Genomic DNA, 266,927 nt, shown 5'->3' with positions numbered 1-266,927 from the left:
TGTGACTTTTTTTTTTTCCTTACTATACTATGACTTTGTATGCATTACTATACAATATCTATTCCTTACTATACAATGACGTTTTTATGCCTTACTATGACTTTTTATTGCGTACTATGCAATGACTTTCTTGTGACTTACTATGCTATGGTGTTTTTTTAAGACTTACTACACTATGACTTTTAATGCCTTACTATACTATAGCTTTTTTATGGCTTTCTATACTGTGGCTATTTATGCCTTACTATGCTATGACTTTTTCTGCCTTGCTATACTATGACTTTGTGTGACTTACTATACTATGGTGTTTTTTATGCCTTACTATACTATGACTTTTTATGCCTTAGTATGCTATGGCTTTTTGTGCCTTACTATAATATGACTTTTATGCCATACTGCACTATAACTTTTTTATGCCTTACTATACCATGAATTTTTATGACTTACTATGCTATGGTGTTTATGACTTACTATACTATGACTTTTTGTGGCTTACTGTACATTGTTGTTTTATACCTTACTATACTATGACATTTTTATGACTTGCTTTGCTATGAACTTTTCATGCCTTACTATACTATGACTTTTTGACTTGCTATAGTATGGCTTTTTGACGTACTATACTATGTCTTTTTTATGTCCTACTAAACTGTGGCTTTTTTATGCCTTACTGTAATATGACTTTGTATGGCTTACTAAAGCATGATTTTTTTATGACTTACTATACTATGGTGTTTTTTATGCCTTACTATACTGTGACTTTTTTGGCCTTGCTATGCTATGACTTTTATGACTTAATATACTGTGACTTTTTTGACTTGCTCTACTGTGATGTTTTTATGCATTACTATACTATGTCGTTCAAAATGCCTCACTATACTATGACTTAACTATGGCTTTTTTTTGCCTTACTATACTGTGACTTTTTATGTCTTACTATACTATGACTTTCTATGCATTACTATACTATGTCGTTTTAATGACTTACTATAACCAAGCCTTTTTGACTTACTATACTATGTATTTTGAATGCCTCACTGTACTATAACTTTTTAATGCCTTACTATACCTATGGTGTTTTTTATGCCTTAATATTATACTATGGTGTTTTGACGCCTTACTATACTATGGTGTTTATGCCTTACTATAATATGATTTTTTTTATACCTTACTATTATACTAGTGTTTTTATGAATTACTATACTGTGTTGTTTCTATGTCTTACTATACTATGACATTTTTATGCCTTACTATACTATGACATTTTATGCTTTACGATAACTTTTTATGCCATGCTGTTCTGATTTTTTATGACTTACTGTACTATGACTTTTTGACTTACTATACTATGTCTTTGGTATGCCTCACTGTACTATAAATTTTTAATGCCTTATTATACTGTGGCTTTTTTATGCCTTACTATACTATGACTTTTTATGCCTTACTATACTATGACTTACTATACCTATGGTGTTTTTTATGCCTTAATATAATATGACTTTTTATGCCTCACTATTTTACTATGGTGTTTTTATTACTTACTATAGTTTGTCGGTTTTATGACTTATTTTACTATCGCTTTTTTATGCATTACTATACTATGATTTTTCATGCCTTTCTATAACTATGGTGTTTTTTATGCCTTACTATAATATGACTTTTTATACCTTACTATTATACTAGTGTTTTTATGACTTACTATAGTTTGTCGTTTTTATGTCTTACTATACTATGACATTTTTATGTCTTATTATACTATGACTTTTTATGACTTACTATAACTTTTTAATGTCTCATTATACTGTCGCTTTTTTTTTTGTCTTACTATTTTACTATGGTGTTTTTATGACTTACTTTACTATGATTTTTTATGCCTTACTTTACTATGACGTTTTATGACTTACTATACTATGCTGTATTAATGCCATACTATACTATGACTTTTTATGCCTTACTATACTATGACTTTTTATGACTTATTTTACTATGGTGTTTTTTATGACTTACTATACTATGACTTTTTATGACTTACTGTACTATGACTTTTTGACTTATTATACTATGTCTTTGGTATGCCTCACTATGCCTCACTGTACTATAAATTTTTAATGCCTTATTATACTGTGGCTTTTTTATGCCTTACTATACTATGACTTTTTATGCCTTACTATACTATGACTTACTATACCTATGGTGTTTTTTATGCCTTAATATAATGACTTTTTATGCCTCACTATTTTACTATGGTGTTTTTATTACTTACTATACTATGACGTTTTATGACTTATTTTACTATCGCTTTTTTATGCATTACTATACTATGATTTTTCATGCCTTACTATAATATGACTTTTTATACCTTACTATTATACTAGTGTTTTTATGACTTACTATAGTTTGTCGTTTTTATGTCTTACTATACTATGACATTTTTATGTCTTATTATAATATGACTTTTTATGACTTACTATACTATGACTTTTTGACTTACTATACTATGTCTTTTGTATGCCTCACTGTACTATAACTTTTTAATGCCTTTTTATACTGTGACTTTTTTTGCCTAACTATACTATGGTGTATTTTATGCCTTACTATGACTTTTTATGCCTTACTATTGTACTATGGTGTTTTGACGCCTTACTATACTATGGTGTTTATGCCTTACAATAATATGACTTTTTATACCGTACTATTACACTAGTGTTTTTATGACTTACTATGGTGTTTTTTATGCCTTACTATAACATGACTTTTTATACCTTACTTATCTCTTACTATACTATGACTTTTTTATGCCTTACTATACTATGACATTTTATGCCTTACAATAACTTTTTATGCCATGCTGTACTTACTTTTTGACTTACTATACTATGTCTTTGGTATGCCTCACTGTACTATAAATTTTTAATGCCTTATTATACTGCGGCGTTTTTATGACTTACTATACTATGTCTTTGGTATGCCTCACTGTACTATAAATTTTTAATGCCTTATTATACTGCGGCGTTTTTATGACTTACTATACTATGATTTTTTATGACTTACTATACAAAAACTTTTTAATGTCTCATTATAATGTGGCTTTTTTATGCCTTACTATTTTACTATGGTGTTTTTATGACTTACTATACAATGACTTTTCATGCCTTACTATACTATGGTGTTTTTTATGACTTACTATAATATGACTCTTTATACCTTACTATTATACTAATGTTTTTATGACTTACTATAGTGTGTCCTTTTTATGTCTTACTATACTATGTCTTTTGTATGCCTCACTGTACTATAACTTTTTAATGCCTTATTATACTGTGTCATTTTAATGCCATACTATACTATACTATGTCTTTGGTATGCTATACTATGACTTTTTGTCCTTTACTATACTGTGACTTTTTATGACTTACTCTACTATGATGTTTTTATGCATTACTATACTATGTTGTTTTGATGCCTTACTATACTATGACTTTTTGTCCTTTACTATACTGTGACTTTTTATGACTTACTCTACTATGATGTTTTTATGCATTACTATACTATGTCGTTTAAAATGCCTTACTATACCATGACTTTTTGACTTACTATACAATGTATTTTGTATGCCTCACTGTATTATAACTTTATAATGCCTTATTATAATGTGACTTTTTTTTGCCTTACTATACCTATGGTGTTTTTTATGCCTTACTATTTTACTATGGTGTTTTGACAACTTACTATACTATGGTGTTTATGCCTTACTATAATATGACTTTTTATACCTTACTAATATACTAGTGTTTTTATGACTAACTATACTGTGTCGTTTCTATGTCTTACTATACTATGACATTTTTATGACTTACTATACTATGACTTTTTATGCCTTACTATACTATGACATTTTATGCTTTACGATAACTTTTTATGCCATGCTGTACTGACTTTTTATGACTTACTGTACTATGACTTTTTGACTTACTATACTATGTCTTTTGTATGCCTCACTGTACTATAACTTTTTAATGCCTTATTATACCGTGTCATTTTAATGCTTTACTATACTATGACTTTTTATGGCTTACTATACATTAATGTTTTATGCCTTACTATACTATGGTGTTTTTTATGCCTTACTATACTATCACTTTTTGTGCTTTACTATACTTTGACTTTTTTATGCCTTACTATGCTATGTCATTTATATGACTTACTATACTACGTTGTTTTTATGACTTACTATACCATGACTTTTTATGCCTTACTATAATATGACTTTTTATGACTTACTATACTACGACTTTTTGACTTACTATGTCGTTATGCATCATTGTATTACAACTTTTTAATGACTTATCATACTGTGACTTTGTTTTTGTCTTACTATATGATCACTTTTTATGCCTTATTATACTATGACTTTTTATGACCTACTGTACTATGTTTTTTATTCCTTCCTATACTATGGTGTTTTTTACAATAATATGACTTTTTATGCTTTACTATAATATGATTTTTTATGCCTTACTATACTGACGCTTCTATGACTTACTATGCTATGTCATTTATGACTTACTATACTACGTTGTTTTTATGACTTACTATACCATGACTTTTTATGCCTTGCTATACTATGACTTTTTGCCTTACTATACTTTGATGTCATTATGTCTTACTATAATACAACTTTGTAATGGCTCAGCACAGTGGGACAGAGGTTAGAACTGTTGCCTCACACCGAGAAGGTTCTAGGTTTCGAACCCCGGGGCCTTTCTGTGTGGAGTCTTTATGCCTCAGTATATTATGATGTTTTTATGCCTTACTATGACATTTTTATGTTTTATTATACTATGACTTATTATGCATTATTACACTATAATGATTTTATGCCTTACTATAACATGACTTTCAAATAGAGCGGCACGGTGTAACACTGGATAGAACTGTCAGAAAGATTATATCATCACTTTAAAAAGCTACATCTAGTGGCTTCAATTCAAGTTAAGTCACTTATTGAAAGCACATTTTAAAAAGCACATCACAATTTGACCAACGGCTACAGTGTGCTTTAAGGAAAGACTACAAAGCAAAGAGCAGCTAAGACATAAAATTATTTTCTGAAGTACTTTGAAGTTAAAAATGAGCCTGAAGTGAAACGCTTAAAAAGGTTAAAGGCTAATTCAACTGCTTGAAAAGTATTTTTGATCTACACCCATTGATGGTGTTCAAGCCAGTTCCTCTAGTCTTTTAACAGAGCAAAGCAAAATATGCAGCAGCGTGATACTACATTTGGGCAAAGTCAATGAACAGAGCTGTTTGAGTAAGAAGTGGAATGATTCAGAGGATTATTCAAGTGTTTTTGGCGTTTCTTGCTGATATCTCATTTCCTAATTAGCTATAACACACTGCATATCAAAGACCACGCACACTTTCCACTGCTCTAATTTCCGTTGCCTAGAGGCATGATGTATATGATCAGTCTGTGACCATATACTGTATTTATTTTTACTTCTTCCACTTGAAGTTAGTAATTCTCATTTCTAACAATCAACACTTCCTGCTCTCAAACTCTTTTATAGCAGCTGCAAATATCTGGATCCAACTTCATAGAATCTACATTTGCAGCAATCTGACATAGAAACTAAGTACAAGTACATCAGGTTTCAACAGGATTTCTCTGCTACACAAATGTAAGAAAATCACCACAATCACAACCCGATGCAAAGGTGCAAGACGGTCAGAAACATCAAATCTTGAGAAATTTCCAGGCAGGCAGAGAGGCTCAACAATTAAGTCAATTCATCAATTAGTCAATCATCAGAAAAATAACTGGCAACTATTTTGATACTCAATAATGTAAGTCATTTTTCAAGGATAACTGCCAAAAAACAGCGATTTTCAGCCTCTCAAAATTAAGATTTTCTGTTTTTCTCTTGGAAACTGGGATGGATATGTTTTACTTTTTTTCCTGACATTTTATCCAATAAACAATCAAGAAAATAATTGTTAGTTGCAGCCATAATGAAAACAACTACTGACAGGCAAATACAGAACACTAACAACATTAATGGTTCATGACAAAAGAAAAATGGGGTCTGCAACTAATGATTACTTTCATTATCAGATAATCTGAAGATTTATTCCCTCAATTAATCAATTAATCCTTCTTTCAAAAATATCAGAAAATAGTGAAAGATGTTGTTGTACTTTCACAAGATATTCAGTGAATATTCACAGTGAAACAAAACAGAGAAAAGTCTCACCTCCTCACTTTCAGACGCTGGGGCGAGCAATTTTTGTTTGAGAAATGACAATAATGATTAATCAATTACCAACACTCTTCTTTCCCCTCTTACACTCAAACACACACACACTAAGTGTGTAATGCCAGTTCCTGTCTTTAGACCCCAGCTGTGAGGCTGCCTGTCCTCTCCAACCCGCTGTCAATCACTCTTTCCATCCCTGTCTCTCACACTCTCTCACACTCTCTCACACTCTCTCACACTCTCTCACACTCTCTCACACTCTCTCACACTCTCTCACACACACTCACACACACACACACACACACACACACACACACACACACACACACACACACACACACACACACACACACACACACACACACACACACACACACACCTCTTGAAATCCATGGTGTCAGACAGCAGGGATGTTAGTGTGTCAGGTGATAAGTTCACAAAGGAGGTCAGAGAGGCCAGACACCACAACATGTTTTTACCTATTGTGTTTGTGCCCTGACAGGCATGTAGTGTGCACCACAAGGCTGATAATTTATGATTTTCATGCTGGATTCAGCCACAACACAGACATGCAATTAATCTTACATTGCCTGGGCTCACAGCAGGGCAAGACCCATGGCAGACAATAAAAAGCAACATACAAGTTAGGAAATGGTTGTGATGGTAGTCAGCCAATCTGCAATCTGGTAATTATACAAAGCACAAACATTCAACCAGCTCCCTAACACAATATGAACATCAGACTGTTAAGAGTTTCATAGTGTTGCTTCTGTTACATTTGCTGTTCATCCTTCTGAATAAAATCAGTGGATATTCAGAGGTTTTATTTTTTTTAATCCCCGAAAAATGGATTAAACCCAGAGTTAAATCCTGACAGTTTGAAATGAGGATTAGAAAAGAAATAAATATGTCACATTTGTCATAACACTGAGGCGCCTCTGTGTCTCTGTTGCTACAATATTATCACCAATATATATAATATTTTCAGCTTTCTTTTCCACAAGTTAAAATATTTTGTAGTGACTGGAGGACCTTGGTAGTCATGATGAATGGACTGAAATTAATTTGTTCAAGTTTAACAAAGAATTGCTACGAAGGCTGCTATCTGTGAGATGAAGTATAAGATCAACTGGTATCTTACTGGTAAATCTGCTTCACTCTTTCACCAGCCCTGGTCATTCTTCATTTGTACCACTGCCACCAACAGCACAAAATACACAGAGGATGGAAGGAAAATTATGACCTTGTGATATGGCTGAAAGTTAATAATTGGACCTTGAGTTAGGAATGCCAAAGAGGTTATGTTATCACCCGTGTCTGTTTGTTTGTCAGCAGGATTACACAAAAAAACTGAACCGATTTGAACTGAACTTGGTGGAAGGATTGGGTATGGGCAAGGGAAGAACCCATTAAATTTTGGGGCAGATCCGGATAATTTACTATGATATTGAATTTTTTTCTATGAAGTCTGATATACAGTATATTGTTTGACATTGGCTTTGGCGGAGGACTGCACTCCCTGAGTGCCCTTCTAGTTCAAAATGTAATAAGAAATAGGACTTTGCATGTGGTCATTTTACATTAACTATTTATTCATTGAATTTACCGAAAATGTGCTGTATCTTTATGTGTGTTACTACCTTGATATGAAATTACCTACATCGAAATATTAGATTTTGTCATATCGCACAGCCCTACATGGGGATGCACTTAAAGAGGAAAAGAGATGGATGAAAGTCTTCCTCTAGATAAAAATGTTTTGTGCGCTCATGCTTCACTTCCTCTGTCTGTCTGCAGTCTCAGCATGTTTAACGTAATCAACAGACAACATGCTCCTGTTATAATAGAGATGACAAGAATCCAATGGTACTACAAATGTGTTCTGCTTGTAATCACACGTGACGTACTAAAAAAAATCTCAAGTGCACAAGCTCAGTAATTTCGTATACTGTCAATCGATAATCAGTGTTATATACAGATGGCCACAGTAGAGGCTGAAGGAGTTAAGAGTCACATTGATGTTTAGGGAAGACCTGGACTATTGCCACTAACACTGTTGTGTAAGAAAGTGATAGAAGACGGCTGGCGGGTGATGCCCTGAAGGCAGAGGCAAACACCTGATACCCTCATAAAGATTATCATGTCTTCAGGGACTATGTTTTCACCAGTTTAGAGGAAAAGCAGTGAGGAACACTGATGTATATTTTGGGTATTTAAGATGAGATTTAATTTGAATCCTGCAGCTGTACCAATAACTGAAATCAAATCTGCCAAATGTGATTCTGTTTGACAAAATGTTCTGCAAATTTAAGGGGTGAAAGTCACTCAATATAAAATATCTTCCTTCTTTTATTTTCAATTATATGCTACCAATTCCTGCTGCTCATCATGTATGGATACAATTTTGTTTTTTAAGAATATTGAAAAATATTACAGATCCCTTTTCATTAATACTCTGTACATAGAATTATGAAAAAGAAATAATTATTTATAGCCTTAACTTAATTAAACTACAGTTCAGCACACAGTGACAGAGCAGCTGCCCCAGACTAAAAGCTATCAAGTTACACCCATAAAATCTTTTTAGTGCTTTTATTGGAATTACATATTATTGAGATCCACACATTTAAAAGTGGATCTGAAACAGTACCAAAGTCTGAACAGGTTCAGGACTGGTGTTGTATGACTATGCTGCCATTCAGCACGAAGCTGTTTACTTACCAGTCTAGAAGAAACAGTTGTGACTTCAGCATCAGACTTCCCCAAGAACTGTCTCGAGCTGTGGAAAACAACATCAATGTCAACCTTTGTTTTGTTTTTATTTCTATCATTTCTTTTCTACTACTGAAGTCAGCAAGCTAAGCAGCTAGCCACAGTCTGGTCAGACCAGGACTAAATGACAAATTGATTAATTGACAAATTAACTGCAGATTAATCCATACAAATAAGTGTTTGTTGAAGCCCTAGCTGCAATGATCCAAATCATACAGCTATTTTTAGATCATTCATGAACATTCGCCAGTTTCAGCCTCTCTTATGTAGGGCAGCACCTAATGATTATCTGTTTGTCGATTAATCTATCAATTATTTTTTTTGATTAATGTATCGATTATTTTTTTCAATTACTCTAACTATTATTTTTGTTATTACTCCTTTAATATAACAACGAATTTACCCAAAATAAATTTTGAAAAATGGCCATTTATATTTCAATATCTTCGTTCTTCTTCTACTACCTTTGTGTTTTTCCTAATAAAATTGTCATTTTTAACAGTTTCCCCAAGTGCTACACATATTTGGAATCAGCATAACCTAAGCTAATAATAAATGCCACTCAATAAAGACTTCAGTAATACAAAAAAAAAGAAAAAAAAAAAAGCGAACCTTGAATTTTTCCTTATTTTATAAGATGAAAACACTGTAAACCATAATAAAGAAGAAAAAATTAAACTCAGAAAATTGTACTTATTTGTTTGAGTTGTTCTAGGGGTGATTTGAAATTTCTAGAGATATGCTCATTCATGCCAGAGAAGCAGCTACAGAAGCAAATCTCTCATCTCACTGCGCTGGAAAACAGAGAGGTTCAGGAGATCTTTTGTTCCCACTGTCATCAGGCTATACAACACCTCTTACCTCCTCACCTATTATCATCATCATCATCATCATCAACTATGAGCTAATAGACACATGAATTTCCTCTAGGGGATAAATAAAGTATCTTTCTATCTTTCTCTGGAACAGCATTTATGGGTGTTTTTTGTCCAGTCCTTGAAAAATCAGCTCCAAATCCTCCGCTCCACTAAATATCCGCTTCCAAGGGCTTAAGAGGGTTAAAACAAGCAAATATAACAAATGTGCACTGCACATTATTCCCCAACAAAAAATTGCCCTGTCTTAACTGGTAATCTGTGTTTTACAGTCCTATATAAAGTCTCTCCAAAATAAAGCTCCGCTCCAAGTGCTCAAGCATGGCAGTAGTAGTAGTGCTGTGATGAGCCATTTCTAATTTGCTGAGATTGCAGAGTACCATGTTGTTCAGTCCCTGCTTAAAATACTCCCACACTTTAGATGATCGTAGGCGAGGTTTTCTCGCTTCAGTTTGCTCCTCGATGGAGTCCATGCTCTGACTAGGCACAGCCATCTTACTTCCTCCTTGCGACGCACGTTACATTAATCAATTTATTTACATGATCGATTACGTCAACGCGTCGCCCCAGCCCTACTCTTATGTGAGGATTTGCTGCTTCTGTGTTGATTTTTTTTTAATCCTTATAGGATGAAATATAATATTTTTGGGTTTTGGACCGTTTGAGTAAAACAAGAAGACACACAGTTGCCCACCACCGTCATTATCTGTTGATATAACATTAGTTGTGACATCGGGTGACCAAAATTCAGTGTCATGACAACGTCTAATGCCGACATCAACTTAAGGTATATTGACGACAACTGGGGCCAGTTTCACAAAGATATTTCAGACTGGTCTGTAGTGTTGGCCCAGTCTTAATTTTGCTCATTGATCAGTCTAATGTAAGTAAGAATGTTTAACAAAATAAAGACTGACTAATTTTAAGTAAAAAACATTAGACACCTTACCCCCAGGCTAACACAGCCTAAGACCAATGTTAGTATGGTGACATCTGCGCTGACCAGTAGCACCCAGTAGCACCCAACAACAAAAACAGGAAAACATGGCTCATAATTTGTGGTTTGCTAACATTGTTATGGAGAGAGCAAAGAGAATGGAAAGAGCTTTTATAGATTGCAGAGATTCTTTTCCAAATTCGATTTTTATTTTGATTGTTTCACTCTTACTTTTCACTTCTTAACTGTTGAATTCTTGCAAAAGACAAACATTTTCTGCAGGGGTAAGCAGAGCTCAGCGGTTAGATCATGGATGTATAATGCATCCATGGGTTGGATGCAGTTCCTCAGTCAGCATTTTTTTCTTTTTTATTGAAAAAAAGTTTTAATTTACCCAGAATTCATTGTACCACACCAAGATAGTCAAGAACTACATTGCGTCGTGCAACAGATGAATTTAGACGCCTATTTAAAGTCTGACTATTTGTTACACCTGAGACACAGCCAAAGTTTGTCTTCGTGATGTTGATATTCCGTTGGTTTTAAGTTATGTTGTTAAGCAACCAAAATCCAACGTCCTACAAATGTCTCATGCTAACGCCATCTTGACATATAAAATACTGACATTCTGGTCGTGAACAACAACCAACGTCTGTTTGAGGTCTGCGACACGTCACATGTCAAGTAGCCAACGTTTTTAACGTCAAAGCGAATTTAATTTCCAACCGAAATGTTAACGTCTTTCCGACGTTAGAGTCGTTAAGAGTCCAACGTCTCTCCGACATTACATTGATGTTTACTGCGTGCTCAATTTATTCTGACATTTTATAAACAAAACGATAAGTCAATTAAACGACAGATTAATAGTGAAATAGTTGGAATCCTAAACATTATGGTCGTTTTAGCAGCTGTAGTTTTTATTCTAATATACTGAAACTTCATGTAGGATTAACTGAAGGGCTGTTGTGTCAGCCTGTAGTAATCTTACCCAGGTGTGTAGGTCTACCTGATAAACCGGCAGCAGAGTGAAAACAAAAGCTGATGTTCCGTTAAGAAACAAATATCTTTTTACGGTGTTTTTTATAATATATTTGTCTCTTATTGTCCCATATGATACCTTTTCAGCCCTCTCCTTATATTAAGAGGGTGGCTTTGGAAACCATTTTAATTCATCTTACCTGAGAGATGCCGCGGTTCAGCCGTTAGCTTTGTTCCCGGTAGTAGAAACATAACCCATGGTTGTGTGGACCCTGGGCTCCGTCCCATCGTCACACCGCCGGGTCAATCCCATGGATGTATAGTTACTCCTTCCAGAAAAACCGGATTTAAGACCAACATACCCAATTTTACGACATTTCTTGCCTCTTTGTTTCTGTCCCGCCAATCGATTCTAACTGGGTTTTTAACTGAACATGGCCGACAGATGACGCATGTACGTCAAACATTGTCTCCCCCCCGAACAGTCCCAAAAAAACTTGGTTTAATCAATTAGTTGATCAACAGAAAGTTAACTAGCAATTATTTTAAATTTTCATTTTGGTCTTTTTTTAAGCAAAACTGTCAATATTTATTGGTTCCAGCTTCTCAATTGTGAGGAATATGTATATTGTTGTGGGGGTTTTTTTTGTTTGTTTTTTCTAATCAGAAATGACAGTAAACTGAATATTTTTGTCTTTTGTACTATTGGTCGCACAAAACAACACATTCAGAGACAGTGCCTTGATTGTAATAATGACTCGATGGTGAAAATAATCATTGTTGCAACCCTATTTTATTTATGAATTAACTTCATACAAAGAGCTGTAAACAGAAAAAAAAACAAAAGCAAACCAGTATAGGACCAGTTCACTACACTACAAAAAATTAACAGACAAACATCACAGTCACAACACAGACAATTCCCTGAATAGTGAATATTTTTTTGACACAATCAATGAGAACATTTATTATTGAAATTGGCTAAAACTGCAGCTGTTATAGTGGCAGTAAACCAGATCATTAAGATACTCATAACGTACTGTTCACTTTCTAGCTTTTTCCAGAGGTTGCATAAATATCCTGAGTATAGAAAGGCTGTGAACAGAGATCATACTTTCCTTGTTCCAGAACATGTTATATGGACAAAAGCTCCAGAAAAAGCTAGTAAGTGAACCTTGAGTTTAAAATATTTAATCTCAAACGTATATATATATATATATATATATATATATTTTTTTTTTTTTTTTTTTTTTAAGGTCAAAAATGAATCACCATACTCAGATTACTTAAAAACAGCATGGTTGTTAGTTCACCCATCTTAAAACAACCTACATTTAAATGCCAAAGCCTGAAATATTGAGATGACTTTCAGTGAATAGTTGTAGGGAGGAGGTGGAGGACAAAAGGATGTCTGGGCGTACAAAGCACTGATCTACATGCTTATCTTAACATGCTGAGCGCTGACATTATTACGGATGTGAATCATTTCCTTTGTATTGCCATAGCTAGTGTCTGCTGTTGCCATGGCTGGATTAATCTGCAGTAAAACCTGGGGCAAAAAGGAGATGTGACCCCTGTTCCTACCACTGTCTGTGCATTGGGTTTGTACCCTGTTAGTTTCAAGTACCCATAAGTAGAATGTACAAAGCAGAAACATGGCAGCTTCAATTTATTCTGCCCACATCCTCAAAAACATCCAGTGCTTTAAAGCTACTTGGCCACAGCTTTGCTCTGTCTCAGTTCCTGTAGTTTGTGAGAATTTGATTTAACAAAAAATGTTTAGGATTATCCACCATGTAAGCACAAAAAGGTCTCAAATCTACATTTTGACACATGGCCTGCCTACTACACGAGACAGATTACCACCTTATAGTGATTATGTTCATTGGAGGTTAAATTCTCCCGTCAAATTTTAAATTAGTCAAATTACAATAACCGAATTGACTCTGAGTAAATTTCAAAGGTATATCTGCCACCGTTATCATTTTAAACTGATGCAAGAACAGAAAGTAACTAAAGGTCAATTCATCACTTAAACATTTTTGTTGCATCACTGCTACTTGGTGCAAATGTGTAATCTATACAGGAGTGCCAATGTAAGTACATACTTGTCTTCTTTCAACCTAACTACTCTTACACAAACACACACACACTTCACACTCTTCACACACATAAATACACACTCCTGTCAGGCCTTATTAGATGCTTGTCCATTGAGCTTCCCTGAGCAGCATCACAGATTGGACATCTATCAAGCGGACATCTATCAAGCATTGTTAAGGGGTGTGTGTGTGTGTGTGTGTGTGTGTGTGTGTGTGTGTGTGTGTGTGTGTGTGTAGTCCTGCTGTGTATTTCAGTGTGATTATGAGGAAAAGTTAACATGTGTGTGAGAGAGAGAGGTGAGTGCATGTGTGTGAATAATATTTCATGAGACATCAAACAGCTTCAATTATTTCATCACCCCGGGTGTCGTCCTCATTATCCACTTAGAAGGATCAGTGTGCCTGAATGTGTGTGTGAGTTTGTTTTATGAAAGATGAGTTAACAGTCAGAGAGAAAGCCAGTCAGCCCAGTGATCAGATTTAAGCAGAAGTAATAACTGGAGAAGAAGATTTACTGTATTTATAAACCCCAGTTTGTTTGTGACTGGCTTCAGATAATATTTTTTTATTTTGTTTCCAATCTGATAAGTGTAGGGGACTGATTGAGGATTTTGCACAAATTGATCAATAAGAATTGACGTACTTGTCATTTTTCTTTGATACTGAAGCAGCATTATTGGAAAAACAAAGACAATTTGCTGGTTAAAGGATAAGTTTGGCATTATTCAACAACAGTCATTAAAAACAGGTCACAAACATGTAGTTTAATGTCTGAACAGTTGGATGCTGTAGTTTTTATCAAACCTTACTCAAACGGGAGGAAATTGTTCATTTGCTGGGAACTATTTTCACATGCAAATGAATGAGGCGGAAAGCCTTTTCTCTTTGTATTCTGTCAAAGAAGAATCATATAAATGTGGGGGACGCCGGATTTCCTTACACAAAAACAAAAGTCTTCGAAACAAAAATCATTCAACTATTTTTCAGTCTGCACAGTCACAAATTTTGGGCTGCACACGGATGTCCAAATGGGTCCATTTGGACCCTCGAGGACATGGGCAGATGCCGATATTTACATCACAGGGATCAAAGCAGACCCTTGCAGACACATGAAAGGTATGAATTGGAACAACATATGAATGAGAACAATGCCAGGAATAAAACCGTGATGACAAAAATGTTAGTTTACACCATGTAAGAATGGAATATACAAATCACACTGAACAGGAAAAGAGAGGTTTATAATGTCCATATAGTTGAAAGATTAAAGGAAAAGGCCATCATGTGTCTCAAGAATCACCCACAGGTGCTCAGATGGGTAGAGGTTTAGTGAGTGTGAAGGCCAGAGCACGATTCACGTACTTTTCACATTCATCAAACCATCCACGAACTCCATGACCTGTATATTCATTATGCTTCGACACACCTAATTAGGTACATTCAATTCATAGATTATGAATGGTTAACAGGTTAAAGAATGTACATAGATATGCAGATTTTGACATGTGCATCAATATCTATTTATCTTAAGCAAAAGGTAAATGTGTGTATGTGCCTGTTTTATATGTGTAGATGCTTTGGCATGAACAACCTCCCTCCCTCTCGCACACATACACACATCTGCATCCCACTGATTCTACACAGAAAGATACAGTACTTCATTTATTCCAAAGGGAAATTGCAGGAATTCCTAGAAATCAACAAAATCAAACACCCTCAATGTGACCCACGAGAGCACTAATGTAGTCCAAATGGCTCTGTAGTGGCATTTTTAGCTTGTTTATGTATATGCCAGACTCTGTGGCAATGTGCGTGTGTGTGTGTGTGTGTGTATTTGCACATGCATGTCTAAACATGTGTGCGTGTGTGTTCCACGTGTCTGTTTGTTACATGTGGCCGAGCCTCACTGTGGTAATTTAATAAATCTGTTTTGTGGAAACAGCGCAGCAATTCACACTCAATTCTGTTGTGACAGTGGGCAGTAAGGAGCTGAGAGGACAGAAGGAGGGGTCAAAAGTCAGAAAAAACCTATTTCACAGCCCCACACCACTCAAGCCTGGCTGCAGGGATTTCTGGGAAATACGTCCTAAAAATGCACCTCATTGTTCTGCACATACAGGACTGAATACAGCGAAAACAACAGGTGATTTAATGCGGAAAAATGGTCCTGAATTACATGAAACACGTGGAATCAATAAGAGAGGTTACTAAAAGGGTCACAGCACATAGAAAATTAATTCATAAGAAACTAGATTTATTGTTGAAAACTACAATGTTAGATATTACTTTATTCAGCTATGTTCTGCACAGCAAATACAATGGCTACGTTTGGTTTGAGCTGCATCTAATAACTAATTGTTCTATATAAAGAAATATGGTATCATCATTAATTTTATTGGTATTATTTATTTTATAATGTGTATAATGTGATTCCAGAATCTGACAGTTCCCCATATTGATGCAATTTGTACAGTTTAAGTAGGCGTACTAATTTTCATTTTCATGATATAAGTTTATTGCTAAAAAAAAGAAAAAAAAAAGAAAAAGAAAAACACATAACAAAGCAAAAAAAAATTCCATTTGCTCCTATAATGAGAACAAATTTCTAAACCCACATCAACCAGAAAGATATAATGTATTAACAGAACAGGTGCCTCTCTGAGAAAGAAGCATTTTGAGTTCACCACTTCACAGAATAATATTCATGTAATGTTAAGTAGTCCATTGATGGATAATTTTTTTTTTTTTTTTTACCACTGACTAAAAACAAAGTGAAATAACTTCATAAATGCCTCACTAGATACTAAATAACTAGATGACCAGAAGGTGACACTGTATGTCTTCTGCTGCTCTGCTGTCAGCATATTGGCGGTGCATGACTCCACCTAACTCCCAGCTAATCCACAAAAGGGCAAAGAGGTGGGGCGTATGTGGAGCTAAGACTTAGGTGTATGCTGGTTTGTGTTGAGCCTACACTCACCCACCTGTCACTCAAAGTGGCCACGCCCTCAATCATTCAAAAAAGGGGTTCGGCAGAGTCAGGTACTGGCAAAATGGCAATGGTAGGGCAGCCCACTCTGAGCTTCAAAACCGCTCTTCAGAAACCATATGGGTGACATCACAGAGGCAACGTCCATCTTTATATACAGTCTGTACTTTTTACATATAGAGTGCACTGCTTCCTTCCTGCATTAGCACTGGACAGAACTAAATGTCAGTAATGTTGGTTTCTTTTAACCATGACCAGAACCTGATCTTTCCCTTCTAGTTTCTGTTGCCCAAACTTTACCAAACCTTAACCAACCATATGTTGGATCAGCAAACAGACATGAACTATCTCTGTAATGGTCGTTTGTAACAATTTGGAAAAGTAAGGATTGTATCCTGCCAGTGGAGGTGTTATATCAGAAAATAACAACAAGAAACTTGTTTTATCATTTAGTTGGTAGGACTCGTAGTTACACGCCTCCAACAACCAGACAAGTTGCAGGTAATATGGTCACAATCTTCCCTTCCTGAGCTGCAGTGTTGAATCATGGCAGAACATTATAATGTCACAGTGAAGTTGACCTTTGACCTTTTGGGTATAACAAGTCATCACTTCATCATTGTAATCTATGAGACATTTGTGTTAAATTGCACCATAATTGGCATATGAATTTGTGGTCACTGCGATTATGACCTTTGACCACCAAAAACTAATCATTTCATCCTTGAGTCCAAGTGAATGTTTCTGCTAAAATGCCGAATTTGAAGAAATTTCCTCAAGGTTTTACTGACATATTGCATTTACGAAAATGGGATGAATGGACAACCTGAAAACATAATCCCTACTGCCCTGGCTGTCGCTGGCGAGGAGGCATAAAAATAAATAACTAAGGAAAAGATAACTTTTGGAATACTCTGATTTGAAAGTGAACATTTAATCAGCTTCAACTTTTGGAGTTTTTCCAAACACAAACTACTGGTCATTACACATCATTTTCTCATTTCCAGGTGTGTCTGTGCTGCTTTCTGACTGAAGTCAGGGAGTAAATGCCTCAGGGTCTAAATAAGCCTCAGAGAACCGTATGTGTGAACGTGCCCTGAAATTACTGGTAGAGTTATTTATGCGCGATGCATGGACAGATGGGATATGTTAATAAAAGAACAACTAGTTTGTGTTTATATCTCTTTGTGTGTGTTTTCCTTTACGCATGAGGCTTCCTGCGCCTTTGTGCATGAGATTGTGTACATGTTTCTCGCTTTGTGTATTCACAACACTTCAGCAATATATATAAAGCATGCTTCACAGTGTCTGGTCAAACATCCCAAAGAAGCACAGGTGTATTTGCATATGTTGTGTGAGTAATGCATGTGTGTGTGTGTGTGTGTGTGTGTGTGTGTGTGTGTGTGTGTGTGTGTAGATGCTTCATGCAAACCAACACACACTGAGTCACATTACTCACAGCGGAGACTTGAGTGTTTCAAGCACCAACAAAGTGCATGTCAGATGAGGGAGAGGAGAGAGTATTTGCCCTGTTTGGATGAAAACCAAAAGACTTGGCGAACGTTGCGTTTGATGTGGAAATGAATGATTCAAATTCTCTGGGCACCATCTTGTCTTTTTATACACCAGTCTCCATCCTCTTCTTCTTCCTCTTGTGTTTTAGACCAGCGCTGATGATCTAAATCCATCACCTTGTTCACTTCACCACGCACACTCCTGTGTTGAATTGTTTAAATCTGAGCTGCTGTGAGGTTATTTTTCGGTCTATTCCTGTGCTATGTGGTCCAGTTCAGGCAAAAAGTAGGTGATGTTATTCTTTTTTTGGAATATAATATAATAATATATCAACAAGTTTCTATTCGTCATTGTAGAATTTCCTATGTATATCAGGCTTGTGAAAGCAGTTACATTCCTTATTCCAGACTTTCGCTGTCTGCTAGCTCCTTAGATGGAAAATGATGCTGTAGGTTTAATGTACTGGCTTTGTTTGGAATGAACAGAAGAAGGTCTGTATGAGCAGTAATGTGAAGGCCACCAAGGCTAAACTGAGAAAGAAGAAGCACCACCTTCAACGACGCACACTGAATCAAATCCAAGGAAAATGTCACAAAAAGACAGTTTGGAGTCATGGGCTTCCTTGTGTGTGGACTGGTCATAAGCAGATTTTAAAAGCCAATAACAATCAAGGATATTTTAAATAATAGCCTCAACATTTTTTTTTATCTGCCATTAGCCGACTGGCTGTCATCCAGCAGCCAATATTATCACCCTACAAATCTGCATAATGTGTCTGAGGCACTCAAAAGTGAGTTTGGTCTGTGAAATTTCTTTATATTTTAAATGTGATATGATATCACTAAAAAACCCATCCTATAATAAATTGAATTAAGGTTAATAAAGACCACACAAACATCCTTTGATGTGCATGTTTTAAAGCTCAAAGTAAGTTCACTGTTGAGAATCACAGATGTCACATGTCAGAGGAATGTGAACCGTCCGACGATGCGTTTATGAAGGACCGTGAAGCGCATCCGGGGAGGCGAAGGCCCGCCAACATCATCTGCAGAAGGCGATAAGAAGCCAAGCGAGAGAAAGCATCACCGGTGGATCAGATGTAACCGTTTTGCGCACAGGTGAAAAACCTGTAAAGATTGAAGGGATGGCGAGAGAAAAAAAAAACACAGAGAAGGGGAGAAAAAGAAAAAAGAGAAAGGAAAGAACAGAGAAAAGACCATGGAGAGCGCATCACTGGAGGATCATGTGGAAAGTATATAACAGAGAAACACGGCAGTCAGAGAGAGAGAGATAGAGAGAGAGAGAGAGCAAAGGAGAGAAAGGGAAAGAGAAAGAAAGAGAAACAGAGAGAGAGAGAAAGAGAGAGAGAGAGGGTACGTCACTGTTGGACGCTATAAGGCTCGACGAGGGCTCAGACGCTCAGAGTTGAGTCTGAATGACCGTGAAACCGGCAGCCTGAGAGACAGAGACTGAATGAAGTTGGAGTCATGGATAAAGGCGCGGATTTGTGAATGAAACCTCAGCGTGGAAACATCACTCCGGCTGCGCCAGAACAGCACGATTCACAAAATGAAGCGGGTGACCCAAGAAGCTGCAGTTTTGTTTAATTTCTTTTAGTTTAAATGGGAATGGGAAAATATTTTTGGTGCGTTTTTTATCCCTGAATATTGGCCACTGAAGACTCCTTCAGCACAAAAGTCCAGATTAATCTGTCGCGTTTGTATTCTCGCAACCGGTGACAGGTGAACCTAGTTAAAATAAAATCGCACTTGACTCACAGAAATGTCCTGCGATGTCCCGTTTGGAGACTTCGGCACATAAAGGACGCGTCGCTCCGGTGCCATTGAGCGCAACGATGCGCACAACTCCCCGGTGCGCGTAGTCTGACCGCCGTGCGTTATGCTGAATGGACAGACCTTCCGCGGCCACGGCCGGATGCGACTTGTCGACCCGAGGCACCTTCCGCAACTGATGTCCCTGGAGGACCATGAGCCCACCATGGTGGGAGGGACACTGGGGCCCGGCAACTCCACGCCGGCAGGGGAGGAAGGGGCTCCAGGTCAGCAGCACCAGTCCTTCCCCTGGGTGGTGACCCTGCTGGCCGGCGTCCTGATCACGACCATCGTGGTGGATGTTATCGGGAACCTGCTGGTCATTGTGTCCGTGTTCAGGAACAGGAAACTCAGGAAAGCAGGTAGAGGTGTTGCGTCCGTGCACGTTAGTCAGTTCATCTGGAGATAGTTCATCAGAAACTGTATGATGTATAATTAGGTTTTTCCTGGAGTTGTCACTATGAACTTAGGTTATGTGCTTGCAGTGGTTCGACTTACTTATGAACTTAAACCAAAGCTTAATAAACTTTAGTGATTGTGTAATATTTTTAAATAAATAAAAGACATTAAAATCTATTTATCACATATATTAATTTTTAATTTCCTGCAGGAATATTACAAGAAATTTAGAATATTTCTGAACGGAATTATTCAAATTTAACTATATGTGAAACAGAAAGGATTATTATTGGAATATATACCATTACACACCATATACTATCCTGTATTATATGAAGCAAATGCAAGTTGGTGTCCCCTGCTGCACCTGCTCTCTGATTATTTTGTGTGAACAGCAGTTTTAGCCCCTCCCTGCTCATGATGAGATTATTAACAGGTCAGATCTGGTCTGAGACGTTTCACTCCTCTAGGACTCAGTTCTCTGGTACGTTCTCCATCTTTGAATTTTTCTGTCACTGCCTTGCTGAGTGAATTGAACGGATTACTGCTTCATGTGTTACTCAAGGACACTTTGACAAAAGGTTTGGCTGTTTGACACATTGTAATAGTTTTATAAAAATGCAGCGCTGACAGAAAATTGTTAGTGTGTGACACCAGTGACAGTCCAGGTGTTTGGAGCAGCTCTGCAGCTGCAGACTGGGAGATTTGCCATATTGGCTTCCGATCAAGGACTTTTGTAAACTAAAATTAGTCGAGCCATAGTTGGTGACGCATTGTATTTGATGTGTAAATCTGATAGAAGCCTCAGATTGATGCGGACTACAAGCTAAGAGCACCACTGTGCATAAATAACCCAGGCACTTAGGAACCCTCAAGCAAACAGAGAGAGAGAAAATCAATCCTGGCTCCTAATTGTTATCTCTCACTCAGCAGCATGCTCCCACAGAGCCATCTCTAGTGGTAAATATCACATTAAAAGCACTTAGTAAGGGCGCCTTCTATGCACTCATATGACAATATATGAATATTGATGTGTTTTTTTGCCTTTTACAATCTTCGCATAATGGAGCAGTGAAGCCCAGCTTCCTGTGAAGCTTCAATATTAATAGTCCAGGCAGGAAAATCAATTCACTGCATCCCCCCCATCCTTTACGTCAAAAAACTGTTGGTGTTAGAGAAGCTTGTCTGTGAAAGGTCAAAAAGCTGCCAGGTCAAACCCAAATCAGCTGAGAGATTATGGAAGAGGAAGGCTACTGTCCCCTCTTTGAAAGCCTGAATCAGCTGCGATTAAGGGAAAGCACTTGCTCCAGTTTCTGTGTTAATGGACTCAACAGGAGGTTGAACTGAGAAGATCCTGCACAGAGAAACTAATGCTGCCAAATTTTATGGAAAGCTGTGAATCTGCGGGTCTTGGCAAGCTTTGGCCAAAAAGTCTAAACATAACAGCACTTTTAGCTTTCTGGCAGACACAGTAGCAGTGACCGTTATGTCAGATATGATGTTTTTGCAAAGTTTTCTTTCTGTGATTTGGTTCAACAGCTGAATGTGTGGATTGAGTTGAAAGGTGTGCTGCTGTCTAGTGTACAGAGACTCTCAGGTCTCTTAGTGGGTCAATTAAATCTGACAGATGATAGTTACACCTGGATACTGTGAAAAAAAAAATCATCTTTTCTACAGTTTTGTCAAAGTTGCTGGGAGAATTGAAATACCAACAAAGACCTGACTGGAGCTGGTTGATCAAATGCTTTTTTCCCCTATTCCTGATCCTGTTTAAATGTGGGCATAATGGTGCACACCTTCAGACAGCCTCTGCTTAAAGACATCCATAGTGCTGCATTCATTTGTATGCATGAAAAGTGACTGAAATAATTGTGTGACAAATGAAAAAAGAGAGAGAAGTTCAAACTCTGGCTCCTCTCTCACCTCTGCGTACCTGGCCAATCAAAGCGTGACGTGGGGGTCAGTTTCGGAAAGTCATTCCCTTAATCTGAGAGGGCTGTTCAACCATCTGCTATGCTGTTCTGATGAAGTCCACTGGCAGCTCAAGAGTGGAAAGACTGTAGAAAAACTATATTATTGTTGGTTAAGAAAACTTAAGTTAATGCAAAGTTGCTCATCTTTTTGTTTCTGCAGCTTTTCTAGGAAGTATTTCAAATGAACACTTCATGCAGACCAGTATTTGACAGAAAAACTTGAGCCTAGTAAAGAGAAAGTAAAGGTTGGTCCCTTGTGTTCATCTTTGATTTCACAAAAAGAAGAAAAAACCTTAGCTGCATGCTGGTGTCTCCTGTTCCCAATTCTTATTTCAATCTTCTTTTAAGGACATCATGAAAAAACGACATGAGGGCTGCAACGCTGAGTTGATTATTTGAGCAGTCAGTTGACAGAAAATTAATCAGCTATTTTGATACTTGGGTGATCATTACTTAAGCAGAAAAGTCAAATACTTGCACTTTCCTGCAGCTAAAATGTTAAGACCATGAAAAGATTTGCTGCTTTTCATGGTCATACTTATTATTAAACTAAATATCATTGGGGTTTGGACTGTTGGTTGGTCGGGCAAAACACACCATTTTACAGGCAAAACAATTTGAAAAATGACCAGGAGATGAATTGACAATGAAAATAATAGTTAGTTGCAGCACTACAGGACCTGATGAACAAAAGAAGAATTGGGAACGAGACAGCAGCGTGACATATTTTCTTTTTCCTGCTTTTTATATAGATAATTGTCACCCAGAATCTGCCACGAATTAATGGATGTGCTTGTGCTCCATCTTTAATTTTCTGCACTTACTACATTAGACGTCTGGGTTAAAACTGGACTAAATTGGGCCGACAAGTGAACATTATCGCACGTCAAGGTTATTGTATAACTGTTGTTTCAACAGCATTTCAATGATTTTGCTTCAACTTGTAGTTAGGACACTGAATAAATGTATTCAAATTCTGTTGGAAAATTGTTATATGTAACCCAGACGAATTTTTATTGAAACAATCCTTCAACTAGTTTGAGTTCTGCAACATAACATGAACTTCTTGACTGCAGAGTTGAAGGAAATGTACAGGTCCATCTAAATTGGATGTAAGCATGTAACATGATGTAAAGGCAGTGAATTTAAAGAAAAAGAGGTAAACAAACATAAATGGGAGGGTGGAGTTGCAAGGGTTTGTAAGTTAATACTTATATAAATAATAACATGACAAATAATTTTCTGTCACGTGAATTTGGAGCTCCCAGTCATCTGGTCACAGTCATGCTCTAGAGCCTCAGACTTGTCATGGTGACAAATTGGCATTGCCATGAATCAATACATAAACAACCATATTCTGTCTTTTCCTGCGATCATTTATATCCTGCTTTTCCATCAGTCCGCGGCAGATCCCTGGAATCCCTGAGTTAGGATATAATGATTGGAGGTGGAAAACTGGATGAATTGTTCACCTTTTTTCATTTATTCTCCTCACCACCTCCTCATTCATTCTGATCTCCCTTCTTGTCCTCTCTTATCTTCCCCCAACCTCCGTCCCCCTACCTTTTCTATGGTTACCCCATCTTCCCAACTTTCGTCTCAATTCATCTTCTGCCTTTCCAATTCTCCACTCTCCTATCCTGCCTCTCTTGTCCTTTCCATTTGTTACATTCCCTTAGACTCTTCCCTCACCTTTCCTCTACTCTCGTCAGTGCCCTCTCTTTTCAATCACCCTCCTCTCCTCTTAATTATTCTTCTCTTTCATTCTTCTCCTTTCGATTCCTACCCTTTCTTCTCTGTACCTCTTCTCTTCTACCGCTGAATTATTCTCCTCTTTCCCCTGTTTTCCTGTCCTCCCACTCCATCCATCCATGCTCTCTCCATCTGCCCTGTCAGAAACACACTACCTGATCATCAGTAAAGTCCCGTCACATTTCATCATGTCAGTGTCAACAGATCGGCACAAAAACCGACAGATTATTCATTTATAATCTGCGCACACTCAGTACTCCTGCTTGGGCTGCGAAAAATACCTGTAAATACAACTCTGTTAATATATTCTGAGGCGAGCATTTAGTGTAGTATGGAAATAGCAATTATCATGTCTGTGCAGAGGCTTGTTTTTACTTGTTTGACTACTCTGCTCTTCTTTTTGCCTCTGTCTCTAAACATTGAAGAAAACTACTGCAGTCCCATGAAGCGTAAGGGTTTCAATCTCGACAGTGGGCCATCCAAAAAACTTCACAGTCCACACTGCACTTCCTAAGGTTCTCAAGAAATACACATGCAAAGTTTGAAGGCAGTCGGATGAGCAGTTGTTAAGAAAATTGAAGGTCAGACGATGAGTTCATGGTCATGCAAGTTAAGACAGTTTCAGCTGGACATGTTTGCTTTTTGAGTTTTCACTTTAAAAAAAAAAACATTTTCAGACCTGTACTGTTTACATCCATTTATGTTTCTTGGCACATTACTGCCACCAAACAGTCAGTGGAATAGCGTGAAACTTTTAGCAGGGATGTGTATCACATCGCCGTGCATCTTTATGCACATTCAAGCCAAACAGAGAACCGGGAACCAGGAACCCTGATGGATCTCAACGAGCCCTGAAGCTCTCAACTGATGAAACTTATTATTACTTATATGTAAATCAGTGAACTCTCTGCAGAAGGTGGCAATGGTCTGTGATGAGCAGATTACATTAAGAAAAATACATACAGTGGCTATAATTAGGTTTGAGAGGCAGAAACACTACTTTAAGTGGTAGCCTAAGTAATGTTCACAACCAGCAGCTAAAACATGAAAATAAAATCAATATATAAAGATGTGTTATTATAGATTAAGCTAAGACTATGAGTGCTTTGGCTTTTGGTACTTCAACTACATTTTGATGCTGATATATGTGAACTTTTCTATGGATGTTCTGATGTTTTTTGCTGTAAGTCTGGTTCAGTCTTTAAATTAATTGCACCCGCTGTTCATCTGACTACTACTGCTGTCCTCAATGGCAAAGAAAGCTACAAACTTTTAAAGCCCACATTTCAAACTGACAAATGTGGGCTAACTAACTGAAAAGTCAGTTAATGCTTCCTCTTTGTCCACAGGATCTTTGACATTTGACAGACACTGGCTTGCAGAAAGTAAATCCACCAGAAAACACTGAAAATTTCCATGTCCCATCATTGTCCCAAGTTATTTTTGTAATTAAATCTGCCAAGAGTCTTGTTTGGGCTGCTAAGCCATTGCAAAATGGATTGACAATGGAGAGAGGTTGCAGCATTTTAACTCAGCATTATAATTTGTCTTCATGAATTGATTTCATACATGACAAGTCTCAATGGAAGATATCTAAGGTCATTTTCCTTTTTTTTTTATCTTGCTGACTGAATCCTGTTTGTTAACTATAGATTTTAAGGAAACACGAGGAGTGCAATGTAATCATTAAACCTTCACAGCTTCAGTATTGGGTGACTGCGAAGCTTGAGCAAGGTCACAGCTGGTCAGCAAGCAAAAGGAATATTTATGGAAACTCCCCAGTGGCTTTTCAGATAATACACCTTTTGAAAATGGTGCGTGCCATTTGCTCTGCCAAAAGCATTTTCAACAGCTTTTAAAGCAGGATTATGTGTCATGGTGGGATGACAGTGTTTGCTGTCACTTCAACCAATCACTGCACAACATGATTTCAGTGGGATTTGAGGAGTGAATAATCTGCTGGGCCTTATTCATGAAAGAATACTCTGCTACACTCAGGAACTGGAATTTGAAACTTGGGAGTTGTAGTCTGCTGCTTGGTCCAAACGTGAGGGAGGGATTTTGCTGTATTTGGGCTGGGTTTGTGTCAGGTTTCACGAAAAAAAAAAGTTTTTACAGTCATTATAAGTTTGCACAAAAACCCAGTTCAGCGTTCACTATAATGTAGAGAAGGATTAGCCTGTCAATCTATTGACAGGCTAATCCTTCTCTACATTACTAGATCGTAGTTTAAGGTTTAACACCAGGCAGAAGGACAGTGTGTCGCAGCCTCTGACCACACCCCTGCTCTGATGTCACCATGTACTGACACACCCTGGAGTACACCTGTGCATCACTGCAGCAAGGTGAGAAGTTCAACCACTGGAGTAAACTATATATATATATATATATATATATCAAACTTCATTTGTAGCACCTCTCAAAACAGACAGTAAAAAAAACCCATGGAGCGGATCAGAGCCTTTAGTATGGCTCCTAATCTGCTCCATGGGCACTAACAGGTAACAGTTGCATCCAAGTAGTTCCTTTTTTTGCCTCGTCTCATTCCAGAACAAGAGACTACTCAATGTATCTGAAGTTGAGTTAGTCTCTCATTGTAACAGAGAGCAGGTGATCGTAGTGAGCAGGAAGGTCTGCAGTGTCTTTGCTTTGTGTGTTACTGAAAAGCACACAATGATTCAGCCTCCTTAATGTTGTCTCTACCATCAGCAGAAACCTTTAGGAGAAATGAAAAGCAGCCCCAGATGGCCAATTGCAGTTATGCAATCTCTGTAGCCGCTCTTTGCATTTTTGAGGAGGCACACCTCAGTCACAGCGGCTATGTGTAGCTATAACTATAAATCCCTCACCAAGTTGTGCTTTGAAATAGGCTGGGAACTCATTTAGAGGCTAATGGCATGTCTACACAGGAAGTGTTTTGGCTGCGTTTTTCAAAACATGCATCTGACAGATCAGACACTCATTTGTTTAGATCAAGACAGCCGTCTACAGAGGCTGTGTTTGCAACTTCAACCTGAAGTGTAGTTTTACGTTTCAGGTCTGTTTTCCTCCTTTCGTTTTACATGGATAACTACAGCGACTGTGTATTCTGCTCCGAGCGCTGCGGGTGTCTACATTCTGCTTCTCACATAACCTGCACCCATCAGTGCAACTGTAAAATATTCATTCCAATCAAAATTACATGTTATGATGCAGACTGATGGTCACAACTTATAACAGCCCCTACTTTGTCAGGTAATTTTGTATGTGATCATTAGGCCAGTAAATAGAGATTACTTTTTAAGTAGATGCTCACAGTTTTATCACTGCGATTGCTTCAGGGTGTAATTCTTTAGATTTTGTGCTGAGGTCAGATCCACAGAGACGAAGAGGCAGAATTCTAACTGTGTAGTACAGGACTATGTACAGGTAAAGATTACAACCTCAGAGACTGAAGCCAACACGGGGAAAAAAAGCGAGTCAATCTCCATGGACTCCCATGTTAAAATGCCCAACTTTAGAGCAGAAATAAACATGTTTACAACCGGCTAATTTCCTCCTTCATGACAACTGTACAGGGGGGGGGTGAATTTTTATACAACTCACTCATTTAAATTCTATTAAGGCTTAAGGTTCTGCATGATTGAGGGTGTGCCGCATTGAGTGACAGTTGGTTGAACGTGTGCCTGCCATTAGCCAGCATGCATCAAAGTCTCGGCTCCGCACACGTTCCTCTTCTTTGCCCATTTTGGATTAGAGGAGTGTGGCGGAGTCAGGTACTGCCAAGATGGCAACAGCAGGGCAGCCCACTGTGAGCTTCAAAACCGCTCATCAGAAACCTATGGGTGACGTCATGTAGGCTAAGTCCATCTGTATTTACAGTTTATGTTCTATACCCAGAGTTTATTCTGAATTTGGTAAAATAGCAGCAGGTTAAATAGCAAGTGTATCATTTGTTTCATGTCAGGTCCTATTTTATTGTGCTGTATATTAAAACTGTTCATGTTGTGTTTGGGAAGGGGTGTTAATGAGGTATTCAAATATAAGTTTTCAACATTTTGAGATAAAATAAATTTGATTTTTTGGATTGGTGTGCGGGTGGTTTTTCACTGCATAAAATTTAAAATCGTGAAACACTGTAAAACCCGCTGATCCACGGAGAGCAGAGGTGAGCTGTCACAACAACTGCAACAGGTGGCAGGAGGCTTAACAACCCAGCAAGCGTTTGCTGTAGCAGGGAAAGCATGTGCTCTGCTGCAGCATATGACATGAAGTCACGGCCTCTCTTTTCCTCCCGACATCATGTCTGATGAGCCTGACCTGATCCCAGCCACCTGTCTGACCTCGTCCTGCTGCAGCACACCTGCCCGAGGATGCAGACACTCTGGTGAGCTGCCACAGCACAATGATTTATTTTGTCTAATTTCCTTTAGCTGCTCAGATACTTAGTCATTCGATGTGAATCTGTGATTTCCAGCGTTGGAGGCATTGAATACACAACAAACCTGGTCATCTTTAATCTCACACCCTGAGATCCTGACTCTAAAATAAATTGTCAGTAAAAGATTCTCTGCTGTTTGTTTTTTCATCATGGGAGTGATATGTGCAATGTACTGTTTATTGCACTGAAACCCCACAGCCATTAAAGTGGCACACAAGTCCAACTCTATCTCTGAGTATCAACACTCACCTCCTGTAGGCTTGAAAGGCCGCAGCACAAAGTTTGAGGTTTTGTGGAACAAGGAGTTTGTGCTCATTTTGGATTTTCGCTGTGGAAAAACAAAAAGTATGAGCCAAAGGCTTTTATCAGACTGTCTTGAGTCTGGTGTTTTGCTTATTGGAGGAAGTAACTGTTTGATTGACATGCCCATGAGCCAAGTTGAACGATTGCAGAGTTGGTTGTGTGAGGGTTAGAAAGACTGGGCATTAAACGCTAAACACATCACTCTGCCACTCTGCAAGTGAACAAAGCTGATTTTTGAGTAGCATGGTTGCACAGACGCAGGAAACACGCTCTTGAGGCCCGTCACACGGGAGGGAATATTTGCAGGGACTGGTTCAAGGGTGACTGAACTTTAACAAACATAAACGGATGCATGCACCTGTTCAGTTGGTTTTGAGGACTGAAACAGAAGTTGTGTATTTAGCCACATTTTAATATATGAACAAATCTGGATCACAGTGAGTGTGGATGGACATTGGAGAAACAGTCTTCTACAACTAGTTTTTTTATGGTCATACAATGAAAAAAACATTTTGAGTCCAAGCTCACTGTGTTTAGGTGTTTGATACTCAAAATATACATGTAATCAAATACATGTAGTCCTTTATGTTTTGCTCCATCACTAATAATCACTTCACAAATTACTGACGCAAGACATTAGTTAGCATCCAGTTTGTTTGCATCAGCTCTGATCTTTCATCATCAAACTTTCTGAGCTGGAAGTAATGCTGTGACAAGTGGCCTCATGATCAGGTCACAAAACAATATCTGAAGACATAATTCATTCATTTACATCACATCAAATGTGATGTTTTACATTCACCATTCACACATCATCCATATTCATGTAAGGAGTTATTAGTATGAGCCATCATGTTAAATGCTCAGTCATTTTGAAAAGATTGTGGTTTTATCCAGGGTATTCTGATTTGTTTTGCTGCTTTTCAGTATGAAAACACAGCTGCACACCGTGGTGATGTGTGTGGTTGGACCGAAGACTTGTAGACTCTGTGGAAGTTTTGTCATTGTAGTTTTAAAGAAATAGTTCCCAACCAGGAACCCAGCGAACTTTTCTAAAGGTAGCTTGTATTTTTGTTTAACACTGATGCACTGAGCAGTTTGATATATTTAGAAAAAAAAGGTCTCAGTACATGTTTATTTTCATTTGCCCTTGTTTTTATTTCATGTTGGACAAAAGTATTGTGGGTCAGGCGGTAAAATAACCCTCATGTGCAAATTTTGGCTACAGCCCTGAATAATCTAGACCCTTGCCAAAGTCAGTTTTGTAACCACTATCTCTGGTTACTTTCCAATACTTCAGTATGATCTGCAAATGTCAGTTGAAGGGTGAGTCAGACAGAAAAGGTGTCTTTTCCTCCAACCTGAAACCTGATATCTGTATCTGTCTGTGGGTGACAGCAGTGTTTGCTGTTGTAATTGAACAAGGTACAAGCAGCGAAAGTCAGAGCTGCAGCGTCAGGATCAGACGCCTCGGCAGCTGCTGCGGTATTGAACACACTCACACTGCTGAGAGAAACAAATAAAACCCACGAACGGAGTGAAGGCACGATGGCGAGACTCTCACTTCAAAACCGACTGTGGTTATGAGATGCTCCACCATGCTGCTGTCTCTCGGTCTGTGGGGGGACACGCTGATACAAACGCTGTAACTCGAGAACACCAGACTACAGGAACTCTGAAAAGTTCACAACGCTGCTCCTACAGAGCAGATGATCTGATTAGATTTCAGAGCGATTCGCTGAATAAATTTGCATTTCAATGTGGAAAAACCAATGTCTTTGAAAGAACTGTAACTTCTCAGTGGGTTCAAGAGGCAAAGATCACACCACTGTGATAGAAATCTATGCTAATTAGCTCATCATTTGTCTTAATGAACAGGCTGATTAGCATAGCTGGCTGGGTTCAATTCATCATTCGGTACCTTAGTAAGGTTCCTTGTTATTTGCCTATGTTGGTAGGAACTACGTTTAGGATTAAAGGCGTAGCTACCACTTTCTGATAAGGCATCATTTATAAAGGCTTGTAATTAATGAAGTCATTAATGGTTAATACATTGTTTACTAATGCTTTAGAGATCAGTTATAATTACATTAATAAGTTTGTGCTTCCAGTTTGTGGAAATTCCTGCTCCAGCACGATACTTTGAGCTCTCTGGTTAATTATGGAGACCTAGAAATTAATGAAATAACTGTTTCACAGTGTGAAAGATCTCAATGAATATCTATTTATTGACATTTACATCACATTTTCAGTCCTTCTCAGCTGTTAATAACAATAATTACTAATAATATCATTAATTATTAATTGCTGCATGATGAGCAGGAAGGATAACCCAATTAAAATTATTAAATTAAATTATTTAAGGTCCACATACGAATTTTACATAACATGACAGTAAGTTTTTGCTGCAATCACAATTTTTTTTTTTTTTTTTTTTTTTTGTTTTCTGGAAACTGAAACTAGTGCTTCTTGAGACTTTTTTAGACCTGCAGATTCCCTGTGCACAGTAGCAACATGCAGCCACCGTAATCGTTTGAACAAAGAACACAGGTCCATTTTCTTCCAGTGGACTTCTTGCTATACCGTGATCTGGAATGTAGTTTAAATGTTGCTTTTCAGATAAAAGCACTAGATCAAAACCTAGCATGTGGCTGATGGTCAATGAGTGAAATTGAATACGTAGATGAAAACCTTTGTAACTGCAGTCAGCCAGTTTCAACCCTTACTTTCAAGCTTCTCTTCTAGTCTCTGTGCTCACTTATACAGGATTTTAATACAGCTAAATTCACAATAAAGTTGTTCTTATTTACGTTTTTCTGTTTCTGTTTTTTGTTGTCAGACAATGGAAAGATGATGAAATAGTCACTGAAAGGCCACCAATTAAGACTACATGTTAACTTCCAAATCCTGATTCTGTAACTGCGATGTCGTCTGACAAAATCCCCAAACACATAAATTAAAGACAAAGACTGCAGTGATTTCGGTAATATTTACTTATAAAATGATCAGTCAGTGAGAAAGTTATAACCAACGAAATATCTTTCTTATTTTGTCTCTAACAGTGCACAACTTCTGTGTGGGTAACAAACTGACACTCTGTGCCGCTCAATGAACAGAGTAGAGAGTCGTAATACTGGCAACTCGCTTCTATGTAGCCATGGTTTGTCCAAAAAGTCCCTAGATTTGTTGCTAAATTTAGCAACAAATGTGCTAAGTTGGCAACACTGCAGGCGCCAATTCAAGAGCAAAGGCCAATGAGGAGATTTCAATTCAGTCACGTGGCATTCGACTGACCAACGGTTGGAATAACATCTCTCAGTCAGTCAGTCAGTCAGTCAGTCAGTCGCAGACATTTGCAACTATAGGGATGGCCAAGCTGTTGCAGTCCAGTCGAGAAAAAAAAACTTATTCCAACACATGAGCAGCATTAAAAAGCTTACAAGATAATGCATCAGTAGTAATAACTAATAATAATATTTATGTTTAATATTAAGGCCCCATTCTGCACTATTGGACACATTTACTTCTGATATTTAAGTACATTTTGCTGCAAATACTGACATTACATGACAACAGCTGATACTTTCATCAGAAGCACCTTAAGGCAGCATGAATCTATACATTTAAAGAATGAACGGTTCTCATGAGACCCACTCTGGCAGTTTTAATGTCTTCCTCAATCATGGTACTAGACAGGGAATTGAACCACTAACCCCGGCAACATTTCTCTTCTCCGCTTATCAACATGGGGCTCCCGCTTACACAACAAGAGGGATATTGTGGGGAATAGCTGCAAAGGGCAAACACAGTAATAAAGACAGAACAATGGACTAATACATATTGACTGGCGGTTAACAAGTCCCCCGTCTCTGTGCTCCGAGCCACAGCTCTTCCCTAACTAGCCTTCTGTGACGTGCTTGAGACGAAGAGTCGTCCAGAATATTAACAATGAAGCTTCTTCATAATGAAGACGGAGTCAGGGGGTGATACATAGTGAATGGTGCCGCATAGTTTAGCAGGTAGAACAAGGTGTTATTAACGCTGCCACAGTTAACAACCACACTCCGCTCTAGGTGTGAAGATGTTTGCACTTTGATAAATGCTCCCACCAAAACATATCAGTTACAGCAGCTGCAGAGTGTTGAAACATATCTCTCAACCACTCATGGGTTTCAACCTGACCACAGCCACATTTCAGACACACTTAGTCCTGATGGGTTTGTCTGCTGAAGGCCTGAAGAGTGTAAAATTTTGATGCACATGGATCACAGTTAAAGTGAAGGGCAGATGAGGCATTTGTAGTGTTGCTATCTGTGAGGCTGGGGCAAGAAGATGGATGTTATGGTGGTAGGGAAAGTGAGAGTATTTGCTGTTGGTAAAAGTGATGGATAAAGAGGTGACAGAAAAACATTTGCATTTACCTCTAATGGCCTCTAGTATCTGCAGATAGTTTTGATTTTATGATTTAGTACATTAGAAAAAAAATTAATGGAAATGGTAATTTATTACAAATGGGACATTTGTGTGAGATAGTGTTGATTAATCAGCACAAAAATTAGGATTTACATGGGAATTTACCTGCTTTTATCTATCATATCAGTATATAGCCTGATTCTAGTTATCCTGGTTTTATCCAGATATTTCCAGTGACATTTCCACTTACAATCAGAAGCCTTTAAACTAACAAATGCAACCAAATGGCTGTTTTCTAAATAACCACCTTGACCTCACACTTTTATAGTTAGTAATAATAAAGCAACTCTTTTTTTGGAAGGATCATCTTCCTGAAGTTGGTTCTTTATATCAGCTGAAACCTCTTCACTAAAATACTATCATCTGGGATTTGAGGAAAACATTGGAATACAGAAAATTTAATTTGGCAACAAAACAGCTTGAAAAAATTAAATTTTTACTCAAAAGAAAATGCTTGAATTCGATACTGAATTACTTTCATTAGACTGGAGGGTGAATATATGTGAGATAGAGAGTCTGTGCATACCATAGAAATGCAGCACAGACACTGGAGAGTTTTCATAAAGGGAGCTATGTGCAATAGCTACAACAGTGAGAAAACATAATTGAAATGCAGCACGGTTCGCTCGCGACGTCAGGCCCTCAGACTTAATTTTCCCCACGTGGGAGACCTTTACAGCACATGAGCAGGGTGAGATTTTGTTACCATCATAGAAAACAGTAGTCCATCATTATGAACTTTTTTGGACGAGGTGTGTGTGAGCTGTCTGAAGTGGTTAAAGTGCCAATTGTTGGACAGTTTGGACAGTCTGTGTATTAAATTGTCTACAATAGCCTGTAATGATGCTGGTGGAATTAAAATGGAAGTGATGAGGTTTGGAGAGCTTAATGATCCAGATGCTATTAAAGTGAATTTGGAGGGGAATGTGATCTGACTGCAACTTTGACTTTATGGTCTACTGCTTTACTTCGTTTTCTTTTGTTTGTGGTTTGCTGTTTTATTTCTGAAGGAACTCGTTCCTTTCTATCTAAAAAAATGCCAGGAAATATCCTATAAGTTAACAAGTTCTAAGACCCAGAGACAACATCTTTACTGTAGTGTTTTGTCTACATAAGACACCAACCATTGTTCAAAATGTATGATAATTAAAATTACATTTATAAAGCACTGTTTAAGGTGGAAGGGCATAGTGTTTTCCAAAGGAATGGAAAGAAAGTGTAAAAACAAGAAACCGTGTTGTAGACTTATTTCAAGCAGCCACTGGTTCCAGTTCTTTTCAAACTTCAAGTTGTAAAATTCGACCCAAAGACATAAAGGGCCTTACAACTGGTGCAAGGAGAAATGGGTGCACAATGCACATATACTCTGCCTGTTACCAGAGTGTGCTGAAAATGTGCTTCAAATGTTTGGATAAGTCAGGTGTAACATTACAACACAGCCTCAGAAGATCGTAGCATTCTGTGTGACATGAGTGTCGCACATTTCCATGCATCATGGAATCTGTTAGACATAAATCAGGCTCTTCAGAGAAGCTTTCTTTCTTACTACCTGGTGAATCTGTTTTCCATCTGTGTTTCCCATCCTTCACTTAGACTAAATTTGTCCTAAGTTTCATAATGAACCGAAAATGTATTTACACTTCTCGTAACATAAAATATTCCTAACATTGTGATTTGTGCCATTACTTCTTTGTAGAGCTGTGCACAGTGTACTGATTCGCTCAACCCTTCCTTGCCCCTCGGGCACACAGCCGGGCCTGGGCTCACTGGGCAGTCACAATATGTAATCAACTCGAATTTAATTCTTATTCTGAAACACTGCGCCAGTATAAAAGCATGATGCCAAGGTGGAAGTGCCTGGCTTTTAAAGGGAATGGGAGATGGCACTCTGATTGGTTTATTGCATGTTACAGCAAAAACTAACAAAATCACGCCTTAAATGCACATGTGCTTTAGACCGAGTGCTTTGGACTGATAAAATCAAGCCCAAAAAGGACAATCCCACATCCAGAAACTGCTGGTCATCTCCCAAGAACAGTTGCATTGACAACCTTCTGTAGCTATATGGTTAGAAATCCAGACCCAGGAGACAAACAATAACCAAAAACACAAAAAGAATCATCGTCTGTTTCTTCTATTAGTGAGATTGATATTTTCTTTATCACATAGCATGTAAGATGAAATGTTTTCATCTTGTTTTTCAGTAATCCACCAGATGTCCACTTGACCTTTCCACTTAGGTACATACTACACATTTGAATAATCTGGCCACAGCCTCTCTGCTTGAAAAGCAACATTTCGAACACAAAATTGGTTTTCCACTACAACCCTCTTAACAGCCGTCTTTAGATACACATTTTGATCAGTGGAGGCTTATTACTAAATAGTTGCACTCTGTCGAGTGAGATGCCCATCAATATTTACACAGGGATCACGGATGTGGAGGGAGGAAGTTTGTAGGAGGCTTTGTACACTTCTGAAAAAAAAATGTGTCTTAATGTGCAGATAAACTAGATAAAGTTTATATTCAACAAGTGGTGGAGCACTGTTAAACACAACAATTGAGCAATTTCAAAACAATAATCAGACACTGAATGATTTGTTTTTTTGGATAGCGTACTATTTATTCTATTATTTTATTTTATATGGACATCACAGTAGCATTAGAACTGTGATACATACATTTATGTACAACTACCAGATGCATGTCTGTTTAGTGTTTGTAGCAAAACAGTATTAACAGTATAAATAAAATGTTTAATACATGTGTAATAGTGTTTGATGTTTTTACATTTAATCATTTTATACCAAACATAATGTAAAATTATGGATTTATGGAAATTATAAGGTTTAGTATAATTACATTGAATAATTTAAGTGATATATGTGCACACATACTAATTATAGGTCAAAACAGTGCTAAATTTGGCTGAATTATAAAAGGCAGAAGTGGTAAAATGAAGAGCCATTTGGGAGCCGAAAGAGCCGGTTCTTCTTGGTGACCTGAGCCGAATGATCTGGCTCACTGAAAAGAGCCGGACTTCCCGTCACTACTTGACAAGTTGATTTAAGTAGAATATGAAGAGAAAAAAAATCTGGAATGAAGAGTCATTCGAAAATGTTCATAGTTATGTTTGTCAGTCCTGCAAAATAAATGCAGTTGGTGGTAAACCAAAGTAATTACACACCTTTCACACTGTCATGCCTGAAATCTCATGTCATAGCTTCCCCCTCTCACTCTGCAGGAAACGCCTTCGTGGTGAGCCTGGCCCTCGCTGACTTGGTGGTCGCCATCTATCCCTACCCGCTGGTCCTGACCGCCATCTTCCATGACGGCTGGATCGCCGGCTACATCCACTGTCAGATCAGCGGCTTCCTGATGGGCCTCAGCGTCATCGGCTCCATCTTCAACATCACGGGCATTGCCATCAACCGCTACTGCTACATCTGCCACAGCCTCAAGTACGACAAACTCTTCTCCAACAGCAACACCATGTGCTACGTTGTGCTCGTCTGGGCGCTCACCATCCTGGCCATTGTGCCCAACTGGTTTGTGGAGTCGCTGCAGTATGACCCTCGAGTGTACTCCTGCACCTTCGCCCAGTCGGTCAGTTCGCTGTACACCATCACAGTGGTTGTGGTGCACTTCATCCTGCCGATCGGCATTGTCACCTACTGCTACCTGCGAATCTGGATCCTCGTCATCCAGGTGAGGCGGAGGGTCAAGCCGGACTCGCGACCCAAAATCAAGCCGCACGACCTCCGCAACTTCCTCACCATGTTTGTGGTGTTCGTGCTCTTCGCCGTCTGCTGGGCGCCGCTGAACCTGATCGGACTGGCAGTGGCGCTAGACTCCAGGCTGAGCCGGGCCATACCGGAGTGGCTGTTCACGGCCAGCTACTTCATGGCGTACTTCAACAGCTGCCTCAACGCCGTCGTCTACGGCGTCCTGAACCACAACTTCAGGAAGGAGTACAAGAGGATCGTGCTGATCATCTTCAAGTTTCACTGCTGAGATGATTCACCGAGGGGAGAGGCAAGGAGCGGAGGCTATTTTTAACTTTTATGACAAGGCTATTAAAAAGCCATGAAAGAAAGAAAACAAACTTGACCTTGACAGAGAGAGGAAAGCAGTAGTAATGAATGGGAAATAAAACAAATGAAGGTAGAAGAAGAAAGAAAAACACTTTGTACAAGAGAGAAAAAGAGAAGAACTTTAATAGCTGGAGGAGGAGGAGGGGTGGAGGGTAAAGTGAAATAAATGATCTGAGCGTTATCAGTGATGCCTTCAGGGAAACTGAGAGACTTAAGAAAGAGAAAAATACATAGATAGGGAAGAAGAGACCAGAGTATGGAAGTAACTCTTAACTTAGTAATGTGTTTTGTCATGACTTTCTTTGTTAATGAGGTCATGAATTACTATTTGAATTAAAATACAAGTTGTAACTTTTTACCAACTTCATACTTTGATGTTGGATTATCCAAACATTGATCACCTTCTTCCCCCTGATGCATTAACTCCTCTATAAACTAGTTTCAAGGCAGAAAATCTCCAATGCTGTGATCTGAAGGACAGAAGACTTTGACTCTGTTTCTGTCTGCTGATTGTTCACAGGAGAGAAAACTGACTCGTGCTGATTTCAAAATGATGAGAGGAGTTTTTACAAAACAAGTTATTTGCTGATAAGAATAACAAATTGGTGCTTTTTAGGAACATTAAGTAGTGTGATGAACTTTTGAACAACACATGAAGATTTAACATGAGCTCTGATAGAGGCGGGCGGCCCCATTTGTTTACAGTAATTATTTTGATATTCTAAATTTGACATTGATGGTGTTTTGAGGAATGAGCCAAACTCTCAATGGAACAAAGAAAGAAAGAGGGAAGGATGGATGGATGGATGACAAGACAGACGTTGACAGCTGGACCAGAGTCAGCGTCAGACTTTGACTTGACTTGGACTTTTTACTTGAAATGACTTGACCCCGAGCCCCCTGATCTGAGACATTTCTGTTGACAATTTAATGCTTTTTTCCCACTGAAAACTCGTCTTTCAAACCAAAAACTGATCTTCAAGAATAACTTAATATCAGGCTGAAATGCAGTATTTTGCTTTTTCCTGTGGTTGAAAGCTCCAAGCCTGTTTCATGAATGGTGGGGGTGGCTGAGTGTGGTCAGAAATATGTTCTGTTGCACCTGTAGCCACACCCAGCAGTGATGTCATGGGGTCCTGGACTACACCTGCACATCACTGCAACCGGGTGGAAAGGTGGATAGCACTGGAGGTCAGTAAAGACGGGATTTTCAGGGGGTTCAGCTCTCCACACAGTCGCAAGAATCCAAGATTTGGCAGTCTACACCTCTTTCCACTGTAGCTAAAAGCACTAATCGCCTCTCAAGGTTGCATTCAGACCAAAATTAGCACAAAATTAGCACACAGCCTTCTCACAGATGTCTCTTTTATCATATCAGTGCGGTGTGTGGAGAAAATCCCTTCTGGACCACAGAAGGGAGTTACAGCACCTCCTCAAGGGCACATTGGCAGCAAGATTGATCCACCGTGCCACATTCATATCTATTAGTAAATCCATGGTCTAGATGCAGAAGCTCTGGCAAAAAAAAATGCACATTCCCAGTAAATTACCTTCTAATGTGAACGCTGAAGCATCTACCTTACAATCATTAAGACTGTCTTAAACCACGTCTAATAGTCTGCTGCAGTTCTTTGAAGAAAGTTCTTTGAAGTCTGAACTTTATACACCACTTTGTCAAGACACACGGTATAAGTAAATGAAAAGAAGACGGACACATTTGACAGTTGAAGAATTAAAAAGTTAAAGAAAACAGTATCTGTTAGACTGTGATAGCCCCATCACAGACCCAGATATACATTATATCCTGAGAGCATAAGCACCAACAAAAAAATCTAAATAAATGTCAGCACAAAAGTCTACGATCTGAGCGTGCACCTCGTACACCTGATAATAACAGGAATGTAAAAAACATAAGACTGAAACCTGTTGTCACATTGTACTGTAAAATCAACTGACTAAATACTATGAAACAATTAACTGTAATTAATTTATATTTACATTCATATATTTACTGTATGATGAATAATTTTAAATTCTATTATTGTAATCTAAAAAATATTAACTAATAATCAGTTATTGTTATTGATTAGTTAATACCCATGCTTTTGGTCCTGGACATCCTATGTTTTGGTTGTAATAAAATGTAATCGTAATAAAAAATACTTTTAATCTATTTTAGGGAACTTGTTGCATATGTCAGACCATGTCCGACAAAAGTGTGTCCAAACTTTTGACTCTATGTTTCAAACATAATACGCTGCTGGAGCTGCTGTCAGTTTAAGTTTTACATTATTTCTCTTTAATACATCCATGTTTCTAACAGACAGACCTGATGTGATGTGAAAATGTCTTTCATAGTCTCCACGATGGTGGATAGTATCGTATTGGCCTAAATATAAAGACATTTTCTTCTGGGAATACGGTTTAAAAAAGTGGAGGTAGTCTTGTATTCAAGGACTAGACTAATTATGTGTTCACAACTTCAGAGTCAGTCAGTCCTAAAAGTGATTCGTTAGCAGTCTTATGATCAGGTTCATCCTATAATGGGGCCAATATGGTAATTATTTATTTCCTGTTGCTACTTCTTTACCACAGCACCAGTGTTTTTTTATGCAGTGGTATTTTTAGCAACAACTGTCTAACATAGTCTAACAGCTATGGTCTCTTTTTTCCCTCCTTTGTATCATTTCAGAGAGGGAATATGACTTGTAATGACTTGCTAAGAACCTGAGACTCAAAAACAAGTTTAGGGTTTGGACTTGACTTTTAGTGCTAACATTTTGGGACTGAGACTTGTGACTTGCAAAGACTTTGTCTCACCTCTGGGGTTTTTCCTCTGGTGAAAGCTGTAAGCTGTGTTGGTGGTGTTGTTTTTTGCTGCTGACTGACTGTCTCACCTCTTCACATCATCGGTTTCTCCTACCGTGGACATGAAAGGCACAGGTGGGAGGCAATCTGCTCCTCCTGCAATAATCCGCTCAGACGATACGAAGGCGTTTCTTCACACTCGTGAACCGAACTTGTCTGTGTATAAGACTCAAATGAACAAAACCAGGAGGAGAAAAAAAAGACAAAAACACGGTGTCTCTGCCATTCAGAAGCAATACTGTGTGCACTTCCATTTCTAACTTGTCCTCACACATTAAAACTGTTCATTTCAGCTCCCAAAACACATCAGTGTTTCCACATCACACACCATCCCATCATTGGGTACAAAAAAAACAAAAAACAAAAAAGAGACGTGAAAATTAGTAATGAAGTTGTGGTTGTTCTGAACAGTATTCTGACCACATCACTGTGTTTCACACTCCTGGAAAGTGGAAGATGAATGTTGCATATGTATGAATTAGCGGATTGCTGCTGTGATAATCTGCCTGTGTGCCAGTCCCATTTTAATGACCTTGTGTGTGTGTATGTGGATCAGACGGTTCTGGGACCAGTTCTTCCCCAATTTAAAGGTCAAACAAGGACATTTAAATTGGGTCCAACAAGGACCTTTAAATTGGCAACAGGGCCATTTGTTGGAGGGAGAGTGTTTATGTCTTTGTTTCATTTTTGTGTCAACATGTTCCGGTTGAAAACACAGGGAAGGTTTTTTCTTTTATTCCTCATTTCCCAGGAGGCTTTTACTGGATAATTTGCAGGTCAAAAAACATCTACACATCCAAGCAGAATCTGAGAAATAACACAATTTAGAGGAGAGCTTTCCAAAGGTTGTTACATTTACACAAAACCAGGCTAGCTGTTTCCCCCCGTTTCCAGTCTTTATGCTAAGCTAAGCTAAGCTAAGCTAAGATAAGCTAAGGTAAATAAGATAAAGTAAGTCATCACTTTAACTGAAAGGAAGAGTTTTACCTTTTGGAAATGAGTTTATTTGCTTTCCATCTTTCATGTCCATACAGTAAATATAAAGTTACAGCCAGCAGCAGGTTAGCTTAGCTTAGCTTAGCATACTGACTGAAAACTGAGGGAAACAACACATACACAAACAGAAATGTAAAAATGGCAATTTGTGGCTTTAGGAGCCGGGTGCAGTGACTTCTGGGAGGCTTGTTGTCACATTTTCAAGTATATAGATAATATTCTTAGATTACCAGTATGAACAATTGAAAACCTTCCAGAGCACTTCATCTGTGTACAGAAACTGCTCAGTTGTTATTGACTTATCATGTAAAAAATTTTTTGACATTTTCAGTCACGTCTTGTACCTGAAAGCACATTTAAAAACATGCTAATTTTAAAGTCAATAATAAATTTTCATGCTCAAGTAAAGTGGGCTAAATTACGTGAAAAATAAAAGGTTTTTACACAGCTACATTACATTTAACTTTTGTTTCACATGAATAAATGAATAGATTTATAGTGAAGCAAATTCTAACCAAATATTGAAATATGAAACAACAGTTATGTAAGTAAGTAACCTAGATGTCTCAAAAACATCCAAAACTTTACCCGGTTTTGATTTAGAAGCAGACATCCTCTTTTCACCTGCAAATTACCAAAAAATGCCTACTGTATAACAACTGTGTGATTCCCCAGTTCCCAGGAGAAAATGATCATATGGGTGGAAAACATGTTGAGATCTTTCTTTAAAAAAAAAAGAAAAGAAAAGAAGCCAATTGTCCAGTTCAGTTTGTCCCAGTCCCAGTACAGACAGATGTGAATTTACATTAACATGAGGTGCAGTTAGTGAATGGACACCAGGTGTGGGCTGGTTACAACAGTCTGCTGAGGACAAGTAGAAAATATAATTGGCCTACTGAGGGTTAAAAAAGATACAGTACCAGCCTTTTACCTGTAGTAGTGTAAATCACAACATCTTTTTGTTTATTTTTGTTTTTAGCGCTAGAAATCAATGCAATTAACTGAGCTTGTTGTTGTTGTTAGTGTTTTTGCAACAGTTACAAAAAAAAAAAAAAAGAAAAAAAAAGAAAATATAAAAACAAAGCCATCCAGTTGCATTGGAAGCCAACACTAAATGAGAATGTACCTGCTTTCCTTTCATACGCTGTTTTGCACATCGCCGTGGAGAATGTTTCCTCTGAATGTCTGTAATATTGACGAGACAAAAGAAACCAACCGAGCCCTGGTAAACATGTCTTAATAAAGGAACGTTCACTGTGAGCCGGCGCCGCCTCTGTCTGTCGCTTTATTTCACACACAATCGCACTTTAATGGTGAGGCATGACAGGAGGAAAACATACTTTTAGATGATCACTATTTAATGTCATATGCTAGAAATGTGCAGAAAATTCACATTTTTTAGGCTCATTGTCAAGATAAGTGCAGAGACTTTTCCTTGTAGTTGTTAAAGATACAACAACTCACTCACTGTGGGTGTTATTAAAGCCAACTACAGTCAGTCTTACAGTCAGGTGGGAGACAATTTTCGGATTTTATGGCAAACCGGATACTAAATAAATCTGGTTGTGCACTCAGTTGACAGTTAGTAGTATTAGGTACACCAGGCTAAAACTAATGCAGTCTAATACAACAGTCCTGCAGTAAATCCTCCATCATGAAGGTTACACTGTTCAGTTTGTGTTCAAACTGTTTTGTAATCTGAAGTGCTGTTAATTGGTGATTTCTGAGGCTGTTAACGCTATTGAACTTATCCTCTGCAGCAGAGGTAAGTCTTGGTCTTTCTTTCCTGGGACGGTCGTCATGAGAGCCAGTTTCATCAGAGCGTTTGATGGTTTTTGCAACTGCACTTGAAGATACATTCAAAGTTCCTGCAATTTTCCAGATTGACAGACTTAATGTCTTAAAGTAATGAAGGACTGTGGTTTGTCTGTGTGTAGTTGAGCAGTTCAGGTAAGATAATGCTGATATTGTGCAAAGCTGTCATCAAGGTAAAAGGGAGCTGCTTTGAAGAATCTTAAATATGAAACATCTTTTTATAACACGAATCCATCTGTGTTATTTCATAGATCTGATGTCTCCAGTGTTGTTCTGCAATGTAGAAAATAGTCAAAACAAAGAAAAACTTATGAATGGGTAGGTGCGTCAAAAGTTTTGTCATTTCATCTTCATTTCCTCTTCTATCGACTCTAAACACTCTTCATCTCAATTCTGTGGATATTTTATTTCTTTTGTCTCCCAAATCTTCTTGTTTTTCTCTCCAGATTACCTCTTCATTTTTCATCTGTGATCCAACTCATTCCAAATTCTCTTCATATCAAACTCATCTCCTCTCTTTCTATGTCTCAATCCATTTCACATATATAAAATAACGTCACCTTCCATCCGCTGACAGAAAATCAAGTGAATCATCATGCCGGATCCAGTCCAAGCACAAACTACGGGCTCCAAGCTTCACCAAGAGCGGAAACAAGGCAGGAGAGGAGAGAATTACATTTTGCTTTTATTGGCGCACTTTAGCAAAACTTTGCAATGTTTCAATTTATGGTTTATTTTTTTCAAATTCACACGTTTCCACCCACAGGTTGTCGACATCAGGTAAAATGCCAGTTAGCAGTTGTGCTTTGAGAGTGCAGAGCTCCATAGTTACAGCATCTGACATTATTATTTTTCCTAGGAATAAGAAAATTAATAAGAATCTGAATAAGAAAACGGATGAAAAGAAGCCACTGTTTCTTGCTGTGCATCTTCCAGCACCAAGGACACGTGAGTGGCAAGGAGGGAGATAGATGCTGTTTATTTCAGTAATAACTGTACTACACTTTACTAATCCACCCTCCTGTGTGGGATAAGTACACCTTCGTATTCCTGAGTGCTACGATTCATACATAAATTAACTTTTATTTTGCGTTTTACAAAGACAGGAAAGAAACCAAGTCACATGCCTCGAGGAGAGGACTGACTGTGACTCTCGTTGCAACTCTACGGCCCACGAAAGCAGGGCACAGCTTCCACTAGGCTCATATCGAATAGTCTTCTGTCAGCTTGTCCTGCATTGTCACTCCAGGTGCTGACCTCAGTCTCAGCAGGCGCAACATTAGCAATCGCATCGGTGCTAACATTTGTGGTAGAACACCCCTCTGGTTCTGGTTGTTCCTCCGAGTCAATTGGCTTAGACTCTTTGGTCAATCCAAAATTTTCAAATAAGCTGCCTTGTTTTCCTTTTGACTTATCTGTATGCTGACTATAAATCAGAGAAATTAATAATGGCAACTCGGCACACAGACGTGGGGGAGTTTGTTCATCTTCTGTTTTGTTTTGCGGCGGTTGGCATCAAGAAAGTTTTCCCTTCTGATCTTTGAGTTAATGTGTGTGAAGTTTATGATATTGCACCGCCACGCTTCAATGGTGAAGAAGATAGCATTCAGGCCGGTATCTTTATTAAAGTGAAATAATTGATGACTCAACCTCATGCGTGGACCTTACATCAATAATAGCCTGCTGGTAATTTTCCACATGATCTAAGATGCTGAAGATACAGAAAAATAGAAATGCATTGTAAACTAGAACGGCACTCAGACAGTGCAGACCCCCGGCAAGGCCAATGTCAACAACATACACCAGACTCCGGAGAAAAAAATTCAAATTCATAGAAAATGATCCGGATCTTCACCAAAATTGAATGGGTTCTTCCATAGTCAAAGGCCCACCCCTCCACTAAGTTTGGTGCAAATCCTGTAATCTTGCTGATAAACAAACAGACATGGGTGAAAACATAAATTCCTGGAGGTAAAAAAAACAAAACAAAAAAAACTAGCATATTGTCAATATTTTAGAGACCCCCCCCCAAAATTTCACAAATCATGATTTCAGGGGAGCTCATGTGTTATTAACAGGAGCCAAACTCCCCATGGCAACTCTGTTGTTCACACCCTGCTCGCTCTCACACACACACACACACACACACACACACACACACACACACACACACACACACGCGAACGAAGAACAATGCATCCTTCAAATCTTACCGATGAACTTTAACAACATAGTAGCCTACATGTGAAGGTTTATCTGTCTTTTTTAGCTTGGCCTGATGCATTTTGAATTATAGCCTGGTTGCAAAGAGATGGGTGAAAGATGCAGGTTACTGCAGAGGAGGAGAGAGAGAGAGAGAGAGAGAGAGAGAGAGAGAGAGAGAGAGAGAGAGAGAGAGAGAGAGAGAGCGCTCGTTTGTCACTTTTTGACCTGACCTGCCCAAACCTGTCATATTTTCTAGTAAGCTAATCAGAACCCGTCTGAACTGCGGGTTGACCCACGCATTGGGCTTCTACAAGGGGGGGGCTTCTCTGTAGCTCAGGGGTTAAGATGCTGACCATGAACTACATGTCTCCAGTTCGACTTAGGCCAGAGACCACTGACCCTCACCCCTCGTTTCCAGTCAAGTGGTCTTTGCAATAAGGGTATAAAATGCACAAAACAGAGAAACAGCTAGCCTACAGGCATTTCTCAGGCAAGTTTGTTCAAGGAATAGGTTTTCTCTAAATATTCCAGTTCCTGTTATACATTCATATATTTCAATGTTTGTATGTTCTGCTATTTGCCTCCGGGAAACAGATCTGAGACACATTTTAATTACACGAACCTTTTTTGCAACCATAATAAGACACTTCTTAGCCATCCTATCTGTGTACTGAGCTCAAATTATCTGGAGTTATTTGAAATATTAAAAACAAGTTAAAAACGTAGTGTCATTCCAGTCTGACCTTTACTGGGACAATGAATCTAAAGGTTATCTTTGTGATCTTATATTAAAGTACAACCTTCAAAACAGTTATGCATTATTAGATCTAGATGGATGTAGCAACTTACAGTATTCAGAAAAAGTGTTATACCTGTGTATTTAATTGCAATGTGGTCACACAACTTGGGCGATTTCACTGCGTGCTTAAAGAATCCCTGCTTCATATTTATGAGATTTGTATTTAATTCAATGGGTAAATTTGGGAAGTTTTGAAGTAATTCTCATGACAAAGAATTTTGCGTCTTATTGATCAAATGCTCCAAACTTGTATTCTGATGGTTTGGGTTGTAGACTGGCTGATAAATTTTTTAAAGTTTTGCTTTAAAAGTCAGATTTCTGTTCCCTGCAACCGTCTAAAACAAAGCCTGTTTAAGGCAAACAAAGGACTTAAGGCATGAATAAAGCATTGACAATATGCCATAAATATTTTTTTAAGAGTCAACATCAAGAAAGTCGAAGAATGCAGATTCAGTAAACACATCAAACACATCTCCAGTACCGTGCAGAATCACACCACAGGACGGTGTAAATCCTCGCAGGCTTTTTAGCAACATTTGATGTGATGGTGCACAGATCAGCTGCTGCAGCCAGTGGTGTGAGATGAAACACACAGCAGAGAGGAGTGATGAGGAGATGCAGTGAAGACAAGAAACAGGAGAGAAGAAGGCAAGAGATACTGGGTGAGGAGAAAGGGAGGACGAAGTGGTAGAGACTGGAGGGTGGGAGGGGAAGAAGATGAATGAGAGAAGAGGAAAGAAGCATTGACATGTGGCCTAATGTTGAGAAGTTCCAGTGTTATGTTGCTTTGGCATAAACTGGGTCTGAAGGTGTAAATGAAATGAGGTTTGAAATTTTTCAGGTTTTCAAGATGTTGTGTACATTTTAATCTCAGAGGCTGTAAATTGAAGCCAGCACAGAAGTACCAAAAACTGCACTTCTTCAAATGGCCACCTGAGGCTGGCTCCAAAAGCGAGTCATTCGCCATAGACTTCCATGTACATAAAATAGTTTTGGTCTGTACAGATAATTTCCTCCTTCATGAAAACTGTATGGGGGTGAATTCTTATATAACTCACTCGTTCAAATCTTATTAAGGCTTAATTTTCTGCATAATTGGGGGTGTGGCCCCTTTGAGTGACAGTTGAGTGAGCGTATGCCTGCCACAAGGCGGCATGCACCAAATTCTCAGCTCCACAAGTGCCCCTCCTCTTTGCCCATTTTTGTATTAGCCAGGAGTTCGGCGCAGTCAGGTACTGGCAAGATGACGACGGTGAAACAGCTTCAAAACTGAGCTTCAGAAACCTATGGGTGACGCCACAGAGGCTACGTCCATCTTTATATTGAGCCCTTACTAAGGTCTAAATGTAGCACAGGAATGGATATGCACTACAATATAACAGTGTGCATTAATAAAGACAGTTTATTTAAAGACGACGTTAGGTATGTTCAGGGAGGACAGAATAAACGAGGGTAAGTTTTAGGAAAACAGCGTAACGATTAACATATAATCAGAATCAATGCCTTCAGTGTAAGACCTCATACATCAACAACGTATGCTGAAGTGTCAGTTCATTGTTCATTGTTCAGTCAGCGTCCATCTAACCAGGTAGTGTGGTTTTGTTTGTCTAAGATCTTAGATGAGTAGAAGAAGGGACGAGCGTGCTCCTTTACCTGGACACAGGATGGAGCAAAACCTGGGACGTCACATCCTCCTCCGGCTCCTGGAGGCTCACTGGCTTGTCCCCTGGGTCGCCATTTTGGTTCACAATCAACTCTTTCAAACCAACCTGCGTACAGCAATAGTTGTGTCTTTGATTAAAGTCTAAATCTCTTCTGTACAGTATAATACTTTTTGTCTCTGCCTATGAACATATGAATTCATTGACACAACAAGTCGCATAAAGCTGTGTAATAATAACTTTAGCCTTTCAAGTGCAACATAACAACAATAGTTACTATATTTTCAAGAATAAATCATGAACTCAAACATATCACATACATTCAGCCTGTCTCCAGTAGGTTGTCAGAGTCTCTAACATACACACAAGAACGATGTATCCACGAAAATGTAAACTATACCACAGAGTGACGTTAGCTAGCATCTTTAAGCTAATATCAACAACATTTTAACCGGTATGAAACTCACCGGAAAACACAATGAAAGGATCGACGCTCACGGGTCAAACTTTAGCTTTCAATGGTAGCAGTCTTCTTTGTGCTGAATCAAAAAAAACAGTACTATTTGTTACAGACCGAAAGAGAAAGTTATAGGCTCATTAAAGTCCACAACGGATTATCCCTGCTCTTATCTTATCTATACGTCAATCGATAGCGACCTGCAGTGTGAATGCGCCCTCTACCGGTGAGAGCGGGGAACTACACGGAGTTAACACCAAGTAAATTCACTGTTTAAATTAAAATGGTAAGTTAGTGGAATAATAGAGAAACCAGTAAATAACTAAAAACCTGCAAACTAGGGTTGGGTGATATGACTAAAAAAAATTGGATATTTTGAGTTTTCTAGTTTTCTATGCTGTACACACTTTCAGGCCTCAAGAGTGAAAGGCACTTTAACATTTATCAGGTAATTTAAAACAATATGCACAATATGCATGCATTATTCTCCCAAAACATTAAGCTGTGGGATACATGAAGCTGATGAAATTAAGAATTGTTTTTACTTCACTTACTGTGATAATTGTGGGGATGCTACTAGTGTATTCTTACAGTAAATAAACAAAACCTTACCAACTTGTATGTAGGTTGTATCAGTAGAGGAAATAAGGGACGACCTGAGGACAATAAACTTATTTAAATCAAACTGCAAAATAATTATTAACAGTAACACACACTACAAGTTGTGTAATGTAACTGAATAGTAGCAGTGAGTCTCTCCAAGGTCCACAGACAGCAGGAAGCAGGAGTAATATCCGCAAGCTAATGAGCACTGTCTACTGTGACTCTGATAAATGAACAATTCCACCCAACCCTGAGGCTATCAGGCGGTCTCTATGGCATTCCTCTGCGGTGTCAGTGTAAACTCAATATGTATCAAACTCACAAAAATACCGGTAGAAAAGATTTGTTTGTTCATGTTTTCATTTCATTGACCTGGAAAAAGTATCTGTAAAGATTTGGTTGTATAGTTTTTTAAAGCATTAATGTCGAGAGATAAGAACTCGAAAAAGCAGTATTACTGTAAGAGAGAAGGGTGTATGTGGAGGCCATAGGGCAGGAGGGAAGAAGATGGGAAAGGAGATGGCAGTAATGGAGAGGAGAGATTATGATGAAAAAAGGGATAAGACAAAGGATAAGAAAAGAAAGAGAGAAAGGTAGGAAGGGGAAAGCATAGTAGGTGAAAGGAGATTAAAGGGGGAGGGATGAGAGGAAGTGAGGTGTCATGGATTCACAGGATGGATGGGAAAATTCTCTGGCATTGAACAGAAGTAGAAATGTATTCATTTATTAAACTGAAAATAGTCAGAAGAGGCGATACAAGATGATTACATCTGTCTTCTCTCCCTCTTTTTCTATGAATTCCTCTCCTCGATCTTCCTCCCACTTTCATCTTCTTTTTTTCCACCTCTCCTTCCCTCTGTATAAACAAGTATAAATCATACAAGCCTGCGCTTTGCAAAGTAGTTGCTTTTTACATATCAAAACAAGTTCAAATATGCATGAAAAATCCATCTACTGCAATAAAACGAAAACAGCCTCTGTGCATGTTACATCTTTTAGGTGAAATTCTGCTAATATTATGATTATGTTATCAGCCGTGAGCTTCAATTTCAGTGTGGTCAGAGCCGATCGAGAGGAGAGAGGGTGAGGGATGACTCCTGGATGCAGAAAGCACCGCTCAGGTCAGATCATTAATGGACTCATGTGAGACATCCATTCATTGTTCCCCACATGTTGCAGCTTGAGGACCCTTCTTGACGGGAACTGAAGGGCCCTCAGATGAAGTAAACCCTTACAAGAAACAGGAAGTATAATTTATGTATGCAATTATGTTTGCCGAATTTCACATGAACAACTCCTGTTTGCTGTGTACCACTGAATGTACTGACAACTATCAATGAATTATTTTGATACCGAAGTAAATGTGATGATTCTAAGGAAAGTTCTGTCATCATAGTTATAACAAGACATACCTCTCCGACATTCATTATCAATGGCTGCTTTATTTCGAATAGGCTTATATTGGACATGGGCCTTAATTACAAATTTCAACATAAAAACAACACATTCGATGCTCCTTCCGTGCTTTCCTGTTGTCTCAGTAAATTCAGTATAATGTCCATTTCCAAAGCACTAATTCATCAGTGCAGCAAGCTGTTTTTCAGTGAACTATACCGTGGCTTTTAGGGGCGCTCACTCACTTTTTCATGGTCAGAAACGACAGACACAACATTTATAAAGCACTTGATGTAGTTTTTATTCATCATTATTCATAATAATAAGAATATGACTAACAAGAATAAGAAGACAGATGAAAAGTAGCGTCTTTCAGCACCATGGAGGCGTGGAGACACTGTTTATTTCAGTAATAACAGCAGCACACTTAATTGCTGATAGAGAGAGAGAGCATCTTACTGATGACTGCCATGCTTCGATGGTGATGGCAAGAGAGCATCCATGCTGGTATCTTTATTACAGTGAATAAGTGATGAATCACCCTCATTTATGAATCATACATCACTAACAACCTAATTTCCCACATGATCCATGATCATAAAGATACAGATAAAGAGAAATACATGGCAAATGTGGTATAATGTCAATATCTTGTCAAAAATTTCACAAATCATGTTTTCAGGGGAGCTCATGTCCCACTGGTTCCCTGAATGATTTTAACTACCACAAATTAATCTGCACATTAAAAGACCTGCTTCATAGGAAGCCTTTTAATGTGAAAACACATCAGGAGGTATTGAGTTTTGTCGACGGTAGCTCAAGTGTTTGCCATTACTTCACAGTTTGAAGTCTTCAGATTCTCCCAAACAACTGCAGAAAAGTTTCTGGCTCCGGATTAAAGTGTTTTGGTCAGGTGTGAAAACAGCCTTAGTCACAGTTCACAGTCAGAGCTGTGTAACAGCTCAGCCGGTGGGAGCTGAGAGGTCAAAGCTCATGATGCTGCTGACGGGCCAGATTTCAGAGTAACTGTAAAACTGTGGGTGAGTCATAGTTCAGACTTTTGTATCCACCAAGATCCTGAGTCAGGTCAGATTTAGATTTCAGGTCTCTGGTCTGTGCCAAAACATTGAATGCTTTATACACTTTGATGACATGAGTTACGCCTGCTGCATCTTTATCCAACCAATCAGAAGAAATAATAATTTGAATGAGGCTTTCATTGTGCTGGTGTCCATACCTGTTGCTTCATGAGTGCTGTATTTGGACCAGGAGGAAGCTCCGTCAGTCAGCCCCAGTGATGCAGTGAGTCTCACCACAGGCCTTTTACATATTAGAGGACAGTTTATGTGCGTTATTACAACCAAAGTTCACTGATATGGCACAGCACCAAAAGAGAGATTCTGTATATTAAAGTTAAGTGGGTAATGGAAGTTTTTTTTTGTTTTTATCATGTCAGTCGAGTCCCTGGTCCAGCTGCTAATGATTGTATTCTGGCCCCTAAAGGTTGTTCTTGACCCACAGGGCCCAAAACGTCCAGTAGCTCCTCAGTGGAGAGAGGACTGGTTCCACTGGGTAGTTTCCTGCGTAAATATGTGGAATTGAAAATGTTTTCTTGTGTTTCTATACAAGGAAAGGATTCAAGTAATCATTCAATCACCAATTAATTACAAACGCCATTACATATATTAGAAATGCACTTTTTACATTAATCATCTTGCAACAGCAGTGAAATCATCTGTGTTTGGCTGCTGCTTTTCAATTAGGGAGTGATTGGCCATACTGCTCATGGCAAGAACTGATCATCCTCTTAGACAGAAAATACACATTATTCTCCTCTCAGCTCGGCTCGCTCAGTTTTGAAATGGAAAACAGCTTTCCAAAGATGAGAAATAAGAGCAGAGAGTCCTTTAAGCAGAGTGTCCACAGGGAAGCTTCTCCTTATCTCCCTGTTCTCAGTGAAAGGTGGTGCAGCTGCATATTCCTGACAGCGCTGAGAGAGCTCTCTGCTCTCCGAACTTCAAACTATTTCAGTTTCATCCAAAACAAGAGTCTAACAGGTTTTCAACAGTCTCAAGGAAACAGCAGGACCCATGATAAACCCTTCACACAAGCATCTGTTCAGTTCTGTAAAAGCTTGGGGTGAGGCACCTCAGGTAAAAAACCATGGCCTTGGTTGGACGGGTCAGTGCTGCAGTATGATATTTTACATTTATATCTATTTCAATTTCTGTGATTTCATAAAATATTCCTCAAAAACTATTTCTATGAACTAAGGTGAGTCAGTGAGCGAGTCGTGGAGCTGTGTGTAGTATATTCAAATTTGTTAATCCACCCATACATTCATTTTCTGCTGCATATCCAGATCAATAGTGTTTAATTATTGATTAATGATAATATTAGGAATTATAGTCTGACTATACTGTAGAAAAACAATTAAATAACGACAGAAATATGAAATGTCAATAAATTTATGGACTTAAATAAATAATTCTAAATAACAATTAGTTTTCATAGCTATCATTCCTATTTTTTTTTACCTTTTATTAAAAATGTCAGTTAACCTGCAGAACCCTGGTATTGTTCACTCCTAACTCAACGCAACACTCACCTGCAGATTAATCCACTGACGACCTGTTTTGAGTACGAAATACTCACCTCACAACGGCTCAGAAGTTTGTAATTTGCCCCTTCCTGAAGCTGTTATTATTATACAAGTAGGCTTTCAAACAAAATACTAGACACAGATGTGAGCATGAGGTAAGTAACATGGTCATGTTATACTCAAGGTGGAGAGAAATGACCTGTAGTGTGCACATAAACATTAACTAACAGCTCGGGGTAGAAGCACAGAGGCCCTCCTCTGCATGTTACTCACAATACACCAAACATATCTGCCAGATATGCTTCATTACTGCAAACAGCCTCATTACAGATGACCGCAGTGTAAACAGGCAGAGCTTCCCTCATGACAAACTGTCAATTCAGGATTTAATCAGTATTATTGGTTAGCCACACAGGATGATGAAAAGAGACTCTCCTATACGCCTGTTTCATACGCTTTTTAAGCTTACAGTAATAACACGAAACATCAGTCTGCTCCTCTGTCATTTTCTGTGTGACAGAGCGAATGGCTTTGCAAGGCATTGTTTACCTGTTGGAGAAGCAGTGGTTTGCCCAAAAACTCATAACAACAACTCGCTTCAGCGATGAGCCGGTGGGTTTAGTGTTGACCTGCTGCGAATACATGTCTGTGGAGGAGAAGATATTTGTTGTACTTTCAGAGATCCCTCTTTTCTTTTACTTTGAAAGTATTTTTAAGCTGCTGATGCCATTGCAGCAAAAATACAATGTTATTTATTTACACGTTTGCTAGCTAGCTGTGACACTGCTCTTCACCTTCAGCTGTCAGCGATTCCCAAACTCAACCTGTAAACATGTCAAACTCAGAACCTCAGCAATATTCATTTAACAGCCTTAAACACACAGTAACAGTGTGAAGCTGTTGGTCATTTATTTTCTGCGTCCTGCTTTTACTCACTGATGGCGTCATTCAGAAACCTGTCGATGGTGAGCCACGTTTCTCTGCAGGAAAAAAAAAGGATGAAAGTAGATCAATTAATAATTGAATGAAAGCTTTCATAAAAACCTTTCAAACCGCTCTTGTAGAACCACCCAAAGTTTGTCCAGTTTGTCTGCTTTGTTCAGTTTTCTGGCCTCAGAGAACTGTCGGGGGAACCAGGAGGAGCTGGAACATGTGGCTTAGCTGTATCCACCAGTGATGGAAAGTACTTTTACTCAAATGCTGCACTTGAGCACAATTTTAAATACTTGTACTTTACTTTATTTTCATCGTATCCTACTTTATGCTTCTACTCCACTACATTCATTTAACAGCTTTAGTTACTAATTTCTATTCAGATTAAGATTTTACATGCAAAACATATTGACCAACAGCAAAAATATCCTAAAAATATCTAATGATATTGAAATACATTTTGCACAAGTGCTATGTGTAAGTTTACATACATAGCATCTTATTTTGCTTCTGTTTCTGTCACTTCTTTTCTTACCAAAGTTAGCATGCTAACCAGCTAGCCCCAGCCTGATCAGACAATTCCATATTCATTCCTTTTTCACTAAACTACACGTAGGCATGCACGTAGTCTATAATGACCAGCTCATCTAAAATGCATGGTGCTGTTGTTTGAATACATCTGCCTACATCAGAGACTCCCCTGCTCCCACATGGGTTAATGAAATTCCATCTCTGGCTGGCCGTAAGTGCAGCGTTACGGAGGAAAATTAACCCCAATGGACGTTTTTCTCCCCCATCCCAATCCAGTTGGCCTCCCTCTCATTTGTATCATTTAGGCAGCCAGTGAGATTACCCAGGCTGCTTGTGTGGTGAATGTTGAAAAGCATTTGCACTTCAGGGACGTGGAGAAGAAGAATACAAACCAAGCAGAGATGGTCCAAAAGGCAGCTCTCCGCCCTCTGAGCTTCACGGTCCATAACTTGGTCTGGGATTTACATTCTGCAGAGTGCTAGCACAAAGATTAAATCCACATTTTAGTTTTAAAATGCATCACTTTAGCTACTCGGGAGTCTTCGAACCTCTAAAACAGAGACTCTTGAAAATGTGGTATAAGTTTTCAGGCATGTTGGTATGGACGGAGATTATTTCTGATAATATTAAGCTAAAACACTCGCCTTCGTATTCATTTTAAAACGCAGTTAAAAATGAAAATGTGTAAGTGTGGACACAGCCGAAGACTTAAAGGCCCAAAAATGACAGCAAGGTATATAAGTAAGTATATAAGTATACAACTGGTAAATGATTCAAAATTGTTCCATTTTACAACAAGTGTATGTACAAACTCAAAGCAACAAGCGATCTGAGTGCGCTGTGAGTGTAAAATCAGGGCTAAAATCGTGTGTGTGAACAATTTGGAGACGCAGATTGAGATGCAGAGGGAGCGTCAGGTTGCTGAGGCAGATGCGACAGACTGCGGTGTTGACTGTGAAACATGGAAGGAGTGTGCATGAGTGCAAAAGGTGTAGGGGAGATGATTATAGATGGCACTATGAATGCAAGAAACGCAAATACTGAATGAAAAGATGACTCCGAGTCTCAAGGTCCAAAAACACACTGTAAAAAAAAATCTGAGTTTGTTAAGAAGAAAAAAGTGAAAACTGTTTTTTTGACAAAATCTGTCCCGACTTGAATCCAATAGAACGACTTTGGAGTATTTTAAAGCAGAAGGTAGAGAAACAGACGCCCTCCAGCAAAGAGCAACTGAAAAGAATCATCGCTGAAGACTGACACAACATCTCTCCACAGATTTGTGTTAGACTGGCATCATCTCTGCCCCGGAGGATCCAATCTGTCATCAGAAATAAAAGTCTTACAAAATATAACAAAAATAAAAGAAAGGAATAAAAGAGGGGTGAACTGACTTTAGTTGCTGTTGGTTATTAAATATGGAGCTTTCATTATAGATGAATCAGTCAACGTTTGTTTTTCAAATGGCTTCATTCTTCTTGGACTTGGATTAACATTAACTTAACATTTTAAAGATGATATACCAACCAGGAGTTATGTTGTATACTGCACATACACACGACTGATATTCACACAAGTAATATATATAAAAGTAATAAACCACAAAATTTGCATTTACACATCTATAAATGTCATCAACATGTGAACATTTGGTAACATTAAAATACAGCCTGTGCTTGTTTTCTTCCACTGACCGTACATTAATGTATCAATGCATTATAAACTGCCACCTCGAGGCTTTAATGACATTCAAAACATACAATTTTGGGCATGTTCTGTAATCAAAGTCTGAAATTCTCAGTGGTGTTTTCTGAAAGAAAATGAATTAGAAGTCTGTGACTGGTTAAAATAATTGGAAAAAAGTGATGACACGTTGGAGCAGCCATTTAACGGACAGTGGCCTTCCTCCAGTGTATTAGCGTCTGGGATGTGACTGTACAGCCGCTGCCACAAGAGTGTCTCCATGCATTTATCCCGCTGCATTAGGACTGGTAACAACCCAATCAACAACAAGGTGTTTATTATGACTTCACTTTCACCTGGTTTAAAACGACCCATCCTGGGTGTTTCCAAGTGAACCACCAACCTTTTGTTTTTTTCACCAGCAAATTACAGTCATATTTGCATCATCCTTAAATTACCAAAAGGGGGAGAGATGCATGTAAGATCAGGTGTTTTGAAACCTTAGCAGTGGAAAAATTATTTCAGGAGCAGATCAGTGCTGCTTTGAATATTTAAATGCAGCTTCATCAAAGCATTTGTGAGAATAAAAAGATTAATTTGATTTGAAAATGTGAAATTGGAAATCACTTCATCAGACAGAGTGCAGAATCTCTCTCCAACAAACAAAGACAGAAAATTAATAAACAACTATTTTTTTTTTTTTTTTTTTTACAATCGATTTATAATTTAAATAATTATTTGCTGGTTCCAGCTTCACCAGTGTGAGGATTTAATGCTTTCTTTGTAATAAATTATATTAAACTGAATTTTCTTTCTAAACTGAATCAATTCATTGAGAAAATATCAGGCAGCATCATCGATAATGAAAATAATCACAAGTTGCAGCAATGAAATGTGAAATTGTTGTTCCTTAAGCAGAATTTGTGAAATGGTCACTGTTTGATTTCTGGGGGTTTTATAATTAGCATTTTATTATGGAAGAGACTGTTCTCCAAACCAAACTGAAGACAGGAACAACTGAGGGAGGAATTAGCGTCGCAGTTTAGCTGCAGTGATGAACAACTGCCTCCGATTTCAACTGTCTTTGAATTGGATTCATGGACAGTGTCAACTCTGCTCTTATGTTTTAACAGCACAATCAAAACCACAGTTACAAAAATGAAAAAATACAACAGAAGTCATTTGAATGATGTTACTACAGAGCAGAACAGATCTTAGCTTTTTGCAAATCTTTTATTTAACTGTAATAGTTTCACCTTAGTTATAATAAACTGAAATGGTCATCAGTTATCAGTCATTGTGTCGAGCTGAGCTGCTGAACTCAGTGCTCCGCTAATCTGTTGGAAACTGAAAACTGCTCTAAATTTTAATGTGTAATTTTTTATCTTCCTAATTTAATAAAGACCGTCCAGTCTGGAAACTCTGTCTCTGGATATATTTCTGTTGCTACTTGTGGCTTCCGATGTGTAAAAAGGGAAATAAAAGAACATGTTATTGCTGAGTGTGGAGAAAAAGCTCTGCACAGTCCAGTGACTCGAGGGAAATTCTGCAGCCAGAGCTGAGACGAATGAATGTTTCTTGTGTTTCACTTTAACCCTCAGAGGAACCAGTACTTTGACAAAAGAAATTGTTTTGACAGCTGCCTGAAAAAGACAGTAAAACACATGAGGACACTTTGAATGTTATTTATTCTGAGCAGAGAATAAAGAAACCAACGAGTGCTAAAAAGAAAATGTTCATTTGTTTAGTTTTCTGATGAACTAAATGGTTGACTAATTGAAAAATAATGAACTAAATTAGTCTTCTTTGGGCAGCTGCACATATATAATCATCATCACCATCATCATCTTAAAGTGTCCAGTAGCAAATTTGGAGAAAAATCTCATTTAAACAGTTTTAGCACATGAATCCATCCATAGATGACGGAGAATAATCATTAAAAATAAGATGAAACATCTGTGCGGATGCTCACATGTGTATACACACAAAAACAGCTTAAACTGTGACGTAAACCAACAGCTGTTACAAATCCTTTACACACAAGGCTCGAACTGTCACATCAACACTGGAGACATTCAACAGTACAGAAGCTTGATGATGATCTTACAGTACATGTGTTAGCCTGTGTCTGCCCACTGAAGCAGAGGTACCGTTTATCGTGTGAATCTTAGAATACCTACAACTTGTGGTTAAATCATGTTTTATTTTACATACATATTACATTATATTACATGCAGAGTTTCGCTGTAATTAAACTGAAATAAAAGTTAGTGAGAGTTAGTTGTAACTCTTCAAAATGCATGCTGTTTGAATTAAAAAAAAAAACTATTCAAAAAATACAGAATCATTAATTTAGTAAATACATTAAAACATAAAAACACATAAAAAAAAAAAAACAAGTGGATAAAAAAAATAAAAGTTTTAAAGACAAGAATGAACAGAAGAGGTCCCACATAAACACAGAAGAACTAAGTTTGTAAAAATCTGTGTTTTTGTTTTGTTCAATGGATTGGGTATCAGTTAGGATTTGATTGATTATCATTGTGCTCATCAATTTGGGTTCGTATCAAAGCCGGTTTCTTGTTTGCAACCAAAATATGTGCAACAGTAAAAAAAAAAAAACTCTTTATTATAACTTAACATAATTAAAATAAAAATGTTCTTTATCTTGTCATGAATAAGTTAAATTGATTTTGTGGTAAAAACTCCTCCCTTTTGTTTTATTATTTTGTTGCTTCGTTCGTACGAGTTCACCAAAGAAAAACCTTTTCTCTAGTATCCCGCTTCGTATCTCATGACGAGTTCCATCGCTCGTCATTATGAGAAATCTGGACCTCGAAATTAAGAGGTACAGGTCTGATACGAGACTTGTGAGTCAGTGTTCAACTAATAAAGTAAAAATGAAATGACAGTTCAGTTTGATTATCAGGCTCTTCAGGTCTCCTAAATCGTTGGTAAAATTTAGGCACAAACAAACCCACAAAGATCTACTTTTTGTCTAATGTTTTTCATCCACCAGTCCAAAGCTGATAAAACCTCAGTACTATGATTGGCCACTTAATGATAATGTGGTGGTTTTGTACGCTGCTGTGTAAGATCACACTGATGAACTCAAAACGCAAAGACAGGTAAAGCCTCTGTGTTCCCTTTTGTAAGTAACCAGCCCGTCCTGCAACTAATACGACAGTAATGTAATGATACAGTAATAACAAGATGTGTGTGTTTATGATTATAAGATGAAGGTCTCGTTATCATGAGATATGAAGTAATTATTACATGATGAGGATAAGGTCTCCTCTGTATTAGATGCTCAGACACATGTAACTGATGTAGACCGATGGGCAGCAGGCACTAACCTCACTGTCGGGATTTGATAAGGTGAAATTGAAACGCACAACTCATAAAGAATCTGTGGTTCTTATTCCTTTCAAACTGGTTCCAAGTCCAAACTATTTCGATACCCAACACTGTTTAAAAAGAAATCTCTGTTGACTTTTGCAACATTGATTTTTAAGTTACAGTTACTTGATTTAAAGTTTATGTAATGCGCTGTCTAAAACTACTGTGAAAGTAGTGCGCGCTCTCGCTGAATAAGGCATAAATCAAAGTGCAAGAAAATATGTTGATTTTTTTTTTTTTTTGTTTTTTTTTTTTTTTTTTTTTTTTTTAATGAGGTGGAGAAAAGGTCTAAGAGAGATGTTGTCTGGGCTGAGGGTTATAAGTCCGCACAATTTCTGCAACAGCGTCTAATCTGGATGTTAGTTTTAAAAGACCGAATTGATACCAGTTTGTGAGGTAGTTTGATTTTTTGACTGAAACATTAAAAGCATTAACATATTCAGGCAGTAAAATGATAACAGACCTCTGAAAACCCATTATTCTGAAAATCTTTTCATGACAATCTCCTACTTGAAGGAATAATTTAGCTTTTACCATAACTATGTTACTGTTAGATTGCACTAAATGGCTGGATTTGATCAAATGTGAGTACTACAGGACGCCGTAGTACAGCAGTGACATAACGAAACACAAAATCAAGCACCATGAATCCTTACACCTTCATACTGCTTCAACAATTTTATAGATTAACCCTAATATGGCCGACATGTCCAACAGCAGCAAATCAAGGAAGATAAAAATTCAAATGTGCCCTAAAATGGTTTCTAGATGTCCTGGGTGGGTTACCTCCACCTGCCAAGAGTCATTTCACGTCATCACTGGACCAAGTAGGAGGAGAACGTCTCTTCGTGTTTCTGTGCGTTGCGGTTGACGATTTCCACGATGGCGATGTAAGTTCCTGTGAGGAAGCCGACCAGCCCCACCAGGCTGATGACGATGTTCTTGGCGGTCACCAGCGGCGACAGGCCCTCCTCGTGAAAAGCTAGGATCTGGAGGATGGGAGGGAAGATCAGCGCCAGGAAACTGCTGCTGACCGAGCCGACCAATGAGATGACGAGGTCCAGCTCTGGTATCAGGACGGCGAGAGCACCTGAAGGAGGACAGACAGAGGGACCGGATGAGAGGGAGGCTTGGCTGAGAGGGGGGCCCAGGTACAGTATAAAATACATTATAGGCTTGGGCAGTATACAAAGTTTAATGTCGGGATACAGTCCAGTCCAAATATCGCAATACACAATATTATATCGCTAACTCTGGCCGTTACTTTTTCAAACCCAACTTCTTGGAAAAAAATAGGTACCGTATGACTACCTGATTACCGATCTGTGCACACCTTATAATGCCCTTTGTAGACTTTATACTTAGACTTTAGAGTTAAAAATGAAGAAGACCACTTACATTTGGTTTATTATGTTTAAATAACAAATCCTTAAAAGTTGTTTTTCATATTCGCTTTTCAGATTTTGTGCCAACTGCTCTTCAGAATTAACTACACTGTGAACTGGTCCCAGCATAAGGAGGCACATCTTGAAGTAAGTTGAATCAGCTTGTGAAACTGAATGACAGAATCATCACTGCTTAAGGTTCAAGGTATTTTATTTTGTAGGAAAGATTTCCGACAAAAACAAACAAACAAACACCTCAATCTCAAAAGAAACATTCAAGACTCAATGTTACTGTGTGTTTACACATGCACAACACATGCAACCCATGGCCTTTTTATGTTGGTAATCTAGGAATTCAATCATATTCTACCAGTTCTCTGTATCCCTGTTACAGGAGAATGATCATGTGTACTAGAAGAGCCTAATTAGGAAAAGAGTCTCCCTGTGGAAGAGACAGAAGGGACAATTTCTCCATTCTCGTCTTCCTTTACAGCACAGGAGCGGTAGATGACAGAGCAGAGAAGGTTTAACAGACGAGAAAGAGAAAAAAAAAAAGGGTTGGATGAGAAATGAGGTGAAGCGTACTTGGGAATAAAGGGAAGGTGAGAGAAGAGGAGTAGAAGTGATGGATGAAGCCAGCAGGATGACAATGCAATGAGAAGAGGGGGGAGAAAGAGTGAAAAGACTCCAGCTGTGAGAAAATAAAGCTGCGACTATAGGGATTGTTTTTCACGTGTTGGGGGTTGTGACCACGCTGCTATAGACACCGGAGACCCGAGTCATGGAGACGGGCAATAAAACGGCTCGGAGCAGGCATGATCGGACAAAACAAGCGCCCGCTCCGCCGCCGCGACGCATTGTCACAGCCGAGGTGTGTGTTTCCGTTCCCGCCGACACACCCCGTGGCGAAGCTTACATCTTGAAATGTCTGCACATGAGCAATTGTTACACGCATGGACACACCTGAAATGAGAGCGGCTTGCTTTGCTGCACACACACACACACACAAAAAAAAAACACTCTTCATCTCTCGCTCTGTCCATTACCATCTTCTCCCATAGTGAGTAGAGAGGACGAGTCAGGTGCTCTTGTTCTCTCTGTATGTTGGACACCCATTACCAGCGGCTGATAAAAGACTCTTTGAACCATTATCAATTGCTTGCCGCTGCGTGTTCACAAAGTCTGTCAAATTAACCTACGGGGCGACGGCAAGGTCGAGCTTTCATGTGACAAGTACGGCGAAAGCACCTCGCCGCCACACGCTCCCGGGGAGTAAACCTGTCACTTCTAGGGAAAGGCCCTCGCCGTTGAAGGGTGCTCTTCAAGCCGCATTTGAAGCTTTCCGAGCCATCAAACAAGGCAGGCGAGCCCATGAAGGACGAAGGTGATGGAGGAGGAGCAGGGCATACCTAAAGAGTACGTTGAGCCTTCATAGCAAATAAAGGCTGTAGCTAAAAAGCCTGGCTGCTGTCCCCTGAGAGAGAGAGAGGCAGAATGTGGATCATCAGGCAGCTTCAAAGGACTGAAGAGGGAACGCTTCGAGCACACTAATTTGGCCTTACAATCTTAGATATTACAGAAACAAAGAAAATACTCCACTTTCTTCCCTTCAGCCTGCAGGGCTTTGGCATGCCAGAGAGCACTCTACACAGTGGGACACTCCTTCAGAGCAAGACATAGATGCCGCTGAGGGAGAAAACGTGATGATGATGATGATGATGATGGTTTTATGTTGTTGGGTAAAGTTTGAAGTATTTGATATAGTGAACAAACGGTGCACCTCAAAGGTTGGATGCATCTGCAGAGTTTAAAGTGTTAATGAGGTGAGGAGCACCATGAAAACAAACTCGTTTAAATATCAAATTATCAATAACAATAATATCAGTTAATTGAATAAAAATTAAAACCAGCAAAAACTATACGCTTTTATCAGATAAAAATTGCAAACCGATGCTTAAAGGAGGTATTTGTAAGTTTTACAATTGTGACATCCAACATCATCATTAATCGCTGTTTGCTTCCCAGTCTAGAACAAACATTGTGAGTTCAGCATCAAACTTCCTTTACTCACCAAGAGCAGTCTCCAGTGGTAGAAAGCAACCCTCTTGTTTTGCTTCTATTTCTATCACTTCTCTTTTCTGGTACTTAAGTTAGCATGCTAATCAGCTAGCTCCGGCCCGGCCCGAGTCCTGAGTCTCTGTAGCATCAAGGCTAACCTGAAGAAGTAGTTGCTCAGAGAACGTATTCTAACCTCGTCTTGTAAACACAACGATCGCTGAAGCTCTTGCCAAGACTGGTAAGTAAACAGCTGTTATTGCTAACGTTGGCTATGGAGCAATAGCGAAATTAACAAATAACTACTTTTAAAGTGCGAATTTAAACTTAAAAAGAGTAGAATGTCAGAAAAGAAAAAACACACACAAAACAAACACCAAAATGGTCAACAGTTAAAATCCTGGTGACCATATAGGGACATGGCTGGTTATGATCATCTAAGTGACAGGGGATGTAGTTGAGAATAACTCTCTAAAATTCTTCTTCTGGGACACTGGAACATTTCCAAATTCAGAGAAAAACAACAGAGAAGACAATACTCAATATCATGGATTAATACAAGGTCAGTTCTGCCATGATGATTGATTCAGGCGCAGCACAGCTTCTGAATGAATATATAATCTAAATAAATAAGTTAGCACTTTGATATGTGCTCTACACTGACTGATCCATTTGGCACTTGGATCAATTGTGTAAAATAAATGTGCACCTGAGGTCCTGTAGGCTACAACCAATGAGGCAGGTGTTGTTCATTTGTGACAGAGGCATCAATCTTCCATCTCCAAAAGAAGTTCAAGTTAAGAATACAATCCAGTTAGCACCGATTTGGAAATTTACAGGCCAAAAAAAAGTCATAGACCTCTGGATGTCTTTTAAAGAATAGAGGCCACTTTCATCCAAGATGGATCTTTGAAGAACCAACCAAAACCAAATGAGCATAAGTTAATTTTCAAATCAAATGAGACCTGATCCAAAGAGACGCCTGGATAATCAGACCCGATTCAAAATGTGTCCCCAGACCTTATCTGTCTTTCATCAAAAACATCTTTCTCTTATGATGAATATAAGACACTATATAATCCCAGTTTGTAAAGAGTCTGTATTACCAAGATCAGCAGCAATATCACAGGACCGTATTTGACCCAGTTAGACTGGCTTGGGTCTTGGGTCTTAAAGTCTTAAGTCTTTAGTTTAGCCAGTTACATATAACTGGCTTCAACAGCATTTTAATGACTTTTTTGCATTGTGAAGCAGGTCTTATCTACATGCTGATATACAGTAATTGAAATGCAGTTGAAGCAAAGGTTATGTCCAACTTAACCACATTTGCAGATGAAACGGTGTCTAGACATCTGCTGATTTGAAAATCTGGGCCAAATCAATGCTTAATGGGAAGGTAGGAAAAGCCATGAGCCAGTCAGGGAGTGCTGGACAAGAACGGGGACTGTCATTCTCATTCCAGACAGATCGAGGGTTTGGTATCTATAAATGTCTCAGAGCTGTAATGTAGTCATTTTACTGTCATTTCCTTAGACACCAGCAGCGACCAAAGGTAAATCAGGCCAGAAAGGTTCATTAAGATTCAAAACTTTTGCACTGGAAAAGCCGGAGTTGTTGCTTTCATTTAGGATAACACGCTATCAAACAACTGCAAACTCTGAGCTTTTATCTTTACACCCACCAGCACCAACTGGGGGTGGGTGGTGGGGGAGCAGGCCAGTTCAAATAAACAGCTGAAATAAGAAAATAAAGGACAGACTCAGAGGGAAGGAGGAAAGTGGGGGTCTGGCTGCCATCAGACTGTCAGCAGGTAGTTTCTTAACCAAGCCCACAACTTTTAAATCCACTAGAAGAAACAGCTCCTCAGCCAGGTGAAGTCAATTACCTCCAGAGCCACAAAGCTATGGCCGACAGTGGGGGATGCTCCGAGGTGAGATCAAAGATGGGTAGGGAGAGTCTTAGTTTCCTTTTCTCCACAGTCAACCAAAATGTACAAGACGCCGCCCTACTGTCTCATTTCTTCACCTTGCCTCCAGCAAACACCACACAGGAAGGAGCCGCAGGATCCGGCTACCTCCAGCTCCGGGAGCCCACTTTCATCTGCTGGCTGATCTGCTGCTCAGTGGACTATAGCTCATTAAAGATGGAGGGCAGCTCGGTCTCCCCAGCAACCTCCCAGGCCGTTTTCACTGAGACAAACAGCAAGGGAACAGTCGAGGTCTGCAAATATGCTAATGTTAATTAGCTTGGAGTGGATCTGCTCAGCGTGGAGCCACAAGCAGCAGCGGACAGACTAAACTTCTCTGACACTCAAAACATACAAAAGTAAAAACAGCAGCCAGTAAACTAAAGAACTATTATATTATATAAACCATATTAACGAGAATTTCCTCTCAATTCTCCAATTACAGCAGAGCAAGAACTCAGACAACTCCAGACAGTTGAGGAGAGGTGGTCAGCTACCTGTGCATCATGTCTCATGAGCAATTTAATTAGGAGATGACAACCAAAACAAAAGTCACAATCATTAAATAAATGGCGTGCACTTAGTGAAATAGCACATCTGCGCTTATTCTCTTAAGGTCAATGTATTTCAGCCGATGTTAGACTGATATAACAAACTCCCAGGAAACTTCATGTCTGCTCCACCTCTTTAGACTTTTCTGCTTGCCACTGCCATTTATTAAATTAAATTGGGGACAATTATTTATTCATATCTTGCACTGCAGCTGCACTATAATTGTTTTTCTAAAGTTTAACCTGTCTTATTATATTTTAATTTATTGTTACCTATTCTACTTTACTCTTTTTAAATCATATTTCTGTGTGTGTTTATATTGCTTTGTGCTTCTTTTATATCTTGTCTTAATGCCTTTTATGTTATTATGTTATTTTATTTATATAAAGCACTTTGAATTGCCTTGTTGTTGAAACTTGCCTTACCTTACAACTTTTAATAGCTGTAATGTAATATGGCAATAACTGTAACTAAAAGCAACGTTAATCTATATTCTCATCACAGAGCTGCTTCCTGTTTTTTCACAGAGCAGCATGACTTTGCCTTAAGATAACATTTTGCAGTGTTGCAAAAGTGATTGCTCCATTTTGCATACATTCTGTGATGGGGAAGTGAAGCCCTTGCTGTCGGCTGCTATATGATGGGTTGCTGCATGTCATTTAAAAATGACCTTGTTGTTACCCTGCAGAAGATACTCTGCAGAATGGATGGCGACATGTTGCAGTAACTAGGTGGTAGTGGTGGTGATGGTGGTGGGGCTTAGGATTGGTCAACTGGAGCCTGCGATTTTCTAACCACTGGATAGTTTATTTGTCAGTCCGACCTAGTCAATGACAAATCTATAAACCATCATGCTGGAAAGCGGAAGTAATAAACTTCTTAAATATGCTGATTTGCATTTTCTCTGACACATTCTCATCATTGCCAGCAAAGTATATAATTTAACTAAACAGCCCTGAACCCTAATGATCATTAACTTGGCATCAAACACACCTCCTCTGCCACTTTGTCTGAGTAATTCCTCTTGTTCTGTCCCTCCTTATTGCCCTCCATTTCTCTATCAACATAACCTCTGGCTCGCTTCCCTCTGTCCCACCACTTCATCACCGCGTTGAGTCAGCAGTCAGCGTTTCTCCTCGCCCCGATGAGCCAACAGAGGTGGACAAACTCCTCCAAACAGACATAACTCTGGATTCATCACTTGCTGTAACACTGTTGCTTTAAATAGCGATGTTTCAGATGCGCTCAACCTTCGTCTGTCCTGGGAAATGACAAGAGGGATGAAACTGTTTCAGTGTCTGTATAAGGTCAACGACATTTCCTGAAGACAATAAACATCCAACCAATTAGAAGCGCTGAGTTAATGGTGCTACAGTACCAGGCAAATTCTGCTTATTCTAATGGCTAGTTAATCAATTTGTTGACTGACAGGAAATTAATTGCCAATTTAAAGTAAAATGTCTAATATTTCAATGATTTATCAAGGAAAATTGCCAACCATTCTCTGGTAACTGCTTCTCAAATGTGAGAATCTTTATTGTGTGACCCTGTAAATTGAACATCATTGGGTTTTGACTCATGGCTGGACAAAAACAACACATCCAAAGTATGTTGAATTAGCTACCTGTCTGAAGTCCTATACTACTGTCTGTTTCCTGTACTAAAAAAAATAGGCGGAAAAATGTGTTTTAAAACAATATAGGCCAGAATTGACAAACCCTTGTCTAATATTCACACGTATGATACAGGAAGCAGGACAACTCTGTAGGCGGTTTGAAAAACTTTCTTTGCATTTTGCTGTTTCACAAGAAAGTGGTGTTGAGGAAAGTGCCTTAATTTTCAGACCTTCAGTCCTTTGTATATACCTCCAGCCAACATGAGTCACTGCAGCTCCAGCACTAAATAAGAAGTATTTTCACTTGACTAAGACACATTACATGTGAGGCTGAGGAAGGGGTCTATCTACTGGGGGCCTGTAAAAAAAGTACAAACATATCCCTGCTATGCAATTACAACCTTTTGTTGGAGGGGGTGGCTGTCCTCACTAAACTCATCCTTCTAGATCCACTACAAATGGCCAGAATTTCTTAGGAAATTAAATTGATTATTCCAGCCCTTGGGATACATTGCAGCGAGCAATCAAAACCCTTGGTCAAGTGGAAGCAAGATGTACACTCAAAGTTGCCAATTCAATTTATGGCGGTTGTTTAAAATGACAAAGAAATATGTGGTAGCAGAAGCTGTCATTACAACTCTTCCCTACAAACGTGCGTGAGGATTCATTTAATCAGGAGGTGACAGTCTGCTGGAGGGGCTGTAATCCATTTGGACAGTGATGATTATCTATTTAATTTTCATGTGACCTTTACTTAACTAGGAATGACTTAATGACATCTAAAATCTGATGTTAGGCAGCAACATCACTGAGTTAGAAACAAGGCACAGAAAATACACAAAGAATATGTTTCAATATGCCACATGACATTTCTTTATTTATTTATGACATAATGTATGTTTGGGAAAAGTTATTGTACTATTGTAGTTATAGTTAGTGTCTTACTGAACATGTGTGGCTGTGTTTGTGACTACCGAGATTTGGGGTGGGGGGGGGTGTTTTTATAATGTAATTGTATTGTTGTATTTTTTTGTGTATATATGTTTCAGTTTTTTTTATAATATCTTACTGTGCAAAACTGGAAAAAAAAAAAAAAACAACAGAAAAAAATGGGAAACATTGCAATATTCAATATTATTGAACATGGAAATGGTGTGTCTCCTGCTTTTGTCACAGCCTTATGAGCCAGGTTGTGACAATAAAACAAAACATAAAATTCATCTTTTCTACCTGCTTTTACTTACAAACTATTTCATCCTCAGTATTAATTGTGATTTTCATTCATGTTTTTTTTGTCATATTTTTTGGGCACTTTTAGTGTTAGACAGAACAGTGAGAGGTAGACAGGAAAGTCAGGGAGAGAGAGTGAGGGGGTGACATGCAGCAAATGGCTGCGGGTCGGATCCGAACCCATGGCCACTGTGGTTAGGACTAAGTCCATGTGGTACGTGCTCTAACAGGTGAGCCACTGAGGCTTCCCCATTTCATCATGTTTAAATATCTTTTTCTTTTTTAAAATACCCTATGCTATGTTTTTAATGTTCCTATTATCTGTCCTTTTATGTGTTTTATTTTTCATCTCAGGACATTACACTGCAGCTTTTGCTTTTGTCCTCTCTTTAACCTTTGCTGTATCACTGTATGTGATTTTACCCCTTTATCTATTTGACTGTTTATTGTATTTTTATTTTATTTTATCCCTTCCTTTTGGGATGCTGAGAGCCATGATCGTTTTCAGCATCATTTTAAAAGACTGATTCAGTGGACACCTGTAGGTTTACCTCTCTCAGACTTTCTCTTTCTACAAATTTCATCTTACTCCTGTCACCACCTTAAGTCCACCACTGCCCACCCCAGCCTAGTGACCACGTTGTCCTCATATTGTGATATGAACATTTCCATCTTATACAGAGAACATGATTGCTTGCTCTGTGTCACGCTTTTCATTCTGCTCAAGATGTACGTTTGTTTCTCCTTTATTTCAAAATCATAGTTTCAGAAGAGGTTGATATGTATTTATTCACGAAGCCACGCTCTTAACATCCTTATTTATCATACTTTGCCTCACAGTCGAACAGTTTACTGCAGCTTGACAAAAAGCGTTCCACAGGAAACCAGAGGGAGTCTTTTCTAGCTGAGCTGAGCTTACTTAGTGGAGCTATTCTTCCACAGACATGGATGTATTTAACAGACACAGTGAGCTGTTAGATATAACTTTTTGTAAACTAGCACAACTCCATGTTGTGCTGTCTATTAAAAAACATTTGCACCATGTCAGCACGGCTTGAAGGTCTTGACTGCTCATGGCTCAGCTCAGTAGCTCACTCCTACAAAATGGTATCTTTAATAATAGATACCTGCTTCAGCTGCTAAGGAGCCCCACCTGAAGGATTCAGGCTTTTATCCTCTTGCTCAAACTCTACATGACCAGCAAAAGGCAGCGGGATGTAAGTCATTCTTTTTAATTCCTGAACTCTTTTATTCTCAGATTTACAAGCAGTAGATTACATTTTGTCTGCTTTTAATTGTTTTTCTCTTTGTATTTTTGTGGAAATTTCTTGTTTTCAGTCTCAATTTATAAGTTTTACTTGATCAAATAGCATTGATCTCACCTGACCAAAGTAAACAACCTATGGGCGTCTCTATCAACTAAGCAGCTTCAAAGAGGGAAAAAAAGCACAGAGGATGATGGATTAAGTAAAACAGCCAGAGGTGCTCACAGACTTTCTTGCCTGCTCAAACGAACACGTCAGCTCATTAAAAAAAAAAAGAAAACAAAAGCTAATGAGCATTAGTGTGCTTTTCTGAAGATTTGTACTGATTTTAACTTCAAGTGAATGGAAACAGCTACGTAAGAAGCCCTTGGTCAAACCCTGAAGCACTAATTGATCCAAAGTGTAACCAAACCGTTCAAAGCATGCTGTGTGTAAAACGCATGTTATTTTACTGTTGCACTCATTTGTAAGGCACAATACAAATGCCAAGTGATAACAATAATGTATGAACACCACATGGAACAAAAGCTCACATTAAATGTCAAGTAAAAGCAAGGACACACTATTTTACAGCATTCTAACAATCTATGAAGGCTGAATTACCCAGGCGCACGAAAACACACCTCTCAGTGTTGATCTTAAATAACAGATGTTTGACTTTGAACAGCCGCCTGGGTTTTCTGCCCGAGCAGGGAAATGAGAGGCAGCAGAGAGAGTGGAGAGAAAAAGGCACAGCGTGGCCTTCAGGGTGGAATTACAACGAATGCAGATGACTGTTTACCTTCTGAGAGAAGGGCCAACAATTGTGGAAAATGATTGCTCTTAATTGTGCAGCTACGAGGGAAAGTATGATTGACAAGCATGTTAGCTGCATGTTTAGAGCGTGGCTTCATGAATAAATCCATATCAATCTCTTCTGAAACTATGATTTTGAAATAAAAAACACACGTCTTGAGGAGAATGGAAAGTGGGATGCAGAGCTAGCAAACATGTTTCTTGTATAAGATGGAAATGTTCATGTCAGATTATGAGAACAAACTTGGGGGTGGGGCGGATGATTTTATAATATAATCACATTCTTGTATGTATGCATCTACAGGATGCTAAAAACAAACATGGCTCTCAATCATCCCAAAAGGAAGGGATAAAAAAAATACAATAAAATAAAATCACACGTCACGAACAGTTTAAAGGGGCAAAATCACATATGGTGATGATTTTGATACACAGCACTAAACATACACACCACTGCTGCATGATGGGCTGCCATTCTTACTTTGTGGTGCATTGTACAGCATCAAACTGTTGTAAAGAAACCTTTCTAGCCTGCCATGTCATTTGCTGGAAATTTAACATTGTGTGATACCTGACGGATGCCCCCAAAAAATGAAACAAATACAAAAGACATGCAGGAGTCATTCAAACGACGACCGAAACTAGTGAGACTAAAAAGTCTCAGCTGGAGAGAGTCATGTTCATAACTGCCTCCCTAAACTTTTATTGACTATACATGAAAGGAAAGGGTGCAGGAATGTTCTCAGCATGTAACCAGACTAACTATCTATTAGATATCTAGGTAAGTTGAGTTTATTTTTACCTGTAAATTGTGCTACAGGAAAAATCTCAGAGCTACTAAAATATTTCCTGTGCCTGAGCGGAAACTTTGGCCTGACAGGAGTGCTGGAGAAAAAGGACAACATTCAAGGACAACATCAAGCATAATGATTCATCCTCAGGGCACAACAAACATCCTTATAAAACTTCATGGCAGTTTTTTTCAGTAATTGTTAAGATATACGACTCTGGACCCAAGTGTTGTACAGATGGAGGTTCCCAGTGGACTCTCAATTTTATCTCCTCACCAAAAAAGGAGGAGGATAAATAATAGGAAAAAACAACAGGATCAGAGAGAGTGACTGTTGTCCTTGACTTGATATCATGCTGACCTGACCTGTCTGTATATAAGAGCTCTCAGGTGCAACACCAGGATTTTTTAGGTGCAGGACAGGCTTTAATGACAACAGCAATTTCAAACAGCCAGTGTGGACCTGAATGTCCTGCTGTTTTTGTCCTGTTGTGTGGCAAAAAGTCCTGGTTGCCATTGAACAAAAAAAAAAAAAAAACTGGTCAGGGTCACAGTGTCCTGTCTTGTCCTGTTTTTGTCCTTTTGTCCCATTCTACTATCTCTCCTCTGTATAAAGCTGCATTGCAGCTGCTAAGCAGTTCTCTTGATGTGAATGTGCAAACTCTCAAAACTTGAAAACTCAAAAGTCCCGTCATGTCATGGTACTAAGCTGGACACAGCATGCTCATATTACCCAACTCAGCCAGCCTGTGATGCTTTATACCAGAGGATAGCAAGAGGATGAGAGAGTCAGAGATCAAATGTTGCTGACTTAAGTTTTCTTTTTCCTTGACAGAATGCTTACTTTATGGTGTAGGGAAGTTATGTTTCTTTCTTGTGCTTCAATTCCTTGATTCCCGTTCTCAGACAAGATTTACCACCACTGATGATAGAGTCTTCCAAATAAATTTGGTCAGATAAAGAAATCTTAAGCTTCTATATAAGAGGCTTCAGGACAAATTTCAATATTACACCTGTCTGTGATTTATGCCCCCCCCCCATTTATATATGGTATAAAATCCATTGAATATGTTTTTAATACATCACAATTGAGCTGAGTTGCTGCTATGAACTGAAAATAAAATTCAAGGACATCTAGCTTCCTTTACCCTCAGGTGTCGTTACCGTTTTTAGGACCTAAAAATGAGGTCACAGGCCAGAATATGTTGGGCATCCCTGATCTAGACGCTGACAATCAGAAAACAGCGACAAAAACTATAAGGGAAGGAATGCTGAGAACAGAGAGAAAACAAAGGAAGACTGAAAGTGAGGGAAGATGGAGTTGGAGGGAGAGGCTGACCTTCCCCGCCCAGCAGGAGGTCCATGCTAAAGACAGAAATCCTCAGGCTGACTTGTCTGCTCGCAGTCCGGCTACACTGGCTGTGCTTCTTTTAGCTCGACTGACACACTAAGTGAGCTGGTGGTTTCAATGTTTGCTGACAGAGGTTGTCATTCAAAGATAAGGCCAGTTTAAAAACGTGACTTGCACATTCAGATGCTTGTGTTGTGATTCGTTTCTCAGATGTGACCTTTAGGGCTGACTGTTCTTCTTGTCAACTCCCAGTGATCAAACTCATGCAAGACCTGTTGCCTTATCTTACAATCGGTGCTGTTATAATGAATGTGTGTGCAACAGGTGGAAAATAGGGATGTAACATCTCACTATTGAGACTATACCAGTGTTCAACTGTTGTGCTGAATCACACAATATCTCAAACAGAGGTTTAATCCAAATAGCTGGAGTTCTTTTACCTTACCATTAAACCAGGGTTACCTTCTGTTAAATTTATATTCACTTTATGGACTCCTTAATACAAAGCCATGTCTAGTGACCACTTTGGTCATTTGAACAATTTTTACAGGCCTGAAGAAGTAAGGCTACACAGTAAGAGAAAAATGTATATGTATAGCAGAATTATGTTATGTCTTGTTCTAGTAGCCCATTACTAAATTCGTGATCCCTTAAGATTCGTCTAATAACACCTTGTGGGGGCCCTGGCACCAAAGCTGGAAACACCTTTGGGATGAACTGGAACGCCAACTGTGAATCAGACCTTATCACCCAGCATCAGTGTTGGACCTCATGAACGCTGTTGTGGCTGAATGGGAGCAAATCCCTGCAGCCAGGTTCCAAATCTGGTGGTGGAAAGCCAAAAACCAGGAGAGTGGAGGCTGTTATGGCAGCAGAGTGATGCCCGTGGAGTCTGAATGAGAAGTTCAACAATCAAATATAGGTGCTATGTTTGGATGTGGCCATGTGGGATTTTGTTTTATTAACTTAAACCAGATTTTCTTATAACTTGAAAGTAACAGAAAAAATGCACAGATCTCAGAAAAATAATTTTGTAGTTCAAAAAATAAACAAATTGTGAAGAAAACAACCAAGAGTCCAAATTTACCCATTTACTACTATATTTCTTTTCTCTCTATCCATATAAATCATTGTTGCTTCTTAAATATTATCATAGCGTCTTTCTGAGAGTGCTTTCTAAAATAGATCTTCGGACCTACAGTGGGTTCATCACATCACATCTGATCTTTGATTCACTGCCTCACAAGGTAATTTAGACGAGCTGAAACAGGCACAGAAAGCAAAGGCCAAACAGCAGAGATGAATCAGCTCCACAAGACATAAAGGTGAATGTGTGCACACATCATGTTTCTGAAAGGGTAAAAAATATGACAGCACTACAGTCCGACAACATGCAGCATGCATTCCCAGTGGCATGCCACCTTTGTGCCACAATGCTCCAGGATGAAGTACAAAAAAAAAAAAAAAAAGAAGAGGAGAAGGCTCACGCGACATCCTCACGTCCTCTCTTGTTCCCATCAACAGCTTAACAACACACGCTAGCTGCTCAACTCAAGCCTGTGGCAAAGTGACTCAGACAAAAGAAACACTTTCAAAGAGAAAATGAAATGACGGGTGCAGCCAATATAGCTGCTATACAGGCAGGAATAAAAAACTGAACTTGTTTTTGGCTTATTTCTCAGTAAGTATGGGTGTATGGGTGAATACGACTTGTGATTCATATATATTTAAAGCTCCGTTAAATAGGGGTATTATGGAAAGCAAGAACTGTCTAGACTTGGGTTGGAGTTCCTATTAGAGTTGTAATTGAATATTTGTGTCATTAGAGCATATTTCAAATTATTCTAATGGCCATGGTTTGTATTTGTAGAAAATAAGATAATGATTTTGAAAATTAGTCCAGTCTTTGTGTTGTTTACAACCCAGTCATCTGAGTCCTAACTTCAGACTGGAGGGGTGAAGACGAGGGGTGGTGGGTTTTGGTGTGAATTGCTCTCTCCTACAGTGTCTTTTCTGAGGTTGTTTCATAAATCTGTACCTGCCACTGCCAGTAAAGATCACTTAATCCAACTGTACCAAGGGGTTAAACCATAAGAATTTATTCTGAGTGCTCATTTGAGATTTATTAACTCATCAAACAGCAATAAAAGGACTCAGCCTTGAGGCGATCCTTGTCAGACCCTGTAATATAATGGTATCATGGCAAGTACAACTACAAGAAACAAGGCAAAGCCGTGTAGCATTCCTACAACTGCCACTCAGAGGCTCTCTGATCCAAAACAACAGTAACAGCAACAGTAAGCTCCTCCATCCCTCAGCCTATCTCTAGTGAATTAGAATAGAGAGTTCACTTCAAAAGAAATCTCCCTGCATTGAAATGAACTGACCTTTCGAGCGGGAGTATAAGTCTCGGCAGAGAGAGGGAGAGTTTGCTCAAGGCTGTCCTCTTTTTTAACTCTTATCTGACTGTTTAAGCTCAAACTGAAAGAAATGGCAGGGAAAGACAAGGGTTTGTTGTTGTAGCAACTGGGAAAACTAGAGTAACATCAAGGTTAATTTTAGGTAAAACCATGAGAAATGAACACATTTTAGGGCATCAGTCAATACTGCAGTTCCTGTGACATTTTCCACCATCATTTGAAAGACATTTTGACATTGCGGATGGTCTGTCAGACAATTGATCTCACATTAAGTAAAACATTTGAAAATGTTAAACCACAAACACCAAGTAAACAAAATATGTTCCAGGCAGTCAGAGTTAACATGACATGAAAATAGTACAATTCCTTCTCACATTTAAGATTGAGACATTCAATATCCTTTAGGGCTACTGTGAGGGCCCCACTACTTTTCTAACTCACTCACAGAAGTCTCTCTGGTTATTAGTTGGAGTTTTAGTGTCTATGTGATGTCGTTTCATCGTGAGTTTTATACGTATTATTAAATCTTTTTTGGACATTCAGAAGAAGATTAAAAAACAATGCAAAGAGTGATGCAACTGCTCTATATGAAGCTTTCGTTTCTTTGTATGCTATCGGGCTGTCTTTCACTGCACACTCATAACTAGCTTTGCACCACAGACCAAGAGAAGCAAACTCACACTGGTAAAAATACAGCAGCCGTAGTGCAACAAAGACAAAAGCTTCTCCCTCCTGACAGTCAAGAACCCACATCTGCTCTCTATTCAAAGGGTGAGAGTCTCACAGGCATTCTCTTCAAGATTTACTCTACACATACGCAGACGATGATGCGCTGCTTCAATCTCATCTTGTATTCGGATTTAAAACCAAACGCAATCTCCCACTCCTAGATGTGCATGTAGGAGCAACATGATTCCTCCTCTAGTCCCCTGCTCCTCGCCTCGTTCGTTCGAGTATGCATCAGTGGGATCTCACTGGAAGCAAGTCTTTTTTTTTTGTTGCTGCACCATCTCCACATTCACAACACACACTCTGCTCAGTGCCAATGAAACCACAGGCGCCCTTGCAAATAACCTGCAGACATGAAGTGGCACATGTATGCATTTATTCCCTTTTATTAGCTTATCAACATGCATGTGCAGAAACCTGTGCAGTTTGGCAAATGTCATCTGCATAATTCTCTATAGGTTCCAATCACAGCTAATGAAGGAAATGAAGATCCTGGGGCGAACAAGAGCTGTGATTCTGTAACTCAATAACTCTGCTGTGACTTGAGGGTTTATTCCATGTGAAGTGCAGCGAGGAGAGAGTAGCAATGAACTGAAAATGGACATTTCTTGGTGTAATAAGAATAAGACTTTCACATTTACCCATTTGTAACTGTTTATCTGTCAAATTATGTAGTGGATAAAACCTGCTCTACATTCACAAACCCAGTATGGAATAGCAACGCCGATTGTTTATTGTCAGCTGCATGAGCTACATATTTTACTATATATATTTATATATATATATATATATATATATATATATGAGCCTATGTGTGACAAATACAAGAGACATAATTAAGGTCAGAAAAAAACTAAAAACTACCATAATTCATTTGAGAAAAATGTGCCTTTGAAGAAGCTAAACTAGTAAATTGACCTTTAAGTTGAGGTTGTATAGCTACAATATGTTTCCATCAAAGTGTTTTTATGCACATTTTCAATTTGTGCAGTCAGAACAAGCTCTTGAAATATTACAAAAAATCTTTTATGTTGGCCTCAGTAAAAGCAAAATGTGACTTTAACATTCCTTAAATTAATACATGAAACAAATATACGTGCTGTTTGAGATTAGACTGTTTTAATTACATCATTTTGTTCCTCATTCTTCTGCAATGGTTTAATGGCACCCGACTAGAGAATTAGTGCCACCAGCCGTTTCTCTTGACGACCCAACTCCAAAAATTTGCAAATCTATGTTAATCTTCGGCAAACTGCAATTTGGAGCAAAGGATAAAAGTATCAGTACAACACACCACTACGCTACTGATATGATAATTAGCCTACACATATGTGTTCTTTGTAAACACATCAATATCAGTGCGCCTGCTGAAAACACAATTACTCCTTCAGCTCCTTGTTTCTGACAAAATAAGCTGTTTTGAAGTCCTCCTTTAGACTTTTTTTCTTTAAACAGCATCAACACAGACAACACTGACCCTTGCTCATTTTAAAAATTAGTTACGGGGCAGTGTCATCCATTCAAAATTAAATTTGTGCCATCGATCACATTTTGCTACAGAATGTAATCAAAGCAAAAAATCAGGCTCACTGAAAGGATCAATGGAACGCCTCTTGAATTGGTTTCTGAGTGTGCTGACGGGATTAAACCATATAGCGGCTGCTTTAGAAGCTCTTTGTATCTATCCACTAATCCATTCATTTTCCGACACTTTTCCGGGTCTTTTTTCTGTTAGAAGGTAGCTGAAATGTCTTTTCCTGCAGCAATGTCCTACAGCTCTTTCTGGGGGACCCTGAGGTGATCCTAGGCAAGGTGGAATCCAAATTGTGTTTTGGGTCTGACCTGTAACCAGCTACCAATCAGTTGCTACCAACCTCCATGATGATAACTGACTCTTTTTAATACAAAGGAGTGGCAGTGCTACTCAGACCTCCCTCAAGATGTGCTTCTCGTTCTGTACGTAAAAAGAGAGTCCTGAAATCCCGTGAAAGAAACTCATTTCAGACACTTGTATCCATTATCTCATTTTTCCAGCTGCTCTCCAAAGCTCGTGGGGAAAAACTAGGTAAAGTGTAGCTTCTCCTTTATTGTGACAGTCTGGTACAGCCTGTCTGTATCACTGCAGATGCTACACCAACCTGCCCTTTAATACTCACTCTTACCTTCACTCTTGAACAAGACCACAAGACAAATGGGGCAAACAGTTTTTCCAGAGAAGTAAAGAACTCAAACTTGGAGTCGATGTTCTCATCCGAACAGCTTCACACTAAAGACCCTTTGGTCTCATGTCTGAATAAGCACCCTGGTCACCCTGGTTTATGTCACAACAGCAATCTTTCTAGGTCAGACCTTATCACTTTCAACACAGAGCACGCAGGAAAAATAACGCTCACCCTCTAAATTGAGCAAATAGGAATTAAACATGAGATGTGATATAGTAAAACAGGCAGTGGTATTCAATCTGTAATGACATAAATGACACAATTGATGTGAAAATGTATTAATGAGTCAGCATGGTAAGTGGTTTCAAGCATTCATTGTGCTCACAATGGTAATAAATTACAGCTTCAAGAGCAAAATAAGTTTTAAAATCCATCAGTGATGCAGCCTGTGAGAGAACAGAGTACACTCTTCTTGTTGTCCTAACATCTATAACAAACTGTTGTTTGGTCTGAATGACAAAAATCACTTTCACAGATAGCTGAAGCCAACAACGTTGTGTGTCCCATGTCTGGAAACGGCTTAGGTTGCCAACTGCTTCACTGCATGCTAGAGGTCAGGGTCTGATAAAGCCAAAAGAACTACATCATCAGCAAAAAGCAGGGATGGGATCCTGAGGTCACTAAAGTTGACACACTCCACTCCTGAGGTGCATTTAGAGTTCCTGTTCATGAATAATTGGTCATAAAGACTGAACTTGGCAGTACCCACCAGAAGCTCTTCTAGACCTATTGCCAAGAACATAGACGTAGACATATCTCTCACTGCACCCCATATTCCTGAAGAACTGTCCACAAAGCACAATCACAAACCTTCTCTGAGTCCACTTAGACCAGGCAGACTGGATAAACAAACTACTTTAGTATCCTTATGAGTACACAGATTTGAGGTTCAGAAATTGCCTCCAGAGCAGACTAAGCAGTGCGATGCCCTGATAAATGTAGCACATCCTCTAGTTGCCCTTTTTAAAAATGGTAACCGCCACCTACATCTGCCAGTCCACAGGGACTGTCCCGAACTCCTTCTGCAGATGTATTATACCTTATACTTACACATTTCCCCTTTGATTTAGTCTGACAAATTTGGTATGTCTCCAAGTTCATTGTGTTTGCACAATGGTAATTTTTACAACAGATGCAACTACTAGTGGGCACTTCAGGGGTGAAGTGGTCAAAGGAGAAATCAAATCTATACAGAAGTTTCCTGGAAAATTAAAAGTAGTAAGTAAAGTAGGTAAAATTAAAGGTTAACTTCTAGTATAAGGAAGCATGTTTCCATTGCCTGATAGAGTATAAGCAGATTATTTAGTTGGTAAAACTCTGCTAACTGTTCATGAGCTCTTTAAAAATCATACTGATGAACAAAGTCTAGCCTGACTTTCAATGCATTTGTTTTATCACTTAGTTACACATGGATTGGAAATCTCAACCCGGGCAGCTTTAATGTGAACATAATGATCTTTAAATGAGTAGAAGTCTGCCCCCTACTGACCTCAACATGCTTCAGCACCTCCACACTGAATCACAGCAGTCTAGACCAGGGAGGCACGAGAAAGCAGAGTTAAAGGATCAGCAGTCCTGGCTGAATGGGAATCAATAGCAATTGGAGGATTATTGCTGCTGAATAGCTCAGCAGAGCTATTACAGGGATCTGTTTGCTGCCACCGCCTGAAAGTAGGGGAGGAGGGGGTGGGGGGGTGGGGGGTGAGTTAACAAAACACATGGCTGTTAAGTTACTGGGTTTCATTTCCATTCACATGACACCTACTCCATCATAGAAAGGCCAGGGGACAAGTGCCGCACACATACATGTCTGGGTGAACATGCAGGCAACTGCAGATGCACACTAACATTTTCAGAAACACACACAAAGGTTCAGAGGCAATCAACTGTTGGGCTACAGAAACACACACCTGAAGAAGTACTAACCCAGGCATCCAACCAACCATGAAGAGTACACACACAAACTGCATTGTGGTGTTGTACAAAAGGAAAAATAAATAATCATAAAACACACAACAGATTGTCTACTTTAGAGACAGGCACTCTGGAGTCTATAGTGTTTTTTAATATGTTCCAGGACTAATTTTCCTAATCTTCAGAGTTCCTTAGATGTGGAGGAAACGCTAACAGGAAAGCGCTAAGGGGACTTTTAGTTCCTAGTTTAGCTCCTGCTGCTTCATAGTACCTGGAAATAATTGGTCGCAAAGGGCTGGTTGTAGTAGCAGCTCAGTAATTCCTCAGGGACTGGCTCCCATCAACCTCAGTTTAACTGATGGAGGAGATCAGCTGAAACTATTGTTACTGATGGATAGAGGCATCTCGTCTTTCAACAGACTTTCTTACTAATTCTAAACCAATCAAAGATACAAAACCAGCAGCGGAGTGTATACTGTATTTGCTTCTCTGATCTCAAGGTTTCTGGGATGGGCACCAACATGGATGCGATTATTCAATTTTCTCTGTTAAATTACTTCATTTGTAGACAAAGGCGAAAACAAGAAGAGAGAACTGTAAAAAGAAGAGGCAGACTGTAGATGTGGTCCACTTGCACATTTTAAGCTGGATGTCATTTTGTGACTCATTCAAAAAAAAAAAATCATTTGTTGGCTGGAACCCCTTTAAAGTGCCAGATGGCATGCAGATTGTCACTGCTCAATTTTTTGTGTATATATAAATCTAATAAAAAATACAATAAAAGAAACGAGGCGCACCACAGAAGGAAGTTCAAAAGCTTTACAGCAGCCAGGAAGGAAACACAAAACAGAAGGCAGTCTCCTGTTCCTGCTCAGAACTGGTGAGCTGGGTTGAAGCTTGAGACCAGAGAATGCTGCTTGGCAATGAAGGATGATCACAGACCATTCTGCATCTATGCACTGTTACTTAAATGATGATACAGGTGGAGACCAGGTAGATTCTTAGCGCCCTCTGACAATTGTTTTTTTGTTTGTTACTAATGCCACCATCTCTAGGCCAAACCAGTGGATTATGGGTAGGAAAGTTGAGAACTTGCAGTCATCTTCTTCGACTAGAGGAACACAACCTGTACATCAGCGGAACAGTTTGAAACCATTGGCAGGTAGGCTATGTTTGTCACATCACCTGACCTGTGTGCTCGTGCACGTGAATGTGCATCATTGTGAATGTGCACAAGAGTAAACAAAATGGGAACTCTCTACCAAAAACATTTCACCATAATGCTGCTGGAGTTCAAACACTCCACTCCAGAGTGTCTGTAAATGAGAGTGAATTGTGGCTCAGGTGGTTTAGTCAATGACTCAATGCAGTTTAATTATTCTGTACTAAAATAAAGACTTTACACATATAACTTTTATATTAACAATTTAAAATGAGCAATACAAAATACACAGATGAGCAAAGACATAACTCACAGATTAAACAAATAACACTGATTATTTCGTAACGACGGCGCACAATATTACACGGTAAGTGAACAGTCAGTTTTAATAGTCAGTGTGTTGGATGATAGAGAAATATGCAGGTTTAAAGACCTGAACCACTTTGACAAGGGCCTCATTGCTATTGCCAGATGACTGCATCGGAGTGGCTCTATGTAGCTGCTACCCACAGATTGTTCCCCTTTCTCTTTTTAAATGTCAGCAGTATTTCTCTCCTTGTTTCCTGCTGCTCTAAGTCCAAATCAAACCACATCATCACAATGCAGGTTTGACTTGCGTAAAGAAGAACCCTTTGAAATTTCAAATAACTCAAGAAGTGAAAAATACATATATAAATCATTTTGGCAAGATAATTCTTTGATCTCAATCACACGATTCATCCCACTGTATGGTATCAGGCGCTACTTTTTTCAACTGGTTTACACTTACATGTGAAGATGACCAAGACGGTGCGAAGCAGAAGGTCGACAGCTGTCTCCCATCTCTCTGACACACGGGCCACTACTGGTGGTATCAGGATCTCTGCTGGAACGTAGAACTGCAGGGCGAAGGTGATGAAAATACCAAAGCAGTACAGAAGCTTTACAGCCTGATAGGTCCTAGAAATAATGACAGAGGAAGAAAGAATCAGAGAAATGTAAGATAAGAAAACAGAAACAGACTTACACAGACAAAATAAAAACTGTTGTATAGTAAAGTTACAGCTGAAAAAAACATGAGTCATGTTCAAATTAGTTTATTGCACTGAAATGAAGCTAATCAAATCCTTTAATAAAACACAAAACTAGCATCAGCACTAGGATCCATCAAAAACATATTACAAGATGAAGAGGAATCAATTGGTAGTCCTTGTAAAACACATAATAAACACTGACTGTCTGCTGCTCACTTTTTTCAAATACAGATACTGGTAATTAAAGTCTTTCAGTTTTCAACCTCATTAAACAGCCTATTTGTTCCGCTAATTAGTGACATCAGTCCAGTCACTGGAGGCATTTCAAAAGATGCTGGTTTCCTGCAGCTGTGATGATAGTAACAAGTAATGAGCAAACAAATCTAATCGAGCATTTGGTTTTACTAACTTTATTATCTCTAAAAAAGAAAATGAGCACACAGAAGGAATAAAATGAGGACACATCATGGCCAAGCTTTTTCATCACAGGGATGAAGATGAACGGTGTTAATAACAGCTGCTGGGAACCTGACCAGACGACACACCACAAATTTGTCAGTTTGATGTATTATAAGCTTGATTTGATTGAAGATGTTTCTATATCCATAGTATAATGATACACTAAGATGTGTATTTTACAGACTCGGACTCGACTTGCTCAGAGTCCTGGGGCAAAAGTTACCAGCTGGGCTCCTGCTAACCCCCCCCTTCCTCATACTCCCTGTGCAGAACGTTTGGTGTTTCTTTGCTCAGATAAGACCTACTCCCAGGTTTGCTGTGTGATCATTTGTTCAATCGAAAACCTATTAAAAGAGGTTAAATTAGCTGATAAAATCATCTTTTGTGGGCGAACTGACTGACTTTTTAGTAGTAAGTTGTTGGAATCCTGTCCTACTGTCTTGTATGGAGCTCGAGGGAGTATCTACTTTTTCTGCAGCCCACCACCAGATGGCATCGTAGGAGCACGCTCCTCCAAAAATTCACCTGTATTGTTGTTGATGTGACATTAATGTTTGTTGAGCAATGGTTGCAGCTACAAACTATATCATTTTTCACATATAATGATATAGTCTGACTAACAGTGATTAAAAAAAACATGTTTGTGTTTGTATGTACATGGAACCAACATCCAACAGGTAAAGTAAAGAGAGTGGTGGGACAAAAACTCTTGTAACTTCATCAATAGTATCTGCATCTGTGTGTCAGGAAAATCTACGACTGTCGGACAGTACACAGACACCGCGTGTAAGTGCCAACACTGCAGACAACCAGCGTAGACTAAAAAGAAGCAGGTGTTTCTGGACTGTATTGGCACCTTTTTCAAACTGAAGATTAGGCCTCAAATTACTGGCTACGAAAGTTTAAAAGCGTTCTGTTTTGCCTGTTGAAACAAAGATAAACATACATAGAAAAGAGCAGCATACTATCTAACATCAAGTCAAGGTACTCAGCAGCTGCAAATCAGCACCAACATCTATGTGTAGTCTGGTGAATGTTGATGTTATCTTACCAGCAGTTTGGCAGGTTGAGAGTGATGCTCCCTCCTATCTGCTCTCCAAAGCACATATATCCTATGGTGCCGAGACTGATGTAGAGGAAGGTGACGATGCCCATCCCCATATACAGAACCAGAGTGAAGCTCTGAGGCCTCTGCATCTTGTTCTCCAGGGGAAGAACCTGCCGACCCACAGAGACAAAGACACAACCAGACTGTTAACAGGACAACGGGCCGAAATGATTCAATGACATTTGAACTACATTAGAGGTAACAGTCTGAAGGAGTGAAACATGCCTTCACAGTGTTCCTGTGAGTTTTCCATTTTAAAATGTCACTTCCTCTCAGCCTGTGATGTCTTGATTTGGGCTGATGGATGTTATAATGAAAGCTAAATTTGTTTTGACATTTCAGAAAAAGACTGAGGCTCTCTTGTGCTGCACTCAACATTTTGAAAAGTGTAATTTTCTCTCCAGTACACAGGGCGGTATTAATTGAATACCAATGAAGAGATTGCTTTTGCCTACATAATATGACTGCTTCACATATTAGCCGAGGGTGAAAACCATCATTTAATAGGTAAGGTTTACTCTCCCGTAAGGTCTGACTTCATTCCCTACATCAAAGCTTAAAGTTCCACCCTGATGTAAGTGATATGAACACACGGATTCTCATATGGAGCAAAAAAAAAAACATAAATTAAACATGATAAAGCCAATAGAAATTCATACTTTGTTGATTTTAGATGACTTTCCATTCTTAACTGCTAAAAGAACCATGAGATATCATGCTGAATATCTGCAACCGGTATAAACATGCCATCTGCACCTGAATATTTCATCTGGATTAGGACAAACACATTTTAATGCAGGTTGCACGGAGAGTGAATTGTGATTAGAATTGGTATCATGGCCTGACTCATATTGTTAACAGACCTCCATTAGGTGTAAATGACATCTCTGCAGTTTGGCCACATTCTTAAGAAAAAAACATCTGCTCAAGTTTAAAGGTCACCTAACCCTACAGGAGCATCCCCTCTCCTAACCCTGTAGGATCCAGGTTCAGGTTCTTGGTTCATTTTTAAAGATGCAGATTTTATGCATTCGTTTTTGTCTTTGTTTAGCAAAGACAAAACTATTTAACTGTTCTTAAACTAGTAGATGTCCTTTTTTCAGCACAAACTGAAATATAAGGACCTCTCAGTTTAACACGGTATAAAGCTGACAAAATGCAAAAAAAAGGATACAGGTGCCTAAAAAAGAAACTTAAAAAGAATGAGTGAATATAACTGACAATATTACTATACAGCAGTTCAAGGTAAAAGGAAAAAAAGAACTATTTCAATATTTATGTACACTAATACAGCAGAAAAAATGTAAGAAATATAACTGCAAAGTGCAAAATGTAAAGTAGGGCTGTACGATATGCAAAAAATAAATAAATATTGCAATAATTTTGGCAGATATTGCAATTGCGATATGCAATTTCAGAGGAAACGGTTGCTCTTGCATTTAACTTTCACTGAAAAAAAATGTAAATGATGAAGATGTGATTTTTGTTGAGTCTTGTACCAAACAAACATGTTCTTTACATCTGGAGAATATGATTTGTAGGCCAGGGTGTCTCTGCAACAATTTGGATATTGCACTTGGCCATATTGTGATTTCGATTATATTTCGATCAATTGTGCAGCCCTAATGTAAAGTGGTTTTATTCTATTTGATGTTGCTCACTGATACTATTCATGATTTACCATTTTAAGAGCTTCTCTCAAAAGAATGGTTTATGGCCTACTGTCATAAATGATATATTGTGTGAAAGCTCTACATCTATACTCTCTCAGTGTGTCCCTACATGATATAGAAATATATTAGTGTATTCTCTGATGAAGAGACAGTGTCCACTGCATGTTTGTTGTTAAGTACACCAACTCTTCCTACATAATTTGCATGTTTAAAATTCAGTCCCCTGACCAGGTGTCATAATCCAGATAATGTATGCAGTTACATATTTCATGTTAATACCAGCTGTAAATGGATGTTAACTGTGTAGATGTTAATGTGTTTGACCCCTGATTTTAGCAGCTTCACTGAGTTATCATCAGTTGGTCACGTACCACTCCAATCCCTTCGAAGGCAAAGATGGCCGTCCCAAAGAAGAGAGGGTAGTCTTTAGCTCTGCCCACTTTTGGTAGGTTGAAGGGGTATGTGATGTTCTGCAGGGAAAATGGAGAAAACATAATATAAGCATTGATATTCTGTAAAAAATCCCATCTTCTTATTTGATATTACAATCCAAAGCTTTGTTGAATGCTCTCTTCTGACTGGCTGGTTTGTACAAGGGTTCCAAACCTAATCATCACTCCTGCAGACCAGAGATGCTCTCTATGGATACTAAGTATTCACATTAAGTAGCGACAGCATTGTGCCAAGACAACACCTCTCCTTGGTCCTGTTGGACTCATCTGTTGCCCAGTGTTTGCAAATTACATTAGCTTGTAATAGAATCACTCAACATGATTAGGGCCTTTGATAAGTAGTTGTGGAACAAGCAGAATAACATACAGGGATCCGCCATGATTGCAAAATAAACCCAGATGGGAGATTACAAGACAATGTGAGTTGTTGTACTCACTCTTCACTGGAAGACAGCAGAGTCCACTGGAAACAGTTAAACAATGACTCTGAATGAGATGAATCAGCTGGGGGGACATCAGTAGAGTCTGCTGGACTTACAGCTGCTGACAATGTTTTTGCTCTTATGGGGAGACGTCCTTGTGATTTCACTTTGTATGATCATATTTTGCATTACTCTTAAAATAAAGGTCAAACTAATGAGCCAAAACCATAAAATGTGAAAACATTAAAGTGAAACTGGACCAAGGATACAAGAGACACATTAATGTTATTATATATTCTGGGGTGAAATGCAGAGCTGAACCAGGGAGTCCAGACTCTTTTTGAAATATTTGGAGCCTTTATGCTCTAGTTTTCCCAAAATTCTTTGCTGGGGTGATTCATCATTCACAGAAACACCTTACAGGCCACATGTATCTCTTAGTACAGAATCTTTGTAAGGTTTCTGATGCAAGAAATTGCTTTTTTTCAAGGCAAGGCCATTTCTCAGGGACTGCTATGTATCTGTAAAGGGAAGAAGCTGCATGATGAAATACTCAGCGGTAAAACAGGTAATCTGGAGACTCTGTCACTACCAGTTGTCCTGTTATCCATAACATCCCCAGAGAGCAATCAGCAAAGTAGGAACAGAGACAGAGCATAACACGCAGAAAAAAAGTTTTAAAAGAGTTTAAGGGGGGTGGTTGTAAAACATAATAAGGAAGAAATCAAGCTATTTTGGAGAAAACTAAATTTTTCACTTGTGAATGTGAGTTTGTAAAGGGTGTGTTGACATGTATGCATGTGCATGATAAAGACACAAAGGGGAAAGTCTTGCTGTGGCAGCAGAGCAGCAAAAAGTAATAAATCAATCCTCCAATCATGTTGATGTATGCAAATCAAATAGATAATAAAACTATTTAAAGTGAAAATAAAAGTAACTAATCGAAATTAAAACATTTCAGTTGTTTTAAGGTATAAGTGATGCTGCCACTGCCAACAGCAGTTCAAAGTTTTATTTGTCACATGCCAAGGTGAAATGTACAGTGAGCAAAGCAGTGAAATGAGGGTTGACTCGGCAGCAGGGCAGAAGATCTCACAATTTTATCTTAGTGATACCATATATTATTGATATCACTCTTTAGTGTGAACTCTGTTGTTGTTACTGCTAACGCAAAATGAACATTTCATACTTCTGCTGCTTCACATTAAAAGCGTTTAACTGGTGAAACATGGGGGGGCTTTTATTGTGACTCAATCATATACCAATATATACCATGTCCTGTAAATGAGTCAGTGTGACAAAAGGTGGAGTTGCTCGGAGACGATGATGGTGAGAAACTGGTGATAAATGTGGTATTTACCGTGAGGGAGTAAAAGTAGATGAGGATCAAGCTGGCGGTCATGACCAGGTTAGCCACCAGAGACAGAGGAGCAAGGTATTTCAGGTTGGGTGTGAAAACCAGCAAGATGATGGCGGGTAGGAAGCAGAGCATGTAGAGACGGGAGTCGAAGCTCGGCACCAGGGTCTGTGTCTGGTTGGTGTGGTTCATTTGGCAGCTGAAGGTGGTGGCATTGGCTGCCTCTACCACCTGGTAAAGGCAGAAAAGAGAAGGGGAGAACATTTTGTTTTAATTCTTGTGTGCATTAGTCTCAAATTGTTGTTTTCTGTCCAGATTTGTTTGGTTTTATTAGCAGCTTGTCAGTCATCTGTGTCATAAGGAGCACATAATTTTTCTTATTTATCTGTTTATTGTATTTTAATTAAATTTTCTCTGAGTATGCTGGTAAACTTTTATCCGTATTCTTCTGCCATTTGTTATTATTGTTTGTAGTATTTATTTATCTATGTAGATTTTGGAGTTAGGAGGATAATGGTTGTTCAAAAGTTAAAAAAGAAATGTTTATATCTCTGTTTTAACAGACTGCTTGATACAAATGTCTTTAAAAAACCCTCAATACTCAGTATTGGATTCTGCTTGATATGGTTGATGTGTCAGCTGAGGCTAGACAGACACCACCATCTAGTGGTAAGAAACTATGCTACACAAATTATTTAAGCTATTTCACTAGCCAGAATCCAGGGATCGAACAATAAACAATGCAGAAAGAGTTCAATTATTTTTAATGAGATACTTGTCATTACGTAAACACACAAAATGCAAACTACTCTGTTCTGTACTGTTTTCTGCTTTAACAATGGATTAAAAACCAGGTGTGAAAAGTTCCCTAAAAGCCCTTCAGTCAGTGTAACTTTCTATATCTTCAACCACAACAAGGGGTCAGTTGGTGGTACATAGGTCAGGGGTCAAAGGTCACAGCAATCATAGACAAAGCAAACATTCCTGTGACCTCTCAACAACCATGGATGATAGAGAAATGTGTGACTAGACCAAAAAGTAGAAGAGAGGACTTGAATGATAATATTCTGATCTTGTACAACTTAATCTTAACAATCAAGCATGTTTCATGGTGTTTTGTTGTTTCAATATTTTGTTTTTTAATCACATAAAAATATGTTTTGGTGCCTAAAATTTAAGACAATAAAAATAAAGATACGTTAAAAATATTATGAAGCAGAAATGTGACCATCTCGATGTTTTCCTATGTATGAGAAAGTGAAATTGTTCTAAAGTTCATACAAATCCTGTAAAGCTGCATCTCAGTTTGTTTCTATTTCCACCACATGTACAAGAAATTCATTTGTAGCTTTATGGGTGCACGCTGTGAGATTTACAACAACTGTTAGATGTGGACTGGGGTTATTTTAATTCGTTCTGTTGATGCTGGTGCATGTAAATCCTTCCTCCCTGATGTTATGGAAATCACTGTTATCCCTCCACTGCTAGTGACCTACTTCTTTGTATCTAGTGTGGTATGTGTAAACTTTGGACACATTGAAACCTACTCACTCTCTCAGAGAGCACATGTACATACATGGGCAATACTCTTGCATAACTATGAAAACTGCCATATAAACGAAAATAACCTTCATGTGACCACCCTAACTGAGGTGAGGCCACAAGTCCACAATAAAAGTAAACAGACACCGGTTTATACACACATTCATGTTCAGATTTTTAGGGCTGTGCAGGTAAAAGACACAGTAACCTGTTTGTTACTCTGACACAACAAACAGTCTCAGAAGGAGCAACATGTTTCAACACGTGTAAAACGGAGGAATCATGCGAGAGCACGTTGTTTGAATAAAGGTTCAGTTAATGCCTTTTCAGTCACATGTGGTGTGTGTGTGTGTGTGTGTGTGTGCGTGCGTGGGTGTGTGAGAGAGAGAGATCATGACCTGCTTGACATTGTCACTGAGGAAGACAAAGTAGACGCAGCAGAAGCCCAGCTGAGTGATGATGAGAAACAAGTTCACTGTCCGTCTGAGTGAGACAAAGAGTCATAGATGTAGAGGAGAAGAGGTCAGACAGAGGGTAAGAATCCTTTTACAGTAAATACTGAGACTGGCACAATAAGTTCATGAACCAACACACAGATAAAGCAAATGATTTTCTGCAGTATTTTGTGCCTCGAGTATATTGAGTGCCTGAAGGAATAGTTCCACGTTTTGGAGAATATGCTTTAATTAGTGAGCTTTAGCAGTCGGTAGGTGTATTTATTTTTACCTTTGGACAGACGCACGTTAGCTGCTTCCAGCCTTGGTACTAAGCTAATCTAACCTCCTGCTGGGAGGAGGTTCCTATTTACTACACAGATAAGAGAGTGTTATCAATGTCATTGCCAAGACGTTGAACTATTCCTTTAATTTTGGTTATTTTCATGCTAAAATGTTTTTAGTTACACTTTATTTTACAAGTCTGTATTATAATTCTGAATATTTACCTGGAAATGTAAGTTTGTAATTTGGTACACTTTTAGACAAAACAGGAAATTCTTTGAAAGAATTGCTCCATTTCAACAATGGCCATCATGGGATATGAAAACTCAGCATTGAAAGTATTAAAAATGTCAACTAAATCCTTATTTGCTAAAATGCATACATGACCAAGTAAGTTCTCTTTTCATAATCATGTGTTAAAAACAAAAAAAATCAACACTGTGATACAGTTGTAGGTTTTAAAAAACATTTGTCTTACTTTCCCCATTGTGAATGCCTCCTCAGCCACGAAACGTTTTCCATCCCATACTGCACCGCTTCACCGTAGGTCAGAGACGGCCTGTTCACCCTGGATGAGAAACACATTCACATTGTTGTCATCTGTTTGAATACAATTTTTAGAAGAACTGCAGCTGAGACAACCTCTGAACACAGATCTTATTCTGCATTACTGTTTAGATATTAGACGCATGTTCTTAATGTCTCCTTATTCATCTTCACCATCACACTTTGCAGTCACACAGTTACAGACAACCACAAAAAGCCTAAAATTAAAATTTGCAAGTTGTAGTTGTAGTTGTAGTTGTAATGAACAATAGGTGAATACAAAATGGTTCATTACAGCTGCTAAGAATAACAGTCATAGGTTGGGGAAGAAAGAGTAAAACATCTAATGAAGTGTAGAGGTGGAACATTTTTTTTTCTTCCATGCGTGGATGGATAACTGCATATTTGAAGTTATAGTCCTTAATAAATGCAACCTGCAGCTCCTGCATGTGAACAAGAGAACAGGAGGAAGTGATGATTTTGACTCTCCAGTAAAGGACCCTCAGAAAAAGGAAGAGCAGCATTTTCCCATGAGCATTTATTCACTGTATTTCTCAACTGATGTGTGACTTTTCTGTGTAGAATATATTCCTGACTGAGGCTCGTTGTAAGCGCTGTTCATTCATGCTCTATCTATCTTCTTAATCCTCTTTAGCATGGCGGGCGGGGCTGGAGTATATCCCTGTCTGAACGGGGCAAAGGGCAGAAGACACCGTGGACGGGCAGGTTCACTGTCACAGGCAGCATCAACTGCAACACACACTAATGGGATTCTGATAACGAGTGTGTTAATCACCTCAGTTGTAACTCCCTATAATGGATCATAAATAATTTATGGTCTCACTGGTTCAATTACATAATCTAAGGGTTTGAAATTGGACTGGTGGCAAAGCTTACTGCAGCACCACTTCTAATTGGAGGAGCCGATGACAGATCACAGTTACATTACGTCTTGTCGGTGGAGCTGATGACAGCCTCAGTGGGTGAACTGCAGAACTCTGTGCCCATATGCCACTGATTACACAGCAGAAAAGGGTGGAGACACGCTAAAATAGAGTGTAACTTGTCAGCCAGCAACAACAAACAAGTCACTGTTGGCACAGTGGACAGCTATGTAAACTAATGACAAACGAATTCAGAGCAGAGGCTGTGGTTTTACAGCAAATACAGAGTTATATTATTCAGCAGAAACAAGCCACAGTGGACCTGCTGTGAGGAAACAGAAGTAGTGAAAAAAAAAGATTATTACCGGGCTGGATTTTAGAAACAAACATTTTCAGCTGCATCGACAGGGAAAGACAAAATAATGTAAAGCCTCATGGATAAGGAATTTAAATAGAACCCAATTTATTTTGACCTGTCAAATGTCTGTGTAGCTTAGTAATAAAAAAAAAAAAAATCGAATATTTCCCAAAAACAAATCTTCCGCCCCCAGAGAAGAGGAGTGAACTTTTTCATTTTAAACTACTTTATACTTCTGCTCCACCACATTGCAGAAGGTTTCATTTCACCCCCCCCCATCACTTTATGAGAAAGAGACAATGTTAAGAAAAAACATTCCTTCCTTAAAAGGCAGCAAGACAAATACTGCATTGCATTGTGGTCTATTAGTGTGCATGATGAGTACATGAAGTCCTTTGCTTTGCGAGAAAGTGCTGACATCAAACCTCAGTGTTTACGATCGAACTTTCAGAGCTGAAATCCTTTCTGTTATTTAACTCCACTTTATCAGCTGGAAGTAGGTTAACATGAACGAGACAGAACTGCAGTGTTAAGACTTTCTGAGGTGTGCTACTTACTTTACACTGAGGTGGTGGGAACAGCTGACCAGCAGCCTCATACAGTGGACTGCGATGATACCCATACACAGCAGACTGACTGGTCCAAGCTAGACAGAGAAAGACAAAGGGAGGGAGGGAAAGCTGAGTGAATATGAAATTGTCCTGTGAGTTGAAATAAATTATGTCAAGTATCATTATATATCCGAATGAGTACATTAATTAGTGATTTACTAATATGGCCTGAGAGGCTGCTATCTAGATCTAAAATAATTAGTTGATTGGTCGATGAAAAAAACTGAATCGCCAACTATTTTCACAAAAGACTATTCATTTAAATCATTTTTCAGGAATAATAACATCCGAGGTTCTCAAAAATGAGGATTTGCTGGATGTCTTGGTCTTACATGATGAATAATTGAATATTTCGGGGTTCTGGACTATTCTAACATGTTTTTAATGGTTTTTAGACCAAATGACTAATTGATTAATTGAGAAAATAATTGGCAGATTAATCAATAATTGTAAATAACTTAACTGTAGCCCTACTGCTGTCTATATTCAATATCCTGTTCTTGCCTCTGCCATTGTTGTTATTATTGAAATTGTACTGTATTGTAGTGTTATTACTGTAAAGGAGGTGTGAGGATGTTAATAGTCTTAAACACTTAATTTCACTTTTTGTTAAGCTTTTCTTGAGAATCAACATGATGAATGTTGTAAAGTTATAATTTTATGATGTTAGGTTTATCACGTTCTTTTTTTAGCAAGGCTTTAACTTTGTCAAGAACACTTTCATAAATATCAGCTTAGTAGGCAGAACAACAAAGGGTACAAAGGTACAACATACTGGCTTTTGTTGTTTTATTTTAGGACACCATGAGAATATGTTCTATCCTGTCAGCCCATCTCACTGCTTTGACCACAGTGTTTCACTTTGGTGCAACATGTACACAGGGAAAATAAGTAGGCAAAAACCAACACTCATAACTATTCTTATTTGAAATGCAAATGTTTTTGTTGAGACGTGTTCACCCATGAAATAACTAATATCCCTTGATGGTACTCCCTCGCTGTACATATTCTACATCAAATTCAAACTTCAGCACAAGCCTGACCACGTCTGTATCATGTCATATATATCTGGCACGACTGGTGACCAGACCTGCTGTGTGACCCGCTGTGATAAGCTGATAAACTCTCTGTGTACTTACCACCAGACCTGCATTCTTGACAGCCAGAGGCAAACCCAGGAGCCCTGTACCAATGTTCCCCTTCAACAGGTGGATAAGAGTCTGACAAAAACTGGGGGAGGAAAAAAACATTTACATCTGACACTGATGTTACTGTGCGTTGGCTATTAACTGCATATTAGGTTTATAACACTTACGATGTTCCTGTCCGCCCTCCAATCCTCTCATAGTGACGTTGGGGTCTGGATGGTCCAGGAGGAGAGGGGCACAGAGCATCCATTTCTGATGGATTCTGGTCAGAAAACAAAGAACCTACAAGGAGAATAATGAAAAAAATGCCACAAATTACACACTTTACAGGGATTTCACAAAGGTAACGAATTATTCAAGAACCTATGCATTTGATAGACTTGGTGTGATTACAGCAGACAAAATTGGTAATATGGAAAACAACATTAGACTAAGATTTTTAATCTCTGTCACTTTCTGATTTAAAAAAGTCTGATTTAACACTACAAACATCAGTTTGCTAAGTAGCTGCTCAACTGCAGCACATTAAACAGTATCTCAACATCCGGTTGTGGTTTGATGCTGCTGTGCTCCTTACTCTTCAGTTTCACTATCAACATAAGGTCTGTCACATGACATGTAGCTACAGTGCAAGTTTGTTTATTCTGTGTCCCTCCACCTCCTTGTTCCTTACTGGCAATTATTGTCTACATTTCACTAATGCTTCCATTTATTTCATAACAGGAGAAAAACAGAAATAATGCATCTACAAGTAATTTAGATATCCTGCAGCAAAACCAAATTACATATAAACTGAGGAATAATTATTATATTCCTAATTAATATAATTATGATCAAATAATTATTTTTTGGCCACCATATTATCCCCTTATAAGGTTTCTATGACAAACTTGTTAGCAAACAGTTGCCTATTTACAAATGCAACAGATCCACAGTAACATTATCATTCATTTGGAGTCATGTTTGTATCTAAGTCACTCTAAGTATCTAAGTAGATACAGAGCATTGCAGCTATGCCAGGGCTGCTGCCGTTGACTGACAATGTGACAAAGCACCACCTGAGGAACCAGCATGTTTTGGAACAACAAGCGGTACCGATCTGTTAAAATTTGTCACTTTATATTGTACTCAAACTTAATTTAAAATCTTTTCACAGGCCCTGGAAATTTTTTATGGTATTACAATCACTAAAAAGAAGAGCTGTATTGAGTCTCCTCAATCTGCTATCTGCTATGCACCAGGCTCATGCCATGTAAAAAAAATCTTGTGACTTTTAAAGTCACAGTGTGCTAATTTGATGGAGATATTTCTATAAAGCTCTCTCCTGTAAACCAACTGACGGTAATCAACACATGACAACAATTATCAGTGAAATATAGTCTCTCGTGACTCTTATTGCATTTGTACAAGCAGAGAGGAACTGTCTGGCGATATTTTCTATATAGGAGGGATGAAGAGCAGAGTTTGTTTTGTTTTTTTTTGCATCAGCAGGCCGAATGTCTCTTCACTATGTGAAAACTAATGCTAAAGTGAAACTGAGAACCCACAGCTTCATTCTTCAAAACCTCTCAGCTAGACACCATTTTACCATGACAATGGCCTCCATGCTACCTGTCTACTAACCAACCAATACTGATGATGGGCATGTTTTTTAAGCATGAAAGTCCAAGTGAAATTACACTGCATGTTTTTTGTCTGCTACAGGATACATACTGTATCTGATGTAAATCACCTGTCCTGTGTTTCTCTGAGAAAAAAAAATCAGAAACCATAAGGGAGATATATATATTTTATATTTTGTGGTTTCCTGATGGAGCCCTCTTGTTTTGCATTAATTCAAATCATTCTGGTATCTGTCTATGTCCATGGAGAGCTCATTTCAATACAGCTAATCAACTGTTGCATAAAGCAGTAATGTCAGTGTTTCTATCATCGGCAGAGCAGACAGTCAAACTGAGCCAGAAGGCAGCAGCTAAAACACAAGAGCCACAGACTCTGAACAACCCACATCTCCTGCTAAATTCTCCCTCAGAGCTAACAAACTAGAACACACATCTTGTCCTGCACCTAAGCCTGTTGAGTGCACACCTAAAACACCTTATTACATGCTAGATAGCTAAGTAGCTGGTCAGCTGCAGCACATTAAAAACAGCATTTAAATTTACCTGTAAATGTCACTTGATGCTGCTGTATTCCTCGCTCTTCAGCACCACTAACAGCAAATTGTTTGCACATGACACGTAGCTATAGTGCAAGTTTGTTTACTTTATCTCTTGTTCCGTACTGGCACTTTGCTAGCCTACCAGCCGCTGTCAATCAAACAGCAGCTGGCCTGCGTATAAAAAAACACATTGACTGATCAAAACTGATAACTGGACTTTAAGGTTTTTGGCTTTGAACGGGCCATTTATACTGTATGAGCAAAAGGTAGAGGAAAAAAGGGGTCAAACTGTCCTTTCAGCGTATTTCATAACATTACACAAAACCGAAACACGCACACAACATGTGTTAAAAGAAAGAAAAGTGTAAATATAATATTTACATGATTCAGGCTGAATCAGAGACATGATTATTATAAGAACAAAACACCCTTTACAGTACTTCTGCATATTGTAGAAGTAGGTACTTAATATTCCTTAAAAGACTAAATACGTTATATAACATTGTAAATGATGAAATAAAATGAAACTTTGATGATTCAGTGTCTACCTGCTAGGCTTGGGCGATATTCAAAATGTAATATCTCGATGCAGTCGAGCTCAAATATCGCAACAATCAATATTATCGAATATTGACTGACCCACTGTGTCTATAGATCTACACTATATAATATCTACACTATCATTCCCACAAAACAGTCCTTCACTTTTTAAGATTGTGATCCAACGACTAAATGCAAATATTACATTAGCAAAAACAGTACACTTGATTTTAATACCTTCACCTCGGATGTCTACATCACTGGAGGCCATCATGTTGGGTCAGGTGGTTTTGTGGACGGATGGGTGTTCTCTCTCCCAGCCTAACGGATCTTAATGCTGGGAGATCAGGGAGTCCAGCATTGACAGCTTCCTACGACAGAAGAGACAAAAAATAATTTGGTGTAAGACTTGGCAGCAGCAGGGAAAACAAGATCACAACCTTCACGGTGAAAGGAAGCTACAGTCATGGCTTGATCTTTGAATAACAGGAGGGAGTGGCTGAAATGGACAAAATAATCTGTCATGACACGTGATAATATGTTGATCATGATATGATGAATTTGTTTAAAAAAAAATAAAAAAATTTAATTAAGACACTGTTTATGGTTAAAATTACCAGCTGGCCAAGTTTGACTGATACAGCAAATTCATTACCTGGCAAATCTTCCCATTCATTTAAAAATCATATAAAAACAATCCAATATAATAACTAATACAGCCAGTGATATTGAAGTAATTACTACCAGAGAATAAATGGTTTGGCAAAGAAAGTAGACAAATTTATGTTTAATTTGTTAAACATATGGGCATATGATCAATCACTGGTACAATTCTGCTTAATCTATAAAAAGTAACTGCATTTTATCTACACTTGCAGCTTTAATGATTCCACACAGACATGTAAAAAAAATCTCTGCTTCGAATAATAATAAAAAAGGTTATATCAACCATTTTGAAATTGCATATACTCCTTACTCATTGGATATACAAATATTTTTAGTTTTTTTTAAAAAGTTTAACTTCTGGGCAAAATATGTGAAGAAAATTCTACTCTAAGTGTGTGTGCAGTTCTGTTGAACCCTGACTGGCCATCATTCTCCAGAGAGAAGCTCAATAAGCAAAACACATTTTTGAGTACAGATCATCCAATCAAACTCCCTCTGATGCATTACAGTCATTCTGTGATTATGAGGTAAACTTAATTGCTAGAGAAAAAACAAACTTTATTGCTCGAGATGCAACAATTCTCATTATGATTTGCTGTTGCCCTTTTTCTCATATGTGACAGTTGAGTATTTTAAAGTTTTGGACTGTTGGACAGACAAAACAAGCTATTTGAATACACTGTGTTCGACTCTGGGAAATTATAATAGGCATCCTTCACAATTTTCCTACATATAAAAGACAAAATAATTAATTGAATAAATAATAAGCAGATGTATCAATAATGAAAAGAACTGGTAGTTGCAGCCTGTGTCAACACCAACACACAAAATCAGATCCTCTCAAAATATTCTCTGCTGTTTCTCTGCAACGTTTTCTCCCTCTAAGCTTTGGGCTGACACACTGGTATGTTTGATGGTTTTTGAGCAAGGTACTTAACCCAACCCACCTAGTCATGATGTTACGTAAGAGCAGCATAAGAGCTGTCAGTTCAAACAGGGTGTGTGAGAACATCGCTATGACCTGCTGCTGTTTCTAATCACAGATGGATTTGTACTAAGGCTTTGCTGACCACCTGCTGATTAGATGCTTTAAAGACTACAGAGAAAGTTCATAATATACAGAAATTTTAAGGAACCAAAATTTGTATTTCCCCGCAGTCAAACATCGAGTGGCTACACTTCCTTAATCTTCACATCGCAGCATTGCTTGTTTGGTGTATAATAGGATCAGCACAACTTGTTAAATTGGGTGTCTGTTTTCATAGGAAAAATTACAACTTGGACTTCTAACTAAATAAGACCCCTGCAAAACAAATTTGGTTTTACGATTCCCCCTTGAGGCATTTATCCTGCATCTACCTTACATTAGCCCTGTAAACTATTGATTTGTGAACATTACACTGTAAAACTAAATAGGGATATATTAAAGAAGAACTACTATCCAAATAAAGTGAATCTTGATTGCCCCTGGCAGTTCGACTTGGGGATGAGACGTTGTTCACTAGTGGTTCAGTGAGCATGCAGAAAAGACTTGTGATTTCCACAACTACAGTGTAACTGTGTGCAGGCCAAAGTCTCTCAAGTACAAGCGACTCAGCCATTTTCATAATGTACCATGACATGAGAGAACTAAACTAAGTATCATGGAAATGCAAATAACATGGTGTTGAACTTCTGTCATTAAGAGGTTAATTTTAGAATAACATGATTATTTCTGCCTTTTTAAATGTGAAACTGAAATTTATACTTTCTGATTCTCACACACCAGTTTTCTTGTTTTTGTTTCTTTCATTCTATAATGAAAGAAGACATGAAGTCGTTTTAGCTCAAGCAACAAAAACTACACAGGCTACGGTGTAAATAGTGTCCTTTACCTTTAAAGTTTTGAATATCAATATTAAAGCTGATACTCGTCCCGCGTTTAGTAATTAACAGACACACAGCACCCTCCAGTTTAATCAGGGTGCGGCCAAACTAAGTCAACTGTGTTTGTCCGCCTTCCTTTTTTCTTTAATGTTTTCAAATGCTAAATGTTGTCCTTTCATGACAGCACACAAATACACACTGCAGACCGACCAGATCAACCCGATAATCCCATTATTTTAAACTAATCTTTGGCCAGGAGACGTGTGAGTGTCTCTGTCGCCTCAATGGACGCAGTGATAAGGCAAACAGTCGGGACAAACATCACTGATGGGATCTGGCCAGGAAACTACACCATCAAATGAGCTTATGATTAATTGTGCTGTGCTAAGAAATCAGTTAAATAGGGCTGTCCACAAACGGTTTAGTTGCTATTTACTTCCGAGAAAGACACAATCAGAGAGGGGACTGAAATAGCAAGAAAGGGCGACGGGAGCTAAAATGGGAACAGCTATACTCTAGTAATAACCTGTTACCTGTTTATTTCACCGCGGGTTGACGAAAACATTAAAGCTAGCTCGGCTAACGTTATGTGTGATAAAACTAGGGTTAGCCAACGTTAGCTATATGTCCCGATGCCATATTTGTGTCCGTAAACACCCACCAACACGGCTCACCACGTACACCAACCTACCTCAGGGCAACCTTGTCTTCTCTTTCCGGTCCTGGCTGGCTCTACCAGAGGCTAACTTCGCCGCAGACCTCTAATTTTCATATCGTAATCATGTCTGGTGATTGAACACAGCGCGGCGGCAACACTGCACCGATTGAAAGCCAAACACTTCTCCGCTGCTCGGCTCTCAGCGTCAGTGAGCCAGCGGGGTGGTCACGTGACCGGACCAGTCGAGGACGTAGTGTAGTCGTGGTCAGGCTCTGGTCTTAGTGTTCGACGTCTTGTTGCCATGGAGACGGTTTGTAACTGTCAGCGTTAACGTTAGAATGTTTAAAACTCGAAGCTGACGTATTTCCCCCTTTGAACCCTCTTAACCTTGTAGGGAACAGAGATGGTCATACTAAATATGGAGATTTACGTGAACTTCTACTACTGTCAACTACTCATTTAGAAAATATAGCTAAAGGAGAACTGGAATTGCCTTTATCTCTTGGATTCAGTCATGAGACCACTATCTATTGAAGTTATCAATCTAAATAACAAGCAGTTCACTAATATGCTTATTATCACCCTTATCAGCATGACTGGATTAACTTCTTATGGGCCCTGAGGGGCAAATATTTGTTGTTGGACCCTATTGACGTCCATTGTTCATTATTTCCCAGACACTCAGAAGGCAATTTTTTTTGTCTTCCCTTTTTTCTATCTTTAATACTGTTCAACATGAATGTAAGCTGAAAATGTAGTTTGTATGCCTTAAAAATCTGTAAAAGTATGTACTTGAATTTTGCACAATAAGAACAATCTGAAACAATAAGAAATATAATAAGAAAAAAAAAAAAAAAATGTCCAACCTGTTAACAAAAGCACGTTTTGTTTGTGTTTCTTTGGTCGAGTCTGTATTCCATCGGGCTTTTATTTTTAGAAAAATGTAACAGAATGGAAGCGCTTGGTTTGAGAACCGGGACAGCGAGACAACATTGAGGCTACGTTTAAAGTTCTCTATGCAGTTTGTCTTTCATTTACCCTCTCTTTCGCTTGTATATTTTGTTTAAATAACTAAGTGAAAAGACAGTTGAGGTTTTAGACAATCAGCAGAAAGCGAAACAATAAAGTAAAACATCCAGGCAATTCACCGGGGTGATCGTTTGCTGTGCGTCAAGTAAGCCAAAATAAAAGAGGAAGTGAAGAATTGTTTTTTTTCTGAAACTTTATTTAGAAAGTAGACAACAAAACATATTCACACAGGACTGAGGTGAACCAACACCCCAAGGAATAATAAACAGAAGAAGATGAAGTCAATAAAACCGACACCTCCGTTTTCATAACAATTTATAATGACAGATTTCTTTACATAATAAATGAATGTTTCTTCAAACAAAACCGAATAGCAAATTATGGATATTTTCAAAGGTCTTTTTGTTTAGGGTTAGGTTTATTTTGTGTCTTTTGTGCGTTAAAATCTTTATATATGAATATATACTTTTTTAAAATGTTTATATTTAACTTGCAACATGTTGCAACATAAAAATGTATGTATGTCAACGTATTTCTCTTAATTTGTCACACCGGAAATCCTGTTGCTGATGAAAGTTAGCTTGACGCTAACCGGCTAAACAGGTACTGGACATCTCTGGAGGTTTTCACAGTAGTTACTTCATTTGCTAGACATTCAAAGTCGAAAGTCCACAGCTGGTCTGACAGCAGTTTGCGACACATCACTTCGAACATGACTGTGAGTTTTTACGACCCATATTTTATTTGTTGTGCAGTTTAGCTTTAATTAAGATAGCATTCCGCTCCATAATGCTAAGTAGCCTGCAAGCTAGCTGTCAAACTTACCGTATTTAGCTCGTTTATAAGTTACCGATAACTTCTATTGATAACCATGGTTCGCTAGAAGCCAAAATAGACTGTTTACAGACTTCATTGAACTACAGCGTGATCCCAACAGCATATTAAGTTAACATAGATAACTCACAATGCACAATTTTAGTTATCTGGTGACGCAGTGTTCTTTTAACATTAGGCTACAGTAAAATCATATGACATATGATTTGTTTTAGAACCAAAAGATTACACGAGTAGATTGTCAGAAAAATGATTGGCTGCTATTGCGATAAAATATTTGTCTTTTCAGTTTTTTAAGTTTTCAAGTAAAAAATAGTGAAGAAAAGCAAAATATCTGCAGATTTCAGCCCCTCAAAAGAGACGATTATAAATCATTGTAAACTGATTTTTTTTTTAAACGTTGGTAGATCAAAACGAGACATTTGATGACGTCACCTCCAACTCAATGAAATTTTTGATACTTTATTCTTGTTTCAGGCTAATCAATTAAGCAAAAATATAACGTCAGATTAATCGTATGATTATATATGATAGTAGTTAGCTGCAGACCTACATTGTTTCTCACATTAATTGCGGCTAATCTGATCTCACAGTATGTGATTGCCAGTTAGTGATTATGTCTGTGCTGCAACTGAGGTGTCCATGCAATGAATTTCATGACAAATATGATGAAACACACAGTGATATAAGAGCAAATGATTGAATCTGTCTCTAACAGAAGCACGAGTTTGAGGTGGCGATGACGTGTGAGGGATGCTCAGGAGCTGTTACCAGAGTCCTCAACAAACTGGGAGGTGAGGCTCTTCTTCCCCTTCAGACTATATGATCTGAAAGACTCAACAGTTTTGCAACTTATTTCAGTCCTCTCTGCATGGCAGCATAGATCAATACAGGGCAAACATGTTGTCTGTGTAATTTAGGGTTAGGGTTAGGATAATATGGATATATCAATTTGAAGGTTATGACTTCTTTTAAATGGCAGCCAGTCATAGCATCAACTTACACTATGGTGTCTGTCCCCTTCAGACCTCAATGGCACAACATTAGCTCACAACATAAGCAATAAAATAATATTGCTAAATTGAATATTTGCCCAACTTATCAGCTATTAATGTGCTTTGGAGTTCACCTTAAAAACCTGAATTACCAGTGTTTTAACTCTATTTTCTGCACCCATTGCTTTGTATTGTAAAGCTGAAATACATACAGATTTGTATTGTATATAGTGAAGTGAATTGTCTGCAGCCCTCCTACTGAAACTTGTGGTTGAGGAACCAACAGCAGAACACCGAATACATTAGTGTGTATCACCCACCTAAAACCAATTTTTAAAATTATTTTCTTGGTAACATGAACATTGTCTTTGTTAAATGATATGAAATGTTAAATTAATAAATGGCATCATCTTAAAAAGAGCCCACAGCTCTCTCCACTGTCTTCTCACAGAGAATTCAATAAGAGAATTCAGAAAGTGCACTTACAAATTTCTAAAGGCATTTTGCATCACATCAACCTCATGACTTCTTGGCTCTGAATGTTGAGTCAGCCAGTGAGTCACCTGATACAGTTTTAAAATTTTATTTGGCTTAGTCATTAAAATGTCAAATGCCAAAGTGACACTTCAGTTTTTCTAGCTCTGTATGAGTCCCACAGTCTGGACTGTGACATTACAACAACAAACCTGTTTTGATCAACCACATCTTTAAGGGTGGTAAAGGTGAAAAGATACTGGAGTACTGGAGCAAGAAATAAAAAATAACAAAGTGTTTTGAATCTTTTCTTCATACAATTCAATTAATTGCAAATGCAGTCATGCAAGGCACTGCAAGGTATCTATGATACTACTGCTCCCTGAAGTTAAACAAAGTGCCTCTTTGTTTTTTCTTCTCTCAGACGTGAAGTTTGAAATCGACCTGCCTAAGAAACTGGTTTGGATCGAGTCTGACAAAGATGTGCAGGTTCTTATGGACACACTGAAGAAATGTGGGAAGGAGGTCAAGTACAACGGCACTAAATGAAGGAGTCTGCTTCTGCTCATGTAGAACAGGTTAAAGTCATTTTTTTTCCTGCCAGTTCAACTTAAAGATTTATGTTTATTTTCCCAGTTTTATGTTTATGACGCCATAACCTTCTGAACCCTTGTTTTTTTTCCACCTTTATTTGTGTGTTTTCTGTAGGAAATGATTGCTGCTGGCGCAAAGTGAACATTTATACTGGAATTCAAGTTCTTCGCCTGTCAGGAAGAGTCTGATGTACCCCCCACCCTCCCCCATACACACACACCTGTGCCAACTCTCTTGCAGCTTAAACGCACAAAAAACCCCTTGGATGCAGATCGTCTTTCAGTGTCGTGATTTACAAGATCAGAACTGCCGTATGTGTTTGAGCAATGACAACAAAACCCAAACTTGATGATGCTAGTGCTTGTCCAGCACTATATTTGACATCCTTCAGTTTCTTTGTTGTTTTTCCTCCAACACAGCGGCCTGGCCTGAATAATTACTAGAAGTATTCTTCCAACATACCTCTGGCTGAAATCACAGCCTTCCTGCTTCTTGTCCTGTATAGTATAAAAATTATGTTTGTAACTTTCTTTCCTGTTTGTCTAAGAGTTCACCTTAAAACAGCAAAAACAAGGCACTAACACATGTCCTTTGACACATTTGAAGTACATTCCCTGGATTGTAAAACATGCCACAAATTGTTTACTCTTTGTCGAAACACTCACTCAGTATTGTTGCATAAGATGTTTGTAGATCTGCACCAAGGGGGGAAATCAGTCTCTTCCCTTCACGACCATCTGCTGGACTTTAATTTGTAAAACTGCTTCCTCTTTGCTTAATCACAGTTTACACTACTATATCGACTAACACCATTAGTCAAATAAATCATGTTAATTGAGATTTTAATTCACTCTTTTGTGTTACTTTAAGAAAAAAGACCACCATCTTCTCCTGGGTTTTTTTGTAATTATCTGTCTTTATATATGTTGAGTGCAAACGGGAAATACAATTAAATCAGTTCTGACTCAGTTTGTCACAGTTCACTGTTTTATTCCTTTGCGTAGATCACTTTATCGAGAGGAATACTAATACTAACAGTTTAAAAACAGTGTTTCATAAAGGCAAAAACTGCTGATTTTTGTTGAAGAGAATTTGTATGTAGGAATCAGAGGCTAAGTTTATCTAGTCAGTGCTCTGGAGGAGGTGGAACATCTGCATCACATGTAGATTATGCAAGATATGGAAATGTCAAATGACACTACATCAGTCTCCATCTCCAACCACTGAAAAACAGCTGGTGCATTTTTTTGGGCATGGTAGGGTACTACTGAGGATTTTTTGGAAATTTTTCCACTCTAGTTGCACCTCTTATACCCTGTTGAGTTACAAAGTCACGTTTGAATGGTCCCATAAGTGTCAGTGCGCTTTTGAAAATGTTAAAAAATCTGGTTTAATCTGCTCTTGTCTTGGCAGCTCCCCGAGGTGATAACCCTTTTCAGTTACAGGTAGATGCCAGTAATTTGGGAGCTGGAACTGTCCTCTTGCAGACTGGTACTGGTGATATTGGGCTCTTACTTGGGCCTTGAAACATTTTGAGGTCTATGTGAGCGGTGGAGGACTAAAGATCACTAAAGACCAACAGCTTTCCAGTCCTGAGCATGTTTCTGTCATTTGCAAAGAATGATGAGAGGTATAAGGGTCTGCAGGACCCACATTTCAAAATTCCTAATACATACATTTACATACATTTGATTCTTTTTTTTCAGACTGAGCTAAAACTAATGAAACACACAGATTTATGAGATAAAATATATCTAAAAGTCCTCTATGCACTTAGTGGGGGTTTCCTCAGAACCTGTAAAATATATCAGAATGAGACCAAAACAGGGTGATACAGGACATCTCTCTACATTTTCGATATAAAGATTGTCAGTGAAGGTTGGGAATTGTGGGATTTAAAAGAGTTTGTCTGATTTTTTTTTAGGAAAATTTTCAGAGATGGCGGTTAGAGTGCACGTGATGTCATCCACTCCAGCTCTGAACATTCAGTGCAATACACACCCATTAAATAAAATCTGAAACTGACTAAAAATGACACAAAAGTTGTCAAAAACCGATTTAACCAAGAAGAGTCTCAAGTCTTGTGACCTGTTTAACGTTTCAACCATTTTTCTACGTCACAGTATGACGCAGCAGTAGAGCCCCAAAGAGGGGTGAGTTTGGTCGTTTTCACGACGTCTCACCATTCATTCTCTATGGGAATTTTTTCGCCTTTTTCGCCATTTACGTCGCCATGGTTACTCGAATCACTCAGAAAAGTCATAGCACACCGTTCCCGATCGAGCCGCACAGTGTTGACATATTGTCTGGGTTTTCTAAAACCTCCGGGACTAATTACGCGCCGAAATTTTGATACGGAAGATGAATAAGCTGAATAAGTTTGCAGAATAGTAATGGTTTGACTTCAGTTTTCATCATTAAAAGCTAAATTGTTCTCACATGAACCGAGAGAAGATCCTGCCTTGGTAGGAAAAAAATCTTATCTGTTGACTAAATTCAGTGAATAAAACGTATTTCATGCATTAAAGATAGTAAAATATAGATGATGATGTTTGTATAAGAAAAAAAGCCTTGATCAAAATGAAGGGGCAGTTTCATGTTTTACCACAAGGTGGCAGCATTCCCTCTCAAAATCAATTCACTTCAAATGGCAGTTTCTAATGGAGTTTAACAAACAACAGCAACCTCAATATCTGCTTTGTCTTGTTTCCACCAGAAAGCAGACTGTGGACTCGACCTGTGACATGAACCCCCGATCATGAGGTCACTGAGGGTTTTAGGTAATGCTTCATCATTTAGTTATTCAGCAATTTCATGTTTCTTTCTGGGGGGAAAAGAAGTTAATTTAGTTGAAAAATTAAAAAAAAGCCTAACTCCCATTCACATTAAGAGTAAGGGTTTTTTTCCCCTCACTCTATTTAAATATCAAGAGACTCCTAATAAAATGATGGACTCATTGATTCCCATGGGAATTAAAGCCAGATGTTTACTATTGATGTTCTGTCAAAATCCAGTTACTGCTACCCTGGAATTATTTGCTGCTAAATCCACAGTGATAAATTCATCAGTATTACTATCACAAGATGGGGAAGCACAAATAGCTAGAGGGCAAGTCCAGAGAAACATGAGGAGGGAGGAGCACAAGAAAGCAGTTCCTCGTTTTCAAACATGATCATTATACACTGAATTGATAGCCCTATTTTGTCTATATCAAGTCATTGGCTGAGGGGCATGCAGGGCACCAGAGATACAAAAAACATAGCAAACAAGGTTTAGGGAGAAACTATCAGTAAACAAATAGATTATCCAAAGAAATTCTGTTAGTAACCTCATATTTAGTGAGAACTAAAGGACCTAAAATTATAATTAACAACCATCGCTACAAAAGACTACTGAGGGGCACTTGAATGGACTGATAATTTAAAGAATCCAACTGGTATTTAAGCGTAATATAGAGCTGAAGCAATCAAGCATGTCTTCGGTTTAGTCAATCTTTATTGGGTGAACAGAACTCTGAAATATACATGACTCTGATCACACTCCAATGAGGAGTTAAAAGTTACAAATCTACATTTATATCTGAAAATAGACTAATAATTTCCAATAAAGATTCTTTTTCAACTTGTATAAATATAATTTTACATGATAGCTTTATTGTAAAATACAATGTAGATTAAACTAAGCACAATTTGTTGGATGCAACACCAGAAATTCTGTATACCAGTTTATAATGAATTGTTTCCTCTTTTATCAGTGCAATTCTATACACAACTATAAAGAAAAAGGGCGACACATTTGTGACAGTTTCTGTGCTAAGTGGATGATTTTTAATCAAAATAATATATACAGCCTGAATTTTAAAAACATAAGACTGTGTCAGTGCTTTTAAAATAAAGAGTTTAGTGTTGCGTGCTTTGGCACATTTTCAGCAGTAACAGTCTGCAGTCAGGGATGTCGGAGGGAGGCAGGCAGGTGCGAGCAGATGTTTAACATTCAGGAGGCTGCATCCACCGTCTGGATGGAACACTGCCCACTTCCGTATGACGAAAGCCTCGACCCTAACCCCATACGGAAGTGGGCGGTGGTTCATCTAGACTGGGTTGGAAAAAAGGAAGACAAGCCAGCAGGCCAGCAGACTGTGAGCCTGCTTACAGCTGATCAGCTTTGAGTCTGCTCACTTCAGTACAAAAGCTTCTGGTCTGAAAAGCTTTCAAAATAAAATGAATCCACAATCTCATGTTTGTCTCTGAGGCCACAGCTGCTCCCCATTTCAGTCTCTTTTCTTTGAAAGTCCAGGCCTGTGCAGCTGTCCTCATTTGCCTTTAGCCTTCCCCATAGTGGAACGCAGTGGAAGAGTGCCCTCTGCCCATGAGTCAGGATACTGCATCATCTTCTCCCACAGACTGACCTCCTCTCCAACTGAGTCCATTTCCACTTCCTCCTTGGCTATTTTAACAGTGCCTGCAGGGGTGAAGATTACACAGTGAATGCAAAATTAGTGCAGAGTCTGTTATCATTAATGATGGCAAATTCCTTGAACACTCTTAATTGTCACACTGGGGAAAAAGGCATGGAAGCCTTGTGGGTACTTCAGCAGTAAAATAAAATTGAGCATGACTTTCTCATAAAGGCTATTAAGCTGCTATTAATGAAAATAGTGTTACTTTCTCTTTTCATGAAGATAAATTAAATTCACCTTCATTCCAAAGTTAGAGAGTTGGGAGAGCAACACAAAAGTTAAAAAGTCGATTCCTCCCTGGTCCCAAAACAATGATCTGAACACTGAATTGCAATTGAAGGACAGGTTCACAGTTTTTCCAGTCTGTTTTAAGACAATAGCTAGGTAACTGACTTCTGAGTTAGTCAAGTGAAGTGAATATCTTCCAAAGTTCTTCCAAAATTCCTTCTTTGCGTTTTTTTTAAAGTATATTTTTTTTGGGCTTTTTATGCCTTTATTGATAGTGCAGTAGAGAAAGACAGGAAATGGGGAGGCAGAGAGAGGGGGAATGACATGCAGCAAAGGCCGTCCGATGCGGGACTCGAACCGGGGCCAACTGCAGCGAGGACTGTAGCCTCTACACATGGGCCGCCTGCTTAGACCACTACGCCACACTACGACCCTTCTTTGCAATTTACTCTTTTGTGCGAATTTTGTACTAAAAAAGGCCGTGACTTTGGAAGACACCCATTTCATTTGACAAACTCAGACTGTTTAAACCTCATATTAGCTTCAGATAGAGTTCTACTTAAATTTTTACATGAAGGGCCAAATTTTGTTCCCATCACCTTCACCGAAAGCACGTTAGACAAGGATATTTTAATGGCCAGTGTGAACACCAAGCAAAACCTGTTCATATGGACACCTGACTATATAATTGACAACTGAAAAACTTTGAACCTAGTAAAATTATTTTCTACTGCAAAAAGTTGCAACTGTGACATCAAACTAAAGCAACACAGTTCAGTGTGAACCAAGGCCAAAACAACAAACAAATGAAGTGCTGACTAGTTAAAATGAAACAGACAAGGTATAAGAGATCTCATAGAATAGAAACTATCTGAGTAGAACACAAAGAAATAACAAAAGGGACAAAAAGCTGTAACTGAAGGGGAGATGAAAAAAGGAAAATCTCTGGATTTATTGAACTCTGTCAGTTTTTCACCTTTTCCAGAGCTGAGACGGACTCCTCCCAGGAATTCATTGCTCAGCATGGCCTCCCTGTCCCACACAGTCAGCTCCAGACACATCCCCCTCAGCTGCTCCAGAGCCACTTCCTTGAACACAAATGTGTGGTCATAGTGGGGGTTCAGGTTCTTCTTCACAACTGGAGTCTTCCTCTTTGAGGTCTTTGCCTTAGTTGGGAACAAGTATCTGCAGAACAACAAACTCCAAGTTAGTTTAAATGGAGAAATGCTTGTATGAAAACACAGTGAGTGTGGTTTTTTAGAGCAGACAGATTATCACTAACCCTTTTACAAAGCTATCTGACGTGCCTCCTGTTTTCATTGCCATCAAATTCTTTGCCTCTTTAATTAGGACATGCAGTTCTCCTCCTTCTTCAGTCACCAGTTTTTTGCCTGACAAGGAGAGGGCAGACACTCTCACAAATTTGAGGTGAAGTGTATCAAACACAACCAGAGCTAAATGCAGTTTTCTTATTGTTGTCTTACCTTTGATTTTCTCAGTTGTTGGCTTTTTAGGTGTGACAAACTTTAAAGAGATCACCAACTCTCCTTTGTACTGAGCAAAAGCTGAAGCTGGCACGGTAGAGGCTGCCTGTTTAGTAGAAGTACATGACATTTAGGAAATACAAGAATCTCAAACACCGACTATTGTAAACATGTTATTCGTCCTAACACGCAGGGCTCTACACTAAATCCTGACTAGTGCTGGATGACTGGGCCTGACAGAGGTCAGTTTATGATTGTAAAAACAATATCTGTTAATATTATACAACCTACCTACAACTATATTTACTAAGATTTCCTTTGAATTAGGTTATAGTTATAGTTATTAGTATGGCAGGACATTCACAACTAATCAGTGTTTTAAATAGTTAAGAGACTTATAAGGTGACAAAATATATAATGAAAACTCACTTTTCACGTACTGCAAACACAATCTTAGTGTTTTCATGCAATTCAGTCTATTTTGCCAACATATACACTAATAACAAAATATAAGTGAGAAACAAGATACATGTTGATCAGACTCTCATCCTCACAGATGATCCATAGCTTCACCTTGTTTTGATTTGCTTTGACCTTGAGGCTACTTGCTGATATTAAACATGAAGTTTTGCCATCATCTCATCGGTACACAAAGACTGTAACATTGCAGTTTGCATGACAGTTTGTTTGTTTGTTGATATCTACTATATCTTGCATTTCTGAAATACCCGTGGGTTAGTCTCCGCTGATGGCTGCTGTTCCTCATTGTTGACCCAGTTTACCGTGCGTTTTTAGACATCCTCTTTGGGTTACACCCAGTCTGTGTGCAGTTTTGGCATAGATGATTTGGCCTTTTTTGGAGCACTTTTAGTTTAAAGGCAACTTATGAAGTTGTTGATCTCTAGTAGCACTATGGGTCAATACTTTATATGTGGATCATAAACAATGCAGAAGAAAAATTGGCTCTGAAAATGTTCTATGAGGACTAAATGCATTGATCATGTCTGTTAGAGCTCTTACAAAGTGTGAGAAACACTGAATGGAAACAAAAACTCAACAAGAAAACTCCACAGGACACCTTTAAGTCCTTTTCTGTAAGGTGTTAACATTATTTTGTCAACACTGCATTACTCATCTAATAAACATAATAAGAAACATGAATGTAAACAATGCAAGTCATGAACTTTTAAGAAAAATCAGCTTTGTAAATGTTTTATAAAAGGAAGGAAATGTATTTAACATGTTTGTTAGACCTCAAAAGATACACACAACGCACAACTCCACTGGGCACCAGTCCATCATAGTGTGGTAAAGAAAAACAAATTCAGTTTCTCTGATCTACCTTTGCCATGAGAGACACACGGTCCTCGTACGGTGAGTCAAGGTCTCGGCAGTCCAGAGCAATCTCCACCTCTCCCAGGAAGGCGTTGCGGCTGAGGCGACCATGATGCCAGACTGATATCAACATGGAGCGGGTGAACAGCTGGGAGCGGCTGACAGAGTACTGGAAGTGGAAGATGAGGAGACTTGATGGATCAAAGGCCTGTCTCAGTGCTGATACAGTGATGGACAGGTCTTGTAATGCTCTCATGCTCTGGGAGTTTTAAATAAATCAAGGACTATAGATTAAAGAAGAAGGTGATTTCAGAGTTTATTGGAAGTTGCACAAAATCTTCTGAATAATTACCTTCTTCCAAACCTTTAAAGTGCAATCCAAAATGACAGAGCAATAATTTGTTACAAATAGATTCACCCAGATGATGTTCTTTTCAGCAGTTTTGTTTGCTACTGTATTTAAGCTGATTCTACACTGAAAGCCAGGACCAAAATCAATATTTGACAAAAGGTATTCTAATCAGCAATGTCAATATCAATCTTAAGGTCTCTGTAGGTGTGGTCACTATTTGCAGCAGGCTTGGCGCAAGGTCACTAATCAGGGAGTGTCATTAAGTCAACAGGATAAGGTCAACAGTTGCATTACAAGTTGAGAGGAGCCAGTCATAAACCATCACCTTCAGTGTTTCTTTGTAGACGGGGTTTATGGTGTTTCTCTTCGTCGTGGTCTTCCTTTTGCTCTGGCGAGATTTGTCAGGGAGTAGGTAACATTTGACATAACTGAAACACAAAAAGAGAAAAGTATGTCACTCAGTCTTTCTCTTGGACATGACTGTTTTATTCTGTATTTCCTGAATAAATGCTGTGAAATAATATGTGTTGACATTCAATTTCCTGTGTAGCTGAGGTCATCACCTTTGGAATGTGATTATTGTGACTTTGTAAACCCAGCAACCTCTTATCTACACTGATCAAAGCTGTGTTAGCATCACTGAGGGCTGTGTGTGCAGTAGAAAAATGTGTTTTTTCAGAGCCACAATTTGGCGCAGCTGTGCTATTCGATGCCCAATGTTTTAAGTTTGAAGTAAACTGCTCTTCAAATTATGTGTTTTGCCTGTTTGAGCTTCACATTACAGCTATGCTTGGACAAAGTGAAAGTTGGTAATATTTACGGGTTGGAAAGCTGCCGTGAGGCATTGCCGTAGGCCAGCCCGTGGCACTCCTTGATGAAGACCTGGAGGCTCTGGGTGGGTTCGTCGTAGCTCATTGAGAAGACGAGGTCTCCACTCACCTCCACACTGTCAAAGTCTCCTGCTTCACTGTAAATACTCATCATACTGCCTAGTGTGCTCTGTAGAAACACATATACACCTGAGGTTGTAGTTTCATTAATACCAAATACTGACATGTAGATAATACTCAGACATACATATTCTAAATGCTTTATGCTGCAGATCAAAGTTTAAAAAGTTAGAAATTGCAATAAATATCATGCTGGAGGTTTAAAAAGTGAGCCAGGGACAAACAAAGATATTAGCAGAGATCAGGATGTTTCTGTCAATATCCAAATCCAGAGTGACAGCATCAAAGTCTTGTTGGCCTCAGCTTTGTTTTCCCCTAAGGCTTTGGTAACTATAGAAACATTTTTGGTAGCCTTTACACATCAATTTCACACTTCCTATCTTGAAGGAGGATATCCTGAGGTTATAGATGCTCATTCAGATTATCTAACATCAGTTCCTTTCTGAGAGACATAATGAGCGGTTTTTCAAAGAGCATTTAGAGGACTAATGCGAGCTGTGAGAAATGTCAATACTTTACCTTTGAGCTATGCAGGCTGGAGGAGCTTGATACCATTGTCCTTTTATGAAAGCTAACCAAGCTGTCAATATCTTCTTCCTCCTCGTCATCTTCCTGTGGTACCATAAAAGACATTTTTACAACAGTTACATTTGCCTTGTTTTAACAAAAGGTTCATGTTACTTAGAAAGTTAAAACAACAACACATAAAGTAAGTTAACAGAAATGTATCTAATTTGGAATACAGGAAAAATGTACTTTTGTACACCGAGTATTTTAATAAGCCAACTGAGGATGCATCTTTGACATCAGTATCCATAGCTATCCAAATCTAAGTGAGTTAAGTAGCAGGACAATGTTAAAATATCTGAAACAATAACTGTGAAGGCCAGGTTTTAGTGTTTCACACAAATCAAAATCAAAAGTTGGATTTTTTCAGTGAACTACTTACCTGTACATCTAATCCTGGTACAGAATGACTCCTGTTGCCCAGTGAGGCATCTGGTTTGTCAAGTCCATCACGCAGGTCCACCGTCGATACATACTCTAAGCATAAAGATCAGCAATTAAACACGTATAAGTTTTTCATTTGATTATGGAATAAAAACAACAGCACTGTACATGGTAATATAAGATGCTAACCAGGAGGCTTTTGGGTGCGTCTGACACTCTTCTTGAAGATTCTATCAACGTCCAACTCTGGGGCTGGACTGACTGGTTTTACTTCTGGGGCCTGTGGTAACAGAAAAGGTGAGACATAGTCAGAGAAGAAAAATTTTAAATAATTTGAGACCATGTCCACTTAAACGCATCTTACATTGTTAGCTTCTGGGTTGGTGCTGTCAGCGCTGACAATATCTGCTTTGACTGGGATGGTGAGACTGGAAGAACTGGACCCTGATGGGCTGGACTGAACTGAGTGGGTCTCTTTCCTGGTTGACAAAATAAATTTGAATTAAATACAGCTGCTAAAACATACAACTTTTTACTTTTCAAAGGCAGGTTTGCCTGAAATTTGCATTTGGATATCTCAGTGTATTTTTATGTAATATGAGAACTTTAACAGCAAAAGTCATGAACAGGACAGCACTTCAATTAAATGACTTATGTGGACATTTTTGACTGGAAAACACTGCGAACAGGGTTACAACCATCCCAGAAACTGGCATGAATTACTAACCTAAATGAAGTGCTGTGCTGTTCATTATTTTGGATGTTTTCTTGTTAGGAGTCACCACTCATCTACATTTAATGAAGTTGATTTATTATTTTTCTCTATTTTAACAGTACAATCAAAAAGTATGAGGTGCAAGAAAATACACCCCACCCTCAGGTTGCTAATGTTATGACGAGTTTATTAATGACAGACCTAAGCAATACTTTAAAATTTGGAAAGTTTTATGGAAGACGTTTTTTTACTTCTACAGATTTTTGATTTTTAAATTATGTCCCCATTGGAACACCTTTGTTGTATCTTAGTGTAAACTATAGAGTTTAGAATTACAGGTACAACTTTCTGCATTTATGATCTGACCGAGCCCTGGCTGTATTGGCCTCAGACTAGAAGGTCATCAACTGTGAGGGAGGAGTGATAAACACTGCACTATCTGCCTCAAATGTTGCTTGAAGTTAAGTGTGTAGCGTTTGTACATTTTGGAATAAATGTAAGTGAGTTTACCTTGGTTGCTCAGGGGTCACACGACCAGACTCAGTCTCCGTTTTATTGCTACTTATACTGGCATTTTCTGCAGACTCTGTGTCACTGTGAGCTGGCTTTGACCAAATGTCCTCCTTTGATTCAAATGATTCCCTCGAAGCAAGTGATCCTGAAATCTTGCTTGAATGACTGACACAGAAAAGGTGAAAAACGTTGAGACAATCTTAATCTGTGTTTCGGAAATCCATGTGTTAACATTTCTAAAACTGACAAAAGTGATGTGAAGAATGAGATCAGACCTTTTGCTGTCCGTCTGATTTTTCTGCCTGGGCCGAGGCACAGGAGCGGGAGGATCTGGCTTTATTTCAGTACTTCTCAACAGCATTTCTCCTGCTGTTTCACGCTTCTTCACTATAACACAGAACAATATCACACTCCCATACCAGTTAAACAACATGCAATCATGCTATTGCATTTTCTAACATTTCTCTCCTTCCATTGTTGAAGTGAAACAACATTCCTGTGACTGTGGACATTTCATTTGGGTCTGGCTGAGGGCTGTTTACATTCCTAGTTGAACAGCTGATACCCACTTCCTCTTCCTGTACTCACACTGCGGTCTCTTTTTCAGGGAGACCCTGACTAGGTCATGTCCAGGCGTTGTGGAGAAACGGTTGACCCTTTGATCGTAGAACCAGTCACCTGTCCTTTTCTTTAGATCCCTGGAATCCAGAACAAACGCTTTTTAAAGGTGTAAAGAATTTACCCTCATTCGGCAGTTAAATACCATATTAGTTAATGGTTACCCAACATGCTGTGAGCTGTGTGCTGTGAGCTCCTCAGCATTTTGCAACATGGTGTACATTACTCTTATTATCATGTGATACTGCTCAAAATAACAGTTTTCATGTGTCTATTTGTGTCAATGCTTCTAGGCAAAGTACTAGAAACATCTGTCAGTATATCAATACAATTCAACAGCATCACAACCTAAATCCTCCAAAGTCATAATAAAGTTGAACCAACTTGTTGATTGGGCTCAAAATACTGATTATTAATGATTTCAAAGTTATGTTTACATTCAGTGTTACCCAGCAAAATACATTGTGTGTTGCCTTGAGCTCTAACAATTAAGTAATTAAGTAAATTAAATCCCACCTTGTTCACATCCATGTTTGGAACAAAGTGAAACCACAGTCAAACCAACCATCATGTGTGTGCACAAGATAAACAAAACAGGGATCTATTCATAGAAAAACAGCTTCATGGCACTAGTAGAGGTTAAAAAAAAAAAAAAAAAAAAAAAAAAAAAAAAAAAAAAAAAGAGGAGGGGGGGGGGGGGGGGGGGGGCAAGGAACTTTTAAGCGACAGTAAGAAAAACAGGATATCTTACGATTCTTTGGCACACACGCTGCATAACCAGGTTCCATTTGGGAAGAGTGTTCGGCAGTTGCGGCACACATGGTGATTACACATCTTACACTGGCTGGAGAAAACAGTCAGTCGGCTCAGAGGCTCCAGGCATCTGCCACAACTATGCTCACTGTATCTTCCACTGCCACGTTTGGCCCCTTTCCTCTTCACATCAAGCAACTCTGTTTTCAACTTCCTGAAACAAAAACGTCACATAAATGACATCATGCATTGAGTTTTGGGTTTTACATATACAATAGGTGAAGCAAGAATTTGCAAGCCATCTACAGGAGCTAGAAAAAGTTCAAACATTGTAATAGACACAGAAACACAGTACATTTCATCTTTTTTAATCATGTGCAAGTGTTATATGATAGATTTGTGTGAGTATTTCTGAAACAGCTGATCTCCTGAGATTTTCACACATAACAGTCTCTTGAGTTTACATCCAGTGAGCGGCAGTTCTACAAACAGCTGGTGTCAACAACATGAATCGATGGACCCAACCTGCCTTGTGTCAACAGTCCAGGCTGGTGGTGGTAAGTGTAATGGTGTGGGTAATGTTTTCTTGGCACACTTTGGGCCCCTTAATACTGATCGACCATGGTTGGAATGCCACAGCCTATCTGAGTATTATTGCCGACCATGAACATCCTTTCATGGCCACAGTTTATTCATCTTCTAATGGCTACTTCCAGCTTGATAATGCACCTTGTTACCAAGCAAAAGTCGTCTTCAGCTGGTTTCATGAACATGATAGTGAGTTCAGTTAACTTCAGTGGCCTCCCCAGTCACCAGATCTGAATCCAATACAACATCTTTGTGATGTGGTAGAATGGGAGATTGGCAGCAAGAATGTGCAGCTGATAAATTGATAAATCTGCAGGAATTATGTGTTGCAGTCATGTCAACATGGAGCAGAATCTCAAAGGAGTGTTTCCAACATCTTGTGGAATCAATGCCACAAGGAACTGAGGCTGAGGCACATAAAATAATCAAACTAATGTACAAAGCAGTTAACTATATTTCACTGTTAAACTTTATATCAGACAAACTCTTCACAAATTACAACTAAAACTGCAATAACTAATTTTGTCACATTCTTACAAAACAAACACATCATATCATTACCATGCATAAACAATAATTCTGAATTATAGCCCAGCCCTAAACCAAGATATTGAGCACTGCAGCACAAAAATGTCTATATTAAGATAAGATATATTTGTCGTCCACTACATGTGTACATTTGTTTTTGATACTTGATTCTACAGACACAATTTGGTCAGTACCTACAAATGATTTGAGGTTAAACCCAACCTTGCCAGCAACAAATTCCTTCTAACCTTATATTGACACTAACAAATATTAACTACCTACAACATAATAATAATAATAATAATAATATGTTGTATGTATGTATATATTTGGACTGCTGATACAGATATCAATATTTGAGATAAAAAACAAAAACAAAACAAAACTTCTTTAAAGCCAGTGTATGTGCCAATATTTGTCTGCATTGAGCTAATATTGTGAGATATCAGCCTATTCACTAGTCAGATTCTAACGATAATAAATATCAAAAAAACATTAAAAATACCTGGTGAATTAGGCTACACTTGAAATGATTAAGTTAGACTTAAATAGTAATCCCTTGAATTGACTAAATTTGTAATACCTTGCATATTTTGGCATTTTTATAACCCATACATAGAGAGAAGTAAAGCAAGTAAGTTAACCATTTAGCACAATTAACAGAAAATGCTTTCCTCTCACCGAACACGGTGCTCCTCAGCCTGCCTCAGGTCCTCGTCCCGTCGCAGCACCTCCAGGATCAGCTCCCGCTCAGAGTCAGACAGGAAGCCCAGGTTGATCATGTCAGCAGCCTGGGGCATTGTGCCTCCAACCAAAGCCCCTTAGCGCAGGTTAACTGGCTCAGCCCAATCACTCTAGCATCAAGAAGCTCCCCTGAAGACAAAACAGAACATCAGGAATTGAGTGAAAAGGTAATAAACCCTCTAGTGTGTTACTGTAAAAAAAAAAAAAAAAAGTTGATTACATACTGACAAAATGTGTACTTAAAAAGCTGACAGCGAGCAGGTGAGCAGCACTCTTTACTTTTACTACTGGAGAGCATGTTTTCCTATGATCCCACGCAAGGCAACATAGGCAGAGCTCTACAATAAAAAAGAGGAACTTGGTGACTTGATGTCCTGCAGTGATGAAGATATAACAGGTAGAGAGAGCTGTGTGGTTCTAATCAAATGACTGGTGGACGATTGAGTGACATTTCTCTCTTCCTGTTGGCCTCCATGGAGTGAGACCACTGCCTATTGTATAACTCTGCCCTGCTGGAGCTGGTTCATTAATGAGAAAGCAGGCAAACAAAGAACAGAATGCGTCATTAGACAGTCTGAATCTCATCGCAGACAATATACAGTAACTTTGTTCCTTCTCCTGTATTCAAAGCCCTTTTTGGCAAAAGATTAAAAGAACAGTTAAAATTATCACCCACTGAAATCTAGATAAAGCCAGCAGACACTGTTCATTAAGACATGATTTCTGTTTCACAAGGGGACAAGAATCAGTCTAAAACTTTGGAACAAGCTTCTGGCTGAACGCAGCCTTCCAAAAATGATAAATGACTACAAGGAACCAGGATGCGAGAGGTTTTAAAGATCCCACAGAAAGCCTCTGCCAGGGTGAAAGGTTGTTTTGAGTGGGACGGGCAAAAACAACATGAACTTGGCTATCATGGAGGGTTCCCACCCTCTAAGGATACAGAGAAATGGGTGGAGTTCTGTAGCGTAACCATTTGTTTAAGCCAAAAATCCAACTTATCATCTGTCATGTTCCCATCTGAAACTTTATGCTTCATTTATTATTTGAACTGACTCAAAGGGGATTTAACTTAGAGGTAAATGTGCATGTTAAGTAGCTCATCAGAGTGAAATCTGCAATTTAAAACCACAGGCATAACCTGAGACCTTTTTCCCTCATTGTTTAAATGTCTTTCCTAGCAGGAATTTAATAATACCTGCTAGGCAACTTGTCTTGGTAACTTTCAAGGAAATGGCGCATGCGTCTGTACCAGTTGACTGAGAGATACTGCACTAACTTGAACAATCCTTTACAAACACCAAACACAACATTAAAGAGTGAGTAGCATAGTGCAGGCAAGCGTGTAGGCTTGTGTAAAGTGCAAATGACATTAATCCTCTGGGGTTCAGGTTCATTTTAGTTAATCTTTGCTGATTAACTATGCATTCATTTCTATCTTTGTTTAACTCCTTTTAAACTTTGCTTGCTCCAGCTTTGTTATCAGCATAAACTCAGCTGTAAGTCTGAATCATTTTTTCAATGTCTGAGTATTAAGCTGTTAGGAATTCAAAATACAAGACAAATGACACAGGGGTTGATAATCTTTAGTAATAATCATTATAACAGAACAATTGGATGTTGTAAAAAAAAAATCTTGTATCACTATATACAAATAAAACTATATAAAAGCCTATTTGTAGTCTTTCAAGTGGACTGTAGACATAGATGAGAGTGGGAAAGCTCCACATCAGCACTTTCGACTGGTTTTCTCAGCTTGTGTCTACTTGATAGGCTCTATAAAGTTTTGTTACTGACACAGTGTTGGCTGATGAGACTACAGAAGGTTACCAGAGTGAATATGATGTTAACAAACATGAGACTACACGAGGAAAGATCTCAAATCATAACTGTTATAGCCTTTACAGATCACCAGTCTGCGATGTTGAAATTCAGGTTTTAAGAATTAAAAAAGGTCCGTGATGAGTTGCTAACGGCTGCGGGTCGAACGTTAAAACTTTAATTTAAAATACGAACGTTACTCCACTTACATCCACTTAACGATGTCTTCAGTTTGCTTGAATTCGACTGTAACTGTATTTTACAATAGATTAACAGCATGAATTTAACAAACATGACGGCAGATCTCAAACCATGATAAGAAATTCAGATGAATCATTAATGAACTCCATAATAAGCTGCTAACGGCTGAAGCTGTCGAACGTCAACGTTACCAGCAGAAAAGTAAATTAATGCTAACGTTATTCCACATCCACTTCACGAAGTCTCTAGAAACCAGTTTGCGTTTACCCGACTGTAAAGTCTAAATATTTGGGAAGATGATTCAGTGGTTTTACTACTGCTCAAGCTAATTAAAGAAAATTACACGCACCTGTTGATAAAAGTCGACTGCACCCCCGCTTCACGGCTGGCGTCACCACGGCAGCGAGATTTTCCTGGCAGAAAACACAACAAAAAAGCGTGAATAGTGGCAGACAAGCGAAGAGCGCATATAACATAATTGTATTGCCGTCTATCTACAGACAAGTTTACTCACTCTCCTCAGCAGCTATAACACTGCCTTTCCTTCCCACGTCCTCGTCTTCGTCTTCTTGCCTCCCGTCTCCAGCACAGTTGACTTTGTGCTACAGAAGTCCCAAGTACCGGAAGATAGGGAAAGTTTGCAGCAGACAGGCAGGAGCGCCTCTCCACATTTTCCATGACAGGTGCATTTCCTCTGCTCTGTTTACCACAGAAGGGCCGAATGTGGAAAATCTGTCCCTTTGAAACAGGGCTTTTACTTTTTTTCTTTCCTCTGAAGAAAAAAAAGTTGTGAGACGGTAAACGCGAGAAATGCAACATAAAAGCAAATGCAGCCAGCCATTTATTGCTAATTAGAAAAAAATGGTGCTACAGTGGACAATGGAAAGTAAATAAATTTGCTGAAGTAATGTTTAGGTACTTGTAATTAACTTAAGCATACTTTTAGTATTTATGCTACTTTATACTTAGAGGGAAATATTGTACTTTTTACTGCACTCTGATGCAATAATTCAGATTTAAGGCCCTGCACACTCACCATGGTGTATGGCTGAAAGCTCGGGTGAGGTGGGCTTTACGTGAGGTCACCAATAAGAATGATAAAGTTGTAAGTTGTCCTGCAACAAAACCAAAGGAGAGTCCTGAAAAAAATACTGTTGAGATCTTAAAACCTGTGCACACTAAATATAATCTTTCAGGATATGCAAAGTTCTACCATTCTGCAAAATCAGTACATTACTGTGTATACTCCATGTACATTTTGCTGCTAATGTACTCAAGCTAAATTTTTTAATGCAGGACTATCCTTGAAACTGAGTATTTTTACATTGTGATATAACTACTTTTGGTTATACCACATCCTAGTAAAAGGATCGGAGCACTCCTTCCACATCTGTAGATGGTGTGCCTTTGCCTATAGTTTCCTATTATTCACTATGCAATTATTTGTTGTGAGGGCGTATGTAAAGTGATGGCAAAACAACACATTGTTAGGCAAATGATCACTAGGCCTATAAAATTAGTTTTAAAGTCTCATGGAGTCAGTTTTAATTTCCATTTTGAACAAGTCTCTGGTATCTAAAAACCCAGTGTGCCATCAGCCATATAGACTGAGGTCTCAGCCTTGGCTAGGAATAGAGAGAGGTGGCCCTGGATATTCCTTCTGATTTTGTATTTTATATGATTGATACTATACTTAGGAAGAAACTCATAGGGGCCATGACTCCCTAAGAAAAGATCCAATCATGTCTGTTTAATATATTTAATATGGATTTTTGTTAAGTAGTGCAAAGACCGATTTTATGCTTTCACCTCCTGGCTCCTCCATGTAGATACAGATGGGTGACAAAGGAAAAACAGCTTTAACTCTCTTCGTAACATGTTGATCCACCACAAGCTGTCTTAGTAGCTTCAGTGCTCTTTGGCATAGATTACTACTGGAGGAATGAACACCACTCAACCAGAGGATATTCCCTTATTTGGGTCCAAAATCTGCCATAGCTGTTCAACTTAGATCTGATGATTGCAAAGGCCATATCATATGATCACATGATTCACATAATCTCCATACTCATGAAACCATTCAGTGACCCCCTCTGTATGAAAACATCTGCACTCATTTATTCAAGGTTTCCCTTTAATTTGTAACCTGTCTATAGCTCAGAAGTGAAACTATCACATCAAAAAATGAGCTGTGGCCTCCTGAAGTTGTAAAGGTATATTGACAAACCAGAGTACTACTGTATATGTATGTTATTTATTGTAGAGGTTAACATTTACAACCATGCCAACTACATGAATCCTGATGTTTAACAGAATATTGAAGTTTAATAAGTTTGCATGTCCCTGTAATTAAGTGGCACAGTGATGCGAGTCAGGAGCAGTGGATGTGAGTAATTTCCTGGTGTCCTTTTCATTTCAGCCAACCACAAGAGGTCTGAGGATCAAACACCAGAGTGAAATTCAATGAGTATATGACAACAGTGAAGTGCCCCCCCCCCCGCTCCCGTAGAGTTGTCGAGTGGCTAACAGATAAGGCCGTGGTTCAGGTATGGCTGGGCCGCTTCCACATTTGATTAAAATTGCATGTGTGAGTCTGGGCGTTTCTAAAATAAAATAGCATTTGCGCTCAATTGCCCTGGACAAATAAAGGTTTATAAAAATACAGCAGCAGCTGATTTCACTAACTGACAAATGAAATAATCATAATCATAGAAATCAGCTGGTGTTGTGTTTGGCTTTTTCCTCTCTGGAAAAAATCTACTTTAGTACATTAAACTGTTCAGAGCCGCTGTGTCCACTCTGTATCTGTGTTCATCTCTTCAGCTCAGGACGGTCTACAGTCCAAGTCTAGCACAACATGGTGAACACGAGGTGCATATGACTTAACATGCTCTATGTGCTGGATGTTTGTTTTCCACAATGCACCAGTGATGTCCCTTAAAAGACAAGTGATGCGGTTTGCTGTGTCATCAGCCCAGGCCTGCCACACCTCTCTGTCAGCTTTCTTCCCAGAAACCCTCTGGGTGGCGTCATTGATAGATGGAATGGCTGCAGTGTTCGGTAATGGAGAGGTAACGTTCTGGTGAATGTGCAAAATGCCACCAGTTGTTCTCTTCAGCAGGCGACAGGCGACAGGCCAGCCGTCCTCAGAGCTCGGTATGAGACCCAGATTCACCCGGTCAGCAATGTCACACAGCTGGAGCTGGAAAAAATAAAATAAAAAAGGTCATCAATACTGTTAACCAATTTCTTTTTTACGATGCATTAGATTGTTGCACATGCATTTAACATAGAATAGACTAACTATGACTCCTGACAAAAGCCACAATTCCTAATGATTTCACCTATAAAGATATTCTGAAAGATACTGATTAAAGGGTGAACAATGGGATTTTAAAAAAGAGAAATTTTGTACTTTGACAAAACGAGATTGTACACATTACCAAGGTGCTTCTGATTTTGAAATGTGTAATATATGTAAAAAGACCTATACAAATTTAACACTACTGGTGTGATGCCAGATATAGGCTTGCAATTATACTGGAATTTACAAGGAAAAAAAACAACAACAAAACAAAAACAAGAACAAAAGAACCAAACTACACTTGGGATACATCTAGTGTACAACTTTCTGTTGCACCCAGACAACAAAACCAACATTTAAAGTTGAATTGCCATTCTTATTCTGCATAAGTACCATTAGATTTTGAAATCAAGTCAGTCACTATCACATTTATTGTTGTAATAACCACCAAAATGTTGATCAGTTATTTGTCAAAATATCTTCTTATTATTGTCTTGTAACAATATATCTTTCTCTTTTGTGCAGTTCCTGTTAAAACTAAACCTTTGTAACTTCATTCATTCAGGGATTTCATCATCATATCACAAAAAATCCAATGATTTCTGTAATTGATCAGTGGAGATGGGAGTCCGAATTCCTCTCTGGTACCAATCTCAGCCACTAGAGTGCAGAAGTCAACACTTTCAACCATGTAGTGAAATAATCAGTTCCTGAGGGAGAGAGTTAATGCTTTTGCGTGTAAACAATACATGTAGCAGAGGGAGAAAAAGGTTACTTGTCGGTTGTCTCCGTGGTGAATCGTGCAGCGGTCAGACACTCCATTTGCCTCAAGATTTTTCTGTAAAGCTTCAACAGCATCAGGGTTCCACTCGCAGGCGTGAACATGACTGGCCCCCGCATGGACCAGATATGGGAGAGTGAAGTATCCGATACCTGACACCAGTTGGGACAGTTACCATCATTCATGTCATAATTCAAATTATGTTTAATTACCAGACACAATAAAAGCAACACGATGGACAGGGATGAAACCTAAACCTGGACATGAGCTGGTGTTTTTCACCTTTGAAAGGCAGAATTCATCACTGCACTGGATTGTATGATACTGTATATGTGTGGTGTAACTGATCCAACTAATAAGATGTACAAAGTACAAAGAATTTATATACATAGTATCATCTGTTTAAAAAAAAAACTCATAATACATGACACAGTTTTACTACCTGCATATAAATCTACCACAGTCTCCCCTCTGCAGTCAAATCCAGCTACCCGGAGCTTCTCTGTTATGTTTCCAGCTGAGAACATACATTTGGTAACATCAAACTCATACCTGAAACACAGGTGAAGAAAACATGATAAGTTTCAGACAGGTTTTGTCATGTCAAATTTAGTAAGCATGTGCCCAAGACATATTCAGAAAAGAAAAGAAAAAGACTGATTATTACTGAGACTAACCTAATACCATTGTCCACATGTTTGACCCAGCTGTGCTCTCCTAACAGCATCGTCACCACAGGAGATCTAAATCCATCCTTGGATATTCGACTCATCTTTGCCAAACGCTTTGCTGCCAACCCTTTCGCCACTGCGCTCCATAGCTGTTGATCTAAACAAGTATAAAACAATCAATAAATGTCCTAATTAATTAGTTTGTAGACCAACACTGACCAAGCACTTTAGTAGGAACAGCATACTCATACTGGGTAGGGCCTCCATTTGCTCTCAAAAACAGTCTCAGTTCTTTGTGGCATCGATTCCACAAGACATTGGAAACACTCCTTTGAGATTCTGCTCCATGTTTGACATGACTGCATCACATAATTTCTTTAGCGTTGTCAATCTCCTGTTCTACCACATCCAAAAGGTGTTCCAGTGGATCATATCCGGTGGCTGGGGAGGCCACTGCAGTTCACTGAACCCATTGTCATGTTCATGAAAGCAGTTGGTGGCAACTTTTGCTGTAACATGGTGCATTATCGAACTATGCACATAGTCAATACTCAGATAGGCTGTGGCATTCAAACTATGACCGACTGGTATTAAGAGGCCCAAAGCGTGCCAAGAAAACATTCCCTACACCATTACACCACCAGCAGCCTGGACTGCTGACACAAGGCAGATTGGGTCCATGGATTCATGCTGTTGATGCCAAATTCTGCTGCCTCGATAGAAATCCAGATTCATCAGACCAGGCTACATTTCTCCAGTCTTCAACTGTCAGGTTTTGGTGAGCCTGTGTCCACTGCAGCCTCAGATTCCTGTACTTGGCTGACGGGAGTAGAAATAGACATGGTCGTCTGCTGTTGTAGCTCATCCGCCTTAAGACCTGACATGTTGTGCATCCTCTGTTTGCTTTTCTGCTCATTGGAGTTGTGAAGAGTGGTTATCTGAGTTGCCTTAAGCCTTTCTGTAAGCTCCTACAAGTCTGACCATTTTTTTTTTTTGGCACCATTCTCAGTAAACTCTAGAGACTGTTGTGTGTGAAAATCCCAGGAGATCAGCTATTTCACAGATACTCAAACCAGCCCGTCTTGCAACAATCATGTCACGATCAAAGTCACTGGCTGTGTCCAAAATCACTCGCTACTCTGTATATGGTCCACTATATAGGCAGTTCTCCATTCTGTAAACTTTTCATGACGCATTGTATCCCACAATGTGTCATGAAAAGTAGTGTACAAACGATGGTCACTAACCAAGCAATATATACCATCATCCATTGTGCTCTCACTGAAAGAATGAAAAACTGTGCAGTGACAATTAACCCAGTAGTGTCTGAAAGTGTTTTTCATATAACAGATGAGCTCACTGTATAGTCCTCCTTTGATAATGACTAGGGAGCAGTGAATGAATGAGTAACTACAGAGATCACATTTATTCTCCATTCTGATGTTTGATGTCAGAACATTAACTGAAGCTCCTGACCTGTATCTGCATGATTTTATACACTGCTGCCACATTATTGGCTGAATGAGTAATTGCATGAATAAGCAGGTGTGCAGGTGTCAATAGAGTGCTTGAGGACAGTACCCATTTTCTTCCATAGTGGCAGGGAGAAAGAGCCATCTCCCAGCAGGACTAAGTCTCCATGCCTCTGGAAGCTGCGAGGGAGGTCCCTCTTCATCTCCTGTGTCCATCTTTCACCATGAGACTCCGTCAGCTCCTGGAGGATTTTCTCAAGTTTACCCCCATCTGTCTTTCCCCTCTCTCTCTTTGACTGCAGAGTAGACTGAGGTGGAAACAGCACAGACAACATAAGACACATAAGAAGACTTTAAAAGGTGCAGTGTAGCAGTGTCTGTTGCTAATAATATTTCACTTTGCTTTAATTACCTGACTCCAAACTATTTCACAAGCACTGTCTGAAGCCACCCTGCTTCTGAGAGAGTGCAGATCAAGTTGTGACAGACAGGATGGTAAAATGGGCAAGAGGACTGTCCCATCTGAGTTTTTCAGCAGACACAAATTCAGGTCAAGAGCTCCACTGAACTGCAGACATCTCCTGTGAAATATGGATTTTGAATGTAATGTCACAATTACTTCCGACAGACGATATTAACATGTTAATCAAAAGATCTCTCTGTGCGCACATTGCTCTCGGTTCCCAAGTTGACGGCTAGCGGCTAACTTAGCCTAAGAGCTATGCACTCAATGGACGGCTGATTACCTGAACTGCTGCGCGTGACACTGAGACACACGAAGGCAAGGTACACCGTCCATTTACAAACAAACAAAAAAATCCACTGTGTTTATGTTTTGGCGGTTCAGGAGTGCTAAATTAGCTGCAGGTAACCGGTAGCTGCTCCACAACAACACACAACATGTTTCCAGTCGGATTGTTTTGGAGGAGGGACTTTTTCTTCTTCTTCTTCTTCTTCCTTTCGTTTACTGGCGGGTGGCAACCAGCGTTAAGGTGCATTACCGCCACATATATATAGATATTTGATTTTAAATATATATATATATGTATATATATGGTTTTATATTTACTGATTACACATTCACGCACAGATTGTCAATGTGTTCAACAAAGACATACGGATGCCAGAATCCACCTCAGGCCAGAACAACGCCTTACTCTGGTTGTCCCCCACAACCAGCAAGAAATGGTAAGTCATGCGCATGACTACACCCCATCCCCATATAGGCTCAAATTAGAGTCCTAATGATGATTTAAGCTTTTAAAGTGATGTTCACAGATAATTCTGAAGTTGGTAATTTTAGGTCAACCTTTGTAAACCTGTAAAATAAATTTGCTTGAGAAACAATTGTGCTTGTGGCAAAGAGATTCGTATTTGATCAAAACACAAATGGTGTGATTAAAATCTGAACAAATGAGTGGTGAGGTTACACAAAGACACTGAAGGATGAAGTGTTTTTGTTCATGTGTGCAGGAAACTGCATATAAGACTCAGTGCTCAAAGTACCCACACAGTGTGTGTGACATTGCTGTATAAATTTTGACCATGTTTTTATTCCTGAATCTTAATGGACAATGACAGTCCAATCACAAAGGAGAGTCCAACTTTTTAACTGCTAGCCCACAACTAATCGGGAATAAAAATTTCAATGAACACTGGAATTATTAGAGTTTTGCGATTCATGTATGTAGCTATTAATTTTTCTGCAACAGATGCTTTGAGGATTGAGCTCTATATTATATTCATGGATTGTGCATTTAAAGGAGAATCCAACCCTTTATATTCAATTCATTTTTATTTGTATAGCACCAAATCATAATATTCATTATCTCACTGCACTTTACAGTTTTTCTACTGTATTAGTTCATCATTAGCACTCATTAGCTCTTAATGTGGGGGGTTCAATTAAAAGTGCATTCAACATTTTTCAACACTTATGACATTTAATCGATATTTAAATGGATTACACAACTGTTGACACAGAACAAAGTCAGTGCTCCTTGTGTTGTCTATGGAGGATTTGGGGATTCTCTGATTTCTAGCTTTAAGACAGATAATACAGACTTAACTGTCCTTGGGCACAGGAATAACATGTGACATTTAAGCTTTTTATTTATTTAAAATAGCTTTCAAATGAATGAACTGTATGTTTATGAATGTTATGATTATTTATTAGTATTTTGAACTTCGTACACAGCTGCTGCTGGACCTTTACCTTCACTTCCTGTTGCAGTTCATGGCTTTTAGCTGCAGCTTATGAATTTTGAACGTTCCTTTATGGATTTTGTGTCACTTGCAGCTGGACTTCATGTTTGCCGGTTCACTCTTTCCTTTCCTGTGTCAATGATACAAAGCGGCAAAACTACTCACAACACCGGATTCCTTAGCCCAGTCTCGGCTGAGTCAGATGAATAACGGCATTAGAAAAGTAAACTGTGGAACCATGGATGTGGGGAACATGGATGTAGGCCTATTATAAGATACATTAGGTTGAATTAATACAACCATGGTGGGGAACAAACAAACACCTGTAACAGACGGTGGAGCAGGAAGGGGAGGGGAAGAAACCGAACAGAGGGGAGCTCTGCACTGTTATACACTGCTGTTATTAATGCTCCACTATGTTCACCAACTGCTCTCGGACCATGTGTTTCTGCTGTTTGCTGCTGAGGTGGTAGTGGACAGTGGCAACTAGACATTAAGATTATTTGAGTGGAGTAAAACATGAAAGCATGACCAGAACAGCAACATCAGGAACTAATTATAATGGGACTAACATGGTGGATATAAGGCGGGAAATATTCTGGTCGGGTGTTGATGTTTTTGTGTTAATTCCCTGCACATAAACACAAAACTAAATGTTTGTCACATATAAACTGGGGATAATTTGTGAAATTATAAAAGTTTGAATGATGGCGTATGTTTGCATGATGATTTATTTATTCTTTCTGGATAAACATCTTCTCTAATATATGACACTGAGTCTAATGTCTCAACATTGACAATTTATTATGTTAATATTTCTCTTTATTTACCCATTGCATCTCTGATATTTACTATAACATAGTACATGGAAAAGTGCTAGTTGTCGTTCCCTTTATACTCACCAAAACAAAAATTATATTCAGTAAATGACTGAATAGATAAGATGTCATAAAAATAAAACAATGTCTCATGGTGGAGTCTCATCTTGTGTCAAATGATAAATAAAGATCAATCTACCTCTTCCTCCCAGATCTCTCCTTATGTGATGAAAAGTGGCACCGGAATTTGAATTCAGACTTTTAGCTGTCTGCAGTCATGAGTATATTTGAACCTGAGTTGGCAGGTTAGTCAAAACAACATCTGACAGGTCATGTATTAATAATGTCCTGCTCTGGAGTAGATATAAAACAGCAGGGCTCCTGTCTGATGAGGACCTACAGTAGCCTTTTTCTACACTGGGTTTATAACTTCAGGGCAGACTGAGAGTGAGAGATGTTTGGCTCACTCGTTTATGGTCCATCCCTCCCCTGTGCGTCTGATAAAATGCCATCTTCGCTCCTCTGTGTAGCAACATGGAAGCTATAATGGCTGTATGTCTGAGCTGAGCCAATATTGAACCATCACAGTAAAACCTTTTATGCCAGTACTTAAAAAGACACTTGCCAGTGTAAATGACATTATTATTACAATCCGTGGACATGTAATCACACAGACTTTCAATTAAGCTCCTGCAGACTTTACAATCACAACAAAACAAGAAGGTTGAGTCTGAGATTCATACAAGTTCATTGACTGCAGTGTTTCTAAAAGATGGACTTGGGTCTTCTGTATGAGACACAACACAAGCGATTTAATGTTAAAGAAGAGACATTGCCAATACAAGGTCAATAATTATAACCGACTTCAACGTCAAATAATTAACTCAACTTAGAAATATTTATTAACTCCCCTGAGCACTTTTAACAGCTTCATAATTCAAACTCCAATTGAAACCACCCACATTTCTAGTAAAGGGCTTTTCAATTTTAGGCCTAAGTCAACCGAACACTTTCATGACCTGGGATTGTTAAAAATGCAACAAATCCTAATTTTATGATCATTAATAACTTGAAAGCAATTTCCTAATGATCTGAGCTGAATATAAACTGTATGAGAGTTGCACATTTTTTGCCATAATTATTATAGTTATTTTTTTAAATGAATTATAGGCTTCCATTTGTGAACACTGTAAAGCATGTTCACATCTGGGAAGATTTCCTCTTTAACTGCTCATATTTCTCTTCTTTCAGCGATCAGCATCAAACAACAAAAGTAACTGACATAAAAATGTGTTCAAATTAAACAAAAATGTATTGGTTTTGGTTTTATTCTGTCATTGTGTCTTGGCATTAATTCTACATGTCTCTGAGCTCTATTAGAGGGATGAGCACCATTCTTCCAAAAGATATTCCCTCAGTTCAGTTGGTGTTTCGATGGTGGTGGAAGAGCACTGTCTATCATGTCGGTCCAAAATCTCCCATAGGTGTTCAACTGTGTTGAGATCTGGTGACTGTGAAGGTCACAGCATGTGATTCACATCATTTTCATACTCATCAAACCATTCAGTGACCCCTCATGCCCTATGTCGTCCTGGGAGAGACCACTCATAAAATGTTCCATCACAGGATAAAGGTGATCACTGATAACACCTTTCTAATGATTCGCAGTGACCCTTCCTTTTAAAAGGACAAGTGGACCCAAACCATGCCAGCAAAATGGCCCCCACTGCATAACAGAGCCCCCCGGATCGCCTCACTGAAGGAGGTAAAGCATTCAGGCCTGTTCTGTCCTCTTGCTGTACATGCACCCACTTGTGGAGAATATGGTGAAGGATGACAAGTGTTTATGGTTTTTGTAACACTGAGCTCTCATTCATCTTTCTCTTTGTAATGATGCCCCAGTTTTAATATCCCTCTCTATGTAATTGTTGATGGATTGTTCTTGCTGACACAGTCTGATCAGGTCCTGCATTGGCACTTGTAGTTACCTAAGGAAGAATTGCTTGTCTGTTTTCACTTACATAGCACACTAATGCACGAGCATCACAGTCATCAAATGTGGGCTGTTGACCACAATGTCTGAAACCTATTTCCTGATCTGTCTTTCCCATAGATCTAAATGTAGATGTCACTTTAGACACTGTTACTGAAACACCAGCCAGTTGAGCAGCCACCTGTCCTCTAACCAAAATCACTTAGCTCTTGTCCTCTTGCTATCCAGATACACAATCAGAATCAGCTGGGCCTGCTCAACACTTTTATACATGTCACAGAGCACGACTGGATGTTAACTGCTTCATTGCGCCATGCAGGAAGCATTTGCATTTGTTATGTTTTTTCCACTCATTTATTCAGCTTTTCCCTTCAATTTGTTGTATGAACATCTATTTTTTTACTTACAAAGACATAGCTGATACCCAAAACAGAACACAGATGTAATAGATTACTGGATGTGGATATGCAAGGACAAACAATAAGACAAAACGATAAACTATAATTGGCATGAAACACAAATAAAGTACTATGCAAAAAAAAACATTAAAGTCAACATATTTTATATTTACACTGATCCCAGTAAAAGATGATTTTCTCTCTCTGCAGTATTCTCCTCTGCTCTCTGGAGCCTATAAGCAACACTTGGGGGATTAATGCATCTGGTGTCTATTATCAATTAACTTCATTAATACTCTCCCTCACAGTCTCCTCCCTTGGGTAATACGACAGGCGAGCAACTTAGCATATTAATGTGATCTAAATAGGACCTTTCTCTGTGTCCTTTGTTCCTTTTTCTTTTACCTGTCCTGCCCCTTTAAGATTAGACATTTCAATCTAGGCGTGTTTCCTGCTGCCATTGACTAAAACCGAGAGCTGGCATCCTGCGGGAAAAAAAGCACATCCAACAGCTTTACGCTTGCGTCCACACACGCCGCGATCTTTCCTTATTTTTACATGAAGGCTTAATGTCCATGTCCAGCAGCATGGTCATAGTTTAATTTCTGTGATCGCGGAGCAGCTCGCCTGTACGATCTTTTTTTTTTTTTTTTTAAATCATTTATCGAGATGATATGAATGTCAACCGGTCAAGGTCCACTCCCCCAGTGCAACAGCCACGGCTGGATTTTCTAGCTACTGCTGGGGAACATCTGCCGCAAGCATTTGGATGAATTTCTAATAATTTCTAATTCTGAGAGGACGGCGAAGGGATTGAGATTGTTTGCTGGAGCAGCGTGGGAGCCTCTCTGTGGGAATGACATGCTGCAGTAAAGACGGGAAAATGGAAATAAAATGGATTGGAAAACACTGATGATGTGATTGCGACGCCTTTAACGAGAGGAAAATGCTTCACAGTCTTCGCCCTGTGCAGAAATCTGTAATAATATTGAGTAAGTCGTTTGTTTTTCGCCAATGGACTGTGTGCAACACTGACTGAGCGTATTTACAAGAATATATGAGGGCAAGATCCTCTTCAGCCCCAGCTGCTCATTGTCTGAATCGTTTTACAGTGTAACACCTGACATCAACCCAAACAAGGACTGAGGACTGATCTGAAAAGAGGACACCATGTCGGCGGTGATGATAACACGAAAGGTGCGAAAATGGGAGAAGCTCCCGGGTAAAAACACTTTCTGCTGCGACGGGCGGGTGATGATGGCCCGGCAGAAAGGAGTCTTCTACCTGACCCTGTTCCTCATCGTCGGGACCTGCTCTCTCTTCTTCGCTTTCGAGTAAGTCATTTCCTCTCTCTGACTCCTAATGAGCCGTATGAAACTATATCAAATTATGATTTGCTCCAGAAAGTGTTGATAAGTCACTTCAGGGCGCCTGTGGCTCCTCCCAGTACCCAAATATTTCTATAGTAGCTGGCGGTAGCTGTGGTGAGAAACCTTATCCTGCAATAACCAACTTTAGGGCTGCAATGATTAGTCGATTAATCAATAAGTTGATCAGCAGAAAATTAATCAGAATAATTTAAGTAGGTTTTGAAGAAAGAATATGAAATTCTCTGGTACCAGCTTCTCAAATGTGAATGTTTTCTTCCATTATCATAAACAAATATTTTTGGTTTTTGGACATTTAGTTGCACAGAAGAAAGAAAACGTTTGAAGATTTCACCTGAGGATCTGAGATGTCTTGATGGGCATTTTTCACCATTATAATGACATTTTATAAGGCAAACAATCACTTGACAAATCAGATTAGACAGTAGTGAAAATAACTGTTGCAGTCCATATGGTTTTTAAAGTGTAAGGCTGCAGCTACTGATTATTTTCATTCTCGACTGATCTTCTGATTATCTTGTCAATTATTCGTCTTGCCAATGAACGTGGGGAAACACAGATATATTTTATTCCCCAGAATCAAGGCTAATGTATTGAAATAGCTTGTTATCCAACCAACTATCAAAAACTCTGATATATTCACGTTACTATTATATGATATAAATTTGTAAAATCCTCACATTTGAGAAGCTTGAACCAGAGAATATTTGTTATTTCTGTACGAAAAATGTCTGAAATGTTTAATCAATCATCAAAATAAATGCTGAGTAATTTTCTGTCAATCCATCATTTATTTTTTATATCTCACCCATTTCTGTTGTGTTATATTTGACCTATTATATTCCTAATATGTATACAATAATGTTAAAGGAGTATTGGGTGTTTGTAAGCTTCTAAAACCTAATTAAGGGTCATATAATTTTTTCGATGAGTGTTTTCTTCTTCTCATCTATACCTCCCATCTCCTGTATGGCCTTCATTTGTAACAGCCAAGAATTTCTGTTGTGATCATTTCACAAACACACTGTGGTTCCATGTTTTGTTGCTCAAAATCCAGATTGACCACGTACAGAGACGTTTAATATTTAATCACCCTAGCTGTCCAGCTTTGTTTCTGGTTTAAGAAAGGAAAGCTGCCATTTCTGTCGTCTCAGCAGTTCTGTCTCAGTCCACTACTCACACAACCCAGTGGACTCATTAGCCCTGCAAACACTGCCGGCTGGCTCGGATGCAGCATGTGAACCCAAATCCTGTCAGTGACGGCTGTATAGAGGATTGTTTTTAAAATGAAGAACATGGCTGTGAATAATCATCATAAAGCAGCGCCTTTTCAGATTGCGCCCACCGTCTGTCTATGTCCTGTTTGTCTCCTCTTTTCTCCTTTCATGCCAGTTGTAACTGACAAATCAGGCACGATGATTTAGCACAAATCTTGCACTGTAACACAGTAACCTCTCTTGACTGTGGGCGTGTATGCAGCTATCAGGCCAAATGGATTTGGAGCATAGCAGAGAGGAGAAGTAGCTGCTTTCACTGGTGCCAGGCCCTTCCCATCTCTATCTGCTCTGCACTTTAATGGCCTCCTGCTTTTCTTTGAGCCCGGACAGAAGGAGCTGTTGTCCGGCTGAGAGCTCAGACGATACTGCTCACACTGAACATCCAGAGCCCAGAGGAGGCATTGCGGTGACTAATGGCTGGAGGGTTGTTAGCATGCCATGTTCATATTACAGCGCAACATAATTATCTCTCATGGGGTGATGGATATTAACGTGGAGATTGGGCTCAGACAACACGGGGGTGATTTTCAAACTCGCCATTACACAGCATGTTGATACATATCTGATTTAAACCTCTGATGGAGTAATAGCACTTCTGAAAACCGGCTCAGAGGTTTAATACATTCACAAATTGCCCATTTGCAACTATATGAGAAGCATTAGAGAAATAAGTCCAGTCTTTCTTGGTATGACAATATCCGCAGCCAGCGTCAAGGCTGCAACTCACAATTATTTTCGTATTTGATTCATTCTTTTTTTTTTTAGTATGGAGTATAAAATGTCAGAAAATGGTAAAAAAGAAATCCCATTTTAATTTCCAAAATCCTAAGGTGATCTATTTGAATAGCTTGTTTTGTCTGAGAAACAGTCATTAAACCCAAAGATATTCAGTTTACCACGTTTGACAAAGACCTTCTGCAGATCCTCACATTTGAGAAGTAGAAACAGGGAATGTGGCTCTTTGGGCGGCAGGGTCGATCACTCCACCATTTAGATCCAGAAATAAAGATCCTAACAAGTATTTGATGGCTTGCTATGAAATGTAATACAGATATTGTACCTACTGACTTTGGTGATCCCCTGACTTTTCTCTGGTGCCACCAGGAGGTTGGCTTTTTAGTTAAATGTCTCCACAACTGTTGGTGGATGGATTGCTATGAAATTTGGTTTACACATTCATGCCCCAGTCAGGATTAATAGAAGTCACTTTGACTTGACTTTTCATCATCAGGTCACAATTATAACTGTCCAATACTTTGGTTTTTACCACCTTTAAACTAGTCACATTCAGCCTCAGTTGTACTTTGTATGCTAATTGGCAAATTTTAGCACTTAGCTAAGATGTTGAACATTGTTCCTGTCATCTTGTACTAAAGATAAGTGAAATAATCAGTCATCAAAATAGTAGCAGATTAATAATGTGTCAATCAGCTAATCAATAAATCAACTAACTGTTGCAGCTATAGTTAATATGATTTATATTTTATATATATATATATATATATATAATATTGATATTGATAAAAACAATACCACAATCTACTGCACTCACAAAAGATGCATGACACTGCATCAGTATAATCTAATTTTAAGCGTAGGCTAGTTCTTGTGCATTAAGCTGTTGTTCATAATTCTGTTATCACAGACATTTTGTTTGTATTGTTTAGTTTCCTTGTTTTATGGAGGATTCATTCCTCACATGTGGGCTCGAGGTTGTGCTATGAGCTGCACTGTGGCGTAGATCAGAGAACAGAGAGGGCTGTGTCCTGGCGTGGGCTGGCTCATATCCAACACCAGCCGAGCAGACATCTCACTTTTATCACCAGCCTTCGGCTCCCTGTGCAGGGAAACCTCTCTTTAATTTGTGCTAAATTGCGGAAACGAGCGACCAAATACACAAATGGAAAGACTCATTAGGAAAAACTAAACAAATTAGTCACTGAAGCGGTAGGCCCAGCCTGTTTTTTCCTTCACAGGAGGAATGAGTGTTAAGACTGTATGTCCTTGCCCTGTTTCTAAATGTGATTTTACACTCATATTACACTGGATATTATTTGCTGATGTATAGGTGATGTATCAAAGGTTTTAGTAGTCAATTGCCTGACATGTATATATCCACGAGAGGCTTCTTCACAGTTGAATATTCAGTGGTTTGGTTCCCATTTGTACATTTATGTCAGTGTGTGTGTGTACATGCATGCATACGTGCGTGTGGATAGCCACCTATAGAGCTTGGATGAAGGAACAAGAAACTGGAACACAAGGACAGTGTGTCATCTGTCTGTCCACCCAGGACGCTGAGCTACGAGGCTGTAGAGGCATATGTGCATGTAATCAGACTGATCCTCTCTGTCTGTGTTCCTGTGCTGTCTCCGTACATACGACGGTGGCCTTCAGTTGGTCTGGAACGGTAGAAATACAGGGCTGAGCCTGCAGACCAGCTGCAGTCAGAGGAGATCTTGTAACCGACCCCTGAGCCTCCCTCAGCATCTCTAACCCCACCCTGTCTCCCTGCGAGCCAATCAGAAAGCGGCACCCGGCCCAGGCTAAATGAGCAATAACATGATTTATGCCCTATTCAGAGTACATGCTCCATTTACAGTAACAGTGATCTACAGGCTTTGTTGTCTGGAAGCTTCCCTGCCAGGTCCACAGTGCTGCTTTTCTTTGGAGGATGGAGGATGTTTTTTTTTCTTTTCTTTTTTGCCCACATCCTGAGCCACACAGGGAGGGAAATTTTATTTGTTTCGTTTCCTCACTTTGTCATTTTCTGTTTGGTTTGACATTGATGCTCTCCCAGAAGAAATGTATAGAGATAGACGCCTCTTCAGTCATGCTGTTGAATCACCAGTATTGTTTTTTATGTTGGTGAAATTAAATCATACGGTTTACCATTAGTCCTTATATCACTTAGTGAATATTCTATGATGCAACATCTGTAATCCCAACTTTAATTCTAGGAAAATCTCCATGACCCCGGCTTTAATGTTTCATCTCTCTCATGTGGTATTTAAATGTTGCATAACGAGGAAGACTGATTTAAACTGGACAACAGATTGTGCTCACTGAAGCTTTAGTGTAACCTCTTTTAAACTCAGTCTCACATTTCACAGAGGTTTGAAGGACATGATATCTGTAGTCCAACGAGAGGTCTAAGATAGCCCTGCCTCATGTCCCTCATGTATCACCATTACATTCAAGTCATAGAGCTAAGCATTTGATTTTTAGAAAAGGAAAAATGCCTGCTGATCTTAGGTCATTTAACAGAATGTACTGCTGTTGTGAAGGTTTTTCCAGATTCCTCAAAGACTCTATTTTGTTTGTATTTTATAAATAGAGCAACAACATTTGTCAGTTCAGGCTGTCTGGATGAAGAAATTCAATCACAGCTAAAGAAACAAGTTAAAAAATCTTTTTCATTGCCTCCATATAAGCAGTGAATGTTGTCTGGATTTTTCAACGTTTGCCAGGTTTTTATTTTTCTACAAAAAAAAGGGAACTTGGCTCTATGACTTGACTGTATTATGATACATAAGAGGCACAAACTGAAGAAGAATGATCTCATCTATGAAAAGGGGCAAAAGTGAAATCCCCCTCTAATCTGAATATTTACCAAGTTCAGTAATGGAGTGACTTTCTGTTTGTATGTGGAAAAGCAGAGAGGGCAAGCACACTTTGTCAGCTTCTGTTTTTTTTTCAGCTGTGCCCTAGAAACAGGCAGAGTCAGAGTCTACAGATGTTTGTATGACAGGCGGCTGTTACTGAGGCCCACTGTGGATCTGCCTGCACAGCCAGTACATAATTCATTTTCAGTATGATTCATGCAGGTCTGCAACAGCTTACAAGTGTTAAGTATTAATAAAGGAAGGGCTTGAAATACTAAACAAAGGTAAAATGTCATGAGTCACTAAAGAATGGCATGGTGACGTATTAATCCTGGGTTTAGTGGTTTTATTACTGAGAACTTGAAGTGGTTTTAACTCGGCTATGTCCCGACTTTAGAGGCTTCTCATCTTTGAGCTTGTGTTGTCCTGAGTTAATAGGGGAGATCCTCTGGATCTGAGTCTGTGGACACACCCTAATGCATCTAATGTCCACCCCACCCCACCCCACACCACACACACACACACACACACACACACACACACACACACACACACACACACACACACACACACACACAGCAAAGTGAACGTCACACTTTAAATGTAGAGTAAGCAGTCAGTAGATTATCTCTACTGTATCTCATATGTTTATAGTGATTGTTGACCTTTATCAACAGCTGATTGCAGGTTTTTTAAGCTAACAGAGGCCATCTATGAAACAATACACGATCTCCTTTCTGTATTCCAGGAACTCGGGGCCTAACGTCCACTCTTTAATGATTTTATGACAGTTGCGTAAGGGCACATTAAGTAAACAAGTGTAGCATATGGCAGAAACAATTTGCATACTTAGTCAGAGGTGAATTATAATAAAAATATATTTTTGTGGTGAGCTTTTGAATTCACGGTCTACACAAGGTTACAGCAAACATTCGATCCCTCAGATGTGCAATAGAGCCACTCAATGATTTTTTAAAATGCTGAAAGGCTCATGTGAGATATTTCAATTAGCAAAATTCTTGAGTACACAGTATGTGTGTTAATCCAGGTCCAACTCGTCATGATGGAAGAAGTTTTAACATCCTGTGTTTAAGTAAAAGTAGCAATACTTTACTATAATGTCAAACATACTTGCATATGAGCATATTTTCCAACATGTTGAACTATTCCTTTAATACTCAAGCAGTATGTTAATGTTGTAACTGGCCAGGGTGGAGCTGTTTCTCCCCATTTAACAGATTATTTGGCAGTTTTATTAAACAGTGATCCAGATTTTATGATGGGTTTTAAAATCTTGATCTTCAAAATAAAAGTAAAATAAAAAACAGTTTAACCGTCAAATGGGACGAATAGACTGAAATGTTGTGGAGTAGAAGTATGATGTAGTACGAAGTTAAAACACAAGTAAAGCACATGAATCTCACTAATTGAGTAAATGCACTTGTTAATTTCCACCACTGGAACTAGTTTGTTATGAGGCACAAACAGAGAGGCAGAAAGTTGAGGAGGGAAGACAAGGAGTGTGTTAGAGGCGTGTGAGTGTCGTTTGGCGGTCTGATTGATCGCCTTGCTGATGAAAACATTTCCCCCTCATGGACACAGGGCCAGATTAAGTCCCGTTTTTCTGCTGCCTCTGTGGTGACTGATGAACACACGGCGTCACTGTGCCAGCACCACCCTGCTCCTCAACAGCACAGGAAATGGTCACATCCAGGAAGGACGTGTGGGCTTGATGGGAAGTGATGATAGAGTGTGCCTCGAATACCTACTAGTCATCATTACGGGAATTACACCTCATCGACAAACTGCCTTTCCTCAGTCTGAATCCACTGGCTGCCCTCTGCTGTCTCTGCACTAACGAATGGGACAAACATACTTCACAGGCCTGCTCCAGTGGAAGTTTCTATTGATTTGATCTCTGCTCCTTGTTTCCATTAGTGTGAAGAAAGGCACTGCAGGGAAACTGCTCAGACCAGTCCAGCAGGTGTTGTGTGGGTGGGAGGGTGGGTGTCAGTGCACAGGTATGCTGACGTACTTGATTCATCTGCATATTGTAGTGCGAGATAACAGGTGGACTTTGTTCTATGACATATTTTGCTGACTGGTAATTGTTTACTCAGCTACATCCCCTTATTTTTAAACTTCCTTTCAGCTGTGTGTGTGGTGAGAATGGAGGAAATGCCATCCAAACGACGAGGCCAAATACATCTACTAGATGACTTTCAGATCACTTGTTTTTGTGCTAAAGACGCTCAATGTGAAATCATGTTAAACAGTTAGCAGTTAAACAATTATTAAAATAGTTTCAGATTTATTTTTTGTTGATCCACAAGTTGATAAATCTTTGAATCATTTCAGTTGTGTTTATACTGTAATTCACTTTGGCAAAAAGAGAATAATGTGTAAATGTGATCGAGCCTGATAATTTTGCCTTTTAATAACTGATGTATGTCTATAGAGTATCAATGGCCCAAATGTCCATCTTCTTCATAATGAAGCAGAGTGTGTGTCGCCTGTGTGGGCGGCTTTATGCATGACATGCAGTACAAAACTTAGTCTTGTACAGGATATGGCACAATACCTTGCTATCCTGTAGCGCAACATTAGTGTTGCATTATGAATATACGATCCTGGCCACATGGGAAAGAGATGGGAGACGCAGTTTAACTATTAATAACTGCACGCCGAAGCCTCTTCTGCTGCTGTGCTCTGTTCTGTCGCAGCACTTTGCTCTGCAGCTCACATCTGTTATCGCATTGAGCAGCAGGCCTTTTTGGAGGAGCCCTGCTGGCTCTAATCTCAATGGCCTGGCAAACGGAGTTATGCTAATGTTTCTCCACTCTTCCAGAAGGTGAGGGGAGTGTGGCATGGTGTTGTTTATTCATGGCCATGACTTCTGCGTGGTCCAGAGAAAGGGCGGCTCTCGCAGTTCATGACCTTCTACTCACGACACCAGCTCAGAATATGTATAGTGTTGTCGTGTCATGTCCTCACTGCTCTTTTGGAGAGGGCTCTCCCATTTCTGTTACAGCTGTCACATGTTGTTGCGATGCAAAAATATACAATATTTCAAATCAACGATTATTTTTTTTGTATCAATTGGTCTGCCAATTATTAATCGTTTTGTCTATAAAATGTCAGAAAACTTTGACACGTTGCCCCCAGATTCAAGAGGACATCAACCAACAGTCCAAAGTCCAAACATATTCAGCTTACAGTGATATAAAACAGACGACATGGGAGAAGGTGGAACCAGAGACTGTTGGAGTCATTTTTTCTTAGAAATCAACTGAAAACATTATTAACATTATTAAAGTTTTTAAAGTAATTGCTTGATTTTCTTTTTTTTGTCTAAATTGATTCATTGGCCGTTGCAGCTCCAATGAAATCACAAAGAAATATACAATGAAATGATATTAATTTGTAGTTCTGTTGTACACTGATAAAACCAGACAGAGTTACTGCAGTCAAAACTGTGGCTCCACATCTTATCCCTGAATGAAGAAAACCCGGGTTCCTTCTTCACTGTCCTGAGATAAACCTAAACCACTGACCGACTGGACTTTCCACTTTTCAAACTTACTTTTACATTACATGCTTTACAAAATCCTTTTTTCTTCTGCAGATGTCCATACCTGGCTGTGCATCTGTCTCCGACCATCCCAGTTTTCGCTGCCCTGCTCTTCCTCTTCGTCATGGCCATGTTGCTGAGGACCAGCTTCAGTGACCCTGGGGTGCTGCCACGGGCCCTCCCAGAGGAAGCCACATTCATCGAGATGGAAATCGGTGAGTTACAGGAATGGTTCACAGAAACTTCTTTATTTGAATTGATTTATCTTTATTTCCAGTGGACTTTTAAACTCGTCTCCACAGTCTTCCCCTAAGCACAGAGACAATCTCAAATACAGAAATCTCTCATGTGAAATAACCAAAATTGCACGAATGTAAGATTAAGAAGGTTATTACTCAAAGTGAGAAGTAAATTAATAAAATGGGTTCTCACGGCCTTTAAATATCCCCATAACTAGTTTTCCATTCATTTTTTCACACTGTTTAACAAGGTCGCATACAGTAATCAGTTTTGTGATAGTTTAAGTCCTTTAGTGACGCCACATCTTAAAGCTGCTATAAGCAGTATTTTAATAATTACACTGTGTCAAATGACAATGTTAAAACATTGACAGTTTCATAGTAGCTCCCCTCGTCTTTACAAAGCTTTAGTGAGTTTCATCTCATTGTTCCCCTGCCCAGACCGAAACTTTACTGCTTTGGTTCATAGTCAGCAACTAACTGGTAAACATGTGGAGACCAAAAACAGAGCTGAGTGAATATTGGACTTATATTTGTCAGGTGGTCTGAAACACAATAAACTGAAATGTTGCTCCGTAACTTCTGGAAATAAAAATCTGTTTTTGCAGGTTTAAGTAAATTTAGGGAAAAGTTCAAATCCACAATGACATCATTTATGCTACACCATTACATTAGATAGAATATCTTATAAAATGATGAAAATGTATAAACAGATCCACCTGTTTTTGCATGAAATATTTTGTATCTTGACAAAACCCTGGGACTTTGACTGGAATTTGAAATATACAATGGTTGTGTGCATCTGAAGAATGCTTGTTAGCAACATTTGTAAAAGGTTTGTATAGACGACTCTGCCCACAAGTCAATTTATTGCTGATAATAGTTGAAAAGAGTAAAGCCGCTCCAGGCACCTCTCAGTGATAATGCTCAGATCCAGTGCAGATTTATGCAGGTTTGAAGTAGCGTGTGGTCTAGTGTGACAGCCTCGCACCAGTCCTTGAAGTGTGTATATCCACTATTCACAGTCAGAGCTGATAATGCCACCAGCCCAGACACAAATCCCTTATCTGCATCCATTCAAATGTTAAGTCAATAACAGAACAAATGGTTATTACAGCTCATTTGTGGTTACATCACCAAGTGGGTTGCTGTATACGTTTCTTTGTCTGTATGAAATGACATCCACACATGTGTACAGTAGATGAGGTGGAAATAGCTGAAGTGAAAGTATTTTGGAAGCATTAATACTTCAGTGGTTAAACAGTGAGCAGACAGCCTCAGTCCTGTTGGTTTATTCATGTTCGTTAGCTTTATGTTGGGTGTGCTCGTGGGGGTGTAGAGCTCAATGTAACACACATTCATTACATGGGCTCTGTGTGTCTCGTTATACAAAACAAACCGTACGCTGTATACTGATGACAGGACAGCCTCTGCAAACAGAAATAAGAGTGTTGTCGTCCTCATCAGCAGTGCATTCTTGTATTTTTCATGTCCCCTCCCCGGGCTTTCTCTTCATGTGTGGATGATAAGTCATTCTGTGATATTTCTGCACCAGCCCACCCTGCGTCCTCGGCCTCCCCTGCCTTTCTGTCTGTCTGTCTGTCTGCCTGTGAGGCTGCTCACTGTTCACTCTTTGTTTCTGTTAAAGATTCATGGTGTCCTTCAGCCCATCACTCGCGCTCTCCCACCCCACACAAGAGGCATGGGTGGAGACCATGCCTCTGGTCTGAGAATGGGTCAGCTGGCAGCTAGCTCTTCTCTCATCATGACTGCGACTCATTGGTTGCCGCTCGCTGGATGACAACAGCTGGATGGTAGAACTAGCTGTAGCTGTGGCTGTTACGGCCCTGTGCTGTAGTTTAAATGAGGAAATCTCTTTGAAAATTGATTGATTGAATCATTTTTTTTTGTTATCGATAAGTGTTTTGCCGCTGAATGTTCAGTCTTTTGATGGGCGTGATTCAGAATTTTCTGACAATTAAACGTTCCCAGGTAAAAACCCAGAGATGTTTGATTTACAATTACAGAAAGTACAGAGAAGAAAGCTGGTTGTGGGGCATCAAAGCAGAAGAGTGAGGGAATTTAATATGCTGAATGTGTGGGCAAATACAGGCATTTGATGGCATGAAGAACACAACATTGTATTGGCAGGTATTCTGGATTGCAATGCGTCTCAAGCTTGGCAGTCCTCAGGATGCATAAAATCACATGATGCAAAAAAAAATGTAGCACGTTAAATGTTGCCCATTTTATTTGACCTCTCTGGTTCTTTTTGCATCGTATCATGACTCATCTGTTTCCAGGGTCTTTTTCTACTGTTTTCCTAAATAAAAAGTAGTGAAATCAAACATTTGAGAAGCAGCAGAGAAGAAGAGGAGTGTTTCCTTGATAAATTACCCGAACAAGTACTCACTTGCTTGTTGATCAATTAATCGATAAACTGTTTCGTCATTTTTATTTGATAAAGCAATTTAACCCTCTCCAACAAAATTCAAAATGCAGGATTTTGACTTGCTCTTACACAGTTTAACACTAAACAACTAGTAAAACTAATGTATCCATGTTTTTGAATACCTGTTAGCTAATGAGCTCTAGAGACAGACAGATGTGAGAGTGGTATCAGTGATCTTGTCTATTTCTCAGTAAAAAAGAAAATAAGCATATTTTAGAAAATGTTGAGCTATTCCTTTAAATCACCTCACTCTTCACCGCAGGAGTTTTTAGGTCCTGTTTACACATGCAAACACAAAACAACATCAGGTATTTACATTGGTTCTATGTTTGCCTTCACCTTGTTCGGCATGTAGCTTCCCAAAACCCTTCACTGACCTGTTTTCAGTCTCATACCTTCAGTTTTCGGTTTTATTTTTTACATTCTACCTAACACATCTCCCAAAATAGCAACATATCCATCATTTAAATGCTAAATCGTGTCATGTGAAATATGAGGAATATGCACTGCAGCAAATTGAATGAAGCACTTAGTTTAACAACTTCCATCCCACATTTATTGCTGTTATACAGTGTATTTTTTAATGTGTGTGTGGTTTAATGCTGTTTCCTGTCATGAGCATGGGGGTACTAGACAGAAGAAGCAGGTACGGGTGTTTGATCTCATTCTGAAGCTGAGGCAGATATGTTGATGAAGCCACTGCGGCCTCGGTGCTCTGTCCCTCAGCCTGTTAGTGACTAGCCCCGAGGGGGAATGCAAATACACGGAGAAGCATCCTCTTGGAATATGTAATGCCACTGGCAGACCGAGCTCTGCTACCTGAGGGAGTGGCATCATTCCCTGTGAGTGATGACTCATTAATTTATTTTCCACTGGTTTATCCTGAAAGCCGCTAATCCTACGTTCTTTAGATTCATAATGCAGAGTGTTTTGTGCTGTCGGATTAAATAAATGTCACAATCTTTATGTCTGTAGATGTATTTTAGATTATTTTTGGAAGCTTGTGTTCTTCTCGTTTCATTAATTTATTTACGTTGAGTTTTACATTACAAAGAATGGCCATTTAGAGCTCGATACAAACGATAAGTATGCAATTTAGTTAATGCTAAATTTTTCCTTTACTCATCTCTAAACATTGAGCTTAATTTCCACAAGCACCATTTTCTTTCTTTTTTAATCAGAACGTATCCTCAGAAAGTGAAATGAGCATGCTCGCTCCTTTCCCTTGACTCCACATTCACATCTGCACAGTGCAGCATGTTAATGGTAGATTTCTCCCCAACAGTTATTCTCCTGACAGATTCCAGCCAGCACCCCTCTGGCCATTAGCCAGCCTCACTAACTTCTCAGCTCCTGCAGTGCAACATAATCAGAAAAATCTGAATTGCCAAGAGCAGAGAATGTGTGAGAATCTCCTTTGGCTGGTGACTGCTGTGCAGGAGTAAGACTGTCTCACAGAAAAGATATGACTGTGACATACAGTCATTCCAGTGGTTGCAAGGTTAGCTGATGCACAAATAGAGCAGGACACAGAGCACTATAGTCCTGCTGATATATAATATTAACAGCTCAGCAGTGATTACACATAAATCCACCATCCATCAATACTGTATCGAGCCAGTGTTGTCATCCGCTGACGTTCTCAAGGTTTAGCTGTCAAGATTTATGTCTCATTTTTTTTCTTCTCCTTGCAACTGAATCTCACATTCCTCACTGCCTGTTTAGGAGATATACAGCAGGTGAACATAATACTGTGAGCTGCTGTGCAGTCTAATACAATCCAGTGTAATGGCGCTGCAAGAAACTGAAGCTTTTGTGAAGCTTATTATGCGTATTTTTTGACAGTGTTAGAGGTTTGTTGAACTGTGTTTTCCGAGGACGTAGCTTGTGGTGTTGTTGTATTAGATTGTGATTTGATAACATATATTTAGAATTATTTGACCAAGCCGACACCTGCTTACGAATGTTGTGCTTTTTGTTTCCACAGAGGCTGCAAATGGCAACGTCCCAGCAGGGCAGCGGCCGCCACCTCGAATCCGCAACGTTCAGATCAATAACCAGATCGTCAAACTCAAGTACTGTTACACATGCAAGATCTTCCGACCACCTCGAGCATCTCACTGCAGCATCTGTGACAACTGTGTCGGTGAGAAATCTCTTCTAATCTGCCGTCAGTTCTATATCGGTGATGCAAAGGCTTTTTTCATTGAAACTGGTTTCTCAGAAATAGAAAGGTGACTTATGTTTTTGTGTGTGAGAAAAATAGCATGCAGATGTGATGACTATTACTGAAGCCTTGACCTTAATTTTCTTCTTGCATTCATTTGTCACAGTGATGAAATTATTATTAAAAAATCAAAGCTTTATAAATAACTGTTGGACTAAGCAGACAGGCTGCAAAAGTTTTAAAGAACCGAAACAAATGGACCAAAAACTTCCCAGGGAATATTTTAAGCGCTTTGAATTTTGAAGGCGGTTTGAACTGAGTGTGTTGCTGTGATGTGATGTGTGCGTGTGTAGCTGTTTTATCTCTCAGCCCTGCAGAATAACAAGTCATTTGCCTGCTGATGATTGAGGAAATGCATTTGAAAGACACGTAGACTCATATGTGATATGAGAGACAGTGGAGGCTAAGAGAGGGAATAAGTGCTCAGTCATTGTGAACACTAGTTCATCTGTGTCCACCTGCTGTAGGAACACCCACACACACACACACACACACACACACACACACACACACACACACACACAGTCCAAGCAGCATGCTTCAGTCCCACGTTTACTGCAGTCATATCTTTTCCTTCTCAACTTTACATTGTTTATTGCAGTGAATAATGATAGTCCAACAGTAATTATGGGCGTTACTGAAATAAACAAAAAAGTATTCAGGTAATTCAAGTTCCAGGCCTTTGAATCACTGCACACATCTCAGATTTTTCTTCAGGGATTGAAATAGAGAAAATGGCAAATACCCATGAAATATCAGGCAAGTAAAGTGCTGACTTTCAGCTGTAATTTGAATTTGTTGACATCACCGTTAAGCGAACAGTGTTGCAACAGTGTACAGGACTATTTCCTATTTGTTAAAGCATCACCAAAGTTATTACAATTCATCCTGAGGGCAGCATGAAGGTGTCTATCAAATCTCATAGCCATCCATCAAATATAGGAAAAATCAGGGGCTCACCAGTCATATAGACTTTATCCTCTGGGGACCATGAATGTCTGTACCAGATTTTATGGCAATCTATCCAATAGAACCAAAGTGGTGGACCAGAAGTGCCATCCTTAGCTGAGCCGTGCCGCTAACATGGTTACGAAAAGGCTATAATTACCATACAGTTAACTCAAAATGGATTCAAACACCTTCAAACATATTTACAGCTGAAACCTTGGTTGTTGTTTCATTCCTTTTCATTTGACCTTATATCTACAAGCCGCTCCTCGTCCTACGTTTGTGCCTCTATTTACTGTATATTGTTGTGAAACTCCATCCAGGACGTGCAGCTGTGTCTCTGCTGCAGAGAAAAGTGTAAAGCAAGATGTTTACCTCTGTCGTTCCTTTGACCCTGCCCCGCTGTCACGTGGCTCTTCTCCAAATGATAGAAGAAGAGAGGCTAAGAGGAAGTGATCATTATATTTAGACTGCAGGTGATGCACAAAGCTGTTTTTGACTGCAGCTGATATCGGTGTATTTTTAACTCTCGTTTGATTTTCAGAAGTGTCTGTGTTCTAATAAAGTTGCAGGAACATTTCACATGTTTATACAGAGACTTTTTTTTTTTTTTTCTTTCTTCCCACAGACCGTTTTGATCACCACTGTCCATGGGTGGGAAACTGTGTGGGCAAGAGGAACTACAGATACTTCTACCTGTTCACCCTGTCCCTCTCCCTGCTCACCATTTATATCTTCACCTTTGACATCGTCCATGTGGTCATGCGTAAGTATCAGTTATCCAATCAGAGGGAACAGTAGGAGAATGGTTCATGCTGCAAAAAATGTGGAGAAACAGGAAGAATGACCTGTGACACAAGCTCACCAGCAGCTTCCAGTGTTTATGTAAATGCATGCACATGCTCTGAAACTATGACCTAGTTCAGGCTTTTCCTGAAGCGTGACGTGACACGCAACAGCAACTGACAGCTTGACATGATTCCTGTTTCATTCTCGTCCTCCTGTTTCCTTGTTCTACCAAACGCAGACGGCAACAAGACAGAGACATGTGGAAACAGGAGTTTTTCTAGTCAGGATGATTAACTCTGGGCTTGTTATCTCAACACTGTGTAAATGTGTAAGAACTGTTCCTTTGTGGAAGAATAAAGTGAAGAAGGAAGCTGTATATCTATATTTTTCTTTCTAACTTCTGTCTTTCTGTTCACAGGTTCAGTGGATAATGGCTTTTTGAGCACTTTGAAAGAAACACCTGGAACATATCCTTTCAAACTCTGACCGCAAAACCAGGTGCTGTGTGTGCTTCATCTGCCAGATTTCCTAGAATAGAAAGTTAAAAACATTAATGTTTCTAAACCAACTGATCTCTTACTAAACCCCTACCTGAACACTGACATCCAATTATAGCACTGAGCTTGGATTTTAACATGATGAAGTTTTTTTTTTGTTTTTTTTTCAGTATTTTACCTCTGTGTGGAAGCCGGTCCTGAATGCTTTTAGAGTTTATGCTAACATGCATTTATTGAATTTGGGGAGGTTCAGTTACCCCCAACTAATGGTTCTCAAGATAGCATTTCATATGCCTTAAACATTGGTTAGTCTTCATCCTAAAACCTTTATTTCTTGTAACACTGGAAGTTATAAACACACTGTTTGAAAACAGTTGTTTTACAAGATATTTGATTTTTAGAAAAATCAACTTGAAACATTAAAAAGCTGGAGGCTCCATTATTAATTGACTTACGAAGCGAATGTTAGCTTAAATAGCAAAAACAGAAAGTACGACAGATGTAGTAGCAGGAACTGACCAACTGTTTATCAAACAATTTAAAGTATTTATAGATTAAATAAATGTGTTTAAGTAAATTCCAGCTCATCTTTTCTTTGTACCACAGTTCAAAGGATTGACACACACTGCGTTTGACCCTGTACTCTTCATTATAGGCTATGGTTGTTGCACTGACCGTCACTGGCCTTAATCATGTTGCATAACTGTCTTCCCTTTTGCCATCACCTGCTGTCCGCTGTTTAATCAGTGACCATGTGTCAGGCAGAAAACATCTGTTGTTGTTCTCTTAACTTGAGTTCACTGTGCTGGAGGTGTTGGTGTGTTTCTTCACCCTGTGGTCAGTGGTGGGACTGACCGGCTTCCACACCTACCTGATCTCTCTCAACCAGACCACCAACGAGGATGTAAGTGCATCTTCCTGCATGTTCATTTAAACATAACTACAGATTAATGGAGCTGTCTCATCTGCAGGTTGCTGTCCTGGGTCTGAATCATCCTGTGAGGCACAGTGCTGCACTTGACAGCTAGTTTGTTTAGGTTTCACACTGTCTTAATGCAAGTGAATCATGACTTGTGAACAGGTTTAACTCACTCTTTGTTGAGTTTTCTGTGACACTTTATTCCCGTGGTGGAAATTTCAAAAATGATGCTCTGTTAAACTGCACTTATGCATTTGTCTTGGTTTGGGTTAGGGAGGAGTCTTAGTTAAGAAAACTACAAGTGGACTTTAAACTGTATGTTGAGCTTGGTCTATGTTGAGTTCTCACCAAAAGTGAAGTGCACCTCAGCCATATTTACACTTCTCATTTTAAGTGTCTCATTTCTGGATAAAATCCAGATGAGATATAACCTACGTTTTTATCTAATTTTGAGATGAAAAGAGTGGGTGCTAGTAAGAGAAAGAATGACTTCTGCACTTCATCAGTTTATTTAGGGCACTAATAGTGTTGCTAGGTAGCTAACAGCTGTTTATAAAGAGACACACATTCATCTGATTAGAAGCACTGAAACACTTCTTGGTTGCATTTGGACTTAGCTTTTTTGATATCTGATAGCTCTGCTATTTGCACACACGCAGTGCAGAGTGTAAATAAGGGAGAACTCAGACCCCAATATTCAGCCACTTTTGGTAATACTAGGGTTTTCAGCATAACTTTTATCTACCCAATCAATCTGAACTCAAGAGGGAAATGTTTCAGTCTTAATTGCACTTAAAAAAAAACAAAACAGATATACTTCGAGCCCAGCGATCATTCACAGAGATATAAAAATGAAGGAAATCCTCTTAAGTGCAGATATTTTTCTAGTCTTTACATATTGAAGATTTCAGGTAAAGGCTTGGAAGTTGCATTACATAATTACATTGATCTAAATCCAATTTTAAGAGTTCAGCACATAACGAGGAGAAGGTATAGTTTTAAGAATGTGTCTATAATCTTCAGGCAGCCGGGGTTCATGAGGCTGGAAAGATAAACATACATCGCTGTGGTGTAAACACTACAATTTCTAAGGCCACAGAGCTGTTTCCTTGACAACAGAACCACCTCGTTCAGCACTGAAGGACAGAGGGTTGGTAAACTGTAGCTTGTTAAACAAGGCTATTATATTGTAACTAAAGAAAGGCAAATACAGGAAGTGTTGTAAACTCAAATTGATGGAAATGGAGTCTGTGAAAGTTTGAAAGTCTATTTATAACAGCTAAAACAAAGACATGCAGCATGTCACATTTGTTTACACTTCTCTTTTAAATCACATGAAGCAGAATGAACCATAATATTTCCACCTGTATTTGAAAAATAAATTCACCCTATTTTTATCCAGTTCAGCTAAAAAAAATTTCTTTGCAAGGGAAATGTGGCCAATTACACACAGAGCAGAGCCATATGACAAATTGGCTGGTAAATGCTTTGAATGCTAAAAGCAGCAGTTGGACTCCTCTCTGATACCAGCTGGCCAACACAGTCCACTCATCTAAAAATATGCACCAATAGCTGCTATTCTTAATAAAACCAATGATAGAATTGAGCTGAAATAAGAACAAAACAGACCAGCTGGTTTGTGAAGCACTTGTCGGCCACATTTACAAGAAGCTTCTGATGCTAAATGAGGGGGAAAAAAAAGTATTGATTGCTTAAGCGCATAACCGTTGAGTCATTATTTAGTCACCATACACGGACACACGCATCAGGCTGATGTAAAGCAGACGATGAGTGGCGGTGATGCAGGTGGATGAATCCACAGAGGGGAACCATTTCTGTTGTGTATACTAGCATTTTCAGTGTATATACTTTATTGCAGGCTTTGTTAGCCCAGATCTGACTGCAGAGGCTGTGACGAGAAGCAGAGTGCAGCAGCAGCAGTGTTGAAGATGGTGGGAGATTCTAGATGGCTGAAAGCAAGAGTGCACTCATACTTTGTTGTAATGATTTATTTATAATTCTGCTTCTTCTTTCCTGTGGGATGGCTGGCCTCATTTTTTTTTTTTTCTTTTACATGCAATCAGTAATGAAGCTCTGCAATGTGCACCTACAGTGTAATGTTGCTCCAGGAGTTGAAACAATGGCTGTCAGCCCGGTCATTTCAATATCTGTGATTGGCCTAATAATAGATGCATCGATACCTGCAGGGGCTGGGCACGCAGCCAGAAATACTGCTGAGAGAGGGAGAGAGAGGGAGAGAGAGGGAGAGGGAGAGGAAGAGGGAGAAAAGAGGAGGAGAGAAATGGTGGAATAAGGTCGAACAAGAGAAGGCACCTTGAGTGTTGTAGCTGCTCTGGTCTCCCATAGGATGACACATGGTCTGTCAGCTGTGTCTCCGCCCCACACACACACACACACACACACACACACACACACACACACACACACATACACACACACGTAGGCATGCAGCACTGACCTACATCTACAGCACCTAAAATAAAAAATAAATACATTTTGCGGCAGGGTCAGGCCGCACCAGCTGATGCTGTGAAAATAAATATGAGTCATTATATCAATTATATATGCACTTAAATCAATCAATCAGTCTACTTTCCTTTCTTCTACATGCTTTCATGGTAACTAGAAACATCGCCTAACCTCTTATTTTTAGTCATAGTTGCACCGAAATCAATCACGCACTTAAGAAATGATGATGAAATAATTGGTGGTTAAAAATGAACATTAAATAAACCATCTAGAATATTTCCATCTGATGTAATTGTGCAGCCACAGTCTTGGGGTCTTGGGTTTGAATATATGAACATATTAATATGAAACATGCCGATACAGTCAGTGTGGAAAACCTAATGTTTAGGGGTTAAAATCTCTCACAAGTTTCCTGTTAGCTGCCAAATGTGGTATATGACCGAGAGTATACAAACAGCTCTTTATTTGTTGTATGAATTTGAAAGATTTTTTTTTCAATGAGTTATTAAAGTGGTTTTAATTTGTAGTTGCTGCGATTGCACGCACCCGTCAGCACATAGAGTTCCCATTAAACCAGGAATCATTAAATCCCTGACAAGATCCTTTTAGTAGGTCAAAGCCAAGCCTGTGGGAATAACATCTAAAAATGGAGCTATGCTTTTGAATAAGGTATAAGCACAGGGAAAATCTTTCTGAAAGAGAACGAAGCGAGGTTGTAAGGTAGTCAGGATGTGTTTGGGATGCTGGCTGACTGTTTGAGAAGGTTTGGTGCTCCAGTGATGGATGTTGTCCACATTTCGTTTTGCCCAGATTAAAGGATCCTGGTCTGGAAAGAACAGAGTCCAGAACCCTTACAGCCACAAGAACATCTTAAAAAACTGCTGTGAGGTGCTGTGTGGGCCGACGTACCCGAGGTAATGTTGTCAGAAATCTTTACCTAAACAGCTCTGTTCATAGCAGAGAGAGAAACTGCAGAGCCTCACACGGGGCTGGTTAATTGATTTAGTGTTAAACACCTGTTCTGAATCAGAATCTTCTTCTGTTTTATTTATCGTCATGTTATCTAAAGGAAGTTTTATGTCTTTAGCTTTCTTCCTACTGTTATCAATGAGTTCTGTATCGGTTCCTGTGATAGATTAGACTTTCTCTCCTACGCCTCGTTCTGGTGAATGACGAGCAGGATGCAGTTAGTGACTGATTGCCTTGTCTCGTTTTCAGCGTCTTGGACAGAAGAGGAGTGATGCAGGAGGACTCGCCTGTTTCTGCAGCGTCTGCTGCGCCCTCTTCCTCCTCCAGCACCAACCCAGTGCCACAAACCACGGTGAGAACACACACACACACACACACACACACACACACATAAACCTTAACATAAAGTCTAGAGCAATTACAGAGGGCGTTGGAGAGAAGTAAGGAGGTGTGGAAAACACTCTTCTTATCAGAGTGACACTGATAATCCATCTTGTGACACGTGGGTTCGGAGCTACTCTGTGCCTCTCTCTGTTCAGTGGTTGGTATTGTGTAACTATTTATAATTGTTCAACTAACTGAAATGGTTTTATTCTGAATCATTAAGAGCAACATCCTTATTTAATATGTCGAAGCCAAAGAACATTTTCCACATTTTGGACAATGAAGATCCTGACTGAGTCTCACTCCCTGGTGCTGCCAGCAAAACATACTGATATTAAAATGGCACTGCAGCAATCATATGTATTTTAGTATATTTCAATTGTAAGCATTTTAGATTACCTGGTTGCACAATGGCAGTTCAAAGTTTTAAGCTTTCTATTAAATGTGGAAACGGCAGTGACTGATCGCAGGTCCCTTGATAGTTTGTTCCAGAGAACAAAAAGCTCCCTCTGAAGACCTGGATCTCATTCTGAGTACAGTTAAAATATGACTCCACATGACCCGAGGGCTGTAGTTGGACTACAGTCAGTGAGCAGCTCAGTGATATACTGGGGAGCCAAAACATTAATAAACCAGCTGCAGAATTTTGAAATGAATTCTGTGTCATACTGAGAGTCAATAAAGAGATCACAGCTTCTCATGAGTGATGGAGGAAGTAGAAATACCACAGTGGAAACACTGTTACAAGTAAAAGTCCTGCATTGAAAATTTACTATAATTTCAGCATCAAAATGGACATAAAATGTTATTAGATTGTCCATGTCTACATTACTTTAACGTTGCAGCTGGTCAAGATGGGGCTAATTTTAACCACTTTATTTGCTGCTGTGTAGCCAGTGAATTTCACCACAGGGATCAATAAGGTCTTATCTTCACCTATAATAATATATCAATTTATTTGTTTATCATATTTTGTATTATGAATTTTAATCTGCAAAGTAACGTACATTATCAAATAAATTGTAGTAGAGAAGAACTATAAAGTAACAGAAATTGGGAATAATTAAGTGAAGTACAAGTTCCTCAAAATTATTATTAGTAGCTGTAATATTTGAATCTCTGAGATGTCAGCAGTGACTCAGTGGCCTGTCACCAGTCTAGTCACAACTTGTTTTCTACATGTTTTTGTTTGTATCAAGCCTCTGCTGCACTGGTATCTGCATCTTTTCAGCATGCTGTCCTCTGCCTGCAGAAAACCACAGCTCCACTCATCCCCAATGAGCACACACCTGACGAGGCCAAGCCGAGCATCGCCGCCTCCCCTAAAGAGGAGCACTCCCCTGATACCAAGGGCCCGCCCCTGGCTTCACCCGAGACTGATGTGGAGACATCCATCGCCAAGGACAAGACCCATTAGCTGTATGAGGGGGCGGCTCTAGTCGTAGCCACTCCCCTCTTTCCCCCCCAGCATCCTGCCTGGTCAGGAACTGGAACATTAATAATCAATATCTGATTACTGTGTGGGTGACTCAGTTACTCTCCAACTCCTGCCCTACATTCAACCAAGAAGAGCAGAGTCTCTGCTGCAGCTCCTCCTCTTCCCTCCTCCTCACCAGTAGCTGCAGAGGTGTTTGATTGACACTTACTCCTACAGGAGGGGGAGCGATTTAATGGAAAGTCAGCAGCTTCCTCTTGACTCCTGAACACTGCATGGAAAAGACACGCAGGGGGAGAAGCTGCTGGGAAAACAGCAGAAAAAAAAAAACACTCTTCAATCGTTTGACTTCCCCCACAGTTCACCTGTGGGTTGCTCTGATTGTCAGTACTACTTCTTTTCTTTATTTAAAGTTGCATAATGACATTTATTGTGAGATGCCAGTTCAAATATACTCCTTGCAAGTGTCTGGCAAAGACAATATTACTTCTGGACATGTATAAAATGTCATACATACAGTCAGTTTTTGTTGTGTATGCCCTATGCAAATCATGAGAAGGCTGGACAAGCTTTTTTTTTTTTTTTTTTTTTGCTGTTTGGATAAAAGCATTTCACCTGTAAGTCTGTGAGTACACATGATGTCCAGGCAGGGGGAGGACATGCAAATCCTTAGCTGAGATATTCTTACAGGCTCCTTCCAGGCAAGTCAAACTCTACCTTTTATTCTGATATTGCTGCATTCAGTACTGTTGTTACTTATAAGCATCTTTTTAATTTTTAAAGTGATCTGATCCAGACCAACGCCTGTCCCATCCATTTTTATATAATCAAGGATGTTTTGTGACCTTGGCGCTCTGAAATAGATGAAACTACTTTACGCACAGTTAGTCTTGCATCCGGGAGACGCTCAGTCTCAGTGTGAGTGAGAAAAGGCCTGACTTCTGATGATCCTAGACACTCGTAGTAACAGTGCCTTATCACAACAGTTGTACTATGAAATGCAACTGAGGTCAACCAACAGAGAAGCCCTTCAAGTTCATCCTGACACAGTGTTTAATGAGAAATGCCAATGTTTAATACACAAATCAGTCCAGTGGTTCCCAACCAGAGGGTCGTGAGATAAAATCTGAGAGGTCCCGAAATGAAGAAATAGTTTGACCTTTTGGGCGATACTCCTATATGAAGTCACAGGCGGGAGATGGTTAGCTTAGCTTAGCATTAAGACTGAAAACACTGGTGAAACATTAGCCTGCCAGCAACTTTAAAGCTTATTGAATAACACATTATATTTAGTTTGTTTATGCTGACACAAAACGACAATTTGTGGTTTTTACAACTGGAACTATTTCCTTGAATTCTTGTTATTTTACATTTCAGTATTTGCACAGATTTTAGGGCTCACAGATCTTAAAGGTTTGGAACCACTGAATTAGACTTTGTGGAAAAGAAAAGAAGCAAAGCCATGGTTGAACTGTACATAGTTTTCACAGGTATAGATGTCGTGAAAACCTCTCAGCTGATGAGTGACATCAGCAAGGTTTTGTTTATGAAGTTTTTTTTTTTTTTAAGTGTAAGTGCGGCCAGTGTTAATGAATTATTCTGCCTGTGAGCTTGAGCACCTCCTCCTGCAAATCACATCAGAGCTGATCTTCCTCAGAGTCCTCTCTCTTCCTGCCGTCTTCTGCCTTCTCATATTTAACTCATCGTATTTAACTCAAGGCTGGGGCCGCTTCCACTGAGGCCATCCTTGGCAGGATCATTAAGGCAGAGAGAAAACAGAGAGACGCTCAGTCCTTTCGTTTCACACATCTGTGTATTTCAGGCGGAGCATAGCCTTTAATGAGGCTTGAGAATTTATTTGGTTTTTGGTCACAGAGATTGCTCGAGGGGGACGGCATCCACTCAAAAGAAAAATGAGAGAAACTGAAGCAAATTTTTAGTATTTAAATGATTTTAGCAGATAGCGAGAGTTTGTCATCGTGATTGTGTTATATGCAAGACAGAGTTAGTGTTTGTGAAATATACTTGTGTAGAAATTCTAGTGTGTCAACAGCATCGTGTCATACTCTGAAATCTGCCTGAGATGATTTATTCTAAGACTAAAAATGGTCACAATTCCCTCTTAATCTCCTAAAAACATCAGCTCCTAAAAATGAGTGTAGTAGAAGCTGGGAGATAAATTCTAGGATGCTGGGATTGTTGGCATCTGTATGATCATTTTTGTAGAGCAGTTTAAAGCTCAATACTGATATTAGACACTTTTAAACATTCAAAGACGAATCTATGCCTTCAAGTTACAGTTTGTTTCATGATTGATTCATGTGAGGATTGTTTTCTTGATTATATGATTAATTGTTTGCTCTATATAATGTCAGAAAATAGTGAAAACAAAAAGTTCAAAGCCCCCTGAATTATTTGTTTGATCATGAGAACATCAGCAAATGCTCACATTTAAAAAGCTGAAACCTTCAGATGAATCCTTTTTATCCTTGTTTATTTCCTCTGTACTCAGATGAGAAAAGGAGACATAACTGACACATGTCTAGTGGAAGATGGTAAGGTCTTTCCGTGAAGTAAACAAGTGTAACTACTGAATGTTTGTTGGAAAGAATCTCCAAAAAATGTTCAATTTTCAGTGAGAAGTACTAAACCAGGACCAGTTTCAGTGGATTTTCTCTGTGGAAGGTATTTGAGGACGGTTTCTATCTGATCGATTTGCGACGCTGTCACCGAGAAGCAAGAATGTATGTGACTGATATTCGATAAAAGAAGGGACGTTTGTGATGAATTCCTGTTTCAACAGTTTCAAAGCAGATTTAAAAGGGACAGTTGAACTTTGATTTTTTGATTCTAAGGGTTTTGCAGACTGTCGAGCGACCGAGCTGAGCTGTTGTATGTGTGTTATATCATGTGTTTAAATGCCATGACAGGATCAGATCTGAATGCTCTGATCAATCTATTACATTGCATTATGTATACAGATACAGTACTATACCATTGATGGAGCTCTAATTTATGTTCACTTTGTTTAGTATCAACACTGTGATTATATGTATTTCATTCAATTTACTTCACTTCTTTTTACATGATCAGTGTGTCTGGTAAATAAACAATATTGTCTTATTATTATTTGTCTTCGTCTTTGTCTAAAAGACATTTTCTTGGGACTGGAGTTGGTGGTATAAGATGTCCTGAGGAGACAGCTCGTCTGTCAGCTCATCCGCTATTAATAAATATTCAACAGAGGACCTGTTTGTATACAGGTAGATTTGTGCCCCCGGATAACTACAAACAGGAGTGTGAATTCAATTTCCTCTGGAGGTCATCTTTCAAAGCAGTGGCATTATACATGGGGAGAAGGGTTTTTGCAGACTGAAATAGGAGACATGGTCTTATAAAGGCGGAATAAACAGCTAGAAGAAACGATGTTCCTGACCCAACAGTGATCCACTTCTACAACTGATTATGTGGTGGATCAATGCTTTTTGTGCATGGTGGCTTTTACTCATACATTTTGTAGCTTTTTAGCCATGCTAGCAGTGTTGCAGCTGGCCACCTCTTCATGAATATTTTGTTAGATTACTGTGCCACTTTTGCCTTTTGCTCTTATTGGATCTGTTTTAAATCTTGCAGGCATATTTAGTGCTGCTTACTTAACCACAGTTTCTTGATGTGATTCACTTCTGTCCCATAGAAAATACAAAGGGCTCTGTTATTGAACTGTTGATGGCACAGGCCCAGTAGTACCCAGATTGGTCAGTCAAAAGTTCATCTGAAATGTGTGGCTGCAGGGTCCATGAGACTGACTGTGTAATTCGCTCATTGCCACAAATGTAAAGCAACCATGTGACAGGAAAACCGATTGAAGTAAAGGATTTAACATAAAAATTACATAGTATGGTAAGGAATATAATGTCATACTATAGTAAGGTATAAAAATGTCATAGTATAGTAAGGCATAAAAAGTGATTGTATGATATGGTATAAAATTCCAAAGCACAATAAGGCATAAAAACATCAAAAAATAGTATGGCAAAAAAAGGTCAAAAAAACATCATAATATATTAAGGCATAAAAGGTCATCAAAACGTCATAGTATGGCAAGGCATGAGATGAAATAATATAATTAGGCATAAAAATGCCAAAAAAAACGGCATAGTATAGTATGGCAAAAAACGTCAAAAATACAACATAGTATATTAAATCATAAAAGGTTATAAAAACGTCATAGTATCGTCAGGCATCAAAGGAGATAGTATATTAAGGCATAAAATGCCAAGAAATGGCAAAAAATTTTATGGAAGAAAAATGCCAAAAAACGACATAGTATAGTATGGCAAAAAACGTCAAAAATACAACATAGTATATTAAGGCATAAAAGGTCATAAAAACGTCAAAGTATCATCAGGCATCAAACTTGAAAGTATATTAAGGCATAAAATGCCAAAAAACGGCAAAACATTTCAAGGTAGAAAAATGCCAAAAAACGGCATAGTATGGCAAAAAATGTCAAAAATACAACATAGTATATTAAGGCATAAAAGGTCATAAAAACGTCATATTATGGTCAGGCATCAAACGTGAAAGTATATTAAGGCATAAAAGGCCAAGAAACGGCAAAAAATTTTATCAAAGAAAAATGCCAAAAAACGACATAGTATAGTATGGCAAAAAACGTCAAAAATACATCATAGTATATTAAGGCATAAAAGGTCATAAAAACATGATAGTATGGTCAGGCATCAAAGGAGATAGTATAGTAAGGCATAAAATGCAAAGAAACAGCAAAAAATAGTATGGCAGAAAAATGCCAAAAAACGACATAGTATATTAAGGCATAAAAGGTCATAAAAACGTCATAGTATGGTCAGGCATCAAAGGAGATAGTATAGTAAGGCATAAAAGGCCAAGAAACGGCAAAAAATTTTATGGAAGAAAAATGCCAAAAAAAACAACATAGTATAGTATGCCAAAAAACGTCAAAAATACATCATAGTATATTAAGGCATAAAAGGTCATAAAAACATCATAGTATGGTCAGGCATCAAAGGAGATAGTATAGTAAGGCATAAAATGCAAAGAAACAGCAAAAAATAGTATGGCAGAAAAATGCCAAAAAACGACATAGTATATTAAATCATAAAAGGTTATAAAAACGTCATAGTATGGTCAGGCATCAAACATGAAAGTATATTAAGGCAGAAAAATGCCAAAAAACGTCATAGTATATTAAGGTATAAAGGCATAAAAATGTCTTGGTATAGTAAGTTTTTAAATGTCATAGTATAGTAAGGTATGAAATCTAGTAGTATAGTAAGGTATAAAAATTCATAGTATAGTAAGGCATAAAAAGTAATAGTACAGTAAGTCATAAAGATATATTATAGTAAAGTATGAAATGTCAGAGTGTAGTAGGAAAAGAAACTCATAGTAAAGTAAGGCATAAGATGCCATAATATATTACGGCATAAAAATGTCATAGTATATTGAGGCATTAAACTCATAGTATTTTAAGGCATAAAAAGTCCCATTAAAGTAAGGCATAAAAATGTCAGTGTGTGTTAGGCGAAAAAATTAATCTGAAAGGGCTGTCCCAGTTACCACAGAGTCTAAGAAACCGAATGTGTAATTTTCACAAATGTGAAAACAAAGGAACCATCATCATGTTTTATGTTGCCATGTTGCCACTGGATCCCCTCATCTCATGTCTCATAATCTGTCCATGTTCATCACATGATTGTAGCAAGATTCATGTGCTAAACTGTCATTATTTATCTTGGTCCAGTGTTGCACAGATCCCACCTTCTAAAGTCGAGATAAAAGCCCTGAGGGAGTTTAGTGTGAGCTTTCAAGCAGCCAACATAAGTGACAAGAAACTCATACCAACGGAGAAGAGGGTTTGGCCTGATGATCCTGCACCATACATAATGTGAAATCTGAAATTTTACCTTTACTCTTGAAAAACACTAGTTTGACAAAATAATCTTAACTCACATTCCCCTTACTAGCTTTTTCCAGACCTTTCAACCACATATTGAAAAGGGCTGATGACAACTACTGTGCAAACTCCATTTGCTGATCAAGACTGTGAGATGTATTTCAAAGCTGTGGAAACAGCTAGTTAGTAAGTAATAATGTAGATTGATAATAATATTTAGTTCACTAAATATTTTTTCAATAACTTGAATGACACAGTAATAATTATCTTACATGATCGACAATATATCACTGAATTTTCTTTTATTTTAATTCTATTTACAGCATCTTCACAAAATCCTCATGATAACATGTCACAGAAATCAGTGTAATGTATCTTAAAACATGATTAAAACCAAAACTGATCAAAGTAACAACTTTCAAGTTAAGAGTCAGGCATGAAAACATCAGAAAATATTTTACATTCATATTTTGCATGTGAGTGAGAACGTTAGACGACGACATAACGAAGAGAGGGAAAATTTTTAAATGCTTAATTTGTACCATTAAAAAACAGAGACCATACATGAGGAAATAACAACAATAAACAAGATAATTCATACAATATAAAAACATGGTCATTCAAAACAGGGCAGCCAGCAGTGACAGATACAGAGAAATTGTGCTGTTTGCTTAACAGTACCACAAACTGAGGAAAACAGAGAACATGTTCATACAGTATTTCAGCCTTACAATCTGTTCCTATCACCAGTCCACTCTCTTACACTGAGGAGGTTTGTTAATGAATTAAATCTCTGTCCAAAGAGTCCCTGAGAACCAGGAATAAAAGAAGTTTGAGTATTTTTCCATCACTTTCTCAACATCCTTCGTCCACTGTCAGCTCCTGCAGCTGCTCCTGAACAGCCTCCAGCTGCTCTGTCTGGTTCTCCTTTTCTTCTGAACCCTGCTCATGTTTCTCTGCTTCTTCATTTGTCGTTTGCTCCTCCAATGCTTCATCTTTTAGCTTCTCCTTCGCCTTTGGCTCTTCACGTCCGTTCTCCAGGTTCTCTGAGCTCTCAAAACACCCTGAATCCCTTGGCTCCTTGTTGTTCTCCCCAGATCTGTCCTCCTCCTCTGGCTCTGACTCTTCATCAGCTACATGGGACAAAGACAATTATACTTTAATACAGAGTATCTCAATACAATCCCTTTGTATTAATCCCGGACTAGATAGAGGCTTTTTCATCTTGTTTAGCTTCAGAAACTTTAAACCTGCAATAACAGGTTTGTTTGGCCACTTGGGGGCAGCAGTTGTGAACTTGACAATGTCACCTTTTAAGTAGCTATTTCTAGCTATTTCGACTTGTTAGAAACTGTTATTTACACATCCAGCACTTACAGAGCAACGTTATCATTAATTCAAAGACTTGGGTGATAATTGTTCATCACTATGAGCTACAAATTTCACATTTTCACATTATTTTCACATTGTCATGCTTGATGCATTGTTATTGGGGAATGGTGTTTCTCATAAGTCAAAGCACATTTTCATCTTTGATTAGTAAAATGGAATTAATGTAGCGATAGATACTAGATTTACTACTAATAATAGTGTATAGTAAGTCATAAAATGTCAGTGTAGTAAGGTGAAAAAAACTCATAGTATAGTAAGACATAAGATGTCATAGAATAATAAAGCATAAAAAAGTCATAGTGCAGACAGGCAAATCATTAAATTAATGATTAGTCTGGAGAAGAGACCGGTCGAGATAACAGGACAAAGTTGGATGTCTTACAGGCGACTGAGCACAACTGTGACCTCTGAGTGTAATGCTGTGCAACTGAGCCATAAAATGTAAATTATGTAGCTGAGGCAGAAAAATATGATGCCAGCATAAAATATGCCCCAAAGACACATTTTCACACAGACACAAAGTGACTGAAATTTGATCAGCAGTACCTAACTCACTTTTATTGAGATATTTTCTTAAGATTTGATTGAAATTCTGAATTATATAGGTATTATTGCTAGCCTGCAATATCATTATGAAAGATTAGGGGTATTGCAGTTTTACAGTGTGTGAACCTACAGTCTCTGAGCAGTTCGGTGGCGTTCAGGATCTTGGAGCGCTGCTCTGGATCGGTGATGTTCAGCTCATTGAGGTGAGACTCCTTCAGTCCTGCAAAGTCCTCTAGGCTTTGGAAACCATGCATGGACAGCAGAGAGCCCAGCTCCTGAAACAAGAAACAAGAACATATACACAAATGACTCTGAGACTGAGATACATAAACAAAATCATGTAGCAGGCTCTGTCACTTATTTGCTGCAGTGTAACAACATGCTGGATTATCAGAGGGTATTCTACCATCAGGCCGATACTGTCCAGCACCTCCTCCAGGGTTTTGGGTTTGGATTTGGCTCGGTGGGTCTTGCTGTTGCAGCGTCTCCTCCTGGCTGGGGGGCTTTCATCAGGCAAGAGGTTGACGTAGATGAACTTGAAGGAGCCGACTTTGTTGTTGAGCTTTCCTGTCCAGGTCCCAACAGGGGGCTTCTCAATGATGTAGATAATGTCTCCTTTCTGTAGGAGGGATGACGCATGAATACCAGGATTAGGACACAAGACACAGACGAAAGGACGAACAAATGGAGGTCGTTAAGTGATTTATTCATTTTCAGTTTAAATGAAACTCTGAGACTAAAAAAAATCAGCTAACTAGTTGCTTGATGAACCAACATCTCCCCAATTACTATTTACAGACTGAAAATACTGTGATTATCACATGCACAGAAGCATAAAAAAGAAACTCAGAAGTGAAATGTAAATGAGCAAATGGCTGAATGACTAAATATTTTAATACTCTTTAACAGAGTTTTCTAATTTCATAATTTGCTCTGGAGTAGCAGTCACTACTACTAGTCATGTTTTTTTTTGTTCATTAATAATAACCCCCCCTGAGACTCACCTGGAGTTTCAGTGACTCCACATCATAGGGGCTGGGAGTGAAGTCAGTGTGGACTACGGCGCGACCACAGAATGGTCCGTTGTAAGAGACGCCGTTCTCCTCCAGTCTCATGCTGTCTCTCTGGCAGTATCCACTGTCCAGGCTCTGTCTGTCACTACCTGAGGAGGACAGATCAGAAGCAGGGTCAGATTCATCCTGAAATTGCCCCCACCACTGCAGTTTAAAATGTTTTGAATTTTTTGGCCTCTTTGCCCTCACGTTTTCAACACAGTGTTAAATATCTACATGGGAATAGACAGGTTAGGGGAGGGTGTCAGTGTGTGATGAGTATAAGAGCCATGTTGAAGGGACCTCTGGTTTACACTTACTGCCTGAGAGCTGGCGGGTGATGGGGCTGGGCGCGGTGTCCTCTGACCCTGTGGAGCACACGGATGTCCTCTGTCCTGCACTCAGATCTGGAAGCCAATCAGCAGAGACAGGAGACAGCTCCTCACCGCTCTCTCCCTGGAGAAACAGAGGTTTCATCTCTTAGTTCACCTAATAGACTTTTATCACAGCTGGCAAAAACAACAGTTAATGCATATTTCATGTGGAACTCCAAAACTGAAGTAGAAAATATAAAAAATATAACTAATAACAAAAAAAAGAAAGAAAAAAGGAAATAAAAAGCTAATAAATAAATCCTTTGTAAAGTATGGAGATCTATATTTGTATTAACATGCATTTCATTATCTAACTCACAATATAATTTATTGATATATTTATTTTCGACAAATTTTTACTACATTTAGTCAGTTTTGGGGCTCCATGGAAACTTCAAGGACACATCAGGAGAGCAGGTTTTTAAACTTCATATATCAGCTCTGGTTTGCCTCCCTGTTCACTTTAAACTACAGCAGCCTCATAATTGATAAATCATTTGTTATTTCAGAGCACTGAACTGAATTGTACCCAGCTTTGGTAAAAGGTCTGATCTAAGGAATCAGCAGTAGGTGGAAGAAATGTTCAGGTTCTTTATTTAAGTCAAAGTAACAACACAACTCAGTAAGAATATTTCATTACAACTAAAAGTACTGTTTTGAAAATACTGCTTGAGTAAAAGCAAAGTAGTATTATCAACAAACTGTACTTTAAGTATCAAAGTAAAGTAAAATTATCAATACAAAAAAAAATGCCCCAGTGTGTTATACTATTATTTATTATTAGAGATTGCTGATGCCTTGATGTGTAAGTAACATTTTACTGCTGTAGATTAGTAAAGTAACTGGTAACTGTGGCTGTCAGATAAATGTAGTGGAATAAAAAGCACAATACTGTCATGCTGAACTGTAGTGGAGTAGAAGTATAAATGGAAAATAAGTAAAAGTAAATACAAATGCCTGTATTTTGTCTTAATCTTCTTGAGTAAATGTGCTTAGTTACTTCCCACCACCGTCATCCAAACCACTGTAGTTTCACTGCCTTTGCTCTGAACCCTGCAGTACATACATCTGTCCACTAGATGGAGACAAGTTCAATCTTTTTGTAACAACAACATCTCTCTGTTTCAGGAGTACAAGTGTCTCTATAGATGTCAGGTGTATTTTTTTTTAGCAGCAATGCTCAATAGTCTAAATATATATATTAAATACTATTTCAAATTTGTAACTATCAGCTGTGACTGTTTAAATTCTGTGATATTCATCAGGTTACTGTCACTAGTGTGGAGCTTTTGTAAACTGTCTTTACCCCCTCCTCAGCCAGAGCCTTCTGCACCATCTTGGATGTTTTGCGGGTCATGGTACGTGAGATGACATTACGCCATTTCTTGCCCAGTTTGCTGCCACTTTTCACGGCTTCCTCTGCTGTTAGATTCTCTGCCACCTGAGATGAGAGTACAAAAATCATCAACTATTTCACAACAACTTGCAGACAGGTGTTTGGAGATATTGTGCAATCTTATTTAAAGGCAAGTAAAGTGTGAGTATTTCAAAAACTACAAAATTGCAGCTGACATACATAAACTCTCAGAGTGGCGCTGCTGTCAAGAATTCAATTCTCACGAACTAGAAAACCTACAGACTTTGTGGTAATGGGGTTTGTTTTCACACAAACTGCTACCCACATAGTCACATGACAGACATTCACTACATGAACACACACATGCACACATTTGCACTGTTTTGTGGCCAGGTGCTTGAAAGCACAGTTTCTGATAGCGCTACCTAACGTAACCCTGTCCGCAGCCAAGCTCTCATTACGAGGCTGTGGGGTCTGTAATCACAGCTAATGATGTTTTCAGTGTTTTTACGAGGCAGTTGGTCAGGTAGAGGTGATTTCTATGAGAGTGAATGCCCACAACATTACACTGTAGCAGAGTTTATCCTAGCTGTTTTTCTTTTTCAGTAATCTGATCTCAAATTATGTTGTTCAGCTTGATGTCTTCAAGTTTTTTGTGCACTTGTAGACTCCTCAGATCATGTTCTCCCTCATAACTTTGTTTTTCCTTGATTAAGCACTGCCTTGAAGAGAGATACTATTTATCTGCAGGGTGTAAGATGCGGTAACCACGCACACAGCTGAGACAGAGATGGATGTAACAGTTGAATTCTCAGCACAGATTTTGATGTCTGAGTTAATATCTAGAAATAATAATATATACCATTAAATGAAAAATGCTGAAATTCTCTGGGGGAGGACCGTCACTTGCTTCTGCAACTGTCTGTATGACGCAGAGGCTCTCTGCTTGACTAGCTCACACTAGAGGACATCCTGTCTGCATGCTGCTGTCATCTGGGCTCTGTGCAATACTTCTCATTCGTACTTCCTCTCTTCTTCTGCACTTCTTTACTTATTTATCTAGCCAACTTCCACTCACAGTATGTAGAATGTTACAGGGAAGTTATTGAATTTCTGTGAATTCAGTGTTAACATTAGCAGACACATGCATCGGTGTGAATCAGGAAGCACAAACTGTGCACTTATAATAATTGATAGCAATTTGCGTTTGACCTATGTGCACTCTGGTTTCTTTTGGATGCAGTGTCATTTCGGGGCTGTACGAACTGGCATGACGAATGAGGAACAATGTGATAAAATATCTGAAGGAACTGTCATGTAGGAACTTAAAACACAAAGAGTTTAGAACACATCTACTTCTACTTCTCAAAAAAAAGCAATGTACTGTAACTGATGTTTTTGTGTATTTTTATGAGTCAGTTGGAGAGGAACAACAAGTCCAACTTACACCCTCCTCCAATGTGAACTCCTTTTCTGATGCAACAGGAGAGGTGGGTTTGTGCTTCATAAAATCCTTAAAGCTGCTGGACCTCTGCAGGGTGAGCTGTAAACACAAAAGGGATTGCTTTATTTAAAATCATAGTGACCAAGGCTCAGGGGATTATAATAAAACGACTCCATAACTAACAACAGCAAAAGGCCTGCATGAAAACTTTGATGTTACATACAGCAGTCAAAAAGGCAGTAAACAAAAAGGCATCACCAGAAAAATATCAGACACAAACACTCGGTTATTTGGTGGTTTTGAATGCAACATTGATAAAGTTGAACTCAGGGTTGTGCGCACACAACATGTTCTTATCTATTTAAACGTGTGAACAAAATGAATCTGCAGAATGGATTTCTAAGGAAGAGCAACTGCCCAAGTCGCTCCTCACAAACTTATCAAAGAGTAAGTATTGAATGTAGGTCAGTAAGTGTCTGCATGTTGCAGATGGTGCTGTAACTGAAACATTTTATAAATGTAGTTGAGCAGTTAAACAGGAAACACAAAATAAAATGACGTGTGGTGACATACGAGAGTCCTTGTAATAAACATGGCACACATGGTTACAGGAAAGCCAAAAAGTGTAAACACCAGCTCATCACCTAAGTTTAACGCTGTGTCAGTATAAAGACACATGAATGTGAAAATGGGATAGATGGGTATTAACTTACTGTAAAATTCTCTATTCTGAATTCTAAGTCTGGTACAAGGCTGCAACTAAAGATTCTTTTCATTATTGATGAATCTGCCCATTGTTTTCCTGATTAATCCAATAGATAGATAGATAGATACTTTATTTATCCCCTAGGGGAAATTCATGTGTTCAGTAGATCATTGGTAATAGCAGGCCTAATAATAACAGTTAATAATAAATAAACAATAATGATTAAATTAGTCCACTTCCTTTGGCTGAGGTGTTATACAGCCCGATGGCAGTGTGAACAAAAGATCTCCTGAACCTCTCTGTTCTGCAGCGCAGCGAGATGAGACGTTTGCTGCAGCTGTAGCTGCTGCTTCTCTGTTCTGCCAGACTGTTGTGGAGAGGGAGGTTGTTATTTGGTATTTGTTTGTTCAATAAATGTTAGAAAGTAGAAGATGACCAAGATGATGCCTTAAAATCTATCCCTTGTTCTGTCCAAACAACAGTCCAGAAGACCTGAAGATATTCAATTTACAAAAATCTCAGAACTGAGTGGGTTGAACTGGGAGATGAAATAAACAATTAACTATGAATATGAAAATAGCTGCTGATTAATTTCTGTCAATCAAATAATTATTTAATGGACTAATCCTTTCAGCTCTAACCTGAACGTGACATATGCATATGCCTAAAAATAAGACTTTTTGTATAATTTTCATATCTTTAAGTTTCTTGTAGCTCTGGTGGAAATTCTTTGTGTAATTTTCCATATAACTACATGTCACTGTGCATGATCTTATCACAGCTCATCCTTCTCGATTCTAACCACAGGAAACGGGCAAAGCTTTAGCAACTGCTGCAGCCAATCATTGCAAACATCCAGGCAGCACTAGTGACTGATGGTCTCTGCCTGTGTCTAACCTGAAGAATTAAACAACCAGTGCAGCAAAGGGAGCAAGTGACCTTTATTATGAGGCTGTTTGGTAAATAGTTTTGGTAAATGTCTGTTTATCCTGCCACAGTTCACCTCCCTTAAAACACACAAAGCTCTCAGATAAATCAATCCTCTATAAATGCTGATCATGTCACGGAACAATGATGTTCTCCAAACTTGATTGTCGCCAATGACAATTATGTTAGAAGATGATTGCTGAGAAAGCCAATGAGATGTGTAATGACAAAGCGTGAATTAAACCACAGGAGGGAAGACGTGGATGGAAAATAAGGGCACTGGTGTCAAGCGTAGGAGGCTCGGTCTCATGTTGGCAGCTGGAGACGCAGGCAGCAGAAGCCACAAAGTCTGTTCTGACTCAAACTACATCTGCAGCAATGATTCACCCTGCCAGAATAGAGGAACTTTACCAAAAGAGTACAAAGAAAGAGTTGAGGCTGTTAAATTAGATGCATGAAAAATCCTGTTTTAGACAAAACAACATCTTACTGAGCTTTAAGTTGTGTGTGCATTTGTGCGTGTGGGTTTGTTCAGCTTCACCACAAAGGTTTGCACTAATTTCAGCTGACATCCTGTGTTGAAAAGATGTGCACACAAAGACAGCCGAATATGATGTTCAACTGCAAACGTTAAATCTTTCAATAGTTTGACAAAAAAACCCTTTCATAATCACAGTTTACATATTTACATTTATAAAAGCAAATTCGAATATATATTAACTTTAACTTTACCCTGCCTTCCTAAACAAAGTGATAAAAACTCAGCTCACCTTCTTCTTCTGCACCTGCTCCTTCTCTGAGGCATTCGAAGGCCTTCGCCTCAACATCTTCCACCGCGGTCCTCAAATCTCTCTGGACAAACAGCTGTGAAAAACCTACACCGGTCTTAATCAGTGACGGTTTCTGTCACTGTGCTCTCACGGCTACAGATAAAAAAACAGAGGAAGGCAGAGCTGCAGTCTGCTCGAGCTCAACGAAGTGCAGAAGCTGAGAGGAAGTCACGTGGCCACACAGAAACTGAAGAGGCAAACCCTGTTTTAGGTGCTTAGGTTTACACATAGGCTAATGGGTTTGTTACATGTATTTCTCAGCCTTTGCGTCTTGCAAACTCTCTGTGGCTCAAAACTGAATTGACACATGAAAGAGTTCATGAAATGTCGTCACAGCCCAATTCTGAAGGTTACTATGGATTACCTGATCAAAAAAAAAGAAGTGAAAACAGGTATTGCTTTAATATGTGAGCAGCTATTTCAAAAGCATGTCATCTGTTACGGCAGTGTCACAGCTGTAATGAACAGCTTGTATTACAACATTTCTACTACAGACGTCAGTTTTGACTATCAGCAGAATTCTGAGGCAAAGAACGCTATCATGTTCTGTTTAGTCAGAACTTAACTGTTTAGCCATCGCTCTCAAACGCACACATATTTGTAATTGCAACTGAAGTGTGGAAGTGAAAGACTTCTCGAGATGACATATTTAGAAACTCAGTAACGGCTCAGCAGCTGCACCAGAGGCCTGCTGCAGCAACAAGAGCCATAACAACATCACACACTGGTGAACAGTCAATCCAGCTCATCCAACACAAGATCTTCATATGGAAAAAGTGGTTTCTGCGCACAAGTGAGTTGTAAGGCCAGACACCTACTGACACACAAAAATATCCAAAACAGACAATTAGGACAAAAACAACTCGAATGACTCACAGAAACGTTTGTGCTTTTGAATGTACACTCAGCCCACAGGACAACGCAAAAACTGTCAGTAAAGGAGAGAGGGAAGTACAATTTTAGTCAAGTTTAGCTTGTTATTTTGGTGGTAGCAAACCACATGATAAGAGGATGCCCTATTTTAGTTTCCTGCCACTTGGCTTACAACAGTCTGATCTGTCTGCAGATCTTAGAGGGATGAAAATGATAAACAAAAGGTTGACTTTGATTCCGCTGGAGGATGTCAAATCTGTATCAGCAAAGTAACTAGTTACTACAGCTGTCCTGGAAATATGGGGGAGTACAGAGTTCAAAAATCCCTGTAGGAGTCAAAGTCTAATGCAGTTCAAAATGCACTGAAGTACAATACTTATCCTTCTGTGGAGTCTTCTTCTGAGGAGCATTATATTCAGGTCTGGGTCCCAATTTTGTTTATATTGTGCTTAGGCAAAAGAATGCCGCACAGGATAAAAGCAATTGCCATCATGCCATTGATTAACAGTTGGTAGAAATTACTTTCCACCACTGCGAGGAGGACACTGATTACTGGACATGACAAATATCTTTGACAACATGTAATGATGTAAGCAGTAACTACATAAGAAAAGTAGAGGGGATTTTTGTTCACAGAGAGTTAAGATCTCACATTTGCTGTTCCTCTTTGAGGCCCCTTTATCTCAAACCTGACACAGTACGAATGAAAAGGCTATCCTACTTTCAGTGTGTGAGAGATTCCTTCATGTGATTTTGGTGATGCACATTTGACAAGAACATGCAAATGCTACAGATTTGGTAATTGCTGATTTATTTTTATATCAGATATTTGCAGGTTTTTCTGTTGCTACATTGAGGTTAGAATACACCCTCTGAGCAGTGCTACATCCTCGCGCTAGCCTGGATGCCACAGTGCTGCTATAGTATGGGAGCTAGCTGATTAGCATGCTAACTTCAGTGTAATAAAAGCAGTGATAGAAAAAGATGGAAAACGAGAGGGTTGCTTCCCATCGCTGCTCTTGGTGAGTAAAGGATAAGTTAATAATAATACTGATTAAATCCTGTATTGACACAGTCAGGACTGAAACCCTGACTGTTTACACTGCACTCATGTCCAATATGAGTTTTTGCATTAATGTAGCAAATCTGCCAATTTTTGTTAAATTATTATCCATTAAATAATGATATTGGAAGTTGGTATCTATCTATCTATCTATCTATCTATCTATCTATCTATCAGTCAAAAGGTAAAAGTCATGTGTGTTAAAGTCAAAGTTGAGTTAGAAGTCTTCTAAGTCTAAAAGTGATCAGATTGATGACCCGAGTACACCCCTCTATTTCAAAGAGTGTTACTTTAATAAAATAGAAATTATATCAGCTGGTCATACAAATGTCCAGTTTAAAAAAACAAAAAGCTAAAACATCAAAAATCACACAAAAGATCATTTTTAAACTTTGAACGCCACAATATCAGACATTTATTCACATAGTTAAATTATTAAACAAATATATCCTTTAATTTAAAAAAAAAAATTAAAAACTCAATTGCAGTGCATCTCTCAACCTGGTATAGCTGCTCAATAGAGACTGCATAGGGGTAACATCAGTGTGCAACTCTGCTGTGGATGGAGTGAATGCAAGAAAGATGGAGATGCTCAGACAATATTGTGGAGGAGAGCGACGGCCAGTGCAATGAGGGTCAGCGAGGAGGAACAGATGGATGCAGAAGATCCAGACGCCATGAAGGGCTCAGTGTTTTTGAGCATCCAGTCCTTCTCCGCGTGAAGATCCTGTTTGTCCAGCTCAGGACCCACCAGCCTGCGGATCGTCTCGTAGTATTTATTCAGCCATTGAAGCTGGAGAGGGAAGACAGGACCACTCTCAGTGAAAGTCAGAAACTGATGATTTTCACCGCTGGCATATAAAAACCAAGTATCTCTGTTTGACTACAGGTTCAAAATTAGGAGTAAACAATGGACAACACGCAAAAATAAACAGAAGCATATAATAATCCTGTACTTTCTTGTTCTAAGGTTAAATACATTGTTCCACAGGGATCAATACTTGGATCACTTTTGTATTATGTGTATATTTTGCCGCTTCAAAAAATACAAAATAAATTATCATGTTATTCTTTACATAAATAAAAGTACTAATACTGCATCATAAGTAAAAGTCAAACTCCTATTTAAGTAAAATGATATACCGTAAGTATTATCAAGTAAATTATCAAAAGTAAAAAAAAAGTACATATTCTGCAAGAAATGGCCCCTCAAACCTGTTGTGTGCATAGATGGCTGATGTGCACTATAAATTAACTGAAGTTGAGGAGAAAAGATAAAACTGAAATTCTGCTAGTCACCCAAAAGACGATACAGTTCCTCTTTCTTCTTGAAAATGATACCATTTCTTTACAACTATGGTACAGAAATATCTCATTTTATCTTCAGGTAAAAAGAAACAAAATGCAGAAGTTCAAATTCACATGTGGTTTTGTTTTCATCCAAACATGTTTTGATCTCTGAGCTGCAGAGAAACTCTGAAGATCTGAAGTGTTAAAGGGGGATTTTAAGAGGAAACCAGTGCTTTTAATGCAGGGAAATGAAAGACCCGGTTGATGTCACTCTCTGTTATACCCAAAGGTATTTACGAATTAACACAGGAAACTGATTGTAGTACTGGTGGAGTTGCATTAGCTTAGCTTGTTCATGGGCATTCATTTTAAATGTGTTCAGTATGCTATTTAAGTACCTCCCTTTTAAAAAATGATTGAATTTCCAGCAAACAAGCAATTTATGCAGTAAGATACTATTTCTTACCTGTTCTGAGCTGAGGAGAGAAGTGTCGATCAGCTTTTTGTCGTATGGAACCAGTGACACAGTGTCAAAGGTCAGAAAGTTATGACCATACTGAAGGAAAGCAAATCACACGGAGGCAGACGTTATTCACAAAGTAATGATCTTACTTTGTTTATATCACATGTGAAATGGAAAGATATTGTCATAAATGTTCTGGCTTGGTCAACCCCTCCGCATCTACCTTTGTCTGGACGGGTACAGTCACAGCAACATCCTCAATCCGGATCCCGAAGTCATTCTCCTTGTAATATCCAGGTTCTTAAAGAAAACCATCATCATTTTGTTTTTTTACATTCTAATATTTGAGACATGAAGACACTACATGTGAAGCTGATTTAAAATGATCATGATGTCTTTTGTGGGTGTGAGTTTTCTTCTTTAAGTCTCACCTATAGATGTGAACATGCCTGCTCTGAAAGGGATGTTGTTGCCCTGAAAGCCAACTGGCCCTGCAAGAATATGACAATATTATATTATTAAAATACAGATTACATCACTGAAAACTAAATGAAAACAAAGTTAAAAAAAAACCCTTTTCATTTGTCTACATTCACGCTACACTTGCATTGTTACATGGAACATATAGAAAGTAAAAGGAGCCCTACACTCATGAACGCCAAAGTAGTTTCCAACACCATGACCTGTGCCGTGGCCGTAGTTCAGGCCCACCTCCCACAATGCCCGGCGACCCAGCATCTCCATGTTTACACCTGTTGATAAACAGAAGCCACAGACAGAGAGCTCAAGTCAAACACCCTGCTGCTGATACAGGAACACGTGAACTGAAACAACGATGCCGAGTGGAGAAACAGCGCTCTCTAGTGGTGAAGCTGGGAAAGGTTTCAGAGTGGAGTCTCATTTCAAACATGTGTGAGTGTGACATCCCCACCTCTCGTCCCTGAGGGAAATATGGTTCGAGATATCTCAATGTTTCCCATGAGCACTCGAGTGAAGGCCTCCTGTGAAGCGAGACAGATAGTTAATGACTTTATATTCTATATCATTCTTATGTATCAGTGTACTCTATTATCCTTGTTGTTATACCATCCCATTATACTATATACTACCCTATATGTATCTATGTACATAACTAACTTTTGTCACTTTAAATGCACATTATATGATATTATATTTCTGTGTAGATATTTAATTTCATTTTGATTTGCTGCTGTAACACATAATAAGGTTGGGGATAAATAAAGTGTCATCTTATCTTATCTTATAAAATTAAAATTCCAAGTTGAGTAATACAGAAAAACTCCACTGACGACTGCAGTCTAGATATTAGCCATCTCTTGTGTTTTGACAAATAAAATGTGAATATCTCTTCAAAACATTCACGCTCTCAATATAACATTGACAGTCTTACCTTTTGCATTGCTGTGGGGGTTCCCCAGTGAACTGTCCGAGTGATGTCAGTGGTCCCGTCTCTAATAATAGTAGTATTGGTAGTAGTAGTGAGAAACAGGATGATTCATTCGAAATGCAAGTGATGTGAAGTGAAACTGAAAGAGAGTGTGAGCAGAGTGTGTTTTTACTCACAGATACTGGCCACCAGAGTCCACCAGGTACATCTCATCAACTGTCAGCCTCCTGCTGGTTTCTTCTGTTGGGCTGCAACACAGACAAACAGGAAATAACAGCAGCACTACAACTCTCTGACGGTAGTTGCAGCGCGCTCAAAGAACAGTGTTTGACTTTTAGCCTATTAGCTTTTACATTACTGTTGACCACTTTCAAGTGTCTTTAGAGGCATCTTTGGTGAGCACACAGGAAATGAGTAGCGAGAGTGAGGAGGACAGGGTTCATCAAATTACAATTAAGACTTTTTAAAACCTTTTTAATGCCACATAGAACGATATTTAATCACCTTTTCATGACCATATCAATCAAAGAATCTCAAAACCAGTAGGAACAATGAGGCCTACAACTATTTATAAAGTAGATGAATTTATTGACATCTGTATCATATTCATGTCAGTACTTCCCAGCCTTTTATAACAATAGTTCCTATTAATATAATTAATCAATTAATGGATCCAGACCTTGACAAGAAATATATTACCAGTGTTGACCTTTGATTAACCTTTTTTGATTGAGTCTTTTTCAAAATGAGAGAATACGAGTTAATCTTACCTGTAATGAGCAAGAGCAGCATTGGGTCCACTTGCAGAGATCGTTTCAAAGCTCGGGCCTCTGCTGTCATGCTGTTTGCTGTAATGATGTTAATATTAGCTGTGAAACTCTGGCTTTGTGACGGTTACGTTCATATGTTGTGATATATTTTCTAGTTTCTTGAGCATTCGCACTGTATATCAGTTCTCGTCCATCTTGTCCATTTACACGTGCGCTCACCTGCGACACTTATTGACGTAATCTGCAGCAGTCAGCTCAGTCTCCTTCCCCTCGGGCACAGCCTTCTCCAGCCACATCAGCAGCTGGATGACGGCGACCGCATCCCTCACCTGCAGAGAGCCACAGTGACACGCGGACTGAAAATCAAGGTGTGTGTTTACTGACGTGTTCAAGCAATCAGTGAAAATGATTCATTAATGTCCCACAGGTTTGACAGTAAAGCCTGATTAATCAATTTCTGTAAAGATAATGGCCTCATATAAAAGTGTTAGATCTGGTTGACGAAGATTAAAAGATTCATATTTAACAACCACAACTGTTTCTTGATAAGTAATTATGCAGTAACTGTGTGGGTGTGTGCATGTACATGGTGTTTGGTTTGTGTATAACCTGAGTATGTCTGTGTGCACATGACATACATGAGCATCCCTCAGGATACGCTGCTCAGTCTCATCTTTCACGGCTTTAGTCGTCAACACAGGAGAGTAGGAGCTTGTCATTAGTTTGTCCTACATGATGCAGAGAAAAAATAATAATTAATGCAAAAATTATATATACTGTAATACTATGTATTGCTGGAGAGGCCTTGTCCTCTCTTTTACCCCCCCCCCCCCCCCGCAAATAGGAGGGTACTTTTGGAAATAGCACTATTTTATAACTGTTATTTCTTTCTGTGCATTTACTTCTAAACACCACTTAATATTTAGTTACTGGAAGCTTCGATTCTAAAAACTGATTATGCAAGTTGGTGACCTACAAATAAATAAAACATAAACAAGCCGTTAACACAACATTGACATATTATCACCTCGTTAAGTTGTTACAGTGAATGTGTCAGCAAACATTTCACATCCTGCAGATACAGAGCAACGTTATTTTTCCTACAGAATTTCAATCCTCTCTCTTAGCTCCGTTTCAAGCTTCACCATCTCCCCATCTGAGGGAAATATCTGGTTCGTTAGCTGCTAAATGCTCCACTACATTCAGACCTCAACCGCATTCTTCATTTCATATGTTTACAAGCCGAAACCCAAACATACCTCCTATTATGGTATCACTCTGCTCCCTAAGTGTGTTTTCATATGATGGGTGGGGTTAGCTGGTCAGCTAAATCACATTTGACTGAATACATTGATGTAACCGGCCCTGTGTTTAAGATGAGTCATCAAAAATATTTGTATGTTTTGCTGGAGGAGAATTTATCATGTAACAAGAGATAAATTAACAATTTAAAACAGGAACACAGAACTTGTAAAATTGTATTTTTCATTTCACATCACACAGTTCTTTGATTTATTGTTTATTCACTTTAAAGATTTGGATTTTGTCCACAGCAGATTTTTAATCTCAGTAGCTGCCAACAAGCAGTGACTCACCCCAGCTGCTTTAATTATAAAATACAGCCACAGCACAGAAACATGAACAGATACTACACTTGATGTACGCAGTGTATTTCATTTAAGATAAAGAAACATCTTTATAACACCATAAGAGGATGAAATGATGCAGTAGAGTATATTATGAAATAGAATATCTGCATACCTCTGGGGTAATGATCTCATAAAGTGCGTAGTTTGTGTACTCTGTGCCGATCCACACTTTGACCCCTGGCTGGGCCACATACTTCTTTAAATCAGCTAAAACACTGTCGTAGCTTTTCAGCTGCACACAGAAGGACCCGTTACAGGAGGCATTCAGGTACACCCTCAACTCCTCTGTCACTCTGTCCGTGTGGAGAAAGAGCCTGGTAGATTTAGTAGAAAGGAAAGTACGAGAAGTGGTTTATAAATGCTGCATGTGCGTATACATAATATGAAACACTGATAATAAGTTTGTGTCTTGTGTGTGTGATGGGAGTTACAGAAGCAGATACACTGTTGAGTTTTGAGGAAAAACATTTGAAAGGAACGTGATGTGTTTGCATGTAATCCCTGAAAAATGGACTTACCAGATCTGATCCATTGTGAGCAGTGTGTAGGAGTAGAAGAAGGGATTGTATGGGATGTCATTGCCACGCAGATTAAACAGCCCTAAAAAAAACATAGACACACAGCATGCCTGACTGTCGTCAGCAGCAGCAGCAGCAGCTCGTGCATTCATTTACATCATCTGATGGTTGATTTTGGTTTTGTATTTGCAGGGCGCCATTGTGAATGAGAGCTTTGCTCTCAATTGATATTCCCTGAATAAATAAATAAAAAATATTACTTACACCCAGAGACTCTGTTTGCATCTAATGTTTGTGTCTGATGTACGTGACTTTTTCTGTGTTCTGTCATTGAACACACACTCACTAATTCTGAAATCAGAAGTCAGGAAAGGTATGAAGCCCAGCAGTCATCCTGTGTGTCATACGGAGAATACTTCTGAATAATACACTGTTGGTCAAGTATACGCTGCTAAAATCCTGCTTCATTACCTGCTTAAACCAGCTTTAATCAAATCAACTCTATTTAAAAGTGCAAAGTTTGTATAGCTAAGTCTTTATACTTGCTCCTGTGTGTTATATGAGTACTGCCCATTCTTTAGAAACCTCTTCAGTCTGTTTCCTATATTTCTGTCAGTCAGATTATCTGTTATAATCCTTCACATCAGACTCCAACTCTTCAGGCAACAGTTGTGTTTTTTTGTAGCGTACTGTATATTCAGAGCTGGCCTGAGGCTTAAGCGAGCTGAGAGGCAGTTCAGAGCCCTGAAGCTAAATGGCCCACAAAAGAGAATGAAAAAGAAAATAAACAACTGGGATTATTTTTCAGGCATTTTTGAACATTTTGTGCATTGTAGCCTACGTTTTTTCTTTTTTTAAACTGTATCCTATTGTAATATTATCCATCTCCTTATTTTATTTCCTCATTATTATTGGTCTGATTGTTTTCATGTTGCAGATTCAGGTTCTTCTTTTCATTACAGGTGATAATGTTCGCATTTTTCGGTCATGTAAATACTGTGTGGTATTATGTGAGTGGAACGTAGTTCTGTACATTTCAGTTAATTTCATCTCATCTGACAAAAGTGAATGTTCAACCAGACATTACTATGAACTGCAATACATTTCCATATAGAGTAAATTTCAGCAGCGGTTCAATTTTAATTTCTCTAAATCAGCAACATGTTTTATTGAAACACGTTTGAGCGGCTTCATGGACAAAGCTTGGGTTACTTACAGGCTGTTTCATCCAGCGCTGACAGAAGAAGAGCTGTGGGTTGGTATGGATTGTCCCTCATCTGATTCCGTATCTGGTCCACTTTCACCTGCCACGACCTTTCTGCAAAAACACATTTTACCTTAATTTGCATCCACATGACAATAAACACTGGATACTCATTTGTGTTGGTTTTTTATTATTCATCTTCACCATAATTCTTAAACCTGTGCTCACTGATTATTAAAGATGAAAACACAACACTGACATATTATCACTTCATAAAGTTTTCATGGTGAACTTCTTAACGAGGAGTTTCCTATTAACAATGGATGAAATAATGAACAGGGTCCCAGATAGGAGGGGTGGGGCTCCTTTTACCTGTCCATTTTCTCATTATTGCTCCATGCTATTTATCTATCAATCAATCAATCAATCAATCAATCAATCAATCAGACTTTATTTGTACAGCACTTTTCATACATACAATGCAATGCAACACAAAGTGCTTTAGAGAATAGAAGCAATAAAAAGAAAACACACACACACACACTCACACACACACACACACACACACACAGACACACACACACAACACACACACACACACACACACACACACACACACACACACACACACACACACACACAGGGCACTAAGGGATAAAAACACTACTATTATATAACAATAACATGATATGAGGAAACGCTATCATGAATCTCATAAATTTGCACAGATGAAACACAAGACTGGAAAGCAAAGATAAAGATTTGGTAATAAAGATAAAATAATAAAATAATAAAACAGAGCACATGTATTGCAGTGAGTAAAACCATAAATGAAAGGTAAGATATTAAAATCTAGTGTTAAGACAAAATAGTAAAGATAAAATAATAAAATGCTAAGTCTTGAATTTGCTTTTAAAAATATGAACACATCCAGCAGATACAAAACAACACAATCATTCACTCTGAGTCGTGTTTGTGCTCAGCTGATGAATGTAAATCCAACGTTGTCTCTCTTTTAGCTCTGTTACGGTCTCCACTAACTTCTGAGGGATGTATTTGGCCCATGAGCTACCAAATGTTTTTCTACGTTCACAAACTAGCCTCCAATTCTGTCTGTCCACCACTTGCTGCTGAGCCGGTAGCTACAGTGGGTTTATCAGTGTTTTCGCTCACATGAGATAAAGGATACCAAAACGCTTCATGGGACTGATGGAGACTGTTTAGTCGAGCGATAATTCTCAGCGGGTTTGTTGCTAGTAGCGACGGCGTTCAGATTACATGTTTTTTTTTTTTTTGACTCATTTGTCACATGAATATTAGTGCAGCTTTAAGGATGTGAAAGGTAGTGCGTACTGTAAATGGGATGCCTCCTACTAAGTGCAGACACACATCAGTGCTTTTCCAGTAACTTAGACACGGCTTTTCTGTCGTCTGCAAATCGCTCATCACTTGATGGACTCTCCCCAGACAGTCAGTCAAGTGTAAGAGCAAGACAGCTTTTAGAAAAGACTTCCTTAAAACCCTGTATGTGGAATGCTTTTTACCTGATTGTAGTCAAATGTATAGACACACACACACACACACACACACACACACACACACACACACACACACACACACACACACACACACACACACCATTAGATTTATGATGCTCTCCATTTGTTCCATTCTCTGGCCATAAAGACTAATAAGGCCCATGGGCGTCCAGACAACTTCCTTATCTGGAGACTCTTCTGTTTTCTCTAAGTTGGTATTTGATCAATCAGCCAGCCATAAAAACACGAGCAGGCTGTTTATGGCTGTGTTTGTGGAGCCGCTTGTTGCCCTCTGTCCAGTTTGCAGGTATTTATCAGCACAATAGATAAAGGGCACCACGGTCTACAGTGTAGTGTGTGTGTGTACAGTAAACACACACACAAACACACACACACACACACACACACGGGGAGACTCACGTATGACTCTGTCTGGCAGGCGGGTGAGGCTGTCAGGTGGGATGGGTGGTCTGTTCTTCCACACTTGGTCCACCAGGTTTCCAGGGATGGACTTGAGGCTGCGATTGCTGGACTCTAGATTGAGCTGGTAGTCCTCCTGTGTTTCTAATGGAGGAAATTGCAGACGATTACACACACTGAACCGAATCAATCACGGGTAAACAGTCTGCGTGGCGTCTGGAGGCTCCATCAATAATTTTTCCATCTACTTGGTGGAGCAGTTTATTGATGCTAATCTGGACTGACAGGAGGGATGCACAGCAGAGACTCACTGAGGGAGAAGAGGAAGGGATCAAAGCCAATCTGGCCGCCCGGTGGGACCTCGGAGATGAGCCACTCTGCCACACTGCTGATGGACACTGGGAAACATCACACATGACAGACTGTGGTCAAGTTATTATCGACTAGAAGAAAGTGACAGAATCCAGCTAGCTACCTGTGGTGAATATCGTGATACACTGATTTAATATATTGTGTATTAAACCAAATTAAACAAAATATGGACAGAAAGATTTAGACAATTAGTCAATAAACTACGGTAAAACTGGTCGCACATTATAGATGCTATTGATGAGGTTGTTGTGTTCCAGAAAACATGAATACTTTTTTTGACTAAACTCATTATAATATGAGGGTTTAAAGGTGCATTAAGCAACTTGTTATACTGTGTATAATGACACAGTGAAGATCTGGTCTGTTACAAGATGCTTTGAATGAATGTGAGAAACTGTTTTCAATAAAAAACAACAAGAAACATATATCATATTATTATAGAAGTAAAGGCACATTATATAGTACAGGTGCATTACATAAAGTAGTAAAAGTAGATATATTGTGCCATTGCAATAAAGGCAGAGATTGTGTCTGAGCTGTTGATGTTCAACACGCTGCAATTTGAAGCATGAAGCTTAAACAATGTTTAATGTGTCTCTCAAAACTGTAACTTCTCCAACACTGTCTGTGGCTCTCAGCCCCAAGCACATTTGTTCCCACTGACCAGTGTCAGTACATTTGTTGGGGACTATTTTCAGCTACGGATTAATCCGGATCAATCTCTACGGAGCATTTACGGCGGCAGGATTTAAATCAACTACAGTGGCTGTGTACACAGACAACAGTTGTTAGTCTTTATAAAGAAATAAAGAAGAAGAATGTTTTCTTCAGTTTGGTCAGTTTGCATGTGATTTCCTTGAGGTTTCTTTGCCACTGTACAAATCCTTGATAAGTGACAGGCGTTAATACAAGTCCTAAATAGTGAGTTGCCTTTTTAACTACATCAAAAGTTGCTATGTGTTGAGTTTACTGATTAACGTGTGACCATCAGCGTCACACGTTCTTTGTTTCTGCAAGACAAAACATGCACTGACTGTAGTTTGTTCCTAAGCTTTTTTTTTAAATCATGTGAATCCTGTAAGAAAATAGGTGCAACGTGTGTCAGGATATTTTTAGACCAGCTCATCAAAACCACAAACATTTGATTGGAATCCATGTGTGCTATGTTGTCATAACAAGCAGGCACAATGTGAGCACTCCCCACCATCTTTTTCCAGCTCCCAGTTGCAGTCCATCTGTCTCTCAGCTTGAACCCAGTAGCGGCTGTCTGTCCACAGAGTGGCCTTGGTCTGAGTAACTACAGCAGTGCCTGGGGAGACAGCAGCTGTGTTATGGATGGGGCAGCAGTGACAGTGAATTACAAACAGCTATAAAATGTCAGTGTTGACTTAGGACAATTCGTGATGGGCCAGCTAATCTTGAAAAATGTGTGCATGTGGGGAGAAACAGGAAGGTTAGAAAGAAGCAATGAGGAGATAGCGAACTGGTGATGTGCGGTGGTTGTAAATCAGGGCTTTTTCATTCCACTGTTGTACCCTCACATGAAAGATACACTTAAGTAGCAACAGCTGCAGAAATCCCCGAATCTGAATTTTGCAATAAATGTGACTTTTTTCTTCATGGAGTTTGATGTAGGTCTGGTGTAAACTGCACATGACTGAGGTGTCATCCGTCTTTCTCACCCCCTTTCATCCGAGCAACAGCTGAGTACAGAAATACGCACCATCATTAATTCTGTTCGCCATTACGGTCAAATTACTGTGCAAGGGTGAGTGCAGATGATAGAGAGGATGATACGATGCAGTGAGTGAAAGCGATGAGACCAAATGATCGAGGAGCAGGCTGTGCATTGAGGATGTGGGATGAAAGTAGAGGAGCTGTACGACCGCGGCACCTAGACGTAGGGAGTTGAGTCACTGGGGAGGGGGAGGAGGAGGACGAAGAGGAGGAAGAGGAGGAGGAGGCAGAAAGGGATTGTACCTGCGGAGCCTGTAAAGCCGGTCATGAAGGCCATCCTGGCATCACGTGGTGCGATATACTCGCTCTGACAGAGAAACGGAGTAGGTTACACACATGCATAAACACACACACACACACACACACATACAAGGTTTAAACCCAGATGAATTCATTATGACGGACAGCAGATGTACCAGGTGAGCGTCAGTGCCAGGGATAATGTAGGCAAAGATATTCAGGGAACGCATTCCCTCTCGTAACTCCTGCAGCTGGAGAGTGGTATTTACCGCTGTGCTTGGGAGGTACTGCAACACACACACACACACAGACACACATATATACTTGTCTTACTATATTCATAGGGACCCATCATTGACATAATGTATTCACTACCCCCTTACCTTAACCTTAACCATCACAACTGAAAGCCTAACCCTAAAACCAAGTCTTAACCCTTAAACAGCCCTTTAAAATTGTGGGGTCCCGTATTTTGGGAAAGCTGTCGGACCCCACAAGTATAGTGGGGTCCCGGTTTTTGGACCCCATGAATACAGTAAAACAAGCCCACACACACACATACACAAGGGAGAGAGACACAGAGTGAGACAAGTCCTCAGATGTAATTAAAACCTGTGTGACTGCTGAGTCATCCCTTTCTGTATCTCCCACTGTAATCATTAACTGTTGTGCACGTGCAGCAAACCTTAACTGTAACTGTATAAAACTCATGCAACATGTTTCATAATAGGAAAGTACTGTGTGACTACTTTTAGTTCAGTTTTATGACTTAATTTTGGTAATTTTATGAATAAAGTCGATAATAACCCTGTCAATCACTGACAAAATCCTAATCCTTCCATCTTACCGGTGGGGACAGAGAGCAGTTCCTCTCAGTTCGCTCATATGCAACAGCACCAACAGTGTTTCCTGAAATCACAAACGCACAGTGGTAAAGTGACACAAAGTTGTGGCCGAGCTGAGCTACATGAGCACATTTTCAGTGAAACAGTGAAAACTGCTGGACACAGTGACAGTCAGTGTGACTCAAATCTCTGGATGTATGGGAACAAAAACTTCTGGTAAGTCAGACCATATAACATGTCCACATCAGGATGAGCTGAGGAAGACAGATCAGACCATTCCTTCTACGACAAATTTCATGCAGAGAAATCCCGATGAGGTAACGAACAGGCACGGAAAGAGCCCCCCTTCGCAAGCTAGAAGTACTTTTATGAGACAGCGTGACATAAATGCATGAAATCACACTGATTTTAATTGCAAAAGCAGACTGTACCCAGTCCATTGTAACCAAAAAAATTTAAAAATAAATAAACAAACAACAACCATTTTATACCACTTCGCAGCTTCTCTCTTCATCATGAACAATTAGAAACATTGATCATCACAGCAGCTGAATTAAAGTCTTCACACACACATCAGGGAGGATAAAGAGGAACTTTTTTACCTGCCAGTGCTGCCAGGGACAGAGACAGAGCCAGCAGCCAGCCACGAGAAGGCATCTTGGCGTCACGACCAGATCCACACACAGAGCGGTTACAAAGCAGGTGCTCTGATGTGTATGCAGCGTATCTGAGAAAGTGTGTGTGGGTGTCTGGTGAGAAATTGTGTGTGGGTGTCCGCTTGTAAGTGCATGACTGTCCTCTCTCTCTCTCTCTCTCTCTCTCTCTCCCTCCCTCTCTCTCCCCCTCCGCTCAGCCACTGCTGACTATCTCCTTTCCCTGCGGCCCTCTGATAGGAATCCGGTGCAGCGGCTCTGAGAGAGGATCTTGAGAAGATGACCCTAAACACAGTGTGTCAGCTCAACTGTCTATTTTTCCCAAGCATTTGAGTGCATTGCTCAACATCTTAGGCTTGGCCATTGGACAAACATCTATGCAACACGTGTTTCTGATTTTAAAAAACAACAACAAAAAAAAAAAAAAAAGATTCATACTGATAAGATGAGAGATCCCAGTTCTACATGCAAAGAAGCTGCATTGTAGTGAAGAACAAGGACAAGGCTGTTTATTTCCAGAGCTTGAGTAAGTGTGTGTGAGTGGAGAGTGTTTGTCTGTGGACAGATGTTGGATTTTCAGATGTTTGCACCTGAATGCATGCATGTGTGTGTGTCTGGAGATCCACAGATTATAAGCAAGTCCTTGTAATCCTGCAGAGATTTCCATGGAGAACGTTTGTGCTTTGGGCATTTTTAAATCCTTGAATTCAAGCCAAACGTAGAATGGCACTTAGCTAAAAGAAGGACACGGACAAGGAGGAGGCAATATCGTTTGAAAACTGGGGCATATTTCACACAGTCTCTCCTGGAAGACATTCATAGCGTTGCACTCACTCGGCTGTTCTCATTAAAAGTGACAGATGTAGCAAATTAAAAAAAAAGAGAGCTAGAGAGAGAAGTATGACGCCTGGCTTCTCGCTCACCTCCACACAGCTGGCCGGCCTATCACTGTACGAAGAGGGTGACTGTGGGCATTCATAAGATCACCCGGCCAATTAGTCAGTGCACAGGAACTGCAAAGCGTCTATGGAGCCTGAGAGCAGTGTTGTTGTTGCAGGTTTATTAATCCGTTCCACCAGATTTATGCATTTATGCTTGTGATTTACAGGCATCGCAATTGGCTGATGTGAATACATTTTTATTCGGTAAAAAACCTCTGTGGATTCACTGGCTTTGATCATAACTTCAAAACCTGGCAGACCTCCAGATCAGAGATGGGGACTCGAGTTTGCAACTTGGACTCAAGTCGCACTTAAGTCGCACACACAGTGAGTTGAGACTTTACTTGAGACTCGTCCTCGAAAGACTCGGACTCGAGACTTGTGAACAATCTTTATTGCAGGATTGTGCGAAATGTACTGAACCGATTTGCCCCGATCTTGTTGGAGGGGTGCAAAGGAAGGGCAAGGGAAGAACCCATTCAATTTTGGGGCAGATCCAGATCATTTACTATGACTTTGAATTTTTTCCTGCATGTATTGCTGTTCAGGATTTTTACAACAACGACAAAAACAACAGCAGAAGAAGAATGAATCTGTCATGAATTCTAGTTCTAGTGTCACCTCAAAGTAGAACCTGCTTTGTTACTGCTCACAACAGTATTTTTAGACATTAAGTGACCTAGATAGTATGTTGGACATTTTACTTTCACGTTCAGTAAATGAATATGGATGTACTCTGCAAACCATCTGTGAGTTTAATCAGTGTGAAAGGCATGCAGTAAAAAAAAAAGCACGATTTAAATCTGCAAGGCTTTTTAAACCAAATTAAAGCGTAACTCACTTAATAAAATACAAAGTACTCTATCTCAAGAGAGAGGAAAATGATGCCGTAGATGAATTATGACCCTCTGTTTACTCTATTTTACATTTTGACACAAGCCTGATCGATGCTGACAGTGACCTCGGAGAGATTTGCTCAATTTGTTTCAACAAATGCTTTGAAAAGGAGGAATCAGACTGAGGAGCAGAGGAAAACAAGAGGAAAGGTGCAGCTTCCTCCTTCCATGTCACATTTGAAAGCACCTGTACATACGTTTGTAACACTGCGGATCATTTCTAAACCCTTTTCATGTGCAGCAACCCTGATGGATTGACAGACTAAGACTACGTCTAGCCATCTAAATGCTGTTTCCGTGTGAAAAGAATTTCCTGTCCAAGGTAGCCAAGTTTCCAGGTCATTTTGTAGAGACATCTGTCCACGATGAAACATCTGCACGACATGAAAACGGTTAGATCTCGTCTTCTTCACCCTCTTTTCAGTTGGCAGACAACAAAACATCACAGCCAACATCTGGTAAAGAGCCGGACGGACAGCACAGCTGAACGAATGATTATTTCATGGTCGGAGCATCTGACAAAATCAACATAAATGCAGGTTAATGACAGCAGTATGATTGATTATATCAACACTTAAAACACATGATTACAGAAGAAAGTTAGAGAGAAATGCTCTAAGATGCTTCCATGAGAAAAAGTAAATGGCTGACAGATTTCCTTTGGGTTCATCTTGTTGTATTTTACTTTCAGACACAAGCCTGCTTGACTTTAGACTGTGCAACTGCAAGAATCATCTGCTGCTAATAATCTGATAAGATACTGGTCACATTTCCTGCTGCTAAGAAAAAAATTAGCAAGCATTTTATACCTCCAAAGTGAATCAGTTAAGTTTCTTCACCCTTTCATCTGCTATGTGAATAGTGAGTGAGTGCCAGGCAGAGTCGTGATGAAAGGAGCAGGTGATGAACATGACACCCCAGTGCAAAGCTCACCCACACATGTGTCATTGAACAAGGCTGTTAAGTGGAGTGCATGCCTGAATATAACCCGGTGATTTATGCGGTGCAAATCCGATCATCAAATTGTAGCGTAGTCAGACAGGGGTTTGTAAAATAACTCTAAAGTCATCCTGGACCTCCACACTCTGTGTTTTAAATCAGGAAGGGAGAAAAGGCCAAGGTAAGAGGTGACACATAATAAGTGTGATTGTTAAATAGTGTTTCTGAGTGTCTTGATGATTGTTTTGTGTGTCTTACTTGTCTAGCTATAATCTAGTGTCTATGTAATTGTCCTCAGGTCTGAAGAGATTGTGATCTCAGATGAATCACTTCAACCTGAAAGAGCTGATTTTGTTTGGCCACTTGAGGTCAGCAGAAACAAGTTGTGTATCTGTTCACCTGACGCAGGGTCTCTGAGTGAGATATCTGGATCTTTAGCTGCTGTGTTCTCTAACTGTGTCTGCCTGGTGTTTGGTGCTGAGCAGGTAAGGTACAGAAGATTTTTAGAGGTTGAACGTGGGATGAACATGGATGACAGGTTTGCCTTGGGTTCACATCACCTCCTATAAAGACTCCTGAGAGGCCCGAGTGAAAAGGAAAAACAAAGAGGCTGTGTTGTTGTTTTGAGTGAAATATCTCAACATCAACTGGAAGAACTGCCACGAATTCGGACCTTCCTTTTAGGAAACATGCTCCGTTTTCTCACTGGGAGGCCGTCAAGAAGGCGTGTGACACTCACAGCCTTTGGACGTTAATTAAAAAACTGGAAAAATGGAAACAGGTGGAAAAGAGAGTGGACAATTTTAAAATTACTGATGTTGTGCTGATGAAATGAATCCAATAGAATATAGCAGATCAGAATAATAGGAATGATAAGATATATTTATAAAATAAGGTACAAATAAAGTTGTGTAATTTATATAAACCTGTTTCAGATTAAAGCCTGGTTCTCTCTGCAGTTGGGGTAAATTAAGTTCAGTATTTGAGAATCTATGGTATTTATTGGCACTTGAACTTGGCTCGTCTCCCACCCTCTTACACCCAGCACTAAAATAAGCCTCAGTTACTGGATTACAATACCTGAGTTACATGCAGTCTGTGGTCAGTGAACAGTAATAGCAACTGTGGCCTTAAAACAATCTAATTAAAGAATACGTTCTGGTACATATAAAAGAAACACTTCACTGACTGTGTTCCCCCTTGCCTCTTTTGTTTGGTTCAGTAAAGCCTCTCCACTGCTTTGACCTTGGAGCAAATGAACCTCCATTACAGAGAGAGAACTACGATATACAGCTGTTAATGTTTGGCCAACATCTGTTACTGTGCATTGAAACTACATTTGTCAATAAAACCTTGTATTGGACATGAAGTTTGTTTGGTTTGCATCATACTTTAACAACACAGAACAAATAAAAGTATATGGACAAGCATTAAAAGTGATTATGCAACTTTAACTCCGAGGTTATAAACTGAGTCTCAAAGGAAACGTGTGAGAATTCTGCGAGCGTCTTCTTCTTCTTTGTTGTCACCTTCATTTAACATTTGCTGTGGTTGTGGTTTCAGTATGTTGAGTTCTCAGCCACTGCAAGTCCTGTTTCACTAACTGTTTCACTGCACTGAAATAAGTTTTGTTGATTGTGGCAGTTTTGCTGTATGCAGATCACCTTCTGGCTGCATGCTAATGTACCTGTCTGCAGGATTTGCATTAGTATTAATTGTGAATACTTGCTGCAACATTCACATCTGAAATGCTGCTGCTGAAAGGCTCCTGTGCAATTCTGCTTTGCCGCTTCCGCAAACGCTTGCTAATACCACAACCACTTCTGTTGATCATAAACATTTCATAATCCCCACCACCGACATCCATCTGTAGGCTTTGAATCTAAACTCTGCAAGAGGCAAGTGTAATGTTGTCGCTCCTTCAATCCTCACTGCACTGAATGTGATCTATGCATGACAGGAGTGATGAAGTCTAGACGAAGTAAAAAAACAAAAGTAAAAAGTGTTTACACAGTTTCTGCATCACCGTGTAGTAACACCAAGTGACCAGTTGGGGGTGTAAGAGCTCCATTGATATTTCTTGAGTCAACAGAGAAATTCACAGTGTGTGTATATTAAATTGTGTTTGTGTACAAATCCACACATCTGGAGAATTCTGCAGTGGTTACATTAAACAGACAAATTCTCCATGAAAGATTATTCACCTGACTGCAAAACTCATAACGACAACAACAAAAGACAAATCACATCACTCTTAAACTAAACACAACAGATGTATGTCATTTCTCAGACTTAAGAAACAAAGAAGATATTTAGTAGTATACAGTATTTACTAAACTGCATCTTTGCAGCTTTGTCTCTGTGAAGAGAAAGCAAAGCTTTAAAGGCCTCCACAGGAGTTTTAAATATGTGGCTGAGCAGACGTCTGCTCAGGTTGAAGGTGGGCAGAGCTTTGCTGGAAATTATGCGAGATCACGGGACTCCTTGTACAGATGAGAACAATAAAGGTGTAATTTGTCTCGCCCTATCAGCTGCAACACAATGAACAGGAGAGCGGGGGAGCTGTCAGTCAAGCACATTGTGTACACACACCCACAGCCCTGAGAAAAGTTATGTTCACCAGAAATAAGTGAAATCACCTGTGTGGGTTTAAAATACACAGGTATTTCAATACATTTGTTCTGTTTGTTTCTCATCGACACAACATGTCTGTAAACATTAATGCCTATTGAGGTCTGAATATTATTTTGAAAACCCTGCTGTCTCATCATGTCGACAGACATCTGTGAAGTAATCATTACATAACTGATTCATTAATATTGTGGGCTATGTCTTTGTTCTCCAATGATTTTGGTCGATTAATTGATTGATTGATTTTGAGTTATAAAAACAGGGCAAAATAATAATGAAAGTAAAAAACAATAATAATATTCATAATAATTCATACACAGTGAATGTATACATACATATATTTTATTTTTATGTTTATTTTAATCTTTTGTTGTTCTTTGTGCTGTGAAGCACTTTGCAATACTGTTTTGATTTGTTTTGCTATACAAATAAATTATTATTATAATCATTATTACATATTTATGTACACATACTGAAAACACACACATATAATTTAAAACTGATTGCAATAATGCAAATGATCAAGAGCTTAAAATGCTTCAAATTAATGAATAAATTCAAGAAAAAACTACAAAAAGCAAACAGATTACAGATGATAATGACAGACAATGAATCATTCTCTGCTGTGTAACTCTTGACCGATAATTATTCAGAAACTATTTGTGGGTAATTCATCAGTTATCAGCTGCTCCTGATTCGTCCCTCACTCAGGTTGTTTTGTACCTTACTCTAAAGTTTTACTTCTTTACTTCTGTCACTTTTCCAGTGTGCACACTAAGATCAGAACCTGGTTAAAATAAATATGTGCTATGGATCAATGTCACAGGATACAAACCGTACTGAGCCTGTGTACACATGTCCACAAGGGGTCGCTAGTGTTCAACATATTCCACATGCAGTTCCCTCTCCAGTCTCAGTGAACACCCTGTTCTTCAAAAAGTCTTGCTTTATCAAAGCTGCACTCATTCAGAATCTGCATCAAATGGACACAAAGTCATTTCTGTGTCTGTGTTTGTGGGTGTTGGATGATTTAGTGCCTGTGTCAACCATCGGTCATGCTGTAGCCTGGTGATGAGACTCAAAGTTATGGACCAATATTAATAAATGGTAGCCCTGGCAACAGTGTTCAGTGTGTGAGTCAGAGGAGCTCAAGCAGAGGGGAAGGCAGGGCACCGTGGCCAAACATGGATGCTTTTCTGAAAAACCACCTCCAAACCTGGCTGTTAACCAGCGTCACATCTGTGCTGAACAAGAGTTAGAGGGCAACCTGAATTATAATCAAATCAACATGAAATAATCACATCAGTGAGCTCTTGCAGCACAGCAATCATCTTTTTGGGTTTTGGCACTCAGGGATTCAGAGACTTGTTTGCTTTAAGTCAACACACACAGCACTGTAAACCAAAGCAATTACAGTTAATGAATGTGTTTGAATGGTCTGAACAACATGAAAGATTAGAGTGCAGTAAACAGTTGAGGAAATACAACACGGGTGTTCCCTCTGCTGCTCTGGGATTGTTGGGATGCACTGTGGCTGTGATGTACATACTTCTGTATCTCTGAGGCGAGGACGATATTTTTAAAGTGACCATAATGGTTGCTGTGGATTTTTAGAGTTATCAACTGCGTATAAATCAGTTAAACTGCTGCAGACAATGGACGCCAGCCTCCAGAGCCCTACTACTCCTTTTAATGTGGTCTACAGGCGGACAATAGGTCGTATATAGTGAAAGATAATGAGGAAACTTTGGAAACAAACTGAGAAAAAGAAGTGCCATAACTAAGAAGGGAAGGGGAAAAAAAGTTAATTAGTAGCAGCCCTGTCCTATTACACAGTCAAATCGAGGGTTTTGTGACCTCAGTCACGTATACACACTGCAGTCCTGTATGCAGCCATCAGTCTCTGCATAAAGTAAACAACAACTGGCCATGTTGGGGTCACTCACTTCCAACAGTTGCACTGCCTTTGTTTGCTGTGCCACTGCAGAGGTCCAGGGAAGCTGATTACAAATCTCACCACTTCTCCTCGACTACAGCCACATAACAGTCAAATATTTTTGCACTGCTCCATCCAGAAGTTCATATTTACATAACAAACAAGTACAAAGTAAAACTTTTTATACTTTTATACTATAACAGTTAATAAAAAGTGGACACATACACTTGTTGCCCAGTAACAGACAAATACAATATAATAAAGGAGAAAATGATGAACAAACAAACAAACAACTAAATCAAACAAAAAACTGGTTTAAGTCGTGTTTGCAGCCACTTGATGAACAGAAGTCCAATATTCACTCTGGTAACTGTGTTTTTGTCTCCACCAACAGAAACAGAAATATCTGTCTATTTAGCTGCTAAATGCTCCACTGTATTCACCAGCTAGTCTCTAGTCTCACACCTGAAGTTGATTGACCGGATTGATTCACAGGGTTAAGCAAAGGAAAAGAAACATTTTCAAAGTCAGTCTCAAACATCCCATAGTTATTACACTGAGGGTGTAAACACGATGTATGCTGGGTCGATATCTCCACAGTTGTACCATAAATATCATAACCCAAATTTGTTGACAATATTTTCAACATTAAAAGTCGGTTTTGACAGATATTTATCATTGTTAGAGAACAGTTTCTACAGCAAGTTAAACACAGCACATGCCATCTTTTTTTTTTTTTTTTGGAGCAGTTTTCATTGGCGATAAAACAGTGATCACAAACACATGCTGCGTTTGGAAAAATGTAACTTCTTTTTATCTGCACCATAAAGAATCTCAACATCTTGAAGAAATTAGGAATTTTCAACACGAGCCATATAAAATAGGTCTTCCCTTTTTTTCTTCCTGACACAATACATAATTTTGGGTGCTTTGGCTGGGAGGAATATCTCCTCCTCTCATTGTGTTGACAAAGTGCTCTTAAACAGGGCTGGGAGCCCAAGTGAAACCAGATTGTTCAGAGAGATAGAGGAAGCAGAAGATAACAGGCGGTAAATCAGACGCTGTTGGGAGAGAAAGGTTTGCAGCCAGAGATTCACATACAGAACAGTAGTAACACCTTTCTGCAGTGGCAACAACCAGGAGAGTTATAGCCTCCGTAAAAATCAGTTCTGTATAATGTTGTGCTGACGTTTTCATTGCACACGTACCACTTTCAGGATACGTTTCCGAATGAAAAGTACCACTGATCAAATAACATCATTAACGAAAGAAGAAAAAACAGACTAAGATTCTCTAGTCATGCTAGTGGCTCTGAGGCTGTACTTAGTCACAGCATATTTTTCATTTAAATGCTAACGTCAGCATGCTAACATGCTCACAACGACGATGCTAAAATGCTGATGTTTATGTTTATCACGTTCATCTTAGCTTACCATGTTAGCATGACAATATAAAAGGTTTCTAACACTATATAATGCAGTTGTGTGAGAGTTGTTATAACTCCTCCTATGAAAACGTATTTGATATCATTACAACTGTGTTTTACTATAGTGTCATTAATTATCTGTTTATACCTCAGTTTCTATTTTATAGCTTTGGACAAATACATTAATATATGTTTATATCTTCTTACAATTACATTATGATTTAATTAAATGTTTATATACTGCTTATGGATTGTAATTAGTCAGGGGATCATAAGAATCATTCGGATGTATCCTCTGGGTACCATGAATGTTTGGAGGTGGTGTACTGACAGACAGACGGACAGACTGACTGACAGACCAACATTGCTACAGCTACAGCGCCGGCATGGCTTAAAGTACTGTAGAAATTTTACCCGACAGAATGTGGCAAAATGTGATTATTGTTGAGTCTCTTATTTCTCCAGTGATTGGACAAATGAAATTCCACACCAGGCACAAAATCAGACTTGCAGAGGTGCCAAAACGTGGACTGGAGGACTCCGAACTTTAAAGCAGGAATGCAGATAGAATGACAGCAGATTTTGGGGCAGTAGCTGATGATGGAGTCCTGAGTGGGACTGCCTGTCGATTCAGCAGCAGATGAATGAGCTGGCTGGCTTTGATGCTGAGGCAGGTCACATGCCTGCTGTCCCTGTGTATGTGTATGTATGAGTGAGGTAATGGGGAGTGAGATAGTGAGAAATACAGGGATTAGTGGAAGGTCGGGAGCTGTCAGATGAGATGGATGCAAGACTTCTCCTTTGGCGCTCAAATCACACACACATACACTCAGAGGTGCAGGGGTTTGAGTCCTGAGGCGCCAATACTTCACTTACCACGCACTGACACACGTGTGTTTAGATGTTAATGCACATGCACACTTACTCACAACACAACAGATGTGCGCGTACAAGCATGTACGCTCACACACACGAACTTCATCCGTGCAGTGAGCTCTCAAACTGCATACATCCTACTGGGCTGCGCTCCAATCATCAGGATTAATGAAGAGGTATCGCATTTTACAGTAAGGCAGCGTGTGGGGCTCTGGGGAACAAATGACTGGAGGCTGCAATTCCTCAAGCCTGTCTTCAATAATGTAATCGACTCTTAGGTTATGAGATAGCATGGTTAAGGCAATTTGCAGAACTTTGTGGCACGGTTGAGTTATGTTCCTTAACAAGACCATCACATGCAATCTGCTACTTTCCACAGACCACAGGCTCTCATGAATACCTACTGTGTAAATACTGTACTGCTGATAAGAAGCACGGTGGCGTAATATGTCAGAAGGCATTCAGTGAAGGAATCCATGATCCCTTAAGAGGTTTTGTGAAAAGAAGTAATACCTAAAAAGTGTGGCATTAAGTGAAATAAACTCAAATCAGTGAAGCCATCAGTGAGGCAAACTTGAAAAACCAAAACAAGCATGGAGCAGCACCAAAAATGTTGCCCACAAACAGCTCAGCCCCAGTGGTGAAATGTCAAGGGGATATGACCAACGACACCGCGGCTTGTTTTGTGTCAAATCACATAGATGAGGTTAAAGACGCCATATCTTTCCCATTTGTTTGACAATAATCACGACCACATTTAAAGACTGATTTGGGGAAATGAGACTTTGGTTTGACGCAGACTGAGGTCAGCGTACAAATACCAGAGCCACTCAAAAAGCAAACTTTTTAAACTCTCTCTGTAGTTTTTTCCTGTGCTTGATTTCACTTTGTTTTCACAAGGTAGTAGCTCACTCAGTGGTTCTCTCAAGGGCACAGGCCGCTGTCCTTCTGGGAAGCCAAAAAACTCTGGCTGATCCAACTGCAGCTGGTGAGGTGGTGGCATGTTTGGCCCAATGCAGCGTGATAACGGTGTGTGCTTGGTGTGAGGTGACGGAGTCTCGCTCCAATACTGTGGGGCTTTGCACACTCGTCCAAGGAGACTTGTTACGCTTCCATTTGTCTCTCACAGTGTCAAATTCCAAACCGCTGAGGGAATAACCCGACTTGTTGCAGGCAAACATATCAGTGGAGAGCATGAGTGAGTAGATGAGCGTTAGTGCAGCAGGTTTCTATTGATAAAGGTCTGATAAAGGCTGGAGTGAGTGTGTAATATGTTGCGAGTCAGCAGAGCAATTCTGCACAAGTCAGACTAATCCTTCATTATCAGAGTGTTTGTCTTGGGTCTGGATGAAAGCAGCAGAGCTTTGGGGTGTGTAGGCAAACAGACACAGCTATGTGTATTTGTGTGTGTGCACACGTAGGCACGTCAGGGGTCTATAGTGTGTCTGATAACGCGGTAATGGAAAGGTCACACTATTAAGGCCTGATCAGTGACCCAGATACTGAGGGTGAGACGAGCAAATTTAGAGCGATATCACAGCTCGAGGTTAAGAAAGTCATCGAGAATCTGACTCAGAGATGTCTGTGGAGGATTCAGTGTAATCCCAAATCTGACAGCAGAGGGTTAGGCTGAAGAGAAAGGGGTGGACATACCAGAACAAGAATAAGCAGGCGTTCAGACCGAAAACGGCCTTGTGTTAAAACAAAGCAAGGAGCTGCGTAGGTTGGGGGCGTGTTGCTTCAGGTAGGTGAGGCATGAAAAACTATTCAGATCTATTTGTCTGCAGAGTTTTAACACGGCAGCAATTATTTTATTCTATTTCTAAAAGATGGAAACACGGCTTTCTTGTTACGAAGGGAACCACTGCAGATGCAGGTTGTGTTGCAGACTTGGCAAAAATTAAGCAAGGTACAGTTCTTACACTGATATAATTATCTATTTGTCCGAATGAAACACAAAAACAAATCATTTCTCAACCAATTCTGATACACAGAAAATGAAAACTTTATTTGTGAAGTTTGAATCTAACTATTTCAGTTGTTGAAAAAGTTGTTACTCCACAGAGAGGAAATGAATTTATACTTAAAGGAAGTCCTTGGAAATGGTATTGTTTCATTTGGCAATGAAAGCGTAGGCGGAAAATAACTACTTCTTACAGTTGAATACAGTTGATGTGCAGGAGGCAGCTCTGTTGCTCCAGAAATAGCTAAAGCATAAACCAGCAGGGTTTCCAAACAATGCACCGCTCACTGGACTCCATCAGACTTCCCCTTGGCTGATATTCTGAGCTTTTTCAATGACATCCGGTGGCCAGAAAAGTGCGGTGAAGTCAAGCGAGAGCTACACGGTCCACAGGAAGATATTGACTTAAGGGACCAAAAGAAAACACCCAAACAAGCAGGCAGGCGAGTCAGTAAACAGGAAAATACACAGAGGAAGGCACCTGGTTCAAGTGGACGGTGCCTTAAGGGACACGGGACACACTCCGGCTCATGCTGTGTTGTTTCCTATTGACACACAGTGTTTCCTTACTTTCGGATATCCTGTGTGTGTGTCTGTGTGTGTGTGTGTGTGTGTGTGTGTGTGTGTGTCTGAGTCAGTAAATCTGTCATTGTGTCAGCTTGTTTGTTTAACGATATCTATAACTGGTATCATTAATTGCACGTTGGAATTTGTTCCATTTTAATTATGTAGGATGTTACCGTGTGTGGAGGAATGCTATTGTGCTCACTTATTTCCGAGGATGATGAAGTGATCATACACAAACACGTGTCCTCCTGCAGTCAACACAGACATTACGTGGCTCAGTTCCTGCAGCTTGATTAGAAGTGGATATTCTTCTTTTACACAAATCCCTAATCACGGATAAGTTTTAAGTAAATTAGGAACAGCAGATTGGATTGGAGCCATGGATCAAATGACTATGTGTAATGTGAAGGGATCGTTCAAAGTGATGAGCCCGTGAACTATCACCGGACTCTCAAGTTCCCTTCAGCAATGCAAAGCTTTTTTCTGTGTCTTTCAGCTCAGTGTGTTGGTTTTTCTGCCACAACTTTCCTGCTTCGGTTCTCTCTCGTGGCTCCAACAGTATCGTTCAGCCACAGCAGGCACACACCCTGAAACCCTATTGTAAGCTACCTGTTCAGAACCAAATGGCAGACAGACAAAGTTAGCACCTAGCTGGGGGACACAGTGGAGCATTAAGCAGCTAAATATATTCATAGGCGGATTAAAACAAAGCTAAAAGGAGAGTGAATATTGCAGATTCCTCACATGGCCAGAAAATGACTTCACATGGATGATAATGCTGCTTCATATCCACTGCATGTGTAAAATGTTTGCTGATGAGTTGACCATATCAAAGGATGGCAATATGTCACTGTTGTATTTTCAACAGTGGCTAAACGAGTAGAAACTAAAAGGGGCTACATCCATGTTTGTGGCAAGGTGAGGCCGTCTTAAGAAGAGCTAAATGCTAACATGCTCATAATGACGATGCTAACATGCTGACGTTCAGCAGGTATGTTTACGGTGATCACTGTCTTGGTTCAGTGTGTTAGCATTCGAACGTTTGCACATTGGCACAAAACACAAGCTGAGGCTGATGGGAACGTCATTTGTGCTGCAAAGTATTGGACGTGAGCTGATGACAGTGCTGGAGGATCACAGATTTTACACATCATTCAGAGGGGGACATGAACATCTGCATCATATGTCATGCCAATCCATCTCATGGTGGCGACAGAGGAAAAATCAGAAGAGAACATCAAAATCAGTACAATAGATCATNCATGCTCATAATGACGATGCTAACATGCTGACGTTCAGCAGGTATGTTTACCGTGATCACTGTCTTGGTTCAGTGTTTTAGCATTCGAACGTTTGCACATTGGCACGAAACACAAAGTACAGCTGAGGCTGATGGGAACGTCATTTGTGCTGCAAAGTATTGGACGTGAGCTGATGACAGTGCTGGAGGATCACAGATTTTACACATCATTCAGAGGGGGACATGAACATCTGCATCATATGTCATGCCAATCCATCTCATGGTGGCGACAGAGGAAAAATCAGAAGAGAACATCAAAATCAGTACAATAGATCATGGTCAGGGAACGTCTGCCATGAATGTCTGCGCAAAATTTGGTGCCAAACCATTAATTAAGATGTTGATGATGTGTCCGTGAATAAGTGAAAACTAGAAGAACATTAGAGGATCAACAAAGTCATTAAAATCATCTTCTGTCTGTCAAACACTGCGATGACAAGAATCATGCTGCTAGCAATGCTACTTAAACTAAATAAGTCACTGCAGGTTTAAATGTATGTATACGTTAATGTAGAGCATTAAATACAAAGAACTTGGATTAACTAAATGGATAACCAGGGTTCTTCAATTTCCACAAATGGCAGTTGAAACCATGAGAGTATACGGAGAGCTTCGGTTCAACTTTCAACTTAAAGTTTGGCGCAGCTCGTGTCCGCACATTCAGGAGCTCATAATAAGCTTGAGAGGGGATTAGTGCGGTGCCTAACTTGACCTCTTGACCCTTCAGTAAAAGGCAGCCACCTCTCAGTTACGGGCGTTTTACCTCGTCCCCACAAATTCCTTTTCCCCTCTGACACTTGTAAACTGCTCCACCATAGCGGGCTCTGACCCCATTACAAAGGGAGGACTGCATGTCAAACTTGGCCAGTCAAGTTGGCTCATTACGTGCTCTGGTTGGGGGCGAAGCTTGAACAGTGAAACAGAGCTGAGGCTGCTGTCAGTAGCAACTTTAAGCCCATGAGCTGCTTTTTTTTTTGATGCAGATGCAACATATTTGGAAAGCAAAGGAAGAAAAGGAGAAGACAAAAACACTGCCAGGTCTTATTTTTTGCTTGTTAGAAAGAATAAAAATCTCATTATCATCCTCCATGGAAACAGCCATATAACAAGAAGATAATGAGCAAACTTGGTAGACAAACTTGGAGACGACACCTCAGAGTAAGAATGAAATCCGTGATGAGTCATATAGGGAGAGAGAACACTTCCACTTTTACTTTATGAATAAACTGGAGACAGAAAAAGAACAAAATATTCATGGGTTGGGTGTTTAATATGAATGTGAATGCCACAAATCGTTCCACCATCCATGAATATGATACTGAATGACATAAACTGTACACTATTAAAATAGACATTTTTAGTTGGCTAAACTTGTCACAAGAACAAAACAATTTATGTGAAAATTCAGCCCTGTATAATGGCTGAAAGCACAGATTTTAAGAGGAGGAGAATAAAAACAAACCCCTGGGCGATGAGACCCCGCTGCTTCAACCCTGTCATGTGCAGGACATTTATGAGTGTCAGCAGTGACCGGTGGAAAAATGGAGCTGCTGCAGTCGGCACGCACACGGTGACCTCAGTCGACATATCATCCAGTCTGCCTGTTCGCTCAAACACCTTCTTCTCCCAGCTCTGATGACAAATACTATTTATAGAGCATTTGAGTTGTGCTAATACTGAGTTATACCTTTCACTGTACCCTTATCTAACATTTTAAAGTGATTAAACCAGCCCACATTACCAGGCTCTATCGCGGTGAACAAATGTTATTTCAGCCTTCAAACACTGTCAACCCCTGACAGTGTGGCAAGCCAAGCATAACACTGAATATATAAAAGACAGTGACAGGGAATGCATTGTGTCTCATGATCCATTTCATACATTGAAAAATAGGCAGGTATAAAGGTCGATTGAGCCATTGTTGTACAGGCTGTAACTGTGTGGCAACCTCACAGACTCAGTGTATTAATGATTCATTTATGATGAGTGACTTTGCGTGTTGGACTTGAACAATGGAACTGAGCACATCCTCTCTATATTCTGAATATCTGCGTGTGGCAACACTTCAAATTGGCAATATATACTTTTGTGTCACTAATTCCTGATTTCGTCTATAAAATATTCAGAAAATGCCTGTTAAAATTTCCCACAGCCTGAGGTCATCTATTTCTATAGCTTGTTTTATTAGACCAGCTTTAGACCAGTTTACTACAACGTCATCATTCATCTGCTTCGTGTGGTGTTGACATGAAACGTGGCCGTGCGGTCGGTGTCTCTGCTCATCTTCATATGCATCATAAATGCTGTGTGTCATTATCATTAAAACATTAGAATTAAAATGACAGGTGGCGATAGATTTTTATGACCCTGTCCATCTAAATGAAGGACAAAATGAAGTTGAATGAAACCTCTGATTGTCATCTCTGAGGTCATGCTGCTAGAGAAGCTAAAAACTGACAAAACCTTAATTAAATAGGTGCGACAGCGAATTTATGGAGATGAAATGGATAAAAAACTGACTACACATGCAGTAGTTTGTATTAGCTGAAACTTACACTCCTGATGCACAAGAAGTAATATCTAAAGTGAGTGTAGGAGCACAAATAAATCTGGAGGTGCTGCTGAATCTGACAGATGTTCTCTATTTACCACAACACAAGCCAAGTACTAAATCATGTAGTTTGTTTGTGGTTGCAGTCTCAAATGCCTTTTGAGCATATTTACAGTATATTTTAGTATTTGAGCTTTATCTACCAACAAGGCCATTCTCTCTAAACTAAAACTAAATGACAACACAAACCGCACAAAATGGTCAAACCAGGTGACCAGCGAGGAGCAGCTCTCTGTGGATCCATAACCTCTGTGCTGTCTGCAGATTCATTATCTCACCCTGTAGTCTCTTACAGCGAAGCCAAAATGAGGAGGACGACTTGGCTAAACAAAAGCATGGTGCTTATAAATCTACCAGAGGCCCCTCTGAGATCCTGCAGCCATCACTGCAGCGCAGCAGTGTGGTACCTTCTGGGTTTGGGGGTCATGGAGGAAAGGGAAAGGCATGACACACTGTAACAGTGGGGGATCTGAACCCCTGCTGAGCTGCTACAACCCATCATGGAAAATTTCCTGATTGTATGTCTAACCTTTCAGCAATTTTGTGAGGACCTGCAGAGCGTAACATGCTTTTTGCCCGGGGACAGCATGTTCGCCATGTTCCAGACAGTGGAGTTAAAAAGGGAATGAAAGACATGTTCTCACAGAAAGTGATAACATTGTATTTTGAATAATCCACGACCTCAACAAGTCAGCTAGGTCTGTCTTATATTCAGTTTGTTGTGTTCACATTTCTGTCATATTTCATATGTTCATATTTCTGTCCGTCTATCTGAGGGAATTGTTTTGGGATGTGAGCCTTGTACTGAGTTTTGCAGAGCTGTCAAAGCGTTCATAAGAGAAGCTTATGAGTCTACTTGGACTCATAATGTAAACCAGTTCCAGATCCACAAAACCAGGTGTTTGTGGTTCTGTTACAGCCATTCAGACCCAACTGGAATTCTTAATACATTAGCGCGACGGCCTGCGTCTCAGGATTTTAAGAATCAATTGTTTTCACTACATATTAAACAGGAAGTGAGTCTCTTTAAACATTGTCATAATATTTGTCATATTAAATAAGTCTTTCGGCAGATTTAAGAGCTGATAGCTCTAGATTTGTTTCCTCATATTACTTCAACGGCATCTCTTTATTGTTTGACTTTTTCTAAGCTAGTTCCACTGAGACAAAGTAGATCAGTAACAGTGATGATCAGATGTGCGGCAGCAGCTTTTGTAGCTCAGATAAAGCACCAGCTGTGATGTGGGGCCTCGGAAAGGTGCCATCAAAGTCAAATACAGTTGGTATCATCTGGCTTTCATCGTCACATACGCTCAAACACATATTGACAGGGCCGAAGGAAAAAGCTGTGCGGCTCTGCGAGAGCTGCGACAGAACCGGTTGTCAGTCAAACAGCTTCTCAAACAGGCTTTTCTTCTTTGGTCTGGAACGTCTGTCCACGTGTGAGATTTTATATCATGTCTCAATCAAATGCAACAGCCACCACAGTGCACTGTTAGACACATTTCTCCAAACAGGAGAGAATAATGACAACCACAGTGAGGATGATGAGACGCACTGTAGTAGTGAAAATGACACCATCACATAATCCTGGTGTCATCGGGTCAATTGATGGTTCAGTTTAAAAGGGGCAGTTCAGTTTACTCGATCACAATACGAACAGCTGTGTGTGTGTTATGTCTTCTGAGGCTGCGGAGGACGGTTATCTCGGAGTGTGAAAGACACGGTTGCATTATGGGTATTGTAGGATCGAGCTGTTTTGGAGCGTTAACTTGTACTAGAAGCTCAAAGTAAGGATATCTTGGCTTTGGTTTTGACCATTAGAAAATATTTCTCTTTTAAATCCCACAACTTTGTGGAAGTGCATAAGTAAATTTCTGGAGAAACCCATCCTGTAGACTGCATGCTGAGGAACAGGCTCAGGTGTTTTCATATGACCAATTACAAGTTCTGAATCATTAGTAGGTGAAGCTTTTAGCATAGATTTCTACATCTGTATTAGTTATGATTTTCTGGCCAACGAAACACATTCGACTAAGTTTGACTTACGTTTAGGGAAAGTAAAGTTCAAAACCTTTTCATATTAATTGCGCCCTGAGCTGAAAACAAAGCTATGAATGTACTTATCTCGAACTGTATGTCTCAGGATACTGCTCTGCTTGTTTTGGCAACCTTCACCAACACATAATTTTTCATTGTGTTAATAAACAACCACAATCAATCACACCTTTGCCATCGCACAACAACCTCTTGACCCTTACCCCTACATTCCCGTCAAAACAAGCACAACAACAACACAATGGAGCTCAAAAGTATATTAAGTCTACAGGTGCTCAATATCAGTGATGAAGAGTCTGTTTTCACTAAACAATGGCTGCATTCTTGGCCGTCCCGGTGGATGTGGAGGCGATGTCCAGGTTAACATTCTTCAGCGTTTCCTCGACGCATGCTGAGCTACCTTGAGGGCCTTGAGCAGCCCGCATATTTTCCAGGCAGCACATCCTCAGCAGTGATGGGCCAGAGATTCCAGCAGCTTATAGGCAGCAGGTGTGAGGCCAAGGCGGACTTTCCAAGGATGTTAAGTCAATGGAAGACGCATTAATGTCCTTCCCCTACCTCTGCAAACAAAAGGACTGGAATGCAGGAGGATGCCTGTCGACAAGCCGCAGATGGAGGAGATACGGTCCTCTGAATAGGATCCTGATCACTGGTCAAAGATAGTTTACACACTTGGGGCTCGCTGGGACTTTTTCAGCCGGGCCCTAATAAAAATAAAAACTGAAAGCTGCCGGAATAACACCCCACTACAGGGCTTTAGGGATTCAATGTTTGCCCCAAGCAGACAATACAATAATTTGAAGCCATCCGGTCGTAACTGTTTGTCAGTTTGTCTCTGTGGTGAAGCAAAAATTCATTTAAAATCGGTGGAAAGGCTTTGAAGAAGGTTGTATTTGTTTATAAATTGGTTAAACAAAGAGCAGTCAGCAGAAAAGGGAACATATTACCACTTTCTGTGTCTGCTGTCTGACTCTAACCACATTTTAAATATCGCCATGGTGATTGCTGGAGATGGGCTTGAGAGCTGAAATTGCACATAATTACTCTATCTGAGCTTGAGTGAATTCTCAGAGGGCTTAAAGTGCAGGGAACAAACAACAAAGCTCTTAAACTGCAACAAGGACAGAAAAAAAAGCCATTTTGGCCAGAAACATGTTAGTTTTTGTAAAGTAATCATTTGATTTATGATTTTATTTCTCTTCATAAAACACAGGACTGCTGATCTGCTGTGCTGTACCTTCCTTTTATTGTCTGTTTTGTACTTATTTCACTATCATTGGACAGACCTGATGGAATCAAATAAAGACTAAATAATTATCTGTGTTTTTATCAGATGAAAGCAACATTAATTAGTCTAAACTGAGCAAATACATGTACAGATTCTCAATGTTTATCTGTTAGACCCTCAAACCATAATGATGCAGCTGCTCCCAGCACACAGGCTGACTGTCTTACTGTACACTACCTGCCCAGTGCTAAAGTAAACAAGTAGCTGCTGTAGAAAGAGCTGAACGTTTTGCAAACTAAAAGGCCAAAAACAAAGCTAAATGCTGAATGAGGGTTGGACTTATGCTCGTATGGCATGTCCCTGTTGTCCTGTATCTGCTGGATGAACTGCATAAACTCAATGCAATGTAATGACTATTGACTGATGATGAAGGTTAAGGCATCACTCACTCATCTAAACTGTCACATCATATCAAGACTACTACATCGCCTGTGATACAGCAACAGCACATGTGAAGGAAGACTGTTACTGAGCAGAAAAACTAGAGCATCAACAAACCCTTACAACAACCTACATGTACAGTATGTTTGCATTTTTCTCACTGGCGACCTTCTGTGACCGTGTGATATATTACTGTGTCTCAGTGGTGAAGACAGAAGAACTGCGCCATTGTTACGGTGCTGGTTGAGTCTGCGACTGAGACTTTGACACTCACTCACTATATCTTAACAATATTTTAACCACAATGTTTTCCTAATCCTAAACATGACCACAAACTTTTCTAACCTTCAGAAAGTAATTTTAATTAGTTGAATATATGTGTAGGGGTCGTTTATTTTCTCTTTTATTATTTTAATATACAAATTAACAAAGGGCTGTTTTATACCCCAGACTTTTACTTTAATAAGACGGCTTTTCCACACATTTTCAGTGTTTTGTTTAACAACTAACATCATTTACAGCTATTACCTCAGCTGATTATTATATGATGAAACACACAAGTTCTAGGTTCAGTTTTAATCATCAGCTGGATCTTGCATTAGACACCAGAAGAACGTTACTGTTCCAGAGGACTTTTTAAAAACATACACATATTTTGTCCTTAGATCTACGGAGGGTCACTTTCCCTCTCTCAAAGCTTCATGTTTTGTTCCCCAGCAACCATAAATGACTGGTAATACAGTCATTTCTGCATATGTTAACATGCCAACTCAGTAAGAGCTCCACTAGAGAGGTGATTGAATTTACAGTTGCTGTGTTTCACTTGTTCGCAGTTACACCAGTGGATTATTCAATGTATTAACACAATACTAAACACAGCAAACAAATTAGCGGTTCCATTTCAGTGTTGTTGTCTTTGAGTATTTCTGCAGCTGAGAACAAACATCCACCTTTCGACTGGTCACCATGGCCACTGGAGTGGCCTCAGCTGGCTTGTCAAGGTGTTTTAATGGGGCCTGTTGATGGATGACTCCATTACTGTACCACAGCATGCTGTGTCACCTCCAGCTGCACACATCACTGGCACGCTCCCCTCCCCATCTCAGGATGTTGACTTATTGTTTGCACTGGAGGAAATAAATAAGTTTAAAAACAACAAACAAACAGAAAAAAAAAACATCTCCTGCAGAAATACTTCCTGACGATAAGAGAAGCGCTTGATTACAGCGAGCAGCCGGGACATGAGGCAAGCGTTGGTGACCGCAGTGACGACAAGGCCTGCATCCTGTTGGAGATGGCCTAGACATGATGCTCTGTCCGTAGGATCCAGACCATGGCAACCAGGCTGAAAAGAGGTCAGGCAGCTGTTCTTTCATTTGACTGAACCGCTGAAGCAGAGCAGCGAAAAAAGGAGAGTGGGATCTGCTGAGGTAAAGCCACCACAACAAACAAAGTATGGCCCAGATCAAGGTGCTCCCCCATCGTCATCCTGCACGCTATCTGAACCACATTAGTCAAGCTTGAAAAGACTCCCCCCACTCCCCACAAGGATACTGAGGATGGACGAGCAGCAGGGAGGCAGATGAAACGCAGGTAAAGAAGAAGGAAAAAGGGAAGCAGACAGAAAATTACAACTTTTCTGTTCTGTTCCAGACAAAGGCCAAGACTTTTTGTCTGCACCCAGCCACATGAGCTCAATCACTAATAAATCCCAGGTGTTCATGTCTGTGAGGTGTTAAATCTGAAAGGTCCTGCCCTCTGTGGCCTCGGGGCAGTGCTGAGCTGTGCAGGATGGAGGACCCAAGAGACCTGACCATACTGTCACACAAGATCAGATGTTGCATTTATTTTGCTGCTTGAAAGCATAGGGCTCATTTGTTTTCTAAAAGATATATGTTTCAATGGTACACGAGATGCCGGCCTTTGTAGATCCTTGAGTCTTGTAAATTGTGTAAATTCAGTGTGGGAGTGTGTTTGTGTACGCCGAAGTGCATGCCCATGAAAATGCTGAAGGGCATTCACTCTCAGATTGATACAGCTCCACAGATACCACCAGGGGTCCGTTGAAATGGGGTGATAAAAAATTTACTGCTTTACAATAAATTTTTCACAGACAAAAAAAACTTGGACTGTGCCAGTTAGTGAGGTCTGGCAAAGGAAAAGATGTTCGGATTTATAAAACCTAAAAAGCAATTCCTCGGATTTGTACACGCTTAATTGAATATCACCTGCTACCAAAATCTTTCCAGCAATGCATTAACTTTATCTTACCTTGACTGATTGTTTGTTGCCATTTTTAGAGCGAGAACAGAACAGAACATGACTGGAGGGGGTAAATATCATTCAACTTGCTGATTAGATCTGCAGTGAACCAGGATATGAAGCTTGAATGAATGTGGTCAGGAGACTCCTAAATTACCTCTCAGCTCAACTTTGAGGCTTACAATAACACACTTGTAATTCATTCCTTTAGGCGAATTCAACAATGCAAACATGTAAATTAAGACGAGGAACCAATTTCCTCTTCCAATTATGTCTTTCATTTAGCTTTATTCCAGTTTGTTACGTTGCCAGAAAACTGCCTCTGCAATCTAAACAGAAATCAAACAGAAGTAAATCAAGTGTTTCTCATCAATGGCAGGAAACGCACATTTGCTACGGACTACAAACTGTTTAAATTTCATTGCGAAGGAATGCGCCACTTACATTTATAGTTTGTCGGAGGCTGATGTGAAAACAAGGAAGCGATAGTGTTGCAGTTTCAGGCCGTGTATAGGGTATTTGTTGCAGGCAGAAACGTGAGAAACTGAGCCCTACTAAAAACCCAGCTGAACCCCACTGAGCTGTCGGGCACCTGTTTTTCTTGGCAAATGCAAGGGAGCTTTTGCACCTCACAATAACACCCTACACTCGCAGCCCCCCCCCCCCCCCTTCCCTCCTTCCCTCCTCCCAAATGCTGAGATCTTTTCCTCCAGGGATTTCTGACTCCTCTTATCACAATTCCATGGATCCTCTCTCCTGGATTATTCCCATCCTGTGCAGTGACTGGTGGGTGCCAGCAGGCCACGACTGCCGACACAGATGGGAGTTCAGGCCTGCGATGGCTTCCATATGTCACATCGCTCTCTTGAGTCGGGCTTTTTTTTTTTTTTTCTAAATGTTTTTCTTTCCATCTCTCATCTCTTTCTCTGTTTTGCTCTTTAAAAACGGCCTGAGCAGGGAGGGAGAGGTGAGCGCCGCAGAGGTTGGAGAAGGTCAAACGTGATGCCCATTAATACGTTTCAGCGCAAAGCGGGGATTCAGTCTCAGCTTGAAGTCTACCTTTCACTGAATGATTATTGTGAGGTTAAAGACTGCGAGGTTAAAACCACCACATTTTACTGCCAAAAAGCCAACAGGAGATAATTTGTACGTTTTGGAGTTCCCTCAGAGTCCACCGGGACCTTGGAATTGGACCCATGGTGAGATTTCCCACCATAACTTCTTCCTCCATTAACTGTCGCAGGCTTGAGACGTTTTAAAGCCGCCCTGGGGATGCTGTGACGCGGCTCTGTGTTGTTGTTTGATAAATATGAACCGATCGGAAGCTGAACAGCTCGTTTTGACACTGCAACACGGGGAGGTTTCCCCGTCTTGACTGACACATGAGAACACTAATATTCCCCGCCTGATTATAATCCCTGTAGTCGACCTCATTAGCCAGGCATCCGCATTGAACCCTGGCTGAGTAGGGTCCAGGAACTCAGCTGTCAGTCAACACCTTTTTCTTCAAACAAAGGGCATCAGGGAGAAATAATCCACCTCTCGCTCTCTGGAGCTTATGAACAGCCTGTTTTGGGATTTGTACAGACTTATACATGCAAGTGTGCGCGCACTTATGACACGTTACCTTGGTGTCTAAATATTTTGGGACACAATCAAACACAAAATCTTAACATGCACATGTGAAAGAAATAGCGAAAACCAATAAAGGCCCCAGAGGTAAAAGTCCAGTTTTACTCCAAGTGATGTAATTAATTTCAATTTCTTTATCACTGCACTTTGACACCCAGGACGTGACCCAGACTCTGCAGGAGCGGTCCAAACCAAAACCTGCTATAGTTTTCTCTCTAAACCTCTCCCATGAGCTCTCACACAAAGTAAGTCATTGTACATAAAGCGCATGTTAATGCAAATTAACACGTATACGTTCAGGTTCACATCCTCGAAGAATGCAATAAAGCCTCCGCTTTCCATACTAAAAGAGTTAACTGAATTCCTCGAGGTTCAGATTCTGGACAAAGGTTGGATTGAGGTTCCCTCGTGAACTTTGGGTCGTCTTTCTGTAGATGTGTGTCCATTCATCCCTGACTTTGATTCACCACTTCAAGCAAACACATCAGCATTTAAAGCAACATGATTTTAGAGCGCTCCCCTCTACATCATTGAGTAAAATAACAACCTATAAAATGACACTGGCTACGGGCAGTCTGCCGCTTCAAAACACAGAGCTGCCAAGGTGATTTACGGCGTGCTCACTTTTCCTGAGGGTGACAGCAGAGACAGAGGGAAAGAGTGATTTGGGCCTTTGTGAGGTCTTCTCATAAAAGGTTGAGTGATGAGACCCCACTGCTCTCATAACATTCCTTTGCTGTTTGGGTAACATACCCAAACAGAAAATGATACGCCATTCACGGCATTTGCAGTGTCACCAAACACTGACGCCGCTCACCAACATGCTCTTCCTCATAAAAGAGAGCTGAAGTGGCTTTTCATGGGAAGTTCACACACAGCGACAGCTTTAAGACGAGAGAGAGAAAACAAACAGTTGCAGTTACACTAATTCAATAATCTCTCTTTTCTGCATTCTCTCTCTGTAACGTTATAGCTCAGCAATGTGGAGCAAATTGCGGCCATGCCAGTCCTTTTTCTTTGAGTTGAGAGAATGCCACAGACATGAAACACAGACAGACGACAGACAGATGGGCAGTCTGAGTGCAAGAGGGCTTTTTTTATATATCCGTGTGTAGCCTGAACCGAACCCACTTCACCCCTCCAAACAGGCATGGGAGGCCGGCAGATACTGTCATGTTAATATGAAATGCTGCAATGCCAATAGAGTGGCATGGTGGGCTGCTCCTTACTCCCTGATGCCTGTGCATTCAACATAGCACTGCTGGACCGCCGCCTGGGAAACAGATGGCAGGGAATAACACTGTCACCCACCCTGAACACTGACATCCTGGGCCAGGCCTTCGCCACGCACTTTGCTATCTGTCTGTTTGCATCGCCTCTGAAATCCCCCCGCCTTATCCTCACAGAGCCATCACCAGATTAGGAGATATACATGAGTGAAACTGACTGGACAGCTGAGACTTATTAGCCAAACATACGCTTCCGTTTTACAATCAGTCCATTTGCTCCTGGTTGTTTAAGTGGCCCTGCGACTCTGATTGGTGGCTTTTGTTTTGTTTGTTTTGGGTTTAGGACAGCGGGACAGATGACCAGTGAGCGAGTCCCCATGTGAGCTCTTCAGGAGCTGGTGGAGGAAGACGGAGGTGTCCTTATTCACTGTCTGCATTTAAACAATTAGACAATTACCTTGTTAAGAGGGATCAATTGGTTCTAGGATTAAGACCAACTGGACATGCTGAAATACTTTAGATTAGAAAAAGATTACAAAGGGAACATAATGTTCTAATACTGATTTAAGAGGAAATAAGCCTCCTTACACTAACACAAAGCTGACATTCAATAATGAAGCTACAGTTCAGGGTCAAGTTTCCTAAAGCAGAAGCAAAGGCTGGGATGCTTTTAAATATAATAATAAAATGTATTTTTATATATACATACAACCACATTGTATTATGACCTATTAGTGATTAATATACAATATGTGTTGGCTTTATTATATTGCATTATATTATATGTAATGTGAAAGGAGTGGTTGGTAGTGATGAATCCACAGAGTATTATCACCTGGCTTTCAGCTCTGCTGTGCATTTCAGCGTCTTTCAGCTCATTGTTTCTGTAAGTTTACTGTTGTGGTAGCTCTCGTCATTTTCAGCAGCAGCAGGCAGCTCTGAGGAACCGCCTGAGCACTACCTGCCAGCACCAAGCAAAACCACAACACAGCTGAAACTAAACGTAACACTGGATTTACACTCATCTGTTAGCCAGAAACACAGCCACAAATGAATGTAAATGCTGCTCCATGTCTGCCAACTGTTTACTGACACATTTGCCATATTAACTTTATAAGGTGAAAGGATGTCAGTGCTTTGTTTTCAGCTTGTTTCTCCTCCAAAGAAAAAAAACAAAAACAAATCAATAAATGCAGGTTTTTAAGGAAATGGACATGAAGAGGTTACATTTCCCTTCATTAGGGAACTTGTATGCTCCATTTAACATTTTAGGCACTTAGGATTTATGAATCGAGGCGTCTCTGCACTGCAGCATCAGCCTGTGCCTCTAATATTACACAACTAACCCAGTGTCTGATTAACCTATTTTCACATTGAATGAGTATCACATCAAATCATTTATAAACAAATGTGGCCAAGACAAACCAGCCAACTCTGAACCTCTCACCTCATAATTGTTACAGTATGTTAATATGTGCTAAATAAAGATCTTACACTCTAAACTGTGGAAATATCCAATTATAATCAAAGGTGAGCTCATTTTTCAGTTTCACTTATATTCAGAGCAGGTAATGCTTGTGCTGCCTCGACTTTGCAACACTAACACTAATGTGACTACAAACTCTGACAGTCAGTGTAGGACTGTAGAGTTTTAAAATAAACTCAGACATGCCAAGAAATGCACACACCAATCAAACGACACGAAAAGGAAACACAGACTTTAACTGAAGTCACAGGGACAATTTCTCTGTCAGATTTCCTTCGGTGTGGGGAACAATCTCTCCTGAATGTGTAGCTCGCTCCTGTTCAAAGTCTTGTCAGCATCGTGAGTCCTTTTTAATATCAGCCTGCTAGCACTCTCCTCGCCCCCCCGCCCGCACTTCTAATCTGGTTGGCAGGAAGTGATTTGATCTCGGTGAAAAGCAGAGCATCTAAAAATCTAATAGATTGGGACCTGAAGTGCCGCCCCGGCTATTTGACCTTGTGTGTTTCATGCTGGTTCTGAGAGTTGGAGATAGTGACAGCGGGTGTTTTGCCTCCTGGCACCTCGTGACGTCCTGTGGCAGCACTCTCATCTACCTCCTGTGTGTGATTGCTGTTTGAGGCGCTGAGGCAACAGGAAAACACAACCCAGCTTGAAGAACGACAAGAAGTGACAGGCGTCGTCCTGGAGGTCAGGTCTATTGGCAGCAAAGCCTCAAGCTGGAGCTAACACGTTGATGTATGGATTATTCCAGTTTATCACACCTTTGCTCAGAAATCTGGACTTCACTTTTATTTGTTATGATAACAAGTATTTGCTGAGATCTGTTAAAATGGAGCCATTTCTACAACAAACTCTGACGGGCAACATAAATAAGAAACAGTTTAGCCAGATTATCTAAAGTATTATATGTGGAAACCAAAAGCAAACACACCACGGAAGCACAAATGTTGATTAAATAAAACAAGAAAACTGTGTTTGTTCGCAAAACAGCAGACGCATGGTCGATCAACATTGAACTCTGTAAACTGTAACTGATGTTTTCTTGTTTTCTCTTCTAAACAACCTCACGCTTTGTTTGAAACCTGTGTGACAGCGTGTCGCTCATGTGTCTTCCATCTGACTTCTCTTCAAGAAATTTGTGCTGAAAGATCTGAGCAATTATGTTTTATTATAATTATTATATATATATTTTCTTAAATAAATAAGCAATAAAAACAGGTTACAGTAAAGTTTGTGGATTAATCAGGACAATGCACTCTGGATCCAACTCAAGGTGCCCTTATTGGGACTTTTTGATGCTGCCACATGGTCTTCATTATCAGATGGAATTTGCTCAGTTGTCATGGAGATGAATCTGTTGACATGCAAGCTCAGTATCTGATACGGAGCAGAGCTGATTGAGCCAACAATGTGGGGAGAATGAAAAGAGGAAAGAGTTGGTCTTTAAGTGATGACTGTCCAGGAAAACTGTTGTTCATACGGTCAAAAACGCTGCTCATTGCTTTTGAGTCAGAAGCCTCAGAGGTTAAAACGAAAACTATCAGCATGAGTACACACCACTATGAGTAAGTGGAAGATTTTATTTTTGTGATTTGGCTTAACTGACCGTTCTCTGACTAAAAAATTGTGTACACAGAGACTCACATTATAAAATGAAGGATTTTCCAAAATTCTTTTAGTCAAAATCAGACAATAACAATCCCCTTTTTGGACAAAATTCACTCAGCCAAGTTCAAGTGAATGATATTCCAAATAGAAATATTTCTGATTACACTCAGATTGTCACATGCCAAGCCTTTACAAGTAGTTTCCTCTGGTTTGTATGTATGTATGTATGTATTCACACCTCTGAAGGTTAAAAGTAGAATAACACGTCTTCTCATGCAGGTGACTCATATTTACAGCTGCCGCTTTCACTTCTCGGTTGGTGCTTGAACCTTTTCAGACTTGCTCATGGGGCAAAATGTCAGAATACCCCAGTGACAGTCTCTATGGCTCATTTTCCTCTGGACCTTGACCGGAGTCCCTGCAGTGTCTTATATCTCTCGCCTCCCCAGTTTTGCGTGCAAACTGTCACGCCACCGAGGAGGCCGCCCTCACCTGAAAACCATCGCTGCTCAGACCACCAAAGGTGCCCTTGACTCAAGTAAGTTGTTCCCTGAACACGAACCATCAGGGCAGTGTCGAGACGAGAATGGGTGTTTTGGAGGGATCTTCTCTGCCTCTGTGGCAGGAAATCAGTGTCCCCTTTTTTTCCACAGGTGGCTTCACATCTGGAATCTCCAGCTGCAGGAGAGCGTGGATCCGGGAGGGCAGATGGATGGATGCACTGTGGCTGGTGGAAGTCCTCATTACCCGTGCACATCCTTCTAGAGGAGCTTTCCTATTGAGGCCATTAATCCTTGGCTGCTTCAGGGGTCGTATGTCACTTCTAGTCCATCACTCCCTCGTCTGCCACGCCATCTCACACACACACACACACACACACACACACACACACACACACACGCTGTCTAGCAGGCCCCGAGAGACAGACTTGTTGTGATGGGTCTGAGTTAGCCATGCGTGAGGAGCCAATGGGATGTTTTCATCACTGGGAGAGGTGCAGTGACAACAGACAGAGTGATAACCTCAACAGGTCAGTCAAACTCATCTGCTACACCAACAGTGGCTCCTCAGATCAGACATGTTTTTAATGCCTATGGTATATTCTCACACATGCTACAAGCAAACATCCAGAAAAATGCCTCAGTTTACTTTACTCCTTTAACCTAACTTATCATTCGCAAGAAAAAAAAACTTGAGATTTGTAGACCTCTCTGCAACAGAGAAGGTAAACACCAGTTTGAACCTTTTAAGAAGAGCTGAACACATACTGCAAGATGACAAAAGATTCATCAAAGTGTCACCAAATCATGTGGGAGTGAAAAAACTTATGCTCCTGCACTGTGCAAAGTGTGGATGTAGAATGAAGATAAGCGAGAAAAGAAATCCAGTCCGAACAGGAGAAAGTATGTCATCCTCCCCAGGAATAGCTCTGACTCGCTGCTTTTCTTGAGCTGGTATTGCTTACATGAAACGTCACCTGCTAATTGATCAGATACACTACAGTACGCCAGTGACCGGGGGAAAGGCTGAAACTGTGATGCAACGTTATAAGGCTTTTCCAATGTTAATATTCACAGGACAAAAACACAGGTATGGTAATTACATCAATGGACTGCGACTGTGATGCTTATTTATACAATGTGGCAAATTATAAAAATTCCTAACTTCTGTGTTGTAGAACATCGTAACTGAACAGTCGTTAATCCCCTCCCTCGATTAACGACTGTCACTAGACTAGACTTGTCAAGCTTTGGGTCTTCACTGTGTCGAAGGCAGTGCTGGAGTTTAAGCTAACGTTAGCGTCTCTGTCATGGTCTTTACTGGATTTGGGGAAGTTTACACTCCAGCAGCCCCAGCCAGCTGCGCAGCATGATGTTACATTTGTTGAACACATCAGTTAGTCCTAATATCCTTAATAGCCTTTTCTTTTCTAATGCTAAACGGGAAAACAAAGTGTTAGAAAAAAGAAGACGTAGCTATCCGAGCTAAGCAGCTAAACAGCACAACTAGTTCTACGCTGCAACGCATAAACGGTGCTGTTTCTTCATGATGGTGACTTTTTTGGAACGTGCAGCTTCAGCTTCAGTCTTTTAGCTCGATATCATGTATGTAGCCACTGAGTGCATATTTAGGACCCTTTTACAAGATTGTCATTTTACGAGTCAGCTGGAAACAGCATTTTAATTAGGGAAGCTAGCTACAGCTGATGAAATCTGCCAGCTGCTTTTGTCTCTGTCAAATCAAAGGCCCATTGTTTAAAAAATTGCAAAGAATTTTGAGTGCTGCCGTTTTCATTGTGAACTACATACTGTGTGCCAGGTGAGAATGGAAAGCTTCACAGCAGCAACATTAACGTTGAGTTTTTGAACAGATTTATTAGACAAGTAAAAATATCCCAAAGGCCAAACTAAAATGTCCATCCCCAGCATTAGTCCACAGAGTAATGATTAATATCTTCAGGCTAATGTTGTGTTTTTAATTACACCGTTATGGTACAAAAATAGAAAGCACCTTGAGCTACATTATAAAAAATCCTGTTGTCCATTTTTAACCAGTTATTATACAGTGTACAGGACTTCTCCAGGAGAAACAATCTGTCCCCGGGGATTTTGAAAGCCCAAGACACAGCAAAGTAGTGATGAGTGAACCAGCTGTCCTTTCTGCCTCTTAAGCCCCATGTAGAAGAGCACGCACGCACACACACACACACACACACACACTCTCATCTGCCTTTCTGCTTCCCTGATCTCCCACTTGTTTAATGTGTGTCTGCTTGGAGGGAACAGAGTAATCTTACTTCAATGTCAAATGTGGCACATCCACTCTTCCATCTCCCCTCCCGAGTGTACAAGCTCCTGTCTTGGGAAACACAATATCATGTCAAAACAGTAGAACTGAAATAAGTTATGGGATGAAAGTGCCTGGGATCCCATGAAAGTGCTCAGTGACAAAAAAAAAAAAAGAAAAAAAGATGACAGTCCTCTGCTTTCTTTTACAACTGGCAGCTGCTCTTGGCCTGTGAACCCCGAGATAATTGGTTTTGTTTGCAGGGGCTGAATCATTTTTTCATTCTCTTCTTCATCACAACTGTGTTGTGGTTTAAGGCCTCACTCGAACACAGTGACTCCCACATGTTGCAGACATATGAAGCATTTCAAAGACGGGAAGTGTTATCTCACAGAATCCTCAGTGTTGGTCCGGTATCACATCATGCACTGATCTGCACGTACTCCATGAAAGTGAAATCTTACTGTGACCTGCTGCTGTTATTACCGTACCCCTGCAGGCAGCACTATAGTCTGAAAATCAAATTGAAATTATAATTCTCCACCCTTTTTGTGTGATTCAAAAAATATAAGGATACTGCACATTTATTAGATTTGTGAAAATGGGATAAAACATTTTTGGACAGCCAAGTGTGACCTCTTGGTTTGGTGCTTTCCTTGTAGGGTTGAGCCCTGTTGCCTACCAACACTGATACAAGACAAGGCACAACAGTTTGAGAAAAAGCGAGTGACATAACTTTAATGGCGTAACTTTAAAGTTGTTTCAACACCTACTGAGTCATGGGCAGCTCATGGACACTGGAGGGGGAGGAGGGGGTCTAGCTAGCACTGGCTGCCTCTCTTTCATGGGTCCAGACGTGCCAAACCTCACAGCAACAGATAGACCTGTAACCACATGAGAGTCATGACACAGAGTTACTGGTCTGCAGGGTCAACTGGTCTACTGCCTGTGTGGCTGTTGGAAATTAAGTAGCGTGGAAACTAACAGTTATTTTCATTGTCAATTAATGGATTCACAAAACAGAGAAAACTGTCCATCACAATGTCCTGCAGTAGACGTGGTGTCAATATCTTAAATCCAAAGGTATTAAATTAACCGCTGTGTTTCGCATTTTCACGTAAACAATTAATTGATAATCAGAATAGTTGCCAGTTTCTTTAGATTGACAAATTAATTAACTGACTAATCTTTGCAGTCTGAAACACTGTCAGTTAAAAACTGACTGTAGGGGGCGCTGCCACTGCAGACAGATAAAGTTTGAATCTTGTCAAATTTTTCTTTTCCTGATTGCAATTAAGTAGACAAGTAAAAACACCTAGGGTTATATGCACCGATTTCTTATCAAATATGAATTTTAATTTCAGTTCGATTTCAATACCGCAGGTGTAACTCGACATACTGACGAAAAGCCACATTTTTGTTAGATGTTATTTTTCTCTCTCTCCGTGTGGCTTGGTTGCAGTAAAAGATTCTGTTCAGGAAGTTCAGTCAGAACATTAATGCAGGTCATAAATCAGCCGCTCACTGCTGGATTATCGAAGAACATCCTATGAAGCATGCCTCTGGAGCGTGTCCAACTCGTGAACAAAGAGCTGCCTATCTCTCCCTCTCTCTGCTCAGGCAATGCACTTGTTAAACTCCGCTTGACGTTGGTCTTTTTTGGCTTCCTGGAGGCCAGTATCGCGCTGCAACCAAAAACTTTCGTCTTGCCTTTTAAATGCTTTTTCTGCCCCTTTCTCTCTCTCTCTCTCTCTCTCCCCCGCTCTCTCTCTCTCTCTTTCTAATTTGCTGGTCACAGTTAGAAGCCAGCCAAGTGGGACTTGGTCAGTAATTGGAGTCTCTGCAGTGACTGCCTACAGCACAGCTCCAAACGATGCACTGGGGAGGTTTCCAGGGGGAAAACTCAATAAGCTCTTCATACTTAAGTGTAGTCATCATTAGGATTTTTCCACTGTAGTGAACAGCACATGAATTGTGGGCAACGCCTTCAGATACAAGAAAGAAAATACTAGCATTGTTGGCTTTTGGTTGTATTTCTGTCATCTCACCTCTATTTTAAATGATCCTTCACTCATTTCCCACGGCTCGGCTTTGTTGTTTAAAGTGGGTCAAGGTCTTTTCTGTTCACAACATTGTCTTTTCCCAGTCTATTACATAAAAAGTACAGCAAATAATAGAACACGTTATTCCTGCTGTTGTATTTAATTCCACTTCACCCTCTGCTCTGGCAATAACAAAGGAGTTATGATTGAATGAGGGAAGACAACTTTGTATTGATTATGTTCACGTCAGCAGGATGGAGTTTCAAACTTGAAACTGTAGGATCGTACGAGTAGTGGAGGAGGTGGATGTCTAATGAGCATGCACTGAAAGAGTTTCCCTGGATGTTTTACAGTGGGGGTGCCCATCCTTGCCTGAAATAAAAAGCATCTCCTCTAACATCAGTTATTACATTTTAATGAAATATATTAGACTTATTATCCTTCAGGGAAGACTAGCACTGGCATTACATCAAACGGAAAAGGCCACATATTTAATGAGAAGGGTGATTGTTTAAACTGTCATCAAGTAAATAGGTAACGCTTTAGATTACGCCCCGCAACATGCAGTCTAATTCATCTCAATTTACAGTGTACTTTTTTGATGTGAAGTTAGAGAATAAGGGAGTAACAATCATAAATAATTTATATTATAGGTGTTTTCTAACTATTCTATAATTATGGGGTAAACTATGACCTGCTCAGCAAAAAGGCTGCAAGTTTGGAAGGAACATCGCAGGCTAATATAAAAACATTACCAGTTACTATATTCATTTAGAGAAGAGGTGGGTCAGGATCTGTGTTATCCAGCTCCAGCAGGTGATTGATTGATCAAATCGTACGTCCAGTTCGCAGTAATTCATCAGAGCAGCACGATGCAGTATCCGGCAAAAAGTCATGAGTGCAAAGATTATCCAATCTGTATCAAAAACTGAGTCTGAGATTCAGCTACATCGATAACCAACCTCACATCGGACCCATATTTGGCATGAAATTCTGAAAAATTCATATGGCCGTCAAAATCTGATCTTTTTCCAAGTAACTCTTGCTCTCTCTTTGCATCTGTGTGTCTCAGGGTGTGTGTGGCTGTACGTATGTCTGCAGTGTCCCAACCCCTTTCCTACTAGTTTCCTATGGTCCCCAATCACGGCCGCTTTAAGCCGTCTACAATATACCGAACAACTGCTGAGTAACGTAAAAATCTCTGAAATCTTTACTTTGCACTTGCAGTGTTCAAAATGTGAACTCGTGTCATGAAATATACCAATGGTGAGTGACAATGAAAGTATGAAGAGGAGCAGTCAACACAAGGGGAGTAACACTAGTATCTTGCTACCTAATGACTCTCCTGGAGAAAACCCTGAGAACAATTGTCTGAAAAACTCAGTGAGGCAGCAAGTTACTCTTGAGGGATCATTATCCACAGAGCATAAAATCTCTGGTTTTCTATGCGGATGTTGATGAGGACAATAAAACCCCATATTATGAACCAAAACGACATTAAATCTGACAAAACAAATGAGCTCTATATCCTGTTGGTTTCAGCGGTAACAGTCTACGGTTGACAGAAAGTTAAGTCTGCTATGTATTTTGAGTCTAACTCCGACTGTATATATTTCTGCGACAGAGATGTTGAGTTGCACTTAAGTAATAAAGGGCATTAAACAGTGATGCCCCCAACCACTTTAAGGATTATGTGCTTACTTCAGAGCCCACTGGGCACCAGAGTGAGAGCATAAACAAAGTGTTAATTGCAAAAAATGGATTCACTGCCAAGTCAGCGGTATGGCAGCACCGTAGCTGCTCCACACAGGTCTAACCCCCTCTGGCTGACACAGAAAACACTCTGCAGGTTTCGTGTGAAGGGAAAAAGATGAAAAGGAATTGAGTCCAAACTGCCTTTCAAACATTTATATTGTTCTGCCTCTTGAGATCTGTCAAAACTCTGGAAAGTGAGCTCAGGCCTTCACACTGCAGAGGAAACAGATCCCATTGGTGCAGATACAGCTCTCAGGAGTAGGAGTATAAATTTCAACCATAAGATGCTGCTTCTGCAGCTCAACATATATAGTATGACAGCCAGACCACACCATGAATCATGGCTGGTTGCGATCATTTCCTGATTAAGAGCCCTGAAAATTCAGACCGCTCTCACACCTGGTAAAGCACACGGAGAGTCCTGACACGCAGGCACTTGGGTGACATTGTGATGAATAGGTAAGTGATGAAACACAGGGGCTCTGTGACCCCCCAACAAACAGTCCCGCCGCCCCTCCGGAGGACAGAATGTATTACATTCACAGACTCCAGCCTTGGAAAGATGTCAACATGATGTAGCAACGCTGCGGAAAGCAGTGCACGTTGCTCGATTAAGCCTTGTTTGCTTCACCAGTACTGACAGTTTCATGCTCGTTATTAAGCGAGAGAAGTTATATATGATACTGAAACCTCCTGCAAGAAAATGCAGTTGAGCTGCTGAAATTTAAGACACTTTCGCCATCCAAGAAACACAACTCCCTGTTTGTAGTCACTGGCTGCTGAAGGGCCCATGTTGCCCAATTAAAACAGGAAGAGACATGACTCGGCTCATCCTCAGTGAGTTATCGTTTTCTGGACATTTCCCTGTGATGTGACTCAGCTCTCTGTGTCTTCCTCTAGATAGCGAGCTCGTGGCTCCGGCTCCCTGACAGGACAGTTCCTGGCATGTTCAGCATGGCGTCACCTCTACAACACACACCGCCCACCGCACATCATCAAGACACAGTGGAGCACAACTTGTTATGAAACAGCCATGATGATGCAACACTGGGAGCAATGCTGCCTTACAGAGTATAAACAAAACATTTGGCTGTGGAACGGCAGATACTGTAACTCCCTTCAGCTGGAGCTTTAGTTCTCTGTGATTGAATCTTAGCCTGCACAGGAAGTGGTGGGCGATTTTTGAGATTTTTGAGGTGTAAAAAGATTCCTGCTTGTACAAAATGTCCATAATTCACGGGCTATTTAAGGGCTGCTCTTGGTCTACATAATGCTTAATGAGTTGGGGTGTATTTAAACAAGAGGGTCAACCCAGTCACATTAATGCAGTCCACTGCTGTAGCACTGAACCGCGAAACCTGACATTAATCCTGAGGGTAATGTGGCCCTTCCTGTGGCTAATGAAATCTGAGGCTTTTAAATGGCTGCACCTAATGACACTCCCTGACAGTTTTTGAATTAAGCAGCCATGACTGCTGGGACTGGACTAAATAGCACACAGATGGCCCACACCAAAGTTTCGTCCACCCACCCCCATCGTTGTTTGCCCTTGGGCTGTTATATGTGATGCCGTACCTGCTTGAGCATTAAAGCAGCAGAGGATTTTGAATTAGACAACAGGGAAACCTCAGCTTAGCTTTGATCAATACTAATTGTTTTTCCTGGATAATTTTAGGTAGGTCTTTTTATGCCCATGCTGGAATGCATTATAACTCTCATATGCAACCTTTCTCATCAGAACACAGTGTATCCTTGAGGCCTAATGAAAGTGCTCAATGCATTTCTTTCCTTTTGTATTTTGAAACCTACATTATTTACATCCTGCTCACTTTTAAACAGTCTTCCTCTCCTCTGCCTTTCTTGACGCATTGCTGCCTCTCTTGGTAACTGGTGCTCAGTGTTAGAGCGTGAAACTGGAAGAGCATGAAACATGCACGCGAGCCTCAGCGCTCTTCATGAGATACAAAATAAAATAAAAAAGTGTGACCCTCTCATCAAAACAATGCTCCATAGCAAGTGGATAAAAACTATGCAGGGTACCTTTAAGTCGCACAAACTGGTAAATTAATAATAAATACAGTAATAAATAGTTTCAAATTCTAAAGATTTACAAAGTCACAGTTGAATGAAATCTAAATGCACCGTGTGGAGTTTTGCTGTAAACAAACAGTTATGTTTATATGTAGTATTTCTCACCAAAACGCTTTGTATGTATCCTTCACTTGACCTAAAAAATATTATTGAATGTTTCATTCCTTATCAAAGTAAATAAGCAACTTTATTTATACCGTGCAGCACCTTTCAAAAGCAGATGTGCTTCACAAAAAGAAAAGGCAAAGGACATAAAAACAAACTTAAGAAGAATAAAACTTATTATATTTTGAAACTGTTATTCCTTAAATATGGTTCCTTAAATTATTCTTCTTTGCCGTTTGCTGGCACGTTGCTACATCTCCTGGCACATTACCATAACCAGCTTTCAATCCATTAAACAGCTTGAAACTGAGGGATATAATTTACCCACAGTTACATTTGATAGAAATGGCAAGTCTTTGAGGTGAATGGCAGTTTAATTTACCATTAAAATGAGCAATTGGACGCGCCGGATGGTAATATGTTTCCAAGTTTCAAGGTAAGATGTTCTTGAAACATTGGCTCTCTCCTCTGCATCATGTTCACAGATGTATTATGAAAGCTGGAAACAAGTTTCCAGTATGCAACCCATTCATTCCAATGAAAACTGCTCATTCATACTGTATGCCCAAAGAGTCCCATAGACTTTACACTGAGACATAAACACATTTGAGGAATCCTGTCAACGGTTTCATGAGTGTTTTTATATTGTTCCCTGGTTCCAATAGAAAAAGTCCCGTTAATTTTTCTATAGACAGTGTTACATGACGCGGAGCTGAAGCTCTGCATGAAACTCTGCATGAAACTCTCCGATCATCAGTACAAAAGATTAACAACTGTGTTAGAAAATATCTGGTTCATTGATTTAAAAAAAAAAAAAAAAAGTCGAAGGTGCAAGCTTGGGTAACTACAAATTTTCGATGGGGAAGTTAACTACAACTCCCAAGGTGCATTTTGGCAAGAAACATCCAATCATGAAGCTTAAAATTCTATCACATGCACTAATGATGGTTGGAAGCTAAAGATTACACAAAAGCGAAAACACAATCTGCATCTTAAAACAGTTCACTTTTAATTTTCCTGTCAACCTTGGTGGTGTTTTGAAGGTGTTTTGAATTTGCTAACGAGTTCAGTAACTGAAACCCTGATGTAAACCCGTATGATTGTTGCTCCATTGAGCCACTATGGGTCAGAAACTCAACAAGTCAACAAGTTATTAAGTTTAACATTTTGTATATAAAAGTCAGAGTCTTCCCCCCAGTAAAAATAGACACCAGAAAAGATCCGTTTTTTATCATTTCATTTCTCAGCAAGCTTTCACTTGTCTGAATGTATTTAGAGAAACATTGTCCATGTTGTACAGTTAAGAAAATACACAGTGCCACTCCCACATGTAATCTAATACAGAATAAATTACATCTCCTGCTATTTTCTTGACTTGCTCCTCACTGATGCTTCAATGTTTTCCCCAAAGTGCATATTTTTTCCTCCAGCTGGAGAGCAGAGAGAGGAGATTGTCAAACATTTAACGCTTAATTGCCAAAGATGTTCAGTAATGACATTATCGTGGATCAACTGGTGGAAGATGTGAATTTTATCATGAAATACGTGACAAAACACACACATATTTTAATAACAACTGTCATGTCGGAAACAAATCGTTGTTTTGCATTATCTTTAGTCATGATGCCAGGCAATCAGCCTCGTACAGCAGACATCAAATCCAGCCAGACTTCTCTGAGGACAGCTGAGTTTGTCACAGCTGGATGCAAACATGAAATTTGAAGCCACATAATTGCTGATTTGATTGCTCCAAATATGTGATGCGTGCAATCTTCCCAAACCAAATAAATCAATTAATTTACAAACTGCCAACCACAGAGAGAGCAGTCTCTCTCAGACTCTTTCTGAAGCAGTACCAAGGTGAACAAACATCTGCAGAAACCAGCTCAGCCCCATTTCTTTCATGTAGAGCAAACAAATCATTCAAGCAAGTCACAGAGGCACACTGTGAAAACGACTTTATATGGGTTGAAAATGCGTCACAAAACCACAAAACAGAGCTTATTTCACCCATTTGAATTATGTCAGAAAGGGATATTTTTCCAGAAATCTGAAGATGATGCCTTACTCTCTTTACAGAAGCTTTAGTATTAATCTTTACTGAACAGAAACAACACAAATCAACTCTGCCACTAGTATCTGCACAATGTTGACTTTTCATGAAAATGACCAAAATTAGCGAAAGCAAGGTTTTCAAACAAATCCATCATCGCTTTCATTGCACTGTATGTTTTAAAGTGACACCAAACATGGAGCATACCAGCCTTATCTGAGCTGAAGAGCCTCCCACGGTGCAGAGCAGGCTCAGTGTCCAGATAATGAGCGAGCAGCGAGGTGTCTGATCACAAACACATCAGGACAAGCAGGGTGAAATGCTTCAGCTCATTTAAACCAGTTGAAGTGGCGATCAGAGAAGGGGAATGTGCTGCCACGTTGGTCACCTCACCGAGCATCGTCCGCCCGGTTTCCCAGGCTAACTGAATCACCTCGCCACCTCCTCTGGTTGTTCAGCTGTCAGAGAGCTTTAGTGGCGGTGCTGAAATCCAGACATGCAGATACTGGACCACTCAGCCGCAAACAGTGGTTCAAAAGAAGTAAGTTCCAGAATTAGGGCAAACATTTTTCAGTTTGTTTTTGCTGGTTTGTTCCTCGTTTACAAGAGAAGTGTTGACAGAAAATATACAAATCTGACTGTTTACTTCATGCACCAGTCCTACATACTTCAAAAGCACGACTTTTCTTGAATGAGCACAAACAGATTATGTGAAGTTTGACAAAAATCGCTTTGTAGAAATAATGTGGTGTACTGTAAGTGACTGTGTAGTGAGTGGGTGACTTGTCTTCTACTCGAGTGACTCTGGGTTTAATTCCCAGCTACAGTATAACCATGAGACCGAGTGAAGGATCTCAACCCAAAACAAGACCTTTCCAAAAACTCAAGCAAACATCCTCTGTTTATTCAACCCAAAACCTAAGCAATTACACAAGTGGTATACAAAATGATGTATAAAGGTTGTGGAATTGCTTATTTTACAAAATGTTATCATATCATGTTCGTTTATCACTACCACCCAAACCTTACTGCCAGACAAGATTTTGCGATTCTGCAAAAACCCTCTACAGTATCTGCACATGGCAGCTACAGGACGGCTAAGGTTAGCAAAAGATCAGGGTTGGTATGTTCTTAGTTTTCCATAAAAATAATTCCCTCTTTAACTCCCTCTGTAACTCTGGATATATGGATATATATACTTGATTTGCATCTGTTTCATTCTATTTGCATCCTGCATCTATTACATTTTAAACACATTATGTAAGGGTTCTTTTAATGTTCGGAGTGAACAGGAGGGAGGATAACAGCACGCAAAACCTGTGCCACATTCAGCTGTGATCAAGGTGAGCAGAAGGCTTGCAGTGTAATCACTTTGTTAGCTGTCTGTTGAGACTCAGTTATTGCTGTTCCCACTTATCTCCATCAACGCAGCATCCCCAACATGTGGTTACGATTTTGAAGAAGCACACATCAGCTACGGCGTAAGTTTTAATGCAGAACTATAAACCCAGCTTTACTTTCCACTTGCTACATATGGGGTATACTACTTCCTACACTGGCACGGAACTGGATGTAAAATGTGGGATGCACCAAGGCCCAATATGGATGTAATTCCTATTTGTGCTGGGCTGCCCATCCAGACTGCAGACTGTGAGCAGGGTGGGGAGGTACGCTATGTGTCTATGGGTTCATTTGCCGAGTTCGCAGTGTGCCATAATGGTTTGATGAGAATGTTAAATGTCTCCAACATCTGAAACCTGAAGCAGGAGAAACAGACGCCAACATACAGCAGAGCAAGATTCATACCAGCCCGCAGAGCACTATGAATACCAGCCTGGTCATCAGTGTCACACTCATAACTGTACAACATCACAGAGCTGGACGGCGATCTCAGAAGCATGGAGACTTCTTTTAATAAGAGTGCTGATTTCTTTGTAGCTCTCTAATCACCAAATGTGACAAAACAACTTTAATGTGCTTTTTAAAAAGTTCATTCCTCATACCTTTTGTACTTTTTCTTATCAAACTTTACCTCATAAAATTTTGATTAATGTACTGCAAAATAAGTGAACACAGGAAATGTAAAGCTAGTCAAATCTGTGGGGAGGCTGACGTGCTGCGTAACAACCACAAAACATTTTCTCATAATTACTTTCAGGTCCCCTGAAGCAGCTGAACCAAAGTCAGTGTTTTGAAAAAAAAGTGTAATTTATCTAGAGGCATTTTCAGACTTTTAGAAGTCTTCCCTTCTTCTCAAAATAAAGCATCAACAAATGTTTTAGTGATTTGTTACAGTGAAAATGTGTTAATTGTATGTAGCTACGTGTCGACATCGCAGCGCTAAAAGGCTTGGCTCTGGTGTGAAAGACTCCAGCCTCCCAGTGTTGATATGCTAGAGTGGCTGTGTGTGTACATGTGTTTTGTGTGTTGGTGGGGAGAGTTTATACTGAGGCACTAGCCATTTGTTGGGCTGTGTCAGATCTAATGCCAGAAAAACAATGTCTGGCAGAGAGTGAAACCAAATAGCAGGAACTGTTCAATTGACCCCAAACATAAGACGCCGAGTTAAGAGAGAAAGAGTTAAAAAAAAATGTTATCCCTCTTCCATAATGGAACACACGTCTGCTTTAGATTTATGGCTGTGTGCATTCATAGATAAAAATGATGTGAAATACAATTCCTAACACCAAACGTCTAGTTGCTACGTAACTGAGAGAGGTCAGGCGTTCCCTGTGAAGAGACGCAGTTCCTTCAGAGACGTCCATTCATCAAGTGCTGCCAACAGGCCAAAAGTACAAAGGACAGCATATCCTTCGCTGGCTCCTTTTCCCTTTTTGTTTGTCTGTCTTGTCTTTTTTCTTCTTTTAAACTTTCACAGTCGTAACTTCTTTAAAATAGTCACTGTATAAAGAAACAACCGTATATATTTATTTATTTATTTATTTATTTTTTTTAATGGGAAGTAGACTTTGTTGGCAGATAAGCCTCAATAACTATTTTACTTTTCCAATCTGATTTCCGATGTCAGCTGTAAATATTGTGTTCAACTATTTGTCAAGTAGGCAAACCAAATTATAAAGAAAAGAATTTAAGGAATATGAGCTTTCATTCAAGTGTCAATGCTCTCCATCTGCATTTCATTGAGGTACATATAAAAGCCTGTTTAATGGGTCTCAAAGCTCATGTCGAGAAATGCCCTTCATCTACCCCGACCGAAGCAGGTGGAGACCGGGGTGGCTCACATAAAACAGAAACAAATTACGCTCAGGATACTTTAAGCTCCAAGTCCACCATAAAACATAACGTGTCATTAATGAACTTGCCTTTTCTTGCCCTTTTCCTCTTCTTGTTCATAACAATAGCAGCTGGGGAAATAGTCACCAGATCTGCTTAAAATTTATCGTCTATGCGGCCATGAATAATTTACTTTGATTGCACATATCAGAAAAATAAAAAGGGAGGTTTTCAAATGAAGGATTGTGGAGATTTTTCTTCCCGGAAAGAGCAAAGAGAATTCATGATGGGAAAAGGTGACAAGACATCAAAGAGAAATTTTATAGACTGATAAGAGACAAAAGAACAGTGACTTCAAAACATTGCCAGAGTTTCCCCGCTTTGTTCTTTAAGTAACCCTCACTTTTCTTTACTTGCTCACATCCAACTGAAGGAGTCGTTCCTGGCTGAAGTTCTTTTTCCTCTCTTTATTTATTGTGGCAACTCAAAGTCTTCCAGCTGTAAGAAGCAGTATACCATTACAGTATGTTGTTAAGTATGGAAAAATTCAATCATAGTAGGAACAAGAGGCGCTTGAGCTGCGTAATGTCCATCCATAGTCACATATTAAACTATTATACTTATGAAACCAATAATTAAGCCATGGTCCACATTAATTAGATATTCCCATGCCGACATGCTGTAGTCGTCTTCTCTGATCATATGCTTGGTATTAAGATTAATTCTGTATCTTATAGGTTCTACTCTACATGTAACATTTAGAGAACCCTTGTTATTAATGGCACCAGTGGCTGTTAAGTAAACTACAGTCAGCATTAGATGGGCATGAGCGAGCATCGTGGGCATTGGCCAAAACAGTGATTTGATGGTCGGACTGGGAAAGAAATTCCGCCCTATATGGTGTTTGGATAGTGCCAATTTAATAAGCAGAAGAAGAAGAAGGAGCAGTCTACTCTTCTACTCTACTCTTCTACTTAGGAATGCATGGAAGGAACATCTACGCCCTGGACTTATCCACTGGAACACGCACGCAGCACAGTCTTATGTGCACCCCGAATGACAGGCACACAAAGAGGGCCAGTAAAGTCTGACTATGCAAAACTGATCGTGATTGTATTTTAACAACAAACTATATTTGAGGCTATATTTGACTCTCCAAATTAAGTGTTAGGTCTGGTTTTGCGAGGCTAAAGTTTGACTAAAGTTTGTCATATGTTTTTTTAGAATAGGATTTATAGAGTGTAATATTGTTCTCAGCGGATGTTGACCCTGATTTTCACTCAACGTTGGTCACATTCCAATTTGACCAGATGGGCTTCATAAGACAAAATTTTTTTTTGTTTTTTGAGCTTACGTGGAGTTTGTGTTGGAGAGGGCGTTGTGCTGGGTGCAGGTTGTTTATTGATGTTAACAGACTTCATTTCTAAGATAATGTTAGCTAGCGTTGCACACTGTTGGCGCTGTAGGGGAGTAGAAGAGAAGCACTGAGGCAGGCTGTTACAGGCAACTGAAAAAGTCTGGGAAGGTCTCATTATTTAAGTTTGCAAACCATTCACACATTGGCAATAAAAAGTCATTAATACATGTAAATTGCTTCACATTCTTACAAATACTACATTTAAAGCATTAAGAATAAAGGCCTGGCCACACCAGAAAGTGGCACAGTGAAATTTATCCATACTTTGCAAAATACAGTATGTGAGGAGCTTGGTGTAGTAATTACTCACAGGACTAGCTGGTCAGCTTTTGCAGCTGCAAATGTAATTGCCAACACACATACTCTCCTATGCTTCTGTATATTTTCTCTGTGCTGGCCTGTTTATTCCCCCTGACATTTTGTTCTCATTATACAGTACATCATTTCATTCAAATGAACATTTGGCAAAAGTTCAATAAGAAAGATCATGTTCCGCCTTTATACGTCTATGGGTGAGTGTCTGCGGTTTCTTTCTGTTCTATTTTTCTCTGTCATTTCCGTTTTCCCACGCTTTCAAATTCCCTATATTCACAATTTTGATGTCACCATACTTAACCAATGGCCTTTCTGCCTGCATTCTCCACGCCGATCAGTCCCTGGCTGCTGTTCTTTTAATATCATTGTAATTCTGTCACTCTGTCAGACCTACTATTGTGCAACCCACCTTGGCTCTACACCACCAGCAGCATCTGGGGGGGGGGGGGGTCCCTACGCTTAATGAAGAAGCTTTACACCGTCAGAGACTAGTCACCAAAACTTTTCTTTGTTGCTACCTCACTAAATATTCATACACTTCCAACTGATCTCTCCTTATTGAATTATTAAAGGGGAGAAAAAGCTCTTCGGGCTCAGTCGCTAACAGCACAATAAATTCACACAGTTTATTCAAAAGAAGAAAGTATCCTATACTCCTGTCTCAACTGTCTGCATACCATTACTGTTGCGTGAAGCACTTTATACTCCGACAGAGGAGGGTTGAAGAAAAGGAAATGGTGCAGCACAGCTAAAACGTGATGATGGCTTTCTCCATTGTGGACTCTCCAGCTGTCGGTCCCTTCCAACGTTAGTTATCGATCAAGGGCTATGATTTGAGAGGAAAAATTTGATTTGGATTAACACGTGTGCGCCACACCGTTGCACTTCATTAAAGCCTTCACCAAACCCATGACTGAAAATAGTCACATTTGAATAATGTTTGTTTAAAATTGCAGTTTCCAGTTGTAGGAAATCCTGTAGCCTTTTGTAAGAAAACAAAATGGAAGCATGTATCCACAACCTATTTTTAAAGATTTACATCGTCAGTAGGAACCAGTGGGCTTGGCTGATTGCCACAGACAAGTGGGAAAGTTGGAGAGAAAAGTATTGAGATGTGGACTAAATTATCACTGGCTTTGGTCTTTTGAATGGATATGTTGGCAATAACAAAAATATAGAAGATTGCTACAGTGATCTCAAGGAGATCAGTTTCTCTCCATTAATATGCAAAGCTTAGAGCATATAGTCAGATCATGTTCTCTAGTTGGAAGTTGTAGTTTGAATGTGAGATTTGTTTTGTGTTAGAGTTATTGCTTCGACGTACACATGTAGAATTACCAAGGGGGAGAAGCATACTCATACGCAAAAGGGCTCTAAGAGTTCAGGTTCTTCTGTTACAGAAAAATAGTGTCTTAATAGCAACAGTGAACTGTTTTTTGAAGGTGCACTTCTTTTGCTCCTTAAAACATCCCACAACTTGTATCAAGGCGGAAGAAATAAGTGAATTTAGTGAAAGGTTCAGTGAGCTGGGTCCTGGCAAACGTTGATCTTCAGCTTCTTCACTTCACAGTACAGATTCAGGCTTTGTCAGCTTTCAAAGACACCTCATGTCTGTTTTCAGAGTCTGTCTTCTCCCCCAGAAAACATTTCCTTATCTTTCATCTGTCAAGTCACATTTCTCCGTCTCGCTGCAAGTCAGCAAGACCAAGCTGCAGCATGCTCGGTCCCCAGCATTTAAAAAAAAAAAAAGAAAAAAAGAAAACAGCATCCATAAGAAACAAATCAGCCATTTCCAAACTGCGTGCCACTATTCAGACAGATTAAACTTCTGATAATTACAACAATATGAGAGGGGAAGAGAGCAGTTACCCACTTTGGATACAAGAGCTCCTCCATTTAGTTTGTTTTGACTCTGTTTGATCCTCTGCTACAGTAAAGGAAGGGTGGATGATCATCGCATCTTCTACACACTGAGAAAAAAAACACTCCTGAAGAATAGTGCACTCAGGGACCAGAAGATTGGTATTTTTATGTGTATGGGAGCGTGTGAAAAGCTGGCGTACTGCCACTGATTTCCCACTCTGCTGCACATACCAATACACATCGACGAGTACGGCAAAGTTAAAAGTGAGAGTCTCACTTAAGACGGTTTCTGAGTATTGAAGAGGCATTCACCGCTAGCAGTGAAACATAGAGCTCTGGGGGTGATGTCAGAAGCTAGGCTGCGATCACCTGCCACCTGGAGAAAAACCCTCTAGATTTTATCACTGATTAAACAGCGCAGAGTGCAGACGGATTCAAAAGACATCCCTTATTTGTTGTCTTACAATATCTATGGAGAATCTGAGTTTGACAGGCTTATGAGGGTGTGAAGCGTGTTTTGTACACGCTCTTTGAGTTTGATCCTGCCCTTGCTGCAAACCAGAGTGACAAATGTACAGTAAAATACAAGACCATTTCATGATTTGGAGTCCTACTCTGTGGTGTGCATAGCTTTTTTTTTTTTTTTTTTATATCCTGCAGGTGCAACATCACAGGATAAAAATCTGCCCTCTGTGCCTGCAAATCTGCTAAAATGGAAGTCACCTGACAGGGATATTATGATTAATAAAACTGCTGGTGAAAAGAACTCCCTGGAAATAAAGTTGCCTTTTCATCTGTAGGCGGTTACACTGAATTGTCATCTCACAACACATCTTTCTCTGATCTACGGGCAAACTTGGTGTTCAAAGACTGATGAGCCATATTGGACTGATTATAGACACAACTGTCTGAGACGTACGCAACAGCACAGCAAGAGCAGTAGTAAAAATTATCTGGAAGCTCATGATGAAAAATGTAATAATTTCTATGTGGTTATTTTGGATTTAAAATTAAGGATAAATATGTCAAAGTAGAGACAAGAAGGGGTGAAAGATAAGGGGTGAATTTATATTTAGATGATTACCATTGTGTAAATTGCTTTCCTCTCCAGACCAGCAGCACTCTGATGTCAAGGAGTTTGTGATTATTCTCAGTTCATGCCTGAGTTCAGAGTCTGTCCAACATCAGAGGAGATAAACCCCAGCCGGTGCTCAAATTAGGGAGAAACAGACTTCTTATTTGTCATAAATTCTTCCAAAAAAGTCAGAAACCCAATGATTCACCATGTTATCTGCACAAAAAATATGTGTTTTGCAGAAACTGTTTAAGATAATTGTTAACTGCTGCATTTCAGGGCAAAAGCAGTTTTCAATAGTCTTTTAATGACTACTAGGAACTCTATTCATGGAAGTATGAAATTGCAGAAAATGTGTGTGGCTCTGAGGCAATACGACGGAATGGGAATCACAGACTGACAGAAAATTGCTGGCCTATCTTCCAGGGGGCTTTGGCAAGCCCAGAACATTTCTCAGCTGAATTTGCAGTGCTGCTGATAATGTCACGATTACAGGCCGATAAATTAATCCACCAAAGCCTCTGATTCTTGACATTTCATGATATGAAGCACAGGCCACCTGAGGGGAGGATCACATATGTTAAAGGCTTCAGACAAGCAAAACACTCCTCAGATTTTCTCATCTCTTCAAGAAAATGTCCTAATGAAGATGTGACACTCTTCTCCCACTGCTGATCTCTCCACAGACGCTAATTAGCAACAACAACCTGATCTCTTTTGACATTCTGCATTCACTCAAGCCTTTGATTGTGACTCTTATCAGGATGGAGATTTGATTTGTTTTCCATTTTAATAAATAAAGGTGCGCTGGATCTGATGGATGCTCGGGAAATGGAAGCGGGCGCAGAAGTGTGGAGTTCACTCTTCCACAACAATAACAACAACAGGAGTGGGCTGCTACCGCTCATTCAATCATCAAAACAACAATACAAACAAACATCCGCACACTTCATTAGCATTTCAGAAATCAGGAGCTTTATATAGAAGCGGATGATAAACAGGAAACACATTAATTGTGAATACAGTAAATAATGCAGCAAATCTTTTCTGAGATCAGGGGATTAATTTAGCCACAGCTGAGAGGCCACCTGTTGACAGTTCCTGCAGTACAGTTTGACTAATATTACAAATGGAAATGCAGCTCAAAGGACATGCAAAGATACATTTCTTTTTTCCTCATCTGTACGACACTTATCTTAGGAATGTCGGCCTGTTATTAAAAACCCAGGAATCAGGAAAAGTCGTCACCAGTGACCAAATTCAAACATCCACAGCATTCCTTCATCAAACACTTCCTGTAAACAGCCAAGTGTTTCCTGTGTTGAGGCACATGTGGCTGTAATGCTGCCTCCTGACTGTTGCCGCCCGTATCATGTTGCCAGGTCTCGCTCCACATCCCTGGATGTAAAAAGGCAATCCTCCACTGGCTTACACTCACGTCATGGCACACAGTCCACTGACACACTCTGAGGAAACACCATCTGTTACATTTTCATTACAGGCTTTGCTTCAAGCTAAGACAATTAAAGCTAACAGAGTGCAAATGTTTGAGGCCGTTCTGCCAACTTTACAATGTCTCACACATTCTTATCCATGTCCATAGGACGTTTTAATGACTCGCAAATCCACAGTCATAAATTATCGTGGGTTGCACCTGGAGTCAGCATATTCTGGATATTTGCCTCAGTTTCAGTTTTGATCGCCAGCTCATGCACATTAACTGTTAATGTGAAATAACTCTGCAGGCACTTATCCAGCATCGCTTTAAAATTATTCCTGAATGTTGGATTAGATTGAATTTTGAATTACTTCTAACTACTCCTAACTACTAAGTGGGCTGGTAATGGCGCTATAATCCCCACTATCTCCCATTATGTACGATTGCCCATGCTTTCTGTCAGTGATCACTGAGCACCTCTGAGAAAATGCCATGAACGGATTCTTTCAAAGGCGAATTATCTTTCAGCTAAAAAAAGGACAGGCTTGGATAAGCATCTTTAGCCCCCCGGGGCTTGGCCACCCCTGAGGTGAGAGGATTGCTTCACATGAAGTGGAGGCTTCAAGTGCTGCATGTAAAAATGGAAGGTGCTCTTGTTGTTGGATCTCAAGTGGGTGGCACAGACATGTTGCCCTCTGGGACCTGGAGCCTTAGGGAGACAATGGCCAGGCTGTGTGAAGCGGGAGCTGCAGAGTCGAGGGTCACAGGGCCCCTCTACTCAGGTCCACGCCACTAAAGTGACTGTTTAGTGACAACACATAGAAAAGGGGTTGTGTGGAGGACTGTAGCGGGGGTGTGTTTTCGGAGGTTTTGACCAAAGGCGGCCTATCCATCATGTGTCACTGCAGCCCTTTGGGGACTTGGATCTATGGGCCCAAAAGTGAACTGACGCCTTGTAAACAGTATATCACAAAACACCTATATTTATCCCCATTAAATTGATGTTAGCATATTTCCCTCATTGACCTGAATGTTTTTCTTTTCAGTGTGGTGATCCAATTTTTTTTTCACATTTATTGGCTCTTCTCTTGATGATCGACGGACCAGATCTGCAGAGTCTGAAATGTCGTAAGAGCGTGGAGGGTTACATATTTTGTATGCATAGTGTAAAACACAAAATTTATGGCCCTTCCCGAATGACTTTCTTGTAGAGAAGGAATGTAGAAACTTGTCGCCTTGATGTTGCTCTATGGTTAAACGCGATAAGAAAAGTTGTTGTACATTTAGTTTCTGCTTACAGTTCTCACAATTCACAGCAAGAAATGCAACCTTTCCTGTTTATTGTCTGATAAACAAATGAAAAAAACACAAGTGGACTTATATTATAGACGTGTAGGGTGGTGGCTTTCTTGTTGCTTTTGTTCATGGAAAGAATATAATCTGTGTAACAAAATAAAACAAATGACTTCAGGGGCCGTGGAACAAACAGTGCGAGCGATGGGATCGGGCAGAGTCTGATAAGTTTTTTCCTGCGGTTACTCCCAGTGTCACGGACACTAACTTCAAACGGTGCGAATGATTTAAGCCATACCTTTAGCGAGACAGGGCTGCCAGCGCCACTGTGGGTAAAGAATAGTGTGAGGAAGAAAGGTCTATACAGCTGGCGCAGATACAAAAGCAGGAAAGCATGAACCTCATCTCACACCTTCCCTTCTTTCATCTACTTCCCCTCATAAGCTGGTATTTTGATTCCTGGATTCCTGGCAAGCAGCCCTGTTTGCAATTCAAAGAGTTTTCAACAAGAGCATCTGTTTGGGTATTATCATAAACCTGCATGCACCCCCCACCCTTCACCTCGCTGCTCCCCCTCTCCTCCCTCCCTTTGCTCTCTTTCCTCCGCCATGTGCACTTGCATGTTTGTGGAAAAGGGGTGGAGAGGGTGGGTGATGGTGGGGCAGAGGGGGCGGGATGGGGGGGCTTTTCCGTGACCCACAGAGTCAATGATACATAAGCCACATGACCAACTAGTCTCCTTATCCAAGGCAAACAGGACTCATACACACACACACACAGACACACACGCCGACAGACAGACCTGCAAGCTGACTTCCAGCACATTCACAGCTCCACTGAACTTGGCTCATGCTGTCGTTTCTCTGACAGAAGAAAAGAGGAGACACACACACACTCACACATACACACACACACACACACACACCTCCGTGGGAGAGCTCAGATAAAGACGTGCCTTCAGTCTTGGAGTGGCGCTGTCACACACTGATATACAAATACGCATTTAGACAAATACACAGGCACAGTCAGGGAGCCACCACACGCCACATACACACTCACACTCACATTCCCACAAACACTCACTTCTCACACACACACACACACACACACACACAGGGGAGCAAACAGTCTCTCTCTCTTTCTCTCTCTCTCTCTTTCTTGCTCGCTCAGCTGCTCTCCCTATCTCTCTCTCCCCCTCTCCCTCTCTCTCTCTCCCTCCCATCTACACACACACACACACACACACCACTACAGTATATCAGCGAGTGACTAGCGGAGAGCCAGAGGGGAGTGCAGAAATGAATGTGAAGATCCTGACGCTGGTGATTGTGCTCTTGGTGTCTCTGCTGTGTTCTGCCAGTGCTGGTGAGTACAGGAGCGGCCAGCCTCGTCGCCGGTCGTCTCCCTTTGCTTTCTATTTCTCTCTCTGTTTGCCTTGGGCTCCAGCAGGCAGCTGTAGTTGATCAGTTACCCAGCATGGTTAGCCTTGTGTGGGCTCTAAAAGGCAGGAATATCAGCACCTGGCTGTATACAGTACTGCACTGCAGTGGTTATACTGTCTGCTATTGTACTGCCATGGCTTTTATGTTAAACTTGAATGTGGTTTCTGGCTTAGATTGATCATATTCCTCCCTGCCTCACCTTGATGCAAGCTTGTAAGACTTGGAGATGAAATATGAAGAGGTTTTTATTGATGGACGTTCATGTGTGGAGCTATTCCTGAGTGATAGATTGGCTGGATGTATAGGTGAATGTGGTGGCTGTTATGAAATGTATGATATGCATGGCACATGTTCTGTAAGGTGGAGTGAATCTGATTAATTTATGGCTTGATGTATTCCATCTGACCCAAGTGCTATATGATTATTACATGACTATGAATGAGCAGCAGGGCAACACAGCACCTTATATATGCATGCATGCCTCCTGTGGTGATGATAATGAGGACTGTAATTGTTGTACGTATCGATGAGGGGAACACAGATCCCAGGTGCATGGATCGTCTCTGGAGGGGCTCAGTCTTGATGCCCTGTCACAGTAAATTTCCGTAAAGTGCTGCTGCGTCTCTGGAGCCATTGTTGAACTAGATATCAATTCCAGTGTGAACCTAAAATGTCTAATATTTGGAACAAAAACAGTGACTTGGGACAATTATACAGGGGCAGGGCATGTTCGCTCTGATGGCTCATGGGAATAAATGCCTTCTGAGATACGGGCTGGGGGGTTAGTTTGGAGACCGATGGGCAGTCTGCAGATGTGATGCAGGTAACATTGTGATGTGAAAAAACAACAGTTAGGCCTGTGTAAATGTCTGGACCATTCTTGGGATTATCACCTACCCACCAACTACAGTGGCTTGGAAGACACACAGACAGAAGCTGTGTTTATCTTGAATACTGTGCAAGTGGAAGATGCTGTGTAGACTATATGTGATAGGATATAGAGAATACAATATGTAGCATAGACTATGAATGTAAGACGCTCTATACACTGCATCTTGGAAGATATAGGCCTAGGAATATGTATACTGTAAGATGCTGTATAGGCTGTATGTTGCTAGGTGCTGGAGAGACTGTGGTTCTAAGATGCTGTGTAGACTTTATGCTTGCAAGATGCTGTCCACTCTGTGTATTGATCCATGGCCACAGCACTCACAGTTCCCATGCTTCCCAGCACATTTGTCACAGCGACATGCTATTTTTGTCTGAGGCTCTCAGCACATGAGTAAATGGGAAGCAATTATCTAGCATCATGGTCAGTGTCGTTTTTCACGCCCTGCGTGTGGCTAAGCATGTTCCATGCTTGAGAGCCCACCATGCTACACCAGCGACGGGGAAAACAAGGCTGCTGTGCCTCGGGCTTTCATGGGAGCTTATCCTTCTCAACGCTGTTTAAGTCATGCCGCTTATGTGCCTCTCTGTTCCCTGGCTGCTACTGTAGTACCAGAGCTCCATTGACAGGGAGGAAGAGAGAGAAAGGGAGTGAAAGAGAGGAAGGGATGCAAGTGTGTTGCGGCGTTGATGGGTGTGGGGAGGGATGCTAGCTGGAGTGTGCCTGCGTAGCACAAGCCTCTGCTACAGTATGCGCTGTCGCGGGAAGGTGTCGGAAGAGGCTCTGCATGTAGGCAGTGGGTGTGAAGCCTTTCATCTTGAGACAAACGCTTTTCCAGTTCAGTGGGCTTTCTCTCTCTCTTTCTCTTTCTCTCCCTCTGTCTCTCTCTCTCAGGCATCTGTGTGTGTACATGTGTGTCTGAGAAAGAGGAGAGAGATACACAGAGAGAGTGAGACAGAGAGAGAGTGTGTGTGTGTGTGTGTGTATGTGTGTGCACTTGCAGGAAGCAATGAATATAGACCTGGATCCGGCTGATATAGGGTGGGGAAGTGTACATGAGAGTGTGTCTTGATTGTATTTATGGATGCACATGCATATCAGTAAGAACTCCTAGTGCAACAGGCAATTCACCTTAACAACCTAATGCTACTTAGAATATTCATCCAGTACACTAAAAGAGCTGCTGTGGCCTTCTCTATGTAATATTAGCATCCTTTAGCAGTGCACTTCAATTACCCATCCTTGAAAAGCACTCTGGCTCAGGAGTGGGCTCCAGCTTTAGACATGTGGTATCCATAATTCATCCCAAGGCCGATTACTCTTCCTCCCTGTGTAACTCTTAAGACTGGTATATAAACACTCCTTATTCTCAAAACATTCTCATGTCTGTCACAGCCTCGTAGAAGATATCAAAGCTTCATTTTCCTCCGCCACAGAAACACCCTGCCAATCTTCACCCAGGGACTCACAGGATAAAAACAATAGCAGCTGGCTCAGACACGCACTTGCCCACACGCACATATACGTAGAGAGTGTAATTGTACGGCCTGGGTTGAACAGGTGAGGCAGTTGTGAGTGCGAGCAGGGCACGAGGCCCAGATCAGAGCCATTATCTGGCAGAGAAATCGTCTGCTTGGGAAGGGAGGTGATTTTATGAGAGCTGTCAGCAATGCTATTATTCCATATTAAACTTTGATGTATTGTTGGGGCTGGCTGTTCCGTGGCACCAGCATGCATACACACTGTAGCCCGCCTGGCTCAGATGCTCAACCAAGTGTTACGAGGCAAAGTACAGCGAGAAAGAGGAGAGCTGCAGGACGTGCAGCCACAGATTTAGACACCTAGAGGCAGAAAACGTGTGCTTAGCTAGGTCTGATTATTCAGTTAAACAACATCTAAGATCTCTAAACCAACGGTAACCAGGAAGCTTTAAATCATAATCTCAGGTTTTCTAATGTAAAAGAGGGTGTTTGTGCCTGTGGACGTGATTACGGTGGCCGTGGAGAGAACAAAAAGCAGCTAAACTTTTCCAGATGTCCAGGCATAACATAATAACAGTAGGCAAACAGTTGTGTCAAAGGAGAAGCAGTGGAAAGGTTATTAGAGGATTATGGAGAATCACAGAGCCTTTTTTTTTTTTTTTTGAGGCACAGGAGCTTGTGAGCACCAGCTGGGTTTATGTCACACACACACACACACACACACACACACACACACACACACACATGCACATTTCAACACAGACACACACACAAAACACACACACGCAGGGTTAGATGAAATCCATCTCATGAAGAACCTGGATTTCCTTGTGATGCAGCATTACGAGAAAATAGAGCCAGCAGCCTGCAGCATCAGTGGAGTTTTTCTGCTGCAGAAAACACACACACACACACACACACACACACACTATAGTTGTGAGGACACATCTAACGTTAACCATCACATCTAAAGGCCCATCCCAAGCTCTTACCATTACCCTAACCTAAACCTAACTCTAAACACAACCCAAAAACCAAGTCTCAACCCTCCAACAGCCCTTTGAAGATGTGAGGATCAGCCAGATGGTCCTCATAGCAATGGTTCTGAACAAACATAGAAAGACATAAACACACACACACACACACACACACACACACACACACACACACACTCATAACAGTCTATGAGTTTGGGAAGTGGGTAAAGAGTGATTTGTTATCCTCTTGTTGATTTATTTCTTGTTTATCCTCTGTGGGTTTAAATAGTAGCAGTGGAACTATGTTATTATGATCCGCTCACGGGTTTAGGAGCGGGCGTTTGACAGTATATATGACACGAGATGATATAAATTTATTAGGTGTCAGAGATTTCGCCTTACTTTTCATACTGCGGTTGCAAACCATTTTAATATTTCTGGATGCATTATGCCGTATTCACACCATATTGTTCAGACTGTAACTACGAGCAGCCAAGGAGGAATTAAATTGGGAATTTCTGACAGCAATGCAAAAGGAGCTACAGACGCGTCAACAAACTGTTGGCAAAATGGCTGAAGCTGACGGTATGCAGAAAAGTAGATATACACTGTATGTTTGTACCTGTTTTTACTTTTTAATGAACCACTGCGAACACATAACACCACAAAAATAGCAAAATTCGGCTATTTAAATGGAGTGACTGCAAGATTTACTGTGGGTGTAACCATCTTGAACAGGAGGTTTTCTCCTTTGCTTTCTGCCGACATTGTGTAATTGCAGCATTATGGTTAGTGTGGCAGATAAATTAAATAAAATGATTTTTAAGTCTTCTGACTTATCGGGCGTTTGGACTGTTGGATGTTCCCATGTGGTTATTTTATCTCTTCGCAAGTTGTAGATCAAAATATATCGTTATCATGATTAAAAAAAAAAAAAAACCTTATCTTAGATTTTATACTGCCCATCCCTGCAGTTCATAAAATGCAACTGAATGTAGCTGTAGGTTTCAACCAGGAGAGTTTTCTGCGATAAACCACTTCACATCTGTATAATATCACCCAATGTGAGCTTGGTGAATGGCACTCACAATTGCTCTGGAGTGGGTGGGAGTTGAGGAAGAGATTTAGAGAAAAATCATAACTCATTTGGTAGGGATATAAGGCTAACCTTTGGGCTAACACTCCCCGGAGAGCTCAGCTGTTGAAGACTTTGGCATATGTGACTGCTGCGCTGCTGTAATGTAATTCAGAACCCTTTGAATGAATAAATCTACTCACTTAGATCTTCCCTAGAGAGTAAATGCAGTGAAGGGAAGAAAAAGTGTGAGGGGGAGTAAAAGACAGGCCAAGGGACAGAAAAATAAAAGGGTGGACAGGAAGAGAGGCTATCTCGGAGATGGGAGGTTGTGTAAGCTTTCCATGGTGAAGGAAGTCACAGCTACATCTACAAACTCACAGCTGGTGATCTTGCTCGGCTTTACACAGTTCATATGAGGAATAATGACATGATGACACTTCTTGGCTGTAAGGAAGAAACCAGTTCTGCTAAATATGCTGAATTACTTGTAAATCAAATTCTGACTCCATTCTGCGGCCCAGACCCCACTTTGGGTTTTGAGGTCACAACCTGGAGGTTTGGGCAAGGGGTAGTGTGTGTTTGTGTGTGTGTGTGTGTGTGTGTGTGTGTGTGTGTGTGTGTGTGTGTGTGTGTGTGTGTGTGGGGGGGGGGGTCCTGTGTTAGCGAGGCCTCATGTGATCACCAGACCCTATCCTCAAGCCCAGGGCGCTCCATACAACTTAATTAGAGCCAGATATTTTCAAAAACTGCTCTGTTTTCCACCAGTATCCAATATTAAAGTGATTTATGACTCTCTTTTTGAACATTAAGTGTTACATTTATAGCGGTTGTCCCAAAAGATCAGATTCCTGATCAAAATCTGAGTGGACATTTTTATTAACGGGCTGTCAGACCGCAGAATAAATATTGCGGTCTTTAGGAATGCAGGTGCTTTAATTACTTTCGTTCCCAATTTGTAGGAACTCAGAATGGAAAAATATGGCTTCTGTGTATTGCTTTAGAGATGTCATTTGTGGTAGAAATTCATACTTCAGCAGCTAAAAACGCATGTAGAAGTGAAATACTTTGGAGAATCAAATAAATATGGTTTAGGGTATTGTCGCCATTAACGTCAAACCTCTATAGGAGCTATAATGGATCAGTGAGATTTCATATGTAGCTAAAAGTGCTGCACAGCTGGCTGTTGTTAGGCTGCTCTAAGTCAGACAAGGGATTTCATTGCTGTGAAGATCACAGTGCGGATTGGGGCTGCGGATGGTGGAGAGGGACTTAGTAGATTTGGGGTTCATTTAGTGACGCCCCCATTGGGATCTGCCTAAACTCCAAGCCTCAGGCAACAGGATGTGCACGTCTCCTCTATTCTCAGCGTATTACAGGATGTGGTGGTGCATCTCATGAGGTTTCAAACTGTCATGCACCTTATGTTGTTGCCTTAAATGAAATGCTTGAAAATGGAAATTGTAAGATCTCTTCCATCTTCCACACAACAGGGTCCCCTCTGTGACAACACAGAAATCATTCATTTTAGAAATCATGTATTATTCAACACAACTGCTCTGTCTTTGATCACAAACGTTATTGTCCCTGGGAGACTATTTCACACACACGTAAACATTGGTCAATCTAATGATCTGCCACTGACTAATAGCGTGGATCTCCCCACAGGCTGTTTCCTGCATCGGGACAGGGCCCCTCGCTCTGTCTCATTCACTTGGGCTACCCGGCCGTCAGGGCCCCTGAGTATAAACAAATATTTGTAAAGAAAAATAGAAAAGCAAAACAATATATGGAATTCATAAACATGCATCCACATCAGGCAAACAGTTTATCCTGACAGCCGATGGAAACAGAGGAGGACGCCGAGGACCAATAAACACTGAACTGCAGCTCACCTGCAGCACTGCGCAGCTGAGCCTGTCAGTAAAAGTCTTTATGATTTTTATTCCTTCACTTAATATGTGTGACGAAACTGCTTACCAAGTTTCACTGCATAGCCTTTAACCAAAGGGCTTCTTTTCTGCACACCATACGCTCAGTATGTCAGTAATAAAACTATGTTATAGGCGACACTATTCATTAGACATATTTAAAGGTGGTGCAAGTTAAACCAAAACAAGTGGACCAAGAATTATTATTATTATTTAACAATTATTATTAGAGGTATTTTTATCCCAGTCCTACAGTGTCGTTTATTGTGTATCCGCTGTGGCTCTGAGCGTCAGAGCCATTGTTTTGCATTCTTTGGTGTGGACGAGAGATAACACAGTCTGATGCAATGTTGGTGCTATTTTCCTTTAATAGTACTGTATGTGCTGTGGGGAGAGGCGATGTCCCCTCAGGCATTAAAAGCTGCAGTGAACCCTGCGCTGTGACGTTTCTCTGCCTCTTTCTGTTTCTCCCACATCTCAAATGGGAGAAGGAACGCAGGTTCACACAGCATGGGGGGGGGGTGATGACACAGGAGAGGGAGGGGCTGTGTTTCACATCTGATTAGCGTGCCCATGGAAACGGATGGTTGGAGGATCCCTTTGCCCTTGACATGCAATCTCTGGAGATTAGGGCAATGGTTGGTAGCCTTACCTACCTACTGTACCTGCCATGCGCACAGAGTTAGCCCGCTGCTGTTAACGGAAACAGCAGCAGCAGCAGCAGCTTCTCTCCTTCCCCTGCCCTCCACCGTTTTGATACACCTACAGGAAAGTTGTGAGGAGAAATTTCCCCTTGTAGTTATTTTACATTTGCTTCCCTGACTTCTCATGTTCAATAGGCTCCAACCTGCAGTAACCTTATAGCCACAAATTCACCCCTTCAGCTGGAGTGGCATTGTGAATAAACTAACAGGCAGTCAAGTGGTGAGGGGAGTCAGTGGCTTCGTTAGCTGGCTCAATGCTGCTGCCGGCCCTTTGAACTCACAGCGCTCTGATCATAGCAGAGTACGCAGTCTCACACCTCATCATTTCATACACTCTCTAATTCAGGAGCATATATAGCGCCACACTTCACAGGCGGCTGACTAACTCAAAGGGCCATCTGCAGAAAGCCAGAAACTAGAGGGCTGGACAGTTTGTTCTTAATTCGTCCTGAACCTTTAGTGACAGTGGGGGGGTTGATTTCTGAGCAGGGAGGACAGGGGGTTAAGTTTAAAAGCTGCAGTAATAGGAGCAACTTTTCATGCACTTTGGTTTCCTCAGCGGAGTTTGTATAGACAAAGCCAGCCTTCAGCTCGGCCACAAGCCTAGCATTATCACAGTACAACAATGCTGAATATCAAACAGTCAAAAGAAAGTGCTCATGACCAAAACAAACCCCCCCCCCCACACACACACACACACACACACCCCACCCCCTGAGAGGAACACTCAGAAGCCAAGTGCAGTGATCCACAGGGGACGTTAAAAACATGCAGGCACACAGTCAGAGGGCTGATCGTGGATTCAGTGAAATTTTTAAATTGAGAACCTGGTCGATTTCAGCTGACAATGTCATTCTTTTTGCTCCAAACTGAGCGCCTTTCATGGTGGCTGCCATGGTAACGTGGTCTGAAAGTCGGCAAGCAATTGGTACCAGTTTCTGCCAAGGCCCGGACTTACTGGTGGGCTTGCGATAAGCAGCATTTCCGACGGTAAATGTTGGATTGTGAAACCTGAACAAGGGACATCCGCCTTAGTTAGGCACCGTTCCATATGTGCAGGATGAATGTGTGAGGAGGCTATCAGGCAGCTAGCAAATCCCCAGTACGATGCTGCAGCAGTGCTGGGACTTATTCTAGGTTAAAAGAATGTTTGGCTTGTATCTGGCACAATTAACACATCCCATCCATGGCTAAATAATCCTGATCCCCTAATGTGCTTATGCAGTGGGAAGCATCTCTGCCCATGACATGTCTCTGTCTGGCTGTGTGGGTTAGTATGTCTGTGGTAATGGCATGCTATAGAGGGATTCATTAGCTAAAGCTACTCCTCTCCTTTTAGTGAATGAAGGAGGGAGGCATACAACGGAGACAGCAGGCCTGCTCCTCCACCGTCATGGTAATAACCATGGCTACACACACCAGGGTATTTATTCTTTCCTCTCTCCCACTAACACAAATATTGTTCTGCTGCCCATAAGGATTACACACACATTTAATAAGCTACATCCACCTCCCATATACAGTAGACACAAATAATGCTGCTGTCTTTATATTACTGTGCATGTCTGGAAAATGCTGTAATGGTAGTCACTGGTTTATTTATGCAACAGAAACCCAATCCGTCATTACATCTGAATATCTTGTTAAGGAATGTTATTGTATTAATAGTGATTACAGCATGTTAAAATGATGTGTTATTGTGAAAAGATGGAAAGAGCTTCAAATGGGTCTATGATTTAGTCCGATCACAGTGTTAACAGGACGGGAATCTCTGTTGTACTTGATGCTAGCATGCTAATGTTCAGCAGGTATAATGTTTACCACAATCACTACTTTAGTTTAGTCTGTAGGCATTTGCTATTTAACACTAAATGCCAAGTAAAGTTGAGGCTGATGGGGATGTCGTCAGTCGAGCAGATATCTGCCCATAAACCAAAGCATTAGGCACATTTAAATTTTGTCCTGATCATGGTGCTAAAGGGGTTCATTAAAGTCCGCAGGATTCATTCTGTGGGCGCCATGAATGTTTGCACAAGACTTATTCCAGCACCGACCCCGATGTTTGTTTACACATCAAGATGCATCTGTACAAACTGCACTGAGCGGGATTCATGGCACAGAGGTGTCAGATAAGTGATGTAGGTAAAAACAGTAAAAAAACAAACCGAAAAAACTAAGAGGAGAAATGTAATGTTCTTGAGAAGCTCAGCCAAGTGTGAAAATAGATCAATGAGATGGCACATAACTGATTCATAATCAGTGTGACTGTGAGTGATGAGCAGGACAAGTAAACAAACAGATAAGATTCAAGAGGACAGCAAATCAATTTGCGGTGACACAGAGAAAATTAAACGCAGCAAGGATTACATTTTGGAGGCCACGCTTGATCGTGCATGTTTACATTTAATACAACAGTTTCTAAACCAGGAACACAGCCCTCAGCGTACTTGTTGCTACAGTTAGTCTCACAGGCCGCCATAGTTTAATCTCTTATGTCCTAGTGGCAGAAAAACCATTATGCTGTGGCAACATTTACAAGTGCAAACATTTGTTATGTTGCTGTTTTGGCAGTCGATACACACAAATCAGCTTTACGGCTATTAATAAGCAGCTCAGGCCCATTTGCCATGCTGTCTGTGTTCCTGCATTGACACACAGCACTGTGATATACAGTTTGCTCCTGCCAGCCACGAGGGCAGCTGATGAACTTGGCATTAAACCAGAGGACAGTCATTTCTCCTAACTGACTGGATGGACAAATGGAAGATGTATATCTCTTCAGGCTCCACTGATGGACTGTTGCAGAATCAACAGGGATAAGCTGTCAGTTTTCCACTTTCCACTGGGCCATTACAAGACGGAGAGCCAGCCATTTGAAAAAGACAACATAACAGATATCACCTTAGGAGGTAGTGGTGAAACTAGGGCGGGGAATTAGGGAGCAGCCAACCAGCTATTCATCATTAGTCTGGAGACTGGCCAGTTTCTGACGCTGTCAACTACTCTCTCTTCCCTGCCTGACCACCTCTACCTCTCCTCTTCCACCCTGCTCCTTTTTTTAAGGAGGCTTGTGTGGTGATGCAAGCAGCAGTAGCAGCGATAACCAGGCATTCCTGACATTCCCCCTTTATTAAACTTTAATTAGGGAATTACCAAGTGGGGGCAGAAGTGTTGAGATTTGGTGGAAAGAGGGCGAAACCAGGTCTCCAAGGTCATCAGAAGTAGAGATAAGACGCTTAGTGCTATGAGACATATGTTATCCTGCCATTTTACTGTTTTACCAGCTCAACATAAACATGGGAATCTCTCATGGGAAAAGATCAAATGGGATACCACAGAGACTGGATCCAATTTCAGAGCAATAAGATAGCCGAGATATCTTTGTTTATGGAGAAGAAACATGCATTATCCAATGATGGGTCTGCCATGGAAACAATCAAAAGGTCTCATCCACCGTAACACATGCTGCCACGTTCGGTCTGCATGTATTCCACTACAGATGGGTAGAGATACAAAACTAGCTGTTGCTGTATGTCATATCTGTCACACCACGACGCTTTCTCTACAGACTGCAAGAGTTAATCTATACCACCAGCGTTATCACTGGAGCTCGGGTTATTTTTAGCACCTTTCATTACACTTTTCTATCCTGTAGCCAGATTGGACGGGTTGATATTTGTCAGGAAAATCACGAGATGTTCTCCCTTCAAACCCCAGTGCTGAACAGTGGCTGACAGCTTGCCATGGCAGGAGACATCTAAATTGTCTCATTATGGACCAGGGGTTATGACAGCCTGAGCCACCCTTAGAGGAACGGCAGATGAGCTGTGTGAGCCGAGGTACAATTACTTTACCATCTTGAATTGCAGTGCGTGTATGTATCTATGTGCGCGCGTAGCAACTGAGCGCGACTCCGTGCGTGTGTTTGCAGCACCTGTTAAACTAGCCTGCTGCTCAAACTTGAGCTGCAGTCGGGCGTAGTGTGGCACTGTAGTTACTGCAGGTGTCATTGAGACATTTAAAGTGTCAGGATTTTTGTCATTTCTCACCCAGTTCCTTCTGGCGCTTTTTTCATTCTTACCACAAAGTGCAGCACTATGAAAATCTGTGAAGAGATTCTGATCAGAAATATGCACCATTACCCTCGTTTGAACAATTCAAACACTCCTCTCTATGACGTCAGTAAAACAGCTTCTGTCTTCTGAGGAAAACATTTGCTTCGAGCACGACATGACACCTTAAATATCGAAGACTACAGTCTGGGCATTCTGCATCTCCATGCTGAGGGTGTATCAGGGGCAAATAATACTTCTGTTAGCCCCAAAAATCTACTCAAACACAGAGTGCACTAACATTCAACCACCCTGGATTTGAAAGAAATGAGCTGAATGAGCCTCCAGAATGTGTGAACGTCTCTCATTCGCTGCGTCTCTGGAACAATAACAACAGGATAATGCGCAGATTAGTGCTCCTGGGGGCAAAGATGGGCTTTAGATGCGGAAATATGCAACAGAGACTCCCTCCCCCCACCCCACCCCACCCCTCCGCTGCAAATGAATTAGCCCACTGTTCGCACACAAATATAGTGTGTAATGTGCTTGCAGAAGAAGATTAGTGTGGAAATGGAACTTGAGATGTCTGGCGTTTCAGGGATATACATTGAAAACATTCAACAAGCTGTCTGGCTCAATCATGCAGTTCAGTACTGTTTAAACCTGAAAGCTAAAAACCCTTCTCTATTTTCCTCTTAAGTTCTTCTAAAGACGTTCAATATGCCACAGCTGGTCATTAATTAAGACTATGCCTTCCTTCTAATGGCGTCTTGAATTCTGCTCTTGAAGAAAGCCACCCTCTATTCAAGCTAACTGATCGCGGCTATTAGATGAGCCTGAGTGTTTTGAATGCCATAGGCAGGTTTTAGAGACAGTTTTTTCCAAGAGAATACTTCAATCAGGCGGCGTCCTCAGGGTCACAGCTGTGCCTTGTTCATATAACAGCCTGTAATATCACCACTCAGCACAACGAAATACTCTGACTGATGAAGAGAATCTTAAGGATCCAGGAAACTTAACATTATCACGGCTTTTGTAAGCTGCTCAACCGCTGTCCTCAGTATTCTCGCTGCTTTTCCAAACCTCTGCAGTCGACCGGCCGATTTCATCTTAAGCTGTGTCCTCACCCGAGCCCACCCCCCCACCCCCACCCTCACCTCCCCCCGTAAACCTAAGGAAGGTCTTTCTCTTGGGAATTCTGAAAATGGTGCCAGTGTCTCTGAGGAGAGGAGACAGGAATGTCATGACCCCGTGTGAGTGATGTCAATCAGCTTTTTGATGGGAAATACTCAACGGGGATTTGTAGTTTCTTTTGAGAAAAGGAGGTAGTTTGGCTCCGAGGAGGTCGGAGAAACGCAGAAGAGATCACGAAAGATGACATTAATTTAGAAGAGTGGGAAAGGTGCATTGTTAAAGTTTAGTTACTTGACCTGTGAAATCTGTCACACAATATGTTCTGGCTCCAAAGGCAGCTTTCTATAACCCTGATGGTTTCTTTAGGGTTATCTCAGTTTGGGCTTGAGACTACATTAAAGTCTGCACTACACAGTAGAGATGTAAAGATTGATGTTATTTAGGAGGCAGGGAGGATCTAATGACAGACGCTATTGAATTAAATTATGAGGAATGTAGGGTCCAGTGTTTGCAGAGTTTGAGCCATGCAGGGGCTGAAAGTCGCGATATATCTCGGCCTCCGCTGCCACAGTTTTGTTTTTCCAATGTGTCTCTTGTGAGTGATCCAAGTCAACTACATCTTTACAGCTCCAATTCAGTAACTTACATTCTGATGATATTATTCAAAGGTTATTAGAATTAAAAACGAGCTGCTCTATAAGTACATACAGCGTGTGATCGCTGAGACATCTGACCACATCGATGTGTCCAAATAAAAAGACCTGCTCTGCTGTGACTCAAATTTTATTGGACTAAAAATCTGGGTGTAGTGTGAAAGATCACTTGCACTAAATATCCCCTTTGCAACTAAAGATCTGCTGCAAAATGTAAAAAGAAAAATCCCTGGATTTCAGAGAGGAGGTGATGTTAAAAGGTCACAGAGACACTTGAGGTGGACCTAACCATTTAGAAAAGAGGGGCTTAAGGGGATCAGGCCACACTTATTGAGAGATGACTGAGAACATCTGGGATCACTCTCAAACACACACATTCTCTCACTCACACACACACACACACCTAAGACTTTCACACACATTCTCTGAGAGACACACTATGCTATTAAACTCATCTCTAATCTTGGATCAAACACTGCGACAGGATGCACCTCCACAAGGTCTGGTGCTGTGTGGTGTTTGTAATCTTGAGGGAGAGTGAGAGAGACATGAGACACGAGGGTTTTGGGCTATGTCTATCTGCTGAGCTTTGGTTCCACAACGCTGACTTGATGAACTACAACACTGGGTGGGCTTAAACAGGCCCAGGCCCACACACACACACACACACACACACACTTATCTATACATGTCTCTTGTTTCCTCATCCATTACCACAGCGATTCCTCTTTGGGTCTTGCTACACATTTTCCATAATCAAGTCAAATGTGATACTTTTGGTGAGAGGAGGTTGTGAAGTCGAATCTAATTGGTCTGTCCTCTGTGTGTTTGCGTGTCCTCCAGGTCCCATGGCCTCCATGGAGCATGGCAGAGAGCTGGAAGAGGCCTCTACAGTGAGAAAAATGGTCCAGCAAAGCCCTGCGAGGGGCGGTCAGACCCACAGACCAGCCGGCTGGAAGAGGAGACGCCCACGGCCCCGTCTTTCCCACAAGGGGCCCATGCCGTTCTAGAGCAAGGTGAGTTTGTAGCAGTCAGGGGAGACAAGACGTTCGTGATAAAACGGTCAGTGTCACACGGTAAAAGTCTTTCTGCCCGCATTGCATTCTCATGAATAAGCATGTGCCTGTCTGCACTGTGTTTGCCCCTGTCCAACTTTCAAGTAAGAGCTACGTTTCTCAAGAAAAATAAGAGCAAAAGCACTTCCCAATATATTAAATCATAGCTGCTGACTAGTGAGGAAACCATTTCTATGAGGAATCTTTACCAGGAATATGATGTTGAGTCCTCAATACTTTATTGGCAGAATCAGTTTGGATGTTTTCGATGACGAATGGGAAACTCAAACTCTTACAGGACCACTTGAAACTGTTAATGACCATCGCAGCCAGACTCAGCTCCAACACAAGGATGTTATTGTTGGCACTGAGAAAAGTGCATGTCTTAACAGCTTATTGGACTTTAGCCTACCAGCTTGAATGCCTCCGTAGTAGGAGAGACTGTTTCTGAGGGTACGTCATTTATTTCCTCATATGGGAGACGGTTATTCTTAGAAACCTAACCTTTGAATCAATTCAACTAGCATAAATCTTTTCTCTCCACCTGATTAAGTCAATTAAAACCCGTTTTCCAAAAATAATACTTGGGAGAGTTGGGTTTCCTGGCTGTAATGCTTTTCCTCACAGGAATGTTTAACTAGCTGTCAAGTAAAACAAGGTTTTGTGTGGAAACTCTTTCATCCAAAATCAGAGATAATATTTTACTTATCACCTTTTTCGCAGTTTGATTTTCTTTTCTCAACCAAAACAAACTCTCTGTATGTCTACAGAAACATATCAAGCTTCACTGAGAAACTAAAGCATATACAGTTAATTAAACAACATTATCAGATTTACAGTATATACAGATTAAAACTCTCTTTGCGCTTGCTAATGTTTACACATCTCTGTGAATAGAAAGCAACAGCAATACAATCGTGTTCCTGCATTAAGAAGCACGGGACCCATTCACATGTCTCTCCCAGACGCTGTGAGAGACAGGGAAACTTGACAAAACACAATATCTCTGCAGGAGGTGCTGACCATACAACATTGACCTGCAGAGGTCCGCCATAAATTAACGCTGTAGTGAGAGGCGGCTGCAGCCAGAGAGTGTCGAGGCATGGTTAATCAGTTTTCAGGAAAAGGGATCAAAGCCAAACAAGTAGAAAGCTCTATTCTCTAAAACTGCCAGATGAGTTTTACAATCTATGGCGAATTATGGATCATTATTTTTTTTAATTTATGGTCAAGGTCAGAGTTCTTTCACTCCTGCTTTCAATACGGGACTCTAGAGTCTCACAACTAGGTTGAAAACAATAAGTGAGGTCAGTGTGCACTTAAAGGACAGCACAGGTCGTCCAACTTTTCCTCAGCCTGCCAATAAAATGTGAGAATCCTCAGCGGTCAGAGTTTGTGTTCAGTGCCAGAGAGCTGGCCACACAATACCGGGAGCTTCAGGAAGTTGTGAAGCTCTTTAAAAGTGAACGGCTCAGTGAATCACAAAGCTGTCTCTGCAAACACCACTTAAACCACAACACGCTGAAGATTTCCTTCTTTTCTTTTTCTTTTTTTTTTTTGCTCGCTTCCCACTCCAGCTCCTCTCATTCTTACAAAGTTCATAGTTCACCTCATTCAAGGATTTCTCTGCATGCCGTGCCAATTTAGCCCAACCTGATCAGAGTGGGAATCAGGCTGCCCATTAGCTGCATTTCACAGATAACGCTACCAACTGTCACAGACTAAATGATCCAAGGAGTTACAAGTCTTCTTCACAGTTCAGTCCCAGTTTGTTCACCGTCTGACCGGAGGAATTAAGTCTTCACGAGAAGCATGAATCCAGCCAACGAGCCAGTCTTCACACACTTCAGCTTGAAAAGCTCTGTTCATCCTCATGTGTTCTACGTCCTTCTTCAGTTTGAGCTGATGATGAGAAAAACACCTCCTGAAGCAGCTGGAGATGCATTTTGTTTGATCAAAGCTAGAGTTCAATGGAGACGTCCAGCTGAGGGCTGCTGAGACTTGCAGGCAGACAGAGTGTATGTGGAGATGTCATTACAGCCCTAAACTTAATTTAACTGAGCTGTGTTCTTAAATAAAGATTAAGAACAAGGATCGACTTGACAGTGTCCGTCCTCCAGCCCTATCCTTTTTAGTGACATCTCCCCATTTCAGTGTCAAAAGCAGCTCATCTTTTATTCTCTAAGACACCTGAGGCAAAGTTTGACTTTTCATCATTACAAAATCCAGATGTGAACGCCACTGAGAAGAAAGATGGCGACCCGGGTCATTCCTCTTTGAGCATCTGAGTAGACTCAGATCCAAACGTGCTATTACAACTCTTGGATCTAAGCCATGCCAGTGACAGTCTAAAAGACGACAGGATATTACAGATTTAAAGCCGCAAGCAATTTACGAAAAACCCTTTGAGACCCCGAGTGTGAGAAAGCTCGGTGAATGAGTCTTCTGAAGAGTTTTTCATCAAAAAAAAAAAAGTAGAGCAGGTCTGCAACTCCTCCCATACACTCACTCTGTGATGCAGTATGACTTCAAGGCACTGACATCATACTGTGGACCCACACAGTACAAAGGATGACAACAAACAACAATACAACTCAATAGAGATTAGATATAGCGTACATCAGTCCTTGAGGCCTTACATGACCATGGAAATATGCCATCTTGAAACAAGAGCAGGCTCTTATTACTGAATGAACCTTGTTGTCATGTAACAAAGCTTACAGCGCCTGAAATCTTGGTAGATTATCACAGGACAGGAGAAGATAAAGGGCGAGGGAAGATAAAAGATTTCCTCATTGTGAAGGAGCGATCCTGCGCCCCCAGCACAGTATAATGTTGGGCTTGTGTTCCACAGTGAGATATACAATTGTTTTTCTTACTCCCTGCTGCACTCGTCTATCAAAGACCGTGAAATCTGGTTGGAACATGTCCGAACCTTTTCTTCTAGTTTTTAAGAGCAAGATAACATAAGGTAAAACACAGAGAAAGCTCTAGTAGAAACTCCCTGCGGGGGGGGGGGGGGGGGGGGGGGGGGGGGGGGGGGCCTTATTGGAGAGGAAATTGAAATGTCTGCATGACTCATGAAATGATTTTTAGGAATACAAAGAAAATAAACACACACTGATGGTGCCTCTTCTGTTATTTTTCTCTGTCTTGCAGGCACTGCTTTGAGCGCCCTCCCCCAGGTTCTGATTTCTATGCTCTTCCTTTGCCTTGGGGGGCCTTGCAACGAAGGGCCTACGCTTGCCCAGCCTGAAGAGTGATGTCCATAGCACCTGCTGGTTCTTCAAGCAACTCTGTCCACAAAAAAATCAGGACAAGCCGCTCACCCTCAGCTCTAGGAGGAATTGGGGGCAGGGAAGGGGGGTGGGGGGTATTGAGCCCGAGCTATCAGACGGTATTTCTCTGTCTCTCTCTTTCTCTTTCTCTTTCTCTCACTCCCTCACTACTTATCTATCTCTGTCTTCTCCCAAGTGTTTTTTATTTTTGTTTGTTTTTTTTTTTCAATTTTCCTATCATTTGCTTAATAGAGCCCAATCATAGCGATCTACCTGAGTGTCTCACACACTTTGCATGACATGTGGTGGAGAGGGAGCCCGGTCAAAACAATCTGAGTCTTAAAGCATCTGTCACTTCTCCATGGTGTGGTATTCCCATCTCTCAGATTCAAGGTTACTGCAGCCGCTGATTTCTTTGCTGTGTAGCTACTTAACAGCTTTACCTGCGGGAGAGGGCGCTGATCATGCAGAAGGGCAGTGTCAGTTTTAATAGTTGACAATAGCAAATATTAAGTTCACTTATGATACTCTGGATGTCCGCTGCGTAAAGGGATCCAAGGTTTTGGTGTTTAAAATGGAAGAGCAAGAGCGTCACATCTGAACGTCATGATAAACCATCACTTAGTTATCATCATTAACGGTGCTTTGTACCTCCTAATGACAGTACGTCCACGTGCAAAGTAAAGTTGGACTGAAAAGAGAGCACATATTGTCAAAACAATCTATTTAAGTGACAGAATAATTCCTTCGTTTAGGAGATTCTTTAATCCAAAGCTATTCTGGTGTTTCTGAACTCATTAACACCTTAGGGAGGGGTTTACTGACACGCTCAAGGTTACTGTAACATGCCCCACCTTGGATGAGTCCTTTGACCCCAAATCCCAATCCCAATCCTGTCCCCAATCCCCAGCCTTCGCACCACACTGCTGCCCTGCGCAGCCGCTCTACACGACTGTTAACTGGCAGTGGCGGTCTGCTCCACCGACAGGCCGCCTTGCCTTTTAATGAAGTGCCAAATAATAACCTTCTCCACAATGCTGCCAGGAACAAAGGAATGAAAGGTTAGGAAGAAACACATTACCTCTTGTTTGAAGTCTTGATACACTGACACATTATGCATTTTAAATTTCTGCAAACAGAAATCCCACGTGAGATAATGTTAGCGAGGAGGACAAGTTAAATTAGACCAAAAAGAAAAGAAAAAAAAAAGAAAAAAGAAAAAAAAAAAACAGGAAACGGTTTCAAAGCAAACAACAGCTCAGTTAATACGCCACAGTGATCAGCCTCACACTCGGGCTCTGGCTGTTTTAATATTCAGCATAAGGCTGGTTTGACCCCTTGACCGATATCTTTCACTGACAAAATGCTATGCCTTTCCATCATACTGGAATATATTACTGTTTATGTTTATTTCTGTGTTTAAGTAGTTTTATTTCTTTTTTCTCAGGGTGCTGTGATAGAGGCTTGTACTAGAGCAGTCTATTTTGTGCATTTATTTAACAAAACACAAACATACAGTACATTTAAAGCTTATATGAGCATATTTTCGTATACTGTATCTTTACTCTCCCTGTATGTATTCACCGATATAGCCATGTATCCAGATTCAATCCTTTCTAGTCATGATCCGTTCCCTACACTATGTTGGGTACAGTTGCCTTTCTAGTCTGCCCTTCCACTGCACAGGTGGTCGTGGCTTTGATCATTACGCTCATTAAATCCTAGAGTTAATCTTTCTCAGATGGATCTCCCCAAGGCTGGCCGGGGCCACTTAGTCTGAGCTCATTGTTAAATTGGCTTAGACTGAAACCACACCCTTCCCCCTTCCCAGTCCCAAAACCCCTGCTGATTCAGTGTGTAACCATGTAACATATTAGGATTGTAACCTGTAGAGCAGCCACCTTGCAATCGTTGGTTGTGTATTAGGTGTGCGGAGCGACTTCCTAATTATATTGGTTGTTTTGGTTTTTTTTCCCCCCATTCAGATTTTAGGTGAAAATCTGATTTCAATCCGCTGCCATTCAATCATCAAACACTATACGCCGTCAGTCGGTTTTGACCAAATAAGCAACTGGCAGGTTAACCTAGATTTCCAACACCTTTTCCCTCTCGCCATGTCTCATGCAAATATTATAATAAAATGCAGAGTCTTCTCAGTCCCAGCATGAGAAGCTTTTATTAAGAGAGCATCTAAAATCACAGTGGTAATCCACCCAGCCAAGCTCACCTTGATTAAAAATGTATTAAATCCTAGGGCACTGTGAAGAGTAATAATTTCAGTTCCACCATTTTTTTTTTTCATATCCGCTTAGACAGAGATGTAGATTTCATTAATGCTCCTCGGGAGTGAGACAGCTTTGCTCAGGATGTCTCATGTATTATTGGGGAAGATAGTAGGAAGATATGAGCTGGGGATGGAAGTTCAAAGCCGCAGGAGTTGGGATGCTGGAAGTCGACTAGGTCATGACAAGGGGTTCAAATCAATATTTCCCCCATCTCAGAAGTTTTTGTTACGGAGCCGAGCAACGTCTGTATCCGCACTGTTCTTCATGAATGTATCCTCACCATCTGCACCAGCCATGCTGCCCTTTCAGAGACCAGAGCAAACCAATGTTTATGTCGAGTACCCTTTTTAATCTTGGTCTGGTTATCAGTTGAATCCAAAAACCAAAAGCCAAATATCCCACTGATCCAAAGCCTCCAGTGTCAACAAGTCCCAACAAATAGACGTGGCTTTGCTCCAAGACTTCTCTGTATGGGTTCGCAAGGCTGCACTTTTGCAATTCCATTATGCTGCTGGAAAAATACACCCTGAAAACAAGAGTCTCTTGATATGGAATGGTTTTCCAGTGTATTGTGACAATTTTTTTGTCTGATTCTTGTCTAGCTGGTTGTCCAAAGCTTACTTTTTTGAATACAGTGTGACAAGCTGTATCTTTTGTGGATGTAACAAAATAGAAAAGTAGTCTGCAGCACAATATGTCGTGGACACGTGAAAGCTTTCAGGCATTCTTTTCTTGTAGATCATAGCCCACAGCCCTCCCCTGCACATCAGGTTAATGGGCCTTGTGGTGTGGAAGGACAAGCACGTCCAGGCTCAAACTGAAATGGTAAACCAATACATTATGCTCGGGGAGCAAAACCATTTTCCTTAATGGTCTTTTCCAGCAAGGCTTACACAAGAGAAACGATTCCTATCCTCTCAATGTTTCCTCTCCAGTTCCTCTTCTCTGTGACCATCACAAGGCCTGAGTAATGTTCCTATGCACTTGTTAGCATGTTTTCCTGGTAGAAAAATGTTTGTGCTGAGAACTTGCCCCATTGTGTTTAGTTCTTTTTGTCCAAATGCATTTGGCTGGGAGTGTGTAAGGAGTAGGGGTGAGCAGGGAGGTAGATATGTGTTACTCATGGAGATGAGAATAAGCTAGCAGAAGGTTTTAAAATATTAGCTTAGCCATTGAGCTCTGTTTCCCAATAGCTATAGACACAAAAACTTCACAGAAAAACACAAGGTTTTTAGTTTTTCTTTTTTTTTTTGTTCATCCTATCGTCATTCTACACTCAGTTCTCTACCAGACACAGTTTCTCTAAAATGACACTGCACCAAACGTTTCATTCATTGAGAAAATGGAAACAGAGTTGGCACGCAACACATTCCATGATTTTACCTTGTGAATCTCTAAGCCCATCAAACTGTATCATGTTGGCCTTCAGAGTGGGTGTCTGCAGGATCAAGTGGCTGATATTCAATCCAATGCATTCACACGTTTCCACCGGCTGGGCAATCCAAAGGATAACTAGATTTTATCTCCCATGGGAAATGACTATGATCTGTCATTATCCTGGAGCCTCAAAATGAGACTTCCATACCCAGAATAGCACAGGCCCCTCCTGCCTTGATTGCGACACGTTCTCCATCTATCTAACCACTGTGTCCAAGATCAGCTACATTCAGAACAATCTGAGGAGAGATGCAGTCTGTAGGCTTACACACCATCGCAACAGTGTTACTAGGTCTCAAGCAGATACCATTTGAAAGACAATGTATTACTCCTGAAACGTATATTCTGTTTATGGTGTGTGCTCATATTACTCACCAGGCCAAATGTACAGTCCCTGTCTCTGTTTTGATGTTGAACTGGGCAAAAATAAATGACATAAATAAATAAATAAAACAAGTGTATCAGAAATGGTTGAAATACTGTGTACATATTTGAACTTTTGGTTTCTAATTTATAAAAGATAAGCTTTAGCTCTTGGAGTACTTATTTTATTTTTTCCTTTCATGCGTAGCTTTGTGTTTTTATTTTCTATTTCTGTAAAGTGTGTAAATATATCTTTATGATAATAAGTAATATTAAAAATCTTATTTTAAGAAAACACCGTGTCATGTCTTTTTTTGGCAAATGAAAAAGCAGACAGTGTTTACCATGCTATTACATGCTGACATGACATGATGATGGTTATTAGGATTCATCCTGAGGGAAACATGGATTTCTGCACCGAACTTCATGTCAGTCCATCCAACACTTTTAGAGACATCTCCCTCAAAAGCACAAAATGTCAACTTAATGGCGGCGCAACGGGAAAAGTCAGGGGATCACCGCCATCATTAGGATTCATCCTCTGGAAACCATGAATATCTGTACAATGGTTTTTGTTTGCCAGTCTTGTAGATGTGGAGATATCCAGCTGGATACCTGACAGTTTTGATCTACTGCGTGTGCTAGATGACAAGTCAGATGATCACCCAAGTCATTAGGATTCATGCTCTGGGCAATAGGTATTAAATTTAATGGAAATACTTAATAGATGTCGTGGCATTTCAGACATTACCATAAAGCCACTAAATGTAAATGTACTTTATATTGAGGCTCCAGCAGTCATTATTAAAGACAACAGACAGGGGTGAAATAATGAAGAGTATAAATGTGATAATGGAGTGAAATGTACTGTTGACATTTAGTGAAATTGCACTTGGCAGAGACATTTGTCATCCTCTCTGTTCAGTGCAGGAAGTGACACAGCCTAGTAACATCAACAAGCCAACTCACGACTGTTCAATTCAAATGGGATGCTCTAATCACAAAACATCAGCCTTCACATTACTCAACAGAAGTGCTTATTTTACTTCAAGTCAGCCCAGTTGTTTGTGTTTTTAACGTTGCCGTCGCTGGACCCGGCCTCAAACTCAACGAGAGATGGACAGAAAAGAGCAACATGTTTACCTGAATGCCACGGCCATTAACCTTTACCTTCAGTCGAGTCTCGTATAGAAATTCATCCGTTGCAATATGCACATGCCTTTGGAAATGTAAATAAACTCCTCATCCATTAAGGAACACTCCACCAGTGACAGGTAGCCTTCCTAGAGCTTATAGTGCATACTAAGCATGCTACACATTAATGCATCACAGCTGCTGAGCACGCATGCCGACTCTGGATGCATCTATAGATGAGATGCGTGCATACATGTCACATCTACATACAATGGAGGCTCCTCCAGTCATTACTGCTGAATAATCAGAAAACAAATATTTATATTTCTGATTTTTTCTTTTTTTTTTTTGGGATGTTTACTTAATAAAATTGTCCAAGACTCTCTAATTCCTTTTCAATTAAATATGTGTAGATTCCTGTGTTTACCAATAAAGTATATGGTGTGAATGCTTAATATTCAGGGAAGCATTTTATAGAAAGAAATTGTACATTTGACGTCACATATGTTACTTTCTCATTACATTGTTTATCTGAAAGAGAGTCTCAGTGAGGCAATGTGCTGAAATGTCCTGGGCTTTTCATGGGAGCCACTCTTCCTCCAAATCTCCCACTGGGACCACTCAGGGAAGTGTCTGGTTAACGCGCCAAGTTGACATGTCATGATAGACAAGAGGTGCACCCCTGAGCCCCAGCAGCCCCCAAAAGACACCCAAGGTTATATCATCAAGCCTGGGTCAGCTGTATAATTGGGCTCGGGGTCACTGAGAGGATATGGAGCGTGACAATGAGGCTATAGAGTTACAGTTTGTAGCCGGGCAGCAAGGGCTGCCGGTGGGGCATAACTGCAAGGCCAGACGTCCCTTTAAAAGAGTTCAAGGTCCATCTGCGAAAGTGGCTCCAGCCCTGTTCACTGTCACTGCTGGAATGTGTGTCACTGCCTGCCGGCCACCAGTACACTGCTGGCAGAGCGGGGGAGGGTGAAGGAGACGTTGGGTATATTGGGTTTGTTGTGAGGGAAAAAATAAAACTTTCAGGATGATGAGCGAGTTACTGTTGATAATGTGCATCAGACACAGTTTCTAACTCTCACAAGCTTCTTGAAATTATTGGCACAATGTCTTCAGCCAGAGACAGAAGAGAAGCAATGGGATTTACACACTGGAAGTATGTTGCTGCTCTGCGCCTTCAGTGTCTGGAACTACATACGTGCCTGTGAACCTGCGTATGTACGTACGCAGGTTCACACAGAAACAGAAACAGACTGCAGGGACTAACATCTGGTTTGCTCCTGGCACAGAGTCTCAGAATCAACTTCTGCCACATCATAAAAACCTTTACTGCAGTTGGCTCTCCCACAATACCACCAACAAAGCCCACAGAACCGCTGACAAATCCAGGCTGATTGATGTTACCCAGCTCACTGCTGTCGCTCAACCACCTGGTCTCCATGGACTCTAATTATACACAATGTGCGGACTGTGATTGCAAATTAAGCACACATGCAACGAGCAGGTGTTTTGATAACATTTTTTAACGCAGTGTGGCTGGTATTGTTTTCACCTTGTGTGTGTATGAGTGTGTGTGTTTGTGTGTGTGTATCATGGTAAAATGTGGTCGTGGAGACACCTACTGCAGCAGGAACCAGCCACAGAGGCAGCTTTGACTACTCTGGCAGGTGTTTATATGTCTGTCTGTCTGTCTCTTCTGTGGAGAGATTTTGTCAACGCGATACAGTCACAGCCGTGCAAAGTGCAGTCACGAAACTCTACAGGTGTGTGGTTGAGATCAAAATGTAGGCCGACCTCAGATATGGCTGTGTTTGCTCATGAGTCGGAACATCAACATGTTGATGGGCGTCGCAGCTCGTGGGATCCCATCACAACATGGTATGTTCACCAAAATATTCAATTTACCGTCACAATGATGATTTTTTTTTTCCCCATTTCTGCTTAAAAAATGCCACAAACTTTTTCACTCGTAATCTTTTTTAGTATTTAGTTATTTTTGGCGCAGTCTATGCCTTTTATTAGATTAGCCAACAGTAGGGACATGACAGGAAATGAGGGGAGAGAGAGAGAGAGAGAGATGGGAACACAAACTGGAGAAGCAGCAGTAGGCGACCTGGACAGACCAGTTTCTCATTATTCTAATCAGTACATTCAAAAGTGGAATTATACTTGGTGGCAACTGCTTAGTTGTGATAATAATGACAAACAAGTGGTAAATCATGCGTGACAATTAATGCTGAAGATGTCAGATATCACCTACACTGATCCTGCTGACAGTAGTGTCGCCTTTAGCTGCTTGTTATAATATAATCTATAATAAATTATAGATGTTATAATTTCACAACCTGACACGCAGGACAAACTGCTGCTCAGCTCTAAAGTTTAACTGAGGGATTCAGACTATTCTTATTTGTGCGAGTGTTATCTATTATGTAAGCAGTCAACAAGCTATGTACCAAGCTGGAAAATAACGGGCCTAGTTGTAGATCATTTACTGAACAACAGACTCATCACTCTTTTGGCTTTTTCAAAAGCAAAAAAAAAGCAAAAAAAAAACCCTCACCAACTTTTTGAATATCAAAACGGCAGAGTGGCGTTTCTCTTTTTAACAAACCACCTTTGGTTGATCGTTGATTCTGCATTTGACTTCATGGCGGACAGCTGGGTCCAGGCAGGTTGTAATGACAGGACATTTTATGTAAGTGAGTGTCATTGCAGTAATAGAGCACTGTGGCTCACATCCTGTATATGCGCGTCTGAGAGAAAGTGCATGCACAAGTCTGCATCTGCTTCTGAAGTGAACATAAACAAAAACCCCTGACTGCAAACAGAGCCTGGAGCCAGGTAAGAGGCAGGAACAACAGTTTGTGTAATGCACCTCAGCTGTGTTAACACCAGCAGCTCTGCAGTGGCGATGGATCACTGGAGTGGTCATAAAAACAAAGCCAGTGCAAACACAGGACGGGGGGGGGGGGTTGGGAGACAAATGCAGAACCTGGATGGGGGTGACGTATAGAGAAAGGAGCTAGTGGCTGCATGAGTTACCAAGAGGTTCCCCTTGACTGTTCAAATGTGTCTGGAATTTACTGTAATTTTGAACTTCCGCTGCACTTTTAAAAACAACAATATGGAAACATGACGATGGCGTTTAGTTAATTTGCACCTTTCCCTGAACTTGAGTCTCTTGTCGGTGAGCCAAGACTTCCTTCAGGATTATTCTATACACTGTGCAGCTTAGCCACATTTGCTTTAGCTCACAGGCCAGGAACAAAGCGAGTGCACCGGCCCATAGGCTAATATAATCAGGGTCATAACTTTCCCATCATTAGAACGCTACCCATTGATGACGGATGGACTTAGGATATAAACTGTAAGGCTTCCTTAAGCCCTTCCTCAAGTGTCCTCTTTTGGGGCCAAGAGGACACTTCCTTTCCTATTAGACAGAGAAATGTTGGCACCCGTCTCCCAACCATTCTTTGTGAATCGTACTTACACGAGCATGAAGGCGAGTTGTCCATGTGGAGGTCTGGGGACACTAGTGAAATCTTTACGGCCATATATAAGGTGGTAAACAAAAAATCCTTAGGGAATTTATGTGACATTGTAAAGCCATTGTGTTGAGCTGCCATATTAAAAACAAACCTAAAACTTCATTGACCACTGACTTTTGACAGGAATGTTTCCTATTGTTTAGACACTTGTAACATTAACACTTCCTCATGCCTTCCTACAAGTTATATTTTTAACAACATAAGGATGTAAACAGGTTCAAACGAAAATCGAAAGAGTCCAGTTGTCCTTCAAGATTTCTTTGATAGCCCTATCTTTAACCACTCTACATACACATGTACACATAGCGTGCTTAGAGCCAGGAAGTGAGTGAGCAGATCATATGGGTGTCACCCAAAACGACTTGTTTATCAGCTTTGTGCAGGGCACTGATTATCTGATAACACATCCTGGACTTTACAGGGATTGTTGATGAGTTCCATTCAAGATCACATCAGTAAAGCTCACTCCTCTTTGCCCCTAACCAAAAGCATTTAAAGAAACAATTTGCTTCTGATGAGGGGAGCCGTGCCGCGTTATTATCTTGTTAAGGCCAGTTAAGAGGCCGTGTCTCTGAGGGCTGAGCCGACCCTGTCAGGAAGGCGTCACTTTGCTTCGTGGGCTGCCAAGCAACCACAGAGGCGTTAACGGTCCAAACTTCTTTGCCACATGGACACTCAAAGAGATAAACACTCACTCAAAGACAGACAGCTACATGAGTCACTTCACTGCCCCCGAGGTATTTCCCAGATCTGTCTCCAAGGAGTCAAAACTGCTGAGAGATGTTGAATGTTTTTGTCTGAGCCTGCAGACGATATTTAGAAAGATATTATTTAGACGTGAAAATGTATATAAAAATACCAATACTACTAAATTAATATTTACGTAAATATGTAGAAGCCAAAATTAGACAATGCAGTTGTGAAGACATGACAGGCATTGAATGTCACTACAGGAGGCTGTTGCTATATTTATGTTCAGATAAGGCTCACTGTGTGGGAGCTGCGCTATAACTGAGTATTGACGAGCTGCTTCATACAAGTTAGTTATTAAACTGTAAACCTCCCAAAGAAGGTGCCAGTCATTCCTTATAATCTGCTGTAAAGGCAGAAGGATGAGAGACTTACACCGGTGCCTGAGACAGACGACGTCTCTTTACATTTATGATGACACTGATGTGCACGCTCTGTTTTATACTGTATACTGGGATTTCAAGCTGCATCTCCTGGAGATGGGAAATGATGACACACGAGGTTTCTTGTAACAAAAACCTGTAACTGTTTAGATGTTGACTTTGGCAGAATTTTTATTTGTGTTTTTATTATTTGTATGTGATTTTATCATTTACAACCATCTTTATGTATGACACCATGATCCACGCATTAGTGGGAAAAAAAACAACAAACAAAACTACGGCGGAAGTGATCAGTAAATAAACACTTGATTAATAATGATCAGAATCAGAATCCGGTTTATTGCCTAGTAGCTTACGAGGAATTTGCTTTGGTGTTTTGGTAATGATGCAACGGACAAAAACACCTTGTTAGTGTGCACGTGATTGCACGAATGATTCTCTCTCTCATCCAAGCGATGCATTAGATGAAACGTCACAGTCTGTGTCAATGTTTTTTAAGGTTGCCTTAGTTAAATTTAGGGCTATAGATGATGTAAATGATCAAAGTGGTGAGTTTACTGTGAAACCAAGTTGTTAAAACATAGCGGTTAGTGTTAACTTCACACTCCAATTTATGGTCAAACTTACATTCAGCTGGTACAACAGGCTGCAGGTTTGCACCTCTCAGGTCTTTCCCATAAAAATTCTCAAGTTAATCAAGTAGAAAAGAAGCAAAGTTTCATTACTGCGTTAACTCCGCCTGGAACTTGGCATTCTCAAACAACCCAAACAACAATGATTCAGACAATAGCGGTCATGTTCTTACTGGATTTCAGTTCCAGTTTAAATAGCAAAGAGAAAAACATAACTGATTGCAGTGGGAGCTGGGACTGAGCCATTCAAAGGGAAGACAATGATGTCGTGACACACACTGACCTATAATTGCCAACATTAGAGTGCTGAGGGGCAGTGATTGGCTGGCTTATAGGGCCCTGTGGCCTTAGAGGATGAGAGCCATCATGCAATTGCACAGGATCAGCAAATCACTGTCAGATGCCCACTGGCGAGACCACTCCAAGCCAGAGCTATTTTCCCATCAGCATCAGAGGCTTTACAGAAAACAATAAAACCCAAAATGGTTACAGTAAAACAGGAGGGATCCTTTAGGCGAGTTTCAATAGAAAAAAAGTGTAAGTCTTAGAGGAACAAAGTGTGTTAGAAATGAGATGAAGTCTTGACACAATGCTGCTCTCTCCAGTAAAGACAGTCTCCAGTGCATTGAAAATTAACATAATACATGAAAAATAATGGGGCTAAAGAAATGTTGGCTTGTGGGTTTCATTCTACACATCTAATAAATACATTAGTGTGGAGACAGAGACATCAGTATTATCAAGGAAGCATTTGGTTGATGTCCAGGCATTTCTCATCTGCCAGCACAGATTACATGAACTCTATCTAAACCATAATAGCAGATTTCCTTAAATCACTGCCAAAACGCCACAGTTTAACAAGCTTTTGAAGATGTTCTAGAAAACCGTTCCTATTAGCCCGTCAGGCAGTTTCTGATGTCTTAATGCAGGTCAGCTCCCAGACCTGCAGCTGCATAGAGAAAGGCAGACTGGGAGAAGTGAGGGGGGGTTGGGGGGGGTTGGGGGGGTGGGGGTGGGGGGGTATAAACCCAGAATCAGCAGCTCTCCTTCTGCCTCCTTTCTTATCTGCTCGCACAGCCAGCTGAGAAGCACACAGACACAGCACTCTTAGACACAGCCAAGCTTTCCTGGCATCTCTTCCCCTGACTATGGAGAGATGAGTTTGTCCTCCCATCTACACCTCTGTGTGAAGCCCAACACACATCAAGCAGCAGCAGCAGCCACAAGCACGTTTAACTGGCCGGCTGTCTGAGCGGTCAGAGCTACAGATTACTTAAGAAGCGGCGGACAGCAGTTTTTTCGATAGCTGCTCAAGCCATATAGGAGCACACATTCGAACTGTACATAAGAGTGCAAGCATGAGCCGTATGCAAATATCACAGAATTGTCCTTGCCCGTACATTCCCACTGGAGCGAATCTGCACTTTCCCCATCTCTCCTTCAGGATAATAATTGATTAAAAATTCAACATATGGTAATACAAAGCTTGTGAGTGAGGCTCAGCTCGCAGGCAACAGATACAGTCTAGTCCCCACAGTAAATCAAAGTGATGTCTTATCAACTAATTATCTTCACTGAATTGTTTATCAAACACAAAGCCTGAAGACTTTTCTTTCCTTCTCTGTGTGTCTCTGTTTCCGCACATATAGTTGTGTATATGTACATGAGCACAGGAGCCTTATATGTGTGTGTGTGTGTGTGTGTGTGTGTGTGTGTGTGTGTGTGTCGGTAGGTGACATCTCTGGCTAACATTGCGTGTAAGACTAGTAAGCACAGACATCAGCAATATACAAAGCACACTGACCGTGGATGCCACAGGGAGACACAGTGGAGATGAGTCAGGAGGCCGGAGGGTGGAGAAAATGATCAACCCGGCAGGTTCATGCTGAAAAGAGCACACATTGCTTTAATGTGAGGTGCACTGGCGGTTGAGTGCAGGTAATATAACAATGTCATGTCATTTTTATACTTTAGTCTTATGCAACTTTTTCCCCCCAAAACACAGTGGGCGGTCCTCTTCAGTTTAAGGTTAGAGCCAATTGACAATAGCCACGTCGTATGTGTGTGTGTGGTCTGCCGCCTGTTTGGCTCTCTCATGTATTATCAATGTGTTTGGGTCACAGAGCTAGGCATGCACTCTTCTTAAAGACAAATTCCTGAAAGACTTGGAAAAACTCAGAAGAGATACAAGAGATCCGAATAAAGAAATAGAGAAATTTAACATTTACTATGCACTTATTCCAAAACACTCAGACTCTTCCAACCACTTGGAGAGAATAAGGAAAACAAATCCTCTGCATGATTAAAAAAAAACACTTATTAAGCTGTTTCCAAACTTGTGAATCTATTTCCTGATCCAAACAAAAATGGTGGCCAAAGTGCCAAAAACCACACTACAAGAAGTCCAGAGTTATTGTTACTTTACATCAACTACTGTACACTCAAATCCAGACTGCGGCACGCACAGAACTGACTTGCAACGAATGGATCATTCATGACAAATCCAGGGTAATTTCCTTATCGCCGTACAGTAGCTGACAAACGATCAAAATAAAATATAAAAAATTAGCTCCATACCGCTTCACTGCTGTGGGGGGAAAAAACTGAAAAGATTTTATATATTTTAATGATTATTAAATCATACAAGGAGGTGAATATGGATAATTATTAGTGAGCATCCCACCAACTGATCCAGAAGGAAACAGACTTGGTCTCATGAGTCGTGATGTTCCAAATCATGTTTATAAACAACTCATCCTGTGTCCACACCTTTCTTGTAGTATACAGGACTCCTGCATATAATTCATCTACCCTACTAAACAACTTTGAAAATCCAAACTGAACCAACCCACGGTTTACACTCAATGACATGAGTTTAGGTAGTTCAGCTACACTACATCATTGTCTGTGGGAGTACACAGAGCACTGACATGAGCACAGAATGTGTTCCTACTTTTCCTGGAGAACATCTGCCTGCAACAGGTAAACATTAGAAAAACCCCTGTGGATCTACCCGCAGCCAGCCAATCACCTGTCAGAAAAACACAGTGGGGGGAAGGCACTGAGTATCCAGTGAGTGTACACATGGGCTGATAAGGTTGACACTGGATTAGAGATGATTTGAGATGACTCACATCTAAAAAGTTCAGATGTGCAGGAGTAAACTAACCCACAAACACTGAAGAAAACCACATTCCACCAGATATCGTGCTATATATCAAAACTGGGTAATTTAGCAGTAATTTTTGAATTTAAACACAGAGAAGTTACAGTCAATAACCTCAGAGAGTGTGATGAAAGAAAAATGTACATCCATTTGACCATTAAAGGCCCAGACTTGCCTTGTAGCCCAGCAGAGATGGCCCACATGGGGCCATCCCTTCAACAGCATCTTCACTCATGTAAACATGACCTCTGTTAGACTAACAACAGCCAGAAAAATTCTAAAAGTAATCTCAGTCCAAGGGGACTCTCCATAAAACCAGACCAGGCACTCTGAAAATCCCCAAGTATGTGTGCACCAAACACATGGCTTAGCGGAGATAGAGAGAGAAAATTCTGTGGCACATTCTCAACTTTGGTTTAAAGATAAATCATAGGTCTGTGTGGCTCTGTGTGGCGGGCAGGAGGTGAACACCATGTGTTCCTGTCATCACAGGTTCAAAACCAGCTCAAGACCCCTGCTAGACATCATCTGTTTCCTTCCCGAATTTCCTGTCATGTTCCACTGAGCAATATCTACCGAAGCAAGGCTTCTCTTAATGGATAATACTGGTGTGTCTCTTTACATTATTCCTACTGATGTCGGCACACCTTAAAGAGAAGACATCTGCTTTTATTCATTATAGTGCAGCATAAAGACAACACTGACATGACACTGACAAAATATCTCAAGCACTGTAATCCATCACAGAGAAAAGATTAACTTTTTTTCAAAATCTTTATTATTATTCTACTATGAATGAGATGACCGTTTTTGTGTCAGAGTGTGTGTTATTCTACACTTCTCTCTCTGTCAGTCACCTGGCAGCCACTGGAAGCGATGGAAGCCGCCTCAAGGAAATAATCCCTCAATCACATGTCAGCTCACAAACTTAATTGTCACATTCATGTCGTTTTATTCAGAGAATTATTGTTCTGTGGCAGAGCAGCTAATTTAAAGCAAGGCTGGCAGCATTAAGTTTTGAAATTTTAAAACAAGGAGAGATTCATAAGTTGAACGATACATACAGTACAGCATGCAAAACCCTGTCCCCTCGAAATGACTTTTATTATACTACTAATTTGTTTTGCCAATTTTTCAAGGAAATGTAACTGCTGCATGGGTTATGTTCCCTGGCAATGTTTTGTTTTGTTT

The 266,927-nt window shown here is 40.0% G+C and overlaps 9 protein-coding genes across 13 annotated transcripts; 4 read left to right on the top strand and 5 right to left on the bottom strand.

The window, feature by feature from the left end:
• The first annotated feature begins 20,324 nt into the window (after positions 1-20,324).
• LOC111232507 (melatonin receptor type 1A-like) lies at positions 20,325-37,592 on the top strand. The gene is made up of 2 exons (XM_022760065.1): positions 20,325-20,619; positions 36,823-37,592. Exons 1-2 carry the CDS (start codon positions 20,325-20,327, stop codon positions 37,590-37,592), a joined length of 1,065 nt encoding a protein of 354 aa, XP_022615786.1.
• A 22,268-nt stretch (positions 37,593-59,860) lies between these two features.
• On the bottom strand, positions 59,861-99,449 carry LOC111232491 (proton-coupled amino acid transporter 1-like). Of its 2 annotated transcripts, none has more exons than XM_022760046.1 (12): positions 99,284-99,449; positions 96,298-96,431; positions 93,527-93,641; positions 93,351-93,441; positions 92,158-92,246; positions 90,291-90,380; positions 89,492-89,576; positions 87,555-87,782; positions 85,692-85,790; positions 83,591-83,757; positions 81,837-82,006; positions 59,861-60,706 (listed from the first exon to the last, which is right to left on the bottom strand). In XM_022760046.1, exons 2-12 carry the CDS (start codon positions 96,332-96,334, stop codon positions 60,432-60,434), a joined length of 1,446 nt encoding a protein of 481 aa, XP_022615767.1. In that variant the 5' UTR covers positions 96,335-96,431; positions 99,284-99,449; the 3' UTR covers positions 59,861-60,431. The 2 variants fall into 2 exon arrangements, with proteins under 2 accessions (XP_022615767.1, XP_022615768.1); XM_022760047.1 differs by having other exon boundaries at positions 96,304-96,431.
• A 1,393-nt stretch (positions 99,450-100,842) lies between these two features.
• atox1 (antioxidant 1 copper chaperone) lies at positions 100,843-104,149 on the top strand. Its single transcript, XM_022760252.1, has 4 exons — positions 100,843-100,997; positions 101,832-101,907; positions 103,007-103,160; positions 103,291-104,149. The coding sequence occupies exons 1-3, from the start codon at positions 100,992-100,994 to the stop codon at positions 103,129-103,131; spliced, it is 207 nt and encodes a 68-aa protein (XP_022615973.1). The 5' UTR covers positions 100,843-100,991; the 3' UTR covers positions 103,132-103,160; positions 103,291-104,149.
• Positions 104,150-106,693: 2,544 nt separating this feature from the next.
• Positions 106,694-120,025, bottom strand: sytl4 (synaptotagmin like 4). Its single transcript, XM_022760187.1, has 18 exons — positions 119,931-120,025; positions 119,766-119,829; positions 117,332-117,523; positions 115,533-115,748; positions 114,752-114,861; positions 114,439-114,550; positions 114,161-114,328; positions 113,300-113,414; positions 113,125-113,215; positions 112,934-113,028; positions 112,504-112,596; positions 111,855-112,033; positions 111,360-111,462; positions 110,690-110,851; positions 109,348-109,453; positions 109,146-109,254; positions 108,840-109,048; positions 106,694-107,637 (listed from the first exon to the last, which is right to left on the bottom strand). Exons 3-18 carry the CDS (start codon positions 117,448-117,450, stop codon positions 107,489-107,491), a joined length of 2,136 nt encoding a protein of 711 aa, XP_022615908.1. The 5' UTR covers positions 117,451-117,523; positions 119,766-119,829; positions 119,931-120,025; the 3' UTR covers positions 106,694-107,488.
• A 1,635-nt stretch (positions 120,026-121,660) lies between these two features.
• Positions 121,661-126,548, bottom strand: trmt12 (tRNA methyltransferase 12 homolog). 2 transcript variants are annotated; one of them, XM_022760257.1, is made up of 8 exons: positions 126,391-126,548; positions 126,057-126,225; positions 125,754-125,952; positions 124,179-124,329; positions 123,944-124,053; positions 123,496-123,653; positions 122,406-122,618; positions 121,661-121,850 (listed from the first exon to the last, which is right to left on the bottom strand). In XM_022760257.1, exons 1-8 carry the CDS (start codon positions 126,441-126,443, stop codon positions 121,827-121,829), a joined length of 1,077 nt encoding a protein of 358 aa, XP_022615978.1. In that variant the 5' UTR covers positions 126,444-126,548; the 3' UTR covers positions 121,661-121,826. The 2 variants fall into 2 exon arrangements, with proteins under 2 accessions (XP_022615978.1, XP_022615977.1); XM_022760256.1 differs by having other exon boundaries at positions 121,661-122,618.
• Positions 126,549-131,541: 4,993 nt separating this feature from the next.
• Positions 131,542-157,374, top strand: zdhhc9 (zinc finger DHHC-type containing 9). Of its 2 annotated transcripts, XM_022760298.1 has the most exons (10): positions 131,542-132,050; positions 132,171-132,392; positions 140,954-141,114; positions 145,578-145,736; positions 147,394-147,531; positions 147,973-148,021; positions 148,853-148,955; positions 152,271-152,374; positions 152,679-152,781; positions 154,066-157,374. In XM_022760298.1, the coding sequence occupies exons 2-10, from the start codon at positions 132,229-132,231 to the stop codon at positions 154,228-154,230; spliced, it is 1,146 nt and encodes a 381-aa protein (XP_022616019.1). In that variant the 5' UTR covers positions 131,542-132,050; positions 132,171-132,228; the 3' UTR covers positions 154,231-157,374. The 2 variants fall into 2 exon arrangements, with proteins under 2 accessions (XP_022616019.1, XP_022616020.1); XM_022760299.1 differs by lacking the exon at positions 145,578-145,736 and having other exon boundaries at positions 131,542-132,392.
• A 3,103-nt stretch (positions 157,375-160,477) lies between these two features.
• sash3 (SAM and SH3 domain containing 3) lies at positions 160,478-168,993 on the bottom strand. Its single transcript, XM_022760098.1, has 8 exons — positions 168,755-168,993; positions 166,355-166,450; positions 164,857-164,991; positions 163,497-163,632; positions 163,129-163,286; positions 162,531-162,743; positions 162,255-162,399; positions 160,478-161,319 (listed from the first exon to the last, which is right to left on the bottom strand). Exons 1-8 carry the CDS (start codon positions 168,809-168,811, stop codon positions 161,042-161,044), a joined length of 1,218 nt encoding a protein of 405 aa, XP_022615819.1. The 5' UTR covers positions 168,812-168,993; the 3' UTR covers positions 160,478-161,041.
• A 2,162-nt stretch (positions 168,994-171,155) lies between these two features.
• Positions 171,156-264,451, bottom strand: xpnpep2 (X-prolyl aminopeptidase 2). 2 transcript variants are annotated; one of them, XM_022759894.1, is made up of 21 exons: positions 264,375-264,451; positions 183,207-183,268; positions 182,536-182,646; positions 182,363-182,426; positions 181,587-181,691; positions 180,322-180,408; positions 180,011-180,154; positions 178,065-178,166; positions 176,849-176,930; positions 176,443-176,644; positions 175,320-175,409; positions 174,901-175,010; positions 174,682-174,759; positions 174,088-174,159; positions 173,915-173,975; positions 173,435-173,504; positions 173,151-173,255; positions 172,935-172,994; positions 172,727-172,803; positions 172,507-172,596; positions 171,156-171,543 (listed from the first exon to the last, which is right to left on the bottom strand). In XM_022759894.1, exons 3-21 carry the CDS (start codon positions 182,587-182,589, stop codon positions 171,343-171,345), a joined length of 1,854 nt encoding a protein of 617 aa, XP_022615615.1. In that variant the 5' UTR covers positions 182,590-182,646; positions 183,207-183,268; positions 264,375-264,451; the 3' UTR covers positions 171,156-171,342. The 2 variants fall into 2 exon arrangements, with proteins under 2 accessions (XP_022615615.1, XP_022615614.1); XM_022759893.1 differs by lacking the exon at positions 264,375-264,451 and adding an exon at positions 183,807-183,932.
• On the top strand, positions 234,539-252,134 carry apln (apelin). The gene is made up of 3 exons (XM_022759895.1): positions 234,539-234,720; positions 248,537-248,709; positions 251,908-252,134. The coding sequence occupies exons 1-2, from the start codon at positions 234,654-234,656 to the stop codon at positions 248,701-248,703; spliced, it is 234 nt and encodes a 77-aa protein (XP_022615616.1). The 5' UTR covers positions 234,539-234,653; the 3' UTR covers positions 248,704-248,709; positions 251,908-252,134.
• Positions 264,452-266,927: the final 2,476 nt, after the last annotated feature.

This window comes from Seriola dumerili, unplaced genomic scaffold (assembly GCF_002260705.1).
Source record: "Seriola dumerili isolate Sdu_G_001 unplaced genomic scaffold, Sdu_1.0 BDQW01000331.1, whole genome shotgun sequence".
Taxonomy (NCBI): Eukaryota; Metazoa; Chordata; class Actinopteri; order Carangiformes; family Carangidae; genus Seriola; species Seriola dumerili.
The sequence above is the reverse complement of the archived record's forward strand: the minus strand, read 5'-3'. Positions and strand labels throughout refer to the sequence as shown.

Bases quoted from the DNA above. Each gene is read 5' to 3' on its own strand.
- trmt12 (XM_022760256.1), bottom strand. From the start codon at position 126,443: ATGGACGGTGTACCTTGCCTTCGTGTGTCTCAGTGTCACGCGCAGCAG. The intron at 126,226-126,390 runs GTAATCAGCCGT...CATATTTCACAG, and splicing joins TGTCACGCGCAGCAGTTCAG to GAGATGTCTGCAGTTCAGTG. The intron at 122,619-123,495 runs GTAACCTTTTTC...TATTTTTTCCAG, and splicing joins ACCACGGAGACAACCGACAA to CTCCAGCTGTGTGACATTGC.
- atox1 (XM_022760252.1), top strand. The intron at 101,908-103,006 runs GTGAGGCTCTTC...TTCTTCTCTCAG, and splicing joins AGTCCTCAACAAACTGGGAG to ACGTGAAGTTTGAAATCGAC.
- zdhhc9 (XM_022760298.1), top strand. From the start codon at position 132,229: ATGTCGGCGGTGATGATAACACGAAAGGTGCGAAAATGGGAGAAGCTC. The intron at 141,115-145,577 runs GTGAGTTACAGG...TTGTTTCCACAG, and splicing joins ATTCATCGAGATGGAAATCG to AGGCTGCAAATGGCAACGTC. The intron at 148,022-148,852 runs ATATCCTTTCAA...ACTTGAGTTCAC, and splicing joins TTGAAAGAAACACCTGGAAC to TGTGCTGGAGGTGTTGGTGT.
- apln (XM_022759895.1), top strand. From the start codon at position 234,654: ATGAATGTGAAGATCCTGACGCTGGTGATTGTGCTCTTGGTGTCTCTG. The intron at 234,721-248,536 runs GTGAGTACAGGA...CGTGTCCTCCAG, and splicing joins GCTGTGTTCTGCCAGTGCTG to GTCCCATGGCCTCCATGGAG.
- sash3 (XM_022760098.1), bottom strand. From the start codon at position 168,811: ATGTTGAGGCGAAGGCCTTCGAATGCCTCAGAGAAGGAGCAGGTGCAG. The intron at 163,633-164,856 runs GTAAAGACAGTT...CTGTTTCTCCAG, and splicing joins AGGCTCTGGCTGAGGAGGGG to GGAGAGAGCGGTGAGGAGCT. The intron at 161,320-162,254 runs GTAGGTTCACAC...TGTCCCATGTAG, and splicing joins CACCGAACTGCTCAGAGACT to CTGATGAAGAGTCAGAGCCA.
- LOC111232491 (XM_022760046.1), bottom strand. From the start codon at position 96,334: ATGATGGCCTCCAGTGATGTAGACATCCGAGGTGAAG. The intron at 82,007-83,590 runs GTAAGATAACAT...CATTATTTCTAG, and splicing joins CTCAACCTGCCAAACTGCTG to GACCTATCAGGCTGTAAAGC. The intron at 60,707-81,836 runs GTAAGTGTAAAC...GTCCTCCTTCAG, and splicing joins CGTCTTGGTCATCTTCACAT to GTGCTCTCGCCGTCCTGATA.
- sytl4 (XM_022760187.1), bottom strand. From the start codon at position 117,450: ATGCCCCAGGCTGCTGACATGATCAACCTGGGCTTCCTGTCTGACTCT. The intron at 113,029-113,124 runs GTTAGCATCTTA...CTTTATGCTTAG, and splicing joins ACGCACCCAAAAGCCTCCTG to AGTATGTATCGACGGTGGAC. The intron at 109,454-110,689 runs GTAGATCAGAGA...TCTACTAAACAG, and splicing joins GTGTGTCTCTCATGGCAAAG to GCAGCCTCTACCGTGCCAGC.
- LOC111232507 (XM_022760065.1), top strand. From the start codon at position 20,325: ATGCTGAATGGACAGACCTTCCGCGGCCACGGCCGGATGCGACTTGTC. The intron at 20,620-36,822 runs GTAGAGGTGTTG...CTCACTCTGCAG, and splicing joins CAGGAAACTCAGGAAAGCAG to GAAACGCCTTCGTGGTGAGC.
- xpnpep2 (XM_022759893.1), bottom strand. From the start codon at position 183,861: ATGCCTTCTCGTGGCTGGCTGCTGGCTCTGTCTCTGTCCCTGGCAGCA. The intron at 180,155-180,321 runs GTGAGTCTCTGC...TTCCTCCATTAG, and splicing joins TCCCTTCCTCTTCTCCCTCA to AAACACAGGAGGACTACCAG. The intron at 172,804-172,934 runs GTGAGACTTAAA...GTTTTCTTTAAG, and splicing joins AGGCATGTTCACATCTATAG to AACCTGGATATTACAAGGAG.